General features: G+C 31.5%; 14 protein-coding genes across 23 annotated transcripts; 7 read left to right on the plus strand and 7 right to left on the minus strand.

The window, feature by feature from the left end:
• The first annotated feature begins 62,785 nt into the window (after positions 1 to 62,785).
• Positions 62,786 to 134,925, plus strand: LOC135127258 (uncharacterized). The gene is made up of 11 exons (XM_064053690.1): positions 62,786 to 62,943; positions 120,379 to 120,442; positions 127,040 to 127,431; positions 127,496 to 127,979; positions 128,028 to 128,162; positions 128,208 to 128,383; positions 128,431 to 128,564; positions 128,613 to 128,752; positions 128,805 to 129,031; positions 134,127 to 134,316; positions 134,365 to 134,925. Exons 2-11 carry the CDS (start codon positions 120,379 to 120,381, stop codon positions 134,514 to 134,516), a joined length of 2,094 nt encoding a protein of 697 aa, XP_063909760.1. The 5' UTR covers positions 62,786 to 62,943; the 3' UTR covers positions 134,517 to 134,925.
• LOC135127261 (exosome complex component RRP4) lies at positions 134,912 to 136,211 on the minus strand. The gene is made up of 5 exons (XM_064053692.1): positions 135,938 to 136,211; positions 135,651 to 135,888; positions 135,464 to 135,598; positions 135,233 to 135,412; positions 134,912 to 135,170 (listed from the first exon to the last, which is right to left on the minus strand). The coding sequence occupies exons 1-5, from the start codon at positions 136,060 to 136,062 to the stop codon at positions 134,958 to 134,960; spliced, it is 891 nt and encodes a 296-aa protein (XP_063909762.1). The 5' UTR covers positions 136,063 to 136,211; the 3' UTR covers positions 134,912 to 134,957.
• A 103-nt stretch (positions 136,212 to 136,314) lies between these two features.
• On the plus strand, positions 136,315 to 142,985 carry LOC135127259 (endoplasmic reticulum lectin 1). Its single transcript, XM_064053691.1, has 2 exons — positions 136,315 to 136,811; positions 141,859 to 142,985. Exons 1-2 carry the CDS (start codon positions 136,510 to 136,512, stop codon positions 142,949 to 142,951), a joined length of 1,395 nt encoding a protein of 464 aa, XP_063909761.1. The 5' UTR covers positions 136,315 to 136,509; the 3' UTR covers positions 142,952 to 142,985.
• Positions 142,986 to 148,421: 5,436 nt separating this feature from the next.
• On the minus strand, positions 148,422 to 164,299 carry LOC135127262 (choline transporter-like 2). Of its 6 annotated transcripts, XM_064053694.1 has the most exons (14): positions 163,218 to 163,400; positions 162,912 to 163,020; positions 157,621 to 157,670; positions 151,590 to 151,712; positions 151,379 to 151,542; positions 151,165 to 151,327; positions 150,882 to 151,054; positions 150,242 to 150,407; positions 149,968 to 150,193; positions 149,741 to 149,915; positions 149,563 to 149,692; positions 149,072 to 149,517; positions 148,805 to 149,024; positions 148,422 to 148,753 (listed from the first exon to the last, which is right to left on the minus strand). In XM_064053694.1, exons 3-14 carry the CDS (start codon positions 157,649 to 157,651, stop codon positions 148,656 to 148,658), a joined length of 2,115 nt encoding a protein of 704 aa, XP_063909764.1. In that variant the 5' UTR covers positions 157,652 to 157,670; positions 162,912 to 163,020; positions 163,218 to 163,400; the 3' UTR covers positions 148,422 to 148,655. The 6 variants fall into 6 exon arrangements, with proteins under 6 accessions (XP_063909764.1, XP_063909763.1, XP_063909766.1 ...); XM_064053693.1 differs by lacking the exons at positions 162,912 to 163,020; positions 163,218 to 163,400 and adding an exon at positions 164,000 to 164,299; XM_064053696.1 differs by lacking the exons at positions 162,912 to 163,020; positions 163,218 to 163,400 and adding an exon at positions 163,600 to 163,891.
• Positions 164,300 to 164,745: 446 nt separating this feature from the next.
• Positions 164,746 to 184,939, plus strand: LOC135127263 (casein kinase II subunit beta). Of its 3 annotated transcripts, none has more exons than XM_064053700.1 (5): positions 164,746 to 164,808; positions 176,963 to 177,038; positions 177,089 to 177,191; positions 183,810 to 184,191; positions 184,249 to 184,939. In XM_064053700.1, exons 1-5 carry the CDS (start codon positions 164,786 to 164,788, stop codon positions 184,355 to 184,357), a joined length of 693 nt encoding a protein of 230 aa, XP_063909770.1. In that variant the 5' UTR covers positions 164,746 to 164,785; the 3' UTR covers positions 184,358 to 184,939. The 3 variants fall into 3 exon arrangements, with proteins under 3 accessions (XP_063909770.1, XP_063909771.1, XP_063909772.1); XM_064053701.1 differs by lacking the exon at positions 164,746 to 164,808 and adding an exon at positions 176,646 to 176,754; XM_064053702.1 differs by lacking the exon at positions 164,746 to 164,808 and adding an exon at positions 176,796 to 176,902.
• A 5,983-nt stretch (positions 184,940 to 190,922) lies between these two features.
• LOC135127267 (casein kinase II subunit beta-like) lies at positions 190,923 to 192,019 on the plus strand. 2 transcript variants are annotated; one of them, XM_064053708.1, is made up of 4 exons: positions 190,923 to 190,979; positions 191,316 to 191,430; positions 191,484 to 191,672; positions 191,724 to 192,019. In XM_064053708.1, exons 2-4 carry the CDS (start codon positions 191,331 to 191,333, stop codon positions 191,960 to 191,962), a joined length of 528 nt encoding a protein of 175 aa, XP_063909778.1. In that variant the 5' UTR covers positions 190,923 to 190,979; positions 191,316 to 191,330; the 3' UTR covers positions 191,963 to 192,019. The 2 variants fall into 2 exon arrangements, with proteins under 2 accessions (XP_063909778.1, XP_063909777.1); XM_064053707.1 differs by lacking the exon at positions 190,923 to 190,979 and adding an exon at positions 191,104 to 191,269.
• On the minus strand, positions 191,991 to 205,899 carry LOC135127264 (nonsense-mediated mRNA decay factor SMG7-like). Its single transcript, XM_064053703.1, has 11 exons — positions 205,684 to 205,899; positions 205,419 to 205,635; positions 205,100 to 205,374; positions 204,868 to 205,053; positions 204,438 to 204,814; positions 204,224 to 204,367; positions 203,973 to 204,168; positions 203,792 to 203,916; positions 198,914 to 199,134; positions 198,066 to 198,821; positions 191,991 to 192,371 (listed from the first exon to the last, which is right to left on the minus strand). The coding sequence occupies exons 1-11, from the start codon at positions 205,713 to 205,715 to the stop codon at positions 192,150 to 192,152; spliced, it is 2,751 nt and encodes a 916-aa protein (XP_063909773.1). The 5' UTR covers positions 205,716 to 205,899; the 3' UTR covers positions 191,991 to 192,149.
• A 7-nt stretch (positions 205,900 to 205,906) lies between these two features.
• LOC135127268 (iron-sulfur cluster transfer protein NUBPL-like) lies at positions 205,907 to 207,543 on the plus strand. Its single transcript, XM_064053709.1, has 3 exons — positions 205,907 to 206,227; positions 206,278 to 206,434; positions 206,569 to 207,543. The coding sequence occupies exons 1-3, from the start codon at positions 206,177 to 206,179 to the stop codon at positions 206,778 to 206,780; spliced, it is 420 nt and encodes a 139-aa protein (XP_063909779.1). The 5' UTR covers positions 205,907 to 206,176; the 3' UTR covers positions 206,781 to 207,543.
• A 568-nt stretch (positions 207,544 to 208,111) lies between these two features.
• Positions 208,112 to 209,882, plus strand: LOC135127265 (iron-sulfur cluster transfer protein NUBPL-like). The gene is made up of 4 exons (XM_064053704.1): positions 208,112 to 208,778; positions 208,829 to 208,985; positions 209,120 to 209,285; positions 209,332 to 209,882. Exons 1-4 carry the CDS (start codon positions 208,728 to 208,730, stop codon positions 209,873 to 209,875), a joined length of 918 nt encoding a protein of 305 aa, XP_063909774.1. The 5' UTR covers positions 208,112 to 208,727; the 3' UTR covers positions 209,876 to 209,882.
• Positions 209,866 to 210,754, minus strand: LOC135127266 (phosphoglycerate mutase 2-like). Its single transcript, XM_064053706.1, has one exon. The coding sequence runs from the start codon at positions 210,660 to 210,662 to the stop codon at positions 209,892 to 209,894; it is 771 nt and encodes a 256-aa protein (XP_063909776.1). The 5' UTR covers positions 210,663 to 210,754; the 3' UTR covers positions 209,866 to 209,891.
• Positions 210,755 to 215,484: 4,730 nt separating this feature from the next.
• On the minus strand, positions 215,485 to 216,429 carry LOC135127284 (phosphoglycerate mutase 2-like). The gene has a single exon (XM_064053730.1). The coding sequence runs from the start codon at positions 216,378 to 216,380 to the stop codon at positions 215,538 to 215,540; it is 843 nt and encodes a 280-aa protein (XP_063909800.1). The 5' UTR covers positions 216,381 to 216,429; the 3' UTR covers positions 215,485 to 215,537.
• A 306-nt stretch (positions 216,430 to 216,735) lies between these two features.
• Positions 216,736 to 228,694, minus strand: LOC135127285 (surfeit locus protein 4 homolog). The gene is made up of 5 exons (XM_064053731.1): positions 228,570 to 228,694; positions 228,049 to 228,312; positions 227,773 to 228,003; positions 217,043 to 217,222; positions 216,736 to 216,989 (listed from the first exon to the last, which is right to left on the minus strand). The coding sequence occupies exons 1-5, from the start codon at positions 228,618 to 228,620 to the stop codon at positions 216,903 to 216,905; spliced, it is 813 nt and encodes a 270-aa protein (XP_063909801.1). The 5' UTR covers positions 228,621 to 228,694; the 3' UTR covers positions 216,736 to 216,902.
• Positions 228,695 to 228,730: 36 nt separating this feature from the next.
• On the plus strand, positions 228,731 to 235,511 carry LOC135127286 (ubiquitin-like protein 5). Its single transcript, XM_064053732.1, has 3 exons — positions 228,731 to 228,847; positions 228,901 to 229,086; positions 235,392 to 235,511. The coding sequence occupies exons 2-3, from the start codon at positions 228,909 to 228,911 to the stop codon at positions 235,433 to 235,435; spliced, it is 222 nt and encodes a 73-aa protein (XP_063909802.1). The 5' UTR covers positions 228,731 to 228,847; positions 228,901 to 228,908; the 3' UTR covers positions 235,436 to 235,511.
• On the minus strand, positions 235,495 to 237,597 carry LOC135127283 (uridine-cytidine kinase-like). 2 transcript variants are annotated; one of them, XM_064053728.1, is made up of 7 exons: positions 237,497 to 237,597; positions 237,324 to 237,432; positions 237,019 to 237,275; positions 236,800 to 236,945; positions 236,654 to 236,751; positions 236,558 to 236,606; positions 235,495 to 236,049 (listed from the first exon to the last, which is right to left on the minus strand). In XM_064053728.1, the coding sequence occupies exons 1-7, from the start codon at positions 237,562 to 237,564 to the stop codon at positions 235,877 to 235,879; spliced, it is 900 nt and encodes a 299-aa protein (XP_063909798.1). In that variant the 5' UTR covers positions 237,565 to 237,597; the 3' UTR covers positions 235,495 to 235,876. The 2 variants fall into 2 exon arrangements, with proteins under 2 accessions (XP_063909798.1, XP_063909799.1); XM_064053729.1 differs by lacking the exon at positions 235,495 to 236,049 and adding an exon at positions 236,065 to 236,370 and having other exon boundaries at positions 237,497 to 237,595.
• Positions 237,598 to 243,793: the final 6,196 nt, after the last annotated feature.

The raw sequence follows: 243,793 nt of genomic DNA on the forward strand, positions 1-243,793 counted from the left end.
ATTTTTGTCGTTTTCCATCAATTCTTTTGTCGCTTTTTTTTGAAGCTTTTGTGGCCCTTTTAACGCTTTTTTTGTTACTCGTGTTTTTTTGTTGCCTTTTTTCTTCCTCTTCTTTGGTGCTTTTCGTCTCCTTTTCTTCAGTCCTTTTTCTTATTTTTTTGTCGTCTTCTTTTGTAGCTGTTTGTTCTCTTTTTTCCATTGGTTTTTGCCACTTTTTTGTATCATGTTTATTATGTTTTTAGGCACTTCTTCTTTGTCAAGTTTTTGTCCCCTTTCTTGAAAATTTTTGTCATTTTTGTCAATTGTTTTGTTAATTTTTTGATAGCGTAGTTTGTTTGCTTCTTTTGTTTTGAGCTTATTTATCGCCTTTCTGATATAACCTTTTCGTTCAATCTTTTTTTTTGAATTTTTTGCCACCTTTTTTTCCTTTTTGTTAACGTTTTTCTCTTTTTTTTCTTTTTTTAATAGATTTTTTCGTCGCTTTTTTACGCGTTTTTTTGACTTTTCTTTTTCCTCATCTTTAGTGCCGTTATGTTGCTTTTTTGACGCTTGTTTAATCACTTCCTTTGCGTGTTTTTAACTTTTTTGTCCAATTTTTTTCGCCTTCTTTTTCTTTTTTGTTTTCTCTTTTGTGTCTCGTTTATCGGATTTTTAAATAGATTTTAGTCGCTTTTTTGAAACGTTCTTATTAGCAATGTTTTTTGTCATTTTTTTGTTCTTTCTTTATACCTTTTTTGGTGCTTTTTGTATCCTTTTCTTTGGCTGCTTTATATTTTGTTGTCTTTTTTGTAATTCTTTAGTAGCCTTTTTTTGTTGCTTATTTATACATCCTTTGGTGCTTTTGTCAATGTCTTTTTTGTTTTTTTTTTTCTCAAGTTTTTTGTATCCTCTTTTCTTAATTTCTTTTTTTATGTAGGTTTTTTGTCGCCGTTTTTCCTGTGGTTTTTTTATACATTTTTTTTTAATTCTTGGCAATTTTTTTGGCGCTTTTCTGAGCAGATTTTCTCGTCTCTTTTTTTCCTTTTTTTGCTATCTTGTTTCCTTTTTTATCAATTATTTTAAAAGACTTTTTGTCGCTTTTTCATAAATTATTTTGGCCCTTTTTAATGCTTTTTAATTAGTACTCATTGGTTTTGTTGCTCCTTTTTTTTGTTGTTTTTTGTCTCCTTTTGTTTTGTTTCTGTCGTTTTTTTGTGTCACCTTCATTATTTCTTCTTTGTCAAGTTTTTGTCCCCTTCATTAATTCCCTTTTTTGTATTTTTTGTCGCCTTTTTTTCGCTTTCTTGTGTATTTTTGTCATTTTTGTCAATTGTGTAAATGTTTTGATGTTTTTTTTTGGTCGTGTTTCTGATCACTTTTGTAGCGTCATTTTTTCTGCTTTTTTTTTTATTTTTATTATCGCCTTTTTTTCTATCCTTTTTTTCTGGATTTTTTGCCGGTTTTTTTGCCTATTTTATTACTTTTGTTTCTCCTAATTTTTTGTTGCTTTTTTAACGCCTGTTTGGTCACTTCCTTTGCGTGTCCTTGGCTTTTTTGTCAACTTTTTTTCGCCTTCTTTTTCTTTTTTGTTTTCTCTTTTGTGTCTTGTTTATCGGATTTTTAAATAGATTTTAGTCGCTTTTTTGAAACGTTCTTATTAGCAATGTTTTATGTCGTTTTTTTGTTCTTTCTTTACACCTTTTTTGGTGCTTTTTGTATACTTTTCTTTGGCTGCTTTATGTTTTGTTGTCTTTTTTGTAATTCTTTAATAGCCTTTTTTTGTTGCTTCTTTATGCATCGTTTGGTGCTTTTGTCGACGTGTTTTTTGTTTTTTTTCCTTGTGTCCTCTTTTCTTAATTTCTTTTTTTATGTAGGTTTTTGTCGCCATTTTTTATGTGTTTTTTTTATACATTTTTTTTTACTTTTTGGCAATTTTCTCGCCTCTTTTTTCTTTTTTTTGCTATCTCGTTTCCTTGTTTATCAATTATTTTAATAGAATTTTAGTCGCTTTTTCATCAATTATTTTGTCCGTTTTTAATGCTTTTTAATTGTTACTCATTGTTTGTTGTTACTCCTTTTTTTGGTGTTTTTTGTCTCCTTTTGATTAGCCTTTTTTCTTATCTTTTCTCTCGTCTTCTTTTATTGCTCCTTGTTCCCTTTATTATTTCTTCTTTGTCAAGTTTTTGTCCCCTTAATTAATTCCCCTTTTTTGTGGTTTTTGTCGCCTTTTTTTCGTTTTCTTGGGTATTTTTGTCATTGAAATTGAAATTGAAATTGAAATTGAGTTTATTGGTGCATAATACATAATACATACATGTTTTGCACAGGTCAGCGAATACAAATTACCAAATTCTTAAAACTATATTTTACCAAAGTCACAATTTTCAAGTCATTTTTGTCAATTGTCGTGCAAATGTTTTGATGTTTTCTTTTGGTCGTGTTTCTTATCACTTTTGTAGCGTTATTTTTTCTACTTCTATTTTTTTATTTCTATTGTTAACACCTTTTCTTTCTATCCTTTTCTTCTGGATTTTTTGCCGGCTTTTTTGCCTGTTTTATTACTTTTCTTTTTCTTCATTTTTTGTTGCGTTTTAACGCTTGTTTGGTTACTTTGTTTACGGTCTTTTTAGCTTTTTGTCCTCTTCTTTTTTCTGTAGCGTTTTTTATTTGTTTTTAATCGCCTTTTTTTTCTTCATTTTTTAGAGCTATTTTTTTGGTAAGTTTTTTGACGCTTTCTTCTGTTTCCTTTTTTGTCTCTTTTGTTTTTTTTGACACTGTTTCTTTTTTCATCTTTTTTTTCGCTTCTTTTGTCGTTTTTCGATTTATATCTTTTAATTTTCGTTTATTTATTCTTATTTTATTTAATTTTATGTATACATTACTTTAGTTTCTGTTGCAATTGCTCTGTATTAAGTGATTAGAACTGTTGGACAATAATCACATTGAAACAATGTATAATGTCAATGTATAAATAATAATGTAATTTAGAATTATTGTCGTGTTTTTATTGCCTTTGTGTCGTTTTTTTTTATTCGTTTCCTTTTTTTGTCATCTTTTTATCACCTTTTTTCTCCTTTTTGGAGAAGGTGTTCAAAAAGTCCTAAAATTTTCATAAGAATGGAGTATTTAAAAATTATTCCTTCTGAAAATCAATTTTTTAAAACGTTCTAAGAACTGCTATATTTCATTGGACTTTTTTCGAAAAATGGTGGGATTTTTGAAGAAATGAAGGCGAAAGTAATTTCTGAGGATCGTTTCTGGAGAATATGCCACCGAAAATAAATTTTGTGGATAAAAATTTATAAAAACCCTGTAGATAATTTTCGAAGATGCTCACAAAAGTAGGGAGTACTAAAAATCATGCTTTTTTGACTAAACTAGGTGACCAAAAATTATGAAAAAAATTGTGTTAGTGTAGAAATTATAGATCTATCAGGAAATATAATCCAAAGCCCATACGTCAACTGGTTTTCAAAATATGGCGGTCAAAATCAAATCTTTAAAATATCGCAAAATTGGTCACATTTCATTTTGGCGATTCTACTAAATGGCAGGAATTTTCGAAAAAAAAAAGCCGAAAAAGTTCTGGAAATGGAATAACTAAAACTCTGAAAACACTGTGTGGCCAAAAATCATAAAAAAATCATACTTGCACAAATATTGTATTCTCGCGACGTGAACATAGTTTAATCCATTTCACAACGATTCACATCTACACTTAAAAACGTAACAGCTAAAACAGCTTAAAATGTTGACGTTTTGTAAAGTATGTCCACCTGCGCGCACTTGCAGCCACCTTCCCCCTAATCCCGTTCACCGCCATCCCTTCAATCCATCGCTGTCATTTTTGGCACACAGTTTCATCCCCTTGACACAACCCAATCAACTTTGACGTAGCACTAATAGTCGATAAACGAACGACAAACCTCAGCCCGGGGTGCATGTCAAACTCGATACCCACCGGCAAAACGAGTACCTAAATATACGATCACAGCACATCGATACCTGGAATTATAATTATTCGTAATTAACGCAGGCAGTGATTATTAAAGCCGCATTTAATGGGCTGCAGTCTTAGCAGCAGACATAAATCAATACGTAATGTACCTAATTACGTCTGCGACCAGTGGTGTAAATTACAGCCGACTAACTGTTCCAATAGCACACCTACATAGCGATTCAAGCACAAATATCCATGTTAACCGCGTTTTGCTCTCGAAACTGGTGATGGGAGAAAAAGAGAAAAATTTTTAGGCGCAGGTGACCGCAAGCCATTAGATTTTTTCGGGTGATGCAAACCAGCGTGAAATGTAGTTGTACGCATTTTCATTATTCCACGTTATTACTCCTGACAGGTACGCCAAGGAAAAAAATCACTCCGAAATGGCTCGAACGTGCGCAGCTAGACTTCAAAGGTGCTTTAATTGCGTCGAGCGAAGTCGCCGGTTTTTAAATTCGCTCGAACCGCTACCCTACTTATGTGCGCTGCATTCGAGTCTAATGGGACATTAGTGCAATAATTAACCCATCGATCGTAAAATTTGCGTAGGAATGTGCCGGGTTAGCGCGAAATAGCAATGCAACGACAGCGATTACTAGAATTCCGCATAGCTCGGGGGAAGTCATGCCTGGTATTCGTCTAATTATTTATTGGAGTGAGTGTTTACCCATTTGCATTCATTTTTCTATTTGCTTTAAATAGATGAGGGGAATTATGCGTCCATTATATTTTATGGGTCCATTTAAATAATGAGATTCTGCTGGTACTCCGTAAAGCGTTTCTGGGAAATAATGCCTTCGCAGCATGCATCGTTAATTCACATGACGCATTATCAAGGATGCAAGCTTCGTCTTAGTGTCTCCTTTTTATTTTTGTTTTCTGCATTCTGAGGCGTGTTATAATTGTGTTTGACGAATGGATAATTTCAGGTCTTCGCGACGTTGCGTAGCTCCTAGAATTCGAAAAAGTAGGTCTCCGTTTCCATCTGTCACTCATCAAATAATAATCAGCGAAATTATAGAGATGGTAAAACGCTCACAAGTACAGAAATGCCTTATTTTGCACATTTTAAATAGAATTTATGGTGTGGTGGTGGATTTTACCATATACAGAGTAATCCTAAAATTTTACGTAATTTGTCTTGAATTTTTTATCGATTTAGAGCTTCATAAAAGGCGATAAAGAAGCAAACTCAAAGAAAAAACGACACTTAAAGAATACAAAAACACAACCAAAAAAAGAGAAAATAAAAAATGGGGACAAAAACTTGACAAAAAAACCCCAAGAAAAAAGTAAATATACAAAAAGGCAAAAAAAACTACAAAAACATTATTAAAAAACTTCTAACACTTTTCGAGAATCGCCCAATGACATATTGTGAAAATTTATTTTTTTTATTACTTTCGAAAATTACGTGCCAAAAAATGGCAAAAAGCTAAAAAAATGGCAAAAAAAGATTACAAATAAGAACAATACAAAAGGTATAAAAGAATGACAACCAAAACCAGGCGTAAAAAAAAGCATCAAAAGAATTGATAAAAAGCGATAAAAATGTATAAAAAGGCCACAAAAGATGCAGCAAAGAACTACAAAAAAAATAAAACTTGACGAAAAAGCCAAAAGAAAAGACTATAAAAAAGGCAAAAAAAAACTACAAAAACATTACCAAAAAAAAAGAAAATCGAATAAGCACGACGTGATCTACATCCCAGAATTTTTTGTGGATTTTAAGACAAAAAAAAAACGGCATGAAAGACGTGAAAAAACAATCAAAAAAGGGTATCAAAAAAGCGATTAAAGGATTGACAAAAACGACAAAAATGTATCAAAACTGACAAAAAAGTGGCAAAAAATTATGGAAAAACGAAAGTAAAAAGGGGGACAAAAACTTGACAAAAAAGGAAACAATAAAAAAGACAAACAATCTATGAAAAACATGACTAAAAAAACTTTACCTCAATGAAAAAAGGAAATTTTTATGAATTTAACTAACGCACAGAATTTTTTGTGGAATTAACAAAATCTTAAATGAATAAGAACACCAAAGGGAAACAAAAAAATTGCAAAAAGGGACAAAAATGTATAAAAAGCGACCAAAAAATGCGGCAAAAAAACTTTAATAACAGGACCAAAAACTTGATGAAAAAACCCCAAAAGTTCACATTCGAAAACTACGTACCAAAAAATGGCGAAAACAGCATTAAAAAATTTATAAAAAAGATAATAAAATCAGGCGACAAAAATGGCAGAAAAAAAACTAAAAAAACAGCATGAAAGGGACGAAAAAACAACCAAAAAAGGCGTCAAAAAAGCGATAAAAGAATTGACAAACAGCGGCAAAAGTGTATAAAAAGTGAAAAAAGGCCCGCATAAAATTATGGATAAAGCAAAGTAAAAAGAGGGACAAAGTTGATAAAAAACCCTAAGAAAAACACGAACAAACTATGCAAAACATGACCAAGAAAAAAGAAAACTCTTACCTTTTTCTAAAATTCTCAATGAAATATGGTAATTTTTTCAATTAAAAAAAAAAAAAATAAATAATGCCTAAAATATTTCTAACATCTTCGTCCGAGACCATATCTTTTGAATCAGCAGAAGTTTTTGTGGATTTTTAGATAAATTTTTCAAAAGCTCGATTTTTCAATTGTCTCTCTCATGAAAATTTAATTTTTTTGACCACCAAAATTACGTACCAAAAAATGGCGAAAAGGCTAAAAAATGATAAAAAAAACATTACAAAAAATAGGTGAAGAAAAAGGCTATAAAATTACTAAAAGAAAAAAACAACACAAAAGGGAAAAAAATCACAACCAAAACAAAAAAGCGACAAAAGTGTATAAAAAGTGACAAAAAGGCGCAAAGAAACATGAAAAAAAAAAGGAAAGTAACAAACTATGAAAAACATGAGCAAGAAAAATGAAAACTCTTACCTTTTTCCAAAAATCTCAAAGAAATATGGTAATTTAAAAAACAAAAAAAATTAATGCCTAAACAAATATCTTGGTCCCAGACCATATCTTTTGAATCAGCAGAATTTTTTGTGGATTTTTAGATAAATTTTTCAAAAGCTCGATTTTTCAATTGAAAATTTATTTTTTTTTGACCATTTTCCAAAATTATGTATCAAAAAATGGCGAAAAGGCTAAAAAATGGTAAAAAACTTTGCAAAAAATAGGTGAATAAAAAGACTATAAAATTACTAAAAGAAAAAGAACAACACAAAAGGGAAAAAATCACAACCAAAACAAAAAAGCTTCAAAAGATGCGACAAAACGATGCGACAAAAAACTTAAAACAATAAAATACTAAAAAAGGAAACAAAACTTGATGAAGAAGCCCCAAAGGTCAATTTTTTAGTACTCACATTCCAAAATTACATCCCAAGGAATGGCGAAAAAAGCAATAAAAAAATTAATAAAAAAAAGATGATTCAAAACAAGCGACAAAAAAATCAAAAAAAGCGAAGACAGGTGACAACAAAAAAATGTGATAAAAAACTGAAAAGAACGGCATGAAAGGGGTGAAAAAACAATCAAAAAAGAGTGTCAAAAAAGCGATTAAAGAATTGACAAAAACGACAAAAATATATAAAAAGTTACAAAAAAGTGGCAAAAAATTATGGAAAAAGTAGAGTAAAAAAGGGGACAAAAACCTGACAAAAAGCCCTAAGAAAACAATAAAAAAGGCAAACAATCTATGAAAAACATGACTAAAAAACCCTTACCATTTTTGAAGAATCGCTCAAAGAAATATTGAAATTTTTATGAATTTAAAAAAAATTACATCGGGATCTAACTCGCAGAATTTTTTGTGGAACTTTTTCAAAAGCTCAGTTTTTCAGTTCTGCCTCGTTTGCAAAAATTAATTTTTTTTTGAACACCTTGGAAAATTACGTTCCAAAAAATGGCGAAAAGGTTAAAAAATGATAAAAAAGATTACAAATGGGCGACGAAACAGACTATAACAAAATCTTAAATGAAAAAGAACACCAAAGGGAAACAAAAAAATTGCAAAAAGGGACAAAAATGTATAAAAAGCGACCAAAAAATGCGGCAAAAAAACTTTAAAAACAGGGAACAGAAACTTGATGAAAAAACCCCAAAAGTTCAAATTCGAAAATTACGGACCAAAAAATGGCGAAAAAAGCATTGAAAAAAGAACAGCATGAAGGGGATGAAAAAACAACCAAAAAAGGCGGCAAAAAAGCGATAAAAGAATTGACAAATAGCGGCAAAAGTGTATATAAGTGACAAAAGGCCCGCAAAAAAATATGGAAAAAAGAAAGTAAAAAGGGAGACAAAAACTTTACAAAAAAACCCAAGAACAGGGTAAAAAAGGCGAAGAAAACTATGAAAAACATGACTAAAAAAAGAAAAACCGTTACTTTTTTCGGGAATCGCTCAATGAAATATGGCAATTTTTTGAATTAAAAAAAATAATATTTAAACAAACATTTCTAAGATTTGCTCCGAGATCATAAACGCACTATATCGTGGATTTTTAGACAAATTTTTCAAAAACTCAATTTTTCAATTATCCCTACATCGTGAAAATTTTTTTGACCGCTTTCGTAAATTACGTACCAAAAAATGACGAAAAGGCTAAAAAATGATAAAAAGATTACGAAAAATAGGCGACGAAAAAGGCTATAAAAAAGTACTAAAAAAGAGAACAACACAAAAGCGACAAAAATGTATAAAAAGCGACACAAAGATGCGGAAAAACTTAAAAAAATAAAATAATAAAAAAAGGGAACAAAAACCTCACGAAAAAGCCTCAAAAGTAAAATTTTTCAGTACTCACATTCGAAAATTATGCGACAAAAAATGACGAAAAAAGCGAAAAAAGTGACAACAAAACAGCGATAAAAAGCTCAAAAAAAGAACAGTATGAAAAAACAACCAAAAAAGGGTGGCAAAAAAGCGATTAAAATTTGACAAAAAGCGACAATAGTGTATAAAAAGTGACAAAAAGGGGCAAAGAAATATGAAAAAAAAAAGGAAAGTAAAAATGAGGGACAAAAACTTGATAAAAAAGCCACAAGAAAAGGGTAAAAATGTGGAACAAACTATGAAAAACATGACCAAGAAAAAAGAAAACTCTTACCTTTTTCCAAAAATCTCAATGAAATATGGTAATTTTTTCAATTAAAAAAAAATATTTCTTACATCTTAGTCCGAGACCAAAAGCTCGATTTTTCAATTGTCTCTCTCTTATGAAAATTTAATTTTTTTGACCACTTTCCAAAATTACGTACCAAAAAATGGCGAAAAGGCTAAAAAATGATTAAAAAAATAACAACACAACAGGGAAAAAAATCACAACCAAAACAAAAATGCTTCAAAAGATGCGACAAAAAACTTAAAACGATAAAATGCGAAAAAAGGGAAACAAAAACTTGTTGAAAAAGCCCCAAAAGCTCAATTTTTCGAAAAAAGCAATTGAGAATTAATAAAAAAGATAATAAAATTAGCCGACAAAAAATTGCAACAAAAACGGCGATAAAAAAAGCATGAAAGGAATGAAAAAACAACAAAAAAAGCGACAAAAATGTATAAAAAGTGTCAAAACGGGTGGCAAAAATTATGGAAAAAGAAAAGTAAAAAGGGGGACAACAACTTGTCTAAAAAGTCCCAATACTCCCTTCTCGTGAAAGTTTTGACTTTTTCGATCACCAACGAAATAATTATGGAAAAAGCTAAAAAAATGATGAAAAAGTTTACAAAAAATAGAGAACAGAGAAAGCAGATAAAAGGTGACAAAAAGTGATAACAAAGCTCAAAAACATAAAAGGTATAAAAAATCACAACCACGAGAAAGCGTAAGAAAGGCGACAAAAAAGTTGACAAAAAGCGACAAAAATAAATGAAAAAGCTACACACAATGCTACAAAAAAGAACTACAAAAAAAGAAAAACAAAAAGAGGATAGAAAAAATCCAAGGAGAGTATCAATAAAGCGAAAAAAATTACGGAAAACATGCCTTAAAAAAATCCTACCATTTTTCGACAATCGTCCAATGAATTTAAAAAAAAAATTGAATTCCAAATTGAACAAGTTAGTGTTGATAAAGTTTGTAGATTTTTAGACAACTTTTTCAAAAACTCAGTTTTCAATATTGCCAACACTTAAGAAAATTTCGACCTTTGTTGGCGCATTTTTTATTAATTTCGACTTTCAAAAGTTATTTTCGGTCCAATTTCTTCTAAAACTCGTACCATTTTTGTAGGATCCCTAGAACGAAATGTAACTAATTTTGCGATATTTTAAAAATTTGGTTCTGAACACGCATGTTTCATTCCGGCACCAGACAATTTTTTTAACAATTTTTGGTCACTCAGTTTTTCCAGAATTACGCTTCAGCTTTCTTAAAAAATTTTGAAAAAAATCTTTAAAAAAAAAAATTCAGTGTTCGGCTGCCATCTTAGTAGGGACCATGCAGCACATTATGTTTTTCAATTCAAATCGTCGATATCTATATCCTAAATTTTTTATGGATTTTTAGTAAATTTCGCTGAAATCTGAATTTTTCAAAGACATTTTGACGCTTTTCCCTGACTACCGTCGAAAAAAATATATTTTGTGTAAAAATATCTGATGACGTCGTCCCGCTTAGCAACGAAGACTACTCTCTTCCAGTATAATCCTTCCTCTGGCTTTTGAATTCTTTGACACTTTTTCGAAAGCCCTATTTTCCATTACGAAAATTTCGACCTTTCTTCGATCACCTTAAAACAACAAACATACTTTTTTATATTCACCTTAACTCGCAAAACGAAAACATATAATTAATGCTAATCCCGACTTTGTACTTAGCAATTTGAAATATTAAAACCGTCAGTATCATTTCGACTGAACTCTCCATAATTAATCTCTCCTTCGCGACAGACGTAATTTAGCATTTAGCATAGCTGCCGTAAAAAGAATCCCCTCGAGATAATCTCACAGATCCGTCCCTGTTCAAACTTCTCTTCTGCACTACATTTCTCCATCCGAGCAAACTGCGTCTGGATGCATATTTATGGGCTTGTAGGTAATCGCTCGAGATAAAAGTACTAGTTATATTATGTGCATTTCAATTATTCAGGCTGAAACCGACTTAGCGTGTTTTACATTACAGCCAAGTTGGTAAATAATTTTCACTTAACTTTTTCATTAAAACTTCATCAGGTTATTGGTGGGAGCTTTGACTCGCACAACATAAAAAATTCTTTCTATCCTTGGATATTAAAGACTTATTAAATTCGGAAGAAGATTTGAGTTGGTGCTGCCGTCGCAGCTTTCAAAAGATCGCCTGAAATATGAAGCTTGTAAAAATACTGATCGATAGAATAAAGGGACTGGGGGAGATGGATACTTTTCGTAGGATGAATAGAGAGTAATTATTATTATTCGGTGTCACACTTTGTCACAATGTTGCATATTCAGGTCATTCGCGGTTTTTTCTCAGGGATCAAGAGATCAAAACCGTCATTAAACCGCCTATTAAAGCTCATTATTGAGATGTAGGTGTGGAACAGGACACGTAATATCGAAATCGAGGTAAATATAACGATGCAATTCAACAGTTCGTCTGAATGTTGAGGTAATTTTGCAAAAGCTGGAAATCGATATTTTTTTGTATTTAATTGGATGAGTATTCAGGAGAGAAATTACTCATTTATCCTGGACTTTTAACACCATTCCGAGAAATATGGCTCGTAATCTAATTACCTTTAGTTGATTGGCGTTCCAAGAATAGAACTTTTTTTTGATACAAGGATCAGTCTTGAAGAATTTGAAGTCTTCTTCAAAGTCATGAAGCCCGAATTCGCGCAGTTTCCCAGACATTCCGCAATCCCCAGGTAAAAGCACGTCTTCGGCGTTGTCGACCGTGTGCACATGAAGGGGGCCGATGACAGCAGCAAGCCTTGGCCGGCAATGCACTCGTGCATGACCTACGACACTGAGTTCCACGGACACGCTCGTCCTCTTCCTGTTCTGCGGCGTATTCGGCCTGTCCTGTCTGCGGTCGGAGATAACGCTCAAAAAATTAATTGAACGCCGCCTGGCTCGGACTCGGGCCAGTCGAGGGGAAAGCGACCCTTCTGGATGAGTGGAAGTCCGGGATTAGTCGGGGTTGACTCCGGCCCCGCCATTAATTATGTACGTCTTGGATGTGCGTCGGTGGGGTCAAAGAGCGTCGACGAGATTTTTTGGGTGCCACTGGAAGGGCATTTCCATTTTCGGCTTTCCATAAACGGGGCCGCGACTGATCTCCAATAAATAAATGCAGCAGTAAAGGAGAATGAATGTTATCATAAAGTCCAATCGTTCCATATCCAATCACACGCTTGTGCCTTGGATGGATTTGGTTGGTGTTGTCGGGGTTTTTATGGGGTTGGGCAGGGGCGGCGCGAGGGGGGCTGCAGTTTGGGTTGCTGTGAAAGCTACACATCCAGTTTTGCGTTTTTTCAATTTCTCTATTTGCAATTTTTTAATTTTACAATTTTTCGATTTTTCAGTTTCTCAATGTATTGGTTTTTCGATTTTACAATTCAAAATTTTGCAGTTAATTAATAGTACAACGAAAAGTTAAAAAAACGAACAATGGATTAGTGAATTCTTTAATTTCGGTTTGCAGTTTTTCGAGTTTAAACATTTCGATTTCGAAACAATTTTTCGAATTTTTTCTTTTCTTTTTGCTATTAATTAATTTTTCAATTTATAATTAAAAATTTTTAATTAATGGATTATTTGATTTTCCAATTTCAAAATTCTCGATTTTTCAAATGTTCGGTTTTGCAATTCCTTGGAAAATGTTTTTCGATAATTTTCAAAGGGTGCTCAAAAAGCAATCAAAAAATTCATCTTATTTTTAAAAAATTAATATTTTTAAAAGTTAATGCATTAATGGTCTTGGATAAAGATTCTTTAAAAATTCGGTTTGACAATGAAATTTTATATCTTTTATCTTTATTTTGTATCGTTTTCCTTTCTATCTATTCTGGAATTTTCAAAGAAATGAAGCTAAAAACAACTTCCACGAATAAAAATCAACTGTTAATTATTCTGGACCAAGGTTTTCAAAAATTCGATTTGAAAACGAATTTTTTTAACTCAAAAATTATCATTTTTCATGTTATCGATTTTGAAAAAATTGTTGGAATTTTTGAAGGAATGAAGCGGAAAATAACTGCAACAAGGAGAAATATACAAATAAATGTCCTTGGGTAATTTTCGAATGGTGCTCAAAAAACATTCAAAAATTTATACGGGGCTATCCAGAAATGTGATTTTTAAAAAACTAACTAAACATTCTCAAAAAATTCTGGTTTATAGATTCTGAGGAGCTAATTCGAAAAACAGACAAAATTAATTGTCCTGGATCAAGGTTTTCAAAAAATTTAATTTGAAAATTATTTTTTTAACTCGAAATTTGACATTTTTGTGTTCAAAAATTCATGTTGAAAAATTGAGATTTTTGGGAAACTGGGATGTAGATCTCGATAAGCTGTTTCGGAAAACTAAAGTTCAACTTATCGATTCAGGAAAAAATGTTATAATTTTCCAAAAATGAAGCCGGAAATAAATTTTATAATTCGAAATATACATGAAAATGTCTTTAAGTTATTTTCGAAATGTGCTCGAAAAGATTTAAAAAATTCATATTGAAAAATTGAGAATTTTAAAATTATTTCAAGTATTCAATTTCGCGTTTTTTCGTTTTCTATTTGCAATTTTTCGATCCTACAATTTTTCTGTTTTATATTTAGTTTTTTAGTTTTCGATTTTTATTTTGCAACTTTTCGATTTATAATTTAAAAATTTTCGATTTTTCAATTTTTCATTTTCCGACTGATCGGTTTTTCAACTTTACAATTTTCCATTTGCAATTTAAAATTATACAATCAATAACAATTAAAAATTAAAAAATAGAACAACGGATCATTCGATTTTTCGTTTTGTCTTCAATTTTCCAATTATGAATTTTTCGATTTGCAATTTTTTTTTCGCTTCTTCATTATTCAATTCATTGTCCAGTTATTTCTATTTTTCTATGTGAAATCTTTCTATCATACTTATTTTCCGATTTGTAATTTTTCAGTATTACAATTTTTCAATTTTAAATTTTTCGTGTCTTCAATTTATCTTATTCTTCTCAGTGGACAATTTTCAATTTTACAATATTTTTGTTTTATGTCACTTCAGTTTTCCAATTCGGAATTTTTGCGTTTGCAATTTTTCGGGTTTCCAATTTAAAATTTTCCACTTTTCAAATTTTCAATGTTTTAGTTTTCCAATTGATCGTTATTTCTATTTTTCTGTGTGTAATTTTACGCTCTTACTATACATATTTTTCGATTTGTAATTTTTCAATATCACAATTTTTCAATTTTACAAATTTTTTGAGTTTTGAATATTTCGATTTTTCGGTGTCCCAATTTATTAATTTCTGGATTTTTCAATCATCCATTTTTCACGTAATTAGTTATTCGTCTTATATTTTGTAACTTTTCGGTTAGTAATTTTAAAATTTTCAATAGATCGATTATAAACTTTTCAATTTTTCGCTTTTTTAGATCTTACAATTTTTTGATAAAATAAATTTTCGTTTTTCCGAATATTCGATTTTTCAATTTTTCGTGTCTTCCTCAGCTATTCGATTCGCAATTTTTCAATTTTACAATTTTTGGATTTCAAATTTTTTTGATTTTTCGATTTTTCAATTTTCCATTTTCCTACAATTTTCGATTTGCAATTTAAAATCTTACAATTAATAAAATGAAAAATTAAAAAATAGAATAATGGATCAGTCGATTTTTTTGTTTTATGTCTTTATTAATTCGGAATTTTTCGAGATTCCAATTTAAAATTTTTGACTTTTCAAATTTTGAATGTTTAATTTTTTGAATTTTTCCGTTTTGCTGCAATTTTTCAGTTTCTCAGTTTAATTTCTGGATTTTCCAATTTTCCATTTTGTATCTAATTGGTTGTTCGACTTCTATTTAGCAGTTTTTCAATTAGTAGGTACGTATTTTAAAAATTTTCAGTTGCTCGATTACTCGATTTTTCAGTTTTTCGCTTCTTCATTATTCAATTCATTGTCCAGTTATTTCTATTTTTCAATGTTTCAATTTATTAGTTTTTGGACTATTTATTAATCTGGATTTTTTAACTTTCCATTTTGCACATAATTGGTTGTTCGACTTTTATTTTGCAATTTTTCGATTGGTAATTTATCAATCATCGATTTTCCAATTTTTCGTGTCTTCAATTTATCGATTCGCAATTTTTCATTTTTACAATTTTTCGATTTATTAATTCTTCGATTTTACAATTTTCGATTTGCAATTTTAAATTTTGCAAGTAATTAGTAGTACAAAGAAAAATTAAAATATCGAATAATCGATTAGTGGATTTTTTAATTTTCGGTTTGCAGTTTTTCGAATTTTCAACTTAAAATTTTTCAGTACATTTAATTTTTCAAATTTTGATTGTTTCATTAATTCAATTTTTCGATTTGCAATTTTTCATTCTTACCATTTCTCAGTGGACAATTTTTCGATTTTACAATTTTTTTGTTTTATGTGACTTCAGTTTTCCAATTCGGAATTTTTGCGTTTGCAATTTTTCGAGTTTCCAATTTAAAATTTACACTTTTCAAATTTTCAATGTTTTAGTTTTCCAATTGATCGTTATTTCTATTTTTCTGTGTGTAATTTTACGCTTTTACTACATATTTTTCGATTTGTAATTTTTCAATATCACAACTTTTCAATTTTACAAATTTTTTGAGTTTTGAATATTTCGATTTTTCAGTGTCCCAATTTATTAATTTCGGGACTTTTCAATCATCCATTTTTCACGTAATTAGTTGTTCGTCTTATATTTTGTAACTTTTCGGTTAGTAATTTTAGAATTTTCAATAGATCGATTATACACTTTCCAATTTTTCGCTTCTTCGATTATTCGATTCGCAATTTTTAGATCTTGCAATTTTTTGATAAAATAAATTTTCGTTTTTCCGAATATTCGATTTTTCAATTTTTCGTGTCTTCCTCAGCTATTCGATTCGCAATTTTTCAATTTTACAATTTTTGGATTTCAAATTTTTTTGATTTTTCGATTTTTCAATTTTCCATTTTCCTACAATTTTCGATTTGCAATTTAAAATCTTACAATTAATAAAATGAAAAATTAAAAAATTGAATAATGGATCATTCGATTTTTTTGTTTTATGTCTTTGTTAATTCGGAATTTTTCGGTTTACAATTTTTCGAGATTCCAATTTAAAATTTTTGACATTTCGAATTTTGAATGTTTTAGTTTTCCAATTTATCTTTATTTCTATTATTCTATGTGTAATTTTTCGTTCTTAGGAGATGTTTTTCGGTTTGTAACTTTTCAATATTACAATTTTTGAATTTTACAAATTTTTTGAGTTTTGATTTTTTCGGTGTTTCTATGTTTCGATTTTTCAGTTTCTCAATTTATTAATTTCTGGATTTTTCAGTCCTACATTTTGCACTTAATTGGACCATTGTTTTATATTTTGCAACTTTTCCATTAGTAAGTAATTAAAAATTTTTAATCGATCCATTACTAGATGTTTCAATTTTTCGCTTCTTCAATTCTTCGATTCGCAATTTTTCGATTTTATAATTTTTTGATCTGATAAATTTTCATTTTTCCAAATATTCGATTCTTTTTTTCGTTTCTTCGTAGTTATTCGATTTGCAATTTCTCGTTTTTACAATGTTTGGATTTCAAAATTTTTTGATTTTCCAACTTCTGGCTTTATTCATTTTTCGATTTTCCAATTTTCCATTTTCCTACAAATTTCGATTTGCAATTTAAAATTTTAAAATTACTGACACTGAAGAATTAAAAAATCGAAAAATGGATCATTCGATTTTTTTGTTTAATTTGTGTTCCAATTTGGAATTTTTCGGTTTGCAATTTTTCGAATTTTCAATTTATTATTTTTGACTTTTCGAATTTTAAATGTTTTAATTTTCAAATTTATGATTTCTATTTTTCTATGAGTAATTTTTCGCTCTTAGTACATATTTTTCGATTTGTAATTTTTCAATTTCTCAATTTATTAATTTCTGAATTTTTCAATCTTCCATTTTGCTCATAATTGGTTGTTTGTCTTGTATTTTGAAACTTTTTGATTTGTAATTTAAGTATTTTCAATTTTTCGCTTCTTCAATTATTCAATCTTGCAATTTTTTGATCCAATAAATTTCCAATTTTTCGTTTCCTCAATTTTTTTATTTTTAATTTTTTGATTGACGTAACATCACTTGGCCTGACTTTACGTGACTCGACCTTACCTGACTTCACTTGATCTGACCTGACTTGATCTGATCTAACCTGACCAGCCTGCCCTGATCGGACCTCACCTGCCCTAATCTGACTTGACCTGATTTGACTCCGCTTTTATTTTTGTGTTTCCTTTTAATTTATTTTGTCATGTCCTTTTTCAAAAATCAATAAGTAAACGAATACAAATAATTGCTGAACCAAGATATAAAACCAAGTAAACTCTTTATGGTATATTTTAATTACTTTGAGAAGTTGCAGTTACAAAGAATGATTTTTATTGTATTTACCTACCTGTGATTGCAGAGTAAATTAGACTCGCATTACCAGCAGATTTACATTTGCATATTTATGAACACACCTCACAACAAAATAATAACACGATTTAAAATTTATATCAACGAGAAAATAAAATTCATTCTTGTTCTAATTCCAGCTCACCATGTAACGTAAAAATTTGCTGAAGTTTTAGACACTAATTAAGATTTGGAAGGTACAAATATCTGAAAAATGAAGAAAGAAATGTGAGTTTATAGAACCATACTCAAAATTCTAGAAAGTCACATAATCCCATTTAAAAAGCCCAAATCAAGGTCTAGAAATGTGTTCTACTTCTACTTCGCTCCGAAAAAATGTCTGTCCTCTCCAAACCATCGTTCTCAAATTCCGTAAAAAATTCCATCTGCCTCATTGTTTACATAACTGTCGCGTTCGCAACAGCACCTGTCAGTTTTTCTAAACCCCATTCTTCTCCAAACACGGTAAAAACAGCCACAACAATAGCACTCAATATCCACAAGCCAGTACTGCCCAGATTCGTGCCACTTCCTAATTACACACTAATTAAACAAAAACGTGACCCGAACTCCAGGAACGCCACAAAAAATAACGGCAACATCCCAAAAATGGCTCGCCTCGATATCGGCTCGTACTTTTGCCTCGGATGCACGCTCCTAGAAAATTTATTGCCGTCGACTAGGCAAAGACAGACCTCAACGTCCTCGCCGACTCCTCGGGATCTAAAAGAAGAACGTCCTTGACCGGAACATCGTCCACAAGAAGCTCATTCTGTCGTCCGCGCTGTTTAAATTGCCAATTAATGGACGAAATTCGTTCCAGCGGTTTTTTCCGGCCGAGATTAAGCCGGGATTAATCATTTCTGCGTCCTTACTGATAACATGTCATTGAAAAGTTCATCGCCGGGACGTCCACAGATCATTAATCAAATTTTCGATCAAGTGAATTTGATGGGACGGTATTAAAGGATAAGTTATTTATAACAGGTTTCTTCGTTTTGGCAGGCCGGAGTCGTTTATATTAATAATAGGGGCGGCGGAGCGTGAGGGCTTATTAGTTCGGAATGAGTTGGAGGAGGCGGCTTAAAAATGGAACCAAGTTTCAAGGTTTGGGGGAGTTCATTAGGGCTCGTTACGCACCTGAGTGGACGCTCGAATACAGGGTGGCTCAAATAATAACAGAAAGAGTAGAGAGGCCTCCAAGATTCTTTCAAATTTTTTCAATAACAAAAAACACCAAAGTGTTCCACAATTTTTTCGCATTCCTTTCAAACAAAGCATTAGTTACCCTCAAGATTTTCTCAAATTTATTCACAACAAAACATTAAGGGCCGGTTTGTAGAAAAGCGAATTAAATATTTAATCCTTGATTAATTTAACACAGGATTAAAATGTGGGATATAAGCCCCTGATGGGTTAAAATATGCAGGTTTCCTAGCAACGGGCCTCAGTTAAAAGTTAATAGCGAATTAACTTTAATTTCGCTTTGTATAAATCGGGTCTAGAAGTTTCAAAATTCCTTCAAAAATAAAGCACCAACAATCTCAATAAATTCTTTTAAATTCTTTCAAAAAACAGAACACCAGGAACCATAAATTTGTTTCTATTAACTTAAATGAAAAAACATCACACAACTTTAAGAAAAAATAACACCGGGAAACGCTAAAATTCTTTCAAAATTCTTAAGAAACACCAGGAGTCTTAAGGATTCTTTCAAATTCCTTCAAGGAAAAAAACACCACGAACACCCAAAATAATTTCTAATTTTTCAAAAAAAAAAAAGAAAAATAACACCAAGGGTCCTAAAGATTCTTTGAATTTCTTCCAGAAAAAAACGCCAGGAGTCCCGACGAGTATTTCAAATTTTTTCAAAAATATAACACCAGAGGCTTCCTAAATTATTCCAAATTTCTTCAATTACAAAAAACATCAGGGACTTCCAAAATTGTTTAAAAAATAAAACATTAAGAAGTCTCAAAGTTTTAACATTCTTAAAAAAAGCATTAAGTGCCCTCAAGATTCTCTCAAATTTACCAAGGCTCCCAAAATTCCTGCAAAAATAAAACGCCAAGGACCCCCAAGAAAAAAGAAAAGACGTCCAACATACGTTCGAATTCCCTTAAAAAAATACTAGACTCCCTCAAGCTTTTCAAATAATTTTTTTGCAAATTTTTACAAAATAAAACACCAGTAGTCTCCAAGATTCTTTCAAATTCCTTCAGTAGCAAAAACAGCAGGATTTCCCAAATTTCTTTCAAAAATAAAACACCAAAAGATATCAAATTAATTGTTTCAAATTCCTTCACGAAGAAACATCAAGATTTTCCACAATTCTTCGCATTCCTTTAAAACGAAGCATTAGGTGCCCTCAAGATTCTCTCAAATTTGTTCAATAATAGAGAACACCAAGGCTCCCAAAATTCCTGCAAAAATAAAACGCCAAGGACCCCCAAGAAAAAAGAAAAGACATCCAACATTAGTCCAAATTCCTTAAAAAAAAAAAAATACTAGACTCCCTCAAGGTTTTCAAAAAATTTTCTTACAAATTTTTACAAAATAAAACACCAGTAGTCTCCAAGATTCTTTCAAATTCCTTCAGTAGCAAAAACAGCAGGATTTCCCAAATTTCTTTCAAAAATAAAACACCAAAAGATATCAAAATAATTGTTTCAAATTCCTTCACGAAGAAACATCAAGATTTTCCACAATTCTTCGCATTCCTTTAAAACGAAGCATTAGGTGCCCTCAAGATTCTCTCAAATTTGTTCAATAATAGGAAACACCACGGCTCCCAAAATTCCTTCAAAAATAAAATACCAAGGGCCGTCCAAGAGAAAAAACCAAGACATTCAACATACGTTTAAATTCAAACAGAAGAATCTCCCAAAATTCTTTCAAAAACAAAACACCAAAAGCTCCTAAAATTCTTTCAAATTCTTTCACGGAAAAACAACAAGATCACAATTCTTAGCATTCCTTTAAAAGGAATCATTGGGTGTTCTCAAGATTCTCTCAAATTTACTCACAACAAAACATTAGAGGTTCCCAAAATTCCTTAGAAAATAAAACACCAACAATTTCTAAGATCCTTTCAAATTCTTAAGAGAAACAAAATATTTTTTTTTTCTAATTACTTCAATAAAAAAGAAATCAAACACACTTTCAAATCCCTTAAAGAAAACACCAGGTGTCCCCAAAGTTCCTTCAAATTTCTGCAATCACAAAAAACACCAGGAATTCTCAAGATTCTTTAAAAAATAAAACATCAAAAGGTCTCAAAATTCTTTAACATTCTTTAAAAAGAGCATTTAGGTGCCCTCAAGATTCTCTCAAATTTGTTCAATAATAGGAAACACCAAGGCTCCCAAAATTCCTTCAAAAATAAAACACCAAAGACTGTCCAAGAAAAAAACAAAGACATTCAACATACGTTTAAATTCAAACAGAAGAATCTCCCAAAATTCTTTCAAAAACAAAACACCAAGAGCTCCTAAAATCCTTTCAAATTCTTTCATGGAAAAACACCAAGATCACAATTCTTCGCATTTCTTTAAAAGGAAGCATTAGGTGCTCTCAAGATTTTCTCAAATTTACTCACAACGAAACAATAGAGGTTCCCAAAATTCCTTAAAAAATAAAACACCAACAATTTCTAAGATCTTTTCAAATGCTTAAGAGAAACAAAATTTTTTTTTCTAATTACTTCAAGAAAAAAAAAATCAAACACACTTTCAAATCCCTTAAAGAAAACACCAGGTGCCCTCAAAGTTCCTTCAAATTTCTTCAATCACAAAAAACACCAGGAACTCTCAAGATTCTTTAAAAAATAAAACATCAAAAGTCTCAAAATTCTTCAACATTCTTTAAAAAGGAGCATTACGTGCCGTCAAGATTCTCTCAAATTTGTACAATAATATGAAAAACCAAGGCTCCCAAAATTCCTTCAAAAATAAAATACCAAGGGCCGTCCAAGAAAAAAAACAAAGAGATTCAATATACGTTTAAATTCAAACAGAAGAATCTCCCAAAATTCTTTCAAAAACAAAACACCAAGAAGTCCTAAAATTCTCTCAAATTCTTTCACGGAAAAACACCAAGGTCACAATTCTTCGCATTCCTTTAAAAGGAATCATTGGGTGCTCTCAAGATTCTCTCAAATTTACTCACAACGAAACATTAGAGGTTCCCAATATTCCTTAAAAAATAAAACACCAACAATTTTTAAGATCCTTTCAAATTCTTAAGAGAAACAAAATTTTTTTTTCTAATTACTTCAAGAAAAAAGAAATCAAACACACTTTCAAATCCCTTAAATAAAACACCAGGTGCCCCCAAAGTTCCTTCAAATTTCTTCAATCACAAAAACACCAGGAACTCCTAAGAGTCTTTAAAAAATAAAACATCAAAAGGTCTCAAAATTCTTTAACATTCTTTAAAAAGAGCATTAGGTGCCCTCAGGATTCTCTCAAATTTGTACAATAATAGGAAACACCAAGGCTCCCAAAATTCCTTCAAAAATAAAACACCAAGAGCCGTCCAAGAAAAAAAACAAAAACATTCAACATACGTTTAAATTCAAACAGAAGAATCTCCCAAATTTTTCCAAAAACAAAACACCAAGAGCTCCCGAAATTCTTTCAAATTCTTTCACGGAAAAACACCAAGATCACAATTCTTCGCATTCCTTTAAAAGGAATCATTAGGTGCTCTCAAGATTCTCTCACATTTACTCACAATAAAACATTAAAGTTCCCAAAATTCCTTAGAAAATAAAACACCCACAATTTCTAAGATCCTTTCAAATTCTTAAGAGAAACAAAATATTTTTTTTCTAATTACTTCAAGAAAAAAGAAATCAAACACACTTTCAAATCCCTTAAAGAAAACACCAGGTGCCCTCAAAGTTCCTTTAAATTTCTTCAATCACAAAAAACACCAGGAACTCCCAAGATTCTTTAAAAAATAAAACATCAAAAGGTCTCAAAATTCTTTAACATTCTTTTAAAAAGAGCATTAGGTGCCCTCAAGATTCTCTCAAATTTGTTCGATAATAGGAAACACCAAGGTTCCCAAAATTCCTTCAAAAATAAAACACCAAATGCTGTCCAAGAAAAAAACAAAGACATTCAACATACGTTTAAATTCAAACAGAAGAATCTCCCAAAATTCTTTCAAAAACAAAACACAAAGAGCTCCCAAATTTCGTTCAAATTCTTTCACGGAAAAACACCAAGATCACAATTCTTCGCATTCCTTTAAAAGGAATCATTAGGTGCTCTCAAGATTTTCTCAAATTTACTCACAACGAAACATTAGAGGTTCCCAAAATTCCTTAAAAAATAAAACACCAACAATTTCTAAGATCCTTTCAAATTCTTAAGAGAAATAAAATATTTTTTTTTCTAATTACTTCAATAAAAAAGAAATCAACCACACTTTCAAATCCCTTAAAGAAAACACCAGGTGTCCCCAAAGTTCCTTCAAATTTCTTCAATCACAAAAAACATCAGGAACTCCCAAGATTCTTTAAAAAATAACACATCAAAAGGTCTCAAAATTCTTTAACAATTTTTAAAAAGAGCATTAGGTGCCCTCAAGATTCTCTCAAATTTGTTCAATAATAGGAAACACCAAGTCTCCCAAAATTCCTTCAAAAATAAAACACCAAAGGCTGTCCAAGGAAAAAACAAAGACATTCAACATACGTTTAAATTCAAACAGAAGAATCTCCCAAAATCCTTTCAAAAACAAAACACCAAGAGCTCCTAAAATTCTTTCAAATTCTGTCACGGGAAAAGACCAAGATCACAATTCTTCGCATTCCTTTAAAAAGAAGCATTAGGTGCTCTCAAGATTCTCTCAAATTTACTCAGAGGTTCCCAAAATTCCTTAAAAAATAAAACACCAACAATTTCTAAGATCCTTTCAAATTCTTAAGAGAAACAAAATATTTTTTTTTCTAATTACTTCAAGAAAAAAGAAATCAAACACACTTGCAAATCCCTTAAAGAAAACACCAGGTGCCCTCAAGATTCCTTCAAATTTCTTCAGGAACAAAAACCCTAGGAATTCCGTATATTTTTAATTCCTTTAAGAAAAAAGAACACCACATAACCTTAAAATTCTTTCAAAATTCTTTGGAAACACCAGAAGTTCTAAGGATTCTAAAATAATAATAAATAAATAAACACCATGGAATTTAAATGTTCTTTAAATTTCTTTCAAAAAAAAACGCCAGAAGTCCTGAAGATTATTTCAAATTCTTTAAAAAATAAAACACCAGAGGCTTCCAAGATTCTTTCAAATTTCGTCAATTATAAAAAACATCAGATGATTCCAAAATTCTATCAAAAATATATTAAACACCAAGCGATCTCAAAATTCTTTAACATGCATGGATTCCCAAAATCCCGTCAAAAATAAAACACACGAAGGGCCCCCAAAATTCTTTCAAGGAAAAACGAACACACCAACATACGTCCAAATTCCTTGAAAAAAAACACTAGCTGCTCTCAAGATCCTTTCAAAAGTTCTCAAAAACAAAGCACGTCAGTACCCCCAAGGTTCATTCAAATTCCTTTTAGATAAAAACACCAGGATTACTACAAATTCTTTCAAAAATAAAATACCAGAAGCCTCCAAGATTCTTTCAAAAATAATTCACGGGGTGCCCTCAAGATTCCTTCAAATTTCCTCAAAAATAATAAACAGCAAGAAACTCCAAGACTGTTTCAAATTTCTTCAGGAACAAGAAACATTAGAGATTCCCAAGATTTTTTTTAATTTCTTCATGCAAAGAAAAACCAGAGAACCCTAAGATTCTTATAAATTCCTTAAAGAAAAAAAAAACACCACAAACCCCCAAGATCACTTCTAATTCCTTGTAAAAAAATAAACACCAGGAACCCTAAGGATCCTTCAAATTCTTTTCGCCAAAAATTTTCAAGATTCTTCAATTTCTTCAATTAGAAAAAACAGTTAACATTCTTAAAAAACAGCATTAGGTGCCTTAAAAATTCACTCAAATGTCTTCAATAATAAATTCTTTCAAGAAAAAAAAAAAGACATCCAACATACATTCAAATTCCTTAAAAAAAAAACACTAGGTGCCCTCAAAATTCTCCTCCACCAGATTCATTCAAATTGAGATAAAAACACCAGGATTACAAATTCTTTCAAAAATCAAAGACCAGAGGCCTCCAAGATTAGATTCTTTCAAATTCCTTCAATAACAAAAAGCGGTAGGAGCTCTCAATTTTTTTTTTTTCAAAAATAAATCACCAAAAGCTCTCAAAATGTTTTGAGATTCCTTCATGAAAAAACACCAAGGACTCCCACAGTTCTTTGGCATCCCCTATAATACAAAACATAGATGCTTTCAAAATTCTCTCCAATTTATACACATCTTAACATTAGAGCTTCCCAAAATTCCTTCAAAAATAAACACCAACAATCCCTAAAATTCTTTCAAATTCCTTCGAGGAACAAAACACTAGGAACGCTCAAGATTTTTTTTAATTCCTTCAAGACAAAAGAACACCCGTGATCCCACGATTCTTTTAAATTCCTTCAAGGAACACCATGGATCCTAAGGATTCTTCAAATTTCTTTCAGAAGAAAACGTCTGAATATTATATCAAGGTCTTAAATAAATAAAACTCCAGAGGCTTCAATTACAAAAAACATCAGGGGCTCGCAAGATTTTTCCAAAAATAAAACACGAAGGGTTCTCAAAATTCGTTAACATTCTTAAAAAAAAAGCATTAGGTGCCCTAAAAATTCACTCAAAAATCTTCAATAATAGAAAACTGCCAAAATTCCTTCAAAAATGAAACACCAAGAGTTCCCAAAATTCTTTCAAGAAAAAAAGACATCCAACATACATTCAAATTCCTTAAAAAAAACACTAGGTGCCCTCAAAATTCTCCTCCACCAGATTCATTCAAATTGAAATAAAAACACCAGGATTAAAAAATGTTTCAAAAATAAAACACCAGAGGCCTCCAAGATTCTTTCAAATTCCTTCAATAGCAAAAAGCACTGGGGTCTCTCAAATTTTCTTCAAAAAGCAACCACCAAAAGCTCTGAAAATATTTTGAAATTCCTTCATGAAAAAACACCAAGGACTCCCACAGTTCTTTGGCATCCCTATAAAACAAAACATAGATGCTTTCAAAATTCTCTCCTATTTATTCAGATCTTAACATTAGAGGTTCCCACAATTCCTTCAAAAATAAACACCAACAATCCCTAAAATTCTTTCAAATTCCTTCGAGGAACAAAACACTAGGAACGCTCAAGATTTTTTTTTAATTCCTTCAAGACAAAAGAACACCCGTGATCCCACGATTCTTTTAAATTCCTTCAAGGAACACCATGGATCCTAAGGATTCTTCAAATTTCTTTCAGAAGAAAACGCCTGGATATTATGTCAAGATCTTAAATAAATAAAACTCCAGAGGCTTCAATTACAAAAAACATCAGGGGCTCGCAATATTCTTCCAAAAATAAAACATCAAGGGTTCCCAAAATTCTTTAACATTGTTAAAAAAAAGTATTAGGTGCCTTAAAATTCACTCAAATGTCTTCAATAACAGAAAACTGCCAAAATTCCTTCAAAAATGAAACAGCAAGAGTTCCCAAAATTCTTTCAAGAAAAAAGACATCCAACATACATTCAAATTCCTTAAAAAAAAACACTAGGTGTTCTCAAAATTCTCCTCCACCAGATTCATTCAAGTTAAAATAAAAACACCAGGATTACAAATTCTTTCAAAAATAAAACACCAGAGACCTCCAAGATTCTTTCAAATTCCTTCATTAACGAAAAGCAGTAGGATCTCTCAAATTTTCTTCAAAAATCAACCACCAAAAGCTCTCAAAATGTTTTGAAATTCCTTCATGAAAAAACACCAAGGACTTCCACAGTTCTTTGGCATTCCTATAAAACAAAGCACAGGTGCTTTCAAAATTCTCTCCAATTTATACACATCTTAACATTAGAGGTTCGCACAATTCCTTCAAAAATAAACACCAACAATCCCTAAAATTCTTTCAAATTCCTTCGAGGAACAAAACACTAGGAACACTCAAGAATTTTTTTAATTCCTTCAAGACAAAAGAACGCCCGTGATCCCACGATTCTTTTAAATTCCTTCAAGGAACACCATGGATCCTAAGGATTCTTCAAATTTCTTTCAGAAGAAAACGTCTGAATATTATATCAAGGTCTTAAATAAATAAAACTCCAGAGGTTTCAATTACAAAAAACATCAGGGGCTCGCAAGATTTTTCCAAAAATAAAACACGAAGGGTTCTCAAAATTCGTTAACATTCTTAAAAAAAAAGCATTAGGTGCCCTAAAAATTCACTCAAAAATCTTCAATAATAGAAAACTGCCAAAATTCCTTCAAAAATGAAACACCAAAAGTTCCCAAAATTCTTTCAAGAAAAAAAGACATCCAACATACATTCAAATTCCTTAAAAAAAAACACTAGGTGCCCTCTAAATTCTCCTCCACCAGATTCATTCAAATTAAGATAAAAACACCAGGATTACATTCTTTCAAAAATAAAACACCAGATTCCTCCAAGATTCTTTCAAATTCCTTCAATAACAAAAAGCAGTAGGATCTTTCAAATTTTCTTCAAAAATCAACCACCAAAAGCTATGAAAATGTTTTGAAACTCCTTCATGAAAAAACACCAAAGACTCCCACAGTTCTTTGGCATTCCTATAAAACAAAGCATAGTTGCTTTCAAACTTCTCTCCAATTTATTCACAACTTAACATTAGAGGTTCCCACAATTCCTTCAAAAATAAACACCAACAATCCCTAAAATTCTTTCAAATTCCTTCGAGGAACAAAACACTAGGAACGCTCAAGAATTTTTTTAATTCCTTCAAGACAAAAGAACACCCGTGATCCCACGATTCTTTTAAATTCCTTCAAGGAACACCATGGATCCTAAGGATTCTTCAAATTTCTTTCAGAAGAAAACGTCTGAATATTATATCAAGGTCTTAAATAAATAAAACTCCAGAGGCTTCAATTACAAAAAACATCAGGGGCTCGCAAGATTTTTCAAAAAGTAAAACACCAAGGCTTTTCAAAATTCTTTAACATTCTTTAAAAAAAAGCATCAGGTGTTTTCAAGATTCTATCAAATTTGTTCAAACGATGTCAGACGTTCGCATATTTCTTTCAAAAATAGAACACCAGAAGCGTTGAAAATTTTTTATAATTCCTCTAAAAAACATTAAGTTAATCTTGAAAAGAGTTATTTAACCATGATTCAGCACCAAAAACAATGTGTAGAATGAAAAGACTCCAAGATAAAAATTAAAATCGCCATCTTTAAATAATTTTTTCTGATGGATTTAAAAAAATCTCCGTGTCACTTCTACACAGGGTGATTAATTTTCTGATTCACGAAATTATTATTATCTATAAAAATAAGTCGTTCTAAACATACTGTTGTCACAATTTTCTTGTCATGTGTTTTTTTTAAATTAATCCTTCATCTATGTATAGCTAAAATTAGCATCTTTTTAACTGCGCTATTTATTTTAATATCATAAACATAAAAAAACGTACACTGAATTAATAGCCCCAGACGACAACATAACTTTTATGCAGCTATGAACATCCAGTAAAACTTTAATAAAGACCCTTTACGACACATACATTTCAGTTGCCTCTCTTTTATTCATCCGCATAATAAACTTCCTGCTATTTTTGTAACAAAGTTACATTTCCTGCTACAAAGAATGAACTTCCAATTTTTCCTTTAATCTTTCCGGCGTAATGAAGAAATAATTAAACTCCTCTTTGCCCAAAGAAGCTAAATTACTTCTCTAATAAAACTTCCCACTTTTATGGGTATTTATATCCTTCGACGTCCGAATTGTTAAAAACTTCAGCCATTCCATTCTCGGTTCCGGGATATTCGGCAGCCGGTAATTGGCACGTATGTAATTGCATTTTGTGGTTAAAATTTCATATCTTGTAACATTCGCATGGGAACGTTGTAATGTGCATACACCACATGTTAGACAGCTTAGAATCTCCGTTTACAGCCCTCGGATGTGTTCGACCGGTTTAAGACTCCACTTTCCTCATAATAAAACACTTTTTTTAAAAAAAGATCGCTAATCGATTCGCGGCGAAAAACTCGCGTCGTTATGAAACACATTTGGTTTAATAGGAGCGGAGAGCAAGTAATGGCCATTAGAGTGAAAAACACTCTCAAAAAAGAGAACACGTCCAAGTGCTCTGATTCAATTAAGAGGAGCAATCGGTGCACGGCAAAATTACGAATTTATTCGAGGGTGACAAATTTTCGAATTTTTCATGCTTTTTTTTCAGCGACCGAAACAAAAGGTAGCCACCGATGAAAAAAACGTTCACACTTGTTAAAATAACCGCTGCAACGGAAACGAAAAAATCGGATAATTGACTTATTAGGAGCGGGAAAAGGAGTGTTGTAAGCGACTTTTGATTATTTCCACTAATGTGACCTAATTCGTGGCGAAAATCTCCACACCAAAATGTAAATTTCATACGCTTACAGGGGATTAGGTAATCCTGCTCGTAATTCACCTAAAGGTGGGATTAGACGAAACCCACGTTACGGTAAATTTAAATCTGGTCTTGTGCGTTTATTTAGTTCGGAACTTGCTAACGTGTAGTTTCGAACGTGCGTAGGAGAAGAGTTTAGTGCGAATATATTTACATTTAATAATTCCCATGAGAGGAGGATGTGTACTTAGCTAAGTAGATGAACTGCGGATATTTGCATATATTAATACTGAAGAATTTTATAAAGGCCTTGTTTCACAATCCAGATGAACGATCAGAGTGGAGAAAATTAGAAGAAAATCGTTATTCAAACATTACAAAAGTTGCCGGAAAGAATGCTGAATTTAATATCATGAAGAATAGCTAAAGCACTTTATTCGTTTGCTTTATTCGATCTCCGCGTAATTTAGATTAGTTGAGCCATTCCCCGTTAGACGAATACGCATCAGACTCGACGCTAATTGTTGATTGTTGAAGATAAATGGACAAACATCCGCAATTCAATATGTTATTAATTATTATTTATTAAATGCGGAGACAACGCTAACCAAAATTTGTCTGATATTCCCCACCTTCAACTTGATGACGTCACCTCAAAACTTTGCACAGTAGATCCTACTTGAATTTTATAAAATAACTTGAATCTGTACTAGTGGTTTATTACTCCGCCCCAATTTTATACGTTGCAAGTTTGAGTCAATGTATTTATATTTTTTATCGCATTTTTTGTCTCCTTTTCTTCACGTTTTCTAAGTTTTTTTGTCGCCATTCCTCGTCTTTTTGTTCGCCTATTTTTTTGTTCTTTTTTTGGCTTTTTTTTTCTTGTCCTCTTTCTTGTCCCCCTTTTCATATTTTTTGCTGTTGGCATTTTTTTGGTCGCTTGTTTTGTCTATCACTTTTTATACTTTTAGTCTTTTTTGTCTCATTTTTTGGTGATTTAACCCCTTATTTATCGATTTTTTTTCTACCCCACTTTTTCATCTTTTTTGTCACCTTTCCTTGATTTTTTTAGCAGCCTGTTTTTTTGTTCCTTTTTATAGCATTTTTTAATTTTTTTTTTGGCTCTTTCGACTGCTTTTTTGTAGCCTTTTTTTCACTTTATTATCAGTTTGTTGTCATGTTGCCTTTTTTTATTGCTATCTTGACGCCTTTTTGCCCCGTTTGTTGTCGTTTTTTTATCGCTTTTTCAGTCGCTTTTCTGTTACCTTCTTCTGTTGTTATTTTTATCTTTTTTTTTTGTAGTTTTTTTTTCACTTTTTTTTATATTTTTGTCATTTTGTTTGTCGCATTTTTTGTCTTGTTTCATCCGCTTTATTTATGACTTTTCCTCGGCTTCCTTTCCTATTTTTTGTCGCTTTTCCTCGGTTTTTAACCTTTTGTTGTCGAGGTTTTTGTCACCTTTTTCGTCATTTTTTCTTGTGGTTTTTTATTGCGTTGTCTTCCCTTTATTTATCGTCATATTTCCTCCCCTTTTTCTGTAAATTCGCCATTTTATGGCCACTCAATATTTTTTGGCGATGTCATTTTTTATTCCCTTTTCATCGCATTTTGTTTCCCTTTTTGTTGTCTTTTTTCTTGTCTTTTTTTTGCTTTTTGTCGGTGCTTCTTATTTTGTCACTTATTTTTATAGTTTTTAATGTTGTCGTTTTTACTACTTTTTTGTCGCGTTTTTTTGTGCTTTGATTCTCACTTTTTTGTATCTTTTCTTTATCGAGTTTTCATCCGATTTTTGATCTCTTTTTGTCGACTGTTTGTTGTATTTTTCCGTCCTTTTTGTTTGTCGCTTTTATTTGTCCTTTTCTTTTCGCTTTTATTTGTTGTTCTTTTGTTCTCTTTTTTAGTAGTCTTTTTTCACCCTAAGCCCTTTTTGTCCCTTGTATCGCCCTTTTTGTCACTTTTTTGTGTTTTTCGTATTGTTTTCTTGTGCGTCTATTTTTTGTTATCGCTTTTTTGCCACATTTTCGACTTCCAGTTTTTGTTTTTTCCTAGTTTTATGGGTTTTTTGTCCCTTTTACTGGTCGTTTTTTTTATCGTAGGTTTTGTAATTATGTATATAATAATTTTATAATTATATATATAATTTAATAATTTTTTATCTCTCTTGTTGTCCCTTCTTTTATTGCTTTTTTTCTGTGTGTTTGTGTCACTTTTATCGCTTTTTTGTTTTTTGTCGCTTTTTTGGTCCCTTTTTTGCGGCTTTTTACCGCATTTTTGTCGTTATTTTTGATACATCTTTTATAATCTTGGTTGTTTTTTACTTCTTCTTTTATAATCTTATTTGTTTTCTACTCCTTTTTTCACCTTTTTTTTTGTACACTTTTTTGGTAGTTTTCTGGAATTGCGTTTTTTTCTGAACTGCTGTTCTCGCCTTTTTCCCCCATTTTGATTGCCTTTTTTTTGTTGTTTTTTTTTTCTCCTTTTTTCGCCTTTTCGGATAAATTATTTTGTGCTCTTCTTGTTTGTCACATTTTGTCGATCACTTATTTTTTCGTTTTTTTTTATTGCCCTCTTTTTTTGTATCGTTCATTCGTCGTTTTTTTATCGCTGTTTTTGTCTTTATTTCACCTTTTTCGATTTAATTTTTACCCTTTTTTTGTCGGATTTTTTGTCACCGATTTTTTGCCGCGTTTTTTGTCGCGTTTTTTGTCGCTTTTTTCGTCTAATTTGCTTGTCAACATTTTTATCACCATTTTGTTATCGTTGTTCGGTAATTTCTTTGGTTTTTTGTTATATTTTTTTATATATTTCTTCATTTTTGTTTTTTTTTTGTTACCGCTTTCTCTTGTCGTATTTTTATTTTACCTTTTTTCGTATTTTTATTGCCTTTATGTATCGCCTTGGTTCTCCCTTTTTTCGCATTGTTGGCGTTTCTTTTAAAACTTTTGTCACTTTTTCTCGCAACCTTTTTTGTCATCTTTTCTGGGAGCCTTTTTTTGTCGCCATTTCTGATAACCCTTTTTTTTGTCGTCTATTTTGTGATTCCTTTTTATTGCCGTTTTGTCGCTTTTTTGTATCCTTTTTCTTGCCTTTTTTTAGTCTTTTTTTGTCTTCTTTTTTGTCACTTTTTTTAGTCGCCTTCTTTTGTCGCCCTTTGTAATTTTTTGTCGCATTTTTATGGCGCTTTTTTCGTTTAAATTTTCTTTGCTTTGTGTTGTCTTTTTGTTGCATTTTTTCCCCCCTTTATTTATTGCCTTATTTCACCTGCTTTTTTCGCCATTTTTTCTGTTTTTATGGCTTTTTGTTGTCTTTTTTTGTCGTTTTTTTGGTCTTTTTTGCCTTCTAATATTTTTTGTTGACGTATTTTTTATATTGTTTTTCATTCCCGTTTAATTTAAACTTTTTTGTTGTTTTTTTTCACTTTATTTTATTGCTATCTTGACGCCTTTTTGCCCCGTTTTTCGTCGGTTTTTTATCGTTTTTTTTTAGTCGCTTTTCTGTTGCCTTCTTCTGTTGTTATTTTTATCTTTTTGTTCTTTTTTTCGTAGTTTTTTTTGACTTTTTTTACATATTTTTTTGTCATGCTTGTTTGTCCAATTTTTTGTCTTGTTTTATCCGCTTTATTTGTAACTTTTCCTCCTCTTCCTTTCCCAGTTTTTGTCGCCTTTCCTGGGTTTTTAATCTTTTGTTGTCGAGGTTTTTGTCACCTTTTTCGTTTTTTACTCTGTTGTCATTTTTGCTTTTTTTGTTGTTTTTAAGATTTATTGCAACTTGTGTTTTTTTTCGTCATTTTTTCTTGTAGCATTTCTTATTGTGTTTTCTTCCCTTCAATAATAATCCTCGTTTTTCTCCCCTTTTTCTGTAAATTCTTTTTCGCCTATATTTTGTTATCGCCATTTTATGCACACTCAATTTTTTTGTCGACGTTTTTTTTTCTCGGGTTTTTTATTCCCCATTCATCGTATTTTGTTTCCCTTTTTGTTGTTTTTTTTCTTGTCTTTGTTTGTTGCTCTTTATCGGTGCTTCTTATTTTGTCACTTATTTTTATAGTTTTTATTGTTGTCATTTTTATTACTTTTTTGTAGCGTTCTTTTTTGGTCCTTTGTTTTTCATTTTTTTGTGTATTTTTCATCCTTTTGTTTGTCGCTTTTATTTGTTCTTTTCTTTACGCTTTTATTTGTTGTTCTTTTGTTCTCTTTTTTAGTCTTCTTTTTTCGCCCAAAGCCCTTTTATCCGTAGTTTTATCTTTTTGTCCCCTGTATTCTTTTTGTCACTTTTTTGTGTTTCTTTTGTTGTGTCTTCTTGTACCACTATTTTTTGTTATCGCTTTTTCGTCACCTTTTCGACTCCCGTTTTTTCTTTTCCCTAATTTTATTGCTCTTTTGTTCCTTTTTAATAGCAATTTTTGCAATTATTATAGGGGCTTTTTCGCTTTTTGCCTCCTTTCTTTGACACTTTTTGCTTTTTTACTACTTTTTCGCCGCATTTTTTGTCTCTCTTTTCGTATCTTCTTTTATAGCTTTTTCTTTGTGTATTTATATAACTTTTATCGTTTTTTTGTCTTTTGTCATTTTTTTGGTCCCTTTTTGTGGCTTTTTACCGCATTTTTGCCGTTATTTTTGTTGCATCTTTTATAATCTTGCTTGTTTTTTACTCCTTCTTTTATAGTCTTCTTTGTTTTTTACTCCTTTTTTTTCACCTTTGTTTTTGTACACTTTTTTGGTAGCTTTCTGGAATTGCGTTTTTTTTCTGAACTGCTGTTCTCACCTTTTTCCTCCATTTTGGTTGCCTTATTTTTGTTGTTTTTTTATCTACTTTTTGCCTTTTCGGATCACTTTTTTGTGGTCTTCTTGTTTGCCACTTTTTGTCCACCACTTTTTTAATTTCCAGTTTTTAGATTTTTCAAAATTTTCTTTTATATTTTTTCGTTTTTCAATTATGATTCTTAAGTTTTACAATTTTGCAATTTTTCCATTTTTTGGTTCTAAAGTTGAAATTTTCAAAAATAGAAATCGAGAAGCTAAAAAATCGAAAAAAATAGAAACATCGGAAAACTGATAAAACGAAAAGGTGGAAAATCGAAAAAATTTTGGTTTTTCCGATGTTAAGATTCAATAATTTTTTCGATGTTAAATTTTACGATTTCTAGTTTTTCAATGTCTCGATTTTTCGTTTCGTGAATTTTTTGTTTTTCAGTTTTTCTTGATTTCATGTCAAAATTTTTCGTTTTTCCATTTCCCCTATTTTTCAATGTTTTTTCCTATTTTATAATTTTTCCTTTATTCAATTTTTCAAATTTTCAACATTTTATTTTTCAATTCCTCCAAATTTTAAGCATCTTAATTTTGCAGTTTTTTAATTTCTCGAATCGATTTATTTAATTTGCATTATTTCGATTTTACAATACTTCATTGTTTCTATTCAGCACTTTTTCGATTTTTTAGTTTCCCAATTTCTAATCATCCGATTTTTTAATTTTTCGTTCCTCCAATTTTTCAAGTTTTTGATTTCTAGTTCCTTACTTTTTCAAAATTTTTATTTTATCCTTTTTCGTTTTTTCAGTTATGATTAATTAATTTTTTTATTTCTTCAATTTTTCCATTTTTTTTTATTCGAAAAGATTAAATATGGAAAAATTGAAAAACCGAAAAAATAGAAATTGAGAAACCAAAAATTAAAATTGCAAAATTGAAAAAGGGGAAAATCGAAAAATTTTTGGGTTTTCCAATTTTTCGATTAATTAATTTTTTGGATTTTTAGTTTTTCAGTGTTTCCATTTTTCATTTTGCAATTTTTCAGTTCTGGAATTTTGCGATACAATTTTGATTTTCAATTTATCGTTTCCTGTTCTTGAGTTTCTTGATTTTTGTTTTTCATTTTCCCACTTTTTCTTTTTTTTTCTCGATTTATATCACAAATTTTCGTTTTTTCATTTCCTTTATTATTTAATATTTCTTGGGATTAAATATTGTTTCCTTTATTCAATTTTTCAATTTCTGGATTTTTCAAAGTTTTTCATCTTATACTTTTTCGTTTTTTCATTTAAGATTCTTCAATTTTATAATTTTGAAATGCTTCCATTGGAAAGAAGAGAAAACGAAGCGAATTGAAAAATTAGAAAACCCAAGAACTGTAAAATCGAAAAATTATAGAATCTTCAAAATTGTGAAGTCGAAAAACTAACATCGAAAGATCGAAAAATTGAGAAATTAAATTAAAAATCAAAAAACTGAAAATCGAAAAAATAAAAAAAATTGTAAAATTGAAAAAACTTTAAAATTATTATTATTATTATTACATTTATTTATATTGAAAATTGGAAAAAATGCTAATCAAAAACTGAAGAAACAAAAAATTTAAAAATCGAGAAAGTGGAAAATCTAAAATTGAAAAATGTAAATAAAAAAAATTGAAAAACTGAAAAATGAAAAATTCAAACTTGTGAAACTGCAAACGAAGAATTGCAAAATATAAAAATCGAAACAACCAAACGTTGGAAAATCGGAAAAGCTGAAGAAATAAAAAATTGAAAGAACAAAAAATTATAGAATCGGAATATTGAAATAAAATCGCAAATTTGAAAAATAAAGAAAATAAAAAACGGAAACGAAAATTTTGAAATCGACAATTTGAAGAAACGAAAAATTAAAGAAGCGAAAAATTGAAAAATTAAAAGTTGAAAACTCGAGAATTTTTAAAACGAAAACCTGAAAAATTTTGAAAAACAAAAAATTATAAAATCACGACATTGAAAAATAAATTCACGCATTCATTAATTTTTTTGAGTCACCCTGTATATGCAAATCCAAAAATATGAATGGAATGATCCCCAGTACAGACTCATCATATTTTGTACATTTTAGATAGGACTTATTCAGTAAAATTTTGGGGTGACATCATCAATTTTTTAGGGGGGGTGAGCAAATACATTTTGATAAAAAATTTACCATGATTATAATAACTTTAAAACATCTCCAAGGTTTCAAAACATTCGGTTCTGTAATTTCTGATTAAACCAATAAAATAAATTCATGCATTCATTAATTTTTTGGAGTCACCCTTTATATGCAAATCCAAAAAATATGAATGGAATGATAAATCACAAGAAGAACTAAAACCGAAAAATTATAACAATGAAACATAGAAAAGTTTAAGACTTTGGGAAATAGAAAATAGAAAAATTGAAAAATTGTAAAAAAAATAGACAGAGGAAAAAAACGCAAAATTGAAAGAAACATTAAAATGTCTAAAAAAATTGAAAAATTGAAGATCAAAAGTTAAAAATCAAACTACTAAAAATCGGAATACTAAACATAAAAATTAATTTATTTTGTTCCATTGGAAAGAAGAAAAATTAGAAAACTCAAAAATTGTAAAATCCAAAAATTATAGAATCTTCAATAAATAGAGAAAATAAAAAACCGAACCAAAAATCGTAAATTGAAGAATGTAAATAAAAAAAAAATTGAAAAACTGAAAAATGAAAAATTGAAACTTGTGAAATTGCAAACGAAGAATTGCAAAATATAAAAATCGAAACAACCAAACGTTGGAAAATCGGAAAAACTGAAGAAATAAAAAATTGAAAGAACAAAAAATTATAGAATCGGAATATTGAAATAAAATCGCAAATTTGAAAAATAAAGAAAATCAAAAACGGAAACGAAAATTTTCAAATCGACAATTTGAAGAAACGAAAAATTAAAGAATCGAAAAATGGAAAAATTAAAAGTTGAAAACTCGAGAATTTTTAAAACGAAAACCTGAAAAAATTTGAAAAACAAAAAATTATAAAAGCATGACATTGAAAAATAGAATAATGGAAAAAATAAATGTTTTTTCAACCGAAACGAAAAATTGTAAATCGCAAATTGAAAACCCGAGAAACTTTAATCGAAAAATGGAAAGTCTAAAAATTGAAACACCCAGAAAAGCTAATGTACAAGGGGTGTTATTTATGTCTCTGGTTTTTACTTTACAGCGGTTATAATAAAAAGAAAGTAGTAAAGTCAAATTTTATAATTTTTTTAAAGAGCTTGATTTATCGGATTATACTTCCAGCCTTCGACGAATTTTTGATTGATGAAATTAAAAACCTTGCTTACACAGGGTCACTCAAAAAAATAATGAATCAAAAAATTTATTTTATTGAATAAATCAAGAATGACAACAAAAGCCAGAATTTATTTATTCGAAAATGGGTCCTAATAGTAGTTTCAAAAGAAAACGACACATACAAAGAATAAATGAAGCTTTTATGGCTAAAAGGGGTAGAAACTCGATACATTTTAATTAAAAATCTTAACATTATTTTATCAAAAAATGTAGAAATGGCACTCATTATTTTTCAGCCTTTTGCGGTATATTTTAACTTGCATCCGGGAGCACATCCCACAATTTTATATCACAGTGTACAATATTTTCCAAATTCTCATTTAAAAACAGGGTACACCGTTATAAAAATGCTCCCATATAACACGTCTGCACATTTGTACACCGCCACTCGTCACCCGTCTCTCCCATAATCCCCTACATGCCGTAAATACAAATTCAGAAATCATCTACATACAAAACGAACAGCAAAAACCCACTATCGATCCCTGTACCACGCCACCGCTTCACAAAGCAGCTTGTTTAACTTATGCTCGCCTGGTGCACGTCTCGTTCCTGTTTCTGCTCCCGCAACACAACTACAAAGCGCTACAAACACACCTGGCGTCCTTTTGAGCTCGCGCTGCCTCCGACTGATTTTATTTTTCCCCTGTACATCAAATTTTAATGAATATTTTACGCACTTTACCTGCCATAACCACACCATCTGCATAATCGCATCTACAATTTCATGGCTCTTATCCTCATGAATAGAAACGACAGTTCAATTGCTTCGGCACACACGAATGCACCACAGGCGACACGAAGACGGCTCCTATCGAACATATCATAACAAAAAGTGGCAATATCGCAAATATACGGCGCACAAAAAAGACTCATCCCAAACCTGAACGTTCGAGCAAATTGCCTCTACGGAAATTGGCCCCGGGTAGCGCATATTGGAGTATATACAGGGCGTTGCTGCAGCGTTCACGATGGTATTGGTCAATGACGCGATTTTGAATTTTCAGACGTTTTTTATTATCACCCTGTATGGATTACCTAAATGTGATTTGAAGATAAAACACCAGATCAGATAAAACGTTCTGATAAGGAGGAGGGGGGATTTTGATGTTTGTTTTAATACTAGCGATAAAGACGCTCTCTCTTAATTAGCGACTTATTAATTTTATTATATAGCTACAACCTCATGTAAATTTCCCGGTCAGATTAGAATCTTGTCTTGACAATGTATATACCGATAGATCTACTCAAGCTATCTCCTACAAAGAAATCAACTTTCATATATCTGATCATATTGGTATAGGAATTAATTTAATACCGTGTTAAGTAATGTTCACTGTAACTTTATTGTGAAATTTCTTCACTTTTCTTCATTGCCGCAATTAATTGTTATTCGTACCTCACTAGCTGCAATTTTTTTCTTCAATCTATGGTCTAAAATTTTTGGGTATTTTAAACTAGTGTTTTTCCTTATCTTTAAAGTTTTTTGTCAATTTTTAGTTGTAAATTATTGCTATCAGTTATTCTTTCTACATTTTGGAACCCACATTCTTCTTCTTTTTTCTTTGGTTTGCATTTCGATGTCTTTTTTTCTATCTGACTTGAATTGACAGCAATTTTTTAAATGTATTCTGATTTCCTAGAGTTACAAATACTTCTTATTGTCGTCTTTTGTTTGTTTATCTTCTGATAATAACAATATAAACTGTTAAACAGTTTCCTTCATCGTCTAGACTCTAGACGGTGGGAGACTTCAATTATTTTCTTCTGTTTGGTCGTATTCATTGTCTTAGAGAGTTATCATTTCTACGTCTAGAGCTTTCATTATCTTTAAATTTTTCGAGATTGTTCTTTCTGTTACTCTGCAAATTTTTCTATATTTTTTTATATGCTTCTTTTTCTTTTGTGGTTCTTGAATCATATAAAACTAATCTATTAATTTGGGCGCTTATGAATACAGCTAGTTATGTGTTGAAATAGTGCTTCATTTTCGACTTTAATCCTGCTGGCGATTTGGAAATAAGAAGGATTTTTTAAGGAAAACACCAAAATAATTTGCTAAAGAAGCTATTAGACTAAAAACTCACTCGTACTTTTTGAAAATCGATCAAATACATAATGATAAATAGAAGGTACACAAAATTTCACAGTATTTTGAAGAGCTTTTGACTATAAATAAGGAAACATTGAAGATTCAGAGAAAAGAAAAATCCGGAAGATGGAAACTTGGAAAAAATGTTTCTAGATTATCTGAAAAAGATTAAAGAAATTAATTCGAAGAGAAGAAGACACATAACAGTGAATGAGAATGTAGAAAGATATAGGCAAAATTATAAATTTTGGAGGAGATCACAAGCTAAAGAAAGAAGAAGTTTGAAAAAAAAAACACCAAAAGAAGTGTGAGTCAAGAATACACAGAAATCGAAGAATCCTAAAGGAAAGAAAAGGTTCTCAAAAGAAAAAAGAAGGAAAGAAAGAAAATTCCAAGTTCACGAAAAACAGAAACTAACCACAATTGAACTAGTTGACGAAGGACTGAAAGGACGAAGGACGAAAAGGACGAAGGACGAAAAGTACGAAGGACGAAAAAAACGAATAACGAAGAAAAAAAAAACGAAAAGGACGAAGGACAAAAAGGTCGAAAAGGACGAAGGATGAAAAGAACGAAAAGGACGAAGAACGAAGGACGAAAAGGACGAAAAGATCAAATAACGAAGGACGAAGGACGAAGGACGAAGGACGAAGGACGAAAAGGACGAGGAGCGAAAAGGACGAAGGACGAAGAACGAAGGACAAAAGACGAGGGACGAAGGACGAAAAAGGCGAAAGACGAAGGACGAAGAGCAAACGACGAAAGACGAAGGACGAAGGACAAAGGACCAAGGACGAGGGACGAAGGACGAAGGACGAAGAACGAAATGAACGAAGGACAAAGGACGAAAAGGACGAAGGACGAAAACTACGAAGGACGAAAAGAACGAACGACGAAGGAAAAAAAACGAAAAGGACGAAGGACAAAAAGGACGAAAAGAACGAAGGACAAAAAGGACGAAAAGAACGAAGGACAAAAAGGACGAAAAGAACGAAGGATGAAAGACGAAGGACGAAGGACGAAGGACGAAAAACGAAAAGAACGAAGGACGAAGGACGACAGACGAAGGACCAAGGACCAAGGACGAAGGACGAAGGACGAAGGAAGAAAAACGAAGGACGAAAAGGACGAAAGACGAAAGGGACGAAAGACGAAAAGGACGAAAGACGAAAAGGACGAAAGGTGAAAAGGACGAAAGACGAAAAGGACCAGGGTTGGGCACTATTTGAACTACTTGTAATTGAAATACAGTATTTGAAATACAATTGTATTTTGTAATTTGTATTTCAAATACATGACAAAAATGTATTTTGTATTTTGTATTTCAAATACATTTTAACTTGTATTTTTGTATTTTCAATTACTTGAAATACATTTTATCAAACTACGGGGCGCTCATAACAACAGTTTTGCGATCGTGTTAATTCGTGTATGTTCGTGTACTTTGAGAAGTAACAGGATATTCTATGGTTGTAACAGAGAACATAGAGAAGTGCCATAGTTTAAATTAAATGACGGTTGAGGACTTCGAAATTTATGTTGGCAGCAGTGTTTGGTTCTAACTAGGAATAAAATTAACTAGAAGAAATGTCACAATATTTTTAACGACGCGTTTTACTTTCGACAAATTGACACTAGATGGACATGGAATGTAACATACAGGGATATATATTATAAAGATAGTGAAAGAATTCTGACAGTTAACTTTAAAACTTTTAAGAACGAGCTTCTATCAAAATTTTATTTTTGCCACTGTCCTGAACATATTTTGTATTTTTAAAAGTATTTGAAATACTATTTTGTATTTTGTATTTCAACTACAAGACATAAATGTATTTTGTAATTTGCATTTCAAATACATTAAATTGAAGTATTTTGTATTTTGTATTTCAATTACAGTGGAAAGTGTATTTTGCCCAACCCTGAAAAGGACAAAGAACGAAGGATGAAGGACGAAAAGGACGAAGGCCGAATAGGACGAAGGACGAAAAGGACGAATGACGAAAAGGACGAAGGACGAAATGGACGAAGGATGAAAAGGACGAAAAGGACGAAGGATGAAATGGACAAAGGACGAAGGATGAAGGACGAAAAGGACGAAGGCCGAATAAGACGAAGGCCGAATAGGACGAAGGACGAAAAGGACAAAACGAAAAGGACAACGGACGAAAAGGACAAAGGACGAAGGATGAAGGACGAAAAGGAGGAATGACGAAAAGGACGAAGGACGAAATGGACGAAGGATGAAAAGGATGAAAAGGACGAAGGATGAAATGGACGAAAAGGACGAAAAGGCGAAGGACGAAGGACCAAGGACTAAGGATGAAGGAAGAAAACCAACACCAACATCTCACTAACAAAAGAAATCCGGAAAATGGATATTTGTAAAACATTGGTTCTAAATTAGGTAAAAAATTAAAGAACTATATTCGAGGAGAAAACGACAGACAAACAGTGGATTAGTTTTATGTTGCTGGTTAGGATGTAGAAATAAGAGCGAAGGACGAAAGACGAAGGACGAAGGACGAAAAGGACGAAAAGGACGAAAGACGAAAAGGACTAAGGACGAAAAGTACAAAGGACAAGAGACAAAAAGGACGAAGGACAAGAGACAAAAAGGACGAAGGACGAAGGACGAAGGACAAAAAGGACGAAGGACGACAGGCGAAAGACGAAGGAGGAAGGACGACAGGCGAAAGACGAAGGAGGAAGGACGAAGGACGAAGGAAGAAGGACGAAGTAAGAAGGACGAAGGAAGAAGGACGAAGGACGATGGACGAAGGATGAAGGACGAAGGACGAAGAACGATGGACGAAGGACGAAAAGGACTAAAAGGACGACAAGGACGAAGAACGATGGACAAAAGGACGAAAAGGACGAGAAGGACAAAAAGGAGGAAGGAGAAGGACGAAGGACGAAAGGACGAAAGTACGAAAAGACGAAAAGGACGAAAAGAATGAAAAGGACGAAGGACGAAAAAGACGAAGGACGAAAAGGACGAAAGACGAAAAAGACAAAGGACGAAAAGGTCAAAGGACGAAAGGACAAAGAACGAAAAGGGCAAAGGACGAAAAAGACAAAGGACGAAGGACGAAGGACGAACGAAGGACGAAAAGGACAAAAGACGAAGGACGAAAAGGACGAAGGACGAAAAGTACGAAGAATGAAATGGACGAAAGACGAAAAGGACGAAAACGACGAAGGACGAAAAGGACGAAAAGAACGAAAAGGACGAAAAAGTGAAGGACGAAGGACCAAGGACTAAGGACGAAGGAAAAAAACCAACACCAACATCTCACTAACAGAAGAAAGAATGCCGGAAAATGGAAATTTGTAAAACATTGGTTCTAAATTAGATAAAAAATGAAAGAACTATATTCGACAGACAAACAGTGAATTAGTTTTATGAATAATTTTGCTGGTTAGGATGTAGAAATAAACAAAATTGTAAATTTTGGAGAAAATACAAAGCAAAAGAAAGAACTTTGAAAGGAAAAACGCCAAAAGAGGTGTGTGTGAAAAAGTTACAAAAAAAGAACCATCCTAAAAGAAAATGAAAGTTTCTCAAGAGTTGAAAAAAAAAGAAAGAATCTCTCTCGGGGTTTTAAAAGCCATTGCAAGTTTACGGAAAACAAAAACTGACCAGAACTAGCTACTAGTCTGAAAATCTTCCGGAAACATTGAAAATTCAGAAAGAGAAAAAAATACCGTAAAGTGGAGACTATTTAACTTTTTCATTTTCGTTTTTTGGAAGCTATGAATGGTTAAAGAAATATGAAATTTGCCCTTAGGAAAATCACTCTAGCTTACATTCAGGAAGTAAAAATCAAAAAAGAAAACAAAAAATTAATGAAAAAGAAAACACAAAATTAGTAATGAAATTAACACCAACAATTTGATCACGTCATCTCTAAAATACGGTTTTAAAATGTTTTTTGAATCTTATACAAAAATATACTCAGATTATAAGTACTCGTAGTATACGAGTCAGCTTTCAGTTTCTTCGCTATACGTTCAAATTTTTTTGGAAATTTTGATTTCACTTTTCGTGTTTATTGGAACGGATCTCCTGATGGTGATTTCAGATTTGTAACTGGCAGACGATTATTATCTACAATCTGACACCAATTCTCAGTCGATTGAACACATTTTAGCCATTTTTTTGAAAAAATTTATTTCCATAGATGTTGTGAAGGCGATTTTGGATTTGTAACCGGATTACCAACAATTTGACAGCAATTTTCGGTCGATAGAACAAATTTTAACAATATTTTCGGAAAATTTTTGAAAATTTCGAATTTACTTTGCGTGTTTATTGAAACAGATATTACCTGTCAACATTAGTGGTTTATCAACGTCTTTGCTAAGATTTTTGGTCGCCCTTCCTAGGCTTTTTGTCCGTGTACTTTTTGTTTTTTCTTTTACCTTTTTTATCGCATTTTTCTGTTGCTTATTTTTTAGTCATATTCCTGGTAGCATTTTTGTCATCTAACTGTCAATTGTCACGTCGCTTTTATTCGCTTTTTATTATTGTCTTGACGTTTTTGTCCCTCTATTGCCCCATCATTTATCGCTTTTTATGGCATTTTTTTGACTCATTTTTGATTTTCCGATTTTCTTCTTTTGTTACCATTTTTAGTTTTTGCTGGTGTATTTTTTTGTCCCTCAATTTTCGCTTTTTTTTCTTGTCGTTTTTCTTGTTGTCCTTTTCATATTTTTTGGTCTTACCATTTTGTTAATCGCCTGTTTTAACGTTTTTTCGTTTCTGTCATTTTTTATGTTGGTAGTAATCTTTTTTTTTGTCGCATTTTTTGTGGTTATTTATAAGCTTTTTTCTACCCCATTCCCATCTTTTTTGTCCCCTTTGCTTGCCTGCTTTTTTGTTTCTTTTTACAGAATTTTTTTGATTTTTTTTCACATTTTCAGTTGCTTTTTTGTAGCCTTTTTGTACTTTATTGTCAATTGTCATGTCACCTTTTTCCCCTTTTTTATTGGTATCTTGATGCCTTTTGTCCCATTTTTCGTCGTTTTTTTTTTGTTTTTTCCGGTCGCTTTTCTGTCGACCTGTTGTCACTTTCATTCCTTTGTTTTCTCGTTTTCTGTCGCTTTTGTCGCCTTTTTCCACTTTTATACCAATTTTTGTCACTTTTTATATTTATTCGGCGTCCTTGTTTCTTGCATTTTTTATCGTGTTTTAGCATTTTCTTTTTTCTTCGGTTTTTAGCATTTTGTTGTCACGTTTTTTATCACATTTTTGGTATTTTTAAGCTTCTTCTTTCATTTTGTGTTTTTTCGTCATCTTTTTCTTGTTGTATACTTTGTTGTGTTTTATTCCCTTTATTTATGGCCGTTTTTCTCAACTTTTTCTGTAATTTCTTTTGTCACCTTTTATTTGTTATCGCCATTTTGTTGCCATTTACTTTTTTTGTCGTCATCAGTTTTTTCTCGCGTTTTTACCCCCTTTTCATCGTTTTTTTTTTTCCGTTATTGGAACAGATACCGTGACGGCGATGTCGAATTTATTATTATTGGCCGAAGATTATCTCACACCAATTTTCGATCTATTGAACAAATTTTAACAATATTTTTTTTTTATTTTTGAAAATTTCGAACTCACTTTTCCTGTTTATTGGAACAGATATCCCGACGGTAACTTCAGATTTGTATCTAGCGCAAAATTATTTAAAATTTGACACCAACTTTCGGTCGAATCAACAAATTTTAACCAGTTTTTTGGAAAATTTTTGAAAATTTTGTATTTACTTTTTGTGTTTATTGGAGCAGATATCGTGACGGCGATTTTGGATGTGTAATTGGTGGAAAATTATCCACAATTTGACACCAATTTTCGGTTGATTGAACAAATTTTAATAATTTTTTTGGAAAATTTTTGAAAAAGTTTAATCAAATTTTACTTTTATTTGAATAGATGTCGTGAAGACGACTTCTGATTTGTCATTGACGGAAGAGTGTCTACAACATGACACCAATTTTCGGTCGATTGAACAAATTTTAGCAATATTTTTGGAAAATTTTTGAAAATTTTAAATTGAATTTTTGTATTAATTTGAACAGATATTGTAACGACGATTTCAGATTTGTAACCCGAGGAGCATTATCTACAATTTGACAGCAATTTTCGGTCGATTGAACCAGTTTAACCATTTTTTGGGCAAATTTTTGAAAATTTTGAGATCACTTTAGGTGTTCTGACGGCGATTTCAGATTTGTAACTAGTAGAAGATTCTGTACAATTTAACTCCAATTTTCGGTCGATTGAAATGATTTTAACAATTTTTTTTGATAATTTTTGAAAATTTCGAACTCACTTTTCCTGTTTATTGGAACAGATATCCCGACGGTAATTTCAGATTTGTAACTAGCGCAAGATTATTTAAAATTTGACACCAGCTTTCGGTCGAATCAACAAATTTTAACCAGTTTTTGGAAAATTTTTGAAAATTTTGTATTCACTTTTTGTGTTTATTGGAGCAGATATCGTGACGACGATTTTGGATTTGTAATTGGTGGAAAATTATCCACAATTTTACACCAATTTTCGCTTGATTGAACAAATTTTAATCATTTTTTTGGAAATTTTTTGAAAATTTTTGAATCAAATTTTACCTTTATTTGAATAGATGTGAAGACGGATTTACAATTAACGGAAGAGTGTCTACAATTTGACATCAATTTTTGGTCGATTGAACCCAGTTTAGCAATTTTTTTGGAAAATTTTTGGAAATTTTGAATTGACTTTTCGTCTTTAATAGAACAGATGTCGTGACGGAGATTCTAGATTCGTTGCTGGCGGAAGATTATCCACAATTTAACATCAAATTTCAGGGGATTGGGCAAATTTTAACCATTTTTTTCAAAAATTTAAAGAAATCTTGGAATCAAATTTTACTTTTATTTGAATAGATGTCGTGAAGACGATGTCGGATTTGTAATTGACGGAAGAGTGTCTACAATTTGACACCAATTTTTGGTCAATTGAACCCATTTTAGCAATTTTTTGGAAGATTTTTGGAAATTTTGAATTTACTTTGTAATTAGGGGAGGATTATCTACAATTTGACACAAACTTTCGATCGATTCAACCAATTTTAGCCATTTTTTTGAAACATTTTTGAAAATTTTGAATTCACTTTGCGTGGTTATTGGGACAGATGTGGTGACAGCGATTTTACATTCGACACTGTCGGAAGATTGTATACAATTTGACACCAATTTTCGATTGATTGAACCCATTTTAGCCATTTTTTGGAAAATTTTTGGAAATGTTTATTTCGCTTTTCGTGTTTATTGGATCAGATATCGTGACAACGATTTCAGATTTGTAACTGGCGGAAGATTATCTGCAATTTGGCACCAATTTTCAGTGGATTGAGCAGTTTATTGAAAATTTTTGAAAATTTTGGAATCTAATTTTACTTTATTTCAACAGATGTCGTGAAGACGATGTTGGATTTGTAATTGGCAGAGAGTATCTACAATTTGACACCAATTTTCGGTCGATTGAACAAATTTTAACCATTTTTTTGAAAAATCGACAAACTACTTAAAAGATCGGAAAAGTTTGAAACATAAAGAAAATAAAAAACCGAAACGAAAAGTAGCAAATTGAAAATTTAAAGAAATGAAAAATTACAGAATCGAAAAAATAAAGATTGAAAAGTTTAAATTTTAAATAGAAAAACTAATAAATATGAACTTGAAAATTCAAAAAATTGCAAATCGGGAAAGTGAAGACACAAAAAAATAAAAAATTGAAGAATTGAAAAATTCAAGGCCAAAAAATGCTGCAGGATTGTTATTTACATTTCAAAGAAACGCAATTTGTTCTGTGGAAATAATCTTCGACCAATTTTTTGTGCAGGCACTCGATCCATAGAGCAAAAGCCCATTCCTGCACCGCAACGATATTTTCGTGTCATTGCCTTTTCCACTTCGTTACTTCCGAAAAAATCCACAGTCAAATTTTGAACGCATTCGTTGCATGGACAATATACAAACACGAGAATCCCAATTAGATGCGCCACGTCGTATGTCATTCACGAAAGTGTTTTTACTCATTGAAAATAAAACGGTAATTATACAGTAAGTTTAATAACAATAATGGCAGTTGCATGTCGCAGCTCTAGCACCAGATTTTTCGAGATAACAACGAACTCACCCATAACTGTCAAAAACGATACCGTCTCGGCTTCCAGCACTGGTTCGCGTTATGTAGCTGTCAATTTCGAGCTGAATTATTGGGAAACTTCAAAGCAACTTGTCTGCATTGTCTCGTCTTCTGAATATGAATTATGCGACCCGGCTTCGAATAACACTGCATGTAATTCATTCCAATTAGGGAAAAATCTGCTTCGCGGGTTCACACCTAGACTACGGGAACTCGAAAGCGCCGACGGCGTCGAAAACCCAAGCGCTAAAAATCCGAAAAGTAACTGTAGCCGAGTTCCGGATAATTATCGTTATGAGGTGTTTGCTCGAAATTTTTCGCCGATCTGCATATAAATCACTCGTGTAATTCAATTATTTTTAATTGTTCGAGGAACCGTATGGTCTGCGGATTCCGTTTTCGTTTTGCCAAAAAACCCAAAATGTGGTGCGACTTGACTGATGTTACGGTCGCCGTTACCGTTATCATGGGGGCAAAAGACCAAATGAGGTAAAATTTCGATGGAATTAAAGAAACGTTTTAAAATGACAGTGTTAATGTCGTTAATTGCGGACACACAATGCTAATTTATTTCAATAAAATAATAACTGTACGTTCTGTTTCGAGCGTCCAGCGGTGCAGCAGACATTGAAATGCACTGAAATTTTGAGACGGTGATTTATGCTAATTATTTAGACCTACTTGCGTGTGCTGAATTGCGAATTTCCGGATTCGGTCGTGTGGTCATTTTTGACGTGAGGATGGTTGACTTAGGGCCGAGCTGGTTACAGGTCTTGCCAATAAGTTATTCCAACGGTACGTTAATTTATGCATTAATAATACATAATTGCGGTTAAATACGAAATATAAAATAGCAGTTTGCTTTATAAATTTTCATCAGCTTAACCGTTGCTCCCAGCACTAATTAACCATCAGTGGGAACAACAGTAAGGTGGGAATTTATCTATAGTTTAAATGCGAAAATTGGCGCTGCATGAAATGTGAGGATCTGCTCACTTGTAGTAATTGCAGAGTCGACGACAGGAACGTGGAGTCGTGCAAATAACTCAATTATAGAGTGCAATCGTTTAGAAGTTATATTATATTGCTATGATTCTAAACGTTTCTTGAATTTTATCGGTGTCTGACATTAAGCTTAAAAGAGCTACACTCTTAAATTATACTATTTATCTGTCCTGTTCTATCCTTATATGAGTTCCTGGTGATGTCGATATAATGGTTATAAGAATGCGTAGTGACGAAGCAGGGTCATTTTTTCAGTCAGGTCAGTTTGCCTCAGGTCAAATCAGACCAAGCCAAATCTGGTTAGATCAGGTCAGGTCAGGTTGGGTCAAGTTAAATCTGGTTAGTCAGCTCAGATATGGCAATCTATTTCAGTCAAGTAAGGTCGGGTCAAGTCAAGTCTGATCAAGCAAGAATGAATTAATGTTTGCTAGCAAGTCATTTTCATTAACTTTTTTCTTGTTTCTAAATTGTCCTAAGTATATAGTCACAAAATAGTTTCTTTGTTGGAGCTTCCACTAATGTGAATTCCATCTTGTCTTGTCTCTATTTTGTGTTCATATTATTTCCGTCTTCCCTTGTATTCTTCACACTGCTTTCGAGAAACTCTTCAAAAAGCCACGCAATTTTGCTTTAGCTCTAGCTTCTGTTTTAGCATTACCTTGTATCGATTTCTAATGTAGTCTTTGCCATTTCTATTGAAACTCCACCTGTTGATTGTAAATTTGGCAAAGTTCATATTCAGATAATTTTCTTACTAAAAGCCGTGTCAATCAACTGAAAGCTGTTACCAATTACTAAATTTTAAGCAAAATCAACACGTGGTGTTTCAATAGAAATGACAAATACTGCAGCATCTTTCTGGGCATTTCGTTTGCTGTTTTTTTTTATACTTTTTCTTTCTTTCTATTTTTATTAGATCGTCTAGATCTAGAACTACGTTTCTCCGAAGTTTCCATATTCTAGAACTTTTTCATCTTTTGATCTTGATTATTTTAAGGTCATTTTCATGAAATTTCTTCTTGTTTCTAAATTATTCTATTCACTCACAAAATAGTTTCTTTGTTAGGAATTCCATTCATCTGAATTCTTTTCTTATCTTCTGTTCTATGTTCATTTATTTCCATCGTCCCTTGTATTCTTCTCAAGGGCTACCGAAAAGTTCTTCAAAACGCTACGCAATTCTCTCTAGTTCTGGCTTCTATTTTAGCATTACCTTTTAGATTTAGAACTATGTTTTCTCGAAATTTCCATCTTCTAGAATTTTTTCCTGTTTTGGATCCTCATTCTTTTTGAACCGTTCGTTCAAATGTGAATTCTTATCTTGTCTTCTGTTTTGTTTTCATATTATTCCCGTCTTCGGTTGTATTTTTCTTATTACTATTAAGAATCTCCTCAAAAATCTACGCAATTCTGCTTTGGCTCTAACTTCTATTGCAGCATTCCCTTGTATCGAGTTCTAATAGCGTCCTTCTGCATATTTCTTTTGTAGTTTCTTCTTTTATACTTTTTGTTTTTACATTTTTAATACTTTGTTTAGATCTAGAACTACTTTTCCTCGAAATTTCCATCTTCTAGCATTGTTTCCTATTTTAGATCATCATTCTTTTGAACCGTTCGTTGGCAGGTCATTTTCATAAACTTTTCACTTGTTTCTAGAGTATTATTTACTCACAAAATGGTTTCCTTGTTGGACCTTCCACTAATGTGAATTCTTATTTTGTCTTCTGTTCTGTTTTCATATTATTCCCGTCTTCTCTTATACTCTTCTTGCTACTATTAAGAATCTCTTCAAAAACCTAGCAAATTCTGCTTTAGCTCTAGCTTCTATTTCAGCAGTACCTTGGACCGATTTCTAATAGCCCATTTCTGCACATTTCTTTTACTGTTTCTTCTTTTACATTTTTTCATTTATATTTTTAACACTTTGTTTAGATCTAGAACTACATTTACTTGAAATTTCCATCTTCTAGAATATTTTCCTCTTTTGGATCTTCATTATTTTGAACCGTTCGTTAGCAGGTCATTTTCATGAACTTTCCTCTTGTTTCTAGATTGTTTTATTTACTCACAAGATAATTTCTTTGCTGGGACTTCCACTAATGTAAATTCTTCTCTTGTCTTCTGTTCTGTTTCATAATATTCCCGTCTTGTCTTGTATTTTTCTTATTACTATTAAGAATCTCTTCAAAAATCTAGGCAATTCTGCTTTAGCTCTAATTTCTATTTCAGCATTACCTTGTACCAATTTCTAATAGCATCTTTCTGCATATTCCGTTTCTTATTTCTTCTTTTACATTTTTTTTTTATATTTTTAGTACTTTGTTTAGATCTAGAACTACTTTTCCTCGAAATTTCCATCTTCTAGATTTTTTTTCTATCTTGTATCTTCATTATTTTGAACCGTTCGTTAGCAGGTCATTTTCATGAACTTTCCTCTTGTTTCTAGATTGTTTTATTTACTCACAAGATAATTTCTTTGCTGGGACTTCCACTAATGTAAATTCTTCTCTTGTCTTCTGTTCTGTTTCATAATATTCCCGTCTTGTCTTGTATTTTTCTTATTACTATTAAGAATCTCTTCAAAAATCTAGGCAATTCTGCTTTAGCTCTAATTTCTATTTCAGCATCACCTTGTATCAATCTCTAATAGCATCTTTCTGCATATTTCGTTTCTTATTTCTTCTTTTACATTTTTTTTATATTTTTAGTACTTTGTTTAGATCTAGAACTACTTTTCCTCGAAATTTCCATCTTCTAGATTTTTTTTCTATCTTGTATCTTCATTATTTTGAACCGTTCGTTGGCAGGTCATTTTCATGAACTTTCCTCTTGTTTCTAGATTGTTTTATTTACTCACAAGATAATTTCTTTGCTGGGACTTCCACTAATGTGAATTCTTGCCTTGTCTTCTGTTCTGTGTTCATATTATTTCCGTCTTCTCTTGTATTCTTCTTACTGCTATTAACAATCTCTTCAAAAATCTAGGCAGTTCTGCTTTAGCTCTAGTTTCTGTTTCTACATTACCTCGTATCTAATTCTAAAAGCGTTTTTATACACATTTCTTTTGCTGTTTTTGGTCTTTAAGACTTCTTCTTTTTATTTTTTTAATAGCTTGTCTAGATCTAGAATTATTTGTCCTCGAAGTTGTCATCTTCTAGTATTTTTCCTCTATTCAAATCTTCATTGTTTTAAAATATTCAATAGTTGTTCATTTTCATCAACTTTCCTCTAGGTTATTCTATACACTCACAAAATACACTGCCAGACAGAAAAACCCGGACACTTGAGTATTTGTAAATTTACACTACTGTTTAGTGTTATAATTTTTTTTTAAGAAAATTGAAAATTTGAGCGTCTCAAAAGCCAAGCATTTCAAAAAAACTAGTAAAACAAAATTTTGAAGTGTAATTTCGAAAAAAAAAAATTAAAAACCTACAAAAATAAAGAAAAGATGTTGAACAAAAAATCACAGCGAAAACTTTTGATTAGATCTTAAAACATTGAACTCTAAACTTAAAGGAAATTAAGATCTTAAGACTTGATACCTTGGAAAAATATATCGAAATAAAAAAAAAATATTGAAATGAAGTCAAAATTTTGTAAAAAGGGTATAATCTTCTAAAAAATTGATCATTAGTAAAAAATTAAGAATGAATCGGGACTTTTGTGGAGACACTCAAAGTGATGAAAAATTTAAAATTAACAAAAAAAATCTTCACAAGAGATTTGAAACACCAAAAATGACGAAACCTTAAAAAATATCAAAATTTAAGTTATATTAAGAAACAAACGAATAAATAAAATAAAACTTTGAAGTGAAATTTCGAGAAAAAAATACTAAAATGCTTGGAAAAAAAGAAAACGTTGAGCAATTAATTATAACCAAAACTTTCGATTAGATTAAAACTTTGAAATCCAAAATTAAAGGAAGTTAAGGTCCCAAAACTCGATGTCTGGGACAAAAATAACAAAACGCTTTAGAAAAGAAGTCAAAATGATCATTGATCAACAATGAAAACTTCAAAATTAATCAAAAATCTTTAGAAAAATTTGAAACACGAAAAATAAAAACGAGGTTTTGAAAAGAAAATCAAAATTTTAGGTTGTTGAGAACCAAGCATTTCAAAAAATAAAATGAAATACAGTTGTGTAGTGAAATTTCGAGAAAAAATATTAAAATGCTAAAAAAATTAAAGACAAGATGTTGAGCAATAAATCAAGACGAAAATTTAAACTGGACCTTAAGACTTCTACATCTAAACTTAAAGGAAATTAATATCTTAAAACGTGATGCCTTGGAAAAAAATATCAGAAGGCTCTTGAAAAGAAGTCAAAATTTTTTAAAAAAGCGTATAATCTTATGAAAAACTGATCATTTATTAATAAAATATTGAGAACGAATTTGAACTTTGGTAGACACACTCGAAGTGATGAAAAATTTCAAATTAACAAAAAAATGTTCAGAAAAATTTGAAACGCCAAAAAAATGACGAGGCTTTGAAAAATGTCAAAATTTAAATTAATATGAGACAAATTAAAAAAAATAATAATAAATAAATAAAATAAAATGTTGAAGTGAAATTTCTAGAAAAAAAACTAAAATGCTAGGAAAAAAACGGAAGATATTGAGGAATTAATCATAACAAAAATTTTTGATTAGAGATTAAAACCTTGAAGTCCAAACTTAAAAGAAGTTCAGTTCTCAAGACTTGACGTCTGGGACAAACATATCAAAAAGTTTTTGAAAAGAAGCCAAAATTTTGAGAAGTAAATACAAATTTTGCAAAAAGTGTATAATCTTATGGAAAATATGATCATTGAAACAACAATGAAAACTTCAAAATTAACCAAAAATCTTTAGAAAAAATTTGAAACACGAAAAATAAAGACGAGGTTTTGAAAAAAAATCAAAATTTTTCGTTATTAAAAAACAAGTATTTCAAAAAATAAAATAAAATACAGTTTTGAAGTGAAATTTCGAGAAAAAATATTAAAATGCTAAAAAAATAAAAGACAAGATGTTGAGCAATAAATCAAGACGAAAATTTAAACTGTACCATTAAACCTCTAAGTCCAAACTTAAAGGAAATTAAGATCTTAAAATTTGATGTCTTGGAAACAAATATCGGAAGGCTCTTGAAAAGAAGTCAACATTTTTTAAAAAAGCGTATAATCTTATAAAAAACTGATCATTAATAAAATATTGAGAATGAATTTTAAATAAATAAATAAATAAATAAAATAAAATTTTGAAGTGAAATTTCGAAAAAAAAAACTAAAATGCTAGAAGAAAAAGGGAAGATGTTGAGGAATTAATCATGACGAAAACTTTTGATTAGAGATTAAAACCTTGAAGTCCAAACTTAAAAGAAGTTAAGTTCTCAAGACTTGACGTCTGGGACAAAAATATCAAAAAGTTTTTGAAAAGAAGTCAAAATTTTGAGAAGTAAATACAAATTTTGAAAAAAGCGTATAATCTTATGAAAAATATGACCATTGAAACAACAATGAAAACTTCAAAAGTAACAAAAAATCTTAAAAAAAATTTGAAACACGAAAAATAAAGACGAGATTTAAAATAAAAATCAAAATTGTAAGTTATTTTAGCACTATTAGTATCGATTTCTAATAATATCCTTCTGTACATTTGTTTTGCTGTTTTTCGTTTTATATTTTTATTAGTTTGACTAGATCTAGAACTACTTTTCCTAAGTTCCCATCTTCTAACATTTTGTTTCTTCTTTTTGGATCTTCATTTTTGTTTTAATATTTGAAAATTACCTTCCATGAACTTTCCTTTTGTTTCTTCGTGGTCTCTTCCAGAAATCTTTATTTTATTTATTTCTTTCAATACAGTACTTCTTCTATCTTTTTTTTTTCCTTTTTCTTTTGATTGATTTCTTTTGATAGCTTTATTGTCATTTCTTGCTCTTTAGGGCATGTTTTCCTCTTTTTGTTTTTTTTCTCTTCCTTGACTGTGATTAACAGTTCTTGTTTTATTTTTGCACCAAGACAAACATTCACTATCGTCATTCACGATTCTATAATTTCTAGATGTATTGTGATCTTCTCATGTTTACTTTCAATTAGAACGTGATCCACCTGGTTTTTTATAGTTTTGTTTAGTACTACCAACGTTACTTTATGCATATCCATCATTATTTTCATATTATATAAACATTAAGGTCACCTTCTATCGTCTTAATATCGTCTGGCGGAAGCTTGTTCACGAATATTTCTAGGTCTAGATCAGATCCGGAGTTAATTTCCATATTTTTCCTGATCCTCCAATAAATGTAATCAGAGTTTGTTAAAATTTGCTGCTCTAACGAAATTAACAGTTTCATGCCTTCGTCACAATCATGTATCGGAAAATGAGTACTTCGTGCATTTGATTTGCTAAATTACAAGAACGTGATGACGCTTCATTAGTTTCTAAGTAGTTTTGTTTTTGTTGTGAAGGTACTTGGTTTGCTGTCTGTCAATCAAGTTTCATGCGTTTTGATGGACAACTGTGGTAAATTATGAAAATTGATAGTTTGATATAAGTACCTCGAGTGGTACTTTTGTTTTCTACGCGAATTTAAATCAGTACAAAGAGATTGAGAAGTTTTTTGTGGTCCTACAAGGTAACCTCATTCTCATGCAGATAAGCCTTACTAAATGCCCCTCTAATTATAGTACCCGAATTCGATGGGAATGTAGGACTGTAAACACCTACTAACGTTTCGTAGGCCTAATAATAACTCAGCGCTCCAAGATACAATCACACTTCATTGAAATCTTCCAAAGCACAATAATGGTACCAAAGTCGTACCGCACATCGCATCTCTTCGCACAAAAGCCTGGAAATTTGGAATCACCACACAAAAGGCTAACAGCACTCCATTCAGCCATCTCTTAACAAGCAGATTTCTAAATACGCAAAGTCGGTCATAAATCCGATCTCGAAATAGATACGCTTGAAATTCTTTCTCTTTTTCGAAAAAAATCGCACATAATGGTCGTTGCTCGTTACTTAATGGTCAGTTTGTTTATGCAGATCCGATCCAGTTCCACTCCAAGTTCAAGGAAGTGGTAAGGCGGTCATTGACTAAACGACCTTGCGATTACGTTACGGAATATTTTGTTATTAATTTCCATGTTGCGCTTTCGCGAAGACACGAACAAAAGCAAATTAATTGCTCGTAAAAGTTCATCTCGAGATTTATCGAAAATGTGAGAAGAATTCACAAGTGGTTGTAGTCGGCGGCGGGTTTCCGTTCACATAGGACTCGGGTACTGTTAGGTACTGCATTTGCTCAGCTAATTTAACGGTTTTTAATTAAAGTTTGAGTTAATTAGATTACGCTGTTTTCGCTGGAAATATGAAAATGCTTCCTCTTGAACTCGCAGAGGTCGCGCATAATATAATATCGTCAAACTCCGTCCATCGTCGAAAGTACCGAATCAATCGTTGGTACTCAAGCGTGAAAATTTATTAAAACGCCACCACCAAAATAATTACATTCAAGGCGGTTTTTTCGGCGGGGTTATCGATCTATATTTTCCGTCCATAATAGCTTTTTGAACCTGACGAAATTTCAGCTTGTGGATTCACAGAACTGCAAACTCGTCTATTTGTAGTTCTTTTGTGTTCCGACCATCACGTTTTTTCGCTCGGTTATTTAGACGTTAGCGACTTTCGCTGGAATTTTTACTTTTTGTCTTCGAGTTTTCCGGATTTGTGTCAGCGCACGCGCTGACCTCCATCAAGAGATGCCAATAACCACATAGACGTCAAATTTTTGCTACGTACTAATGATAATTGAAACGTTCCAGTTGCATGTAAGTGGAACGAGTATGAATGCATACTCGGAATGTCTTCTTCTTTTTCTGTAAATCGTTCCTCAATCGAGATCAATAAGAGTGAAAAATTACCGCAGTGACAACTTCTTTTATGAAGAGAAGAAAGTCGCTTTGTGCAATGTTGTATAACTGTTAACTCCACCGGATAATATTTCATGTTGAACGGTGAACGTCACTACGATTATTATTATTCAAATAAAGGTACGTGTTAGTTCAACTTATGGAATCACATGCGTAATCGATACAATATTACTATTATTACAATTTGGATTGAAGCTTTGGATTCCGGTAGAGTGTGGACTGACCTAAAACCACACAATCGCTGAATTATATGAATTTTGTTCTTAATGACCCTAAAAAGTCGACACTAACGGCACCCGGTGATTACCTGTGTGAAAAGTTTTATTTGGACAACAGAATAGGTCGGCATTGTCTGGGCGCTTTTAGGTGTGAGTAATTGTGTTAGTGAAGATAGAGCCTGGGTTGTTTGAAGATTCGGGGCAGCGATTAGCGAGATCACTTTTTAAGGAGCGTCTAGACCATCTGATAAGGACAGGAAAACTAGGACTAATCGTGGAGGTGTAAAGCCAGACAAGAAGCGGAGTAGTACCGGACTCGATCAAAAAATGAACATCAATTATTTTCAATGCAAAAAGAATGACGATCACAAAGAAAAAGGATAATCAAGAACAACAAGACAAAACAAGACAAGTAAAAGAAGAAATCGACAAAGAACCAGAGTAGTACCGGAGTCGATCAAAAAATGAAGATTAGATGGTTTTAGAGCGAAAAGAATGACGATAAAATAGAAGAAGAAGAAGAAATATGACTGTGACCAACTGGAGATTCTACATTAAATGACACCAAGAGAGACATGTTCATATACATGTTGGTAGTTCAATAAAAAAAAACAAAGACAACGGAATTTCGGAGATCAGATACGAAATTTGAAAAGCAAAAGACAAGCCAAGACAGGCAGAACAGATCGATGAAGAAACATAGCAGTACTGGCCTCGACCAAAAAGTAAAGATCAGATGTTTTCAGGGCGAGAAGAATGACGATGAAGAAGAAAAAGACGAAATATGGCTTTGTTAACGAAATTGGGGAGATTAGGTATAAAGTTTGAAGACAAGCAGAAACAGACTAGTACCAAATTCTATCAAAAAATAAAGATTAGATTTTTTCAAAACGAAAAGACTGACTATGAAGAAGAAGAAGGGGAAGAAATATAGTGGAGACCAATCGGTGACTTTACACTAAGTGATATCAAGAAAGAAATGTTCATGCATATGCTGGGAGTTGAATAAAAAAATTGGTAACGAAATTTAAAAGATCACCGACGAAATTTGAAAAGTAAAAAAAAACAAGACAAACAGAACATGAGATCGATAAAGAAACAGGGCTGTACCGAACTCGATCAACAAATAAGATCAGATGTTTTCATAGCAAAAAGAAGGACGATGATGAAAAAGAAAAAACATAAATATGGCTTTGACAACGAAATTTCGAAGACCAACTATAAATTTTGCAAAGTAAAAGTTACAAACCAAGACAAGCAGAAGAAGAGGTCGACGAAGAAACAGTAATAATGGATTCGATCAAAAAATGAAGATCAAATATTTTCAGAGCGTAAAGAATAATGATGAAGATGAAAAAGAAATTTGGCTTGGATAACGGAATTAGGTAGATCAGCAATAAAATTTGAAGAAAAAACAAGCAGAAAAAAATTGACAAAGGACCAGAGTACTACCGAACTCGGTCAAAAATAAGGATCAATCATTAATCATGTTTCAGAGCGAAAGAATAACGATGAAGATGAAGAAGAAATATGGCTTTGATATTATCGAATTACGAAGATCAGCTACAAAATTTGAAGACAAGCAGAAGAAGAGGTCAACAAAAAGAAAGAGGGTAGTACCGGATTCGACCAAAAAAAGAAAGTTAAGATGTTAAAAAAAAGACGATGAAGAAGAAAAAGAGGAGTAAATACGTTTGAGACCAAGAGTAGTATCACGTGTTGAAACCTGAAGAAAATTGATAACGGATTTTCGAAGATCAGCTATAAAATTTGATAAGTAACCGATAAAACAAGGCAGTCAAAAGGACGGGTCGACAAAGAAGTCATTTTTTCACTCTAAAAAGGTCTATCTGATCTTCAATTTTGATAGAGTCCACTACTACTTTATTTCTTGTTTCTACCTCTTCATCTCCGAGTTCTGTCTTTTATTTTTCTACTTGGAAGATCAGCTACGAAATTGAAAAGTAAAAGAAAATTGATAACGCTATTGGGAAGATCAGCTATGGAATTGGAAAAGTCTAAGAAAATTGATAATGGAATTTAGAAGATCAGCTATGGAATTGGAAAAGTCTAAGAAAATTGATAACGGAATTTGAAAGATTAGCTATAAAATTTGAAAAGTAAGCGATAAAACAAGACAAACAGGAGAAATGGTCGACAAAGAAGACAATTTTTTCACTCAGAAAATATCTAATTTTCATTTTCTTGATAGAGTCTGGTATTACTCTGTTTCTTGATTCTACCTCTTCATCTGGGAGTTTTGTCTTTTATTTTTCTACTTGGAAGATTAGCTATGAAATTTGAAAAGTAAAAGAAAATTAATAACGGACTTTGGAAGGTCTATGAAATTTAAAAGTAAAAGGAAATTGATAACGCAATTTGGAAGCTTAGCTATGAAATTTTAAACGTAAAAGAAAATTGAAATCGGAGTTTGGAAGATCAACTAAGCAATTTGAAAAGTAAAAGAAAATTGATAAGGGACTTTGGAAGATCAGCTATGAAATTTGAACCGTAAAAGAAAATTGATAACAGGTTTTGGAAAATCAGCTATGAAGTTCGAAAAATAAAAGAAAATTGATAACCGAATTTGAAATATCAGCTACAAAATTTGAAAAGTAACCGATGAAACAAGACAAACAGGAGGAATGGTCGACAAAGAAATCAATTTTTTTCACTCTGAAAACATCTGATTTTCATTTTCTTGATAGAGTCCGATACTACTTTGTTTCTTGTTTCTACCTCTTCATCTGGGAGTTTTGCCTTTTATTTTTCTACTTGGAAGAGTAACTATGAAAAGAAAACTAATAACGGAATTTGGAAGATCTATGAAATTTAAAAAGTAAAAGGAAATTGATAACGCAATTTGGAGGGTCAGCTATGAAATTTGAAACGTAAAAGAAAATTGAAATCGGAGTTTGGAAGATCAACTATGAAATTTGAAAAGTAAAAGAAAATTGATAAGGGACTTTGGAAGATCAGCTATGAAATTTGAACCGTAAAAGAAAATTGATAACAGATTTTAGAAGATCAGCTATGAAATTTGAAAGATAAAAGAAAATTGATAACCGAATTTGGAAGATCAACTAAAAAATTTGAAAACTAACCGATAAAACAAAACAAACAGGAGAAATGGTCGACAAAGAAGTCAATTTTTTCACTCAGAAAACATCTGATTTTTATTTTCTTGATACAGTCCGATACTACTCTGTTTCTTGTTTCTACCTCTTCATCTGGGAGTTTTGTCTTTATTTTTCTACTTGGAAGATTAACTATGAAATTTGAAAAGTAAAAGAAAATTAATAACTGAATTTGGAAGATCTATGAAATCTAAAAAGTAAAAGAAAATTGATAACGCAATTTGGAGGATCAGTTATGAAATTTGAAACATAAAAGAAAATTGAAAACTGAGTTTGGAAGACCAACTATGAAATATGAAAAGTGAAAGAAAATTGATAACGGAATTTGAAAGATCAGCAACGAACTTTGAAAAGTAACAGGAAATTGATAACGGAATTTAGAAGATCAGATATGGAATTGGATAGGTAAAAGAAAATTGATAACGCAATTTGCAAGCTCAGCTATGAAATTTTAAACGTAAAATAAAATTGAAATCGGAGTTTGGAAGATCAACTATGAAATTTGAAAAGTAAAAGAAAATTGATAAGGGACTTTGGAAAATCAGCTATGAAATTTGAAACATAAAAGAAAATTGATAACAGATTTTGGAAGATCAGCTATGAAATTTGAAAAATAATAGTAAATTGATAACTGAATTTGGAAGATCAACTACAAAATTTGAAAACTAACCGATAAAACAAGACAAACAGGAGAAATGGTCGACAAAGAAATCAATTTTTTCACTCTGAAAACATCTAATTTTCATTTTAATAGTATAGTAATAATAATAATATTTATTAAACGGAGCGATTGTTCTCCTTTATCATGTAAATATGTATAATTTTCTTGATCTTGATGAGTCCGATACTACTCTGTTTCTTGTTTCTACCTCTTCATCTGGGAGTTTTGTCTTTTATTTTTCTACTTGGAAGATTAACTATGAAATTTGAAAAGTAAAAGAAAATGAATAACGGAATTTGGAAGATCTATAAAATTTAAAAAGTAAAAGGAAATTGATAACGTAATTTGGAAGCTAAGGTACCAAATTTTAAACGTAAAAGAAAATTGAAAATGGAGTTTGGAAGATCAACTATGAAATTTGAAAAGTAAAAGAAAAAGTGCTAAGGAATTTTGAAAGATCAGCTATGAAATTTGAAAAGTAACAGAAAATTGATACGGAATTTAGATGATCAGCTATGGAATTGAAAGGGTAAAAGAAAATTGATAACGCAATTTGGAAGCTAAGCTACCAAATTTTAAACGTAAAAGAAAATTGAAATCGGAATTTGGAAGATCAACTATGAAATTTTAAAATTAAAAGAAAAATTGATAAGGAATTTTGGAAGATCAGCTATGAAATTTGAAACGTAAAAGAAAATTTAAATCGGAATTTGGAAGATGAACTATGAAATTTGAAAATTAAAAGAAAAATTGAGAAGGAATTTTGGAGGATCAGCTTTGAAATTTGAAACGTAAAAGAAAATTGAAAACGGAGTTTGGAAGATCAACTATGAAATTTGAAAAGTGAAAGAAAATTGATAACGGAATTTGAAAGATCAGCTATGGAATTCGAAAAGTACAAGAAAATTGATAACGGAATTTGGAAGGTCAGCTATGAAATTTGCAAAGTAAAAGGTCAAATGCTTTTAAAGCGAAAAGAATGACGATGAAAGACAAAAACAAGAAGAAGAATTAAAGAATAAACAATACAGATATGTATTATTATTATTATTATTATTATATGAAATTTGTTAAACAACAACAAAACAAGCAGCAGAAGATGTCGACAAGAAAATAAAGTAGTTCCCGATTCGCTCAAAAATGAAGTTCAAAGGTTCTCAGAACAAAAAGAATGACGTTGAAGAAGAAGGAGAAGAAGAAGAGGAGAAAGAAAAAGAAGAAGAAGAAGGACCGCATTTGATAAAAAAATCAAGATCTAATGTTTTGGGAGTGGAAAAAATGGCGATGAAGAAAGAGAAAAAGAATAAATAAAGCTAGCATCAATGAGAGACTAAATTAAATGATATCAATAGAGCAATATTCATGCACATGTTAGAACCTGAAGGAAAAATAAATGATAATGGAATTTGAAAGATCGTTCTGAAAACATCTTATCGTCATTTTTTGACAGGATGTTGTCTTTCATTTTTCTACTTGGAAAATCAGCTATGAAATATGTAAAGAAAAAGGCAAAACAAGGCAACAAGAAGAAGAGGTCGACAAAGAAATAAAGTAGTACAGGACGCTATTGACAAATGAAAATCAAAGAAGACTAATACCAACGGAATACTCTACATTATGTGATATCAATAGAAAAATGTTCATGCACATGTTGGAAATTAAATTTTAAAAAACGATAAGAAAATTTGAAAGATCTGACATGGAATTTCAAAAGTCAAAAAGAAATTTTAATGGTACAAGCAGTGCAGAAAAATATGAATAGCGACGTTTTCAAAAAACCAGAAAATGATAACAGTAAAAAAAATACAGATTAGAGAAGTTTTTATTAAATTACACTGTCTAAAGAGGTTAAAAATTTATACCTAGCGTTTTAATGCAGTGTTCGCGACATTAGTCGGAAAAATATTATGAAACAAAATAAGAAAAACGAATATTGATGCACATATCGTAAATGAAATATTAAAAAACTCATTTAAAAGTAAAAAATTGTAATAGAAAGCTTCATCCTCGTCACCTTCGTCCGCCCTAACCTCTCAAATTTTTCTCGGTCAAGTGACAATCCGAACCTCAAACACTCATCCGAAACCGGCAGTTATTTCAACTTGAACCTCTCCATCGAGGCCAAGCTCAAGTACGATTTTGTTTTTGGCGAAAATAGCACGAAAATAACAGTCCAAGTGGACGTCGACTGCATCATCCACTGGACCTAACTGTTAAAGCGAGTCAGTAAGCGTGCAAAAAGCAAGGTTGCAGCCAATAGCAGAAGAGCCATCCTGCTCTTAACCAATGGCCATCCTTGCATAACCGCCACAGCGGCAACTATAAGACAAGACACCTGTAAGGTGAACTCATTTCGTGTAAGACGCGGAAGGCCTGCAAGAGCGCGAGACTCAGCAGTGAACTTGAGGAACTGTTACGAAACGGTGCTGTGCTGTGTGTAGTGAGTTCAACGGCTGCTAAGTTTGGACATTCGATTGCGGGATTAATCAAGGTAGGTGCACTTAATTTAATTCCGAGTGTTTAAAGACAATTTTCTTATCAATGTTATCAAAAAGTATCAATGAAAAAACTTGTCGGTTTGAGCCCGAAACCGGAACGCATATCTCCTAATGGTTGTTCTACAAGTGAACAAGCTGTCATTATCTTGTACCTGTCCACGGTATGGGAAAAGATCGCCTAACAGTACCGCTGTTTGTTTAGCTGTAAAAAATTTGCGAACGCAAACACACTTCCCGGCTTAATCTGCCCCATTGACATCGTTCCTCTTTTTTGGCCGGTGATTACATCAGTGATTCATCTCGGATTTATGTACCACATTGTTTACAGTTACCTCATGAATAAAAGTTACGTGAAAGATGTCGATCGCGCTCGATTTTGGGTTAAGCAAATTCAGGTAACGGTGACTTCATCGCTTTCCGAAACAAGAAATTTCCATTACCAGCAAAGTCCAGACGCTCCAACTAATTCCAAACGTCTTCATCGTTTGTGTTGAAAGTAAAACGGGCTAAGTCACGGTGGTGCAGAAATATTAAGCAATAATCGAGCTAATAGTGTGACGGAAAAAATCTTTCATGCTGTCGTATTAAAATCCCATTCTTGACGGTTGTGGTAAATCGGAGAGCCGGAGTTTAATAAGGAGGGTCAACGCACACTTTTTTCACGGGTTTTATGGTCGTAGGCGAAGTTTGCAAGAATGCGAGTTTAGTTATTGAAGGTGATGCCAGCTGGAAAAGGCTCGGTTTTGGGTAATTGGCGTGAGCTGAGGCAGCAAATTATTTCTTGGCGGGCAACAGATGACGAATTGAGAGGTTTTGAAAAAAATTGACGCTCTTTACAGGTTTTAGAAGCTTTTATGGTAATTTGGCAATTATTGGTAATTAAGTTTTAGTAGTTGGCCGTCCATTAAGTTACGTAATGTTCAGATTAATGGAATATTTTTCGTATTGTCACACTAACTTAACAAATTGAAGCCAAAAAAATTGGTCGAAAGCTACTTAGACACAATTTCCCTCAGGTCAAAATTTTCATGTTGAAAAATTGAGCTTTTTGGAAAAATTCCTGAAAATTCAGAAAAATCTGGGTTATAAATCTCAACGAACTAAACCGAAAAACCATGATTTTCCAAATAATCGGTTTGAAATCCAAATTTTTTTCAGAAATTGGAAATTTTGACTAATTTCATACTGGCGATTCTGGGAAAATTATAGAAATTTTATAAGAAATGAAACTGAAAACAACTACTGGAAGCCAAAATCTACAAAAATGTTTTTAGATATTTTTCGAAAGTATTTAAAAAAATATCAAAAATTTCATTAGAGTATTGAGATCACTGACAAATTCTAGGATGTAGATTTCAACGTACTAATTCGAAAAATATAGCGTGTTTGTTGTCCAGGAGCAAAGTTTTCAAAATATTCGATTGAAATCCAAATTTTGAAAAATTCTGGAAATTGCTATATTTCATATGGCGATTTTGGAAAAACAGAAATGAAACCAAAAATAACTTCCAGCGGTCGAAATTTATAAAAAAAACCCTTAGATAATTTTCGAAGGTGGTTAATAAAAAGTCAAAAATTTCGGAAGAGTATTGAAAAATTGAGTTTTTTGGAAAAGTTTCCTAAGAAGTCCCAAAAAATTCTGGGATATAGATTTCGTCATGCCGATTCAAAAACAGCTTGTTTATGCTCTCAGTATAGATTTGGGATTGGCGAAATTTTCATTGGAGAGGGACTACTGAAAAATTTTACGTTTGAAAAATTGACAAATTCTGCGAAAATTTTCAAATGTTTATGTGTCCAAAAATACGAAACTTGTATATTTGTCTAATTCCACTTATATGTATTTCAACTAAAGGTAACTGAAAATATAAAAAATAAAACTCTCATTGGCGAATGGGTGGGACTTATCTTTTGTTTTTTTTTTTTTTTTACTTAATATATGTAGTTTTCTTTGAGCAACATGATCACTGAAGACCATATTTCACACGGTAATTCTTGTAAAAAAATACAAATTTTGCAGTTAAGCTCCGCCCCTCCGGCTTACGACGAACAAGAAAAAACGTCACAATTGAGACAGGGTGGGTGGGCGGGGCTTAAGTTTTTCATTTTTTTTTCTTTTTAATATACACAGTCTTCTCTTCACGCCAAGAAACTAAAAATATGTTTAACCTTTTAGCGTTTTTTACCTGTTTTCAGTTTCTTGTCGTCAAAAGAAAACTACATACATATTAAGAAAAAAAAAGGTGAAATACAAACCCCGCCCACCCGCCCTCGTCTCAATTGTGATAACTCTTTTATTCGTTGTGAGCTAAAGGGCGGAGTTTAGCTGCAAAATAGTTATTTCTCTATAAGAAATTACCATCTGAAACATGTTTTAAGTATGGCGTTGAAATAAACCTGTATATACAGGGTGTTATTGAAAGGTACGTACAATAAAATGGACAGTTCTTCGAGAAGTCTAAGAAGTCGGAAAAATGTATTTTGTGTCAAAATATCAAAATTATAAGGGGAAAATTAACCCTTATCCAACTTTTTTAGACGCTACTGAAGGATAAATAGGTAAAATTAATTTATTTTAGTAAATCCTAGCAACTGTAACTTTTGTCAAGACTAAATGTTGCTATAGAAACGAAAGATGATCTTTTTATCAGAGGCGTACAACGAATTTGGACAGAAATTTTAATATTTTTTATCTCTAAAAGGAGAACACTTTTACCTGAACTTTTTTTAACTTTTAGCACCCATACTTCGAGACCAATTGCCGATTTTATTTTGTACGTATCTTTCAATAACAGGCTGTATTAAGAAAAAAAAAGCAAAGATAAATTTTTCATCAAAACATGTTTTAAGTTTTATCATATTGTTAAAAATAGACCATTTTGAAAAAAAGGAAACTGTGTAACCCACTCTCCCCTACTATGTCAACAACAACAAAACACGTTGCACATGGTAATTTATAGTACAGAAGCAAAGAGTTTGCAATTAAGCTTCGCCCTTTTGGCTAACGACAAATAAGAAAAATCATCACAATTGAGGTGGGGTGGGTGGGCGGGGCTTATATTTTTTTGTATATTAATACGTACTCATTTTTTCACAACAAGAACTTAAAACTTGTTTCAAATAGTAAATTTTTGTAGGAAAATATTGATTTTGCAACTGCGCTCCGCCTCTCGGTTTGACAACGAATGGAAAATTCATCACCATTGAGACCCAAACGAATGGGTGGGGCTTTTTTTTACTTAATATATGTAGTTTTCTTTGAGCAATACGATCACTGAAGACTATATTTCACATGGTAGTTCTTGTAGAAAAATACAGATTTTGCAGTTAAGCTCCGCCCCTCCGGCCCACGACGTACAAAGAAAAATCGTCACAATTGAGACAGGGTGGGTGGGCGGGGCTTAAGTTTTTCATTTGTTTTTCTTTTTAATATACATAGTCTTCTCTGTACGCCAAGAAACCAAAAATATGTTTAGCCTTTTACCCTTTTAAACCTACTTTCAGTTTCTTGTCGTGAAAAGAAAACTACTACATATTAAGAAAAAAAAAAAATGAAACACAAACCCCGCCCACCCGCCCACGTCCCAATTGTGATAATTCTTTTATTCGTCGTGAGCCGAAGGGCGGAGTTTAACTGCAAAATAGTTATTTTTCTACAAGAATTTAACATTTGAAATATGTTTTAAGTATGATGTTGAAATAAACCTGTATATTTTAAGAAAAAAAAAAACAAGATAAATTTTTCACCAAAACGTGTTTTAAGTTTTATCATATTGTTAAAAATAGACCATTTTGAAAAAAGGAAACTGTGTAACCCACTCTCCCCTACTATGTCAACAACAACAAAGCATGTTTCACATGGTAATTTCTTGTAGAGAAACAAAGAGTTTGCTATTCAATTTCGCCCATTTGGCTAACGACAAATAAGAAAAATCATCACATTTGAGGTGGGGTGGGTGGGCGGGGCTTATATTTTTTTTGTATATTAATACGTACTCATCTTTTCACAACAAGAACTTAAAACATGTTTAAAATAGTACATTTTTGTAGGGAAATATTGATTTTGCAATTGCGCTCCGCCTCCCGGTATAACAACGAATCACCACTGAGATTCAGACGAATGGGTGGAGCTTTTCTTTTGCTTAATATATGTAGTTTTCTTTCAGCAACACGATCACTGAAGAACATCTTTCACATAGTAATTCTTGTAGAAAAATAGAGATTTTGCAGTTAAGCTCCGCCCCTCCGGCTCACGACGAACAAAGAAAAATCGTCACAATTGAGACAGGGTGGGTGGGCGGGCCTTAAGTTTTTCATTTTTTTTTTCTTTTTAATATTAGATAGTTTTCTCTTCACGCCAAGAAACTAAAAATATGTTTAGCCTTTTACCCTTTTAAACCTGTTTTCAGTTTCTTGTCGTGAAAAGAAAACTACATACATATTAAGAATAAACAAGGTGAAATACAAACCCCGCCCACCCGCCCACGTCTCAATTGTGATAATTCTTTTATTCGTCGTGAGCCGAAGGGCGGAGTTTAACTGCAAAATACTTATTTCTCTAGAAGAAATTACCATCTGAAATATGTTTTAAGTATAGTGTTGAAATAAACCTGTATATATTAAGAAAAAAAAGCAAAGATAAATTTTTCACCAAAACGTGTTTTAATTTTATCATATTGTTAAAAATAGACTATTTTGAAAAAAGGAAACCCACTCTCCCCTACTATGTCAACAACAATAAAACATGTTTCACATGGTAATTTCTTGTAGAGAAACAAAGAGTTTGCAATTAAGTTTCGCCCCTTTGGCTAACGACAAATAAGAAAAATTCATCACAATCGAGATGGGGTGGGTGGGCGGGGCTTATATATTTTTTTGTATATTAATATGTGCTCATCTTTTCACAACAAGAACTTAAAACATGTTTAGGATAGTAAATTTTGGTAGGGAAATATTGATTTTGCAATTGCGCTCCGCCTCTCGGTCTAACAACGAATCACCACTGAGATCCAGACGAATGGGTGGGGTTTTTCTTTTGTTTAATATATGTAGTTTTCTTTGAGCAACACGATCACTGAAGACCATATTTCACACAGTAATTCTTGTAGAAAAATACAGATTTTGCAGATAAGCTCCGCCCCTCCGGCTCACGATAAACATAGAAAAATCGTCACAATTGAGACAGGGTGGGTGGGCTTGGTTTAAGTTTTTCTTTTTTTTTTAATATACATAGTCTTCTCTTCACGCCAAGAAACTAAAAATATGTTTAGCCTTTTACCCTTTTAAACCTGTTTTCAGTTTCTCGTTGTGAAAAGAAAACTACATACATATTAAGAAAAAACAAGATGAAACACAAACCCCGCCCACCCGCCCTCGTCTCAATTGTAATAACTCTTTTATTCGCCGTGAGCCGATGGGCGGAGTTTAACTGCAAAATACTTATTTCTCTACAAAAAATTACCATCTGAAACACGTTTTTAAGTATGGTGTTGAAGTAAACCTGTATATATTAAGAAAAAAAGCAATTTTTCACCAAAACATGTTTTAAGTATTATCATATTGTTAAAATAGAGAAACAAAAAGTTTGCAATTAATCTTCGCCCTTTTGGCTAACGACAAATAAAAAAAATCATCACAATCGGGATGGGGTGGGTGGGCGGGGCTTTAATTTTCTTTTGTATATTAATACGTACTCATCTTTTTACAACCATCTTCGAAAATTGGTACAGACATTTTTTGTAGAATTCAAATTCTGGAAGTTAATTTAGGCTTCGTTTCTTTGGAAATTCCTGCCATCTTGGAGAATCGCCAATTACAACTTATTTAATTTAGCTTAAGGCAAAGTGTCTTTCTATTGTCTTATTCAACGTCAAGAAAGCCTCTATCATTAACTCGTTGCATTGTTAATACGATACTAAAGACCCATTGAAACTTTTTTTATCAACATTCCATAAAGACCCTGCAGATATTTTATTTTTAGTAGGTATACGAAAATTGCTCTTTTTTATTTAAAAAAATGATCAACCAACAACTTCGATATTACATTTCAAATCATCAACACTTTCCACCACTTGCTTTTTGTGATTATAAAAACTCTGTTCAATCAACTTAAGACGACTTAAAATGAACATAAAATGCATCAATCATAGTTCTTATTGTGGGCGAAGCATCAACAACTCGGAACAAGTAAGCTTCGAGTAATGTCAACGACCTTGGTAGATGATGAAATAGCAAAGACACGATTTTGCTTTTTTGACGATCAATTCCTCTTATACTACATTGAAATACTTAAATAAAACCTTGTAGTCATTCGACAATATTCCCCTGCCATGTTTTCGTTAATAATCACTCAGAAAATTAATTAACCACGCTAAATAAAGCAAATAATTTAGGTTCCCAGCAGCCCCCTCATAAACACGAGCAAAACCAAAACCTATTACACCATAATTAGCAAAGTCCAAACCAGAATCCACTTTTTTGTTCTCATCGATTAAATCTTTCCAGGCGAGGTAGTTCAAACCATGTACTTACTTTACAGCCTAATTAACACAACTATTTACACGTTGGCTATTTTTAATCACGCAAAAAGTCGACCAGGGTAATAAAAATCGTCCGTGCTCACTTTGATAATGATAATGAAGAGCTTCCAAAGTATATAGCAACATAAAGCCTGCAAAAACGCCGATTACCTAGACCTATTAACAACCTAATTACTTTAACTCTCCAATAAAAACCAAATTCTCTGTCATTACTTAACAGTTGAAAACGTAAATATAGCGCCAGAATCCAATCACGCTCTGAATTGATAGCAGGAATGGGAGTTCGAGCTACCTAATATTTCGAAATCGCTCTCTGATCCGGAAGAATAACGCAACGTGGTGTTTCCTGTCGAGATTGGACACAGCAGGGCACGATCAAATCCAACATATAGAGTGTCATTCCACCACGAAATAAATAGATTCTATTGTAGAGCGCATTTCCCAGCTTTCGATAATCAGAAGCAACAAGCTCGAGCTGGGTAATTAAAACGTGATTAGAAGAATTAATTCCATGAGCAACTTATTAAGTCTAGCTCTATATTGCTTACAGACCCTTCGTTCTAGCGAATAAACATGCAAATGCGCGTGTTATTTATGATTCCAAAAGGAAATCGACGCACAGACCAATACGTCAAATTACACTTAATTACAGAAATTCTAGACGGAGGGCTGCGAGTTACTGACCTAGGTTGAACTCTCAAGGTCGTCCATGATGGTATAAATAGACTTGTGGCTAGTATAATGAATATCGAATAACTCAAACTGGTTTTCAAGCTTTACTATATTTTCAAGCACGACGCGATTTGTCAGATGGGTTTTGTTGTGAAAATTTTTCGCAAGGTTGCTTGAGATCCGCAAGTCATGGGCTAAATTACACGTCGGAAAATGATTGCTTTTTTACGAGACGAAGAACAATGGGAACGGTGGTAATTGCAAAAATTGCTAATGAATGGGCACAATTACGGAAATTGAGTTCGAGCGTTCACTCCTGCAGGGGGGAAGGGGCGGTCTTGGGGCAAAAAAGGTTATGGAGTTGAGGATTCTTCGAACATTAATCTGCACTAAATCATTTTGTGAATTTTTAATGTTTTTATTATCTCCAAAACAATACGTTGCAGCAGAATTTACCAATTTTAATTTTTTTAACTACGGTGAAAGATTTAAAATTAGTTACACGCTTCTTAATTTTTCTCTGAAAATTAGAATTTTTATAAAGAAAGGTTTTTTAAGGGAGATTCGGAACAAATCTTGAGTAAATTAATAAGGCTAAAGATGTTACGTTCGAGCCCTCAGGACAAATAAAAAATAACACAAACTCGCAACATTAAAGAGCAAAATAAAGCGCCAGTGTTTGTTTTTAATTAAACTTATTAGTTTAATTAATTTCTCTCGAGCGGCTATTATTACAAGCGCTCAAGATAACTTCAGGAAATTCTAAAAAATTCACCCACCTTGTACATCAGACAGGATATCGCCTGCCTTTTTGTATATATTTCTGGTTATATTTAGAACACGTGCACTGTCCCTATTTGTTAAAAAAATAGAAAGATCGAAAAAATATTTGATCACCAAAAATAGTATATTGCACTAAATATTTAATTTCGAGTGAAAAATATATGCAGATAAATGTTAAATTTGGATAAAAATGAAAGAATTTAACTACTTTGATTTTTTTTAAGCGTAGATAGAAAATAAAATTTTCATCTCAGTCTCAAAGTAAATAAAATAAGCCAATGAAATTCAATAACGGAGGTGGGTGGGGTTACTTTTACCTTTTTATCTAGATTCCAGTAGTTACCAATTGAAAACACACTTTTTGTCCAATAAAATGAATGATTAGAAAGAAAATCGGGTGGGTGGGAGGGGCCACAAGTTTTTTTTAATTAGATTGGACCACTTGACTTGACAAAATAGAATTCAATTTTCATCTCCCAATAAAAAAATATGCCAATAAAATGCAGACGCAGGCTGGGATTAATTTTACCTTTTAGTCTATTTTACTATTGTTTGTCAATATAAAATCCACTTTTTGCCTCACACCCAATAAAATGAGTGACTAATTTCATTGATATGACATTCTAGAACAAGTAACCGTGAAAATTTCCTTTTTGATTTTGCATTTTATAGAATTTAGAGAAAATTTTGACATTTTAAGAACTTGAAAAATAAAAAATGAAAGTGATTAAAATTTTGCCGAAAACATTCAGATTTAAACAAGAAAAGCTTTCAAAAAGGAAATAAATACCCAATAAAACTTTAAGTTCAGAATATTTAAACTTAGGATCAACACAATAAAATGAAAATTCAAAATTTTTGGAAAAAGTGATTTTGAGTAAGAAAATTAAAATCCTTAGATCAGTTATAGTTTTGATAAAAAATAAGATCCAAGGAAAACAGGGAAAATGTTAAAAAATTATTATATTAAATATTTTAATATTTTCCAAAATTTTTTTTGCACTTCTCAATTGGAAATATAAACATCAGAAAAATTTTCTGTATTTATGATGATCTTATTTTTTGTGTTTTCTTTGTGAAATTTAAGATTTCAAAAAAACCCATACATGTATATTTTTTTTTAAGAAAGTTTCAAAAAAAGATCTAGTTTGAGTCGATAAGGTTAAGGATGTTATCTTTGAGATTTGAAAATGGATAAAAAATAAAATAAATTCCAATATTTCTGGTTTTAAGTTGAAGCCTTGCAGTGCCCTTATCAGTGGCGTAAATAACAAAAGAAACAAAAATAAGAAAAATGGAAAAATGGAATATCAAAAAATTGAAACTCAAGATCGTAATTGCAAAATCGAAAATTCAAAAAACAAAAATCGAAAATTAGAAAAACCCAAGAACTGAAAAATTAGGAATTCGAAGAGGAAACAAATTGAAAATTCGAATATCGAAAACTCGATTAGCCAAATTATGATTCTCTTAATCAAATCTTCAAAAAAACCAAAATCCGAAAAATCGGATAACCGAAAATTCAAAAATCGGAAAACCGAAAAATGAAAAAATACGAACTTCAAGATTTCGAAAATCGAAAAGTCCAAGAATCGAAATTTAGAAAAAACGAAATATTGAAAGTCGAAAAATCTAAAATTCTAAAATTAAAAATTGAGAAATTGAAAAACCGGGAAATTGAAAAAGCGAAGTGCAAGAAAATTTGAAAATTCTAGTTTCGAAAATGAAGAAATCGAAAAATCGGACAAATAACTGGAGAAATCGAAAATCGAGGGTCCTAAAATTCGAAAAGTTGAAATATCGAAAATCGAATTAATCAAATGTTCCAAAAATCGAAAATAAAAAAGGTTTAAGTTGCAAAATGTTACACAATTTTTATTTTTTTTTACCAAAAATCTGGAGGTTTAGGGTACAAACTCAAGAGTTTCTTCAGTTCCTCCACTGCAATTTTTCGATTTTTCATGTTTTCAATTTTTCAATTTTTTTCCGATTTTTGAATATTTTTGCAAATCTTTGTATACAAAGAGAATGGAACAATTGCATCATTGTGAAATTGAAAAATCAAAAATGTGAAAACAAAATAGAACAAAAAAAAAATCTAAAAACTGGAAATCTAGAACTCGAAAAATTGAAAAAAAAAACTTGAAAAATCGAAAGATTAAAAATTGATAAACTTAAAAATCGCGAAACAACAAGGATTCGGAGAATCGAATAATACAGAAATCCAAAAATTGTAAAATTGAAAATTAAAAAATATCAAAATCTAGGAATACAAAAATCAAGACGAAAAATGGAAAAAATAACTCAAAAAAACGAAAATCGAGTGTCGTAAAATTCAAAAAGTCGAAATATCGAAAATCAAAAATAAAAAAGGTTTTGCAATTTCAAAGTTAAGTTGCAAAATGTTACACAATTTTTATTTTTTTTGCCAAAAATCTGGAGGTTTAGGGTACAAACTCAAGAGTTTCTTCAGTTCCTCCATTGCAATTTTTCGATTTTTCAGGTTTTCAATTTTTCAATTTTTTCCGATTTTTGAATATTTTTGCAAATTTTTGTATACAAAGAGAATGGAACAATTGCATCATTGTGAAATTGAAAAATCAAAAATGAGAAAACAAAAAAGAACGAAAAAAAATCTAAAAACTGGAAATCTAGAACTTAAAAAATTGAAAAAAAAACTTGAAAAATCGAAACATTAAGAATTGATAAACTTAAAAATCGCGAAACAACAAGGATTCGGAGAATCGAATAATACAGAAATCCAAAAATTGCAAAATTGAAAATTAAAAAATATCAAAATCTAGGAATACAAAAATCAAGACGAAAAATTTAAAGAATTGAATAAACGAAAAATGGAAAAAATAACTCAAAAAACGAAAATCGAGTGTCGTAAAATTCAAAAAGTTGAAATATCGAAAATCAAAAATAAAAAAGGTTTTGCAATTTCAAAGTTAAGTTGCAAAATGTTACACAATTTTTATTTTTGACCAAAAATCTGGACGGTTTAGGTACAAACTCAAGAGTTTCTTCAGTTCCTCCATTGCAATTTTTCGATTTTTCAGGTTTTCAATTTTTCATTTTTTTCCGATTTTTGAATATTTTTGCAAATTTTTGTATACAAAGAGAATGGAACAATTGCATCATGTGAAATTGAAAAATCAAAAATGAGAAAACGAAAAAGAACGAAAAAAAATCTAAAAATTGGAAATCTAGAACTTGAAAAATTGAAAAAAAAACTTGAAAAATCGAAAGATTAAAAATTGATAAACTTAAAAATCGCGAAGCAACAAGGATTCGGAGAATCGAATAATACAGAAATCCAAAAATTGCAAAATTGAAAACTAAAAAATATCAAAATCTAGGAGTACAAAAATCAAGACGAAAAATTTAAAGAATTGAATAAACGAAAAATGGAAAAAATAACTCAAAAAACGAAAATCGAGTGTCGTAAAATTCAAAAAGTTGAAATATCGAAAATCAAAAATAAAAAAGGTTTTGCAATTTCAAAGTTAAGTTGCAAAATGTTACACAATTTTTGTTTTTTTAACCAAAAATCTGGAGGTTTAGGGTACAAACTCAAGAGTTTCTTCAGTTCCTCCATTGCAATTTTTCGATTTTTCAGGTTTTCAATTTTTCAATTTTTTTCCGATTTTTGAACATTTTTGCAAATTTTTGTATACAAAGAGAATGGAACAATTGCATCATTGTGAAATTGAAAAATCAAAAATGAGAAAATAAAAAAGAACGAAAAAAAATCTAAAAACTGGAAATCTAGAACTTGAAAAATTGAAAAAAAAACTTGAAAAATCGAAAGATTAAAAATTGATAAACTTAAAAATCGCGAAACAACAAGGATTCGGAGAATCGAATAATACAGAAATCCAAAAATTGCAAAATTGAAAATTAAAAAATATCAAAATCTAGGAGTACAAAAATCAAGACGAAAAATTTAAAGAATTGAATAAACGAAAAATGGAAAAAATAACTCAAAAAAACGAAAATCGAGTGTCATAAAATTCAAAAAGTTGAAATATCGAAAATCAAAAATAAAAAAGGTGTTGCAATTTCAAAGTTAAGTTGCAAAATGTTACACAAATTTAATTTTTTTCCCAAAAACCTAGACGTCTAGGGTAAAAACTCAAAGCACATTTATGAATTTAGGAGTATGGAATTCTGTAAAATTTAAGGAGCATTTATACGGAAAAATTGTAAAATGACGTAATACATTTTTTAGAGGGGCATAAACAAAACATTTTTATTAACGATTTACCATCTTTGCAAGATTTCTGAGTTGGAAAACGTATTTATTACACAATTTTGATTTTTCAACACGGATTCATAAACCACAAGTGCAGGAGTGTTATTTTATAAAATTTAAGTACCACTTACTAATGTAAATTTCTACTGATTAGTAAAATTTTGGTTAGTGTTTTACTATCTACAGGATAATCCTAGCACACATATAAAAATCTAGTACTTTCGGAGACATCGATCCAATAAAAATCCGGACAGACGGCAGACAGACAGACAGACAGACAGACAGACAGACAGACAGACTGACAGACAGTCGATTACGGTACTTCCTTAGGTTATGCTCGGAAAGTAAAACGGAAAACGAATAAAAAGTTATGTGCTTTTAATTTTAGATTTTTTTGATACTTTGGTACCAAACAAAGTGAAAAATATATAGAATCATAAATGTTGAAATTGAATTAGGTACAGTTGAAATTTTAAAATGGAAGAAAAACATGCACAATACCTCAATTATAAATATCAAAAGCAGAATATTTTCTATTCGGAAAAAATTTTGATTGGAATCGATCAAAGCACGAATATTATATTAGAGATCTGAGAATGAATAAAAAATAACATTTTTAGTTTCGCTAACCACTAGCTTTGTAAATCGTCTATGTTTCGATCGTAATATAAACACGACTTGGCAAACCTTCAACGTGAAACTGTGCCTTCAGGATGATTCAAAGAGGATAAGGAAAACTACGACTCGTTAATCAGTGGAGGCGGAATACAGCGTCACGCAAGGAACTCTTTCACGCCATCTTTTATTTGCATTCTTTTATTCCGCTGGGATTCTCTGCAGTTTCTTCCTGATTGAAACCCGCAAGGGTCTCCTCCTGGACCTCTGTTGCTTCTGTTTTTTGGCACCAACGGGGTTTTGGCGCTGTTTGGGCCACGGTAAAAGCCTCGGGCGCACGTATTCATGAATAGAGCGCTAATCGCGGACCCGGTCCAGAACAACTTCTGTTTTGATTTACGGCCCGCCTTTTTTATAACGGGCGCTGCGGTCTGTGGGTCACCTGCATGGCTCGCATTCCTTCCGAATTTCCTTCCATATTTAGCGCGAGCGGCGTTCCAGAACGGGGTCGGCCACACTTCGATTTGTTTTTCCGAGGCAGCGGAGTGTGACGTGCGCCATAAAGAGGGAGAAACAAAGGTTTCTGGCGAGATAAATTCGAAGACGCGGCCTCCGAACGGCCGTTTGTTTTTTGGCCGGAATTAATGTCTACATTTCGGAATCCGCGTGTTTTCGTCCCGCCTTATTTATTCAGGTCTCGTCTAGGAACTGCATCGGGTGGGGGCGCGCCCCACAGGAGTAGTTCGATTTTGAAGGCGAGCCAAGAATAGGAGAGCTACGTAAAATTTTATTTACCTGGTGTAATTCAAGTTTTATTGGGGCGGATCTCCGAGGAGACGAGACATCGGGAAATTACCCAGAGGACCTGGCCGGGATTAATTCGGCTTTGATGGGACGCGAATCCCGATCTTTTTATAACTGGAATAAAAGTGATAAATCGCGGAGGAGTGGGCTCATGAATATGGATTGTGGGACTCGCGTAGGCCCGCAGAGGCGCCGACAGCGCGGGACCGGGACTTTCTCACTTTAAAATTGCTCGAAAGTTAGTATAGTCCAGCCCCACCAAAAATTTGATGACGTCACCTCAAATTATTGCTAAGTAAATCCCGTTTAAAATGTGAACTTGTGCTTCAGGACTTAGCAGACCAATTTTTACGGGTCTAAAATTTTATCAGTATGCAAAAATTCTGCCTCTAGAAACAGTAATGAGCTCAAGATCGTTTTTGTTAGAGTGTTGTTATGAAAATTAGCGACCGCCGGCGCCTCCGCGCCCGAAAGTAGGTTTCGAGGCGCTCAGGAAGCCTCCTCAGGACCGCGCAATCGAAGGCCAACCAAGTGCGTTGAACTTTCTCCATTGTCAAGGTCCTCGTTACAGATTGCGCTCTCGTAATTAATATTATCAATTTAGCTAATTCGCGCATTTAGTCCTCGGCTTGCAGATGCTGCCGTTACGTGACGTGCCGACGACGACCTAGAAAGCTGTCGGCTCGACTTCCTGCGAGCTTTTGAGGCCGCGTCGCAGGCGTCATTTCGGCCCTTTGTGGGGGTCTCGACAGGTAACGAATTTACATTTTCGTTTCATAATTTACGTTTTTCTTTGAGGTAGAGAAGTTGACGTGAATAATTTAAACGTGCTCATGATCACGATCTGCTCATATCGTAAATTCTAGGTTTTAGCGTTTTCAAAAGCGCGAAATCGTGATTTATTAATGCTAAGTTTTGTCTTTCTGTGTGCATCCGTGGGGAGCGATGTGTTATCATTAATTGTCTCCGTGAAACCGTTTGCTTGGGTTATCGCTTATCATAAGGGTTGAAATGGGAGGCGAATGTGCCATCTGAGTCCTTTTTTCTGATTTTTTAGGTTAAATAAATATTGTGTATGAGTTTTTATGAAATTGTAATGATTATTTATGATATGAGTGCTAACAAGGCAAGTGGGATTTATTCGAAATGAGCTCGACGCTAAAGGAACACATTGTTTTTTTTTACAGCCAAATTTTATACTATTGTTAACTCACGTCGTTGAAGTGAATAAAAATTTCTCGAGTTAACTGATGCCTAAAACATGTAACAAAGATGCCAGTTAAGATTATGTTAATTATTTTAAGCTTTTTTTTTCAGTATCTCATTTCCAAGAATAAAGGTCGACGATGTGTCTGGCACGATTTCTAGAGTTTTGTAAGCTGAAAACAGTATTGGAACCGCTTTCCGAAATTTCCGTAAATAGTTGATAATAAATAGTCGTAATATTATTTGCTTATTTTTGCTGGGGAAGGTTTTTTGAATTCTGCAAAAAGTGGTGGAAATAACACTAGGGTTTGATTAAAAAAAAGAAGAAAACGTGAAAATATTTTCGAAAAATTTTCCTAAAATATCTTCAAATATGGCTTTAGATGGAAGAAAAACGAGAGATTTTTTCATAGATTACGAATTTAAAATCACTCTAGTTATACCCGTTCAAATAATAAAGAAGAACGAGGAAATATTTTCGCAGAATTTTCCCAAAAATTCGAAGTTTTCATAGATTACGAATTTAATCTCATTGTTGGTATTACCCTTCAAATAATAGAGAAAAATTAAGAAATATTTTCCAAGAATTTTCCAAATGTTAATCTAGTTGACAGAAAATCTGTTCTATCATGTAGAAAATTTTTGATAGATTACAATTTTTGTTGTAACCCTTCAAATCCTTCAAATAATAGAGCACGACAAAATCATATTTTCCAAAATTCCTCAGAAAATTTTCAAATATGGCTCTGGTTGACAGGAAATCTGTGCTATCTTGTAGAGAATTTTCCGTCATTTTCGTTATGACTGTTCAAATAATAGAAAAAAAAAAGACGAAAAATGTTCCAACAATTTTTATTAAAATCTTCAAATATTTGTCTAGTTGACAAGAAATCTGTGCTATTGTCTAGAAAATTTTTCATAGATTACGAATTTAATAGCATTTTTGTTTTAACCATTCAAATATAAAGAGAAAAACGAGAGAGATTTCTCAAGAATGTTTATGAAAATGTTCAAATATGCCTCTAGTTGACAGAAAATCTGTACTATTATGTAGAGAATCTTTCCTAGATTATTATTAATTTAATGTAGTTTCTGTTATAACTCTACAAATAATAAAGAAAGACAAGAACATATTTTCCAAAATTTCTGAGAAAATTTTCAAATATGGCTCTAGTTGACAGGAAATCTGTGCTATCGTGTAGAAAATTTTCCATAGATTACGCATTTAATATCATTTTCTTTATGACCGTTCAATAAAATAGAAAATAAAGAGGAAATATTTTCAAACAATTTTTCTAAAAATCTCAAATATGCATCTAGTTCACAGAAAAGTTGTGCTATCGTGTGGATGATTTTTCATAGATTACGAATTTAATAGCATTCCTTTTATAACCGTTCAAATAATAGAGAAAAACTAGCAAAGATTTTCCAAGAATTTTTATGGAAATTTTCAAGTATGGCTCCAGCTGACAGAAAATCTGTGTTGTTAAATATGTAGAAAACTTTCATAGACTACCAATTTAATGTAGTTTTTGTTATAACCCTTCAAATAATAGAGAAAGACGAGGAAATATTTTCCAAGAATTTTCCAGAAAATATTCAAATATGGCTCTATAGTTGACAGGAAATCTGTGCTGTTATGTAGAGGGTTTTCCTTCGATTACGAATTTAATGTCTATTATAACTTTCAAATAATAGTGAAAAACGAGGAAATATTTTCCAACATTTTTCCTAAAAATCTTCAAAAATGTCTCTAGTTGACAGGAAATCTGTGCTACCGTCTAAAGAATTTTTCCTACATTACGAATTTAATAGCAATCATATTATAACCGTTCAAATAAGAATGAAAAACGAACAAAGATTTTCCAAGAATTTTTATGAAAATGTTCAAATATGGCTCTAGTTGGAAAATCTGTGCTATTATACAGGGTGTTTCTTTTATTTGATACAACCCCTGTAACTTTTTTATTCTTAAAGATAAACCTGTAGTTCTTTGAGCAAATGTATCATTTTAAAAGATCTATGTGATGGCAACCTCACATTTATATTATCACTTTCGGTAGAACCGGAAATGACATCAACTTTATTTTTTTTTATGGAACACTAGGTATATTTTTTCATAAATGGAAAGACTGATTTTTTCTAAAAATCAAAGGCAATCAATATTTCTAAAATCAATACTTAAAAAGTTATTAAATAAAATACACGAAAAATTCATATTAATTGATGACAATCTAGTAGCTTGAAAAATTGACCCTCATGTCATTTATTCACATAGGTGATCTTTTAAAATGATACAAATTTGGTGAAAGAACTATTTGTTTATTTTTTTAAATAAAAAAATTACGGGGGTTGTATCAAATAAAAGAAACACGTGGTATAGAGAATTTTTTACAGGTTTCCAATTTAATGTAGTTTTTGTATAGCCCTTCAAATAATAGAGAAAGACGAGGAAATATTTTCCAAGAATTTTCCAGAAAATATTCAAATATGGCTCTATAGTTGACAGCAAATCTGTGCTGTTATGTAGAGGGTTTTTCCTAGATTACGAATTAAATGTCAATTATAACCTTCAAATAATAGTGAAAAACGAGGAAATATTTTCCGACATTTTTCCTAAAAATCTTCAAAAATGTCTCTAGTTGACAGGAAATCTGTGCTACCGTCTAGAGAATTTTCCATAGATTACGAATTTAATAGCAATCTTATTATAACCATTCAAATAATAAAGAAAAACGAACAAAGATTTTCCAAGAATTTTTATGGAAATATCCAAATATAGCTCCAGTTGACAAGAAATCTGTGTTATTAAATATGTAGAAAACTTTCATGGACTACCAATTTAATGTAGTTTTTGTTATAACCCTTCAAATAATAGAGAAAGACGAGGAAATATTTTCCAAGAATTTTCCAGAAAATATTCAAATATGGCTCTATAGTTGACAGGAAATCTGTGCTGTTATGTAGAGGGTTTTTCCTAGATTACGAATTTAATGTCTATTGTAACCTTCAAATAATAGTGAACAACAAAGAAATATTTTCCAACGTTTTTCCTAAAAATCTTCAAAAATGTCTCTGGTTGACATACAATCTGTGCTATTGCCTAGAGAATTTTCCATAGATTACGAATTTAATAGCAATCTTATTATAACCGTTCAAATAAGAAAGAAAATCGAACAAAGATTTTCCAAGAATGTTTATGAAAATATTCAAATATGGCTCTAGTTGACAGGAAATCTGTGCTATCGTCTAGAGAATTTTTCATAGATTACGAATTTAATAGCAATCTAATTATAACCGTTCAAACAATAAAGAAAAAGGAACAAAGATTTTCCAAGATTTTTTTTAAAAATGTTCAAACATGGCTCTAGTTGACAGGAAATCTGTGCTATTATATAGATAACTTTTCATAGGTTTCCAATTTAATGTAGTTTTTGTTATATCCCTTCAAATAATAGAGAAAGACGAGGAAATATTTTCCAAGAATTTTCCAGAAAATATTCAAATATGGATCTGTAGTTGACAGGAAATCTGTGCTGTTATGTAGAGTGTTTTTCCTAGATTACGAATTTAATGTCTATTATAACCTTCAAATAATGGTGAAAAACGAGGAAATATTTTCCAACATTTTCCCTAAAAATCTTCAAAAATGTCTCTCGTTGACAGGAAATCTGTGCTATCGTCTAGAGAATTTTTCATAGATTACGAATTTAATAGCAGTCTTATTATTCATATAATGAAGAAAAAAGAACAAAGATTTTCCAAGAATTTTTATGAAATTATTCAAATATGGCTCTAGTTGACAGGAAATTTGGGCTATTATATAGAGAATTTTTCATAGGTTTCCAATTTAATGTAGTTTTTGTTGGAACCGTTCAAATAATAGAGAAAGGCGAGGAAATATATTTCAAGAATTTTCCTCAAAATCTTCAAAAATGTCTCTAGTTGACATGAAATCTGTGTTATCGTCTAAAGAATTTTCAATAGATTACGAATTTAATAGCAATCTTATTATAGCCGTTCAAATAATAAAGAAAAACGAACAAAGATTTTCCAAGAATTTTTATGAAAATATTCAAATATAGCTCTAGTTGACAGAAAATCTGTGCTATTATATAGAGAATTTTTCATAGGTTTCCAATTTAATGTAGTTTTTGTTATAACCCTTCAAATAATAGAGGAAGATGAAGAAATATTTTCCAACAATTTTCCAAAAAATATTCAAATATGGCTCTATAGTTGACAGGAAATCTGTGCTATTATATAGAGAATGTTTCATAGGTTTCCAGTTTAATGTAGTTTTTGTTGTAACCGTTCAAATAATAGAGAAATGCGAGGAAATATATTTGAAGAATTTTCCTAAAAATCTTCAAAAATGTCTCTACTTGACAGGAAATTTGAGCTACATTCTAGAGAATTTTTCATAGATTACGAATTTAATAGCAATCTTATTATAACCGTTCAAATAATAAAGAAAAACGAAGAAAGATTTTCCAAGAATTTTTATGAATATATTCAAATATGGCTCTAGTTGACAGGAAATCTGTGCTATTATATAGAGAATTTTTCATAGGTTTCCAATTTAATGTAGTTTTTGTTATAACCCTTCAAATAATAGAGGAAGATGAAGAAATATTTTCCAACAATTTTCCAAAAAATATTCAAATATGGCTCTATAGTTGACAGGAAATCTGTGCTGTTATGTAGAGGGTTTTTCCTAGATTACGAATTTAGTGTCTATTATAACCTTCAAATAACTGTGAAAAACGAGGAAATATTTTCCAACATTTTTCCTAAAAATCTTCAAAAATGTCTCTAGTTGACAGGAAACCTGTGCTATCGTCTAGAGAATTTTCCATAGATTACGAATTTAATAGCAATCTTATTATAACCGTTCAAATAATAAAAAAAACGAACAAAGACTTTCCAAGAATTTTTATGAAAATATTCAAATATGGCTCTAGCTGACAGGAAATCTGTGCTATTATATAGAGAATTTTTCATAGGTTTCCAATTTAATGTAGTTGTTATAACCCTTCAAATAATAAAGAATGACGAATACAGATTTTCCAAGAATTTTTATGAAAATGTTCAAATATGGCTCTAGTTGACAGGAAATCTGTGCTATTATATAGAGAATGTTTCATAGGTTTCCAATTTAATGTAGTTTTTGTTGTAACCGTTCAAATAATAGAGAAAGGCAAGGAAAAATATTTCAAGAATTTTCCTGAAAATCTTCAGATATGGTTCTAGTTGACAGGAAATCTGTGCTATCGTGTAGAGTATTTTTCATAGATTACGAATTTAATCTTATACTTGTTATTACCTTTCAAATAATAGAGGAAACTGAAGAAATATTTTCAAAAAATTTTACCAATTCCTGTTATAACCTTTCAAGTAATATAGAAAGACAAGGACAAATTTTCCAAAATTTCTCGTAAAATCTTCAAATATGGCTCTAGTTGACAGGAAATCTATTACAATGCCACCTTAGATGATGATAAACTGTTGTCTATAAAACCGTCCTTACGTTATACGGACTATAGAGAAAGTGGAAAGTGGACCAGTTATATAAAAATATATTGAAAACCCGATGCGATTAACGTAACAAGTGGCCTTAAATTCTCTATTTATTCAGTTGAGCTGACGCACCATGTTGAATTAAAATGCAAATACAGTTACATAATCAACAAAACTAACTGTTCAAATGTAATTCTACTGATTTAGCACAAACTTAAAATTTGCATAAATAACTGAAATATGTTTCAAAAAAAGTTAAATCAGGTACAATTATAACCAAATGCGTCGAATAAAAACTCTCCCTAATACACCCAAAAATATAAATATTTCCAAATTCCGCTAAAAAATAACAGGGTCATCCCCTAAAGAAAAACAGCGCATTTCAGCGTCTTCAAGCTAGTCTAAAAATTTCACAATTGCAAATTTGACTATTACAGCAGCCATAACATAGCAAAAGATCGCCTTATGACCCTCCCCTCCCCCCACACCATTTCCATGCAAAATCGGCCATAACGTCGGCCATCTCGCTGCAATTCCATTTTCGCTCCTGCAGCGCGTTTTAATTGTCTTCCTAACGCCCCCCTCCCCCCGCCGGCCAACAAAAACCTCCCAAGCGCTGCACTTCTTGCAGAAACACCATTACTGCAGTTCCCTTGAACTTGTGAGAAAACATCTTGAATCTCCACCATTACCATTTCAGTTAGTGCCATTAATGTCATGTAATCGCGGCAGGAGCGAACTCAACGTTTTCCGTTTCAGCGTTTCAGCGCTGACTCGAAATCAAGCTAATGAAAAATTCCGGGCTTTCGGCAGGCGAAAAAATCCCGCTTATTAATGAGATTTGCAGATCGGTGTTGATTTAGAGCGGCATCCACTATTGGGTTTACGGTTATGCAAATAAAGTGGCATGTGTTTAATTTAATAGTGCTGATTTATAGGAGCTTCACTGCGTATCGGTACTTTTACTTGTACTGTTAATATTTGTGTTTGTGTTGATTTAGGCATTGATATGTAACTGTCGGTAGTGTTTGACATACTGCAGGAACGCGGTCTCGATACCCACAAACACTATTATTCAAATTTTACAGTTAGGCAGTTAGGAGTGAGAATAATAAACGCGCGATTATGAAGAGTGACAAATAGAGATGTGGAATTGAGGTTCAAGTGCTCGTTTCGCTGGTTTATTGAGGTTGTGGGTATGAACTGTGACTATTATATTTATTCCAGTTATTTAAATTTTATTTTGTTGTTTGTTTATTTATTTATTTATTTATTTATACGTGGTGCTTAAATTTTCATTGCTCTTTAACTTTAATTACATTTTACTGAATAAAGTTCTGTGTTAAGGCACAGTTACACAGCTGGAAGTTCGTCAAGCCGAGCGTATTAAGCAATAAATCAAATAAACCAAGCTGTAAAAATTAAGATCGGATTATGCTCAAACATGTTCCTTTTGCAACGTTGGCGGCTGATGCAATTAGAAAATGTCGTAAAACCGACCTCTCTGATGTATTATTTGCCAAGCTTGTTTAGCAAACCTCCCACATAATATTTAATATATAAAAAAATTGATCGAAGGTTATTTCAACCCAAGTTTCTTTGTCCATGAAACGTAGCCCAAAAAATCCCGCTTCTTTGAATAATTATAAAAAAAATGCGATTTTTGTTTATATTTCCAAAAAGTAAAAACCAGAATTTTTTAATTCTTCGCTTTTCATTTCTTTGTTTCTTCAGTTTTCAAAAGTTTTCAATTTTCAATTTTTTAATTTTTCGATTTGCAATATTTCGTTTCGATTTTATATTTTCTTTATTTTTTTCATATATTCAAGTTTTCATTGTTTCGATTTTATAATTTGTTTTTTCAATTTTTATTTTTTCATTTCATTAAATTTTCGATTTGCAATTTCTCGGTTCGGTTTTTTATTTTCTTCATACAAATGCAAATGACGAAGAAAATAAATAAATGTAAGATACACAAACAAAACTAATTTCAAAACTGCAGTAACACAGCAGACACTGTATATTTTGACATGTAAAGTTAAAAAAAGTTTTAAAATTTTTCACTTTTTCAGTTTTAAGATTTTTGAATTTTTAATTCTTCAGTTATTGGATTTTGAAACGATTTCGTTAATTCGATTTTTCAATTTTTTATTTTTTTTCGATATTTCAGTGTCACAGTTTTTCGATTTCACAATTTTGACGATCCTATAATTTTTAGATTTTACAATTTTTGGGTTTTCCAATTTTTCGATCTTTTAAGTTTTTTGATGTTTAGTTTTGCAGTCTTTCAATTTTTTTTGATTTCTTCAGTTTGCATTTTTGGTTTTCCCCTTTTTCGATTTTCGGACCAAAAAATTGTAAAATTGAAACATCCGAAAATGAAAAAGCTAAAAAGTAGTAAATGAAAACTTTGGAAAATTTAAAAATTGTCAATCAGAAATTTGACAAATTGAAGAAAATAAAATGAAAAACTGAAAATCGAAAGATCAAAAATTGAGAATCTTCCTTTCGACTTGATATTTTCTTTATTTTTTCATATATTTAATTTTTCATTGTTTCGATTTTATAATGTTTTTTCAATTTTTATTTTTTCATTTCATTAAAGTTTAGATTTGCAATTTCTCGGTTCTGTTTTTTATTGTCTTTATTTTTACAATTTTTCGTTTCTTCAATTCTTTGATTGGCAATTTTTCAATTTTTTGTTTCTTCAATTTTTAGATTTTGCAATTTTTCGATCTAAAATTTCTCGAGTTTTCAATTTTTAATTTTTCAGTATTTGTAAGAAAAATATAATATACAAATGTAAATAACGAAAAAAATAAATAAATGTAAGATACACATGTATTGTTTTGACGTGTAAAGTTGAAAAAAGTTTTAAAATTTTTCACTTTTTCAATTTTAAGATTTTTGAATTTTTGAATTCTTCAGTTATTGGATTTTGAAACGATTTCGTTAATTCGATTTTTCATTTTTTTTTTTTCGATATTTCAGTGTCACAGTTTTTCGATTTCACAATTTTGACGATCCTATAATTTTTAGATTTTACAATTTCTGGGTTTTCCAATTTTTCGATCCAGTAATAATTTTCTATTTTTAAGTTTTTTGATGCTTAGTTTTGCAGTCTTTCAATTTTTGGTTTCTTCAGTTTGCAATTTTTGGTTTTCCCCTTTTTCGATTTTCGGACCAAAACATTGTAAAATTGAAACTGAAACAAAAATGAAAACGCTAAAAAGTTCGAAATGAAAACTTTGAAAAATTTAAAAATTCGCAGTCAGGAAGTTGAAAAATTTAAGAAAATAAAATGAAAAACTGAAAATCGAAAGATCAAAAATTGAGAATCTTCGTTTCGATATTATATTTTCTTTATTTTTTCATATATTCAATTTTTCATTGTTTCGATTTTATAATTTGTTTTTTCAATTTTTATTTTTTCAGTTCATTAAATTTTCGATTTGCAATTTCTCGGTTCAGTTTTTTATTTTCTTTATTTTTAGAATTTTTCGTTTCTTCAATTCTTTGATTGGCAATTTTTCAATTTTTTGTTTCTTCAATTTTTAGATTTTGCAATTTTTCGATCTAAAATTTCTCGAGTTTTCAATTTTTAATTTTTGAGTATTTGTAAGAAAAATATAATATACAAATGTAAATAACGAAGAAAATAAATGTAAGATACACATGTATTGTTTTGACATGTAAAGTTAAAAAAAGTTTTAAAATTTTTCACTTTTTCAATTTTAAGATTTTTGAATTTTTGAATTCTTCAGTTATTGGATTTTGAAACGATTTCATTAATTCGATTTTTCATTTTTTTTTTTCGATATTTCAGTGTCACAGTTTTTCGATTTCACAATTTTGACGATCCTATAATTTTTAGATTTTACAATTTCTGGGTTTTCCAATTTTTCGATCCAGTAATAATTTTCTATTTTTAAGTTTTTTGATGCTTAGTTTTGCAGTCTTTCAATTTTTGGTTTCTTCAGTTTGCAATTTTTGGTTTTCCCCTTTTTCGATTTTCGGACCAAAACATTGTAAAATTGAAACTGAAACAAAAATGAAAACGCTAAAAAGTTCGAAATGAAAACTTTGAAAAATTTAAAAATTGGCAGCCAGGAAGTTGAAAAATTGAAGAAAATAAAATGAAAAACTGAAAATCGTAAGATCAAAAATTGAGAATCTTCGTTTAGATTTGATATTTTCTTTATTTTTTCATATATTCAATTTTTCATTGTTTCGATTTTATAATTTGTTTTTTCAATATTTATTTTTTCAGTTCATTAAATTTTCGATTAGCAATTTCTCGGTTCGGTTTTTTATTTTCTTTATTTTTACAATTTTTCGTTTCTTCAATATTTTGATTGGCAATTTTTCAATTTTTTGTTTCTTCAATTCTTAGATTTTGCAATTTTCTGATCTAAAATTTCTCGAGTTTTCAATTTTTAATTTTTCTGTATTTGTAAGAAAAATATAATATACAAATGTAAATAACGAAGAAAATAAATAAATGTAAGATACACATGTATTGTTTTGACATGTAAAATTGAAAAAAGTTTTAAAATTTTTCACTTTTTCAATTTTAAGATTTTTGAATTTTTGAATTCTTCAGTTATTGGATTTTGAAACGTTTTCATTAATTCGATTTTTCAATTTTTTGGTTTTTTTTTCGATATTTCAGTGTCACAGTTTTTCGACTTCACAATTTTGACGATCCTATAATTTTTAGATTTTACAATTTTTGGGTTTTCCAATTTTTCGAACCAGTAATAATTTTCTATTTTTAAGTTTTTTGATGTTTAGTTTTGCAGTCTTTCGATTTTTGGTTTCTTCAGTTTGCAATATTTGGTTTTCCACTTTTTCGATTTTCGGGCCAAAAAATTGTAAAACTGAATCATCCAAAAAAAAAGCTAAAAAGCACTAAATGAAAACTTTGAAAATTTAAAAATTGGCAATCAGAAAGTTGAAAAATTGAAGAAAATATAATGAAAAACTGAAAATCGAAAATCTTTAAAAAAATGTTCTTTCTTCAATGTTTGATTTGCAATTTTTTAGTTTTCATTTTAAATATCTCTCTAATATTTATTATAATTTTTTAGAATGTTACAGTTTTTCCCTTTTTAAGTTTTTCAGTCATTAATCACTGGATTTTTTACTTTTTGGGATTTCCAATTTTTCGATTTTTCACTTTTTCGAATTTTCAGTTTTTGATTTATTTCAATTTTTGGACTTTTTAATTTTTTCCGGTTTTTTAGTTTTTTTATTTTTAAAATAGAAAAATTGCAAAATTGTAAAATTGAAAAATCCAAAAAAACCGAAAAGTATAAAATGAAAACTTTGAAAAATCTAAAAATTGGCAACTAGGAAGTTGAAAAATTGAAGAAAATAAAAAACTGAAAATCGAAAGATTGAAAATTGAGAATCTTTAAAAAATCTTTGTTTCTTCAATTACTGATTTGCGATTTTTTCAGTTTTCATTTTAAATAAGTATATATCTAATAATTATTATAATTTTTAACATTTTCCACTTTTTCAATTCGATTCGTTTTTTCTTCTTTCATTTCATTATTCATTAATTTTTTTCGATTTTTATGTTTTTCGATTTTTTCTTCGTTTTTCAATGTTTCGATCTTATGTTTCTTCATTTCTTCAATTTGCAATTTTTCGATTTTCCACTTTTTAGAATTTGCAATTTTTGTTTTTATGTAAAATTGAAAAATCAAATATGAAAAAACGATAAGATGAGAAATATAAAATTTGGAAATCGAGAACTTGAAAAATTGAAGAAACGAAAAATTGGAAAATCCAAAGGTTGAAGCTTGAAAAACATAACAATTCTGAAAAGTGAAAAATCGGGGAAACGAAAAATGCATAAACTGAAATTGAAAAAACAAAAAATCATAAAACCGGAAGACTGAAAAATCGAAAAATTATAATTATAAAAAAAAATAAAAACCGAAAGGACAAATTGCAAATCGAGAATGAAGAAAAGAAATAAAACATTGAAAAATCGAAAAACTGTGAAATTAAAAATCGTATAAATGAAAAAGTTTTAAAATCCAATAATTGAAAGGTGGGAAAATTCTAAAATCGTAAAATTGGAAAAGTGAAACACATATATTAAAAACTATTATTATCATTACATGCTTAAAATCAAAACTAGAAAAATTGCCAATCAAACTTTAAAGAACTGAAAAACTGAAAATTCAATAAACTAAAAAATCTAAAATTGAAAAAAAAATTAACAAATCTAAAAGTTGAAAACCGAAAAATTGCAACTCGAAAAATTGATAAAATCCAAAAAATGAAAAATTTCACACTGAGAAAAAAAAATTAAAGAATTGCAAAACATAGAAATGAAATCTTAAAAATTGAGGAAACGACGTTGAAATATCGGAAAATTAAAAATTCAGGAACTAAAAAATCGAAAAATGAAAAATTGTAACGTCGAAAAATTGCAAAATTGAAAAATTGCAAACCGCAGAATTGAAGAAACGAAAAACTGAAAAGTCTAGAATTCGAGAAATTGAAAAGTTGCAAAAACGAAAAATTATGAAACCGAAACACAGAAAAATGGAAAAATTGAAAAATTAAAGAAAATGGAAAAACGGAAAATTGTAACACCAAAAAATTCATATTTTTGGAAAATATTTCAAGTGAGTTTTTTCCATTACAAAATTTTGTGATGGCGTCATCAATTTTTTGAGAGGAGATAAACGAATAAATTCTAATTAAGGATTTGCCATGGTTACGATAATCTTAAAACGTTTGCAAGATTTCAGGGCATTCGGTTTTGCGGTTCAAAGTTAAATTGTAAAGCGATCTTGTACAATTTTAACTTTTTTCCAAAAATCTAAATGTGTAGGGTGAAAATTCAACACGAATTCATACACCACAAACGCAGGACATCCTATTTTATAAAAATAAAAACAAATTTACAATGATAAATTTTGAAGAAGACGTCATCAAATTCTGTGTAATAAAAAACCAGACAGAGGCAGACCGACAGACAGACAAACGAAAACAGAAGACCTATTTTTTCGTACTTTAGGGATTATGAAAAGTCGAGAAAACACACGAATATGAATCTCACTCTCAGGAAGTAACAAAATGACGTCAAAGCCTCAAAAAACCATCCAAACCCCGCTCCTCCAACTCCATCTCCGCATCCAATTAACTTTTTCCCCCCCGAAAAAATCGCTCCGTCTACCTCGCGCAATCTCTCCACTCAGCACCGCATCGTGTTTTCTTTTTAAACATTTCTTTGTATCGCAGTCACAACAAGAAACCTCTTTGTGTGTGGTGCGAAGGCAGACTTAGATTGCGAACATGCAACCGGCTGATGCAGGATAATCGCCTCAAAGCCCGCACGCCTTAAGGATAATGGAGGCGCGCACCGAGCGTAACCGTGGCACGTTTGGCCATTTGGCACCTAGCCTGACCACATGATCGATCACAGTTTTATGTGAATCCCACGCTGGACATGCACATTTTCCCCCGCCATGTTCAACGACCGATTTCTATTGTCCGGAAGGAAAAATGCAGAACGTGAGCTCGACACTATCTTGTTTGGAGACAAGGATGAGAGCTTCGCGTGCTTGCATGTCTGCATAAATTACCGACGCAAAAATGGAGTACCGGCAAAAATGGCCGCCTAGGAGAACAATTTGCTGGACGTGTTTAACGGTTGGCAACACTGGAAGATTATTTAGTAAATTCTACGTAGGTGCAATAAATTATTTTAAAAAGTTTTCCTCCTTCATTTGAATTTTATACCCGAAAAGCGAACGCTTGTTAGTCGAGTTTAAAAAAAAACAACCACCCAGCCGACGAAATGAACTGTAAAACAACAAATTCGACGCTTCCACGAGTAATTTAAAACCCCATAGATTATGTGCCGGTTGTTAATTTCAAGCTCGGGGAAGTCTGCTCTGTTTCCCATAATTCTCCCCCCACGTATACGGAAACCATTATTTTCTGTTTTATTTAATATAATAAGCTCCAGGAATCCACTAAACCCTTCCATAACCACGGCACTGACTATTAACGTAATTACGCGGTGTGGCCGAGCCTTATTTGGAATATAAACTCTGTGATAGCTATTTACATGAAATGAACATTTTAAACGGCGATTACGCGCAATTTAGAAATTTTACCAGCTGTTGATTGCTGTTAAGGCGCAATTATTGATTGACGACGCCGATTACAGGAGGAAATTGAGTTAATTATGTTTTGTCGAGATTACAAACACCGAAAATCACATACGCGTACATCGTTGATGTAAATTCGGAAAAATGAGGGTCCTAAGACGGAGCTCTGTCGAACTGCGTAAATTAACCAGTTGAGCGATGTGCGGAAAAGCCGATATTACGCAACTTTGCCAATAAAATATAATCAAACTCGTCGAAAGCCGTAGAGACTTCGGAGGAGCCTAGACCACTTGCTATTTAGCATCAAAGCTGTCAGACTAACTGAGTGAAGTGGCATAAATTGGTCACAGTAGAACGCTTGCTAATAAATTCATGTTGTGATTCGTTGATTGGATTACCAGCATTATATAAGAGGAACTTATAGAAAATAACATTAAAGAGCTTAGAAAAATGTAAAGCAATGGGATGGAACCGTGGCTTTCAGTGAGTCTCTTTTGCTTTCTTCAATATTTTTTTCAGGTCACAATATTGTAGAATGAATGAAAGGGAAGCATGATGGGTTCTTCCAACGAGAGATAATCTTCAGATTATGAATAATATTTCTGTTACATAAAAGTGATCGTGTTTATTATTAGAGAAAATTAAAAAGTTAGATATTTAGTAAATATTTTTTTGAAACCATCTAAAATGGTTTTAAGTGAGAGGAAAAAAGACCAAATCTATTGAGAATTCTTCCTAGATTTCACTTCAAATAACTGAGAAGCGAAAAAAGATAATTCAAAAATTTTCAAGAAATTTTTAAAATTTTTTACTATATCTCTAAATAACTAAGAAATAAAAAACTTTTCGAAAAATCTCTGAAAATTTTTTTGAAACCGTTCAAAATGGCTTTGCGTGATAGGAAAAGAGAGCTAGTCAATTAAGGATCCTTCCCACTTTCGAATTTTAATCATTTTTGCATTATCTCTTCAAATAAGCAAAAAGTTGAAAAAAAGTCCAAAAATCTTCAAAAATATTTAAAACGAAAATTTCCAAAAAAACTTTTTCGCAATCTTAAAAATGACAGTAATCAAAGAAAAAATAAGGTAAATCTTTTTAAATCACCAAGAAATGCCAAACAATTTTCCGAAAAATTTCCCAAAAATTTTTTGTTATTTTTGTGGTATCTCATCAAATATCCAAAAAATTGGAGACAAAATCCAAAAATTAAAAAAAAAATGATAATTTTAGAAGTTGCTCTAGTTAAATCCAAAACAGATGATTCTCCTCAGACAACGAATCTGAAATTATTTTCTACTCTAATGTTTGAGAAATGCCTTTTTTCAAAAAATTCCTAATTTTTTTTAAATGGTTGAAAAGGGCTTTGCGTGAGTGGAAAAAAGGACTAATCTATTGAGAATTCTTCCTAGTTTGGAATTTGAAATTATTTTTGCGACATCTCATCAAATAACCAAAAATTTGGAAAAAAATTCAAAACTTTAAAAGTTGCTCTATTTAAATCGGAAGCGGTGTTATCTGCACACTAAGAATGTTATTATTCTTTTCTACTAACAAAAGTACTAGAAAAAAAAATCCAAAAAAACTTTATAAGAATTTGCAAAATGGCAGTAATCAAAGAAAAAAAAAATAGCTAATAGAAAATTATTATCTGTAGAGTCCGAATCTGAAATATTATACATTTTTAATTCACCAAGAAATGCCAAAAATGTTTCCAAGAATTCCCCAAAAATATTTTTAGGTCTTTTAAAATGAGTCTATGTGAGAGGAAAATTAGGGCTAATCTATTGTGAATTATTCCCAAATTTCAAATTTGAAATTGTTTTTGCGATATCTCTTCCAATAATACATGAGAACCTGAAGAAAAATAATTCAAAAATTTTCAAAAAAAGTTATTAAAACTGTTAAAGTGGTTCTATTTAAACCGAAAACAGAGGATCCTCCGCAGACTGCAAATATCAAATCTTTTTTCCAATACCTTCTCTAATAATAATTGAGAAATGCTAGAAAAAATTAGAAAAAAATCAAAAACTTCCAAACAACTTTTTCAAAACGGATAGTAGAAAAAAAATCTACCTTACTGAAACTTATCCATGGATTACGAATCCGGGATATTTTTTCGTATATTCTCTAAATAATCAAGAAATAAAAAAACACTTTTCGAAAAATTCTTCGAAAATCTTTTTTTGAAACCATTCACAATGCCTTTGCGTGAGAGGAAAAAAGAGCTAGTCTATTAAGAATTCTTCCCAGATTTCGAATTTGAAATTATTTTTGCGATATCATGACCAAAAAATGGAAGAGAAAATTCCAAAAATTTTCAAAAAAACTTTTTCGCAATCTTAAAAATGACAGTAATCAAAGAAAAAAAAAGTTAAATCTTTTTAAATCACCAAGAAATGCCAAACAATTTTTCGAAAAATTTCCCAAAAATTTTTTTGAAGTTATTTTTGTGGTATCTCTTCAAATATCCAAAAAATTGGAGACAAAATCCAAAAATTAAAAAAAATGCTAATTTTAGAAGTTGCTCTATTTAAATCCAAAACAGATGATTCTCCTCAGACAACGAATCTGAAATTATTTTCTACTCTAATGTTTGAGAAATGTCTGTTTTCAAAAAATTCCCTAATTTTTTTTAAATTGTTGAAAAGGGTTTCGCGTGAGTGGAAAAAAGGACTAGTCTATTGAGAATTCTTCCTAGTTTCGAATTTGAAATTATTTTTGCGACATCTCATCAAATAACCAAAAATTTGGAAAAAAATTCAAAACTTTAAAAGTTGCTCTATTTAAATCGGAAGCGGTGTTGTCTGGAGACTAAGAATGTTATTATTCTTTTCTACTAACAAAAGTACTAGAAAAAAAAATCCAAAAAAACTTTATAAGAATTTGCAAAATGGCAGTAATCAAAGAAAAAAAAATAGCTAATAGAAAATTATTATCTGTATAGTCCGAATCTGAAATATTATACATTTTTAATTCACCAAGAAATGCCAAAAATGTTTCCAAGAATTCCCCAAACATTTTTTTAGGACTTTTAAAATGAATCTATGTGAGAGGAAAATAAGGGCTAATCTATTGTGAATTATTCCCAAATTTCAAATTTGAAATTGTTTTTGCGATATCTCTTCCAATAATAAATGAGAACCTGAAGAAAAATAATTCAAAAATTTTCAAAAAAAGTTATTAAAACTGTTAAAGTGGTTCTATTTAAACCGAAAACAGAGGATCCTCCGCAGACTGCAAATATGAAATCTTTTTTCCAATACCTTCTCTAATAATAATTGAGAAATGCTAGAAAAAATTAGAAAAAAATCAAAAACTTCCAAACAGCTTTTTCAAAACGGATAGTAGAAAAAAAATCTACCTTACTAAAACTTATCCATGGATTACGAATCCGGGATATTTTTTCCTATATTCTCTAAATAACCAAGAAATAAAAAAAAACGTTTCGAAAAATTCTTCAAAAAATTTTTTTTGAAACCATTCACAATGGCTTTGCGTGAGAGGAAAAAAGAGCTAGTCTATTAAGAATTCTTCCCAGATTTGGAATTTGAAATTATTTTCGCGATATCATGACCAAAAAATGGAAGAGAAAATTCCAAAAAATTTTCAAAACAACTTTTTCCCAATCTTAAAAATGACAGTAATCAAAGAAAAAAAAAGTTAAATCTTTTTAAATCACCAAGAAATGCCAAACAATTTTTCGAAAAATTTCCCAAAAATGTTTTTGAAGTTATTTTTGTGGTATCTCATCAAATATCCAAAAAATTGGAGACAAAAATCCAAAAATTAAAAAAAAAAATGATAATTTTAGAAGTTGCTCTATTTAAATCCAAAACAGATGATTCTCGTCAGACAACGAATCTGAAATTATTTTCTACTCTAATGTTTGAGAAATGCCTTTTTTCAAAAAATTCCCTAATTTTTTTTTTAAATTGTTGAAAAGGGTTTTGCGTCAATGGAAAAAAGAACTAGTCTATTGAGAATTCTTTCTAGTTTCGAATTTGAAATTATTTTTGCGACATCTCATCAAATAACCAAAAATTTGAAAAAAAATTTCAAAACTTTAAAAGTTGCTCTATTTAAATCGGAAGCGGTGTTGTCTGCATACTAAGAATGTTATTATTCTTTTCTACTAACAAAAGTACTAGAAAAAAAAATCCAAAAAAACTTTATAAGAATTTGCAAAATGGCTTTAATCAAAGAAAAAAAAAATAGTTAATAGAACATTATTATCTGTAGAGTCCCAATCTGAAATATTATACATTTTTAATTCACCAAGAAATGCCAAAAATTTTTCCAAGAATTCCCCAAACATTTTTTTAGACCTTTTAAAATGAATCTATGTGAGAGGAAAATAAGGGCTAATCTGTTGTGAATTATTCCCAAATTTCAAATTTGAAATTGTTTTTGTGATATCTCTTCCAATAATAAATGAGAACCTGAAGAAAAATAATTCAAAAATTTTCAAAAAAAGTTATTAACACTGTTAAAGTGGTTCTATTTAAACCGAAAACAGAGGATCCTCCGCAGACTGCAAATATGAAATCTTTTTTCCAATACCTTCTCTAATAATAATTGAGAAATGCTAGAAAAAATTAGAAAAAAATCAAAAACTTCCAAACAACTTTTTCAAAACGGATAGTAGAAAAAAAATCTACCTTACTGAAACTTATCCATGGATTACGAATCCGGGATATTTTTTCCTATATTCTCTAAATAACCAAGAAATAAAAAAAAACTTTTCCAAAAATTCTTCAAAAAATTTTTTTTGAAACCATTCACAATGGCTTTGCGTGAGAGGAAAAAAGAGCTAGTCTATTAAGAATTCTTCCCAGATTTGGAATTTGAAATTATTTTTGCGATATCAAAACCAAAAAATGGAAGAGAAAATTCCAAAAATTTTCAAAAAAAAATCCTTTTTGCAATACTTACTCTAACATTTGAGAACTCCTTTTTTCGAAAAATACCTGATTCGAATTTGAATTATTTTTGTTACATCTCTTCAAATAACCAAAAAATTGGAGAAAACAAAGAATTTAAAAAAAAAAAATTCAAAACTTTAAAAGTTGCTGTATTTAAATCGGAAACTGGGTTGTCTGCACACTGCAAATCTGATATCATTTTTGGGATAACTTCTATAGTAACAAAAATACTAAAAAAAAACAAAAATTTCCAAAAAAAATTTTTCAGAAACTTAAAAATGGCAATATTAAAAAAAAATTGTCTCTAAATTACGAATCTGAAATGCTACACCTTTTTAAATAACCAAGAAAAGAAAATTTTGATTTATGCGATATTTTTTCAAAAAGCCGAGAAATGACATGAGAAATGGGACAAAAAAAACAAAATTTTTTTTTTAAATTTGATAACATTATTTTTATTTTATTTAAATAAACAACAAAGGACTCTTCGCAGTTTACAAATACAAAATCTTTTGGCAATACCTTCTCTAATAACTGACATATGTCACAAAAAAATTAAAGATTTCCAAAAAACTTTTTCTGAAACCAAAAAATTGGCTGTATACAAACAGAAAACATTATTTGCTATATCTTTTGAAGTTACCAAGAAATACGAAAAAACTTTTCCAAAAATTTCTCAAACATTTTTTTTAAACCGTTTAAAATAACTACATGCACAAAAAAAAACAGTTTTGACAATATTCCCAGATTTTGAATTTGAAATTGTATTTGCGATACCTCTTCTGATGGTTCTATTTAAATTGAAAACAGATGATTCTCCAGAGACTACGAATCTGAATTTCGTTTTGCAATATCTTCTTTGATAACTGAGAAACGCTAAAAAAAACAAAAATTTCCAAAATATGTTTCTTAAAATCCCAAAATTGGCTGCATTCAAATAGAAAACACGCTGTCATGTAGGAAATTATCCATGAAGGTCGAATCTACAATATTTTTGCCTATATCCCTTCCAACAACCAAGAAATGAAAAACAACTTTTTGAAAAATTCGTCAATTTTTTTTTTAAATCGTTCGAAATGGATTTTCGTGACAGAAAAAAAGAGGTAGTCTATTGAGAATCTTTCCAGATTTCAAAAATTATTTTTGCGATATCTGTACAAATAACAGAAATGGGAGAAAAAAATCCAAATTTCCGAAAATATTTTTTAAAATTCTTAAAGTGCCTCCATTTAACTCGAGAAACTGAAGATTCTTTGCAAAGTGCAAGTCTGAAATCCTTCTTGCAATAGGGATAGGAACAAAAAAGTGACAAAAAAAGTCCTTTGAAAAAACGCCAAAACATCGAAAAAAGAATGCAAAAAAACGACAACAAAACAACACGACATAAAACAACGATAAAAAAAGGCAAAAACGAGCAAAAAGGGGGCAAAAAGGGATTTAACAAGCTACAGGGAGAAGAACGAAAAAAGGAAAACAAAGCAACAAAAAAAGGGTACAAAATGTTGCGATTAAAAAGGAGAGTAAAAAAACGCTAATTGCTATATTTGAGTCTACATTTAAGCGAATTTTGCTGCAAGTCTCTTTCAGTAACTCTCAAAGGAAATCTTGCGTATAATACCCTACGCAAAGTCTATATTTTTTCTGTCATATAAAGTGATTACAAAAGGTCATACATCAAATTGGCTTTGAAATTTCGTCAGTTTTGCCGCTTCGTTGTGATAACTGAAGGAAACAGTAAATTGTTAATAAAAATACAATGACAGACTGTCTAAAACCCACTTGATTGACTGCTTTGACTCAAAATATCCAAAGATGGAAATTTCTTGGTTCCTAGTTACGCTTGATGTAATATTTAGCTTCAGGGTATACAAATTTTATGAAACTTTGCATGGGTCTGGAACTTCATTAAGTATGAAACCTGTGAAACGCTTTCTCTTGATTAAGTTAAACTTCTTGACCCTCTCCCACCGCTGTTCCGTCAAGAGCGCCGCCGTAAAAATACACGTAATGAAGTAATACACATCCATTGTTACCACATTTTCAGGTGATCAGTTCTGCCCAACCTCTTAATCAAAATATCACGCTCGGCTGCCTCCCACCTCCGTTTCCCCACCCATAAACCCGAACCCAGAATAATTACCATCAGCGGCAATCAAAATACCCAAACCCAAATATATCGTACCAATTTCCACCCCCTCCTTTGATCCACTAGCGCCGACCCAGGCAATTTCCTTTGATTCGTGATCACGACTCGATCAAATGATTTCACGCCGCGAGTATAAATTTAATAACAAATCTATTTTAAAGCAGTCCGCGTCCTAGTTGCTCCAGCCGGCCCTCGCCTCCCCTACCTAATAGATTTATGATACAAATCGCGCATCTGTATTCATTTATTTAAATTGATGTTTATTTATTCACGTGCACTTGTATCTGGAAAAATCTGGCAAATCTCCCGAGAATGCGATTTCTGCCCTTCCGGACCCCCTAATGGCGGCGATCCGCGTGGTTAATGTACTCATGAGCTCTCAACGGGACAGTACCAACGGTACTTCGGGCCAACTGACGCCTGACCCACAAGTACTGCTTAAATACCGTTTTTACAATAATCGTAGTTTTTTACATGTCGTAGTTTGCATTCCTCGTCGCCTCGAAATGAGATTTGGTTTTTAATGCGGTTGACGTGGTCGTTTTTGTCGCCACATCGCTAATTTATTGCGAGTGCACGAGCTTCGAACGGCTTTTTCATGACCTGCACATATTTTATTCAACAGGAGGATGCTGGATAGGTGTATGGATACGGGTCTGGTTCGAGACGAAAATGGGAAATCGGAGAGAATGCGTCTTAAGTGCGATCGTGAAACATTCAGGTTGTTGGTTGTATAGCGGGTTTGGGCGACTTTTGACATTTGCGCTTGTGGATTGGGTGGAAATTGCGTGATTGCAGCTTTTGTAGTGCTTGAAATCGTGATGGGGACTTTACTGAAATGGGACAAAATTTGTATACGAAAACAAATGTTTATGTATCCTTCTTTACATTGAGTGTATGGTTAATAAATGGCAGCAAAAAAGAATCACCACAGATAATTTTCTATAAGCTAGCATTTTTTCTACTTGCATACAGCCACTTTTAAGGTTCTGAAAAAGGTTTTTTTTAATTTTCGTTTTTTTTTCTAGCATTTCTCAATTATTAATTGAAAAAGTTATTGCAAAAAGGACTTCAGCGATTTAAAGTTTTGAAACCTTTTTTGAAAATTTTTTGGATTTTTTTCTTCAATTTCTCGATTATTTGAAGAGATCGTAAAAACAATTCAAATTACAAATCAGAGAAGAATTGTTGATACACTAGCCCTTTTTTGTGCACGTAAGGCTATTTTGAACGAATCCAAAAAGTTTTTGAGAAATTTTTCGAAAAGTTTCTTCGTATTTCTTCGTCATTTAAAAAGATCTATCAAAAAATATTTAGATTGGTAGTCCATGGATTATTCTATATAAATCAACAATTTTTCTATTTGAATACAGCCATATTTAAGATTTTGAAATAGCTTTTCTGGACATTTTTGAATCTTTTCTCACATTTTTCAGTTATTAGAGAAGATATTGCCAAAAGGAATTCATTTTTTGTACTCTGGGGAGACTCTGAAATATTTTTTCTTATACGTCTCTGAACAACTAAGAAATAAAAAAAAACATTTCGAAAAATTTCTCAAAAATTTGTTTGAAACCGTTCAAAATGGTTTTGCGTCACTACAAAAGAGCTAGTTTATTGAAAATTCATCGTAAATTTAAATTTTGAATTGATTTTTTTAACATCTCTTCAAATAGCCAAAAAAATGGGAGAAAAAGTCCAAAAATTTTCAAAAAAAATTAAAAACTTTAAAAGTCGCTCTACTTAAATCCAAAACGGAGGACCCTTCTCATACAACGAATCTGAAATCCTTTTTGCAATACCTGTATCAATTTTTGACAAATGCTTTTTTCGAAAAATTCTTGAATTTTTTTAGGGTTTCTCAGTTATTAGAGAAGGTATTGCAAAAAGGATTTTGTATTTTGTGGTCTGGGGAGACTCTGTTTTCAATTTAGATAGAGCCATTTTCAGAGTTTTGGAAAATTTTTTGAATTTTTTTCTACTCTTTGAAAAGATATCGCAAACAATTTCAAATTTGAAGCTTGGAAAGAATTCACTATGAGCTGCTCTTTTTCCGCTCACGTAAAGCTACTTCGCAGTTTCAAAAAAAAAATCAGGAATTTTTCGAAAAGATGTTTCGTATTTTTTGGTTATTTGGAAAGGTATAGCAAAAATATTGAGTTCAGATTCGTAATCTACGGATAATTTTCTGTAAGCTGGTGTTCTTTTCTATTTGAATAGAGCCAATTTCAGAGTTTGGAAACAGGTTTTTTGGAAATTTTTGTTTATTTTTTCTAACATTTCTCAGTTATTAGAGAAGATATTGCCAAAAGGAATTAATATTTTGTACTCCAGGGAGACTCTGAAATATTTTTTCTTATACCTCTCTGAACAACTAAGGAAAAAAAAACATTTCGAAAAATTGCTCAAAAATGTTTTTGAAACCGTTCAAAATGGTTTTGCGTCACTACAAAAGATCTAGTCTATTGAAAATTCATCCTAAATTTAAATTTTGAATTGAATTTTTTAATATCTCTTCAAATAGCCGAAAAAATGGGAGAAAAAGTCCAAAAATCTTCAAAAAAAATTAAAAACTTTAAAAGTCGCTCTACTTAAATCCAAAACGGAGGACCCTTCTCATACAACGAATCTGAAATTCCTTTTGCAATACCTGTATCAATTTTTGAGAAATGCTTTTTTCGAAAAATTCTTGAATTTTTTTTTAGCGTTTCTCAGTTCTTAGAAAAGGTATTGCAAAAAGGATTTTATATTTTGTAGTCTGGGGAGACTCTGTTTTCAATTTAGACAGAGCCATTTTCAGAGTTTTCGAAAATTTTTTGAAACTTTTTGCATTTTTTTCTACTCTTTGAAAAGATATCACAAAAACAATTTCAAATTTGAATCTTGGTAAGAATTCACTATGAGCTGCTCTTTTTCCGCTCACGTAAAGCCACTTCGCAGTTTAAAAAAAAATCAGGAATTTTTCGAAAAGATTTTTCGTATTTTTTGGTTATTTAGAAAGATATAGCAAAAAATAGTTCAGATTCGTAATCTACGGATAATTTTCTGTAAGCTGGTGTTCTTTTCTATTTGAATAGAGCCAATTTCAGAGTTTGGAAACAGGTTTTTTGGAAATTTTTGTTTATTTTTTCTAGCATTTCTCAGTTATTAGAGAAGATATTGCCAAAAGGAATTCATATTTTGTACTCTGGGGAGACTCTGAAATATTTTTCCTTATACCTCTCTGAACAACTAAGAAATAAAAAAAACCATTTCGAAAAATTCCTCAAACATTTTTTTGAAACCATTCAAAATGATTTTGCGTCACTACAAAAGAGCTAGTCTATTGAAAATTCATTCTAAATTTAAATTTTGAATTGATTTTTTTAACATCTCTTCAAATAGCCAAAAAATGGGAGAAAAAGTCCAAAAATTTTCAAAAAAAATTAAAAACTTTAAAAGTCGCTCTACTTAAATCCAAAACGCAGGACGCTTCTCATACAACGAATCTGAAATCCTTTTTGCAATACCTGTATCAATTTTTGAGAAATGCTTTTTTCGAAAAATTCTTGAATTTTTTTTTAGCGTTTGTCAGTTATTAGAAAAGGTATTGCAAAAAGGATTTTATATTTTGTTGTCTGGGGAGACTCTGTTTTCAATTTAGACGGAGCCACTTTCAGAGTTATCGAAAATTTTTTGAAACTTTTTGAATTTTTTTCTACTCTTTGAAAAGATATCGCAAAAACAATTTCAAATTTGAAGCTTGGAAAGAATTCACTATGAGCTGCTCTTTGTCCGCTCACGTAAAGCTACTTCGCAGTTTAAAAAAAATCATTTCGAAATGATTTTTCGTATTTTTTGGTTATTTGGAAAGATATAGCAAAAAATAGTTCAGATTCGTAATCTACGGATAATTTTCTGTAAGCTGGTGTTCTTTTCTATTTGAATAGAGCCAATTTCAGAGTTTGGAAACAGGTTTTTTGGAAATTTTTGTTTATTTTGTCTAACAGTTCTCAGTTATTGGCTATTTTGTGGCCTGTTTTTGTCCCTTTTTTGCTCGCAATTTTTTGTCGACTTTTCTTTTCGTTGTTTTATTTTGTTTTGACACTTTTTTTGCTCGTGTTCCCCTTTTTTTTCCTCTTTTTTTATTTCATCTTTATACCGCAGTTTTCAAACTTTTTTATCTTTTGATCACTTTTTTGTCCTTTTTTTCCGTGTCTTTTTATTACCGTTGCTTTGTAATTTTGTTTGCTTTGTGCTTTTTTGCTTTTTTAAACCATTTTTTATTACTTTTTTTACCCCTTTTTCCCCTTTTGCATGCTTTTTTATCGTCATTTTTTGTTGTTTTTTTTAGATACGTTTTTTAATGTGTTTTTGTAGCCTTTTTGTCGCTATTTTGCTCGTCTTTTCTTATTGTTGCTTTTTTTGACACTTTTTTGGTCGGTTTTCCCTTTTTTGTGCTTCTTTTTTTTTAACTCATCTATTTGTCGCAGATTTTGAAGCTTTTTTGTCGGTGTTTTGATCACTTTTTCGCCTTTTTTTGTGTTTTTATTGTCGTTTCTTTTTTCTTTTCACTTTTTAACCTTTTCTTTAAATCCCTTTTTATGGGCCCTTTTTGACCCCTTTTGTCGCCTTTTTTTGTCCAAATGTTTGTCACCTCTTTTTGTAGCCTTTTTGTTATTTTTTGACGTTTTTTTGGCCTTTTTGCATCCTTTTTTATCGTCGTTTTATGTCGCTTCTTTTTTGTGTTTTTTTTACGTTTTTGCCTTTTTATCGGCATTTTATAATTCGTTATCTCATTCTTTATGGCCTTTTTGTCGTTATTTTGGTAGCTTTTTTTGTGATCTTTTTTGTCGCTTTTTCAGTCCTTTTTTTAGCCGCATTTTTCGTCGCCTTTTCTTTTTGTTGTTTTTTGACACCGTTTTCGTCTTTTAATGCTTCTTTTTTGTCTGATTTTTTTGTTGGCGTTTCTTTGTAACTTTTTCAATTTTCTACCTTCTTTATCGCCTTTTAATTTCCTTGTTGCCTCTTTTTTCATTGTCTTTTTTGTCGTAGTTTTCGCCACTTTTTCTGTTTCTTTTTGTTATATTTTTTGCATTTTTCTTCGTTTTTTCAGGGTTCTATCTCACTTTTTTTGAAACTATCGTTTTTGTTTTTTATATTGGTTTTTATTACCCTTTTTTATCATCTTCTCTTGTCGCCTTTCGTGTTGACTTTTTTATCTTCTTTTGTTGCTATTTTGGTCGGTTTTCTTTCGCCTTTTTTTAATCGTTGTTGTAACCACATTTTTATGGCTCTTTTATTTTACTTTTCTTTTATTACTTGCTTCTTTCGCTTTTGTTGCCGCTTTTTCAAGTTTTTTTATCACCGTATTTTTATAGTTTTTTTTTTGCAATTTTTTTCCGCGTAATTCCTTTTTGGGCCCTTTTTGCCTTTTTTAGTTGCTTTTTTTGTAGTAGTTTTTGTGGCTTTTTGTGTTTTTACGCCCTTTTTGCCCTTTTTTACCGTCGCTTTATGTCACGTTTATTTTTGTTGCTTTTTTACTTACTTCCTGAGCGTAAGCGCAATAAGTATTGTTATCGATTGCAACGAACGACTTGCTACTTTCATGTTTTTTCAACGTTTCATAATCCCTAGAGTACGACAAAAATGATCTCCCATTTCCGTCTGTCTGTCATATATCTATGTGTCGCCTGACAGGTAATTTCCAAAATTACTGGAGTGATTGTTGTCAAATTTTATATGTATATTAGAAATATCATGTAGTTGGCGAAACTCTAACCAAAATTTGCCTAGTCATTCCTACCAGGAATTTGATGACGTCAACTCAAAGGATTCTATATAAAATGATTTAAGTATAATACAATAATATACTCCTACACTTATGGTGTACCAATCCGCTTTGAGTATTTCCTGTAGACATCCAAATTTTGGTAGTAGTGGAGAGACTATCTCAGGGAGACTCTTCTTATCTATATTTTTTTATTAATTAAATCAAGATTTTTTTTTATACCACGAGATTCTCAATTGTGGTTCATTGGGTCATTTATAAATATTGACCTGGCTTAGTAGAGATTTCCTGTGAAATAAACTTAGGTTTTATAGCTGTTCAAGTTGTCGAAAAAAGTGCGACAAAGACGCAAATGGTGCTTATTTTTTTAAACTATGACGGTTATCATAAAAAAAAATTAAATTCGCAAGATTAGTGCTTACAATGTTTAATTTAAAAAACATCTTGACAAAATGAACGCAAATTAATTCGAAACAAAAATACATTTTAAAGCAGTATCGTTTCACTGCATTACTATTGAGAATCCAATTCCACTTTAAACAAAACGCCCTGACCTCCCCTACCACAATTTTCATAAATTTCTCCTAACCCAGCCGTTCTTTTCAACACATCTGGAAAAGGTTTCAATTATTCCGAATCCCTTTCATTCACAGAATCAATGAGTGACCTTATTTTCTCCCGATGCCTTCCAAACGGCAGAAAAGGAGTCGGCGTGATCGTTTACTCTTTTGTATATAGACACCAGTTTTGTCTCAATAGCACGTTTCCTTTTTATTAACTGAACAAGCCAAACTCGCATCTGGGACCAAGCTAACACGCGTCACACTTAAAGCAATCGCTTGATGCACCCCGAATCGCCCTTGACAATCCAGCCACCCGTTTCGGAAAAAAGCCGCTACACCTTCCTCAAATTGGCCATTACCGCATCTTCTCTAACGGACCCGCAGCCAATTATAAATGACAAGATAATAATGGTGTACTTTTATATCCGCGAACCTATCATCATCATTCCGCAATTTCCGAGTCGATAATTTCGGCTGCCAGAAAAAACCGACTTAACGAGATACTCGGCAAAGCTGGCACACTGTGCCATACCGTTACGGCGACAGATACTATCGCGGTGGCCATGATGTGACCCTAGGTGCCAGACTGCAACTGCATACCGCTACGCGGCTCGGCGGCGCGCACCTCAAAGCGCACCTTCGGGGTCAATTCTATCCCGCGGGCGCCGCAAGGGACGCTCTTGGGGCCAGTGTTGTCCCTATATTACACATATCACTAATAATAATAAAGTTGGTTGTGTGTGCATACGTGATTCCCCGCTCTGTGGCAATTACGCCACACTTAGGCGCAATTATCGTCGGCAAAAATCGTCGTTATCCGTATCGCTAGAGCTAATAATCTCCGGGAACTAATTTCAGGCGCTGCTTCCCCCGCGCCTTGGGTGCGCGGACCGTTAAATCCCATTGCCCAAGCCCTCGGCGCAGTTGCAATCCGCCTAATGCATGTCATTGGACACTGGACGTCTTCGGAATGTAAATTAACCGCAACACGACACGAACGCCCGATACGGATCTTATCTAGAGCATTGAAATTTGGAATCACGTTCTGCTGGGTTCGTGTGCTAATTCGTCATGGGAAGAAGATTCGAGCATGTTTGGCGAGGCCGTGATCCGGCTCGAAGGGGCAAAATCGGCGCGGTTAATTATCGGCCGCAATTAACGGTAGCCGCTCGTTCGCCTCCATCTCGGGCTAATTAATTATGTTTCCTTTCCATTTCGAATGATCGGGCTGGCGGGAAAGCGAAAGTGGTAAAAACCGGCGAGGAATGCGAGTCGATCTGCTAAAAACGGATTAGGATTCCTTGTCAGTTGGCGATTGACGAAGCGCAAAAAATGAAAGCGACGGCTTTGGGATTTTTTCGATGCACGAATGGGCTTTGTAATTTATGGGATGAATGGGACGTTCACTTTTGCGGTGATTGGGAGGTGGATTTTGGCGAGGAGCTGCAATCACGGACGATTTAGTGCCTATTGAAAACGAATGCGGCGACGGGAGGTTAAGTGTAAGGCGGGTTTGCAGGACTTAATAGGAATTTAAAGAGTGTGAACATACGTATAATGAACGTGTGCAGATTTTTCAACTGAGGACGGTGAAGAATTTAAATTGTTGGAAGCGGTCGTGCATGCGCGTACACGTACATGCTTGCAACAATGTCGCGTCCGATTGTGATGGTCGCAGTTTCAGAAGATAAGCGACAAACCAAAATTGTCTTTTTTGTAAACAGCGATTCTAATTTAAGTTTAAAATAAAATTTTAAATAACATGTAATCTCTATGTATATCAATGGTTTTTGTGTCTCTTCATATGCACATATGTACGGACATCAATCATTATTGCATCCGCTGTTAATGGCCGCATCCTAATATCTGAAGAAGAAAATGTTGTTACTGTATCGACTGGTGTTTTGAAGATTTGAGGACTTTAGGGTTTTCAGAATTAAAAATCGAAAAATTCAAAAAGTATAATATTGAAAAATAAAAAAACTCAAAGATTGAGCAATCCAAAAATTGAAGAACCGAAAAATAAAAACATAAAAATCGAAAATTAAATAATTGAAAAATTGTTGGGGATTTTGGTGTTTTGAGGATTTGGGATTTTGATGTTCTGAGGATTTGAGGGTTTTGGTATTCTGAGGATTTGAGTATTTTAGTGTTTTGAGGATTTTGGTATTTTGAAGATCTAAAAATTTTGGTGTTTTGAAGATTTTTGAGGATTTTAGGGTTTTATGAACTAAAAATCGAAAGCTACAAAGCTGAAAACTGAAATAGGAAAATTGTAAAATCTAAAATTGTAAAATCGAAAACTGGATAATTGAAAAATTGAAAAATCAAAAAATTTAAAAGACAAATAGAAACACTCAACAATCTAGAAGCTGAAGAATCAAAAATGGGATAACTGAAAAGTCGAAAATCCCAAAAATTAAAAACGGAATCGAAAAAATCAAAAATTGAAATAGCGAAAAGTGGAAAAATCGAAAAATCCAAAAACTCAAGAAACAAAAAGTATAATGTCAAAAACAATCGAAAAACCCAAAAGTAAAAAACACAGAAGCGAAAAACTCAAAAACTGAAATATTGAAAAAATTGAAAATTGAAAAATGAGAACCTGCATAATTGTAAAATTGTAATATCGAGAAATCAAAAACAATTAAAAAGTGTAATATTAAAAAATAGAAAAATCAAAAACTGAGAGTATTTTGGTGTTTTGAGGATTTGAGGATTTTGGTGTTCTGAGAATTTGAGGATTTTCACGTTCTGAAAATCTGAGGATTTTGGCGTTGTGAGGATTTGATTATTTTAATGTTTTGAGAATTTGGGGATTTTGGTGGTTAAAAAATTTTGGTATTTTGAGGATTTGAGGATTTTTGGTGTTCTGAGGATTTGAAGATTTTTATGTTTTGAGAATTTGAGGATTTTAGGGTTTTGAGAATTAATAATCGAAAGCTACACAAACTTGAGTTTTTGGATTTTTCAATTTTTCCATTTTTCGGTATTTCAATTTTTGATTTTTTCGATTCTGTTTTTAATTTTTGGGTTTTTCGATTTTTCAGAGAAATTTAAAAAGTGAAATATTAAAAAATAGGAAAACTGAAGAATCTAAAATTGTAAAATCGAAAACTGGATAATTGAGAAATTGAAAAATCAAAAAATTCAAAAGACAAATAGAAAGAAACACTCAAAAATCAAGAAACTGAAGAATCGACAAGTGGAATAATTGAAAAATCGAAATACATAAAAATTAAAAATCGAATCAAAAAAATCAATTAAAATACTGAAAAGTGGAAAAATTGAAAAATCCAAAAACTGAAAAATTGAAAAATCGAAAAATTGAAGAGACATGTTGAGACATTCAGAAAACAAAAAATCCACGAATAGGAAAGTGGAATAATTATTGAATAACCTAAAATCCCGAACAGAAGGGAAAAATTTAAAAACTAAAATATTGAAAAACTGAATACATAATCGAAAAGGACCGAATGTTGTCAAATTTAGTATGTAAAATTTGGCTAATTATCCCCACCATCAGTAAATTTGTTTTTAATTTCATAAAATAAAATACACCTACACATGTGGTGGATTTTTTACCCTAGACATCCAGACAAAAAAAAAAGTTTATTAATAGAGAATTTATAAATTAAATAGATCTATTATATGTCTGTTTACCTGGTGTCCCGAAATGCTTCCTTATCCTAAACTAATGCAAAAGTTTTTGGACCTAAGTACTTTCAATCTATGATGATTATTTAAACTAAAATAATAAAATACACCAAAGTTGTATTTTTTAAAAGAACCACCCTGTATATTTTTAATGATTTGTATTCTTCATGAGGATGGAGCAGTTTTCAAAATATTTGCATATCTTCAAAAAAAAACGCCGTAATTAAAAGTTTCTAAATCCAAGTAAGGTAACTATAAAGTCTTCTATAAAATTCCAGGACTCCATTTTTAAATATGGCGTAACCAAAATTTTTAATTTTGAGTTTTTCACACAAGTTTTTTCTTTGTATACTTCTTTGTCGTTTTGTTTGTTGCCTTTTTCTGGTTTATTTTTGTCCCCTTTTTTATCGTGTCTTTTGTTCACTTTTTTGTAGCGTTTTAAAGTTTTTTTCGCAAATTGTTGTTGCTTTTTTGTGTCGCATGCTTTTTGCAATATTTTTTGTTTACTTTTTTTATCTCCTCTTCCGATTGCTTTTTTGTAGACTTTTTTCTTCATGTTTTTATGGGTTTTTGTCTTACTTTTTTGAAAACAATTTTTTGTCGCATTTTTTGGCCTCTTTTCTTTCGTTGCGTCTTTCTTTTTTTTTGTTGCTTTTGGTCACCTTATTTGTTGTCTATTCGTCGCATTTTGTGACTTTTTTGGTGCCTTTGTTTATCTTTATTTTACATTTTTTGTTTTGCCTTATTATGTGGCGTTTTTTGTCATATTTTTTATGACAAATTTTTGTAGTTTTTACTTGGTTTTGTCTCATTTTTATGTATATTTTTTTGTCGTTTTGTTTATCACATTTTTCTGTCGCGTTTTTCCTGCTCTTCTCTTACCTTCTTTTGGTCTTTTTTTTTCATCTTTTTTCACTTAACACTTCACTTTCGGTTCTGCAGTTTTTGGATATTTCAGTTTTGATTTTTTTATTTTTTAAGTATTACACTTTTTGAATTTTTTGATTTTTTATTTTTTCGATTCTACAGTTTTTCGATTTTACCTGCAGGTTCGCACATTTAAATTTTTCAAATTTTTATTTTGCGGTTATGTATTCTATTTTTCAAAATTTCAATTTTTGGATTTTTCGCTTCAATGTTTTAACTTTTGGGTTTTTCGATGTACCAATTATTTCACTTTCCGGTTCTTCGATTTCTTGTTTTTTAATATTTCAATTTTTAAATTTATTCATGCTTCAGTTTTGAAGTGTTTCCAGTTTTACATTTTTCAATTTTCCAATTATTTAAGTTACGATTTTTCGATTCAGTTTTTAAAATGTCCAGCTTCTTTTGAGTATTCCGATTTGTGTTTTTCATTTTTTGATTTTTCAATAATCCAATTTTTCGGTTCTTTAGTTTCTGGATTTTCAAGTTCTCGATATTTTAAAGTTTCGATTTTCAATTTTTCAATTTATTGTCAAAATTGATTTTTCAGTTTTTGGGTTTTCGTGTATTAAATTTTTTTTGGTTTTTCAATTCTTTCATTTCTTGATTTTTGGGTGTTTCGACTTGTCTTTCAAATTTTTCGATTTTTCAAGTGTTCAATTTTTCGATTATGCAGTTTTTGGATTTTTCGATTTTTCTACTTTTCAGTATTTCAATTTTTGATTTTTTTGATTCTTCAGTTTTTCGATTTTATAATTTTACAGTTATGCAGGTTCCCATATTTCAGTTTTCCCATTTTTAATTTTTCAATTATTCCACTTCTGGATTCTTTAAATTCTTGATTACTGAGTGTCTTGATTTGTCTTTAAAATTTTTCGACTTTTCAAGTTTTTAATTTTCGATTGTTTGATTTTCCTATTTTTTTACATTTGAATTTTTAATTTTTTCCATGCAATTTTTCAACGATTTACCGTGATTACGATAACTTTAAAACGTTTACAAGATTTCACAGCATTTTTTGCTTTTGGCCTAAATTGAGAGAGTCTTATATTTTGTTTTTGAAGTAGTTTGAACGAATTTCGGTGAATTTTTGGCGCCTGGTTTTTGAAGTAATTGAAAAAATCTCAGAGATCCCTTGCGTTTTGTTTTTAAAGAAGTTTGAAAGAATCTCGTGTACCATAGTTATTAGAATATGAAAGAGTAGGACTCTTTTCCTGCCGTCTGTCACCTGCCTGTTGGCGTTTTATGAAAAAAATAATTTTAGAAACTACTGGATTGATTGTTGACTGAATGTAGATGATCTTTTAAACGTTCTTTTTTAATTTTTGGTAGGGAGTGTTGTGGTGGCCTTAAAACGAGAAGTTACTGTTGTGGTTTTCAAAATAAATCTAGATAGTTGATTGTATAAACATTATCTTTGAAGGTAATCTGCATTCATAAAGTCAAAAATAACGTGAATAAATCATTTAAAAGCAGGTATATGAAATTTGGGTTCGGGCATCGGCCTCAGTTAATTTTATTAAGCGACAAATGTCCCAAAACAGCAATTCTATTCACAGTAAAACAATAAAAGCGTAAAAATAACAGAAAATGTTAATGAAGCCAAGCGTAATACCTTAGCAACCAAGAGACAGACAACTTCATAAGCTTAAGGCGTTTAAAAATTATTTTACGGCTTGGCAACCATTAAATAAATAACTGTTGCGTACAGTTCAGGAAATATTTACGATCCCGATAATACGAGTAGGAAATTGAGGTTTGATAGTAATCCTAAAAATTATGATAATTTTGTCATCAAGATAATATCGAAACTCGTGATTCTCCAAAGTCGTAAAAGATAAAATTACCGCCGCTTTTTGAACGATTTTATATATAAAAACACGTGATGAATCAGGAACTGTGAAAATTAAAAACTTAGCTCCGGGCGGGTTAAATCTGAGTAGTGATGCGTGTAATCTCTAGCATCTTTATTTCTATTTATCATTACTTGAGTTTATTGCCCATAATGATGTGAGTCTTGATAATTTCAGGTCATTATTGCAAAGAATGTAAACATCTCGATTTTCAGTTGCTGCGTGTCGGTAAATAAAGCCACTAGAAAAATTCTGAATTCACACGATCTAACAGCACTGCATCCTCTCGCTAAACCTTCCACTTCCATCTTCACTTTCATCCATTTCCTTGTTGACCATATGCCCAAGTTGTTGACCTTTCTCGATTTTCACACTCCGACTCACTCTCAATTAGAAAAGTTCAAATACCTGTACGATTCATTGTCTTCCATTCAAGCATAAAGCCCGACTAGAAATGTAATTGCATTTACGATGGCGTATTAGTGCAGAGATTTTCAATGTTCCTCTTCGTACAAGTGCATTGCCCTTGCAATCATCAAGCAACTATATACATGCCCATAACAACCTTTGACCGCACTTCCATTCTCGTACACTATCATAAACTGCTTATATTCTTCGACTTTACGACTGCACATTTGCATTCCGGATCTGTTAGACTCGGGATCAATACTAAATGCCGCGAATTGCTTAATTATTGAAAACCGAGTTCGAGTGGAGAGCATCTGGCCTGTGGAGGTACTTAGCGACTTAAGTCGTTTTTGCCTAATTGGCGGGAATTTGTGCGTTGAGAGTGGCTCTCGGAAAAACGGAAATTGCACAGTGGCTTTTTCATACAACGCTGGTTCCGAGCTTCCTTTGTTGGGGTATAATCAATTTTGTAATATCAGTGATCCGGGGAACTAAGTAGTTTATTTCGAGATGTACATGGTAGTGGAGGCAGATATTAGTGCAGCTCTTGAATATTTGCTCTAACAGCATGTTGTTGCAGCGCTTCGGCGACCATGCATTATGCTAAATGCAACGATAAATCAACGAACCGGTTGAAAATAGCAGGAATTATGCTGAAAAAAGACTGGAAGCAAATAATTTACATCAAAGTTCTAACGAGGTTTAAAGCGTAGCCGAGGATATTAATTGTGCGAACACGGTTGGTGTTTCTTGGAAATGTGCCTAATGTGACAGTTTTCGCTCGTTTAGAATTTTGTAGAATGGACGATCATAGGAGGCGGACGCAGTAATGATATAACGATGTACTAGATGTGTATATAGACGTATAAAGCATTCTGGATGATTTTGGATAAATTAATAAAATAATATTCCAAAAGGATCATCAATTATTGGCAGCGGACGCAGTAATGATGCAAGAATGTAAAGCTTTGAATTTTTCTATTGTCAATTCTAAAATTATAGTTGACATTTTTCAGGAAAAAGTATTTTCGTTTTGTGTGAGATACAATTTTCAGTTTTCTGTTTAAAACTTCACAGTAAATATGTTACAATTTTCTGTTTTATTGCGCAAGTGCTACTCTCAGAGAAGGACGCAATAATGATTGAAGTATATACTAGATGTAGATATACAGGTGCCGGAAAATACGAATTCTTCTATAATTAATGGAAGTTTTTGGAAGTCGTTTGAATTATTTCAAATATACAGGGTGAATCACTAAGCGCGTAAAAATTAAAAACCAAAGTTGTATGGTTCTTGGACACCAAATACTAAAATTGTTGTCAACTATACAGAGTTTTCTTATTTAGGCGTAACATAAAACTTAGATTTTTTTACATATTCTCATTTACCTGTTCTTAGGTTTTATAACTACAGTTTATTTTCTAAATTCCACTGCGACGTTGCCACGTTATTTCAATTTTCTTTTGCGCCCCATTGGAATTCCGAAAATACATTGTGGTTATAAAGTGTAGGAAGATGCTAATAAGAATATGTGAAAATATATAGGTGTTCCACTAAAAATAAAAACAAAACACCCTGTATACTTGAAAATAGTTTTAGAGTATGCTAGTCAAAAACGATGGAAATGAAAAATTGTGTTCCCAAAATTGTTCAAAAAAAAAATTAGATTTTTCAATTTTCCTATTTTTTTATATTTCACTTCTCGATGCTTCAGTTTTAGTTTTTGTAGCTTCCGATTTTTAATTTTCAAAACAATCAAGTCCTCAAATTCTCAGAACACCAAAAATCCTCAAATTCTTAAAACATTAAAATCCTGAAATCCACAAAATACCAAAATCCTCAATTCTTCAGAACATTTAAATCCTCAAAACACCAAAATCTCCCAAACATCAGAATACCAAAAAACCTCAAATCTTCAAACTATCAAAATTCAGAAATAATAATATTTATTAAACGGAGCGATTGTTCTCTTTATTATGTAAAAACAGAAAATAAAATCAATAAATTTTGAGAATTTGATGATTTTTCGATTTTGAGAATTAAAAACCGAAAGCTACACAAACTAAAGACTGAAGCATCGAGAAGTTTAAAAAGTGTAATATTAAAAAACAGGAAAATTGAAAAATCAAAAAATTTAAAACACGTATAGAAACACTCAACAATCAAGAAACTGAAGACTCGAAAAGTGAGATAACTGAAAAATCGAAAAACCCAAAAATTAAAAACAGAATCCAAAAAAAAATTTAAATACCGAACAGTGGAAAAACTGAAAAATCCAAAAACTCAAGAAGTATAATGTTAAAAATTGAAAAATCAAAAATTCGAAATCCAAAAAAGGAAGAATCGAAAACAATTAAAAACTAAAGCATCGAAAAATTTAAAAATTAAAATATTAAAAACAGGAAAATTGAAAAATCTGAATTTGTAAAATCGAAAACTGATTAATTAAAAAACTGAAAAATCGAAAAATTTTAAAGACATCTCAAAAAAAAATCGAAAAACCCAAAAGTAAAAGACAGAAGCGAAAAATTCAAAAATTGAAATATTAAAAAAATTTAAAATTGAAAAATTCAGAATTTAAAAATTGAAAAATGGGAACCTGCATAATTGTAAAATTGTAAAATCGAAAACTGAAGTGTGATATTAAATAATAAAAAAATCAAAAACTGAGATATCCAAAAACTAAAAAACCGAAATATTGAAAAATCGAAAATTGGAAACACTTAAAAACTGAAGCATGAAAAAAAATTAAAAATTGAAATATTAAAAATAGGAAAATTGAAAAATCGGAAAGTGAAATAATTGGTAAATCGAAAAACCCAAAAGTTAAAAACCTAGAAGCGAAAATTCAAAAATTGAAATTTTGAAAAATAGAATACATAATCGAAAAATCAAAAATTGAAAAATTGAAATTGGGAACCTGCATGAAAAGTCGAAAAACACTTGAATCGAAAAATGAAAAATCGAAAAATTTGAAAAGCATATTGAAAAATCGAAAACTCAAAAACTGAGTAATCCAAAAACTGAAGAACCGGAAACTTGAAAATCAAAAATTAAATAATTGAAAAATTATTGAGGATTTTGGTGTTGTGAAGATTTGAGGATTTTGGTGTTCTGGGTATTTGGGATTTTGAGGTTCCGAGGATTTGAGGATTTTAGTGTTTTGAGGATCTAAGGATTTTAGTGTTTTAAGGATTTGAGGATTTTAGGGTTTTGGGAATTAAAAATTGAAAAATTCAAAAAGTATAATATTGAAAAATAGAAAACTCAAAAACTGAGTAATCCAAACATTGAAGAACCGAAAAATTGAAAATCGAAAATTAAATGAAAATTTGTTGAGAATTTTGGTATTTTGAGAATTTAAGGATTTTGGCGTTGGAAAGATTTGAGGATTTCGGTGTTTTGAGGATTTAGGATTTTGATGTTCTGAGGATTTGAGAGTTTTGGTATTCTGAGAATTTGAGGATTTTGGTGTTTTGAAGTTCTGAAGATTTTGGTATTTTCAGAAATTTTGGTATTTTGAGGATTTGAATATTTTGGTGTTCTGAGGATTTGAGGAATTTGGTGTTTTAAAGATTTGAGGATTTTAGGGTTTTCAGAATTAAAAATCGAAAAATTCAAAAAGTATAATATTGAAAAATAAAAAACTCAAAGATTGAGCAACCCAAAAACTTAAAAAACCGAAAAATAAAAACATTAAAATCGAAAATTAAGTAATTGAAAAATTGTTGGGGATTTTGGTGTTTTGAGAATTTGGGATTTTGATGTTCTGAGGATTGGAGGGTGTTGGTATTCTGAGGATTTGAGTATTTTAGTGTTTTGAGAATTTGAGGTTTGTGGTGTTTTGAAGATTTTTGATGATTTTAGGGTTTTATTAATGAAAAATCGAAAGCTACAAAGCTGTAAACTGAAATAGGAAAATTGTAAAATCTAAAATTGTAAAATCGAAAACAGGATAACTAAAAAATTGAAAAATCAAAAAATTTAAAAGACAAATAGAAACACTCAACAATCTAGAAACTGAACAATCAAAAATGGGATAGCTGAAAAGTCGAAAAACCCAAAAATTAAAAACGGAATCGAAAAAATCAAAAATTGAATTAGCGAAAAGTGGAAAAATCGAAAAATCCAAAAACTCAAGAAACGAAAAGTAGGAAAATCTTAAAAATCAAAAAGTATAATGTCAAAAAAAATCGAAAAACCCAAAAGTAAAAAACATAGAAGCGAAAAACTCAAAAACTGAAATATTGAAAACATTGAAAATGGAAAAATTCAAAATTCGATAATTGAAAAATGAGAACCTGCATAATTGTAAAATTATAAAATCGAAATATCAAAAAAAATTAAAAAGTGTAATATTAAAAATTAGAAAAATCAAAAACTGAGGGGATTTTGGTGTTTTGAGGATTTGAGGATTTTGGTGTTCTGAGAATTTGAGGATTTTGACGTTCTGAAGATCTGAGGATTTTGGCGTTGTGAGGATTTGATTATTTTAATGTTTTGAGAATTTGGGGATTTTGGTGTTTACAAAATTTTGGTATTTTGCGGATTTGAGGATTTTTGGTGTTCTGAGGATTTGAAGATTTTTATGTTTTGAGAATTTGAGGATTTTAGGGTTTTGAGAATTAATAATCGAAAGCTACACAAACTTGAGTTTTTGGATTTTTCAATTTTTCCACTTTTCGGTATTTCAATTTTTGATTTTTTCGATTCTGTTTTTAATTTTTGGGTTTTTCGGTTTTTCAGAGAAGTTTAAAAAGTGAAATATTAAAAAATAGCAAAATTGAAGAATCTAAAATTGTAAAATCGAAAACTGGATAATTGAGAAATTGAAAAATCAAAAAATTCAAAAGACAAAAAAATCAAGAAACTGAAGAATCGACAAGTGGAATAATTGAAAAATGGAAAAACATAAAAATTAAAAATCGAATCGAAAAAATCAATTAAAATACCGAAAAGTGGAAAAATTGAAAAATCCAAAAACTGAAAAATTGAAAAATCGAAAAATTGAAGAGCCGTCTTGAAACATTCAGAAAACAAAAAATCCACGAATAGGAAAGTGGAATAATTATTGAAAAACCTAAAATCCCGAACAGAAGGGAAAAATTTAAAAACTAAAATATTGAAAAACTGAATACATATTCGAAAAGGACCGAATGTTGTCAAATTTTGTATGTACCATCAGTAAATTTGTTTTTAATTTCATAAAATAAAATACACCTACACATGTGGTGGATTTTTTACCCTAGACATCCAGACAAAAAAAAAGTTTATTAATAGAGAATTTATAAATTAAATAGATCTATTATATGTCTGTATACCTGGTGTCCCGAAATGCTTCCTTATCCTAAACTAATGCACAAGTCTTTGGACCTAAGTACTTTCAATCTATGATTATTATTTAAACTAAAATAATAAAATACACCAAAGTTGTATTTTTTAAAAGAACCACCCTGTATATTTTTAATGATTTGTATTCTTCATGACGATGGCAGTTTTCAAAATATTTGCATATCTTCAAAAAAAACGCCATAATTAAAAGTTTCTAAATCCAAGTAAGGTAACTATAAAGTCTTCTATAAAATTCCAGGACTCCATTTTTAAATATGCCGTAACCAAAATTTTTAATTTTGAGTTTTTCACACAAGTTTTTTCTTTGTATACTTCTTTGTCGTTTTGTTTGTTGCCTTTTTCTGGTTTATTTTTGTCCCCTTTTTTATCGTGTTTCAGTCTCCTCTTTTGTTCACTTTTTTGTAGGATTTTGACGTTCTGAAGATCTGAGGATTTTGGCGTTGTGAGGATTTGATTATTTTAATGTTTTGAGAATTTGGGGATTTTGGTGTTTGGGAAATTTTGGTATTTTGAGGATTTGAGGATTTTTGGTGTTTTGAGGATGTGGAGATTTTTATGTTTTGAGATTTTGAGGATTTTAGGGTTTTGAGAATTAATAATCGAAAGCTACACAAACTTCAGTTTTTGGATTTTTCAATTTTTCCACTTTTCGGTATTTCAGTGTTTGATTTTTTCGATTCTGTTTTTAATTTTTGGGTTTTTCGATTTTTCAGAGAAGTTTAAAAAGTGAAATATTAAAAAATAAGAAAATTGAAGAATCTAAAATTGTAAAAATGAAAACTGGATAATTGAAAAATTGAAAAATCAAAAAATTTAAAAGACAAATAGAAACACTCAAAAATCAAGAAACTGAAGAATCGACAATTGGAATAAATGAAAAATCGAGAAACATAAAAAATAATAGAGTCAAAAAAAAATCAAAAATTAAAATACTGAAAAGTAGAAAAATTGAAAAATCCAAAAACTGAAGAATCGAAAAATTGAAAACTCGGAAAAGTCAAAAAGCATAATGTTCAAAAATTGAAAAATCAAAAAATTAAAAAGACAAATAGAAACACACAACAATCAAGAAACTGAAGAATCTAACAGTGGTACAATAAAAAGTATAATGTTAAAAAAAATCGAAAAACCCAAAAGTAAAAAACATAGAAGCGAAAAACTCAAAAATTAAAATACTGAAAAAATTGAAAATTGAAAAATTCAAAAATTCAAAAATTCAAAATTCAAAAATTGAAAAATAAGGACCTGCATAATTGTAAAATTGTAAAACCGAAAAATTGAAATATCAAAAAATTCAAAAAGTAATATTAAAAAATAGAAAAATCAAAAAATGAGATATCCAAAAACTGAAGAACCGAAACAATGAAAAAACGAAAATTAAATAATTCAAAAATTGTTGAGTATCTGAAGATTTTGATGTGAAGATTTGAGGATTTTAGGATTCTGATGTTCTGACGATTTGAGAATTTGAAGATTTGAGGATTTTGGTGTATTGAGGATTTGAGGATTTTTGGTGTTTTGAGGATTTGAAGATTTTTATGTTTTGAGAATTTGAGGATTTTAGGGTTTTGAGAATCAATAATCGAAAGTGGGTTTTTCGATTTTGCAGAGAAGTTTAAAAAGTGAAATATAAAAAAATAGGAAAATTGAAAAACCTAAAATTGTAAAATCGAAATCTGGATAACTGAGAAATTGAAAAATCAAAAAATTCAAAAGACAAATAGAAAGAAACACTCAAAAATCAAGAAACTGAAGAATCGACAAGTGGAATAATTGAAAAATCGAAAAACATAAAAATTAAAAATCGAATCGAAAAAATCAATTAAAATACTGAAAAGTGGAAAAATTGAAAAATCCAAAAACTTAAAAATTGAAAAATCGAAAAATTATATATAATAGGAAAGTGGAATAATTATTGAAAAACCTAAAATCCCGAACAGAAGGGAAAAATTTAAAAACTAAAATATTGAAAAACTGAATACATAATCGAAAAGGACCGAATGTTGCCAAATTTTGTATGCAAAATTTGGCTAATCATCCCCACCATCAGTAAATTTGTTTTTAATTTCATAAAATAAAATACTCCTACACATGTGGTGGATTTTTCACCCTAGACATCCAGATTTTTGTAACAAATCTAAATTTTAGAACAACGTCTTACAATTTAAACTTTGAAACTGCAGAACCGAATGCTCTGAAATTTTGCAAACGTTTAAAAACTTATCATAATCATGGTAAATCGTTAATCAAAATTTATTAATTTATCTCCTCCCAAAAAATTGATGGCTCCATCTCAAAATTTTGTCAAAAATCATTATTATTATTTTTTAATAAAATCAATAATAAAATAAATTACAATCACGTTTTTGGACCGCCCGATATCTCTAGACTTATATAAAAAAGCTTCTAGATGCGTCACTAGCAGATACAGACAAAAGAAAAGGCGTCATGATAGATCCCTGAGGTATCAAACTCTCCCTTAAAATAAATAAACAAGGACTAAATAAAGCTCCGTCAGGTATACGATCCCAGCGTCTCTGGCCATGTTTATGGGTCCGTCATCGCCCATCCGCCCATTCCGACACCCTCCGCGGCGCCTAAGTTATGGTGGATGCGCCGGGCGGCAAAAATGCCACCCACGTGTCGACCCCCGCCTCCGTCCCCTCATAAACCCAATCTGCCACGCCCAGAAAAACTCCACTTCTTCGCCTCCGACCACCAACAACCCACGTCCCGGCGGAATTACCGATGTCGCGCTCACTTGCCTCTAATTGGCGAGAAGTAATAATTCGCGTTAGCCTCAGCCGCAAGCCGCGTTACATTGCATTTGCCTCTCAAATCACAACCGAATTCCCCCTGCGTGGAATTTACACGGTTAAGTTTAATTCCCCGCTTGATCGAATATGAAATTGAATTCGAACGTAATTTATTTTTCAGCAAATCCTGATAAATATCGCGGATTTGGGGACGCGAGTCGATACGTGGAAAAAAGCCGGTTATGACTTTTTGGGCGTACAGGTCGCTGAAAAAGAACGGGATGATGAATTTCCATATTAAATAACGCGGACGGCACTCAGACGGCTTTAACGTTAAGTAGCTTGTCGAGTAGCCATCTATTACGTGCAAACATGCAAGCGGCGTTTCCACGCAATTTAATGAGAAAAATATTTCGGGTCGGTTTCCCACAAGGAAAGTTGCAGCTCGCCGGAAGAGCCGGCGGATGAAAACCGATGTATTTATCGATTTTACCTGCTGTCAGACGGATTAATTAAAGTAACGATTTTTTTGTTTCAGATGCTACAGCGCGGCCTTCAAATCACACTGCTTCTAGTCTTAGCCCACACGTATGGAAGTCTAGGTGAGTGCTTTCGCTTCCGTGAAGCGGAACTCAAAGAACAACTTGCGGTTCTTTGAGGTTTACCATTGTCTTTTTTCGGCTACGTCGAAATTACTCTCGACCGTTACCCAAAAATGGCTCATTATGACGTGGTCCTTCACGAAGGTTGCGCAAATTGGGTCCGTTAACTTGGCAAGGCCAACTTAATGAATTATACTCAAAAGCACTATTAAGCAAACTAAATAAAATAAATGAAAATTTTGTTGAATTTCCAATCTACACATCCAGATTTTTGGAAAAAAAATCAAAATTTTGCAATTTAACTTTGAAACTACAAAACAGAATGCTCTGAAATCTTACAAACTAAGTTTCTTGTTGTGAAAAAATGGCTATGTGTAGTAAGAGAAAAAGGGAAAATATAAGCCCCGCCCACCCGCCCCGTCTCAATTCTGATGATTTTTTTTATTCGTCGTTAAGCCGAGGGGCGGAGCTTAATTGCAAAATCCGTATTTTTCTACGAGAAATTACCATGTGAAATATGTTCATAAATAATCGTGTTATACAAAGAAAGCTCAATGTAGTAATTAGAAATAAATTTATTCCTTTGATTCAATTTTTGGTATCACAATTTTTCGTTTTTCCTTTTTCCTCGATTTTACCATTTTTTGCTTTTACACTCTCTTTAATTTTTCAATTTTTCGTTTCCTTGATTTTTTAAATTCTTGATATTTATTCTTCATTTTCCCGTTTTTTTAATTTTCATTTACTCAATTTTATATCACATTTTTTTTTATTTTCTTTATTTTTTCAATGTTTCTTTCGATTTTATAATTTTGCCTTTATTCAGTTCTTCAAATTTTCAGTTTTTGATTTTTTAATTCTTCGGTTTTCAGATTTATATACAAATTCTTCAATTTTTCGTTTCTTCAAATTTTTAAGTTCGGGATTTCCTATTTTTCGATTTTTCAAAGAGAGTTTTTCGATTTCCCATTTTAGATTTTCCAATTTTACAATTTTGCAATTTTCCAATTTTTTCATTCGAAACAGTAAAAATCGAAGAACTAAAAATTGGAACAAATCGACATAACGAAAAATTGCAAAATCGAAAAAGTGAAAAATCGAAAAATTGCAAATGAAGAAACGAAAAATGGAAAAATAGAAATACTGAAAAACTAAAAATCGAGAAACTTCAAACTCGAAAAAAAAATCAACCAAAAAATTGGAAAGAAAAAAAACTAATCGAATCAAAAAACTGGAAAACCCAAAAATTGTAAAACAGAAAAATTAAATATATAGGATAGTCAAAATTATAAAGTCGAAAAACTGTAGTAGGTACTGAAAGATCGAAAAACTGAAAAATTAATTAATAAAATATTGAAAAATCGAATAAATGAAAAAGTTTTAAAATCATAAAAGATGATTGATATGATTTATTTTTATTAAAATGGAAGAAAAGAAAAATTTTTAAAATTAAAATTATTTTTACATACGTTAAAATGAAAACTGGAAAAATTGCAAACCAAAAACTGAAAAATCGAGAAAGTGAAAAATTTTAAAGTTGAAAAAAGAAAAATTATAGAAATGAAGAAAAAAATTATCTAAAAATTGAAACATCCGAAAGTTTTTGTAGTTTTGTAAAATAGGAAAACTAAAAAAAATTAAAAATGAAAACTCGAAAAGAAGAAAATAAATAACCGAAACGCAAAACTGCAATTCCAAAAATTGAAAAATTAGTAGAAGTTCTAAATTCTTAAAATTGCAAATTGAAAAATTGCAAAATATAAAAAATGAAACATCCAAAAGTTGGAAAGACGGGAAACTGAAAAATATAAAAATGAAATTTCAAAGATATCGTAAAGTTGAAGAAACAAAAAAAAATTGTGAAATAGAAAATTGCGAACCGAAAAAGTGAAGAAATGAAAAATTGAAAAAAATTAAATTGGAAAAACAAAAACGAACATTGAAAAATCAAAAAATTGTAAAAATAAAGAAACCAAAAACCGATAACAAAAATTTCAAACCAAAAATTTGAAAAAATGAAACTGAAAAATTAAAAACTGAAAACTCAAAAATTGCAAAATCTAAAAATGATGAAACAAAAAAAATCAAAACTTGAAAACTTGTAAATCAAAAAATTAAAGAAAAGGAAAATTGGAAAAAATAAAATTGCATAAACAAAAAATTATAAAATTTGCCATTATTGATTCTTCACTTCCTCCATTTTCAGATTTTTCAATTTTGATTCAATTTTGCAGTTTTTGTATTTCTCAATTATCCGATTTTCGGATTTCTTTAATTTTCAATATTTCCATTTTACAACAGTTTTTCGATTCATAAATTTTTCGTTTCTTCAATTTTACAACTTTTTGATTTTCAATTTTTAAATTTTTCAAAGATACTTTTTCGTGTTTCCATTTTTGATTTTCCAGTTTCACAATTTTGCAATTTTTCAATTTTTTGATTCGAAAAGTTTGGAACAAATTGAAACAACGAAAAATTACAAAATCGAAAAAGTGAAGAATCGAAAAATTACAAATGAAGAAACGAAAAATGGAAACATTGAAAAACTAAAACTCCAGAAACTTAAAAATCGAAAAAAATTAACCGAAAAATTGGAAAACCCAAAAATTGTAAAACAGAAAAATTATACATAGAATAGTCAAAATTGTTAAGTCGAAAAACTGTAATACTGAGAGATCGAAAAATTGAAAAATTAATAAATGAAAAATTGAAAAATCGAATAAATGAAAAAGTTTTAAAATCCAATGATTGAAAAGTGGAAAAATTCTAAAATCGTAAAATTGAAGAAAAGAAAAATTTTAAAAGTTATAATTATATTTATATACATATTTAAAATGAAAACTAGAAAAATTGCAAATCAAAAACTGAAGAAACCAAAAACTGAAAAACTTGAACAAAGTTGAAGAAAAAAACTTAGAAAATTAGAACAAAGAAAAACCGAAAAGTTGAAAAAATAAAAATTGAAACGAATAATAATAGACATGAAACATAAAAAAAATCTAAAAATTGAAAAATTAGAAATTGAAAACCCCTGAAATTACAAATCGAAAAATTGCAGCATCTAAAAATTGAAGCATCCAAAGGTTTTTTTTAATTTCGGAAAATCGGAAGTTTAAAAAAAGTTAAAAATGAAAACTCGAAAAGAAGAAAACAAATAACCGAAACTAAAAACTGCAATTAAAAAAATTGAAGAAATAAAAATCGAAAAATCTAAAAATTGAAACATTCAAACGTTGGAAAAACAAAAAAAAAAAGGTAAAATGAAAAAATGCAAACTGAAAGAGTGAAGAAATGAAAAATTGAAAAAATTGAAACTGAAAAACAAAAACGAACTCTGAAAAATTGAAATTGTAGAAACAAAGAAAACAAAAATACGATACCAAGAACTGCAAATCAAAAATTTGAAAAAATGAACGAAAAACTGAAAAATTAAAAACTAAAAACTCGAGTTTTAAATCGAAAAATTGCAAAATCTAAAAATTAAGAAACAAAAAAATCAAAAATACAAAACTCGTAAATCGAAAAATTGAATAAACAAAAAATATAAAATTTGCATTTTTTAATTTTTTAATGCTTCAGTGTTCAGATTTTTAAATTTTTCAGTTTTGCAGTTTTTGGATTTCACAATTATCCGATTTTCCGATTTCTTTAATTTTCAATATTTCCATATTACAATAATTCTGTTTTTCGATTATGCAGTTTTTCGATATTTAATTTTCTCAATTTTTCAAGTTTTTGATTTCCAATTTTTAGAGTTTTCAAAGATATATTTTCGCTTTTCCATTTTTGAATTTCCTATTTTACAGTTTTGCAATTTTTCAATTTTTTGATTCGAAAAATTATAAATCGAAAAACAAAAAACCGGAACAATTTGAAAAAACGAAGAATTGCAAAATCGAAAAAGTGAAAAATCGAAAAATTGCAAATGAAGAAACGAAAAATAGAAACATTGAAAAACTAAAAATCGAAAAAAAATTAATCAACCAAAACTTGGAAAGAAGAAAAAACAATGAATCAAATCGAAAAATTGGAAAACCCAAAAATTGTTAACAGAAAAATTATAGAATAGTCAAAATTTGTCGAAAAATTGTAATACTGAAAGATCGAAAAATTGAAAACTTAATAAATAAAATATTGAAAAATCGAATAAATGAAAAATTATTTTAAAATCCAATAATTGAAAAATGAAAAAATTCTGAAATCGTAAAATCGAAGAAAAAAAATTAAAGTTATAATTATTTTTACGTACATATTTTAAATGAAAACTAGAAAAATTGCAAATTAAAAACTAAAGAAACCAAAAACTGAAAAATCGAGAAACTGGAAAAATTTGAAAGTTGAAGAAAAGAAAACTTAGAAAATTAGAACAATTAAAAACCGAAAAATTGAAAAAATAAAAATCGAAACGAAAAATTATATGAATGAAAAATAAAATAGTCTAAAAATTGAAAAATTAGAAGTTGAAAACTCCTGAATTGAAATGTCCAAAGGTTTTTTTAGTTTTGGAAAATTGGAAAACAAAAAAAGTTAAAAATGTAACATTGTAAATCGAAAAAGTGAAGAAATGAAAAATTGAAAAAATTGACACTGAGAAAAAACAAAAACGAACATTGAAAAATCGAAAAATTGTAAAACTAAAACAAAAAACCGAAGCCAAAAACTGCAAATCCAAAATTTGAAAAAATTAACAAAAACATGAAGACTTAAAAATTGAGAACTCGAGAAGTTTTAAATCAAAAATTGCAAAATCTAAAAATGAAGAAACAAAAAAATCGAAAACTGAAAACTCGCAAATGGAAAAATTGAAGAAACAAAAAAATTGAAGAAAGGGAAAATTGAAAAAATTAAAATTGAAAAAACAAAAAATTATAAAGTCGAAACATTCAAAAATCGAATTATTGAAATAATAACGGATATAAAAAAGCAAAATGATAAATTGCAAATCGAAAATATGAAAAATTAAAGACTGAAAACTCGTAAAATTGCAGACTGAAAAATTGAAACATTCAAAAGTTTCAGAAAACTGAAAAATTTGTAAAATGAAAACTTGAAGAGATGCACATCGTAAAATTAAAGAAACAAATAGAAATGAAGAAACGAAAAATTAAAGGAACGAAAAATTGAAAGAACAAACAATTATAAAATCGGTGCATTGAAAAATCGAAGTGAAAAAATAAAAAAAAACCGAAAAGAAAAATTACAAAACGAAAATTTGAAAAATGAAAGAATGAAAACTCATGAAAATGCAGACCGAAAAATTGCATAATGTGATAATTGAAATTTTCAAAAGCTGGAAAAGCAGAAAACTGAAATTTTTCTAATATGAAAACTCGGAGAGATGCTTTCTTAAACCTGAAAAATTGGTGAATTAAAATTGAACACTCGAGAAATTTTAAATAGAAAAATTACAACAAGAAGAAACAAAAAATGAAAAATTGCAAATCGAAAAATTGAAGAAACGAAAAATTGAAGAAACGGAAAATTAGAGAAACGAAAAATTGAAGAAATAAAAACTGAATGAACAATTACAAAATCTCGATACATACAAAATCAAACTGAAAAAGTAACAAAAAACGAAACGAAAAATTTCAAATCGAAAAATTAAAAAATTAAGAATTGAAAATTCGAAAAACTCAAATAAAAAAATTGCAAAATCTAAAAACTGAAAAATTCAAAAGTTGGAAAACTGATAAACTGCAAAATTTAAACTTGAAACAAAAAATTCAAAAACTCAAGTCAAAAAACCTACGGAGTGATATTTACACCACTGGTTGCTACCTTCAAACAACCAGGTACCATCTGGTGTTGCGAAGTTGACCGACCTAGCGGAAGCGCCAATTAATTTAATTGGCGGGCCATCCACACGTGACCTCCGGCTCCGCCCGCGGCGGCCCCGCCCCTGTTTACGCGCTTTGATGTACCCAAACACCCAAACACCGTATTTATTCGCAGTGCCGGGGCTTGCAGCTGTCATCCGGGAAATCCACCCAAAACGAGCAAAGTTTGTGTTTATCTTGTCGTCTTATATTGCATGTCCTCGGAGCGAAAACACGGATCAAGGTCGCGTTCAGGAACTTCCCGGATTATCTTTCTGGCTACGTTTGGAAACATTAATTATTGTCGCGCTGGCTCGCCTCCAATTGGAGTGCACTCGGAAACTCGGAAAAACGGAAAAACGGAAAGGTGGCGATCGATCGTGTCAAGGACGGGTTTCGTTAAGACACGCTTGATAAGACCCGGAGACATCCGCTATAAAGATGAGCGGAATTAATAAGTGCTCGAGATTAGCAGATTCTTGTCTCGAGAGGAAATCGTAAAGTTCCTGCAAGCGAAAACTCTTCACTGGTCTTCATTCAATAGCAGTACAGTGATCAGCAATTAGTAAAAGATTTATAGCGGTTTTAGTCATCTGGGAATTCCTGCTAATAAAGATATTAAAATTTATTGAAACATCAAACAAAATTAATAGCTTCCTAAAGAAGCTTCGATCTTGTTATGACTACCGTTGTATTTATAGCTAGCTCTTCCTCCTCCACTACCAACATATTCCCACTTTTGTCTACCTTGTAGTCAAATTTTTCTGTTTTTTTTTTTCAGCGAGGATAGCCTTCGAGAAGCTAACCGACTTCGACTACCGCGGCACCACCTACTACACTGTAAAGAACCTGAGCTTGTACGAATGCCAGGGTTGGTGTCGCGAGGAGCCCGATTGTCAAGCCGCCCTTTTCAGCTTCGTAATGAATCCTCTAATACCCATGCAAGAAACGCTTTGTCAGCTCCAGAACGAGACGTCTTCAAATAACCCTTCAGCCACGCCGCAGAGATCCGTCAATATGTACTACATGACCAAACTACAACTTCGTTCCGAGAACGTGTGTTTGAGACCGTGGGCCTTCGAACGCATCCCCAACAAGATGATCCGGGGCTTGGACAACGCGCTTATTTACACTTCCACGAAGGAGGCGTGCCTGTCAGCCTGTCTGAACGAGGTTTGCTTTGAATCCAATCCACCGTCTTAACTATTTCGTCTTCATGTCTTCATTGTTTTTCCAGCATCGGTTCACTTGTCGATCCGTCGAGTACAACTACGTAACCTTACAATGCCAACTCAGCGACTCGGACCGTCGGACCACTGGTCAATTCGTGCAGTTCGTGGACGCCCAAGGAGTGGACTACTTCGAGAACTTGTGTCTTAAAGGAAATCAAGCTTGTAAGACCAACCGCGTCTTTCAAACCCCAAGAATCGGAGTCGCGGATGACAAGGTAGCCCAATACGCAAGCCTCCACTACTACACCGATAAAGAACTCCAAGTGACCAGTGAAGCCGCCTGTCGTTTGGCCTGTGAAATCGAAAACGAGTTCCTGTGCAGATCCTTCCTCTACAAAGGTCCTCCACAAGGAGCCCTCTACAACTGCCAACTCTTCCACCTCGATCATAAGACCCTTCCAGACGGACCCAGCACCTACTTAAACGCTGAACGCCCTCTAATCGACAACGGTGAACGCATTGGTAGCTACTTCGAGAACGTCTGTGAAAGTAAGTCCCTTCTAATATAGTACCAAGTATTGTGAGTAACAATTCCAGAGCCTGGTCCTTCTCCCACCGGTGCACCCTCCGACAACACCCTTCCAGTCGTCTTCGAAGCCACTGAAGACCCCAACCTCAACAACCTCACCCGCAGCGACGTCAACTGCGACAAAACTGGAACCTGCTACGACGGTAACTAACCCCTCAAGCCTGTCCTCGTCTAAAAATTACTTTCAGTGTCCGTCAACTGCAAGGACACCAAGATCGCGGTACAAGTCCGCACCAACAAGCCTTTTAATGGAAGGATTTACGCGTTAGGACGGTCTGAAACCTGCAACGTTGACGTTATCAACAGCGATCTCTTCAGATTAGATCTGACTATGACCGGACAAGATTGCAACACTCAGTCGGTGGTAAGTAGCGACGGGTTTCCAAGAGCGCAAATGATTCAAGCTTTCAGATCGGAGTCTATAGTAACACTGTCGTCTTGCAACACCACAGTGTCGTTATGACCAAAGCCGACAAGATTTACAAGGTTAAGTGTACCTACGACATGTCGTCGAAGAACATCACGTTCGGAATGATGCCCATCAGGTAAAACCGCTTGTCTTGTTGATCACAGCAATAAAACGATTTTTGCAGAGATCCTGAGATGATCAGTATCACGTCTGCACCTGAAGCTCCTCCACCGAGGATTCGCATCTTGGACAGCCGGTCCCGGGAGGTCGAGACGGTTCGTATTGGGGACAAGCTTACCTTCAGGATCGAAATTCCGGAAGATAGTGAGTTGAATGACGATTTTGGAGAGGGTGCAAGTACATGGTTGTGTTTCAGCTCCGTATGGTATTTTTGCTAGGAGCTGCGTGGCTATGGCTAAGGATTCGAAGAGTACCTTCCAGATTATCGACGATGAAGGGTGTCCTGTTGATCCTAGTATATTCCCGGCGTTTACTCCCGACGGTAACGCGCTCCAGTCGATTTATGAGGCGTTCAGGTTCACGGAGTCGTACGGAGTTATCTTCCAGTGCAACGTGAAGTACTGTCTTGGGCCCTGTGAACCCGTGAGTACCCGTATTTAATAACGGTTAAACAGACTTGTTTAAAGTGTTTTCTTGTGTAGCAACAGTTGCTCGTGCTTCTAATTCCTTGTTGGTAGTAATTTCACTCATGTAGCAACTGTTTTCCAAGAAGAGTTCTAACCTTCTGGTGCAGTTTCTAATTGGAGGATTAATATAACGTTTTAAAATCTTTTCCGTTTGTTCTTACACGAACAGGGTTCTAAACATGGAAAGAAGCAAAGACGTGTTTCAGATTACTCGTGTTTATACTAGCTGTTAATGGAGTTTCCCAGATACCAAGACCCTAAAGGGAATATCTTGTACACAACATTTTTAGTACTTCACTGATTGTTGTCAATATTTTTTGTACCTGTATTAAGGATATCGTGTAGATGGTAAAACGCACATGTGTTTTATTTGAAGGTTACAGAAATCATGATAAATCGTTAATCAAAATCTACTCGTTTGTGCACCCCCCTCCCCGCCAAATAATGACGTCATCTTACATTTTTGCCAAATAATAATGTTGTTTAAATTTTATGAAATAACATGCTCGTCGATGTGTGATTTATGAATTCGTGTTGAGTTTTACTCTTGGTCTCCCGTTTCCGTCTGTCTGTATCCATTTTTATTAGACACATAATCTCCGAAACTGCTGGACCGATTCTTGTCAAATTTTGTACATATGTTAGAAATATCTTGTATACGGTTAAATACTAACCAAAATTTGGATAATCATCCCCACCAACAATTTGATGACGTCATCTCCAAAATTTATAATTAATAGTTTTTTTAATTCAATAAAATAATTTACTCTTGTGCTTGTGGTGTGTGAACCCGTGTCGAATTTTCACCCTAGACATCCCGAATTTTTGTAAAAAATAAAAAACTAAATAACAATATATTGCAATATAACTTTGAAACTGCAAAACCGATTGCTCGGAAATCTTGTAAATATTTTACGGTTATCGTAATCATGGTAAATCGTTATGCAAATTTTATTCGTTTACCTCTTCAAAACGTGCCAAAATATGTTTTACCTTAGTAAGTACTAGCAGTCTTATTTGAGCAAGTACTGAGAAAATAAAGGGCGGGTGGGCGGGCCTAGTACTTGCTAACGTAAGTCTTATTTTGGCAGATGACATATCCTCTGAGAAAACAGGGGGCGGGTGGGCGGGGTTAGTCCTTGTTAAGGAAAGACGGTTTTTTCAAATGACATACCCTCTATGAAAGTAAAGGGTGGGTAGCGGGCCTAGTACTTGTTAAAATAAAACTAATTTTGTCCCTATTAATCTTGTAAAAACTTATGAAATTTAAAGGGGTTAAATTGCTACGTCTACCCGAAATTTGCAAAATATGATGAGTTTTTACTTGTGATTTATCATTGCATTCATATTTTTTAGACATTCTTACACAGGTGGCCCAAAAAAATTAATGAAGGTGTCAATTTATTTTATTGATTAAATCAGGATCAGCTCACTCCATTTTCCCAGAAAATTTTGGAAATACAATAGTGTTATTTTTCTTATTACAGTACACCAATCCAAATTCTGTACAGTAAAAACTCAACTCAAAAATACTTGATATTTTTCATTGTACTTTAGGTGCGAAGGAAGTTCTGTCAAAACAACTTTAGACCATTTTTTTTAAGAATGTGAAACCTTCTCGGTGGCGCTAAGTGTCTTTTTTTAAGATGAAACTTTCTCGGGGGCCCCAACTGTCTTTTTGGAAGAATATGAACCTTCTCGGCATCTCCAACTGTCTTTTTTTTTTTTTTAAATGTGAAACCTTCTCAGGGATTCCGATTGTTTTTTTTTTAAGAATGTAAAACCTTCTCGGGGACACCAAGTGTCTTTTTTTTTAATAAAATGAAACCTTGTCGGGGGTCCCAATTGTCCTTTTTTGAAAGAATATGAACCTCCTCGGATTTCCCAGCTGACTTTTTTTGTAAATGTAAAACTGTTTTGGGGACCTCAAGTATCTTTTTTTTAATAAGATGAAACCTTCTCGGGGGGCCCAATTGTTTTTTTAAGAACGTTACTCTTTCTTGAGAGTCCCAATTGTCTTTTTTTAAAGGTCAAACCTTCTCGTGGGCCTTAACTCTTTTTTTTAATGTCAAATCTTCCCGGGGTCCACAGCTGTCTCGCGGCCACAGCTGTTTTTTTTTTAAGAATGTGAAATCTTTTCGGAGGCCACAGCTGTCTTTTTTTAAAAAATGTGAAACCTTCTCGGGGGTCCCAATTGTTCTTTTTTTAAAAAAGTGAAACCTTCTCGGGGACACCAAGTGTCTTTTTTTTAACAAGATGAAACCTTCTCAGTGGCCCCAACTGTCTTTTTTTGAAAGAATGTGAACCTTCTCGGGGTCCCCAGCTGTCATTTTTTAAAAAATGTGAAACCTTCTCGGAGTCCCAATTGTTCTTTTTTTAAAAAAGCGAAACCTTCTTGGGGACACCAAGTGTCTTTTTTTAATAAGATGAAACCTTGTTAGGGGTCCCAATTGTCCCTTTTTGAAAGAATATGAACCTTCTCGGAATTTCCGGTTGTCTTTTCTTTTATGTGAAACCGTTTTAGGGTCCCAATTGTTTTTTTTTTCACGTGAAACCTTCTCGGGGACCTCAAGTATTCTTTTTAAGAAAATGAAACCTTGTCAAGGGCCCCAACTTTCTTTTTTTGAAAGAATATGAACATTCTTGAGATTACCAACTGTCTTTTTTTAGGAAAGTTAAACCTTCTCGAGGGTCCCAATTCTCTTTTTTTAAGAATATGAACCTTCTCGGAATTCCCCGCTCTCATTTTTTTAAATGTGAAACCTTCTCGGGGTCCCAACTGTTCTTTTTTTTTAAGAAAGCGAAACCTTCTTGGGGACACCAAATGTCTTTTTTTAATAAGATGAAACCTTGTTGGGAGTCCCAACTGTCCGTTTTTGAAAGAATATGAACCTTCTCGGAATTTCCGATTGTCTTTTGTTTTATGTGAAACCGTTTTAGAAACCAATTGTTTTTTTTTTTCAAGTGAAACCTTCTCGGGGACCTCAAGTATCCTTTTTAAGAAAATGAAACCTTGCCAGGGGCCCCAACTTTCTTTTTTTGAAAGAATATGAACCTTCTTGAGATTACCAGCTGTCTTTTTTTTAGGAAAGTTAAACCTTCTCGAGGGTCTCAATTGTCTTTTTTTTAAGAATATGAACCTTCTTGGAATTCCCAGCTATCTTTTTTTTAAATGTGACACTTTTTCGGGGTCCCAATTGTTCTTTTTTTAAGAAGGCGAAACCTTCTCGGGGACACCAAGTGTCTTTTTTTTTAATAAGATGAAACCTTGTCGGGGTCCCAATTGTCTTTTTTTTGAAAGAATATGAACCTTCTCGAAATTCCCAGCTGTCTTTTTTTTAATGTGAAAACGTTTTGGGGTCCCAATTGTTTTTTTTTTTCAAGTGAAACCTTCTCGGGGACCTCAAGTGTCTTTTTTAAGAAGATGAAACCTTCTCAGGAGCACCAACTTTCTTTTTTTGAAAAAAAGAATACGAACCTTCTTGAGATTACCAGCTGTCTTTTTTTTTTAGGAAAGTTAAACCTTCTCGAGGGTTCCAATTTTTTTTTTTTTTAAGGTGAAACCTTCTCGGAGGCTTCAACTTTTTTTTTAATGTGAAACCTTACCGACTGTCTTTTTTTTTAAGAAAGTGAAACCTTCTCGGGGACCCCAAGTATCTTTCTTTTTAAGAAGGTAAAACCTTCTCCAAGACCCCAACTGCTTTTTTTAATATGAAACCTTCTCCAGGGCTCCAACTGTTTTTTTTTTAATGTGAAACCTTCTCGGGGCCCCCAACTGTTTTTTTTTTTTAATGTGAAACCGTCTCCGAGGCCCCAACTATCTTTTTTTAATGTGAAACCTTCTCGGGGGCGCCACTGTTTTTTTTCTTTATGTGAAACCTTCTCGGGAACCCCAACTGTCGTTTTTTTAATGTGAAATCTTCTCTAGGGCTCCAACTACCTTTTCGGGGACCCCATTGTCTTTTTCTTAATGTGAAACCTTCTCTATGCCCCCCAACTGTTATTTTTTTAATGTGAAACCTTCTCGGGGGCCCCAACTGCCTTTTTTTAAAGGAGAAACCATCTCGAGGACTCCAAGTATCTTTTTTTAAGAAGATAAAACCTTCTCCAAGGCCCCAAACGTCTTTTTTAATGTGAAACTTTCTCCGTGGCCCCAACTGTCTCTTTTTTAATGTGAAACCTTCTCTAGGGCCCAAATGTTTTTCCTTAATGGGAAACCTTCTCGGGGACCCCATTATCTTTTTCTTAATATGAAACCTTCTCTAGGGCCCCCAACTGTTTTTTTTTTAATGTGAAACCTTCTCGGGGGCCCCAACTGCCTTTTTTTAAAGAAGAAACCATCTCGGGGACTCCAAGTATCTTTTTTTAACAAGATAAAACCTTGTCCAATGCCCCAACTGTTTTTTTTTTATGCGAAACCTTCTCCGAGGCCCCAACTGTCTTTTTTTAATGTGAAACCTTCTCCAGGGCTCCAACTGTTTTTTTCCTTAATGTGAAACCTTCTCGGGGGCGCCACTATCTTTTTCTTAAGGTGAAACCTTCTCTAGGGCCCCCAACTGTTATTTTTTTAATGTGAAACCTTCTCGGAGGTCCCAACTGTCTTTTTTTTTAATGTGAAACCTTCTCTAGGGCTCCAACTGTTTTTTTTTTCTTAATGTGAAACCTTCTCGGGGACCCCATTGTCTTTTTCTTAATGTGAAACCTTCTCTAGGGCCCCCAACTGTTATTTTTTTAATGTGAAACCTTCTCGGGGGCCCCAACTGCCTTTTTTTAAAGGAGAAACCTTCTCGAGGATCCCAAGTATCTTTTTTTTAAGAAGATAAAACCTTGTCCAAGGCCCCAACTGCTTTTTTTTATGTGAAACCTTCTCGGGCCCACCAACTATCTCTTTTTTTAAGGAGAAACCTTCTCGTAGGCCCCACCTGTCTTCTTTAAAATTGTGGCCCCAACTGTATTTTTTATAAATTTTTCAAAGAAGCACGATTTGTTGGGCGAAAAAAACTGTGTGAAAATGACTTTGGACCAATGTTTTTAACTCTTTCTTTTTTCAGGCTGTATGTGAATGGGGCCGTGACTCCCTCGAATCCTGGGGCAGAAGGAAGAGATCCGTCAGCAACGTGACCGACGAAGAAAAGGAAGAAGACATGACGCTCAGCCAAGAAATCCTCGTCCTGGACTTCGGCGACGACAAGCAGTCCGAGTTCCTCAAAAGCGAGCTCTCGAGCGCCGAATTCGGAAAAGGTGCTTCGCCCCCCTTGACCCGACCTTCGCTCATTCCTTTCTTTGCAGACAAAACCGTGACGATCATCGAACCCTGCCCGACGAAGACGTCCGTGCTAGCCTTGGGGGTCACCTGTGCCTTATTAGTTCTCCTCTACATCAGCACCCTCTTCTGCTACTACATGAAGAAGTGGTTAAACCCGGGAAAGCACATCGCTTAAGTGTTCAAAGACACTCCGGTGCTCTAGACTAAATCCGTTTGATCTTTCTGTTGAGTTGACGATAATTGTGATATAGTTAACTCGAGATGAGATGTCAAATGCTAGGGACAGTCCCAGACTCAAGCAATGTATTTTTAAGCAACTTCGGGGAGGTGGCGGCTCTGGTGATGGAAGCTTTGTGTAATTTTACCGTTGCAAAAAATTAGGTTATGATCTCTAACTTCTGCACTGACTCCCGTTCCTATAACGATTTTGTGACGGTAAAACTGTCTCTAATACTCCTCCTTTCGGTTATTTATATTATTTATTTTCGTGTATATATCTGAATTTACATTAAGTTTATTTATACCACTTATTTTATATAACAAGTTCTTAAGTCAGATTTAAATAGACGATTTTTACAAAACAATCTTTATTTATTTATTTATTTGTTACAAACTATTATGAGTTCTCGGCCATACTTAAGCGATCTTGTGTCAAGATAGCGACATCTACCATCGCTTCAGGAACTAACAATTCAGGAACACTGTATTTCTGGGATTCTTCAAAAGCATATAAGATGCTGGTGTCAAACAACATCATCTTACTCTGAGTGAGGGCTAGAATGCAATTTCTAAGTCGCGCAATCGTCTCCCGTTCAGGCCTAGACACCACCTGCAATAAATAACTAATTTTAGAAAAACTTAGCAACAAAAAAGAAACTAAAAAAATGTTACCTCTTCCAAATTCTGGACAAAGCCTCCTACGCCATCTTCAGAATTAGTAACTGTTGGATAAATCCAAATGAAACCATTATTCCCCAAGATAATACTAGCCCCCACATACAAATTGTGAAAATGTGTCTTGCTCCGTTTTATCAACGACGGAAAAACCTTAATTAGGACACCCTGTGACAACTAATAAAAACAAAACTTACAAAAAACTCAAAAAAAAAATTGAATCAGTACTTTTCCATATTTCAAACTTCTAGTATGTAAAGATAATGAACCATCTGAAAAAACACTCTGAACCTCTGCACTTATAAGATCGCCTTCTTGAAGATATTGTCTCATCATGTGTTCATCTTCAGCTGATCTTCTCCTCTAACACAATACAAAATATAAATAAAGATATGATTGTTAAAAAAATACCCACCAATTCCCCCCCTGGTAAATTCACAGAAGACAACAACAGCACGGAATCTAAGCGCGAATTAGTGTCAACTTTCCACCGCTTCTGTTGTACTTCCGTAATTCGCCCCACAACCACATCACCGACTTCTCCATTGTACCGACTCTTCAAAGGCCGGATTGAAATTAAATTGTTGACTTGTTCCTTCACTCCGGCCACTGAAGATTTTAAAAAACCCTCCTCTTCGTAAGTTCCATGCCCTCTACAAGTTTAAATCTAGATTAAGTTGGTACAACATGATTGTTTCTAACCTCATAAATTCGTTCTGCTCTGTGATGACTTGTCCGGGGGTGAAAATTTTCGGCACTCTTCTATTAACAGCCACTGAGGCGTTAACCCGGTGGGCGGCGAGCCTAATGTGAATTTTTTGCGGCATTTTAAAAAATATATAATCAAAATATAAACATTGAGGTTAGAATGACAACCACATTGGTAACTTTTGGTGATTTTAGCTGCACGTAGTTGGTTACCAACTGACGTCACACAGACACAAAAATAAGTTAAATAGAGTTTTTATGTTTTTAACCACGATTTTACGTACTAAATGCAACTTTAGTAGTGTTAATAAAAGCGACTTTTTTCATGTAGCTTTTACTTTACTGTTAGTGTGACAACGAATACAACTATAGGGAAATGTTATTTGTATAGTTGGTTGCGTGTTTTTATTTTTGTTCAATACTGAGTCCAAACGTCAAAAAAGTAAGGTTACCCAAATGTCACGTCATTAGTGGTTGTTGTGTTATCATTCAATAATAATATTCCCTGACGTGGAATGATAACTTAAGTATTTATTTTGTATGGGTATGCACAGAGTGGGATAAAAATGCATTGTTTGGCATTTTTGCTGGTCCCTCTTGCTGTGTGGGGGCACGACATTAAGGGGTTTGACGATACTGTGTTGTTTGACATACACTGGCCAGGTGACAGCGTAGAAAACGTAGATTTGGGCGATCCTGAAGATATGATTGTTGTGAGTTCCCATCAGGAGAAGTACCGATGTGTTTTACCCAACATTCAGGAGAAGGAGAGTACTAGTGAAGAGAAGTACGAAGGGCCTACAGCTTTCGAGCTAATTTCGCCCTTGTTTATTCAGAGTTCTTGTACTTATCGACTGGAGTCGTATTGGTAAGCATAGAGTCGGGTTACAATATCCAGTTCTGTCTTAAAAAAGTACAATTTTTGTCAATATCATAACACGACTAAATTGGAGAGTGGTTATTTTTTTTGACAAGCTAAGCTATTTTATGATTAAACAATATTTTTTTAAGAATTTTTTGTTTCAGAATTATCTTGAAGAAACCAAAATTTACTAATTTCCATTTTTTTTTAATTTGTAGGTATTTTTGTGTAACCACAAACCGAGAAAAATATAGATCGAGTATCCAGAGACGTTCATCTGCGAATGTAACGTGTTTTTTTTTATTTTTCAGTGCTATTGCATGTCAAAATTGTGTCATAATTGTCAGGTATTCAGCAGTATGACCAATTTGAGATCTGATTTTATGCTTCAGTTAAATTAGTTGAGTCAAAAATAGGGAGTTAAAATAGAATTTTGTGCTAAATGACTTGCTAATTTTCGTGTAAAAGTTTTATTTATAAACAAATTAGTGGATATATTTTTTAAAGACTGACCCAAGTGACATTCAAGAACCAAAATTTAAACTTTTCTTAAAACTTTGATAACTTATCTATTTCAAAATTTTTGCTTAGTAAATCCTATATCTAAAATGCACTATATTTGGGGTTTATCAATGTATTAATTTTTTCGTTTTCATGTTGTTTTACTTGCCACTTTTGGTTGGTGCGTTTGTTGTCGCACCTTATTTGACATTTTTTATGCTTTTTTCGTTGCCTCTTTTTGTGTCCATTTTTTTCCACTTCTTTTTAATTATTTTGTCGTTTTTTTGGCTCTTTTGTTCTTTTTTTATCACTTTTTTTCCGTCATCGTTGTCATCACTTTCTTATCACGTTTTTCTATGGGTATTCTGTTGTCTTCTTTTGTCGTTGTTTTCGTCGCTTTCCTTTCACCTTTTCTTCTTTTTGTATTTATTTTATATATTTTTTGTTTCTCATTTTTGTCGCTGTTTTTGTGTGATTATTTTGCAGGATTTTTTTCGTTTTTTGTGTTTTTTTTATCATTTTTTTTCCTATTTTTTGCCCTTTGTCACTATTTTATCGTATCTTAGCGCTTTTTTTGTTCCCTTTTTTAATGCCCTCTTTTTACCTTTTTTATCGCACTTTTTTCATCAACTTTTGTCGCGATTTTTTGTGACTTTTTTATAGCATCTTTTGTCGTTACTTTTATCAGATTTTTATGGCTTTTTTTTGTTTTTGATTTACTCTTTTTAACATTTTTTTATATTTTTTGTCCCTTGTTGCTTTCTTTTTTGATCCTTTTTCTGTTTACTTTTTTCACTGTTGAAGTTTGTCGCCTTGTTTGCCTGTTTTTTCGCTTTTTATGCCTTTTTTGTTCCTTTTAGTATCCTCTTTTTTGACACTCATTTTTTTATCGTTTCTGTTGTCAATTTTATATTCACCCTTGTCCTTTTTATCGCTTTTTTCGAAATTTTGATCGTTTTTCCTGTTTTTTTTTGAATTTTTTTTTTTTACATTTTTAATTTTTTTTTATATATTTTAGTGACTTTTCGCCTTTTTATTTCGTGTTTTTGTCATTTTTTGCCTTTTTATCGCTTTTAAGGTACCTTTTTTCTCGCTTTTTTTAATCAACTTTTCTTACGTTTTTTTGTGGCTTTTTATAGCATGTTTTATCGTACGTATGATATTTTTGATCAATTTTTTTTTCAGCTTTTCTTTTTATCGTATTTTTTGACAATGATTTTTTATTTTTTTGCCCGTCTTATTGTTTTTTTGTAATTTTTCTTTGTCGCTAATTTTTCTTTTCTTGAAGCTTTTTGACTCCCTTCCATTTTTTCATTTTTTTCATTATTATTTTAGTTTTTTTTTCATCTCGTTTTTTCGTGTTTTTGCCATTTTTTGTCACTGTTTTGCTTTATTATCGCCTTTCTGACGCCTTTTTTAAATCTTTTTTCAATCAACTTTTACCACGTGTTTTTGTGGCTTTTTTATCGCATCTTTTGTCGTTATTTTTATCAGATTTTTATGCCCTTTTTTGTTTACTTTTTTTGTACCTTTTATTATATTTTTTATTCCTTCTTATCTTTTTGGTGTCTTTTTTGTTTTCTTTTTTCATTATTTTGATCGTTTTTCTTGCGTCTTTTTTTGGAGCCTTTTTTGTTCCTTTTATTGTCCCCTTTTTTGTCACTCATTTTTTATCATTTTTCTATCCACCTTTGTCCTTTTTATCGCTTTTCTACCACTTTTTGACCCTTTTTTTACACCTTTTCTTTCATCGCGTTTTTCGCGATTTTTTTACTTTCTTTTTTCCATTTTTTATACATTTTAATGACTTTTTATTTTGTGTTTTTGTGATCTTTCTTTGTGAATTTTTTTACTTTTTATGGCTTAGATGGTGCCTTTTTTTCTTTTTCTGTCTTTTTAACACCGCTTTTGCATTGTTGTTTGATCCATATTTTTAATCTTTTTCTGCTTTTTTATTTTTCAAGGTTTTTTGTGGCTTTTTATGGTATTTTTTGACACTGTTTTCTGATTTTTTTTTGCCCTTCTTATCGTATTTTTTTGTAATTTTCTTTGTCATTAATTTTTCTTTTCTTGTTTGGAGCTTTTTTGACCTCCTTCAATTTTTTTCATTTTTTTTAATAATTATTGTTTTAGTTTTTTTTATCTCTTTTTTTTCGTGTTTTTGCCACTTTCTTTGTCACTGATTTGCTTTATTATCGCCTTTCTGGCACCTTTTTTAAATCTTTTTTCAATGAACTTTTGTCACGTGTTTTCGTGGCTTTTTTATCGCATTATTTGTTATTTGTCATTTTTTTATCAGATTTTTATTGCCTTTCTTGTTTTTTCTTTACTTTTTTTGTACCTTTTTTATATTTTTGTGTCCTTTTTATCATCTTTTTGGTGTCTTTTTTGTTTTCTTTTTTCACTGTTTTGATCGTTTTTTGCGTCTTTTTTTGGAGTCTTTTTTTGACTCCCCTTTTTTATTTTATATCTTTTTTTTATCGTCGCCTTTTTTTTGTCAGTGTTTGTCGCTGTTTATGCCTTTTTTGTTCCTTTTATTATCCCCTTTTTTGTCACTCATTTTTTATTGTTTTTCTGTCCACCTTTGTCCTTTTTATCGCTTTTCTTGTTTTTTTTTAGGATTTTTTGACTTTCTTTTTTCCATTTTTTTATATATTTTAGTGACTTTTTCCTTCGTGTTTTTGTGATCTTTCTTTGTGAATTTTTTGACTTTATGGCTTTGGTGGTGCCTTTTTTTCTCTTTTTTAGCACCGCTTTTGCATTGTTTTTTGATCCATATTTTTAATCTTTTTCTGCTTTTTTTATCAACTTTTTTTAAGTTTTTTTGTGGCTTTTTATCGCATGTTTTGTCGTTGTTTTTATCATATTTTTAGTGATTTTTTAGCTTTTCCTTTTATCGTATTTTTTGACACTGTTTTCTGATCTTTTTGTCCTTCTTATCGTCTTTTTTTGTAATTTTCTTTGTTGCTAATTTTTCTTTTCTTGTTTGGAGCTTTTTTGACTCCCTTTCATTTTTTTCATTTTTATTTTATAATTATTTTAGTTTTTTTCATCTTTTTTTTTGTGTTTTTGTCACTTTCTTTGTCACTGTTTTGCTTTATTATCATCTTTCTGGCGCCTTTTTTAAATTTTTTTTCAATGAACTTTTGTCACGTGTTTTCGTGGCTTTTTTATCGCATCATTTGTGTTTTTTTTTTATCAAATTTTTATGGCCTTTTTTGTTTTTTCTTTACTTTTTTGTACCTTTTTTTATATTTTTGTATCCTTGTTATGGTTTTTCTTTTTTTTATTTTATCTTTTTTTTTATTATTGCCTTTTTTGCCTGTTTTTGTCTCTTTTTATGCCTTTTTTGTTCCTTTTATTATCCCATTTTTTGTCACTCCTTTTTTAAAGTTTATTGTCAACTTCGTATCCATCTTTGTCCTTTTTATTGTTTTTTGTCACTTTTTTGGCCCTTTTTAACGCTTTATTTGACTTTTCCATTTTTTATCCAAATTAGTGACTTTTCTTCTTTTTATCGCATGTTTTGTCCGTTATTTTTATCAATTTTTGGTAATTTTTTATCGTATTTTTTTGACATTTCTTATTTTCTTGTTTTGCGGCTTTTTGGAACTTCCGTTTTTTTTCAACTTTTCCATTTTTTTTCATACTTTTTTTTCGTGTTTTTGCCACTTTTTCGTCACTTTTTTGCTTTTTTATCACCTTTTTGACGTCTTTTTTAAACCTTTTTTCAATCAACTTTCGTCACGTGTTTTTGTGGCTTTTTTTATCCCATATTTTGTCGTTATTTTTATCATATTTTTGCGGCCTTTTTTTGTTTTTTTTTAATACATCTTTTTTCGTTTATTTTTATTCATTTTTTATCGCCTTTTAGACATTTGGCGTTCTTTTGCCCTTTTTCATCGTCTTTGGGGGTTTTTATCGCTTGTTCTGTTTTTATCTTTTTTATCGCTTAATTTGCCTGTTTGCCGTTTGTTATACCTTTTTCGTTCCGTTTAATGTTCCGTTTTGTCGTCTTTTTTTCCGATTAAATAAAGGAACAAACGAAAAATCAATAAAAAAATTAGATATAAAGGCAAACAATCTTTTTTGTTCTCTTTTTTTTTCTTGCTTTTTTCTTTGTCGCCTGTTTTTACACCTTTTTGGCCATTTGCTCTTTTTTATTTTTATTTATTTCGCTTTTTTGTGAGCTTTTTGTCGCTTTTTATCTCTTTCTTTTATTATTATTATTTTCTTCCCTTTCTTCGTTGACATTTTTTTGTCATTTTTCTTGTCAAAAAACATTTCCAACAAAATTTGATTACGAAAAATTCACTTCAAACTTTACCACACCATGCTCCCTTACCACAAAAAAAAAATCAAAATTCATCTAAGAAATTGGATTTCTTTGATTGTGTTTCAAGGGCGAGGAAAGTTCTGTCTAAATAATTTTAGACCAGTTTTTGTACTTTTTTTTGCCTCCACGTTAATTTTCATTCCTCTGTTGGTCCATTTAATGCGATATTATTCTTTTAAAAAAGATTATTGCTTGTACAAAAAAAAAATCTTTCAGGACCTATGAAGTCTGCCACGGCCGCTTCATCCGCCAATACCACGAAGACCGCGAAGGCAAAAAGGTCAAGCTCCAAGAATACACCCTCGGCCGCTGGGACGAAAAACTCTACGAGAAAAAACTGGCCGAGGCGAAAGAGGCCGAAAAGGACAAAAACGCGCTAATCCCCGTCAAAAAAATCGACAACGTCAACCTGCCCTACGTGGAAATCCTCATGGGCAACGGCACCCAGTGCGACCTCAACCAAAACCGACCCCGCCAAACCCGCGTCCTCTACGTCTGCTACGTCCACGGCAAGCACGAAGTCTACTCTCTCAAAGAAACCTCCACCTGCCAGTACGAGATCATCATCCTGTCACCCCTCGTCTGCGCCCACCCCAAGTACAAGCCCAAGGAAACCGGCGAGAACAAAATCAACTGCATGCCTGTGGGGGAACACCCGCAGCGTCCGTACAACCTCATGAAGATGAAAGTGGAAAGCACGAAACTCCGGCGCAAATCCGACCTAGACAGGATCAAAATCGAGTTCGTACCGCCGCCGGAGTTCTCCGAGAAGGAGGAGACCACCAAAGCACCCGAAAGCAAGCCGCAGGATACTTCTCCGGTGGAGAGTTTCCTGGCGGGGAAGAACTGCCTGACGGGAGGAACGGGCTGGTGGAGGTACGAGTTCTGCTACGGGAAGTCCGTGGAGCAGTACCACATCGAGAAGGACGGGTCCAAGATCACGATCAAGTTAGGGACCTTCAACAAGAAGAAGCACTTGGAGTGGATGGAGAAGCACCCTCACAAGAGGCCGAAGCCGCTGGCGCAGAGGAACCAGCTGTCGCACTTCTACTCAGACGGTACTGTGTGCGACAAGACGGAGAAGCCGAGGCAGACTGAGGTGAAATTGAAGTGCTTGGAGGACACTTCGAATTTGAATACGGTGTCGTTGTATTTGTTGGAGCCGAAGTACTGTGAGTATATTCTGGGGGTGGAGTCGCCGCTGGTGTGCGACATTCTGGCTAGGGCTGACGAGAACGGACTCGTTGACGTGGGGGACGACGAGGGGGTGTTTGAGAGCGAAGTACCGACTGTGAACATTAGGTTGTGAGTGTGGAATTTGTTGAATAAAGTTTTTTGGAAAAGGGGTGTTTTATTTCAGTACCAATCAAACTGTGAGTCTGCAGAATTATAACGTGCACAGACTTAATTCTGTATTTGTAGTTTATGATACCGTTTTGTTAAAAAAATCAAAACTATAAAGCAAATCATTTGAAACATACGCCTAGCACGCTTTTTTACATTTACTTTATTTTAACTTCTAGATTAAAATAATAAAACCGGTAGAATCAAATTTTGTAATTTTTGGAAAAGCTGGATATGTTTCCATTACTTGATTTTTCAGTTTTCCGATATTTCAGATCGTTGATTTTTCTATTTTTAGATATTTTAGTTTTGAAAATTTTCAGTTTTTTTATTCCTTAATTTTTTGAAATCTCGATTTTCCGTTGTTTCAATTTTACGTTTTTTAAATTTTTTGATTCTTTAGCTTTTCGTTTTTTAAATTTGTCCGTTTTACAGGTTTTCAATTTTTTACGTTTCTAAATTTTCGTTTCATCGATTTTTCGAATTCCCAATTTTCGTTTAATCCATTTTTCGACGTTGCAGTTCTCAATTTTGTTTTTTTCCACTTTTGTTGGTTTTTCAATTTTTAAAATTTTTGATTTTTCGATTTTTCAATATTTCTGCTTTTAGTTTTTCGATAGGCTATGGTTTTTTAATTTTCGATTTTAAACTTTTGGACGTTTCAATTTTGGAATTTTTCAATTCATTTATTTTTTAGATTTTTCGATTTCGGTTTTTTAGATTGTGGATTTTTCGATTTCTACGTTTTTTTCCGTTTTTCAATTTTTCGATTTTTAGAATTTCTAATTTTTCAATTTTTCGATTTTTCTACTTTCCAATTTCTCGACATCTCGATTTATCTATTTTAAAGATTTTGCTCAATTTTTTGAATTCTCAATTTCTCAATTAATCCATTTTTCGAATTTTCTATTCTTAAATTTTTCGATATTTTAGTTATGGAATTCTTCAGTTTTTTTTATTCTTCATTTATTCGATTTTTCAATTTCCCGATTTTTAATTTTTCAATTTTTCGATGACTCGATTTTTCAAGATTTCAATTTTGGGATTTTCCATTTCTTCAGTTTCTCGATTTTTCAAATTTTCGATGGCCTAATTTTTCTATTTCTCGGTTTCCCGATTTTCCGATATTTCAGTTTTACGATTTTTCAATTTCTTATTCTTCAATTTTTCGATTTTAAATTTTTCCATTGTCAAATTTTCATTTTTTTTTGTTTTGTGGATTTTTCAAATTCTCGATTTCTCGATTAATCCGTTTTTCCATTTTGATGTTTCAATTTTCCAGTTTTTCAATGTTTGGAATTTTCAAGTTTTTGATTTTTCGATTTTTCAACTTTCGGTTTCTCACTTTTTCGTTGTTTAAGTTTTGGGATCTTTTAAGTTTTCGATTTTTCGGTTTACAAAAATTATTAACCTTTCAGTATTTAACTTTTGGAATTTTTCAATTTTTCGATTCTTAGATTTTTCGATTTTTTGATTTCTCAATTTCTTGATCCTTTTGAATTTTTCGATGTTTTGATGTTTGATTTCTCGATTTTTCAATTTTTCAGTTTCTAGATTTATGTAGAATTGAGTGTTTCGATTATTCAATTTCCCAATTTTTTGATTTTTCTTTTTCTTCGATAATTTAAAATTTTTCTATTTTTAGTTTTTCGTATGGGCTATGGTTTTTCAATTTTCGGTGTTAAAATTTTGAACTTTTCAATTTTGGGATTTTTCAATTTAACTATTTTTCAATTTTTTGATTTCTTAAATTTTGCATTTTTCGATTCTAAACTTTTGGACGTTTCAATTTTGGAATTTTTCAATTCATCTATTTTTAAAATTTTTCGATTTCGGTTGTTTAGATTGTGGATTTTTCGATTTCTCCGTTTTTTTTTTCCGTTTTTCAATTTTTCGATGACTCAGTTTTTCAAGATTTCAATTTTGGGATTTTCTATTTCTTCAGTTTCTCGATTTTTCAAATTTTCGATTGCCCTATTTTTCGGTTTCCCGATTTTTCGATATTTCAGTTTTACGATTTTTCAATTTCTTTATTCTTCAATTTTTCGATTTGAAACTTTTATATTGTCAAATTTTCACTTTTTTTTGTTTTGTCGATTTTTCAAATTCTCGATTTCTCGATTAATGCATTTTTCGACATTTCGATGTTTCAATTTTCCAGTTTTTGGATGTTAATTTTCAAGTTTTTGATTTTTTGATTTCGATTTTTCAAATTTTCGATTTTCCACTTTTTCGTTGTTTAAGTTTTGGGATCTTTTAAGTTTTCGATTTTTCGGTTTACAAAAATTATTAATCTTTCGGTATTTAAGTTTTGGAATTTTTCAATTTTTCGATCCTTAAATTTTTCGATTTTTTTTTTGAGGTTGTTGGATTCTAAATTTTTCAATTTTTCGATTTTTTGGAGTTTCAATGTACCGATTTCTCGATTCTACAATTTTTCGATATTTTAAATTTTAGATTTCTGAATTTTTTGGATGCTTCGATTACTCGGTTTCTCGGTATTAGATTTTTCAGTTCTCCAATTTTTCGATTGTTAAAATTTTTGATTTTTCGATTGTTAGAAATTTTGATTATTCGATTTTTGAATTTTTCTATGTTTCGATTATTCAATTTCCCATTTTTCCGATTTTTCAGTTTTTTTATTTTTCTTTTTCTTCCATAATTTAAAATTTTTCTATTTTTAGTTTTTCGTATGGGCTATGGTTGTTCAATTTTAGATGTTAAAATTTTGAACATTTCAATTTTGGGATTTTTCAATTTAACTATTTTTAAATGTTTCGATTTTTTGAATTTTGGATTTTTCGATTTCTGTTTTTTTTTCAGTTTTTCGATTTTTCAATTTTTTGATTTCTTAAATTTTGCACTTTTCGATTTTACGATTTCTGATGTTTCGATTGCTCGAATTTTTAATTTTCCAATTTTACGATTTTTCTAATTCCCAATTTGTGAACATCTCGGTTTATCCATTTTTAAGATTGTACCCAATTTTTCGAATTCTCAATTTCTCAGTTAATCCATTTTTCACCTTTTCAGTTCTCAGTTTTTCGAATTTTCTATTTTTAAATTTTTCGATATTTTAGTTATGGAATTCTTCAATTTTTTTATTCTTGACGTATTCGATTTTTCAATTTATATACTCAATTTTTCTAATTTTCAATTGCTCAATTTTACGATTTTTTTTTTATTTTCTATTTGTCAAATTTTCAATTTTTGCGTTTCTAGTTTTTAATTTGTCGATTTTTCGAATTCTAAATTTCTCGATGAATCCATTTTTCGACTTTTCTATGTATCGATTTTCGATATTTTCAAATTTTCGAGTTTTCAATTTTTTGATTTTTTAAATTTTAGTTTCTTGGATTTTAAATTTTTCAATTTTTTTAAGTTTTAATGTAGCGATTTCTCGATTCTTCACTTTTTGGCTATTTTTAGATTTATGAAATTTTTGATTTTTCAATTTTTGAATTTTTCGGTTTTTTAATATTTGAATTCTTGATTTTTCAGTTTCTAGATTTATCGAGATTTCAATTTTTTGCAGATTTTTCGATTTCCCGATTTTTCTTTGTTTCTATTTTGGAATTTTGTCAATTTTTTAAAATTTCTTTTTTATTGATTTATAAAAATTATTCAATATTTTGATGTTTCAATTTTTGAATTTTTCGACTTTTTCATTTCTCTATTTCTTGAGTCTTCAATTTTTTGATGTTTCGATTTCTTGATTTTTCAGTTTAATTTTTCAACTTATTCGATTTTTTTCATTTCAGATTTTTTAATTTCTCAATTTTTTAAATTTTGGATTTTAGATTTTTCGATTTTTTGATGTTCAATTTATCGATTTCTTAATTTTTCGATTCTTTGGTTTTTCGATATTTCAAATTTTAGATTGCCCAATTTTTTGACTTCTCGATTTTAGATTTTTCAGTTTTCAATTTCACAACTTTTAAAATTTTTGATTTTTCGATGTTTCGATTTCTCCATTTTTTAATTCTTCGATTTTTCTATTATTTAAATTTTTTGACATTTTAGTTTTGAAATTTTTCAGTTTTTGGATTCTTCAACTTTTTCAATTTTTTTGATATTTCGATTTTTAGTTTTTTAATTTCTCGAGATTCAATTTTTCGATTACTCAATTTTTCGATATTTCAGTTTTTTAAATTTTCGATTTCTCGACTTTCCGATATTTTAGTTTTACTATTTTTCAAATTTTTGAATCTTCAAATTTTCGTTTTTTAAATTTGTTCATTTTTTCAAGTTTTCAAATTTTTGTGATTCTAAATTTTCGATTTATCGAATTTTGGAATTCCCAAATTCTCAATTAGTCCATTATTTCATTATTTCGACTTTTCGATTTCTCAATTTTTCGAATTTTCCATTTTTCAATTTTTCGATATTTTAGCTTCGCAATTTTTCCCTTTTTTGGTTCTTTTATTTGTCTATTTTCCAAATACTCAATTTTCAATTCCTCGATTATTTAGTTGTTCGATATTTCAGTTTTAGGATTTTTCAATTCTTCAATTCCCCGATTTTACAAATTTTAGATTTCTCATTTTTTTCATTTTTCGATTCCTCTATTTTCCGATGTTTCAGTTTGACGACTTTTCAATTTTTTGATTCTTCAATTTTTCGATTTTAAAATTTTTCCATTTGTCAAATTTTCAATTTTTTGCGGATTTTTCGATTTCCCGATTTTTCTTTGTTTCAGTTTTGGAATTTTGTCAATTTTTAATTTTTCGTTTTTTCAATTTATAAAAATGATTCAATATTTCGATTTTTCAATTTTTGGATTTTTTGATGTTTCAATTTCTTGATTTTTCAATTGTTTAATTTTTCGACTTATTCGATTTTTTTCATTTAAAATTTTTCAATTTCTTGACTTAAATTGCTCAATTTTTTGATGTTTCGATTTTTGACGTCTCGATTTTAGATTTTTCAGTTTTCAATTTCAAAACTTCTAAAATTTTTTATTTTTCGATGTTTTGATTTCTCGGTGTTTCAGTTTTTCGATTTATCGACACTGATGTTTCAATTTTTCGATATTCGATTTCTTGATATTTCGATTTTTGAGTTTTTCGATTTTTCGAAAACATTTTTTTTCCCGCTTTAAATACATATATCTCATATTGTCCCCAATTGTTCTTTTGTTTGTTTTTTTTATAATTTTCCAAAGAAGTAAAATTTATTGGGCTGCACTTCAAAGGCGAGAGAAATTCTGTCCACGGACGTTTTCATAGTATTGTTACGAAATAAACCCATACGCCGCCCCGGTACGACGCCTATGGCTTTTCTCGACGGCTTTCTAGTATGCACTCATCGTCGGTGACGGCGGCCGGGCGGCGTTCGCTAAAAGTCTGGAAGCGAAGGCCGCGATGGATACTCTAGAAAAACCTCGATCACGAAACATCTAGAAAGGAAGGAACAGGTAACTAAATTCCAATAAGTGTGTAGTAAATAGAAGTGTATATTTTACATCTTACAGTACCATACAACATCCAATAAAAAGTCTTTAAAAATAAATTATGACGTTAGCAATGCTTAAACCCTCGCTTTCTTAGTTCGGTTCTTCGGTACCGTTTCAGGAATGTCTACGAAAGCAAGCGTTCAAACTTTAGAAATAATATCACAGAACTTATAGCAGTTCAAAGACAGTAAACCTGCAGTGTCTCTATTCTCTACTAATTTATCTTATTCTTCTTTCCAAATATTTTCATCAGATTCTTAGACATGTAGTACGGTTTGTCGCTAGACCCATCGTTACGTTCACAATCCTCCACTACAACACAACCCCGTAAAACCAACCCCTTCAACACACATTTTTACTTACAGAAACACAAGAACAGTGTGTCCACCGCCATACTGTAGACGTTGAAGAACATCGTAGCGATGAAGAACGTAATAATCATAATTATAATGACTGGAACTATATTATAATTTAACCCTGAATTATCAAACCCTGTTATATCCGTAGCAAAGAAGAGATAGGCAAGAGCACCGACTCCAACAGTGATAAACAGCTTCCCCAAAAAGAAAAGAAAATCGGTAACCTGAAACCACACAATCAAACCTAATCAAAAACCTACCAAAGTCGTACCTTATCGAGCACGAAAACCCGCACTATATTCCTCATGAGCAACATAAACGCATCTTTAGCACTCGAACAGAAGTTCTTTCCATGAATGGCACACATGATATACGCGTTTCTGTTAATAAACTTGAGGAACTTCTCCAAGCACCAGAAGAAGCACTTGCAACAACATAGAATGGCTTTGGTCACTTCGTTGTCGTACTTTTTGAGCTTCTGGTCGACGTACTCCAGCGCGATTCGAATCATGCGGCAGACGGTGATGATGAACGACCCGAAGGCGAGAGTACCGATATGGTACCTCAAAGTTTGCCCCGAAGCTTCAATCACCGCGAAGAAGGGCAAGTTCGACTTGTTCCAAGTCCAGTACCAGGTGGCGAAGACCGACGCCAGAATCATCTGACCAAGAGCAGACGAGAAAAAGGTACCCCAGAGAAACCCGACGACGTTGAAAGCTGCAACGTTTTGTTACTTTTTGGATTATGATGTGGTGGTACTACCTTGTAGCCATGGGTATAAGGCCGGGTTTTCCATTGTGATGAACTTGCAAGTGAGGTTTTGACACGAATTCATGTGGTCGTTCATGCAATTGTAGTTTCTGAAGGAATCGGGTTCGCATAGGTCACCGTTCTGAAAAATTTGATGATATTTTGTGTCTAGTTTGATAGCAGTACTTACTTTGTAGTCCGTACAAGTAGTACTACAGTCGTCTGTCATTCCTCTGATTTGGTATAAAGGTTTTCCTGTGGTTGCTAAATACAAAGCGACGCAGATTGCAAATGCAGTGACTCCGATTTGTAGAATCCAGGGGAAGATCGGGAAGAAAAGTACTGAAGTGACTGAGCTGACGGCTCTGGAAACGACAAGGTAGTACCTATTTGTGGAAAAACTAACGAAAGTCGTACTTGCTGCCTTCTTTGACTAACGCAATAGCAAGGATGATCCTCTTGCGTAGGAAAATCAGAATCAAGAGTACGATTGCAAGTACTATTGAAGCGATAATTAGTAGTACCAGCCAGGTGTCCTTTTTCGTAGCGTAGGATTCGAAGACGTTTTGGTTATCATTTTGTGTGGTGGTAGAATCGGTTTGGTCTTTCAACTCGATGTATTTGGCAGCCGTGAAGTACACAGCTGAAACTACACTTAAGTACTTGTTACGACGATTCGATTGGTACTTACCAGCCACTAGCAACGCGATGACCCCCAGAAGACTAAGCCAAACCATAGGAGCGGCCAACCATCTCATAATCATTATATAAATTATACAAATCAGTACCGCGATTCCAATTCCTATGAGAATTTGCCACCACGAGCTTATCAGATCATCTACTACGTTTTGACCAACCTAAAAAGCGACGATGAAGATGTGCCAAAGCAAGTCAAAACTATCAAAAAGGCATGCACAAATGAAAAGGTGCAGAATGGAAGCATCAACAGCGGGTGGTACCGACCCTACAATTTTCGTATCACAATTTAAGCAACACAAAAATGAAACCCAAAAAAAACACGGCCCACACAAAATCCTACCTGCTCGGCTTGAGACAAGGCTTTTAAGTTTTTGATACTCGAAATAAGATTTTGAGGGTCAATCTTATCCTTGATGGTTTCAAAAAGAGTTCTGTCTATAACTGGTACGCATCTCTTTTCAACTGTAAACAACAATCACTTTATTTGATTAGAGTGACAAGGTGGTGGTACTTTAGTAACGCTATACCGGAAAAGACAAAGTTGTTGCTTTTATCGTTTCAGTTCGGGAGAATGATTTTGAAAGTTAAGTGAAGCGACATGGGGAAGACTATCTAAATCTAGGTAGAAGTACCTGATGGTAGTGCTCGTTATCAGTGAAATACCCGATGCTATTTTGGACAAACAGAGACAGCCACATCGCAATTTTATTCAAGTGTTTTTTAAGCTCGGATATTTCGTCGTCGTATTTTCTAGCGTTCCCTTTCGAAGACTTATCAGCAACATTGTACAAACATCTGTTCAAAACTGCATAAAATGGGTATTTAGGTCTCACAAAAGTCACACGAAGCATAATCTATGGTCACCAGACCATAGATTATACTTCGAATCTTCTCAAAAAACCAAGAAGTTCTTACATGGCTGGCTGTTCAAGTACCACGGTGCACACTTCTTGTCATTCACCAGCTGCTGCGCGTTGCTACTGTTGGCCACCACACCATAGCTGCATATCAACTTCTGGTACTGGTTTGGCAGATTATCGAAATAGAAGTACTCCGAGGGACACCTCTCGACGCAGACCTTCAAACCATGATTACCACCTAATCCTAATCAAACCACGCAACTAAGTACCTGTGGGGTCGGGCATCCCGTGAAGGGCACGAAGGGCCCGAAGCACTTCGTCAGGTCAAAGAAGAACAAGTAGGGCTTGTCCTTCACGTGCTCGTCCAGGCCGCAGCGGCCGCCCCAGGAGTCCTTGGGCACCAGCAGCATGTTCGGGTCGCCGCTGGTGAACGCTGCAAGCAAACCATCAAGACCAGTCTCCACAAGACCAGATACCCACCATAGATGGCGATCCCCGCCCAGCACCCAATGAAGACTATAAACAAGAGCAGGCATATGATGTCCGTGCAGGACCGGTGCTTCGAGGGCCCGTTGAAGTCGGGGTCGTACGGAATGGGTTGCCCTGCAAAACCACGAACCTACAGGTTTCGTAAAATAGAAGAGGGATTGGTGTGGGTGCTTGTGGTAGCCCCTTTTGGGGAATTTGGGATTAGTGGCTAGCTGTTTCTGGGTACTTCGTGACAGGTATGAGTCAGTCGATAAGTATCGGAAAAATGTGATAAGGCGATTGCGTTATCGGTTTAAGTGACGGATTTAGCGTTCTTCGGGGAATTTCGACACGCGAAAAGTGAAGGTAAAGTAGCCGAGGTTGCGGTAATTGGTTTCACTGAATATATTCATTGTGGTAGCACTGACTTCGAGTTTAATAGCATTATCGACAATATTGTGTGTGTGACCTAGAAATAATAACAAATATTTGTTGGTGTTTGTCGAGGAAAGTAGACAACCTGTGTAAACGCTTAACTGCATTGCATGCATGTTTTACGTGGATGAGTTTTTTAATGTAGCTATTTGTGTGAATAATGCGGTGTTTATGTAAATTTTTGCGCTCGGAGAAATGTTTACAGTGTTTACAGTGTTCGAGTCGTTAAAGTGGCTTTGAAATGGATTTTTACTTACAAGAATCGTATCGACTTAGAGACATCCCGAAAACACGCGTCCGCAGCGATAATAAACGTAAACTGACATAAAAAGTACCTACTACAAGGTTAGCTCGCGATGTTTACTTTTCTATTTATCTCTGCATTGTCGGCGTAATCAAGATGTATTCTTTTTGGACATTTTGCAATTAAATAAATGGTATTGGGACAAATTGTTGCGTTAATTTACACCTTGCGTAATATTTTGCGAAAAATCACTGAATTTTTAATTAGCGTAAGCTAAGGAAGTATTGTAATTGAGTCGAAACTACTGGAACGATTGTTTTAAAAAAATTTTTATATTTGTGTATGAATTTCGTGGAGATGTAGTGTTTCCCCCAGACATCCAAACTTTGCAATTTAACACTGACTGACATTTTGCAGACGTTTTAAGATTATTGGAAGCATAGTCATTACAAAATTTTGTCGAATTAAATGTTATTTAAATTTGATAAAATAACATACTCTTGTACTTGTGGTTTATGAATCCGTGTTAAGGGAAAATCGAATAGTTTGGAATCTCGCAAACGTTTTCAGATTATCGTAAGCATGGTAAATAATAATGAAACTTTATCTCCTTCCTTCCCCCAAATTGATGAGACCATCGTCAATTTTTTCCGATACATCCCAACTAAAATGTTCAAAATATTTAGCTCTATTTTTATGGTTTGTAAAAGCATTCATATTTTTTACTTTATGGATGTTCTCACAAAAAATCGTAAAATTAAATTTTATAATCATCAAATTTTATAGTACTTGCTAAGATAAGACTGTTTTTGGTAAATGACATATCTTCCATGAAAACAGAGGGCGGGTGGGCGGGGCTAGCGTTTTAATAGATATGACTGATTTTGAGCCATTTTCGAAAATTAACTAACCATTTTCTTGTAGACTTCGACATCCAGAAGTCCCTTTAGACTCTGCTTCTTCAAAAATTTCTGTCGTTCTTCCAAAATCGCCAATTGAAATGTAGCAATTTTTACAGTTGTAGTACTTACCAAAAATAGTATAACAAAAAATTTACGATTAGCGCTTTTTTTTTCACATCCCAGATTCTATTAGTTTCCACTCCCACTCTATATAAGAACATCATTAGCCCCGCCCACCCACCCTATCTTCATTTAATTTTAACCGGTCTGAATGCAATAAATGATCTTATACTGAACAGAAATTAAATTAGTCGTTAGAATGAGAAGAGTGGGGGTGGGCGGCACTAGTACTTGCTAAGATACAACTGATTTTGGTAAATGACATATTTTCCAAGAAAATAGAGGGCGGGTGGGCGGGGCTAATACTTGATAAGATAAGACTGCTTTTGGCGGATGACATATCTGCCAAGAGAATACAGGGTGGGTGGGCGGGGCTAGCATTTTATAATATATGACTGGTTTTGACACTTTTGATATTTTCAACAATTTTAGAGAATTTGCGAAATATTTTATTGTAGATTTCGACATCCAGAAATTTGTACGACTTAATTTCTTCGAAAATTTCTGTCGTTCTTCCAAAATCGCCAATCGAAATATAACTCTATTTTTACAGTTCCAGTAGCAAGTAGTATAACTAAAGATTTACGATTAACGCTTTTTTTTCACATCCTAGATTCTCTAGATTCTGTTAATTTCCACTACCACTCCACACTACAACATAATTAGCCCCGCCCACCCACCCTGCCTCCATTTCAGTGATTAATTTTATTCGGTCTGAATGAAGTGAATGATCTTATACTGAGCAGAAATAAAATTAGTCCTTAGGATAAAAAGACTGGAGGTGGGCGGGGCTAGTACTTGCTAAGATAAAACTGATTTTGGCAAATGACATACTTTCCAAGAAAAGAGAGGGCGGGTGGGCGGGGCTAGTACTTGATAAGATAAGACTGTTTTTGGCAAATGATATATCTGCCAAGAGAATAGAGGGTGGGTGGGCGGGGCTAGCATTTTATAAGATATGACTGATTTTGACGAAAATAACTTCGGGGAGTTGAAATCTACAAATAGTACAATCGACAATATATATTTGCAGTTAATTTTCGATAGTGGTTCAAAAATTATCAAAAATTTCATAGGGGGAATATTAAAAAATGGAGTTTTTGGAAAAGTTGTTAAAAAATAAACAAAAAAGTCTGAGATGTAATTCAACGTGCTAATTCGAAAAATAAAAAGGTTTTATTGTTCCAAAGCAAGCTTTTTGAAATATTTGATTTGATTTTTTTTTAACAATCCTACAATTGCCATATTTCAATGGGAGATTCGACAAAAACGGTAAGAATTTTCAAATAAATGAAGCCTAAAATAACTTTGGGGGGTTGAAATCTACAAATAATGCAATCTGCAGTAAATATCTTTAGCTAATTTGGAGGGTGGTTAAAAAATCATCAAAAAATTTCATAGTAGTTGATAAGATAAGACTGTTTTTGGCAAATGACATATCTGCCAAGAGAATAGAGGGCGGGTGGGCGGGGCTAGCATTTTATAAGATATGACTGATTTTGACTCTTGACATTTTAGCTAAAATTAGTTAGACATTTTCTTGCAGATTTCGGCATCCAGAAGTCATTTTCGGCTTCACTTCGTCGAAAATTTCTGTCTTTCTTTCAAAATCACCAGTTGAAATATAGCAATTCTTACAGTTCCATTAGCAAATACTTAGTATAACAAAATATTTACGATTAGCTCTTTTTTACTTTTTTCACACCCCAGATTATATTAGTTTCCACTTCCACTCCATAGAATGATATAATTGCCATTTTATTTCAAAGGGACGAGTATTAAAAAATTGAGGTTTTGAAAAAGTTGCTAAAAAATAAAGAAAAACTCTGAGATGTAAATTTCAAAATGCTAACTCGAAAAATATAAAGGTTCCAGAGTAAGCTTTTTGAAATATTAGGTTTTGAAAAAAAAAATAATAACCCTAAAAAAAATCCATATTTCAGTTGGCAATTCTGCAAAAATGGTGGGAGTTTTCAGATAAATGAAGCCTAAAATAACTTCAAGAATTCAGATTCTACAAAAAAAATTCTTTCATTAGTTTTCGAAGATCAATACTGAAAAAATTGAGTTTTTGGAAAAATGGCCTAAAAATTAGCAAAAAGTTCCGGGTTATGGATGCCAACCTGCTGATTTGAAATTCAGCGTTTTTATGGACCAAAATTTTTTAACTATTCGTCTGGAGCGCCAAATTTTTTTGAAAATCTCAAAATTTTCAACATTTCAATTGACGATTTTGGAAAAGTAGTAATATTTTTCTACGAAATGACTGATTTTCACACTTTTGATATTTGCGATCATTTTTCAACCATTTGCGAAAATTAGCTAGTCATTTTCTTGTAGATTTCGACATCCAGAAGTCATTTTCGGCTTCGTATCGTCGAAAATTTCTGTCATTCTTTCAAGATCACCAGTTGAAATATAACAATTTTTACAGTTCCAGTAGCAAATAGTATAACAAAAAATTTACGATTAGCGCTTTTTTTACTTTTTTCACATCCTAGATTCTATTAGTTTCCACTTCATAGGACAACATAATTGCCCTTTTATATGTTGGTTATTATAATAATTTATTTTTCACAATTTTTGAAAAACTGAGTTTTTGGAAAAGTTGTTAAAAAATAAACAAAAAATTCTGAGATGTAGATCTCAACGTGCTAATTCGAAAAATATAAAGGTTTTATTGTCCAGAGCAAGCTTTTTGAAATACTCGGTTCGAATTTTTTTTTTTTTTAATAAACCTAACAATTGCCTTTTTTCAATTGGCGATTCTGCAATAATAGCATTAATTTTCGAAAAAATGAAGCCTAAAATAACTTCTAGAATTTGAATTATAAAAATGTATTCCGCTAATTTTCGTAGATTGGAAATGAAAAATTGAGTTTTTGAAAAAATGGCCAAAAAATTAACAAAAATTCCTGGATATGGATCCCAAGTTGCTGATTTAAAAATACACCGTTTTTATGTTCCCGGACCAAAATTTTTAAATATTCGTCTGAAACGTCAAATTAAAAAAAAAAACCAAAATTTCCAACATTTCAATTAGCGATTCTGAAAAAGTGGTAATATTTTTCGACCAAATGAAGCCGAAAATACCTTTAGGGGGTTGAAATCTACAAATAGTACAATCTACAATATCTGTAGCTAATTTTCGAGGGTGGTTGAATAATTATGAAAAATTTCATAAGTGGCAGTATTAAAAAAATGAGTTTGGAAAAGTTATTAAAAAAAAACAAAAAAAATCTGAAATGTATATCTCAACGTGCTAATTTGAAAAATATAAAGGTTCTCTTGTTCCAGAGCAAGCTTTTTTAGATATTCGATTTGAATTTTTTTTAATAATCCTAAAATTGTCAAATTTCAATTGGCGATTCTGCAAAAATAGCAGGAATTTTTAAAGACATAAGCCTAAAATCAGTTCTAGAATTTGAATTTTACAAAAAAATATCTTTGGCTAATTTTCGAAGGTGGTCGAAAAACGATCAAAAATTTCGTAAGATTGGTACTGAAAAATTGAGCTTTTGAAAAAATGGCCTAAAAATTAACAAAAAATTCGGGGATATGCATCCCACCGTATTGATTTGAAAAATACACCGTTTTTATAGCTCCGGACCAAAATTTTCGAAATATTCGGCAAGAACATCAGATTAAAAAAAAACAAAATTTCCAACATTCAATTGGCGAAAAGTGGTAGAATTTTTCCACAAAATGAAGCTGAAAATAAATAATAAATAAATAATAATCTACTAGAAAATAAATGTCTGGTTAATTTTTGAAGGTTAATTGCACTTTTATCGATTCGATAAAACGTATTCCCACACGGATTTTCCTCCAATAATTAATAATGTAATACGACTCGTGATTCACATAACCCTTTTATAACCGCATCTGTTGGTCATTTTACAGCACCATCAACTCCGTCATAACTCACCAAATAAATATTTACACCAATTTTCCCGCCCGCTTCCGATTCTGCTCTTTCCCAATATTAATAAAAATATTTATTTCTGGATACCCCGAAGTTTCAAATTTCACACCATTAAAAACGCGTCAGTCCAACCATGATTAAAAAAAACTTCCATGAGTAATACAACACAGACAACTCACCTTCTATCTCCATGAAACCGTAATTACAACAATTTTGAAACCGCTTAAACAAAACAAAAAAAATGCAGCCTCTACATTTCCGACAACTTTTCCCGGCGAATGCAAAGTTGGGAATGCTTTTTGTGCTACATGACGTCTACTAATCAATAATAAACAACATTGTCATTTGAAACAAATGATATGTGGGATTATTTCAGGAAAAAATAACTTAACTACGATATGTGAAATCGATACTTACCGGTTCCATCTGGGACTCTGGTTTTAGCCATTTCTTGACCGGGTGAGTTGCTAAAAAACACACATAGGAACGTTAGTTGGGGAGAGATCTGTAGTACTAGCAGCAGGAACTTGTCGTGATAAGATAACTGAGATAAGTTAATGCAGTTATAATGCCGGATTATAGTCTGATACGTGTTATCAAATGGACGGTGCCTAATTAATATTTCCGTTCTTTGTTGGGACGAGATAAGTAGAAATATTTGTGTTTTCTTTGGGTGACTCAGAGTCTTTGTGGGGATCGTCTGAGTTAATATTAGTTTTAATTGTGTAGACGTTTTAATTAGGTTTTGTCTTTATGAAGCTGTGCTACTTAAGAACAGCTGCAACAGGTTTTGCGCTTTATGTTTTGGAAAGATTTAGGTGGTTTTGTTGATGAGTGATTGTTATTATTGACATTAAAATTTTGTTAATTTATACGATTAATTATATTTAATCGTATAGAATTTACTGGATTAGGAATTAATGGTAACGAGGTCAGGTTGACGCAGGTTTTTTTATCTCGGTTATGTGAAATATTTAGTTTATTGTTGCAAATTTTTTGGTTTTTATGACAGCTCTATGTGTTTCTTTTTTTTGTGAAAGAATGATTTATGAAACATCTTTAATTTACAACTTGAACATATTTTCCTTTTTACTCTTGTTTATTTGTAGATTTGCGCTTCTGTTAAAAAATGTACATTTCCACTGTTTTTAAAGTGGGGCGTCCTGTATTTTGTCACTAGAGAGATAAATGACGTCTTTTTCAGTACATACTTTGTTGGATTTAAAATTCGTTTACATTTTAACGAATAAGAAAACAGTTTGATATTTATTTTAGCATAACTTTGGCTTGAATACAAAAAAAATCGCATTATATTGTCATCAGTCATTTGTCAAAAAAAATGAGTGGTTATTAAAAGACTGTTGCGTCTAGATTAATTGCGCCATAACCTTATACAAATATTTCACAAGATTTCGAGTTTTCAATTTAAAATTGTTCAATATTTAGATTTTACAATTTTTCGATTTTTCAGTTTTTCGTATCTTCAATTTTTCAACATACAATTTTTCGTTTCAATTTTTCGACTTGCAATTTTTCCATTCCATTTTAACTGATCGTTTTTCGAATTTTTAAAAATTCTTCAGTTATTCTATATGTATTTCGGTTTTTTGGTTCTTCGATCTCTACTTTGCAATTTTTCGATTTTACAATTTTTTGATGTGCAATTTTTCAGATTTCCATTTCTTCAATATCTCGACTTCCAATTTTTCGATTTTAATTTTTTTTTATTTTTCCATTTTTCAATATTTCGTTTCTTCAGTTTTTAGACTTGCAATTTTTCGATTCGATTTCAACTGGAACCAATTCCTGAATTTTTGCAGATTCTTCAGTTTTTCGATTTTTTCGATTTTTCATTTGTTCCACTTTTCGATTTTTTCGCTTTTTCAGTTAAGTTTTCCATTTTTGATTTGCAATTTTTAAAGTTTTCAATCTTAAATTTTTCAGTTTTCCATTTCTTCAATTTCTCGACTTGAAATCTTTCGATCTTACAATTTTTAGATATTTTAATTTTTGACTTTCTCGATTTTTCAGTTTTTCAGGTTCTCGATTTTCATTTTTTTTTTCGAATTTTTCGATTTTATTTTAACTCATTTTTTAAGATCTATCTTTTTTTAAATTTTTCAGTTTTTCGATTTTTCCGATTTTTCATTTGTTCCATTTTTGATTTGCCATTTTTCAAGGTTTTAATTTTAAATTTTTGAATTTTAAAAGTTTACAATTTTTCGACTTTTAATTTTTTACTTTTTTCTATTTTACAATTTTAGATATTTTAATTTTTCGATTTCGAGTTTTCAATCAATTTTAAATTTATCACTTTTTGGGTTCTATATTTTTTCGACTTCGCAACTTTTGGATTTTCCAATTTTTTGATATTTTAATTTTTTTGTGTTCTCAATTATTCAATTTTTCTAGTTATCGATTTACATATATATTTTTCCAATTAGCAATTTTTGTTTTTCGATTTTTTTGACTTGGAATTTTTCGATTCTAGTCGTATACATATAAACTAACACGGATTTTTCAATTTTGTAAAATCCTTAAGTTTTTCGATTTTAAAGGTTTTTATATTTTTCTCAGTGAATTTTTTTTAGATTTTACAGTTTTTTAAATTTTTCTGATTTTTTATTGTTCCATTTTCGGATTTTTCAGTTCTTCGATATTCACTTGGTAATTTTTGGAATTTACTATTTTGAGATTTGCAATTTTTCGAGTTTTCAATTTTTATATTTCATGAATTTTCGACTTAGATATTTTAATTTTTCTTTTTCTTGATTTTTTGCCATTTTTCACTTTTTCCGTTGTTCATTTTTTCGATTTTTGAGGTTTTAAAAATTTTTCAGTTTTTCATTTTAGTTTCTCAGTTTTTCGATTTTTCTCCATTTTTCAATTGTTCCGTTTTTCAATTTGACAATTTTTTTCAATATATCGACTTGCAATTTTCGGATATTAAAATTTTTACATATTTCAATTTTTCATTTTCTTGATTTTTAATTTTTTAATTTTTTGCTTCTTCAATTTTTCGTTTCGATTTTAACTGAAACCAATTTTTGAGTTTTTGAAGATTCTTCAGTTTTTCGATTTTTAAATTTGATTTTTCAGGTTTTCAATTATTTGGGTTTCTAAATTATCGTTTTATCTCAATTAACTCATTTTTCGACTTTTCAATTCTCAATTTTTCGAATTTTGTATTTTTAAATCTTTCGATATTTTAATTATGGAATTTTTCAGTTTTTTGATTCTTTACTTATTCGATTTTTCAATTTCCCTATTTTTAATTTTTCTCGATTTTTCAAATTTTCGATTGCTCATTTTCCGATATTTTAGTTTTACTATTTTTCATTTTTTTTTTCAATTCTTTGAAGTAAAATTTTCCATTCCTAATTTTTCGATTTGTCGATTTTTTGAATTCTCGATTTCTCGATTAATCAATTATTCCACTTTTCGATTTTCCAAGTTCTCAATTCTCCAATTTTTCGATTTTTCAGATTTTTGACTTTTGATTTTTCGTTGTTTCAGTTTTGGAATTTTTAATTTTCCGATTTTTCAATACTTCGAATTTTTGATTTTTTGATTTCTAAATTTCTTGATCTTTCAATTTTTTATATTTCGATTTCTTGATTTTTCAATAGTTCAGTTTTTCGATATTTTCAATTTTCCGATTCCCCGATTTTTTAACTTTCAGATTCTTGGATTTCTGATTCTTCAGTAAATTTTAGATTTCTCAATTTTTTGGATGTTTCGATTTTTAAACTTCTCGGTTTTAGATTTTTCAGTTTTTCAATTTTTGGATTTTTCAAATTTTTTATTTTTCGATTTTTTGATGTTTGATTTCTCGATTTTTCAATTTTTCAGTTTCTAGATTTATCGAGATTTCGATGTTTCGATTATTCAATTTCCCATTTTCTCGATTTTTCAATATTTTGATTTTTTAGTGCTTGGTCGATTTTCATTTTGTAATTTTTCGAATTTACAATTTTGAGATTTGCAATTTTTCGAGTTTTCAATTTTTATATTTCGCAAATTTTCGACTCATTATTTAGAAATTTTATTTTTTTCCTTCTTTTTTTTAATTTAATTTTTTTAATTTCTTGGTTTTTAATTTCTTGTTTTTTTGCCATTTTTCACTTTTTCTGTTGTTCATTTTTTCGATTTTTGAGTTTTTAAAAATTCTTCAGTTTTTAATTTTAGTTTCCCCATTTTTTGATTTTAATTTTTCAGTTTTTCGATTTTTTTCGATCCTTTAATTGTTCCATTTTTCCATTTCACAATAATTTTTGGTTTGCCATTTTTCGATTTGACGAATTTTTGATATCGTTTTTTCAATTTTTCGATTCGGTTTTAACTGAATTTTTAAATTTTTGAAGATTCTTCAGTTTTTCGATATTTCAGTTATTCCATTTTTCGATTTTTATTCTACAATTTTTCGATTTTAAATTTTTGAATTGCAATTTTTAGAGTTTTCATTCTTAAATTTTTCAATTTTTAAAGTTTATAATTTCCCATTTTTCAGCTTTTTATTTCGTCAATTGCACGACTTGAACTTTTTCCAAGTGTCTAAATTTTTTTGATATTCAGATTTTTTGAGTTTTTCAAAATTTCCAAATTTTTTGGAATTTTCAAAATTTCCAGATTTTTTGGATTTTTCAAAATTTCCAAATTTTTGGATTTTTTTGTATTTTTCAAAGTTTTCAGATTTTTAAAATTTTTCAAAATTTCCAGAGTTTTTGGAATTTTCAAAATTTTCAGGTTTTTTGGATTTTTCAAAATATCCAAAATTTTTCGAATTTTCAAAATTTCCAAATTTTTTTTAATTTTTCAAAATTCTCGGATTTCTCAAAATTTCCAGATTTTTTGAATTTTCAAAATTTCCAGATTTTTTGAGCTTTTCAAAATTTTCGAATTTTTACTTAGCAATTTTTCGAATTTACAATTTTGAGATTAGCATTTTTTCGAGTATTCAATTCGATTTTACAAATTTTCCACTCATTCTTTTTTTCTTAATTTTAGTTTCTTCAATTTGTCTTTTTCTCGATTTTTGATTTCTTAATTTTTTGCCATTTTTTACTTTACTTTTATTCGGTTTTTCGATTCAAAAATAAGTGACACCGCTTTTTGAATTTTTAAAAATTCTTCAGTTTTTGGATTTCGGTTTCTGAGTTTTTGATTTTAGTTTCTCAGTTTTTCGATTTTTCTGATTTTTCAAGTTGATTTGCCATTTTAAGAGTTTACAATTTTTTATTTTTCCAATTTTCCGTTGTTTAGTCCTTCGAATTTTTAGTTGTATTTTTATTATGCTAATTTTCGATTTTAAAATTTTTTGATGTGTGTTTTTACATTTTACAATTTTATACCCCTCAGTTTTTAAATATTGTAATTTTTTAGTTTCTTTGATTTTTATTTTACCATTTTTCGTTTTTTCATTTGCAATTTTTCAATTTTTAGATTTACAATGCTTCGATTTTTTAGTTTCTAGAGTTTTCATTTCTGACAAACTGGACGGCAAAAACACAGAGTCCCAACTAAACGGAAATATCGATGTTTAAAAATTGTAAAAAAATATAATTATAATTTACTTTTTAACACAAAAAAATATATTTCTAGAATTTTGTAACACAAAAAATTTCTAAAAAAACAAAACCTGAATAGTTGCACTTTTCCAAAATTTAAAACACTCAATGGGAAATTTGTTTTTATAAAACGTGTCTTACCTTTACAGAAAAGTTCATCAACTCTAGTTCAAGAATTCACGATCCATTTAACACAAAATGACTCTAAGATGGTTTAAAACACCGTACATAAATCACAACCACAGAATGACTGAAAAATCAAAACCTTATGACATGTATGTAAATCCACAACAAAAAATTGTAGGTTGACAAAGTGGGGGACGATAATAACAATAAATTGTTATTACGTCTACCTTATTGTTCCTACACCAATTAAATCGTTCAAAAACGTATCGATCAATTTCGTAATTTAAGTATTCAACTCAAAACCACATTTTGTCTAAATACCTAGCGACAGCAATCACTTCAAGTGCCCCTCATTTATTAAAACACACATGAAACGAAAACCCACAAGCGTACGTTCCAAATACCGAATCAAATATTTATTTCTGATAAGACTTAGTGCGAATTTGCCGTGATTCACTCGAGCATTCTTCAAATTTGTTTTGCTTCTTTCGCAAGACTTGCGAAAACGGAAAATTTACTTCTCTCCTGCCACGCTCCAGCAAGCAAAAGATTTAAAAATCTCCAAGCAAACACCGGACTTTCACTTTTAGCGCTATAATAACCTGAAGACCTAGAACTTCGTCCTACTTCCGGTTGCGTGTTTACGCGCTGTTGTTCTCTCGTTGTCAGAAATGACTCGCAACAAATTTCAACAGGTACTTACTTGTTCGAGGATGCAGTTGAAACTGAACTTGTGATTATCAGCGAGTTGTTAGATAATAATTAATTAAAAACTCATTAAATGTCAGGACGGAACTAGAAGAAGACAATCGATAATTCAGCTCATCGAAGAATAGTCCAAATGCCATTTAATTATTAAATTCCACGGTAAATGAACAGCTTGGGTAACGGAGCAGGGACATTATATAATTGACGAATCACCAACAAAAAATAGAACGAGATTAGTTGGTGATGATTATTGTATCTAACAACACATGAGTTCAAAACAAGCGATTCACGAACTGAAACACCAATATGTTTTTTTTACAACACGACTGATAAGAGAAGTTGAATTGTGGCAATCTCTGATAACAACAATCCAATATAGACAAAAACAAACTCACCTCTCGACAACTACCTAAAAACTACTGCACGAAACATCATCAAGTCGGCACTCATCACTATAATTCCGTAATTTGAGTTATTTTTGTCTCACCCACGACAACTAAAGCTTAAAAGGAACGTACATCACGATGCCACTTGTTGGAATTAATTAAACGAAACGAGAAAAGCAGCAGTTATTTGTTTACAAGTCAACTTTCCACAACAGAATGAACCGGAGCAATAATTCCCCAACCTTGAATCACAATTAACTACCACAATAAAACCATTATGCATTTTCGACGTATCCACACACCATTATTTACTTTTTTAATAATCGAATGATTCAGTAAATTACGTTACACAGCGGTGTAACGTCCTCGTTAACTAACTAAAAAACCTTTTCACTTTCGTAGTAACAATGGGTTTTTAAAATTTCACGCTGGTTTTGTGGTCGGTCGGAGTGATAGTGAAACTGGCGCTTTTTGTCCATGCATCGGGTTCAGAGGACGACGTCGCGACGCCTGGGACGATTTCGACTAGACAACTAGTCTGCGCAAACTAAAAATAGAGAAAGTGTTGGATTTTCAGTTTTTTGTTTATTTTTAAAGTTGAGGATAGGTGAAAGAGGTGGAAGCGTCGGTCAGGGGTGGTTGTGTACTGTAGTGGGGATAAAATTGCGGTGGAAGTACACAAGTGAGTATGAAATTGTGGGCGGGAGGTATTTCGGGTGGAAGTGCATTGAGTACCTATTTGTCTATGGTTTCAGGTTGCAGTTGGAGTAAAGACGGCCAGAGTTTTCGGGGCAAATGCAACTGTACACGTTTTTGGAGTAAGAATTGTAGTGTTGAAGTTGCGTTTAGTGCATTTCCTGATGTTTTATTGTCGGATTGTTGGCGATTTGACAAATTTTTGAAAGTGTCAACAATGCGTAGCGCGGCGCGGGTCATTTGTTCTCATTTTTCATTGTTTCGAGATAAATTCTTCGAAAATGTGCGTTAAGTGCGGTGTAGGCGCTTAAGTAGGTTATAGGGTTATTTTTGAAATATCTGTTCAACTTGTTCAGCGCAACTCGGGAAAACTGGGTGGTCAAAAGAATCTCGTTTGCACACAAATCGGTGGAATTTTTGAAAAAATGAAGCCGAAAATAATTTCCGGAGGTCCAAATCACAAAAAAAAAGGAATAAAAAATTGAAGCTTCAACCGCTTACGCAATACTTCAATTTTGTTATCAAAATATAGATTGGGTCAATTGGATAAATAATAACCATTTATACGAAATCGTAACCATAATTTAATTTTTTAATTTAAATTTCCCGGCTAAAAAAGTGGATAGTGATCAAAAAGTTCCTATGTTAGTGGTCATTGATTTTTTTTCGGAAAAAATTTTCCCCAGATTTCCGCAAAATTTTTCAGATTCTTACAAATCGTTTCAGATCCTGTCAGATTCTTCCAGATCGCTTTAGATCCTTTCAGATTCCTGCAGACTGTTCCAGATTCTTCTAGTTTTTTTTAGATTCTACTAAATTCTCACAAGTTCCCTCAGATTCATTCAAATTATTTCCGAAGCTCCCAATTTCTCTCAAATTCTCTGAGACTCCTTCAAATTCCTCCAGATTCTTTCATTTTTTTTCTGATCCTCTGTTTCAGTTTCTTTCGATTTTTTTTTATTCTTTCAGATTATTCCGTATGCTTTTCGATGCTCACGATTTTTTCAAATTTTCAATTCTATTCAGATGCAGATTTTTCCAAATTCTTTCATATTCTTCCGGGTTTTTTTTAGATTTTCTTAGATTTTTATAAATTCGTCGAAATTCCTGATAATTCGCTCAGATTCTCACAAGTTCCTTCAGATTCCATCAGATTCTTTTCAAATGTTCCAATTTCTCTTAAATTCTTGGAGATTTTCCCAGATTCCTTCAGATTCTCCCAGATTTTCCCAGTCCTTCAAATTCCTTCAGATTTTTTCCGATTTTCTCAGATTCTCGAGGACTTTTCACCTTTCATCACATCATTTCAGATTCGTGCAAACTCGTTCAGATTCTTCCAGATTCCCTCAAATTCCTCCAGATTCTTTCATTTTCTTTCTGATTCTCTCTTTCGGTTTCTTTCGATTTTTTTTTATTCATCCGGATTATTCAGGATGCTGTTCGATGCTCAAGATGTTTTCAAATTTTTCAATTCTTCCATATTCTTTCGGGTTTATTTTTAATTTTCTTAAATTTTTATAAATTCTTCGAAATTCCTGATAATTCGCTCAGATTCTCACAAGTTCCTTCAGATTCCATCAAATTATTTTCAAATGTTCCAATTTCTCTCAGATTCTTGGAGACTTTCCCAGATTCCTTCAGATTCTCCCAGTCCTTCAGATTCCTTCAGATTTTTTCCAATTCTCTCAGATTCTCAAGTATTTTTCACCTTCCATCACATCGTTTCAGATCCTGTCAGATTCTTCCAGGTCGCTTTAGATCCTATCAGATCCCTGCAGACTGTTCCAGATTCTTCTAGTTCCCTCAGATTCATTCAAATTATTTCCGAAGCTTCCAATTTCTCTCAAATTCTCTCAGATTACTTCAAATTTTTCCAGATGTTTTCATTTTCTTTCTGATTCTCTCTTTCAGTTTCTTTCGATTTTTTCTTGTTTGCGAATTATTCCGAACGCTTTTCAATGCTCACGATTTTTTCAAATTTTCAATTCTATTCAGATGCAGATTTTTCCAAATTCTTTCATATTCTTCCGGGTTTTTTTTTAGATTTTCTTAGATTTTTCAAAATTCTTCGAAATTCCTGATAATTCGCTCAGATTCTCACAAGTTCCTTCAGATTCCATCAGATTCTTTTCAAATGTTCCAATTTCTCTTAGATTCTTGAAGATTTTCCCAGATTCCTTCAGATTCTCCCAGATTTTCCCAGTCCTTCAAATTCCTTCAGATTTTTTCCGATTTTCTCAGATTCTCGAGGACTTTTCACCTTTCATCACATCATTTCAGATTCGTGCAAACTCGTTCAGATTCTTCCAGATTCCCTCAAATTCCTCCAGATTCTTTCATTTTCTTTCTGATTCTCTCTTTCGGTTTCTTTCGATTTTTTTTTTTATTCATCCGGATTATTCAGGATGCTTTTCGATGCTCAAGATGTTTTCAAATTTTTCAATTCTTCCATATTCTTTCGGGTTTTTTTTTTAAATTTTCTTAAATTTTTATAAATTCTTCGAAATTCCTGATAATTCGCTCAAATTCTCACAAGTTCCTTCAGATTCCATCAAATTATTTTCAAATGTTCCAATTTCCCTCAGATTCTCGCAGATCTTCCCAGATTCCTTCAGATTCTCCCAGTCGTTCAGATTCCTTCAGATTTTTTCCGATTCTCTCAGATTCTCGAGGACTTTTCACCTTTCATCACATCGTTTCAGATTCCTGCAAACTCGTCCAGATTCTTCCAGATTCCCTCAAATTCCTCCAGATTCTTTCATTTTCTTTCTGATTCTCTCTTTCAGTTTCTTTCGATTTTTTTATTCTTCCGGATTATTCCGGATGCTTTTCGATGCTCAAGATGTTTTCAAATTTTTCGATTCTATCCAGATCGTTTCAGATCCTACAGATCATTTCAGATCCATGCAGATTTTTCAAAATTCTTTCATATTCTTCCAGGTTTTTTTAGATTTTCTTAGATTTTTATAAATTCCTCGAAATTCCTGAAAATTCGCTCAGATTCTCACAAGTTCCTTCAGATTCCATCAGATTCTTTTCAAATGTTCCAATTTCTCTCAGATTGTCGCAGATTTTCCCAGATTCCTTCAGGTTCTCCCAGATTTTCCCAGTCCTTCAGATTCCTTCAGATTTTTTCCGTTTCTCTCAGATTCTCGAGGACTTTTCACCTTTCATCACATCGTTTCAGGTTCGTGCAAACTCGTTCAGATCCCTCTAGATTCCCTCAAATTCCTCCAGATTCTTTCATTTACTTTCTGATTGTCTGGATTATTCAGGATGCTTTTCAAATTTTTCAATTCTATTCAGATCGTTTCAGATCCTACAAATCCTTTCAGATCCCTGCCGATTTTTCAAAATTCATCCATATTCCTCCGGGTTTTTTAGATTTTCTTAGATTTTTATAAATCCTTCGAAATTCCTGAAAATTTGCTCAGATTCTCACAAGTTCCCTTAGATTCCGTCAGATTCTTTTCAAATGTTCCAATTTCTATCAGTTTCTCGCAGATTTTCCCAGATTCCTTCAGATTCTCCCAGATTTTCCCAGTCCTTTAGATTCCTTCAGATTTTTTCCGATTCTGTCAGATTCTCGAGGATTTTTCACCTTTCATCACATCGGTTCAGATTCGTACAAACTCGTTCGGATTCTTCCAGATTCCCTCAAATTTCTCCAGATTCTTTCATTTAATTTCTGATTCTCTGGATTATTCAGAATGCTTTTCAAATTTTTCAATTCTATTCAGATCGTTATAGATCCTACAGATCGTTTCAGATCCCTGCCGATTTTTCAAAATTCTTCCATATTCCTCCGGGTTTTTTATATTTTCTTAGATTTTTATAAATCCTTCGAAATTCCTGAAAATTCGCTCAGATTCTTACAAGTTCCTTCAGATTCCATCAGATTCTTTTCAAATGTTCCAATTTCTCTCAGATTCTCGCAGATTTTCCCAGATTCCTTCAGGTTCTCCCAGATTTTCCCAGTCCTTCAGATTCCTTCAGATTTTTTCCGATTCTCTCAGATTCTCGAGGACTTTTCACCTTTCATCACATCGTTTCAGATTCGTGCAAATTCGTTCAGATTCTTCCAGATTCCCTCAAATTCCTCCAGAGTCTTTCATTTTCTTTCTGATTCTCGCTTTCAGTTTTTTTCGATTTTTTTTATTCTTCCGAATTATTCAGGATGCTTTTCGATGCTCGAGATTTTTTCAAATTTTTCAATTCTATTCAGATGGCTTCAGATCCTATAAATCCTTTCAGATCCCTGCAGATTTTTCAAAATTCTTCCATTTTCTTACGAGTTTTTTTTTAGGTTTTCTTTCAGATTCTTGGAGATTTTCCCAGATTCATTCAGATTCTCCCAGTCCTTCAGATTCCTTCAGATTTTTTCCGATTCTCTCAGATTCTCAAGTATTTTTCACCTTTCATCACATCGTTTCAGGTTCCTGGAAACTCGTTCAGATTCTTCCAGATTACCTCAAATTCCTCCAGATTCTTTCATTTTCTCTCTTTCAGGTTCTTTCGATTTTATTTTTATTTTTTCAGATTATTCCGGTTGCTTTTCGATGCTCAAGATTTTTCAAATTTTTCAATTCTATTCAGATCGTTCCAGATCCTACAGATCCTTTCATATCCTTGCAGATTTTTCAAAATTCTTCCATATTCTTCCGGGTTTTTTTCGATTTTCTTAGATTTTTATAAATTCTTCTAAATTCCTGAAAATTCGGTTAGATTCTCACAAGTTCGTTCAGATTCAATTAGATTCTTTCTAGTTCCAATTTCTCTCAAATTCTTGGAGATTTTCCCAGATTCCTTCAGATTCTCCCAGTCCTTCAGATTTCTTCAGATTTTTTCCGATTCTCTCAGAAACTCAAATATTTTTCATCTTTCATCACATCGTCTCAGATTCGTGCAAACTCGTTCAGATTCTTCCAGATTCCCTCAAATTCCTCCAGATTCTTTCATTTTCTTTCTAATTCTCTCTTTCAGTTTCTTTAGATGTTTTTTATTCTTCCGGATTATTGCGGATGCTTTTCGATGCTCAATATGTTTTCAGATTTTTCAATTCTATTCAGATCGTTTCAGGTCTCTCTACAAATCTTTTTAGATCTTTCATTTTCTTTCTAATTCTCTCTTTCGGATTTTTTTTAGTCTTGCGAATTATTCCGGATGCTTTTCGATGCTCAAGATTTTTTCAAATTTTTCAATTCTATTCAGATCGTTTCAGATTTTCTTAGATTTTTATAAATTCTTCGAAATTCCTGAAAATTCTCTCAAATTGTCACAAGTTCCTTCAGATTCCATGAGATTATTTTCAAATGTTCCAGTTTCTCTCAGATTCTCGGCGATTTTCCCAGATGCCTTCAGATTCTCCCAAATTCTCCCAGTCCTTCAGATTCCTTCAGATTTTTTCCGATTCTCTCAGATTCTCGAGGACTTTTCACCTTTCATCACATCGTTTCAGATTCCTGCAAACTCGTTCAGATTCTTCCAGATTTCGTCAAATTCCTCCAGATTCTTACATTTTCTTTCTGATTCTCTCTTTCAGTTTCTTTCGATTTTTTTTATTCTTCCGGATTATATTCAGGATGCTTTTCGATGCTCAAAATGTTTTCAAATTTTTCAATTCTATTCAGATCGTTTCAGATCCTACAAATCCTTTCAGATCCCTGCCGATTTTTCAAAATTCTTCCATATTCCTCCGGGTTTTTTATATTTTCTTAGATTTTTATAAATCCTTCGAAATTCCTGAAAATTCGCTCAGATTCTTACAAGTTCCTTCAGATTCCATCAGATTCTTTTCAAATGTTCCAATTTCTCTCAGATTCTCGCAGATTTTCCCAGATTCCTTCAGGTTCTCCCAGATTTTCCCAGTCCTTCAGATTCCTTCAGATTTTTTCCGATTCTCTCAGATTCTCGAGGACTTTTCACCTTTCATCACATCGTTTCAGATTCGTGCAAATTCGTTCAGATTCTTCCAGATTCCCTCAAATTCCTCCAGAGTCTTTCATTTTCTTTCTGATTCTCGCTTTCAGTTTTTTTCGATTTTTTTTATTCTTCCGAATTATTCAGGATGCTTTTCGATGCTCGAGATTTTTTCAAATTTTTCAATTCTATTCAGATGGCTTCAGATCCTATAAATCCTTTCAGATCCCTGCAGATTTTTCAAAATTCTTCCATTTTCTTACGAGTTTTTTTTTAGGTTTTCTTTCAGATTCTTGGAGATTTTCCCAGATTCATTCAGATTCTCCCAGTCCTTCAGATTCCTTCAGATTTTTTCCGATTCTCTCAGATTCTCAAGTATTTTTCACCTTTCATCACATCGTTTCAGGTTCCTGGAAACTCGTTCAGATTCTTCCAGATTACCTCAAATTCCTCCAGATTCTTTCATTTTCTCTCTTTCAGGTTCTTTCGATTTTATTTTTATTTTTTCAGATTATTCCGGTTGCTTTTCGATGCTCAAGATTTTTCAAATTTTTCAATTCTATTCAGATCGTTCCAGATCCTACAGATCCTTTCATATCCTTGCAGATTTTTCAAAATTCTTCCATATTCTTCCGGGTTTTTTTCGATTTTCTTAGATTTTTATAAATTCTTCTAAATTCCTGAAAATTCGGTTAGATTCTCACAAGTTCGTTCAGATTCAATTAGATTCTTTCTAGTTCCAATTTCTCTCAAATTCTTGGAGATTTTCCCAGATTCCTTCAGATTCTCCCAGTCCTTCAGATTTCTTCAGATTTTTTCCGATTCTCTCAGAAACTCAAATATTTTTCATCTTTCATCACATCGTCTCAGATTCGTGCAAACTCGTTCAGATTCTTCCAGATTCCCTCAAATTCCTCCAGATTCTTTCATTTTCTTTCTAATTCTCTCTTTCAGTTTCTTTAGATGTTTTTTATTCTTCCGGATTATTGCGGATGCTTTTCGATGCTCAATATGTTTTCAGATTTTTCAATTCTATTCAGATCGTTTCAGGTCTCTCTACAAATCTTTTTAGATCTTTCATTTTCTTTCTAATTCTCTCTTTCGGATTTTTTTTAGTCTTGCGAATTATTCCGGATGCTTTTCGATGCTCAAGATTTTTTCAAATTTTTCAATTCTATTCAGATCGTTTCAGATTTTCTTAGATTTTTATAAATTCTTCGAAATTCCTGAAAATTCTCTCAAATTGTCACAAGTTCCTTCAGATTCCATGAGATTATTTTCAAATGTTCCAGTTTCTCTCAGATTCTCGGCGATTTTCCCAGATGCCTTCAGATTCTCCCAAATTCTCCCAGTCCTTCAGATTCCTTCAGATTTTTTCCGATTCTCTCAGATTCTCGAGGACTTTTCACCTTTCATCACATCGTTTCAGATTCCTGCAAACTCGTTCAGATTCTTCCAGATTTCGTCAAATTCCTCCAGATTCTTACATTTTCTTTCTGATTCTCTCTTTCAGTTTCTTTCGATTTTTTTTATTCTTCCGGATTATATTCAGGATGCTTTTCGATGCTCAAAATGTTTTCAAATTTTTCAATTCTATTCAGATCGTTTCAGATCCTACAAATCCTTTCAGATCCTTGCAGATTTTTCAAAATTCTTCCATATTCTTCTGGGTTTTTTTTTAGATTTTCTTAGATTTTTATATTTTCTCCAAAATTCCTGAAAATTCGCTCAGATTCTCACAAGTTCCTTCAGCTTCCATCAGATTCTTTTCAAATGTTCCAATTTCTCTCAGATTCTTGGAGATTTTCCCAGATTCCTTCAGATTCTCCCAAATTTTCGCAGTCCTTCAGATTCCTTCAGATTTTTTCCATTTCTCTCAGATTCTCAAGTATTTTTCACCTTTCATCACATCGTTTCAGATTCGTGCAAACTCGTTCAGATTTTTCCAGATTCCCTCAAATTCCTCCATTTTCTTTATGATTCTCTCTTTCAGTTTCTTTCGATTTTTTTTATTCTTGCGGATTATTCTGGATGTTTTTCGATGCTCAAGATGTTTTCAAATTTTTCAATTCTATTCAGATCGTTTCAGATCCTTTCAGATCCCTGCAGATTTTTCAAAATTCGTCCATATTCTTCCGTTTTTTTTATATTTTCTTAGATTTTTATAAATCCTTCTAAATTCCTGAAAATTCACTCAGATTCTCACAAGTTCGTTCAGATTCCATCAGATTCTCCCAGATTCTAACAATCCTTCAGATTCCTTCAAATTTATTCCGATTCTCTCAGATTCTCAAGGATTTTTCAAGTTTCATCACATATCGTTTCAGATTCATGCAAACTCGTTCAGATTCTTCCAGATTCCCTCAAATTCCTCCAGATTCTTTCAAATTATTTTATTTTCTTTACGACTCTTCCTTTTGAATCGAAATCTTCAAGATTCTGTAAATTCTTCCAGATTATTCCAGATTTTGCTAGATTCTTCGAAATTCGCTCAGATTCTTACAAACTCTCGAAGCCTCTCAAAATCTTCTAGATTCTTTCGGATTCTCTCACATTCCCTTAAATTCTCTCGGATTTATTAAAATTTTTCTAGATCATTTCAGATACCTGCAGACTGTTTCAGATTCTTCTACCAAGATGAGAATAACAATAATTTTTCACATTTATTTTTAAAATAAAAAAAAACTATTAGGCGGAAATGAATCGGTGAGAAATAATAAAAATAATAATGCCATTGCCTCACCTGCCTAATAGCACAAGCCGCCCCTGATCACACTGTATAATCAAATTATGTTACATTTTGCCGATAAACGTCTATCAGAGAATATTCAGAAGCGACAGCTTCGACATTAATTGTGTTAATATCGAGTATTTATTAATGAGTAATGATTGAAGCAAATTTTTGAGTTGGCAGTTCTGAATTAATGGCAGCAATGTTAGCATGTCAGTTCATAGTTGTCAATCTGACACGAGCACGCTTAAAAAATTTTAAATTGACATTTGATACGCCATCATAAAATTTTAAATAACAAAAAAAATCACAAACATCAACAGTCACTCGGTACGAAGGAATGGAATTTACTCCCACAAGTGCGACAATGAAACTCATACGTTTCAGAAAAGAAACCTCTAGAAATAAAATCTATGAAAAAAAAAAAGAAAACAGACTGGATGAAAAAGTTTCAAAAATCCGTTCACACATTGTTTTCACTTATGGTTCACTGCGTGTATAATTGGTTGCATATTCATATTTGATTTGCATGGGAATTACAATTGAAATGTGGTGATAACATGAATGAGAGAACTCTGTATAACGTTCTAATTTTTTGTTTTGTTGCTTTTGATATCAATAATATTTGTCTTTTTAACAAAGTTAAGTTCATTAAAAAATTCGTTTTGTCCGTTCTACTTTTTTTAAGTACCATAATTATGCGGACCCAGAGCTTATTGGATTTATAAATTTGGCCTTTTACTGTAAAGGTCGATTTATACACTTGTCGCTGACGTAGCTGTTGTACGATAAATACGCAGCGATTAGCAAAGGTATGCGTCCTTTATATCATACGTTTACGTTGACGTTGTCGTTGAAAATTGCAAATTTTGATAGAGATAATGAGGTCCACTAATATTAGGCCATTTAATCACCTGTTCACCGAAACCCTCATATTTTAAATAGCTGTCATCATTTTTTACATTGTAGCTTTCTGTCAATACTTATGCATTGTTAAAGATAGTTCTCGACGTTTAAATCAACAAGATTTTTTTTATTATAGTCTGCCTTTTTTTTTCTTAATATACTTAGCCATCTTTTCACAACAAGAAACTGGTACATTTTTTGCAAAGAAATATGGATTTTGCAATTATGGGGCGGAGCCTAATATTTCTTTATACAAATTTTCCATTTTAAAGATATTTTAAGTTTCATGTTGTGAAAAGATGTCTATGCATATTAGAACAAAAAGGAAAATATAAGCCCCGCCCACCCGCCCTATCTCAATTGTGATGATTTTTTTTATTGGTCGTAAGCCGAGGGGCGGAGCTTAATTGTAAAATCTTTATTTTTCTACGAGAAATTACCTCGTGAAATATGTTCCTAAGTAATCGTGCCCGCCCACCCGCCCTATCTCAGTTGTGATGATTTTTGTTTATTCGCCATGAACCAAAGAGAGCTTAACTGCAAAATACTCATTTCTTTACAAGAAATTAAAAACATATTTTTAAGTATCATGTTGTTCAAAGAATACTATGCATATTAAGAAAATAAGCCAACATATAAACCCCGCCCACCCACCCCATCTCGATTGTGATGATTTTTTTATTCTTAGAGACTTAAAACGCTTTTATAATGGTAAATTTTTGTAAGGAAATATGGATTTTGCAATTAGACTCCGCCCCTAGGTCTGCCCACGAATGAAAACTTCCGCTCCGCCCCCTTGGCTCACAACGAATTAAAAAAAGATCCTCACAATTGGGATAGGGCGGGGGGGCGGGGCTACATTTTGCCTTTTTTTCTTAAAATGTGTAGACTTATTTCAACAACAAGAAACTTTATTAATAATAATAAGCAGTATCAAATTACTATAAATTAAATGTTTCTGTCAGTTATGTCAATTGTGACAACAGCAGCAAATAAGGAGTTACAGGTCTACCAATTTCAAGCAAAATTCATTGATACCAACTTTTTTTTTGTTCTTTAAAAGTTTACAAAGTTTTAATTGACCCGTCCATAAAGACAAATCCTTCTTTTGAAAGTTATACCAATTTTAAGAAAAATAGTTACAATTTTAAAATTAGAAAAAGCAACAATACTTAACATATGTTAACCATTTATAACTGAAGCATATTTTGAGTTGGCAATTCTGAATTTTAGGTGACATCTCATAGTTGTCCGTTTTGACATGAGCCCGTTTAAAAAATTTGAAACTGACATCAGATATGCCATCATGAAGTTTTAAATATGTTACCAATCTAACAAAAAAATCACAGATATTAATAGTCACTCGGTACCAAAGAAAGGAATTTACTACCACAAGGGGGACAAGGGAATCCATAGGTTTTAGAAAGGAAACCTCTAGAAAGAAAATCTATGAAAAAAGCAAGAAATTAGATGAAAAAGTTTCAAAAATCCGTTCATAGATGTGGCTTAGTGCATGTATAATTGGTTGCATATTAATATTTGGTTTACATAGAGTATATAATATTTAACATAATTTTCTGAAACACATCACAATAATAATAATATACAATTCCTCGGTGATTCTTGCATTTTCAGTGTAAGTGAGTGTATAATTTTACTACGCTTGACAAATGTCAAATTTTGAATAGATTGTATTTTTTTTAATTAACTGAAAAATAGTTTAAACCTCAAATGGTCCATTAAAATTAAAAATTTCAATATAATACCTCTTCCTATAATACTTTAAAAGGCGTCCATTTTTAAATTCTATACAACATATTTCATTGTTTTTTGAAAGCAGTGTTGCAGCAGTTTTGGCATGTAATTTCATAGTTATCAATTTTGAAATGAGCGCGCTTGAAAAACATGATTAAAGAATAGCCAGTCAGGCATGCCATCATAAAATTTCAAATGTGTTGCCAATCTAACAAAGAAAAATCACAAACGTTAATAATTACTGTGAGTATTTTTAAGTAATATTATCTTTTATTACAGAATTTAAGATAATTAAAATGTCGATCTTTAGAGACTAGGAATATTTATAGGGTTACCAACATGTAAGAACAAGTGGCAGTAAAATGGTATCAGAAAATAATGGTACTGAATAGAGGATTTATGACAATATTATATAAAAAAACCACAAAGATTAAAAATTGGCAACAAATTTCTTCATTATTTACAACAAAAAACAAATCAGCACATAAAAATGTAATCTACGATAATTATCGCTCTTGTCTCCCAACAAAGTAAAAAAATCTCCTTTTAGCCAAAACAAGTAGCCGATAACACAACTTATCCGACCTTATCACGTTTAAAAATCTCTAAAAAACCTCCTCCCCCACCTCGCTGCTCCATTTAATTTAAATCTGGCGCCGCTTTCTAGTACCGTCACTTTCGGCCAGATGGTTCCAACATCAACTCTTTTTTCGCGTAGATGAAGTAGCGTAAGCGTGGCTAATCAAGGTACAAAGAGGTAAAATAATTATTTTTCTTAGTCCCCGACCATTATTCAGCCCCAATTTGCTCCGTCCAATAACCCCCAGACTCTAAATTTGCCGAAAAACCGAAAATTAACGGTGTTGTTGTGTCACAACTGTCATTAAACGTAATCTAAACATAGGGTTGGACTGCCACACTCGTCTCAAATTCGCTATTTTATATACGAAATGACCGTGTTTTAGGAAAATGAGCAGCTCAGAGGAGGTTTCATGGATTTCATGGTTTTGTGGACTTCGAGGAAATGAGTTTTTTTGTGAGGTAAATGTGGTGTGAGGTCTCGATATGTCATTGAGTTTCGATGCTTGCAGGTGGATGAGGACTATATACAGGATAAATTTAACTTGACGGGGTTAAATGAACAAGTGCCGCATTATAGACAAGCGTTGGATATGATACTAGATCTAGAACCAGGTACTTTTGTTGTGTAGGCCGTAGTTGCATGGTTAAGTGAGAGATCGAAAAGTTTGCAAAACGTGAGAAGTAAGGGTTACGCTTACGTTTTTTATTGCATTGCTGCGAAAACTAATATCGTACTTCAATTAGTCGCAATTTCGTACTCTAATGGATCAAAATTGAGGAAATCATACTCTTTAATTGTCGTGCTTTAAATTGGTAAAACCCATCCTTATAATATTAGCATGATTCATAAGATACTTTTATTGCGTATTGTTGATAACATAAAATCTGTAAATAATTATGATTCCGTTAATGTTTGAACTAACACGAAAAAAATTTTAAATAACAAAATTAATCAAGAACTTAATATTTCAAGAAAATTATCTGGAAGTGTTCATCGTTTCATTTTATTGTTGCTCTAGTTGTGAAAATCCTTAATTAATCATTTAAATGCACATCACTGGATGAAAGATGTACATTTAAAAAATTATTTTTAAGGTTTGTTTTTTCGTAAACGAAAATTTCTTTAAAACAAGGTGGCGATTTTTTGTGTAAAATGTTTTCAAATTTTGACGATAATTATTCTAAAACATGTTTTGTGTAATTTAATTTTCAAAGTACCGGCTGATGTCTCCACTTTTCGACGAATTTTAGGAAATTTAGGTATGTGGTTATTGAGATAGCGATAAGATAAATTGGTGGTTTTTACATTGATTTCTACGAAAAATATTGTATAAAAGAATACGCGGAATATAAAATTAATATGAAGTACCGCAATTTTTCAATAACCATTTATGTAATGTTTTTACGTAAGGAAGTAGGCTGTGTTTCGCATTTACAAGAGATTGACGTAACGATGTTTTGAGATGACGTCGACAGTTTTTGGAGGGGATGAGTGGATCAATTTTGGTGAAAATAGGTTCCCTTTTCACTTTGTATGTGTCGATTTTTATTAATTTTATATACCGTGTGTTCGAAAAAAAGCCCAAATGTCGGTACAACACTGTGTAAAATTTATAAAAATCTCGAAAAAATATGTAAGATGTCATTAAAAAAAGTTGAATGTCGTAGACAAAAACAAATGAATGTTAAAAATGTTGTACTCGAAAAAATAAGACGGCCACGGGCTCATGCTTTTTTTGGAACACACGGTGTATGTTACGAATATTGTGTAGATCATAAAACACCAACCAAAATTTGCCTGATCATCCCCACCAACAATTTGATGACGTCACTTTGAAATTTTGCATGGTGATTGCTTTTTAAATTTCATAAAGTAGCATGCTTCTGTACTTGTGGTTTATGAATCCGGCGTTATTTTGCTTTCCAGTTTTTGGCAAACAAGTACAAATTATTCAACAACCTTTTAATGTAAAGGTCGATTTATAAACCTGTCGCTGACGTTGACGTTGGGTTTTTCAACCAATCAAATTGCGGTAGTGTGCAGTGCTGCCAACTTGAAGGAATATCCCCTGAAGAAGGGGGGACATGTTTCTGGTTGACAGTACTAATTCCAGGAATATCAAATTTTGATAGAGATAATGAGGTCCACTAATATTAAGCCACAAGGCGGGTGGGCGGGGCTTATATTTTGCCTTTTTTTTTTTCTTAATATGTAAAGCCATCTTTTTACAACAAGAAACTTAAAATGTGGTTAAAATGGTACATATATACATATTAAGAAAAACTCCTAATTTTAGTTTTTGGAATTCTTCAATTTTTGATTTTTCAACTTTAAATTTTCCATTTTTCGATTTTTCTGGTTGACGATTTTTCGATTTCTAGATTTTCCGGTTTTTCGATATTTCAGTTCTGGAATTTTTCGTTTCGATTTTTTTATATTTAAAATTCGATTTTTATTGGGTATATTTATCGATTTTTCTATTTTTCCATTTTTTAAATATTAGATTTTTCAATATTTTGGGGTTTTGATTTCTAGAAGTTTCAGTTTTTAAAATGTTTTGTTTTACGATTTTTAAATTTTTGATTTTCCCATTTTCCGATAATTCAACTTTTAAAATTTTCGGTTCTTTTATTTTTTTATTTGACGATTTTTGGACTTTTCGATTTCTAGATTTTCCACTTTTTCGGTATTTCAGTTCTGGATTATTCAATATTTCGATTCTTCAGTTTTTCGTTTCGATTTTTTAAATTTAAAATTTTTCAATTTTTTGCTGTTTCAATTTATCGATTTTTCAATTTTTTATTATTTCATTTTTCCATTCCTCGATTTTTTTACTTTTAGATTTTTTGATTTTTCCGATTTCTCGGTGTTTCCATTTTTCGACTTGACGATTTTGCGATTTTTCAATTTTTGGCATTTCTAAATTTTCGAAGTTTCGATTTCTCAATTCATAGATTTTTCGATTTCTCTTTTTTGCAGTTTTTACAATTTTTCGGTTTTTCAATTTTCCTATTTGACGATTTTTCGACTTTTCGATTTCAAGATTTTTCAATTTTTCGGTGTTTTAAATTTTAGCTTTTTCGATTTCTCGATTTTTCTTTTTTCTAATTCTTCGAATTTTTAAATTTTAGATTTTTTAATATTTTGGTGTTTTGATTTCTCGAAGTTTCAGTTTTTAAAATTTTTTGTTTTACGATTTTTTAATTTTTAAATTTATGGCATTCATAAAATTTCGAGTTTTCGATATCTGAATTAACCGATTTTTCAATTTTTGATTTTCCCATTTCTCGATTCTTCAACTTTTAAAATTTTCGGTTCTTTTGTTTTTTTATTTGACGATTTTTCGACTTTTCGATTTCTAGATTTTCCACTTTTTCGATTTTTCAGATCTAGATTATTCAATATTTCGATTCTTCAGATTTCTTAATTTTTTGACTTTTAGATTTTTCAATTTTTCAGTTTTTGGCATTCTAAATTTTCGAAGTTTCGATTTCTCAATTCATAGATTTTTCGATTTCTCTTTTTTGCAGTTTTTACAATTTTTCGATTTTTTAGCTTGAAATTTTCGGTTTTTCAATTTTTCTATTTGACGATTTTTCGACTTTTCGATTTCAAGATTTTTCAGTTTTTCGGTGTTTTCAATTTCAGCTTTTTCGATTTCTCGATTTTTCTTTTTTCTAATTCTTCGAATTTTTAAATTTTAGCTTTTTCAATATTTTGGTATTTTCATTTCTCAAAGTTTCAGTTTTTAAAATTTTTTGTTTTACGATTTTTCTATTTTTAAATTATGGCATTCGTAAATTTTTGATTTTCGCATTTCTCGATTCTTCAACTTTTAAAATTTTCGGTTTTTTGATTTTTCTATTTGACGATTTTTCAATTTCTAGATTTTCCATTTTACGATATTTCAGTTCTGAGGGATTATTCAATATTTCGATTCTTCAATTTTTCGTTTCAATTTTTTAAATTTAAAATTTCTCAATTTTTTGCTGTTTCAATTCCCTGATTTTTCAATTTTTTAATATTTTATTTTTCGTTTTTTTAAATATTAGATCTTTTAGATTTCTCGATTTTTCTATTCAATTTTTGACGTTCCCAAATACTCAATTTTACGATTTCTTGATTTTTTGATTTTTCCCATTTCTCGAATTTTCGATTTTTCAGATTTTTGATTTTTCAGTTTTTGGCATTTCTAAATTTTCGAAGTTTTGATTTCTCAATTCATAGATTTTTTGATTTCTCTATTTTTTAGCTTTTACAATTCTTCAATTCTTCAATTTTTCGATTTTTTTTAGCTTAAAATTTTCGATTTTTCTATTTGACGATTTTTCGACTTCGATTTCAAGGTTTTCCAATTTTTCGATATTTTAGTTCTGAGTTTTTCAATATTTCGATTCTTCAATGTTTCGCTTCGATTTTTTAAATTTAAAATTTCTCAATATTTTGCTGTTTCAATTCCTCGATTTTTCAATTTTTTAATATTTTATTTTTCGTTTTTTTAAATTTTAGATCTTTCGATTCCTCAATTTTTTTCTATTAAATTTTTGGCGTTTCCCAAATTTTCAATTTTACAATTTCTTGATTCTATGACTTTGGATTTTTTGATTTTTCCTTTTTTCGAATTTTCGATTTTTCAATTCATAGATTTTTCGATTTCTCTTTTTTTCAGTTTTTGCAATTCTTCAATTTTTCGATTTTTTAAGCTTAAAATTTTCGGTTTTTAGATTTTTCTATTTGACAATTTTTCGACTTCGATTTCAAGATTTTCCAATTTTTCGATATTTTAGTTCTGGGTTTTTTCAATATTTCGATTCTTCAATTTTTCGATTCGATTTTTTAATATTTTATTTTTCGTTTTTTTAAATTTTAGATCTTTCGATTCCTCGATTTTTTGACTTTGGATTTTTTATTTTTCCCATTTCTCGAATTTTCGATTTTTCAGATTTTTGATTTTTCAATTTTTGGCATTTCTAAATTTTCGAAGTTTCGATTTTTCTGTTTGACAATTTTTCGACTTCGATTTCAAGATTTTCCAATTTTTCGATATTTTAATTCTGGGTTTTTTCAATATTTCGATTCTTCAATTTTTCGTTTCGATTTTTTAAATTTACAATTTCTCAATTTTTTGCTGTTTCAATTCCGCGATTTTTCAATTTTTTATTTTATTTTTCGTTTTTTTAAAATTTAGATCTTTCGATTCCTCGATTTTTCTATTCAATTTTTGGCGTTTCCCAAATTTTCAATTTTACGATTTCTTGATTTTTTTATTTTTCCCATTTCTCGAATTTTCAATTTTTCGATTGTTCAGATTTTTGATTTTTCAATTTTTGGCATTTCTAAATTTTCGAAGTTTCGATTTCTCAATTCATAGATTTTTCGATTTCTCTTTTTTTTCAGTTTTTAAAATTCGTCAATTTTTCGATTTTTTAGCTTAAAATTTTCGGTTTTTCGATTTTTCTATTTTTCGACTTTTTTTTTTTCTTATGCCAGCTTGCACAATCGAAAATGCCGTATTTTTTAATTAAGCTCCGCCCCTCGGCTTACGACGAATAAAAAAAATCATCAGAATTGAGATAGGGTGGGTGGGCGGGGCTTATATTTTGCCTTTTTTTTCTAAATATACATATCCATCTTTTCACAACAAAAAATTTAGAACATGGTGAAAATGATACACTTTCGCAAGAAAATATGGATTTTGCAATTATGGGGCGGAGCCTAATTGCAAAATCGATATTTCCTTAAACAAATTTTCCATTCCATGTTTTAAGTTTCATGTTATGAAAAGAAGTCGACACATATTAAAACAAAAATGCGAAATTTAAACCCGCCCACCCGCCCTGTCGCAACTGTGATGATTTTTTTTATTGGTCGTGAACCAAGGGGGCGTAGGCTTAACTGCAAAATACTTATTTCTTTACAAGAAATTAAAAACATGTTTTTGAGTATCGTGTTGTTCAAAGAATACTAGGTATATTGAGAAAAAAATCCAAAATATAAACCTCGCCCACCCACCCCATCTCAATGGTGACGATTTTTTAATTCTTGTAAACTTAACTGGATTTTGGAATTAAGCTCCGCCCCTAAGTCTGCCAACGAATGAAAACTTCATTACTCTTTAGATCAGGGTAGGTATGGGTGGGGCTTATCTAAATATATATAGTATTCTTTGAACACGATACTCAAAAACATGTTTTTAATTTCTCGTAGAGAAATAAGGATTTTGCAGTTAAGCTCCGTCCCCTTGGCTCACGACGAATTAAAAAAATCATCACAAATGAGATAGGGTGGGTGGGCGGGGCTACATTTTGCCTTTTTTTTTCTTAATATGTGTAGACTTATTTCGACAGCAAGGAACTTAGAACATGTCTAAACTTCAACGTCAACAGCAAGTTTATAATTTCGAGGTCACGATTCTAGGGTTCGATCCCTAGTCATGACCGTAACTGTCAAACTGAACAAGGAATTCATTGGTGTTGCCAACATAATTTTTTAACATTAAATTTCAAAGGTTGCTAAACGACTTTTTTTAACAATACATCTTCAATATACCGGGTGACCATATATTAATTATTGGCAGCAATATTAGCATGTCAGTTCATAGTTGTCTATTTTGACAATGAGAAGACGACAGCTACTGAATTGGCGCCCAAATTTCAATTTTACTTCAGATTTTAAATATATCGCCAACTTGACAAAAAAAAAACACAAAATTAACAGTCACTTGATGTTTTAAATAACGGGTGTTCAGTTGAAAAAGTCATCAAGTTGGCGTTGTTTTTTTTTTTACACAAAATTGTAATGTAAATAAAACATTTTTATTAAGTTGTTAATTTAAGATTTTCGTTACAATTATTTCTATAACAATATTTTTTTAAAGAATTTATATATTTAAAACACAAAAATACATTTTAATAAATTTTCACTAGTAAATACAAAAAATAATGTGCATATATACGGTGACTTTTAATGATGAAGCAAATTTTTGTGTTGGCAATTCTAAAATATATATTATATTGATATTTTCATACCAAAATTATAAATTGAAAGAAAATGACTTAGAATTTTACAAATGACAACGTTATTGAGTTCAAGAGAGAATGTATTATAAACAGGGTGTACCAAGAAAAACTCCCGAAAAGATTTAGAAGTGCAGTTTTGAAAATACAAATTGACTTGACTTGAATTTTTTTTTCGTATTATTTTTAAAATCTTTTTGCCGCTCATTTCAGATGATGAACTTGACGACAACCCGAACCAATCCGATCTTATCGAGCAAGCCGCCGAGATGCTGTACGGTCTGATCCACGCCCGCTATATCCTGACCAATCGAGGCATAGCTCAAATGATAGAAAAATACCAATCGGGAGATTTCGGCTACTGCCCGCGCGTCTACTGCGAATCTCAGGCGATGTTACCTCTAGGATTATCCGACGTACCAGGGGAGGCCATGGTCAAGTCGTACTGCCCCAAATGCATGGACGTATACACACCAAAATCCTCAAGACACCACCACACGGACGGGGCTTACTTCGGGACCGGCTTCCCCCACATGCTGTTCATGGTACACCCGGAGTACAGGCCGAAGCGCCCCACGAATCAGTTCGTTCCTAGGTGAGTGTTCCTCTCGACCGCAGCACTTCCCGCCCTAACCCGACTTTTCCTTTCAAGGTTATTTGGTTTTAAAATTCATCCCTTGGCGTATCAGTTACAACAGCAAGCCGCATCGACATTCAAGGCTCCGCTGAGAAGTCTGAATTTTAATAATGGTAAACGTTAATTTCGTATGAGGTGTATACAGCAATTTTTAATTTATTTCTACCCAAAATTGTGTATTCATTATGTATGAAATTAAAGTTACGTTTGATGTTAGGCCCTTTTCGTTCACTCTGTATAATTTGAGGCGAGAATTACAAGGCGGGAGCGATAGGCGTGAGAACAGGTTTGTAAAAATGGATTTTTTTTATTGTAATAGTTAGAATTTTGCTGGTTCTGTGTACATTTATAAGTTAACTAGCGGTTCAAGGTTTCGGTATTTGTAAATACGATTGCGTGTTACCAGTTAATGTACAAAAATACTTGATGCTGGTTGTGTTGTCAAATGTAGAGTTTGACGTGACAGTGTATTTATTCCGAGATGGGAAAATCCGTTGTAGGTAGCGTTTTATTTTGGAACAGGCTGGATTTTCCCATCTTTTTGCGTCGCGAATGTATCGTAGGTTAGAGGGGGTTAATTTGTATTGTCTTGAACGTAGTTAAGTTATACACGGTACGACAGGCGAGTCATATTACAAAGTTAAACGTCTAATATTTTGTTCTTTAATTTTATGTAAATTAATTATTAATAAAACGATAGAAATTTTTCTGCTTAGTTATTTGAACTGACGTTGCTTCCCTGAAAAGTGGAAAATATCATATCAATACAGTATTTAAGAGCGCTATTTAGTAGGCAAGGTTTTTTTAATGGTGAAGATTTTTCGCGCCATTTTTTTAAATCTCAACCAAACAAAATTGTGTCTATCGATGTCGATTCTAATTGGTTAAAATTTGAAAAGTGGCGGGAAAACTAGTTACGTCAGCGTTATTGTTATCCTACTTACATGCAAGAGGATTCTTATTTTTTTATATAAAACTATATTCAGACATTTAACGGCTAATAAAATTCTGATTACTGCAATTAAAATTGCTTTTTTCAACGACAACCTGGTTTTTTGAGGAAAAAAACAGTCACTGAACGCGTTGGTGAGTTGATTTTGCCTCAGTCTCTCGCTTTTAAGTTTTTTAGCTGTTGTTTATAAAATAATGTATTATACGAGTAAAATAAAGCTACATGCACTACTTTCTCTACAGTTGTACTTTATTAAAAATTAAAAATGTATTATGGACTTATTTTTTACAGAGGTGCCCAAGTTATGATGTCACGATTTGATGATTTTTAGTTTGACTTTTCCTGTTCTCGCTATTATCTATCAAAAATCAAATTTTTAAGAGTATATTTTTTACAATGTAAGTACATTATGAAGAGAAAATAAGAGAGATTGATCAACTTTATTTATATGATGTAAGTGTGGTTAGGTCCAGATCAAAAAACTACAAACGGGCCCCAAACTGTTGTCCTGTATTTGAAGAAGTAAGAAAGAATCACTGAAACCACTGGTGTTTTATTTTGGAAAAAACTTAAAAATCTTAGGGACATCAAGGTTTTTTCAAGAAGTTTATAAGAATCTTGGGGATCTCCTCTGCTGTTTTATTTTTGAAGAATCCTTTCCTCTGGCGTTTTATTTTCGAAAAATCTGGGGCACCTCTGATGTTATATTTTTAAAGACGTTTAAAGAAGCTCGAGCTTCTCTTTTCTGGTGCTTTATTGTTGAAGAAGTTTAAAGAATCACGGGGATCTCTGGTGTTTTATTATTGAAGAAGTTTAAAGATTTCAGCACCTCTGGTCTTTTATTTTCGAAGAAGTTTAAAGAATCTATGAGTCTTTCCTCTAGTGCTTTATTTTTAAAGAAATTTAAAAAATCTTGGGGACCTCTGGTATTTCTGAAGATTGAATGTTTCAAAGGACGATTCTTGAAGAACCATTGGAGTTATCGAAGAAATGAAAGGGGATATGACTTCTGCGGCCTGAAATCTACAAGAAAATGTATTTAGTGAAATTTCGAATATTTTGTTGAAAATTGGTCGAAAATTGGGCGGATTTTTCAAATTTTTATATATTTCAAAGGACGATTCTGGAAAAACCATTGGAGTTATCGAAGAAATGAAAACGGATATGACTTCTGCGGCCCGAAATCTACAAGAAAATCTATTTAGTGAAATTTCGAATATTTTGTTGAAAATTGGGGTATTTTGCATATTTTTGAAAGTTTCAAAGGACGATTCTGGAAGAACCATTGGAGTTATCGAAGAAATGAAAGCGGATATGACTTCTGCGGCCCGAAATCTACAAGAAAATGTATTTAGTGAAATTTCGAAAATTTGGTTGAAAATTGGCGAAAATTGGGGTATTTTGCATATTTTTGAAAGTTTCAAAGGACGATTCTGTAAGAACCATTGGAGTTATCGAAGAAATGAAAGCGGATATGACTTCTGCAGCCCGAAATCTACAAGAAAATGTATTTAGTGAAATTTCGAAAATTTTGTTGAAAATTGGTCGAAAATTGTGGTATTTTGCATATTTTTGAATGTTTCAAAGGACGATTCAGGAAGAACCATTGGAGTTATCGAAGAAATAAAAAGCGGATATGACTTCTGCGGCCCGAAATCTACAAGAAAATCTATTTAGTGAAATTTCGAATATTTTGTTGAAAATTGGTTGAAAATTGGGGTATTTTGCATATTTTTGAAAGTTTCAAAAGACGATTCTGGAAGAACCATTGGAGTTATCGAAGAAATGAAAGCGGATATGACTCCTGCGACCCGAAATCTACAAGAAAATGTATTTAGTGAAATTTCGAAAATTTTGTTGAAAATTGGTCGAAAATTGAGGTACGTTGCATATTTTTGAATGTTTCAAATTCAGGAAGAACCTTGGACTTATCGAAGAAATTAAAGCGGATATGATATTAAAGAATCTATGGCACCTATGGTGCTTTATTTTTGAAGAAGTTTAAAGAATCTCGGGCACCTCTAGTGTTTTATTTTTGAAGAAGTTAAAGATTTCGGAGACCTCTAGTGTTTTATTTTCGAAGAAGTTTAAAGATTTCGGGGATTCTTTTGTTTTATTTTCGAAGAAGTTTAAAGAATTACGGGGACCTCTAGTGTTTTATTTTTGAAGAAGTTTAAAGATTTCGGAGACCTCTGGTGCTTTATTTTCGAATAAGTTTAAAGAATCAATGGAACCTCTCCTCTAGTGCTTTATTTTAAAAGAAATTTAAGGAATCTTGTGCACCTCTTGGTATTTTACTTTTGAAAAAGTTTTAAGAATCTCGGGCACCTCTCCTGGTGTTTTATGTTTTTGAAGAAGTTTAAAGAACCTTGAGCATCTCTCTTCTGGTGTTTTATTTTTGAAGATGTTTAATGATTTCGGGGACCTCTGGTGTTTTATTTTTTTAAGAAGTTTGAACAAATCAAATAAACCTCCAGTGTTTTATTTTAGATTAAGTTTAAAGAATCTGGGAGATCGCTGGTGTTTTATTCTTCAACTTTAAAGAATCTCTTGGACTTCTTGTTCTTTTATTTTCGAAGAAGTTCAAAGATTTCGGGGACCCTTGATATTTTACTTTCGAAGAAGTGCAAAGGATCTCGGGGACCTTTCCTCTAGTGCTTTATTTTTGAAGAAGTTTAAAGAATCACGAAGACCTCTAGTGTTTTAGTGTTTTATTTTTGAAGAAGTTTAAAGATTTCGGGGACGTCTGGTGCTTTATTTTCGAATAAGTTTAAAGAATCTATGGAACCTCTCCTTTAGTGCTTTATTTTAAAAGAAATTTATGGAATCTTAAGCACCTCTTGGTGTTTTATTTTTGAAAATGTTTTAACAATATCAGGGACCTCTCCTCTGGTGTTTCATATTTTTGGAAAAGTTTAAAGAATCTCGGGGACTCTCGTCTAGTGCTTTATTTTTGAAGAAGTTTAAAGAATCTCAGGAACCTCTTGTGTTTTATTTTTGAAGAAGTTTAAAGATGTCGGGGACCTCTAGTGTTTTATTTTCGAAGAAGTTTGAAGAATCTCGGGAACCCCCCCTCTAGTATTTTATTTTTAAAGAAATTTAAAGAATCTTCGGCAATTCTTGGTGCTTTATTTTTGAAAAAGTTTAAAGAATCTCAGGGACCTCTCCTCTGGTGTTTTATTTTTTTGAAGAAGTTTAAGGAATCTTGAGCATCTCTCTTCTGGTGTTTTATTTTTGAAGAAGTTTAAAGAATCATGAGGACCTCCGGTATTTCTGAAGAAGTATAAAGAATTTCGCGCACTTCTAGTGTTTTATATTTTTGAAAAAATTTAAATAATCTCGGGGACTCTCGTCTAGCGCTTTATTTTTGAAGAAGCTTAAAGAATCACAGGCACCTCTAGTGTTTTATTTTTGAAGAAGTTTAAAGAATCTTCAGCAACTCTTGGTGTTTTATTTTTGAAATAGTTTAAAGAGTCTCAGGGACCTCTCCTCTGGTGTTTTATTTTTTTGAAGAAGTTTAAAGAATCTCTAGCATCTCTCTTCTGGTGCTTCTTTTTTAAGAAATTTTAAGAATCTCAGGGACGTCTCCTCTGGTGTTTTATTTTTTTGAAGAAGTTTAAGGAATCTTGAGCATCTCTCTTCTGGTGTTTTAGTTTTTAAGAAGTTTAAAGAATCATGAGGACATCCGGTATTTCTGAAGAAATATAAAGAATTTCACGCACCTCTGGTGTTTTATATTTTTGAAAAAGTTTAAAGAATCTCGGGGACTCTCGTCTAGTGCTTTATTTTTGAAGAAGTTTAAAGAATCACAGGGACCTCTAGTGCTTTATTTTTGAAGATGTTTAAAGATGTCGGGGACCTCTAGTGTTTTATTTTCGAAGAAGTTTAAAGAATCTCCGGAACCCCCTCTCTAGTATTTTATTTTTAAAGAAATTTAAAGAATCTTCGGCAACTCTTGGTGTTTTATTTTTGAAATAGTTTAAAGAGTCTCAGGGACCTCTCCTCTGGTGTTTTATTTTTTTGAAGAAGTTTGAAGAATCTCTAGCATCTCTCTTCTGGTGCTTCATTTTTGAAAAAGTTTTAAGAATCTCAGGGAGCTATCCTCTGCTGTGCTGTTTTATTTTTTTGAAGAAGTTTAAGGAATCTTGAGCATCTCTCTTCTGATGTTTTATTTTTGAAGAAGTTTAAAGAATCATGAGGACCTCCGGTATTTCTGAAGAAATATAAAGAATTTCACGCACCTCTGGTGTTTTATATTTTTGAAAAAGTTTAGAGCATCTCTCTTCTGGTGTTTTATTTTTGAAGAGGTTTAAAGAATCATGAGGACCTCCGGTATTTCTGAAGAAGTATAAAGAATCTCGGGGACTCTCGTCTAGTGCTTTATTTTTGAAGAAGTTTAAACAATCACAGGGACCCCTAGTGTTTTATTTTTGAAGAAGTTTAAAGATGTCGGGGACCTCTGGTGTTTTATTTTCGAAGAAATTTAAAGAATCTCGCGAACCTCTCCTCTAGTGTTTTATTTTTAAAGAAATTTAAAGAATCTTCGGCAACTCTTGGTGTTTTATTTTTGAAATAGTTTAAAGAGTCTCAAGGACCTCGCCTCTAGTGTTTTATTTTTTTGAAGAAGTTTAAAGAATCTCTAGCATCTCTTTTCTGGTGTTTTATTTTTGAAGAAGTTTAAAGAATCATGAGGACCTCCGGTATTTCTGAAGAAGTATAAAGAATTTCGCGCAGTTCTAGTGTTTTATATTTTTGAAAAAGTTTAAAAAATCTCGGGGACTCTCGCCTAGTGCTTTATTTTTGAAGAAGTTTAAAGAATCTCGGGCACCTCTATTGCTTAATTTTTGAAGAAGTTTACCTAAGGATCACAGCCACCCCTAGTGTTTTATTTTTGAAGAAGTTTAAAGAATCTCGCGAACCTCTCCTCTAGTGTTTTATTTTTAAAGAAATTTAAAGAATCTTCGGCAACTCTTGGTGTTTTATTTTTGAAATAGTTTAAAGAGTCTCAGGGACCTCTCCTCTGGTGTTTTATTTTTTTGAAGAAGTTTAAAGAATCTCTAGCATCTCTCTTCTGGTGCTTTATTTTTGAAAATGTTTAAAGAATTTCAGGGACCTCTCCTCTGGTGTTTTATTTTTGAAGAACTTTAAAAAATCTCGAGGACCTCTCCTTGAAAAATTTTAAAGAATCTCGGGGGAAGTCTGAGCAAAAAAATACACTAATTGTTTCATCTCAATAGATTCACAATATAGAAAACAAATATAGAATCAAGAAAGTAAATTCTATTAACAGAACTGATTGCAATAGTTCCAGGTCCAACATAAATGAAAAACAAGTTTGGTGTTTTAAATGTAATTAAAGTAAAGGAAAAAAACTTTTTTAAATCAAACAGCTTTTTAAATAACATTTGCCGTATACAAGACACGTTAATTAATTTAATTAATCTTAATTTTTGTGAAAACTTTCAGACCTCTCAAATTCTTCCTAATAAATCTACTTATATGTTTGTGGGTTAAGTACCTACCTTAAGTGACCGGACCTAACTTGAAAAATTTTGCAATATTTCCACATTCTACACTCATTTGCTGCTGCTTTATTGCTCTGCAAAAACTTTCAGAATGACTTTTTGAGTAACTGAACTTCCTTTTACAGTACTTGTTTTGTCAGTTTTTACTTAAATCGCGCAGTGTTGCCACACACATAAATAAAACACATTATTGTTTTTATTACTTCATAGTACTTTATTAGCCACATTGACGCCCCTATAACTTAAATCAAGAAAGCATACCAACTCAAGTAATGTATATTCTTATTAAACTTTTTCCAATTTTCCAATTTCGAGTGCTGCCCTCTGCAGATTGCCACCACTATACAATCGTAGAAAAAATTTTAGAAAACAAACTCAGACGAACATGCAAACATTTTTATTGTTTCTTTGTGTGTGTAGTGCTTTAATGTTTCCTTGCTAACTTGCAAACCTAAGATAAAAAATGAGTGGTACTCCAATCCTTTCCTCATCCCCAGAAAGTGAAATTTCGTGGATTGAAGCTTTTTGCGCACAAGAGCACCATACATTTTTTTGCGAAGTAAAGTTAACATCCAGTTGTGCACCACAAAGACCCTAATTTTCAGGTAAGCAAGGCCTTCATGTTGGACCCTTTGAATTTAGCAGGATTGCCCAGATACGTGCGTCATTTCAAAGAGGCTTTGAACGTCATAGAAGACAATACATTACTAATAAAAATCGGTTGGTTTGTCGTATATGAATTTACTAGTTTAATTCCACTATTATGTACGCAGACGATCCCAACGAGCGAGTACAAGCCATAGCAAAGATAGGCAAGTATGCTAAAACCCTGTATGGGTTAATCCACGCCCGCTATATTCTAACAGAGCCAGGAATAGACCAAATGTGTGAAAAATTCCGCAGAGGAGATTTCGGTTATTGTCCCCGTGTTTATTGTAAATTTCAGAAAGTGCTCCCCATAGGTAAGAAACAAAATACCCAGGAAAGTCTGTAATCTGTAGTCTACTTGGTAGGATTGTCAGATGATCCTGGAAAAGACAGCGTGAAACTCTACTGCCCCAAATGTATGGAAGTGTTCAACATTGAACGTTACAAACACATAGATGGGGCTTTCTTCGGTACCAGATTCCCCCACGTCTTCTTCATGGTCCTCCCAGACCAAAGACCCCCACCTCCAAAAAAAAAGTACATACCTAGTATGCATCCTTGCGCTTATGAACTGCAAACGAATGGAGCGACCAATCCCAGTTGACGAAATTATCTTTATAATGAAAACAAACTTGTACAAATTCTTTTAATAATTTTTAGATTACACCACTAAATTCAACTAAACTCTTTTTTTTTTAAATAAATGGTATTACATCAACGTTTAAATATCCCGTGGCCAGGGCTCAACAAAACGAGTATGTTTATAAATATACTATACAACAGAAATTAAACTATATGTCATTTTTTTGTGATTGCTGCTGCTCTAGCAGCTGGGCCAAAGACTGGGGGCCTTGGCCGGTAAATAAGGAGTGTTGTGGTAGATGTGTGGGTTGGTTTTCCTGTGGTTTTGTGTTTCTTAGCTGTCCAACCAAGTTCGGTGTCCAGGTGTTGGTGTTGAAGAGTGAATAGCCAGGTGAAGTTGTTGGGTTTTGCATGAAGGTGTTATCGGTGGCCTAAAAATGAGCAGTATTATTTTTCGTACATAAAACTGAGTTTCTTTGATGTTATAAATTGATTTAATAGTAGTAAGAAATCTTAGACCAATCTGTAGACTTATTATTTTGAAAAACAAGAGATAATTTAAATTGGATTTTTTTTAAATTCTGGGGATTTTGTCGTGGTTGGTATGACAAATGTCGGATTGTGGCATTTGAAATTTAAATTGAGACAATCAAGTATTAACAATGTGTGAAATTAAATTGCGCCCCCAGAAATACGGGAAATTGCGTAAAGTAGCATCCAGAATGTTTATTTATTATCATAAATCTCGTTCTGGTGTGCGAAAAATATGTAGTTCTTTTGACGTTATTTTTGTTGTTTGTCAGTGACATTTGTAATGATAACCAAACGTGAGAAGTTAATTAAATCAAGTGCGAAAAACACCCATAAATCGGGGAAAGACGAAACCAAACACCGTTAATACGAGTGTAAAGCATAGGAAAAACCGCATGAAGAATAGTACGGCCACCATAGTTTCCTTCCCCTAAATTCTCAAGTGGACCTGTCGCTTTTACGTCTATTGCGACGTTTTATTGGCGCATACTTCTCAAACTATTTCCACTGTGACATGTGTTTTCAATTTAGTTCAGTGTTTTAGTTGGCACTTTTACCAACAGATGGAATTTTAAAAATCATATATATAAACAACGTAAAAGTTAATTATGTATCAAGGGTACTATGAAGTGGTATAAATTCCAAATAAAACCCGTGGTACATACAAAATTTAATGTCTTACCGTTTAGTTTTTGATATTTCCAAAAAAAAAGGCATCTTTGCACATTCTTTTATTGGTTGCATTTACTTCTGAAGATTTAAACAACTATAACTATAGAAAAGAAATTAATGTAAGTACTGATAAGCTACGAATGTCAAACCACAGTATTTTATCCACTTTAAACAGGATTGTTTGTTTGGATTTTTTTTTATTTTTTGGAATTTTGGATTTTTTTCATTTTTTTAATTTTTGGTATATATTCAATTTTTTGGATTCTTTGAATTCAAGAGTTTCTTAGGTTTTTGGATTTATCCAATATTTTTCGATTTTTTGGATGTATTCTATTTTATATTTTTTTTAATTTTTGGAATATTTCCATTTTTTTTTTGATTTCTTAAATCATATAATTTTCTTATTTTTTAGATATTTTTGATTTTTCGGATCTTTTTGGATTTTCTGGACTGTGCATTTTTTGGATTTTTCGGATTTTTTGTATTTGTTTGGATTTCATTGACTTGCTGGATTTTTGGATTTTCTGGTTTGGATATTTTTAAATTTTTTGAACTTTTTGGATTTTCTGGATTGTTTGATGTTTTGATTTTTTTGGGTATTCCGGATTTCTATGATTTTTTGGATTTTTATAGTTTGTTTGGATTTTTTGGTTTTTCTGGATTATTTGGATTTTTCAATTTTTTTGGATTTTCTGTATATTATTTTTGGATTTTTTGGACTTTTTGGATTTTTTGGATTTTTCAGCTTTTTGGTTTTACTAGACATTTTGATTTCCACATTTTCTGGAATGTTTGGAATTTTTGAAATTGTGTGGATTTTCTGTTTTTTTTTTTTTTATTTTCTTGCAATGGATTTTTTCGGATTTTCTGAATTTTCAGATTTAATGGATCTTTGAACTTTGTTTTTAAATTTTTTGGATTCTCCGGATTTCTGATCTTTTTTTGGATTTTCTGGTTCATTGGGAATTTTTGGATTTTATGTTTTTTGAACTTTGTTTTTTTCTGGATCGTTTACATTTTTTGGATTTTTCGGATTATTTCGATTTTTTTGGAGTTTTCGGTTTGTTTGGATCTTTTTTGGATATTTTGGAATTTGTGAATTTTCTGGATTTCTGTATTTATTTACTGGACTTTTCGTATTTCAGGATTTTTTTTTTAATATTTGAAATTTTTTGGATTTTCTGGGTTTTCTAATTTTCTTTTTGGATTTTCTGGATTTCTTAAATTTTTTGGATTCCTTGTACTTGCTGGATTTTTGGATTTTCTGGTTTGGATATTTTGAACTTTTTGGATTTTCCGGATTTTATGGATCGTTGAGATTTTTCCATTTTATTTTCCGGATTTTTTTGATTTTTTGGATTTCTGAATTGTTTAGATGTTTTGGTTTTTCTGGATTGTTCGGATTATTTGAAATTTTTTGGATTTTCTGTATTTTACTTTTGGATTTCTTGGACTTTTTGGATTTTTTGGTTTTTTTGGATTTTTTGATTTCCGCATTTTCTGGAATGTTTGGAATTTTTGAAATTGTTTTTTCTGGATTTTTTGATTTTCTGGATAAGGATTTTTTGGGATTTTCTGGATTGTTTAGGTTTAATGAATTTTTTGGACTTTCTGTATTTTTTAAATTGTTTGGATTTTCTGGATTCCTGATTTTTTTGGAGTTTATCCTTTTTTTTATTTTGTTTGTTTCTGGATTGTTCAGATTTTTCCACGATTTTTCGGATTATTTGGATTTTTTTGGAGTTTCTGAATTTTTTGGACTTTTTGAATTTTCTGTATTTACTGAACTTTTTGTATTTCCGGATTTTTTTAATGTTTGGATTTTTTGTAATTGTTTGGATTTTCTGGATTTCCTGGATTTTTTGGTTTTTCTGAATTGTTTGGATTTGCTGTATTTTATTTTTGGATATCTTGGACTTTTTGGATTTTCTGGGTTTTTGGTTTTCTTGGACTTTTAGATTTCCGCATTTTCTAGAATGTTTGGAATTTTTTTAATTGTTTTAATTCTCTGGATTTTTTGATTTTTTTGATTTTCTGGGATTTTCTGGATTGTTTAGGTTTAATGAATTTTTTGGACATTCTGTATTTTTAACATTTTTTGGATTTTATGCTTTTTTGAATTTAGTTTTTTTTGGATTGTTTAGAATTTTCCACGATTTTTCGAATTATTTGGAGTTTTTTGGAGGTTCTGAATTTTTTGGATTTCTTGGGCTTTTTGGTTTTGGGTTTTTTGTTTTCGGAATGTTTGGATCTTTTTTGAATTTTTGGACTTTTTGGATCTTCTGTATTTACTGAACTTTTTGCATTTCCGGATTTTTTTAATGTTTGGATTTTTTGATTTTCTGGCAATGGATTTTTGGGATTTTCTAGATTGTTTAGATTTAATGGATTTTTAGGACGTTGTGTATTTTTTGAATAGCTTGGACTTTCCTAAATTTCTGGATTTTTTTAATTTTCTGCATTTTTGATTTTTTTTAATTTTCTGGTTCGGAATTTTTGGATTTTATGCTTTTTTGAATTTTTTGTGTTTTTTTTTTTGGATTGTTCAGGTTTTTTGGATTTTTTAGATTTTTCGTATTATTTGCTTTTCTTTGGAGTTTCTGAATTTTTTAGAAGTCATAAATTTTGTGGATTTCGTGGATTTTTTTTTTATTTTATGGGTATAGTTTTTGGGATTCTCTGGATTGTTTACATTTACTGGATTTTTAGGACGTTGTGTATTTTTTGAATAGCTTGGATATTCCGAAATTTCTGGATTTTTTGAATTTTCTGCATTTTTGATTTTTTTTTGGATTTTCTGGTTCGGAATTTTTGGATTTTATGCTTTTTTTGAATTTTTTGTGTTTTTTTTCTGAATTGTTCAGATTTTTTGGATGTCATAAATTTTTTTGATTTCTTGGACTTTTGGGATTTTCTGGATTATTGAATATTTTGGATTTTCTGAAATTTCTTCATTTTTTAAAGTTTCTGGATTTGACTTTTTTGGATTGTTTGGATTGTCTGGTTTGAATTTTTTTTTAGATTTCTTGGACTTTTTTGTTTTTTTTTTAATGTTTGGATCTTTTTTAGATTTTTGGATTTTATGGAAATGGATTTTTTGGATTTTCTGGAAATGGATTTTTTGGGATATTCTGGATTGTTTAGATTTAATGGATTTCTTGGATTTTTCGGGTTTTTTTGAATTTTTCAGGTTTTCTGGGTTGTTTGAATTTCTTGTATTTTTTGGATTTTTTGAAATTTTTTGGATTTTCTGGATTTCTGGATGTTTGAGTATTTTGTATTTAATTTTTTTTTTGGTTTTTTGGATTGTCTGGATCTTTTTTGGATTTTTTCAATTTTTTTGTATTTCCTGGATTCTTTGATTTTTTGAGATTTTCTGGATTGTTTAGATTTAATGCATTTTTTGAAAATTTTTGGATTGTCTGGATTTCTTGGACTCTTTGGATTATCTGGATTTTCTGGATTTTTAAAAAATTGTTAGATTTTATGGATTTCTGGATTTTTGAATATTTAGATTTTAATTTGGTTTCTTGGATTGTTTGGGCCTTTTTTGGATGTTTTGGATTTTCCACATTGTTTAAATTTTTTGTATTTTCTGGATTTTCTGATCCTTTGTATTTCAGAATGTTTGTTTTTTCAACTTTTTGGATTTTCTAGATTGTTTGAACTTTATGGATTTTTTGAATTGTTTAGAATTTTTGGATTTCTCAGGTTTTTTGATTTTTGGAATTTTTTGGTTTTTATGGATTTTTTAGGATTTTCTGGATTGTTCCGATTTTTTAATGTTGTAGTTTCTTTTGGATTGTTTAGAATTTTTGGGATTTTATAGAATTTTTGGATATTTTCAATTTTTTGGATTTTTAGGATTTTCTGGATTGTTTGGGTTCTCTAGATTATTTATTTTTTTACGATTGTCTGGATTTCTTGGATTTTTTAGGATAGTCTAGATTATTTTTTATTTTTTAGATTCTCTTGGATTTTTTAGAATTTTTGGATTTTGTTTTTTTGGATATTTTCGATTTTTCGGGATTGTCGGATTTCTGGATTCTCTTAAATTTTTTGAATTTTCTGGATTTTTAGGGTTTTATAAACTTTCTGGATTTCCTGGATTTGGATTTTTTGGAATTTTCTGGAGTTTCTAGATTGTTTGGATTTTATAGAATTTTTACGATTTTCTGATTATTCGGACTTTTTTATTGTTTAGATTCTTTTGGATTCTTTAAATTTTTTGGATTTTATGGATTTTTTGGAATTTTCGGATTCCCTAGAATTTTTTTAATTTTCTGGATTTTTTGAAATTTTTTGGATTTTCTGGATTTCTGAATATTTTGTATTTTTTTTTGGCTTGTTTGGATTTTACGGATTTTTTGGATATTTTAAGATTCCCTGCATTCGGATTTTTTAGAATTTTTGGATTTTTCTGGATTTTTTGAATTTTTTTTCTTGAGTTTTTTGGGCTTCTTGCATTTCTGAGATTTTCTGGATTTTTTGGTTTTTAAATTTTTTAGATATTTTCGATTTTTTGATTTCTTGAGGTTCTTGGGTTCTTTACATTTGTTGGATTTTTTAAATTTTTTGGAAATTTTCGATTTTTTGGATTATTGGATTTGCCGAGGTTCTTGGGTTTTTTGCATTTCATGGATTTTGCCTGTTACCAAAGATCGTGATTTCAATAATAGCCCTGTCACCGTATACTAAATAATAGTTGGTTGCCAGCCAATTGCATTTTCTGTTGACGTTACTATGGCAACCACTCTTAATACTCGAGGGTATTATTTGGTCAATAATGTACCTCAAATCCACGCCATTATAGACAAGCAACAAAACGGCAAGACATAAAAATCACAAAACACCGCAATCATAAAAAGACTAAAGACTGGTCTAACCAAAACCACCAAACCTGTCAACCCCAATCCACTCACATTAATTCCTCTTCCACTAACAGCCCCCATATTGTTCGACTCCTTCAACATCGTCTGCCGCATTGACATCCCGTGCCCACCTTCAAAATTCATCCCCCCCTCCAAGAAGCTCCTCCCGAAATTGTTCCACGGCGAGTTAAACATATCCCCACCCGCCTGATTACTCTGCTTATAATCCTGCATATAGTTCACGTTACCCCCAAACGGATAACTCATCTGGAAACTATCGTTCCTCTGGTAGTTCTGGAGGTTGTTCGGCCACCACGGCGACGAATTCGGCACCGACTCCTCCATCTTCACACTATACGGATTACTATTAAACTGCACATTCTGGTACTGCGGCAGCACCCTCTGGTGGACCGTCGGATTGAACGCACTCGGCTGCATCTGCACACTCCCACCCCCGAAATTCGGCTTGTTACTCGTCGTGCTGTTAAAAAGCGACTGCGAACTGGGCGGGTACGGCACCATCGGCGGCGGCACCGGTTTGGTGTTCGGGGGCGGCACGTCGGTCTTCGGCGGAAACACGAAGTTCGTGGGCTGGTTGATGGGGGGCGGCGGCTTCGTCACGTTCCTCAAGGTGTTGAGAAAGTCGGGCTGGGTGGGCGGCGGGATGGGGAAGGCGGGGTGGTTCTGGTTGAAGCTCTGGGTGCGGAGAGGGGGGTTGAATTGGGAGGTGGAGGGGGATGAGATGGGTTTGGGGTCGAAAGTGACTAGTTTGTCCTTGTCTTTGATTTCTTCCACGTTGAACTTTACCTAGAATGGGGGGGTCACGTGATGAAAAAGACACGGTTGTGTTAGGGTCTATATTTGCGTGAAGTACACTGGGTTCAGGCGGATTTACTCACCTGCTTGTTTTCTTCGAGTTTTTTGAAAATGGACTGGAGGGCTATGTTTTGTTTTGATCGTTTCGCTTTCGAGGTCTCTTTTTTGCTGTTGTTGGAGGAGGAGCTGGAGTTGCTGAGGTCGGACATCGCGGTGGGCTCGGCCGAGGAGAGGAGTTCGCGCTCTTCGCGCGATTTTTCGAGGGAGCCTTGTGGTTTCAAAATGCCGCCTCTTTTTTCCGAACCTATGGAAAGGAAGAATACACTGGGTATTGTTTTTGAAGGGGTTTTGCAAAATTGAAATGTCGCGAAAAATAACGTAAAAAAAATGCTCGAAGGTTAGTACAATTACGAGGTACAATAAAACACAACCAGAGATGCTAAAATACCGTTTCTTATAAAATGGCTCTTGATTCTCGTTATCAAGTTTTTTTAGTTTTTCTGGATTGTTTGGATTTTCCAGATTTTTTTGAATTTTCAGGATTTTTTGGATTTACTGGACTTCGGATTTCCGGATTTTCTGGAATGTTTGGATTTTTTGAATTTTCTGGATTGTTTGGATTTTTGGATATGGATATTTTGGGGTTTTCTAGCTTACTTAATATTTGGAATTTTTGAATTTTCTGTATTTTTTTTCTGGATTTCTGTATTTTTTTATTTTTTGGATTTTCTGGATTGTTAGGAATTTTTGGATTTTATGCTTTATTAATTTTCTGGACTGTTTAGATTTTTTGGATCCTGCGAATTATTCGGACTTTTTCGGATTTTCTGATTTTTTGATTTCTTGGCCTTTTAGGGTTTTCTGGATTTTTTTGAATTTTGGGTTTTCCGGGTTTTCTAGATTGTGTGGGTTTTGTGAAGTTTTTTATATTTTTTGGATTTTCTGCATTGTTTGGTTTTTATAGACTTTTGTAATTCTTGGATTTTTTGAATTTTGTGTTTTTTTTTTATTCTTTTATTTCCGGATTTCCTAGATTTTTTGAATTTTCTGGACTTTCTCAATTTTGTTAGGTTTTTCTGGATTTCTAGATCGTTTGAATTTTTGGATTTTATTGTTTTTTGGTTTTTTCGTTTTTCTGGACTGTTTACATTTCTTGGAATTTTGGGGTTTTCCGGGTTTTTTGGATTGCCAGGATTTTTATATTTTTTTTATTGTCGTTTGCATTCTTTTAATTTTCTAGATCGTTTGGTTTTTGTACCTTTTGGATATTTAAATTTTCTTAATTTTTTAGATTTTTTTGATTTTGTGGATTTCCTGGGTTTTTAGAATTTTCTGGATTGCTTGGGTTCTTTGGATTTGATTTTTTTTATCTTCTAGATTGTTTGGAATTTATAGATTTTTTAAAATTTTCTGGATTATTCCGATTTTTTAATTTTCTAGTTTCTTTTGGATTCTTTAGAATTTTTGGATTTTATGGAATTTTTGGATATTTTCAATTTTTTGGATTTTCGGATTTTTTAAATTTTCTGGATCGTTTGATTTATATGGATTTCTAGTACTTTTTGGATTTTTGAATTTTCTCGATTTTCCGGACTTTTTGGATTTTTTTGATTTCCAGGATTTTTAGGATTTTCTGGATTGCTTGGGTTCTCTAGATTTCTGATTTTTTTGGACCTTCTAGATTGTTTGGATTTAATTGACTTTTTAGGATTTTCCAGATTATTTTTTATTTTTGAGATTCTCTTGGATTTTTTTAGATTTTTTGGGATTTTCGGATTTTCTGGATTCTCTTACATTTTTTGAATTTTCTGGATTTCCTGGATTTGGATTTTTTGGAATTTTCTGGATTTGGATTTTTTGGAATTTTCTGGATTTTCTAGATTGTTTGGATTTTATAAATTTTTTTGGACTTTCAGGATTTTTTGGATTTACTGGACTTTGGATTTCTGAATATGGATTTTTTGGGTTTTTCCGGATTATTTAATTTTTGGAGTTTCTGAATTTTTTGTATTTTTTTATTTTTTTTATTTTCTGGATTTCTTTATTTTTTGGATTTTCGGGATTGTTAGGAATTTTTGGATTTTATGCTTTATTGGATTTTCTGGACTGTTTAGATTTTTTGGACCCTGCAAATTATTCGGACTTTTTTGGATTTTCTGATATTTTTTTTTTATTTTTTGGGTTTTCCGGGTTTTCTAGATTTTCTGGATTTTTTGAAGTTTTTTATATTTTCTAGATTTTTTGGATTTTCTGGATTGTTTGGTTTTTATGCATTACAAAAGAATGCATTCTTGGATTTTTTGAATTTTCTGATTTTCCGGATGTTTTTTTATTTTTTTTTAATTTCCAGATTTCCTGGATTTTTTAAATTTTCTGGACTTTTTGCAATTTTGTTTGATTTTTCTGGATTTCTAGATTGTTTGAATTATTGGATTTTGTTTTTTGGATTTTCTCGTTTTTCTGGACTGTTTACATTTCTTGGATTCTTCGGAAAATTGGGATTTTATGGATTTTTTTTTTGGATCTTTTAGACTTTTGGGATTTACCGGGTTTTCTGGATTGTGTGGATTTTTAATTTTTTTTATATTGTCTGCATTTTTTTAATTTTCTGGATCGTTTGGTTTTTGTACCTTTTGAATCTTTGAATTTTCTTAATTTTTCCTGGATTTTTAGGATTTCCAATTTTTTTGAATTTTCGGATTTTTTAAATTTTCTGGATCGTTTGGTTTATATGGATTTCCTGTACTTTTTGGATTATCGAATTTTCTGGATTTTCCAGGATTTTCAGGGTTTTCTGGATTGCTTGGGTTCTATAGATTTCTGATTATTTTTTATTTTTTAGAATCTCTTGGATTTTTCTAGAATTTTTGGATTTTTTTTTGGATATTTTTGATTTTTTGGGATTTTCGAATTTTCTGGATTCTCTTAAATTTCTTGAATTTTCTGGATTTTTAGGTGTTTATAAATTTTCTGGATTTCCTGGATTTGGATTTTTTGGAATTTTCTGCAGTTTCTAGATTGTTTGGATTTTATAGATTTTTACGATTTTCTGATTATTCGGACTTTTTTATTTTTTAGATTCTTTTGGATTCTTTGAAATTTTTGGATTTTATGGATTTTTTGTGATTTTCGAATTCTTTGAACTTTTTTAAGTTTCTGGATTTTTTGAATTTTTTTTTGATTTTCTGAATTTTTTATTTCTTGGATTTTCTGGATTTTATGACTTTTTGGACTTTCTAGTTTTTCTGAATTGTTGGATTCTTTTTTATTTCTTGGACTTTTTGGGTTTTCTATATTTTTTGAATTCTTTTTTGGACTTTTTGGGTTTTCCGGGTTTTCTGGATTGTGTATTATTTGAAATTTTTGATATTTTCTGGATTTCTGGATCTTTAATTTTTTTGGATTTGGATTTTTTGGATTTTCTAGATCGTTTGGATTTTATGGATTTTTTGGCATTTTCTGGATTATTCGAATGTTTTGGATATTTTCAATTTTTTGGGATTTTCGGATTTTTTAATTTTCTGGATCGTTTGGTTTATATGGATTTCTTGTACTGTCTGGATTTTTGAATTTTCTGGATTTTTAGGATTTTCTGGATTGCTTAGGTTCTCTAGATTTCTGATTTTTTTTTGGACCTTCTAGATTGTTTGGATTTTATGGACTTCTTAGGATTTTCTAGATTATTTTTTAGATTCTCTTGGATTTTTTTAAGAATTTTTGGATTTTGTTTTTTTTGGATATTTTCGATTTTTTTGGGATTTTCGGATTTTCTGGATTCTCTTAAATTTTTTAAATTTTCTGGAGTTTCTAGATTGTTTGGATTTTATAGATTTTTTACGATTTTCTGATTATTCGGACTTTTTTATTTTTTAGATTCTTTTGGATTCTTTAAAATTTTCTGGATTTTTTGAATTTTTTGTATTTTCTGAATTTTTTATTTTTTGGATTTTCTGGAATGTTTGGGATTTTTGGATTTTATGCCTTTCTGGACTTTCTAGTTTTTCTGAATTGTTTACATTTGTTGGATTTTTCGGATCATTCGGGTTTGTTTTGGATTATCTGATTTTTTTTATTTCTTGCACTTTTTGGGTTTTCTAGGTTTTTTGAATTCTTTTTTGGACTTTTTGGGTTTTCTGGATTGTGTGGATTATTTAAAATTTTTGATATTTTCTGGATTTCTGGATTTTTAATTTTTTTGGAATTGGATTTTTTTAATTTTTTTGAGTTTTTGGGATTTTCTGGATTATTCGGATTTTTTGGATATTCTGAAATGTTTATGGATTTTTTGGATATTTTCGATTTTTCGGGATCTTCGAATTTTTTTGGATTTTCTTAAATTTTTTGGATTGTGAGATTTCTCGAGGTTTCTGGGTTTCATGTATTTCCTGGATTTTTTCGTTTTTTAAATTTTTTAGATATTTACGATTTTCTGGATTATCGGATTTCTTGAGGCTATTGTATTCTTTGAATTTTTTGGATTTTGCCTGTTTTTTAGTTTCTTTATTTTTTCAATTACTCGATTTTTCATTGTTCCGATTTTATGATTTTAGGTTTTTTAAATTTTTTAAATTGTTCATTTCTTCATTATTTTTTGTTTCTTCACGTCTTCACTTGAATGAAAAATTATAAACTCGAAAGAAACATAAAAAAATAAAATAAATGAAAAAGCGAAAAGTTGTGATATGAAATCTAGAAAATTAATCTTATAAAATCGGGAAAATGAAAAATCGAAAAATGAAAACTTTTAAACGAAAAATTGTTAAACTAACTGTAGTTTAGAAGATTATCTGTCTATAAAAAACGAATACAGACGCGGATACACGGCAGACAGACACACGAAAACCAGAGACCCACGTTTTCGTATTCAACGGGTCGAGAAAACATAAAAGTAGCGAGTCGCCCGATGAACTCGATTACAATACTTCCTTAGCTTACGCTCGGAAAACAATATCAAAAAGTACCTTTTTTGCTAGACGTCGGCGACACATCCGTAATATGAAACGACTTCATCTCTTCCAACAAATCGTTAGTAGGATCAGGCTGGATACACCCCGGCTCGAAACTAATCTTCTCATCGTCCACAGTCCTGAAAATCCAATTTTTCACACCTCTTAAAACCCAAAATAAGCGAAAAATACATACTTCGTCACAAGTTTAGTATTATTCACATCCAAATCACTCACAAACACCCCAAAATCCAAAAGCCGTTTCATGCGCACCATCTTTTCGGTACTTTCATCCCCTACATCATCCTCCTTAAAATTCAACTCTTTAAAATTCTTCAAAAGCGGCCGAAACCCTTGCAGCATTTTATCCTCAAACAGGGGCGTGTTCGCGTCTACAAAAACAAAACCACCCACAATCAGTGACTCCCCACAACAACCTAACCTCACATTTCGAACAATCAAAATCTTTCAAATACGGCTGCACGTTGTTCAGCAGCTTGCACAAACTCGGCCAAATCTGCAGCCTGTTGGTGAAAATCACCTCCTTGAGCACGTCGGGCTCGTTCTTGATCCAGTAGGTCAGAAGTTTCACTGAAAACAGACCAATCAGAACGTTGCTGTGGTCACGTGACCAAGGACTGCGTTTTGTCGCGCAGTGTACCTGCCGGGAGGGCGTAGTACTCCAGCAGACTCTCGTCGTTTTTCAGGGTGTGTACAGGAATGAGGAACGCGCTCAACGACCCCGCCAACAGATCTAGGATGTGTTGTCTGACGATTTTTTCGTCTTCCGTCAATTCGTCCGTGAGACTCGTCGAAGTCACGTGTTTTAAGGCATACAAGTTGATGGCAGTAATTTTGATCAGTTTTTCGCTGGTGAAACTCTGCGTCGCCACTAACGCTGTCATTGTGGCGTTCAAGCTTTTGACGCCGACTTCGGCCTGGGTTAGGTCTGTGGCGGTGTGGAGGAGGGCGTGGGTGCATAGGAAAATTTGGATGAACTCGTTGACGGTGATTTTGCTATGAATTTTCTCAAGGGGGCTGAAATTTCCATTGATTGTATTACTAACATTGTTTTTTTTTTTAATAAGTACCTTTCTTTGTCAATTGCTGAGCTTAAAGTACTCAGGAGGTTTGTAGTAGACGCTGGAAAGGGGTTTTTCACTGCAATTCCTCTGATGTAGTAGAACACAGTTGATAATTTATCCCCCTGACTGGCTTCCAACAGGGCTAGTTGGTTATACGGGTGTCCGCTAGTGGGCGACACTAAAATAGCTTGCCTGAAACCCAAAATGAGCAACCTTCACACTAAAACCGCCCCCTTACTTATAAAAATTCTCCGCTTGTTTTCTTTGGTTCCTGTATCTAGCAATATCACCTAAATGCACTAAACAGTACTGACAAATATAGACGCAAGACGACGACTGGGGCAAATTTAATTCAGTCGCGAAATTCGTTTCACCATAGGCATTTCCCCGCCGTCTGAATGGCAAATCAATATCAAAAACGTTGCACAGTTCGTGCAACAACGTCAAATAAAACCCCGACGCGGCCTCCAAGCACCACGTCAAGAGTGCCTGACACTCAGACCGACGAGCATTCTAAAAAACCCCACTCAAATTAATTCTCCCACCACAAAACCCACCTTTTTGTCTCTAGTTAACTCCTGAAGCACGGAAATGTGATTCTTGAACCCTATGTTCCACAAGTCTTGCTCCACTTTCTTGTCCAGCGCGTACTCCAGATCCAGAACTAGGGCCTGGTGGTAAATAGTCTGCAGTTTTTGCTGATCAGTCCATGCCTGCGAGTCCGATAGCAGGTCGCTTTTTTTCAAAACACGAACCTTCAAGTCCTCAGCTTGCCTGTAACGACTAATTTAGCGACGAATCGGTTTTTATTGGGGTTTTTACTTCAGGATTTGGACAGCTGCTTTGTAGCCCATTCTTGGTGAATCTTGACCAGGAAAGCGATATTAAACAATAATGAACCCCACACATAGCCTATTTAGGCGCGAATTCATCACTAAAACATTTATAAATGAGAGAATAAGTGGAAAATATGCGAAACAAACAAAATTTGAGGTTTGAGGTTAGGAGTAGGTTTACTGATGAAGCGAATTGTCAAAGTCACGTGATGATGTAATACAAACTATTGCGTAAACGAACTTTTGAATAATGGTTACAATGCGGCACGAATTCGTCGCAATTTCGTTTGACCGACGTTTTTAAACCAAACTTGCTTTTTCTAGCCCAGTCACAAAAAAACACAAAATTAAATACTACTCAAACCCAAACCAGTTCAAAGTAGTGCAAATGTACCACCCTTCAAGTCTTAACAATTAACTCTTGTTTTTCGTACTAAACCGGTGTTAATTTAAGTACTGTGTTATGTAAATTGGTCATAATGAACGTCCTGCGAAAATTCCCACCATCCAGTCAAAGTTCATGTTTCAAGGTAATTTTGAGGTTATGTCAGTTTTATTTTATAAAGAGGCGCGATTCTAGAGATTTTTGTCGTCCAAACAACCCAGCGAGGCTTTAAAACAGCACCAGGCCAAAATCATGGGTCGCGGGCTCCCCACTAAAAAACCCATCGATGGGGTTAAGCACGTCATCGTAGTTTCGTCTGGTAAAGCCGGCGTTGGAAAAAGTACAACTTCAGGTTAATCATAATCCAAGCTGTTAGTTGCAATGTGGTGTGCTCATCGCTCTTACCATTAAAGTAGGCGGTCACGTTATGACGTAATGGTGGGAGGAGCCCACTTGACCAATCGTGTACTAAAGTCAAGTTTGCAGTGAATTTAGCCGCAGGTCTCAAACTAGCTTATCCCGATTCGGACGTAGGGTTGCTCGATGTGGATGTGTTCGGGCCGTCCATACCCTTGATGATGAATCTGCACGATACGCTGCTATTAAACGAAAAAAATTTGATGGTGCCTTTGGTTAATTATGGAGTGAAATGGTGGGTCCAAACGTTGTTAATTTTTTGGGATTTTCGGATTTTTTAAATTTTCTGGATCATGTGGTTTATATGGATTTCTTGTACTTTTTGGATTTTTGAATTTTCTGGATTTTTTGATTTTTTGATTTCCAGGATTTTCAGGATTTTCTGGATTGCTTGGGTTCTCTAGATTTCTGATTATTTTTAATTTTTTAGATTCTCTTGGGTTTTTAAGAATTTTTGGATTTTGTTTTTTTTTTTTGGACATTTTCGATTTTTTTGGATTGTCGGATTTCTGGATTCTCTTAAATATTTTGAATTTTCTGGATTTTTAGGTTTTTATAAATTTTCTGGATTTCCTGAATTTGGATTTTTTGGAATTTTCTGGAGTTTCTAGATTGTTTGGATTTTATAGAATTTTTACGATTTTCTGATTATTCGGACTTTTTTATTTTTTAGATTCTTTCGGATTCTTTAAAATTTTTGGATTTCATGGATTTTTTGGGATTTTCGGATTCTCTCGAATTTTTTTAATTACCTGAATTTTTTATTTCTTGGATTTTCTGGATTGTTTGGAATTTTTGGATTTTATGACTTTTTGGACTTTCTAGTTTTTCTGAATTGTTTAGATTTGTTGGATTCTTTTTTATTTCTTGGACTTTTTGGGTTTTCTAGATTTTTTGAATTCTTTTTTGGACTTTTTGGGTTTTCCGGGTTTTCTGGATTGTGTGGATTATTTGAAATTTTTGATATTTTCTGGATTTCTGGATTTTTAATTTTTTTGGGTTTGGATTTTTGAATTTTTTGGATTTTCTAGATCGTTTGGATTTTATGGATTTTTTTGATTTCCTGGATTTTTAGGATTTTCTGGGTTCTCTAGATTTCTGATTTTTTTTGGACCTTCTAGATTGTTTGGATTTTATGGACTTTTTAGGATTTGCTAGATAATTTTTTATTTTTTAGATTCTCTTGGATTTTTTTAGAATCTTTGGATTTTGTTTTTTTGGATATTTTCGATTTTTTGGGATTTCCGGATTTTCTAGATTCTCTTAAATTTTTTGAATTTTCTGGAGTTTCTAGATTCTTTGAATTTTATAGATTTTTTACGATTTTCTGATTATTCGGACTTTTTTTTAATTTTTAGATTCTTTTGGATTCTGTACAAATTTTGGATTTTATGGATTTTTTGGGATTTTCGGATTCTCTAGAATTTCTTAATTTTCTGGATTTTTTGAATTTTTTTGATTTTCTGAATTTTTAGTTTTTTGGATTTTCTGGATTGTTTGGAATTTTTGGATTTTATGACTTTTTGGACTTTCTAGTTTTTCTAATTGTTTAAATTTGTTAGATTCTTTTTTATTTCTTGAACTTTTTGGGTTTTCCGGGTTTTCTGGATTGTGTGGATTAGTTGAACTTTTTGATATTTTCTAGATTTCGGGATTTTTAATTTTTTTGAATTTGGATTTTTTGAATTTTTTGGATTTTCTAGATCGTTTGGATGTTATGAATTTTTTGGGATTTTCTGGATTATTCGAATTTTTTGGATATTCTGGATTGTTTATGGATTTTTTGGATATTTTCGATTTTTTGGGATCTTCGGATTTTTTTTGATTTTCTTAAATTTTTTGAATTATTGAGAACATTTATAAATGAGAGAATAAGTGGAAAATATGCGAAAAAACAAAATTTGAGGTTTGAGGTTAGGAGTAGATTTACTGATGAAGCGGATTGTCAAAGTCACGTGATGATGTAATACAAACTATTGCGTAAACGAACTTTTGAATAATGGTTACAATGCGGCACGAATTCGTCGCAATTTCGTTTGACCGACGTTTTTAAACCAAACTTGCTTTTTCTAGCCCAGTCACAAAAAACGACAAAATTAAATACTACTCAAACCCAAACCAGTTCAAAGTAGTGCAAATGTACCACCCTTCAAGTCTTAACAATGAACTCTTGTTTTTCGTACTAAACCGGTGTTAATTTAAGTACTGTGTTATGTAAATTGGTCATAATGAACGTCCTGCGAAAATTCCCACCATCCAGTCAAAGTTCATGTTTCAAGGTAATTTTGAGGTTATGTCAGTTTTATTTTATAAAGAGGCGCGATTCTAGAGATTTTTGTCGTCCAAACAACCCAGCGAGGCTTTAAAACACCACCAGGCCAAAATCATGGGTCGCGGGCTCCCCACTAAAAAACCCATTGATGGGGTTAAGCACGTCGTCGTAGTTTCGTCTGGTAAAGGCGGCGTTGGAAAAAGTACAACTTCAGGTTAATCATAATCCAAGCTGTTAGTTGCAATGTGGTGTGCTCATCGCTCTCACCATTAAAGTAGGCGGGCACGTTATGACGTAATGGTGGGAGGAGCCCACTTGACCAATCACGTACTAAAGTCAAGTTTGCAGTGAATTTAGCCGCAGGTCTCAAACTAGCTTATCCCGATTCGGACGTAGGGTTGCTAGATGTGGATGTGTTCGGGCCGTCCATACCCTTGATGATGAATCTCCACGATACGCCGCTATTAAACGAGAAAAATTTGATGGTGCCTTTGGTTAATTACGGAGTGAAATGGTAGGTATTCAGGTGGGTCCAAACGTTGTTAATTTTTTTATTATAGTATGTCAATGGGGTTTTTGATTGAAGAAGGGGCTCCTGTTATTTGGAGGGGTTTGATGGTGATGCAAGCTTTAGACAAATTGTTGCGACAAGTGGATTGGGGCTCAATCGACTATTTGGTGGTTGATACGCCCCCAGGAACCGGCGATACGCACTTATCTTTAGTGCAAAATGTGCCTATTTCAGGGGTTCTTCTTATAACAACCCCCCAGCCGGCGTCGCTTCAAGTCACTAAACGTGGAGCCGTCATGTACCAAAAGTTGGCAGTACCTATTATAGGTTTGGTGGAAAATATGTCTTCAGTGACGTGTCCGTCGTGTTTAAATAGCGTCAAACTTTTTGGAGACGGTACTACCAGTTTGGCTGCTGAGGTTAACTCGAGTATCATTGAAAGCTTCCCTTTAGATCAACTAATTTCGTCTAGTACTGATGGTGGTACGCCTGTTGTGGTCAAAGACCCGGGGAACTTACAGTCGAAGTCGTACGTAAGTTTGGCGAAAAAAGTGGTCGAATTTTTAGAAAAAAATAAACGAAGTAGTTCGTAGTATTTTATTATTTTTTTTATTTTGCTTTCCCTTGTTTGGCCACTTCCTCCATAGCCTTCTTCACCGTCTCGGGATCCCCTAGAAACTTCAAACTCCCGTCACGACACGGTCTCAAACGTTCATCCAGAATATACACAAACGGAATCCCCGTGGGCAAATTCAACCCCATGATTCTCTCCTCGTCCATTCGATCCAGATGTTTAACAATCCCCCGCAGACTATTCCCATGCGCCACAATAATAACCTCCTTCCCTTCCTTAATCCTCGGCGCGATTTTTTCATTCCAAAACGGCAGCGTCCTCTCAATAGTCAGCTTCAAGCTCTCGAACATCGGAAACTGGTCTCTAGGCGGGCCGTTTGTGTACCTCGGGTCGTCAATGATCTCCTGGTAATACGGATGCTTGTCGTCCATGGCGGGCGGAGGCACGTCGTAGCTCCGCCTCCAAATCTGCACTTGCTCCTCCCCGTACTTGGTGGCCGTCTCGGTTTTGTTCAAGCCTGTCAAAGCGCCGTAGTGGCGCTCGTTGAGTCGCCACGTTTGCTCGACGGGGATGGTTTCCTGGCCCAGGATTTTGAGGATGATGGAGAGGGTTTCGTGGGCGCGGGATAGGAGTGAAGTGAAGGCGATGTCGAATTTGTGGTTGGAGTCTTTGAGGGCTTGGCCTGCCTTGGCAGCTTCTTCTTTGCCTTTGTCGCTCAAGTGGGCGTCCACCCAGCCGCAGAAGAGGTTCTTTTGGTTCCATTCGGACTCGCCGTGGCGGACCATGACGACTTTGTAGGGAGCCATTGTGGGAATGTCGCGCTGGTTGAAGTGGCAGTTTTGGACGTTTGGGTGACATGGTACGTCATGGTTGTGGGTTGCTGGGTGATAAATTGATAATGATAATAATAGAAAAATGCGTCGAAGGTTATTTCAATAGGTAAATTTCGCTTCTTTGAAAAGTTATAAAATTTGTTTGCGATTTTATGTTTCATTTTCTTTATTTTTTAATGTGAAAATTTTCAATTAAAAAAATTGACGATTTTAGATTTTTTCCATTTTTCAATTAGCTATTGGAATTTTTAAATTTTCAATTTTTAATTCTTCAATTTATTGATATTTGGTTTTTCTAATTTTCGATCTTCCAGTATTACAGTTATAATTTTTCGATTTTACAATTTTTGGGTTTTCGAATTTTTCGATTCGATTTTTTTTTTAATTTTTTTGATTCATTGATTTTTTTCGATATCTAAGTTTCTTGATTTTTAGTATTTCAATGTTTCGATTTTTCGTTTCTTTAATTTTCGATTAGCAATTTTTGAATTTTTCATTTTTCTGTCTTGAATTTTAAGATATGCATTCTTCGAGTTTTCATTTTAAAATTATTCAGTTTTCCGATTTGCCAACTTTTGGATGTCTTAGTTTCGCATTTTTACAAATTTTCGAATAGCAATTTTTTGTTTTCTACTTTTTCTTTTTTCAATGGGAAATTTTTCAATTTTTTGATTTTTCAACTTTGGATTTTTCGTTTCTTCAATTCCAGATTTTTCGGTTTTTCGATTTTCAAATTTTTTGTCTTTAATTTTTGATTTGTAATTTTTCTAGTTTTTATGTTACATATGTATCTAATAATTATTACAATTTTGAAAATCTTTCACTTTTTCAATTTTACAATTTTGGAATTTTTCCATTTTTCACTTATTATTGGATTTCATTTTTTGATTTTTAATTCTTCAATTTATTGATATGTAATTTTTCAATTTTTCGATCTTCCAATATTACAGTTGTTCGACGTTACAATTTTGGCAATTCTATAATTTTTCGATTTTGCAGTTTTTGAGTTTTTAAATTTTTCGATTCAATTCGTTTTTTCCCAATTTTTTGATTCGTTGATTTTTTCGATTTTTAGTTTTTCAGTGTTTCGATTTTATTATTTTTTAATCAATTTCGATTTTTTTTATTTCTCATTTCTTCAATTTTCGATTAGCAAATTTTGAATTTTTCATTTCTTATTTCTTGAATTCTGCGATACGCATTCTTCGAGTTTCATTTTAAAATTATTCAGTTTTCCAATTTTCCAACTTTTGGATGTTTCAGTTTTTCATTTCTACAATTTTTCGAACAGCAATTTTTGTTTCGGTTTTTTATTTTCTTTATTTTTAAAATTTTCGGTTTTTCAATGTTCTAATTTTCTAATTTTTCTTTTTTTTTTTCAATGTGAAATGTTTCAATTTTTCGATTTTTCAAATGTAGGTACACTTTTTAATTTTTCGTTTTTTCGATTACATATTTTTCAGTTTATCGATTTTTCAATTTTTCGTGTCTTCTATTTTTCGTCTGCAATTTTTCTAGTATTTATTTTACATACAATTATGTGTCTAATAATTATTACAATTTTTAAAATTTTTTACTTTTTCAATTTTACGAGATTAGAATTTTTCCATTTTTCAATTTATTGATATTTAATTTTTCTATTTTTCGGTCTTTCAATATTACAATTCGATTTTACGCTTTTTGGGTTATACAATTTGTCAATGTTTCGATATTTTTTATCAATTTCGATTTTTTAATCTTTCGATTTGCAATTTTGAATTTTTCATTTTTTTGTTCCTTCAATTTTACGATATGAATTCTTCGAATTTTCATTTTAATATTTTTCAGTTTTCCGATTTTTCAATATTTCATTTCTATAATTTTTTGGTTTTCGGTCTTCTGACTTTCTAATTTTTCGATCTTGCAATTTTTCGTTTATTCAGTTTTTGATTTACCATTTTTCTATTTTTCATTTTAAATATGTAATAATTATAATAATTATTGATTTAAAAATTTTTCACTTTTTCAATTTTAGGATTTTCGATTTTTTTTTCCAACTTTTGAATGTTTCAATTTGTCATTTCTACAACTTTTCGGATGGCCATTTTTTGTTTAAGTTTTTATTTTTTTTATTTTTTCAAATTTTCGGTTTATTATTACTTTTAATTTTCTAATTTTTCTTTTTTTCGATGTGAAATTTTTCAATTATTCGGTTTTCAATTTTTCAACTTTTTAATTTTTCGTTTTTTTCAATTTCAGATCTTTTAGTTTCTCGATTTTTCAATTTTTGATTTGCAATGTATCTAATTTTAAAATTTTTTCACTTTTTCAATTTTACGATTTTAGAATTTTTCCATTCCAATATTACTTTTTTTCGACTTTATAATTTTGGCGATTTTACAATTTTTGGGTTTTCAAATTTTTCGATTCGATTTTTCTTTTTTCCAATTTTTTTATTCAATTTATTTCCGTTTCTTCAGTTACTCGATTTACAATTTTTCGATGTTTCGATTTTTTTTTTAATTTTTTTCTTTAATTTTACATGTATTCTTCGAGTTTTCATTTTAAAATTTTTCAGTTTTCCGATTTTCCAACTTTTAAATCTTTCAATTTTGTAATTTTTCGAACTGTCAATATTTCATTTCTACAATTTTTTGATTTTTCAATCTTATGATTTTCTAATTTTTCGTTCATCCAATTTTTGTTTTGTAATCTTTCGAATTTTCAATACTTCATTTCTACAATTTTTTGATTTTTCAATTTTTCGGTTTTTCAATCTTCTGATTTTCTAATTTTTCGATTTTTTTTTATTTTTTCATTTCTTTTGTTCCTTTAATTTTACGGCATGCATTCTTCGAGTTTTCATTTAAAAATTTCTCATTTTCCGATTTTCCAACTTTTGAATCTTTCAATTTTTAGAGTTTGCAATTCGATTTTTCAGTATTTCATTTCTACAATTTTTCGATTTTTCATTTCTGCAATTTTTCGGTTTTTCAATTTTTGTTTTGTAATTTTTCGAATTTCCAATACTTCATTTCTACAATTTTTTGATTTTTCAATTTTTCATTTCTACAATTTTTCGATTTTTCATTTCTGCAATTTTTCGGTTTTTCAATTTTTGTTTTGTAATTTTTCAAATTTCCAATACTTCATTTCTACAATTTTTTGATTTTTCAATTTTTCATTTCTACAATTTTTCGGTTTTTCAATCTTCCGATTTTCTAATTTTTCGATTTTTCAATTTTTATATTAATTTTTCGTTTTTTTCATTTTAGATTTTGAAAATTTTCGTTTATTCAATTTTTGATTTACAATTTTTCTAATTTTCATTTTTAAATATGTATCTAATAATTAGTATAATTTTAAAAATGTATCACTTTTTCAATTCAAGGATTTTAGAATCTTTCCATTATTCAAATATTGGATTTTAAAACTTTTTCAATTATTCAATTTTTAGATTTTTAATTTTTCAATCTTCTGATTTTCTAATTTTCCAACTTTTGAATCTTTCAATTTTTCGAATTTTCAATACATATTTCATGTCTACAATTTTTCCATTTTTCATTTCTACAATTTTTTAATTTTTTGATCTTCCAATATTACTTCTTTTTCGACTTTACAATTTTGGCGATTCTATCGTTCTTTGATTTTACAATTTTTGGGTTTTCTAATTTTTCGATTTGATTTTTCTTTTTTCCAATTTTATGATTCAATTTATTTCCGTTTCTTCAGTTAATCGATTTACAATTTTTCGATGTTTTAAATTTTATTTTCATTTTTTTATTTAATTTTACGACATGTATTCTTCGAGTTTTCATTTTAAAATTTTTCAGTTTTCCGATTTTCCAACTTTTGAATCTTTCAATTTTTAAATTAATTTTTTAATTTTTCGTTTTTTTCATTTTAGATTTTGAAATTTTTCGTTTATTTAATTTTTGATTTACATTTTTTCTAATTTTCACTTTAAATATGTATCTAATAATTACTATACATAATTTTAAAAATGTATCACTTTTTCAATTATAGAATTTTAAAATCTTTCTATTTTTCAGTTATCCAATTCTCGACCTCCTGATTTCCTAATTTTTAGATTTTTCAACTTTTAAATTTATATTTTAATTTTTCGTTTTTTCCGCTTTAGATTTTGCAATTTTTCATTTAATTTAATTTTTCAATTTGTCGATATTTAATTTTTCGAACTTTCAGTATTACAGTTTTTTGACTTTACAATTTTGACGATTCTACAATTTTTCCATTATACAATTTTTGGGTTTTCCAATTTTTCAATTCGATTCGTTTTTTCGTTTTTTCCAATTTTTCCATTCGTTAATTTTTTTCATTTTTTGTTTTTCAATGTTTCGATTCTTCGTTTTTTCAGTTCTTCGATTTGCAATTTTAAGATTATTCAATTTTTCGACTTTTCAAATCAAAAAATGGAAAGAAACTTAAAAATCGAATAAGTGCAAAATCCAAATAATGAACATTTTCATATTTCAGATAGACCAAATTTTGTGATGACGTCATGACCTGACCTAACCTTAAAACGTTTGCAAGATTTCACAGCATTCGGTTTTGCAGTTTCAAAGTTAAACTTCAAAATGCTATTACACATTTTTAATTTTTTTTCCAAAAATCTGAATGTGTAGGGTGAAAACTCAACAGATTATCCGTCCACTAAAAATCGGGACAGACGGCAGACAGACACGCGGAAACAGGCGACCTAAAATATTTATTTGTACTCTAGGGGTCATGAAACGTCGAGAAAACACAATGGATGATGGACTCGGATTACAATACTTCCTTAGCTTACACTCGGGAAGTAAAAGACTTTTAAATTCCAGATTCATTTATTGAAAAAACCCTCCATTCTCACTTCGCCTTCCCCTGACTAGCCACCGCCTCCATGGCCTTCTTCACCGTCTCCGGGTCCCCCAGAAACTGCAAACTCCCATCCGGACACGGCTTCATGTTATCATCCAAAGTATACACAAACGGAATCCCCGTCGGTAGATTCAACCCCATAATTTTTTCCTCGCTCATCTGGTCCAAATGTTTGACAATCCCCCTCAGACTATTCCCATGCGCCGCAATAATCACCTGCTTCCCCGCCTTGACCTTGGGCACGATCCTCTCATTCCAAAACGGCAGCGTCCTCTCAATCGTCAGCTTCAGACTCTCAAACATCGGAAACTTATCCTGCGGCGGCCCGTTCTTGTACCTCGGATCGCACACAATCTGCTGATAATACGGGTGCTTTTCGTCCATCGGGGGCGGAGGCTTGTCGAAGCTCCGCCTCCAAAGCTTCACCTGCTCCTCCCCGAACTTCTTCGCCGTCTCGGTCTTGTTCAACCCGGTCAGAGCGCCGTAGTGGCGCTCGTTTAGGCGCCACGTGGTCTCAACCGGGATTCGCTGACCCAGGGTTTTGAGGATGATGCAGAGGGTTTCTTGGGCCCGGGACAGCACCGAGGTGTAGGCCTGGTCGAACTTGTATCCAGACTTTTTGAGGTACTTTCCGGCGTTGGCAGCTTCCTGTTTACCCTTGTCGCTCAAATGGGCGTCCACCCAGCCGCAGAAAAGGTTCTTCTGGTTCCATTCGGACTCGCCGTGACGGACCATCACGATTTTGTAGGGGGCTTTCGATTGGGAGCAACATCGGCGCAGTTTTAATGTGGGTGTCAGTTTTAGACAGTGGGATGACACGAGGTACGCCATAATTTTATTATTTTTTTAGAATCAAGTTGGCTGGTCATCATAATAAAAAAAGAAACACTTGGGGGCGACTGTGTGAGCATATAATGCTGCTCGAGAACGAGGTGCGATGTTCTCACGCTTAATTCTTATGGAAAAATATGTTTTATTAGTCCTTGCAACAACCCATAAACATAAATCTATCTAAAATACAATAAAATGATTTATAATAATTAGCGTTGGAAGTATATGTTGAGCATACAAAAAATTCAAATACGTACATACAATATTGTGTCCAGTACCAAATATTGTATCTTCCGGTGTCAACAGTTCCTTAAATACTTAAAACGATGGTCACAGAAAAATTAAAATTGCTAAATACACAATATGTACACTTTTTCATTAAATTAGTAAAAAAATACAGGCTCATACATTCAAAAATCCTTGTAAAAATAAGAAAATATGGGAATTTCATAGAAAAACGAATCAAATAACGTCCAGTCACAACTTATACAACACCAGTTGACTAAAAAAATGACACTTAAATTACCATCTCTTCTTGTGTTCATCCATTGATACGCCCCCGGGGCCTAAGTATACTATCATGAGGAGCCCTCCGATTACTGATAAAGTCTACGAAAAAAAAAAATCAAAATTGGGACACAACGAATTTATCTAGTACGTACCTGGAAGAAATCGTATTTCAAGAAATCACGCAACGGTTTGTACGATGGAATATTCCACCAAGCGTTATGGTAGAAGTTGAGTGTTGTAAGTAATAATACCAAAATTAGGGCTGACAATTTTGTTTTGTAACCTATTGTAACTAAAACCATCAAAGCTGATCCGAGGAGATCTAACAAAATCTGAAAAAAAAAAACCGAGTTAATATATCAAGTATGTGAAAGTTCCCTTTAAGCTAAAAACAATGGAGTTTACAGAATTTCAATATCTCTATCCGTTCTCAAGATATAAGGTCGTGGAGTTTTGATTGTGATCTGTATAGATGGGTGTGTCTATATAGGCTCCACCCCCACGATAACAAGATTGATTAAGTAACGAATTTACCTGAAAATACTCTGACCTATTTTAAACTTGTGTTAAATTTGACTTTTGACGTCCTTTAAACTTTTACATCACACAAAGTATGCTTAATAATTGAAAACTAGGTTAGTGGGTGTGGCGTACACAGCTCCGCCCCCAGAAACCTAGTTTTGAATCTGTTTGTAGCTAATATTCTTTTAAATGCAGGGTTGCTCGTCTAAGATTTACTCCTTGGTTTTTTATTTTATTTTCTAAAAAAATGTAAAAGTGGCCACTAGAAATAAAAGTATTTTTTTAACGAAAATGTTAAGAATTGAAAAATTGAAATATGTATTGAAAAATGAAAAATAGAAGTCAAAAACTGAAAAATCGAAAACTTTTAAAATGAAAACATTGAAAAATCTAAATTTGAAAAAGAGAAATTGAAACACTCCAAAATCAAAAACTGATGGATCAAAAAATTGAAAAATCGGTAAACCGAAGAATCAAAAAATCGTAGACGCGAAAAATCGGAAACTCGATAGTTGAAAATTGGAAAATCGAAAAACTGGAAAATTTAAAAACCGATGAAACGAAGAATACTTGGAAAATCCAAAAACTGAAAAATCGAAAAATTGAAACATGAAAAAGAAAAATTGTAAATCAAAAACTGAACATCAAAAACTGGATCATTGAAAAATGGAAAATTTAGAAAACAAATCAAAAAACACTAAAATCAAGAAATCGAAGAATCGAAAAGAAATAATTGAAAAATTGAAAAACTCAAAAATCTAAAAATTAAAAACAGAAATGAAAAATTCAAAAATTGTAATATTGAAAAATACAACTGAAAAGTAAAAAAATTAAAAAATCCGTAAAAAAATAACCGAAAAATTGAAAAATCGTAAACTGAAGAATCGAAAATTTGAAATATGGAATAAAAAATTGAAAAATCGAAAAACCCAAAAATCGAAAGATTAAAAACAGAAACGAGAAGTTCTAAAATTGAAATATTGAAAAATAGAATTGAAAGTCAAAAATTGAAAAATTCCAAAACTAAATACATAACTGAAAAATTGAAAAATTGTAACTGAAGAATCCAAAAATTGAAATATGGGAAAATGAAAAACTTGATAATTCAAAAACTGAAAAGTGGAAACCAAAAACTGAAAAATCGAAACTTTTGAATTGAAATATTGAAAAGAAGAAAAATTGAAGAATCAAAACCTAGCAAAATTGAAATGTCAAAAACTGAAGTCAAAAACAGAAAAATCCGAAAACTGAAAATCTTGAAATCTGATGAACCCAAAAATTAAAATTGGTAAGCCCAAGAACCAAAAAATCATAGACGCGAAAAATCGGATACTTGCAAATTCAAAAACTGAAAACAGGAAAACCAAAAAAACTGAAAAATCGAAACACAGTAAACTTGAAAAGTCAAAAACTGAAGTTTAAAATTGAAAAATCCAAAAATTGAAGAATCGAAAAATTTTAAAATAAAAATAATGAAAAATGGAAAATTTAAAAGACAAATCGAAAAACTCAAAAATCCAGAAATCGAAGAATCGAAAAGCAATAATTGAAAAATCGAAAAACCCACAAAGCAAAAAGTTAAAAACATCGAAACGAAAAATTCAAAAATTAAAATATTGAAAAATATGTAGAATTGAAAAGTCAAAAAATGAAAAATCCATTATCTAAATAATCGAAAATATGCAAACTCAAAAACTGAAAACTGGAAAACCCAAAAACTGAAAAATCGAAACTTTTGAATTTAAATATTGAAAAAAAAAGAAAAACTGAAGAATCGAAACATATGTAGTAAAATTGAAAAGTCAAAAACTGAAGCCAAAAATCGAAAACCAAATAACTGAAAAATCAAAAAACTTAAAAACTGAAATACTAAAAAATCGGTAATTGAAAAATCGAAAAACTGAAGAATCTAAAAATTTAATAATTGAAATCTTGAAAAATAGGAAAATTGAAAAGTCAAAAATTGAACAAATCCAAAAACTGATGATTCGAACAATAAAAAATTTAAAAACTGAAGGCTCGGAAAATTGAAAATCGAAGAACTGAAAATTCGGAACTTGGGAAATTCCAAAACTGAAAATTCGAAAAATCGAAAATCGAAAACTGAATATCGAAATATTTAAAATCGAAAACTTGGAAATGCAAAAACTGGAGAATCAAAAAGATTAAAGATTGAAAAATAAAAATTGAACATCGAAAACTGGAATATTGAAAAATCGAAAAATTTAAAGGACAAATCGAAACGCTCAAAAATCGGAGAATCGAAAAGGAATAATTGAAAAATTGAAATACTGAAAAATAGAATTCAAGTCCAACATTCAAAAATCGTAAACTGAAGAATCGAAAAATTGAAATACAGAAAAATGTATAATTGAAAAATCGAAAACTCGAAAATTCGAAAAATGAAAATCGGAAAGCCCAAAATCTGAAAAATCGAAACTTAGTAAAACTGAAAAGTCAAAAATTGAACTCAAAACTTTAAAAATCCAGAACTGAAAAACAGATAAATCGAAGAATTAAAAAATTGTTAAACCCGATAAGCAAAAAATCATAGACGCGAAAAATCGGAAACTTGCAAATTCAAAAACTGAAAACAGGAAAACCCAAAAACTGAAAAATCGAAGCACAGTAAACTTGAATAGTCAAAAACTGAAGTCTAAAATTGAGAAATCCAAAAATTAAAGAATCGAAAAATTTTAAAATAAAAATAATGAAAAATGGAAAATTTAAAAGACAAATCGAAAAACTCAAAAATCCAGAAATCGAAGAATCGGAAAGCAATAATTGAAAAATCAAAAAACCCACAAAACAAAAAGTTAAAAACATCGAAACAAAAAATTCAAAAATTAAAATATTGAAAAATAGAATTGAAAAGTTAAAAAATGAAAAATCCATTATCTAAATAATCGAAAAATTGAAAAATCGAAAATTTGCAAACTCAAAAACTGAAAACTGGAAAACCCAAAAACTGAAAAATGAATTCAAATATTGAAAAAAAAGAAAAACTGAAGAATCGAAACATATGTAGTAAAATTGAAAAGTCAAAAAACTTCAAAAATTGAAATACTAAAAAATCGGTAATTGAAAAATCGAAAAACTGAAGAATCTAAAAATTTAATACTTGAAATATTGAAAAATAGGAAAATTGAAAAGTCAAAAATTGAACAAATCCAAAAACTGATGATTCGAATAATAAAAAATTCAAAAACTGAATGCTCGGAAAATTGAAAATCGAAGAACTGAAAATTCGGAACTTGGAAAATTCCAAAACTGAAAAATCGAAAATCGAAAACTGAATAACTGAAAATCGAAATATTTAAAATCGAAAACTTGAAAATCCAAAAACTGGAACATTGAAAAATCGAAAAATTTAAAAGACAAATCGAAAAACCCAAAAATCGAAAAATTAAAAACAGAAACGAAAAATTCGAAAATTGAAATATTGAAAAATTGAACTTAAAAGTCAAAAATTTCAAAACCCGAAAACTAAGTAATCGAAAAATTGAAAAATCGGAAATTGTAAAATTAAAAAATCGAAAAGTTGAAAAATTTAAAAACAGAAGAAACAAAAAATATCTGGAAAATCCAAAAACTGAAAATTGGAAAAATTGAAAAATTGAAAACTGAAAAATCCAACACTTAAGAATTTGAAAAGTCTAAAAACTAGATAATTAAAGAATCGAAAAATTAAAGAATCAAAATATTCAATAACTGAAATATTAAAAAACTAGGAAAACTGAAAAGTCAAAAATTGAACAAACCAAAAACTGAAGAAATTCGAACAATTAAAACATCGAAAACTAAAAACTCGGAAAATTGAACCTGGAAAATCCCAAAACGGAAAATCGAAAAACTCAACTCGAAAATTCATAAACTGAAAAATCTAAAAACTGAAATATGGAAAGGAAAAATTGAAAATCGAAAAGTTGAAATATTGAAAAATGTAAAATGGAGCATCGAAAACTGGATCATTGAAGAATCGAAAAATGTAAAAGACAAATCGAAAAATTCAAAAATCAAGAAATGGAAAAGGAATAATTGAAAAATCGAAGAATTAAAAACAGACACGGAAAATTCAGAAATTAACATACTGAAAAATCGAAACTTCTGAATTGAAATATTGAAAAAAAAAAGAAAAATTTTAAAATGAAAATATTGAAAAATCTAAAATTGAAAAACAGACAAATCGAAAAACTCAAAAATCAAGAAATCGAAGAATCGGGAACGAATAATTGAAACATCGAAAAATTAAAAACAGACCCGGAAAATTCAAAAACTGAAATACTGAAAAATAGAATTGAAAAGTCAAAAATCGAAAAAACCGAAAACTAAATAATAGAAAAACTTTTGAAAGAAAAATTGACGAATCGAAACCTAGTAAAATTGAAAAATTGGTCTAAAGAGTTTAGACAGTACTTCCCTCGCTGTCGGAAACTTGACGACTGCATGCCTATTGTGTTTTTTTTCCCATTACGTTTTACCATCTACATAATATTCCTAATATAAGTACAACAATCGGTCCAGTACTTTCGGAGATTATCTGTCTAATAAAAATCCGGGACGGCAGACGGACAGACGGACGGACAGACGGACGGACAGACGGACGGACAGACGGACAGACGGACGGACAGACGGACAGACGGACGGACAGACGGACGGACAGACGGACGGACAGACAGACGGAAATGGGAGACCTATTTCTTCGTCTTCTAGGGGTCATGAAAGATCGAGAAAACGTAAAAGCAGAGAGTCGGCCTACGGACTCGATTACAATACTTCCTTTGCTTACGCTCGGGAAGTAAAAATATGAATGGAATGATAAATCACAAGTACAAACTCATCATATTTTTTGCATTTTAGATAGGATTTATTCAGCAAAATTTAAGGGTGACGTCATCAATTTTTTTAGGAGGGATGAACAAATACATTTTGAACAAAAGTTTACCATGCTTATAATAACTTTAAAATATTCCCAAGATTTCAAAGCATTCGGTTTTGTAATTCCTGATTAAATCGATAAAATAAATTCACGCCTTCATTAATTTTTTAGAGTCACCCTGCATATGCAAATCCAAAAATATGAATGGAATGATAAATCACAAGTACAGACTCATCATACTTTTACAGTTTAGATAGGATTTATTCGGCAAACTTTCGAGCTGACGTCATCAATTTTTTGGAGGGGATAAGCAAATATATTTTGACTAAAAATTTATTATGCTCTTTATAACCTTAAAACATCTGCAAGATTTCAAAGCATTCGGTTTTGTAGTTCCTGATTAAATCAATAAAATAAATTTACGCATTCATTAATTTTTTTGAGTCACCCTGTATATGCAAATCGAAAAAATTTGAATGGAATGATAAATCACAAGTACAGACTCATCATATTTTGTACATTTTAGATAGGATTTATTCAGCAAAATTTTGTGGTGACGTACATACATTTTTTAGGGGGGACGACCAAATACATTTTGATCAAAAATTTACCATGCTTATGATAATTTTAAAATATCTTCAAGATTTCGAAGCACTCGGTTTTGTAGTTCCTGAGTAAATCAGTAAAATAAATTTACGCTTTCATTTAATTTCTTGAATCACCCTGTATATGCAAATCCAAAAAATATGAATGGAGTGATAGATCACAAGTACAGACTGATCATATTTTGTGCATTTTAGATATGATTTATTCGGCAAATTTTCGAGCTGACGTCATCAAGTTTTTGGAGGGGATAAGCAAATATATTTTGTCTAAACATTTATTATGCTCTTTATAACCTTAAAACATCTGCAAGATGTCAGAGCATTCCGTTCTGTAGTTCCTGATTAAATCAATAAAATATTTTTACGCATTCATTAATTTTTTTGAGTCACTCTGTATATGCAAATCCAAAAAATATGAATGGAGTGATAAATGACAAGTACAGGCTCATCATATTTTGTACATTTTAGATATGATTTATTCGGCAAACTTTCGAGCTGACGTCATCAAGTTTTTGGAGGGGATAAGCAAATATATTTTGACTAAACATTTATTATGCTTTTTATGACCTTAAAACATCTGCAAGATTTCAGAGCATTCGGTGTTGTAGTTCCTGATTAAATCAATAAAATATATTTACGCATTCATTAATTTTTTTGAGTCACCCTGTATATGCAAATCCAAAAAATTTGAATGGAGTGATGGATCACAAGTACAGACTCATCATATTTTGTAAATTTTAGATATGATTTATTCCACAAACTTTTGAGCTGACGTCATCAAGTTTTTGGAGGGGATAAGCAAATATTTTTTGACTAAAGATTTATGATGCTCTTTATAGCCTTAAAACATCTGCAACATTTCAAAGCATTCTGGTTAGCAGATTAAAAATTAAATTTCAAAATGTTGTTTTATAATTTTGATTTTTTTTCCAAAAATCTGGACGTTTCGGGTGAAAAGTCGATTCAGAGTTGTAAACTACATGTGTAGGACTATGTTATTTTATACAATTGAAAACCCATTTACTATGTACAATTTTGAAGTGACGTCATCGCTTTAGTGGTGGGGATGATTAGACAAATTTTGGTTAGCGTTTTACCATCTACATGATATTCTTAATATAAGTACAAAATTTCACAACAATCGGTCGAGTACTTTCGGAGATTATCTGTCTAATAAAAATCCGGGACAACAGACGGACAGACGGACGGACAGACGGACGGACAGACGGACGGACAGACAGACGGAAATGGGAGACCTATTTCTTCGTCTTCTAGGGGTCATGAAAGATCGAGAAAACGTAAAAGTAGAGAGTCGGCCGACGGACTCGATTACAATACTTCCTTTGCTTACGCTCGGGAAGTAAAAATCAAAAACTCAAGTCAAAAATTGAAAAATTCAAAAACTGAAAAATCGAAAAATTTTAAAATTAAAAATGTAAAACTGAAAAACAGACAGACCGAAACATTCAACAAACAAAAAGCGAAAATTTTAAAAACTGATGAATCGAAAAATTAAAAAATCGGTAAGCCCAAGAATCAAAAAATCATAGACGCGAAAAATCGGAAACTGAATACTTGTAAAATTGAAAAATCGAAAAGCTGAAAAATTGAAAAATCGAAAAAATGAATATCTGGATAATCCAAAAACTGAAAATTGGAAAAATGAAAAATCTAAACTTAAACATTGAAATACTGAAAAATCGATAATTGAAAAGTTGTAAAGTCAAGAATTGAACAAACCAAACACTGAAGAATTTCGACCAATTAAAAAATCGAAAACTGAAGACTCGGAAAATTGAAAAAATCGGAACCTGGAAAATCCCAAAACTGAAAATTCGAAAAATTGAAAATCGAAAAGTGAATAATTGAAAAACTGAAAAACGAAAAATTGGAAACTCGAAAACTGAAAAATCGAAAAATTGAAATACGAAATAGAAAATTGAAATACGAAATAGAAAATTGAAAATCGAAATATTTGAAATCAAAAACTGAAGAATCGAAAAGTTGAAATATTGAAAGCTTTGAAAAATCGAAAAATTTTAAAATACAAATTGAAACCCACAAAAGTCTAAAAATTAAAAACATAGAAACGAAAAATTCAAAAATTGAAATACTGAAAAGCAGAATGAAAGTCAAAAATTCAAAAATCCGAAAACTATATACATAATCGAAAAATTGAAAACTTGCAAATTCAAAAAAAGAAACCTGAAAAACCCAAAAACTGAAAAATCGAAAAAATTTTAAAATGAAAATACTGAAAAATGAAAAATTCAAATTTAAAAAATCCGAAAACTAAATAATTGAAAAAATAAAACATCGTAAACTAAAGAGCCGAAAAATTGAAACATGGAAAAATGAAAATCGTATAATCGAAAAACCCAAAAACAAAAAATTAGAAACAGAAACGAAAAATTCAAAACTTAAAATATTGAAAAACAGAATTTAAGTCAAAAAATGAAATATCCGTAATCTACATAATGGAAAAATTGAAAATCGAAACTTTTTGAATTCAAATATTGAAAAAAAAGAAAAACTGAAGAATCGAAACATAGTAAAATTGAAAAGTCAAAAACTGAAAAATCGAAGCACTCAAAAGTCAAAAACTTAAAATTTTGAAAACTGATGAACCGAAAAATTAAAAAATTGATAAACCCAAGAACCATAATTGTAAAGTTGAAAAATTGAAAAGATGAAATATTTAAAAATCGAAAAATCGAAGAATATCAGAAAATCAAAAAAACTGAAAATTGGAAAAATTGAAAAGTCAAAAATTGAACAAACCAAAAACTGACGATTCGAACACAATTCAAAATTCGAAAACTGAAGACTCGGAAAATTGAAAACTGGATCACTGAAAAATCGAAAAATTTAAAAGACAAATCAAAACACAAAAATCAAGAAATCGGAGAATCGAATAGAAATAATTGAAAAATCGAAAAATTAAAAACGTAGAAACGAAAAATTGAAATTCATACTGAAAAATACAATTGAAAAGTCAAAAATTGAAAAATCCGAAAACTAAATAATCGAAAAATTGAAAACTTGAAAATTCAAAAATTGACAACTGGAAAACCCAAGACTGAAAAATCGACACTTTTGGATTGAAATATTGAACAAAAGAAAAACTGAAGAATCGAAACATAGTGAAATTGAAAAGTCAAAAACTGAGGTCAAATTAACAAACACAAAAACTGAACAATCGAATAATTTTAAATATCAAAATGCTGAAAAATCGAAAACCTTAAAAACTGAAATACTGAAAAATCAATAATTGAAAAATTCAAAAACTAAAAACTGGATAGGAAAATTGTAAAGTGAAAAACTGAATAAACCAAACATTGGAGAATTTCGAACTATTGAAAAATCGAATAACTGAAAAACCGAAAATCCAAACATTTAAAATTCGAAAATTCAAAAACTGAAAAATCGAAAAATGGAAATATGAAAAAGAAAATTGAAAATTGAAATATTTAAAATCAAAATCTTGAAAATCCAAAAACTGAAGCATCAAAAGCTGGATCATTGAGAAATCGAATTTACAAGACAAATCGGAAAACCCGAAAATCTAAAAATTAAAAAATTGAAATATTTAAAAATAGAATTGAAAAGTGAAAAATTGAAGAATCCGAAAACTGAAAAATCAAAATGTTTCGAAAATTAAAATGAAAATACTGAAAAATGAAAAATTTAAAATTGAAAAATCCGAAAACTAGATAATTGAAAAAAGAAAAAATCGTAAACTAACAAAATCTGAAAAAAAAAGAAGCCAAGTTAATATAACCAGGATGTAGGCGTGTCCCTAAAAATCCCCTACAAGCTAAAAACGATGGCGTTCACAAAATTTCAATATTTCTATCCGTTCTCAAGACATAGGAGTTTCAACTGGGGCACTATATACAAGGGTGTGTCCACATAGATTCCGCCCCCACAACAATAAACTTGATTAATCATCAAACCTGATTGAACTGAAAGTACTCTGACTTATTGTAAACTTGTATTAAGGGCTGATTGCGCTTAATAATTGAAAACACGTTAGTGGGCTTGGCTTATCCAGTTCCACCCCCACAAACCCTAGTTGTTCGGCTAAGAATTACTTTTTAGTATTTTTTAACGAAGATGTTATTTAAAAATTAACACCAATCAATTGTTATTAGAATTCATGTTTCTAAAGTGTCAAGTTCGTTGACCGTGACCTTGGTTAACAAAATGCGCATGCAAAAGAAAACAAAAACAAAACAAAACGTAAGTGTCTTCTACGGTGTTTTAAATTGTTGCCAAATTTAATAAGGTTCATCTTCGAATGTAGCGCAAGAAGTTCAAGGGGCGTGGCGTAGACAGATCCACCCACTTAGAACTAGTTTACAATTGGTTGATAGTGTTTTTTAAACACCTTAAAATATTCAATGACTTTGAAATTTTCTATGACTGCAAGTGATTAGCAAAAAATATAGAAAATGCGAATCATCACAACACCGACGGGAAGTGGCAAAGTTCAGTCTAATCACAATAAATAATTACAAGTTCATAACTACGAGTTTCACGACTTTGATAAGCAAATATATCTAAAAGCCTGATTAAGATAACAATACAAATACAGACTAGTTATGCAACGACAGAAAAATAGTTATGGAAAAAGTTTCCGCTGAAACTACGACTGAAACCCATTATCCAACACTCTAGCGTTCACTTTATTACAAAAGTTATTTTTAAATAAATCACATATTCGCAATTCAAACCCCAATAAAGTTTATTTTTAATAGAATTTACGTGCCATTGTTGGAATTCTTGGCAGCGTTAAAAAAACACACAAAACCAAACAACTTTTCCGGTTCATTTACCTCCATAAATTGCGTTTTAGCCCCCTTGTCTCACTCACCTGTAAGAAGCTGAACTCAAATCGGATCAGCGTGATGAACATAAAAGCCAGCAAAATGCGCCCCGTGAGCTGCAGATAGTTCTTGGGCTTGTTCTCCCCGAGAGATGGGACCCCGGCGAATAAACTCTTGGCTTCGCCTCTGCTTTCCGCCAAGACTAGCAGAAGGGCGCCGATGAGAGCCAAGTTTCTGAAGAGGAATTGCAAGTCCCACAATATACTGTAGGCGAAAGTCTGCAAGACTAAGTTAGATTGGGACTACGTTGGGGTCGTTCCTACCTGTAGGACTACAATGAAAAATAGCACCCCGCAAGCAATGGCGACTTTGTAGCGTATGATAACCATAACGCAGCCCCCCAGCTGGCCGATTAAATTAACTAAGACGAAAACGGTGGCCAGGAACTTGCCGCAGCCCCATGACAAGTCCATGTACTCTCTCTGTTCGTTCCACTGGAACCACATCCGCAAACCATCTTCCAGGAACGTGGATATTAAGCACAGCCGGGCGACTGTTGGAAGGATATGTTTTAATTTTCTGATGACCTGGAACGTGATTTTTTAGCATATGGAAGTCGTCGAATGCAGTAACAGCGACCAGTTAGTAGTGTCTCGAGATGGTTTTATTTAGACGCGTTAAGCGTAAAACCTGTTGATTTATTTTTAATTTGAACAAAAGTTGCAAGGTGACGTGACACCAAACTTTGGGGTGATTTTTTTGAAAAAGTTGCAGGTTTTGACAGAAAGTTTTGATTATATGGAAAAAGTGGGCAGTTCTGGGGGCGACTAATTGACGTTTTTACCTGATCGGCTATGTCTTCGGCATTTGAAACATATTCGTTTGGAATATTCATTTTGATTACAGAGAGCAAAAGCTCCACGCAGACACGTAACTTTTGAGAGTGTAAAAGAACTACGTGGAGCGAGGTGGGACGTTGGGTCTACGGTGACGTTGAGTAGGTCGCAGATTTGACAGTTGGAACGTCAAACGTCAAACGCACGCTTGTGATTATCGAAATTGAACGTTCGTGGAATTTGTGGAAAACTTGGTAAATAAACACAAATAATTGAGTGTGCGAACGTGTAAGTGGAAAAGTGTTGCTGTTTGGTCGATTATACGTGGTAATTTTGCAGATTCCGAGATGATAGAAATAACGTGTAATGACCGACTGGGGAAAAAAGTGAGGGTGAAATGCAACCCTGATGATACCGTCGGAGACCTGAAGAAGCTCATAGCGGCCCAGACGGGTACCAGATGGGACAAAATTGTCCTGAAAAAATGGTACACCACCTTCAAAGACCATATTCAGTTGCAGGATTGTATCCTTTAGACCTAACCTAATTTCGCAATAATTTTAGTTTTCAAGCAGTGTAAAACGTGGAGAAAAAGGTAACTCTAATGTTGTTGGAAATTTAAACAATTTCTCTGAAAACCAGCCAATTTCATAAACATGCGGTTTTTAGACTCTCTTATCACTTATTATTGTTTATCAAATCAATCAAAGTCAAGTGTTAATTGTAAATATTTGGTAAATATGTTACGTCTGATGTGTATTCGTTTTGAGAAAATGACGCCATCAACCGAATTTTTGCGATTTCTGTCGAAAAATTCCGAGTTTTTTTTCAGTCTATTTGACAACACTGTGTCAAATGTCAAATATGGCGCACATAAACTTGGTAAGAAATTAAGACTAATATGAAGAAATAGAAATAATATACTTATGTAGTCAAATCTTGAAAATGTCTATAGGATTCATACAGTTATTTTTAAGACCATTTTCATCCCTTTACAACGAAAACAAGAAAAACTAACCTAAAAACTATATGGTCGTTGATACGTAATATTTATATTTTGGATAAAATTAAAAATGATTTAAGAAAATTTATAAAATGTCTTACATTGGACGACTAGCTACTTTTATGATTTCTCGACGTTTCATGACCCCTAGAGTACGAAAAAATAAGTCCCGATTTTCAGTCTGTCCGAATTTTTGTAAAATTTTATATCCGCATTAAGAATATAGTGTTGACGGTGAAACACTAACCAAATTTTATAATTTTTCGAAAAGTCTGGATTTATTTACCCACGACTAATTTTTTGATATCAGCATTTTTCGTTTTTCCGTTTTCTTCGATTTTATAATTTTTTGATATCGCAGTTTTTCGGTTTTTCATTTCGTTTCATTTTTTATTTTTTCCATTTTTTAATGTTTCGTTTTTCCAATTTTAATTTTTTGAATTTTTCGACTTCCAAAATTTTCAATTTTTTGTTTCTTCAACTTTTCAATTTGCAGTTTGTTGATATGTATTACATTTTTTCATTTTTCGATTTTTCAGGTCCTCAATTCTCGACCAATTTCTTGTTTTTCATTTTTTTTTTCGTTTTTACAATTTTATTATATCACAATTTTTGTTTTTCCATTTTTTTAATTTTTGCATTTTTCAATGTTTCGGTTCTGAATTTTTTGACTTCCAAATTTTTCAATTTTTCGTTTCGTCAATTTTTCGATTTGCAATTTTGCGATTTTTCGAGACTACAATTTTTCGTTTTTCGATTGAATTTTTCAAGTTCTTGATTTTTATTTATCATTTTCTCGTTTTTGTAATTCTCATGTTCTCGATTTTGTATTAAGATTTTTAGTTTTTTCGTTTCCTTTATTTTTTCAATGTTTCTTTCGATTTTATAACTTTCCGTTTATTCAATTCCTCGATTTTTCAATTTTTAAATTTTTCAATTTTTAAATTTCTCAATTTTGCAATTTTTGTTTTTCTCGATTATCCAATTGTCCGATTTCTTTAATTTTTCGATTTTTCCACTTTTCAATGTTTTGATTTCATAATTTTTTGTTTTTTCGACTTTAATTTTTTTAATTTTTCAATTTTTCCATACTACAATTGTTCTTTTTTCGATTTTGTCTCAATTTTTAATTTTCTGGTTTTTCAATTTTTCAAGTTTTTGATTTTTATTTCTCATTTTCCTGATTTTTTAATTTTCATTTTCTCAGTTTTATGTCACAATTTTTTGTTTTTTCGTTTTCTTTATTTTTTCAATTTTATAATTTTTTGTTTATTTAATTTTTCAAATTTTCAGTTTTTTAATTTTCAATTCCTCGATTTTCCAATCTTTAAATTTTTCAGTATTGCATTTTTTGGATTTCTCAATTAGGTATCCGATTTTCCGATTTGTTTAACTTTCAATTTTTCGATTTTACAATATTTCGTTTTTGCAACTTTTGCATTTTTAAGTTTCTTATCAATTTCTTTCGATTTTTGAATTTTTCGTTTCGTCAACTTTTCAAGTTCTTGGCTTCCAATTTTTAGATTTTCGTTATTTAACAAAACGAAATATTTACTGTCTTGTTTTTCATTGTTGATTTTTCAATTTTACAATTTTTCAGTTTTCCATTTTGTTGGTTTGAGAAGTTTAAATATGGAAATTTGAAAAATCGGAAACTTAAAAATCGAAAAAAATTAATGAATTGAAAAATTAGAAAGAAGAAAAAACGAATCGAATCGAAAAGTTGGAAAACCCAAAAATTGTAGAATCGAAAAATTTTAGAATTGTCAAAATTGAAAAAACGAAAAATTGTAACATTGAAATGATGGAAATATAAAAAATTAAATACTGAGAGATTGAAAAATTAAAAATCGAAAAGTTGAAAAACCGAATAAATGAAAACGTTTTAAAATCTAATAATTGCAAAATATAAAAATTACAAAAGTAAAAAATTTTAAAAATTATAATGAAAATTAGAAAAATTGTAAATCAAAAATTGAAGAAACGAAAAATTGGAAAGTTAAGAAACTAAAAAATCTAAAATTGAAATTACGAAGAATTAAAAAATCGAAAAATTGAAAACTGAAAAATAGCAAATCGAAAAATAAAAAAAAATTCATATTGAAAAAAGAAAAATGATGAAATCCGAACATTGAAAAACCGAAGGAATAAAAAAATAAAAAACCTAAATGAAAAACTGAAGACATGAAAAATTAAAGAATCGTAAAATTGAAAACCCGTGAAATTGCAACTTGAAAGTTTGAAACATCCACAAGCTGGAAAATAGAGCAACTGAAAATTTTAAAAATGAAAAGTCGAAAACGAAAATTGAAGAAACGAAAAATTGAAAAAACTGAAATTGAAAACATAAAGAAATTGTAGAAATGAGAAGTTAAAGAATCGAAAAAGAAATTTTAAATCAAAAAATGCAAAATCTAAAAATTGAAGAAACAAAAAAAAATAAAATTGACAAATCGCAATGCGAAAAATTGAAAAAATTAAAACCGAAAAAACAAAAAATTATATATATGTATAATCGGAGCAATGAAAAATCGAATAATTGAAAAAATAAAGAAAACAAAAAATTGATGCGAAAAATTTTAAATCGAAAACTCGTAAAACTCGAATAAAAAAACTGAAGAAACGAAAAATTGAAAAAATTGAAATTGGGAAAACAAAAAATTATAAAATCGGAACATTGAAAAATAGCAAAATTGTGAAAATCAAGAAAATAAAAAATCGAAACGAAAAATTGGAAAATCTAGAAATGGAAGAAACAGAAAAAATGAAAATTTGAAAAATCGTAAGTGAAAAAATTATAAAATTGGAACATTGTAAAATCGAAAATCCGAAAATCGAAGAACTGAAGAAACGAAAATTTGAAACATTGAAAAACTTAAAAATCGAAAAAATTCATGAATCGAAAAATTAGAAAGCAGAAAAAACGAATCGAATCGAATAATTGGGAATCCCAAAAATTGTAAACTCGAAACACTGCAATATTGAAAGATCGAAATATTTAAAAATCAAATATGTATTCAGAAACTGAAAAATTAAAAATCCAAAAAAATTGCAAAATGGAAAACTTCCAAACTCGTAAGATTGAAAAAGAAAAAAAATGAAAATTATAATTGTTACATATTTAAAATTAAAATTAGAAAAATTATAAATCAAAAATTGGAAAATAGAGAAACTGAAAAGTTTAAAAATGAAAACTCGAAGAGTAAAATTGAAGAAACGAAAAATTGAAAAAATAAAGAAAAATGAAAAGTTGCAAATCAAAAATCTGTAGAAATGACAAGCTAAAGAATCAAAAAATTGAAAAATGAAACATTGGAAACTAGAGACATTTTGTTTCAAAAAATGCAAAATCTAAAAATTGAAGAAACAAAAAAAAAATTGACAAATTGCAAAGCGATAAATTGAAAAAATACAAAAATATAAAATCGGGACACTGGAAAATCGAATAGTTGAAAAAATAAAGAAAAGAAAAATTGCAAATCGAAAAATTGCAAAATCTAAAAATTGAAAAATTGAGGAAATAAAAAAACAAAAATTGAAAAGTTGCAAATCGAAAAATTGAAGAAACGAAAAATTGAAAAAATTGAATTTGAAAAAATAAAAATTATAAAATCGGAACATTGAAAAATCGAAAAATTGTAAAAATAAAGAAAAAAAATCGAAACGAAAAATTGCAAATCGAAAATTTGAAGAAGTGAAATATTCAAGAAACGAAAAACTCTAGAAATTGAAGAAACAAAAAAATTTAAAGTTGAAAAATCGCAAATCGAAAAATTGAAGAAACAAGAAACTGAAAAAAATACAGATAAAAACAAAAAAATTTAAAATTGGAACATTTTAAAATCGAATAATTGAAAAAAATAAAGATAATAAAAAACCGAAACGAAAAATTAATTGTAAATCGTAAAATTGAAAAATACGAACAAACTGAAAATTTGAAAAAAGTCTAAAATCGAATATTTGAAATTCTAAGAACCGAAGAAGCGAAAAACCGAAACATTGAAAAATTAAAATCGAAAAAAATTAATGATTTAAAAAATTGGAAAAAGAAAAAACGAATCGAATCCAAAAATTGTAAAATCGAAAAATTATAGAATCGCCAAAATTGTAAAGTCGAACAACTGTAATATTAGAAAATCGAAAAATTGAAAAATTCTGAAATCGTAAAATTGAAAAACATTAAAAATTGTAATACATATTATTAGATACATAAATGTAAAATAAAAACTAGAAAAATTGCAAATCAAAAAGTGAAAACATGAAAAATTAAAAATCCAAAGTTGAAAAACCGAAAATTTGAAAAAATAAAGAAAATAAAAAAGCGAAACGAAAAATTGCAAATCGAAAATTTGAAGAAATGGAAAATTGTAAATTCTAGAAATTGAAGAAACAAAAAAATGAAAAAGTGAAAAACCGCAAATCGAAAAATTGAAGAAAACAAGAAACTGAAAAAATTACATATACAAGAAAAAAAATTGAAAATTGGAACATTGTAAAATCGAATAATTGAAAAAAAAGAAAATAAAAAACCGAAACGAATAATTTGCAAATCAAAAAACTGCAAAATGGAAGAACTGAAGAAACGAAAAATTAAAACATTGAAAAACTAAAAATCGAAAAACTTAAAAGTCGAAAAATTGAAAGAAGAAAAAAACGAATCGAATCGAAAAGTTGGAAAATTGAAAAATTATAGATTCGTCAAAATTGCAAACTCGAAAAACTGTAAAATTGACACATCGAAATATTGAAAAATTAAATATTCAGAAACTGAAAAATTAAAAATCGAATAAATGAAAAAGTTTTAAATAGTAAAATTTAAAAAGTCAAAAATTTTAAAATCATAATTATTATTACCTATATAAATTTAAAATGGAAACTAAAAAAATTGTAAATAAAAAATTGGAGAAATCAAAAATTGGAAAATCTAAAAATGAAATAACGCAGAATTAAAAAATCGAAAAATTGCAAATCCAAAAATTGAAAAATTTTACATTGAAAAAGAGAAAAATAATTATAAAATTAGAACATCGAAAAACCCAAAGAATAAAGAAAATAAAAAACCGAAATTGTAAATCGATAAATTGAAAGATCCAAAAGGTGGAAAATCGAGAAACTGAAAATTTTATAAACGAAAACTCGATAACTTGCATATCGTTAAATTAGAGAAACAAAAAAAAGGAAAACTGAAAAATTGAGGAAACGAAAAATTAAAAAAATTGACATTGGTAAAAAAATATAAAATCGAATCATTGAAAAGTCGAAAAATTGTAAATCTAAACAGAAGAAACGAAAAATCGAAACATTGAAGTACTAATAAAAATCGAGAAACTTATAAAATTGAAATTGAAAAAACTAAAAATTGTAAAAGTAACGAAAATAAACAATCGAAAAATTGCAAAATCTAGAAATTGAAGAAACAAGAAACTGAAAAAATCAGGTACAGACAAAAAGTAAAAGTTGGAAAATTGAATAATTTGTTAGGTCACACTTCAGGGGCGAGGGAAGTTCTGTCGAAATAACGTTCGACTATTTTTTAAATTTTTATTGTAACGGGGATCAAAGTTTTCAGATTGGAGTTGGCGTGGAAATATTTCTCATGTCTTTGATTAAATTGTAAATATCAAAAAATCAAAATTTTGAATTACAAGTGAGGTTATGTAGGTATGTCTTTTACAGTTCAAAGACATGACAAATACATGGCCAACTCTAATCTGAAAACTTTTTGATCGCCCGTTATAATCTTATCAAAAGAAAATTGAAACAGTAGAATTTTTGCGATGTAGAACCAAAAAAAAAAAAGAAAAAAAATCCTTAACAGTAATTTCAGATGAGATTCACGATGGGATGAACATCGAACTATACTATCAATAAGGGGTTTGGTTGTGGGAAGAATGCGTTACTTTTGTATTTAAAATTAATCATAGACTAAATAAAACCATTAGTTGTATTTTTTATTGCCAACTCAAATACAATAAATCAAATATTAAAACATTTTGGTATAAATATCACACAAATTTGTAGAAATTTGGTTACATAGACAATTAAGTACTCAACAAAGACCCTGCAAATAAATGAGTATTGACATTAAAAAAATGGCACGTCAACCAACTAACCGAGTTTAGTGCAATATAGAACCGCTACTAAACTGTAACACCGCACTAACCCTATCCTTTGGCATATTTTGATTTAGAAGCACCTATTTACACATTTACAACCCTAATACTAGTAAAGTAATTAATAAAAATATACTTCTGCTGTATTTGTGTTTGGAGGCAAGAATTCAACAACGTACTCTAACAACTGCGTGATAAATTAGTGAGGCCGTTTGAACTGGCCGTCCCCTCCGGAATTGGCTCTTTTAGCTGGCGAATGCGTCGGGGTGAGGGTGACAGCTGCCGGCACCACCTCGATCGTGCGCTCCTCCGAATTCCTCTGACGGTTATTCAGGATCTCTCTGATATGTTGCACAATCAGGTCGATGGCAACTGAATAAAAAGAAATCATGCAGAACTGATTTATTCATGAAGCTGGTTATAACAAAATTCTTACATCTAATGATAACCCGAATGTAAATGCACTGAATTTAAAAATACATCAGATCAAAAACGAATTGACAGTTGTGCTCGTGACCAGTCTTGTAATACCCTTACACTTAAGATAAGTATACTTTGGTAGTCTACGCGATAATGTGTGAGGTGTGTTAGCTTAGATCCGATTTGGTGTCACTGGAATGAACTTGTAGCCGTTTTCTCGCTCTTTTCCATGTAATATATCCCAGATGTGGTGAACTATTAGGTCAATAGCCACTGCAAAATAAATACTGTCAATTTCTAGCACAACAACTACAACGACTTTATCATGCAACGGTTTCACAGCTATGACATACAGCATGATACAGGTGATATTTATGGTACAGGGATGATTTGCAGTGACTATCACCATTCACCAAAGCGGTTTTGTAAAACGAATGAAATGGACGGGCTAAGTGCTTACCGGTGTTATCGGCGCCGCGAGGAATAATCACGTCAGCGAACTTCTTGGTCTAAAACGAAAAAATCAACACCGAATAACCAAAAATAAACCACTTACAGGTGAGCAGAATTCCTCGAAAGCCGGCTTCACGAAATTCATATACTGGTTCAAAACCTGCTCCAAGTCGCGTCCGCGCTCGTTGATATCCCTGGGCACTAAAACCAAACCTCAGTCCCCAAAACTCCACTCTTAACTACTAGTACCTCGTCTAGCCAACCTCGTGTCCGAATCAGTATCCACGAACAGCTTCATATGAAACAACTTTCGCACCTCCGGGAAATAAAACACTAAAATACCCTCAAAAAGCACCACGTCTGCGGGATAAATCGTCAGAATTTCGTCCCTACGCCTAAAATAACCACAAAGTGAGGTTATGTAACAACGTCATTTAGTTAGGTTATGTCACGATCAAAATCACTTACAAAGAATGATTCTTGTAATCATACGTCGGAATATGGACGATTTTCCCCGCTAGAATGTCCATCAGAGTCTCCTTCATCAACTTCTCGTTAAATGCGTCTGGATGATCAAAATTAAACAAACCCCTTTCGGCTTTGAGGATTTCGCTGGGGGTCAAATCTCGGTAAAAACAGTCCTGCGAAATGCACACGACTTGTCTTTGAGTGTGGTCGACGTCTACTTGGCCCAGTTTTTCCATGATTCGCTTGCAAACGGTGCTCTACAAGACAAACGTAGTCGGGATTGCTAATTATTAATGATTGGGTACCTTGCCGCTGGCTGTGCCCCCGGAGACCCCAATCAGGAAGGGGGCCTTCCCGTCCACCCCGTTTATTTTACCATTTAACTTGGTATCACACATTTTGATGGTCCGTTTGCTAACAATCAATACTGCTTTGTTGGGGCACAAAGTGCGCGTTAGTTTGTTTGAATTTTACTCACGTGAGGGTTGGCAGCAGTGCGGCGCCGGGGGTGCAGAGTGCTGCACACTTAATGACGCGGAAGGCCATTGGTGGAAGTGCTGGAAGTACAGAGGGCGCTATAAACGTTGTTAAGTGTTTGACATTGTGAACGCGGCTTATTTGAAAATAAAGCGTTTTTTGTACGAAAACGTGAATACGTATTGATTTAGACCGGTTTATAGCGCGTTTTTTATATTGTTATTATTAAAGATACATCACCCGCTGCTACAGTAAAACAGAAATGTGTGTATGATTTCAAAAGTGACAGAAATGAAATGACAATCTGATTGCGATACAAAAAACGCACAGAAAAAATTGTTTACATTTCCGGGAAAGAACAAAGAGATTTGATTTGTCACGTGTGAAGAAATAACGAATTGTCGAAGGAGTATACGTTCTTGACGACAGATAGTTATGCCGCTTTAGTAAAAAAATGTCATAACTGGTACACTTTCAAGTTTAACTTTCTGGTCAAAACGTGGTCTCAAGAATTTTAATTTAATAAATCTACTTAATGAATTCTTCACATATCTAATTATCGACAGTTGCACCAATGGACGATGATGAAATAACATTTGACAAATTGGTGAATTCCATCAATAGAACACAAAACTGGAAATTACCGTGATTAGACATAATATTTAATTTTTTAATATAAAATTTAATTGTATACACACTCGTTTATTAAAATATTTAAACCAGTTCTTTCTTAAACCATCCACATTCTCAAGTCGTCTTTGTTTTTATGTCATTATATAACATTTCTAATAAAATCTAAGATGAAGACACAACGAATTCATCAAAATATACACGGGTCAGGTCAGCTCAGGTCAGCTCAGGTCAAGTCAGGTCAGTTCAGCTAAACAATTTTGTCTAATAAAGCCAACGCGATTGGCGAAACGCTCTTTTACGATCTTTGCCGTTTTTTCACATTTTTTATTGTTTGTTTTGTCACTTTTTTGTTTTTGTTTTTTGGACTCCTTTTTTGAATCGATTTCTTTCATATTCTTTTATGACTTTTGTAGCTTTCTTGTAACATTTTTCTTGTCGGTTTTTTCTTTTGTCCTCTTTTTTTGGTGTATTTTTGTGCCTTTTATTTGTCTCTTTTTTTGTCCATCTTTTGTCAAGCGTTTTCTTGTCTTTTTGTTGTTGCAATTTTTTTGTCGCCTTTTTAGTTTTTTTTTACTTTTTGTCGTTTGTCTTGTTTTTAATGGTGTTTTTGGCCACTTTTTTTTTCATGTATTTATTTGTTTTGTTTTCATCTGGCTTTTATGGCAATTTTTTGTCGTTATGGTGGTTTTTGTCATCATTTTTTAAAGACGTTTTTTGTCTTTGTTTTTATTTCTTTTTTTGTGTTTTTTTAAATCACATTTTATTTTCGCTTCTTTTTTTTGATCGTGCTTTTTTGTGTCATTTTCTCGTCAAGATTTGTTGTTGTCTTTTTCTCAAATTTGTTATGCCGTCTTTTTTGTCGCTTTTTTCCCGCCCTTTTATGGCATTTTTGCGTTTTTTTCGTTTCTTGGACTCCCCTTTTTATCATTTTTTTTGGACGCCTTTTTTTTTGCTTTTTCTCCACCCCTTTTGTAATCGTCTTTTTCCGTCTTTTGTCGAATTCTTATGAACTCCTATGTTTTTGCCCTTTTTTTACAATTCTTGTCGTTTTTTCACAGTTTTTGGCTTTTCTGTCATTTTTTGGTTACTTTTTTTGTTGTTTTTTTGGTAGTCTTTTTGTGTAATTTTGATTGTGTTTAACTTTTGTCATTTGTGATGTTTTTAGTCGTCTTTTTTAAACAATTTTTCTGTCTTTATTTTTTCCTTTTTCCAGCTCTTAAAGTCGCTCGTGTTTTTTTTGTCAAGGTTTGTGGTCTCTTTGTGCTTGTCTCATGGATTCCTTTTTTTTAATCGATTTTTTTCACATTTTTTGGTGACCTTTTATATCTTTTTTCTTGTCGGTTTTTCCATCTTCTTTTGTCGTTTTTTGGTGATTTTGTAGCTTTTTTGTGTTTTTTGTCGTGTTCATCGCAATTTTTTGTAGTTTTTCTTTGTGACATTTTTTTGGCCGTAGTTTTTAATTGCCTTTTATTGTTGCATTTTTTGTGACTTTTTTGCCCTTTTTTCTCTCTTTTTTTGTACCTTTCTTCATCGCATTATCTTTGTCCCTTTTTAAAATCTTTTTTTCGCAATTTTTTGCTGCCTCTTTTGTCGTTTTTTGGGTGTTTTTGGTTACTTTTCTTGTCATCTTTTTTTCCCCTGTATTGTCGCATTTTTTGTTTTTTTTGTCATCTTCTTTGCCTCTTTTTTGGATTTTTCTTTGTCGCCTTAATCATCGCATTTTGTTTGTCAATTTTTTAAAATCTTTGTTTTCGACTTTTTGTTGTTGCAATTTTTTGACGCGTGTTTTTTGTCGTTTTTTAGATTTTTGTCCTTTTTGTTTTTATTTTTTGTCGTTTTTCTTAATTTGAATTGTGTTTTTGGTCACTTTTTTTATTTTTTTTGTCGTCTTGTTTGACGTATTTCTTGTTGCTTTCTTGTCGCGATTTTTTGGACTCTTTTTTGTTTCTCTCTTTGTCGCCTTCTTTGTGGTATTGTACTTTTCCTCTTTTTTTAATAGTTTTGTTTTCGGCTCGTTTTTTATGGCTATTTTTTTGTCGTTAGGTGTTTTGTGTCTTCATTTTTAAACGCGTTTTTTTATCTCTTTTTTTGTGACTTCGTAGATACAATTTTATTCGATTTCTTTTTGGCTCGGTTATTTTCGCTTCTTTTTGTTTGTCGTGTTTTTTGTGTTCTTTTATGGCATTTTTGCGACTTTTTTCGTTTTTTCTCAACCCTCTTTTTCAATCATTTTGTTTGTCTTTTGTTGAATTTTTATACGTTTTTGGTCTTTTTTACGATGTTTGTCTTTTTTTCACATTTCGTGGATTTTGTATTACTTTTTTTGTCGTTTTGTTTTCGCCTGGTTTTTTATGGCTAATTTTTGGTGGTTATGGTGTTTGTTGTCATCATTATTTAAAGACGTTTTTTGTCTTTGTTTTTATTTCTTTTTTTGTGTCTTTTTTAATTACATTTTATTCGATTTCTTTTTGGTCGGGTTATTCTCGCTTTTTTTTTAGTTCGTGCTTTTTTGTGTCATTTTCTCGTCAAGATTTGTTTTTGTCTTTTTCTTAAATTTGTTATGCCGTCTTTTTTGTCGCTTTTTTCCAGCCTTTTTATGGCATTTTTGCGGTTTTTTCGTTTCTTGGACGTCCCTTTTTATCATTTTTTTTTGGACGCCTTTCTTTTCGCTTTTTCTGTACCTTCTTTTCAATCGTTTTTTTCCGTCTTTTGTCGAATTCTTATACTCCCGCGTTTTTAGCATTTTCTTACGATTCTTGTCGTTTTTTCCTAGTTTCTGGCTTTTCTGTCATTTTTTTGTCGTTTTTTGGTTATTTTTGTTGTTGTTTTTTTACAGTCTTTTTTTGTGCATTTTTTTTGTGCTTAATTTTTGTCTTTTGTGGTGTTTTTACTCGTCTTTTTTAAACAATTTTTCTGTCTTTGTTTTTCCCTTTTTCCAGTTTTTAAAGTCGCCCGTGTTTTTTTTTTGTCAAGGTTTGTTGTCTCTTTGTGCTTGTTTCTTGGATTTCTTTTTTTTAATCGATTTCTTTCGCATTTTTTGGTGTTCTGTTATATCTTTTTTCATGTCGGTTTTTCCTTCTTCTTTTGTCGTTTTTCGGTGATTTTGTGTCTTTTTTGTGTTTTTGCCGTGTTCATCGCAATTTTTTGTAGTTGTGTTTCTTTGTGCCTTTTATTGTTGCATTTTTTGGAAAACAAAGGAACAACTAGAGGAAAATGACAAAAAAAGAATGGTTTAAAAAATCAACAAAAAGGGCCACAAAAACACGTCAGGAAAAAAGACGATAAGACAAAAAAGACAAAACGTCAAAAAGTAACAAAAAGGCGAGAAAATAAAGTGGCAAAGCAATTCTGACAAGAAAAACACAAAAAATACAGTAAAAAAATAAAAAAAGGTCACAAAAGTGAGCAAACTGCGAAAAATTAAAAACACAAAAATCGCGGCCAAAAAAGCAACGTAAAAGGATGTGAAAATGAAGAGAAAAACGCGCTAAAAAAGAAGATTAAAAACACTAAAAAGCGGAAAAAACCAATAAGAAAAAGGCGGACAAAGAAAACGCGATCAAAAATTGGCAACAAAAATGTGAAAGAAGACAAAAGAAGCAATAAAAAAAAGGCGATAAAAAAGAGAGGGAATCAAAAAATGACAAAAAGCTGACCAAAACGCCACAAAAAGTGGCAAAACTATTCTGACAAAACAAAGGAAAGACAACAAAAAATGACAAAAAAGGACACAAAAGTGCAAAAGACAAAAATGTGAAAAACTAAAAACCGATCATAAAACCCCAAAAATGCGGTAAAAAAAAAATGAGAAAATGCGAGTGGAGAAGGGGCATAAAAGAAGGTAAAAAACATGTTAAAGAAGTGGATCAGAAATACTAAAAAAATTATACTAAAAAACACAGAGCAAAAAGACGAGTAAAAAAAGAGAGATAAAGAAAACGCTATAAAAGAGTGGCAACAAAAAAGTCATACAAAAAAGACGACAAAAAAAAGGGAAATCCAAAAAATGGCAAAAGGGGTGATCAAGAAGCCATAAAAAGTAGTAAAAAAAAAAACCGTAAACGCGGCTAAAAAAATTAAACAAGGCGAGTGAAGAAGCCGCATAAAAGGAGGCAAAAATCGAGGCTAAACCGCATTAAAAAAGAAGATTAAAAACACTAAAAAAATAACATAAGAAAAGCCAGAGGAAAACTACAAAAAATGCGACAAAAAAGGACACAAAAATGCACCGACAACGAAAACAAAAAGTAACAAATGCGAGAAAAAACAGTCACAAAAAAGCGAAAAGCGAATTAAAAAGGCACAAAAAACGCGATAGAAACTATGGCAAAAAAGGGAGTCTAAAAACCGTCAAAAAACAATAACAAAAGGACAACAAAAACGCGAAAATATCGACGAAAAAGAGCCACAAAAAGTACGATAATAAGGACGAAAAAAAGGTGACAAAAAAGACGACAAAACAAATGTGACAAAACATAAAAGCCGGAAAAAAGAAAAAACAGAGACAAAAAAATTGTTTCAAAAAGCTACTAAAAACATCACAAATGACAAAAAATTGAACACAAAAAAGAGAGACACAAAAAGAGGGATTTAAGAAAACAACAAATTCGTCAAAAAAAGATGACAAAAAATTGAAAGCAAAAAAAATCAAAAAAAAAAAAACTAAAATACAAAGTGTCACAAAAAATACACAAAAAAAACGACGAAAGAAAAAAGAAAATCCCCCAAGAAAAATGCTACAAAAATCTACAAAAACACCAAAAAAAGACAAAGTGCGAAAAATTAAAAATCGATTAAAAAACCCGTAAACGCGGCTAAAAAAATTAAACAATGCGAGTGAAGAAGCCGCATAAAAGGAGGCAAAAATCGAGGCTAAACCGCGTTAAAAAAGAAGATTAAAAACACTAAAAAAATAACATAAGAAAAGCCAGAGGAAAACTACAAAAAATGCGACAAAAAAGGACACAAAAATGCACCAGAAAAAAACAACGAAAACAAAAAGTAACAAATGCGGGAAAAAACAGTCACAAAAAAGCGAAAAGCGAATTAAAAAGGCACAAAAAACGCGATAGAAACTATGGCAAAAAAGGGAGTCTAAAAACCGTCAAAAAACAATAACAAAAACGCGAGACAAAATATCGACAAAAAAGAGCCACAAAAAGTACGATAATAAGGACGAAAAAAAGTGACAAAAAAGACGACAAAACAAATGTGACAAAACATAACAACAAACCTTGACAAAAAAACACGACCGACTAGAAACCGGAAAAAAGAAAAAACAGAGACAAAAAAATTGTTTCAAAAAGCTACTACACAAATGACAAAAAATTGAACACAAAAAAGAGATACACAAAAAGAGGGATTCAAAAAAACAACAAATTCCCCAAAAAACGGCGGCAAAAAATTGAAAGCAAAAAAATCGAAAAAAACTAAACTAAAATACAAAAAATGTCACAAAAATACACAAAAAAAAAACGACTAAAGAAAAAAGAAAATCCCCCAAGAAAAATGCTACAAAAATCTACAAAAACACCAAAAATGCGAAAGAACGCGATTCAAAAAAGATGTGCAAATAATAATGAGAAAAGGTACAAAAAAATGTCATTAAAAAAAGACGATCAACAAACGACAAAAAAATGTAACCTAATATGACACATAAAAATGT

This window comes from Zophobas morio, unplaced genomic scaffold, assembly GCF_036711695.1.
Source record: "Zophobas morio isolate AGI-343-1 ecotype UQ-CSIRO unplaced genomic scaffold, CSIRO_AGI_Zmor_V1 ptg000011l, whole genome shotgun sequence".
In the NCBI taxonomy this organism is placed as follows: Eukaryota; Metazoa; Arthropoda; class Insecta; order Coleoptera; family Tenebrionidae; genus Zophobas; species Zophobas morio.

What these genes read in the sequence shown, in the direction of transcription:
- LOC135127263 (XM_064053700.1), top strand. Translation starts at nt 164,786, where the DNA reads ATGCAACTGTACACGTTTTTGGA. An exon ending in CAACTGTACACGTTTTTGGA is followed by an intron (nt 164,809 to 176,962) that starts GTAAGAATTGTA and finishes ACCGTGTTTTAG; the next exon opens with GAAAATGAGCAGCTCAGAGG. An exon ending in GAAATGAGTTTTTTTGTGAG is followed by an intron (nt 177,039 to 177,088) that starts GTAAATGTGGTG and finishes CGATGCTTGCAG; the next exon opens with GTGGATGAGGACTATATACA.
- LOC135127268 (XM_064053709.1), top strand. Translation starts at nt 206,177, where the DNA reads ATGAACGTCCTGCGAAAATTCCCACCATCCAGTCAAAGTTCATGTTTC. An exon ending in GTCAAAGTTCATGTTTCAAG is followed by an intron (nt 206,228 to 206,277) that starts GTAATTTTGAGG and finishes GCGCGATTCTAG; the next exon opens with AGATTTTTGTCGTCCAAACA. An exon ending in TGGAAAAAGTACAACTTCAG is followed by an intron (nt 206,435 to 206,568) that starts GTTAATCATAAT and finishes TCAAGTTTGCAG; the next exon opens with TGAATTTAGCCGCAGGTCTC.
- LOC135127258 (XM_064053690.1), top strand. Translation starts at nt 120,379, where the DNA reads ATGCTACAGCGCGGCCTTCAAATCACACTGCTTCTAGTCTTAGCCCAC. An exon ending in TTCGGAATGATGCCCATCAG is followed by an intron (nt 128,565 to 128,612) that starts GTAAAACCGCTT and finishes CGATTTTTGCAG; the next exon opens with AGATCCTGAGATGATCAGTA. An exon ending in GATCGAAATTCCGGAAGATA is followed by an intron (nt 128,753 to 128,804) that starts GTGAGTTGAATG and finishes GTTGTGTTTCAG; the next exon opens with CTCCGTATGGTATTTTTGCT.
- LOC135127286 (XM_064053732.1), top strand. Translation starts at nt 228,909, where the DNA reads ATGATAGAAATAACGTGTAATGACCGACTGGGGAAAAAAGTGAGGGTG. An exon ending in CCATATTCAGTTGCAGGATT is followed by an intron (nt 229,087 to 235,391) that starts GTATCCTTTAGA and finishes CAGTAATTTCAG; the next exon opens with ATGAGATTCACGATGGGATG.
- LOC135127266 (XM_064053706.1), bottom strand. Translation starts at nt 210,662, where the DNA reads ATGGCTCCCTACAAAGTCGTCATGGTCCGCCACGGCGAGTCCGAATGG.
- LOC135127261 (XM_064053692.1), bottom strand. Translation starts at nt 136,062, where the DNA reads ATGCCGCAAAAAATTCACATTAGGCTCGCCGCCCACCGGGTTAACGCC. An exon ending in GAAGTTTGAAATATGGAAAA is followed by an intron (nt 135,413 to 135,463) that starts GTACTGATTCAA and finishes TGTTTTTATTAG; the next exon opens with TTGTCACAGGGTGTCCTAAT. An exon ending in TTGTCCAGAATTTGGAAGAG is followed by an intron (nt 135,171 to 135,232) that starts GTAACATTTTTT and finishes TATTTATTGCAG; the next exon opens with GTGGTGTCTAGGCCTGAACG.
- LOC135127265 (XM_064053704.1), top strand. Translation starts at nt 208,728, where the DNA reads ATGAACGTCCTGCGAAAATTCCCACCATCCAGTCAAAGTTCATGTTTC. An exon ending in GTCAAAGTTCATGTTTCAAG is followed by an intron (nt 208,779 to 208,828) that starts GTAATTTTGAGG and finishes GCGCGATTCTAG; the next exon opens with AGATTTTTGTCGTCCAAACA. An exon ending in GTTAATTACGGAGTGAAATG is followed by an intron (nt 209,286 to 209,331) that starts GTAGGTATTCAG and finishes TTTTTATTATAG; the next exon opens with TATGTCAATGGGGTTTTTGA.
- LOC135127283 (XM_064053728.1), bottom strand. Translation starts at nt 237,564, where the DNA reads ATGGCCTTCCGCGTCATTAAGTGTGCAGCACTCTGCACCCCCGGCGCC. An exon ending in GCACTGCTGCCAACCCTCAC is followed by an intron (nt 237,433 to 237,496) that starts GTGAGTAAAATT and finishes ATTGATTGTTAG; the next exon opens with CAAACGGACCATCAAAATGT. An exon ending in TCGAGGAATTCTGCTCACCT is followed by an intron (nt 236,607 to 236,653) that starts GTAAGTGGTTTA and finishes TTTTCGTTTTAG; the next exon opens with ACCAAGAAGTTCGCTGACGT.
- LOC135127264 (XM_064053703.1), bottom strand. Translation starts at nt 205,715, where the DNA reads ATGGGCTACAAAGCAGCTGTCCAAATCCTGAA. An exon ending in TCAGCAATTGACAAAGAAAG is followed by an intron (nt 204,815 to 204,867) that starts GTACTTATTAAA and finishes TGGAAATTTCAG; the next exon opens with CCCCCTTGAGAAAATTCATA. An exon ending in AATACTAAACTTGTGACGAA is followed by an intron (nt 203,917 to 203,972) that starts GTATGTATTTTT and finishes TTGGATTTTCAG; the next exon opens with GACTGTGGACGATGAGAAGA.
- LOC135127285 (XM_064053731.1), bottom strand. Translation starts at nt 228,620, where the DNA reads ATGAATATTCCAAACGAATATGTTTCAAATGCCGAAGACATAGCCGAT. An exon ending in CCGAAGACATAGCCGATCAG is followed by an intron (nt 228,313 to 228,569) that starts GTAAAAACGTCA and finishes ATCACGTTCCAG; the next exon opens with GTCATCAGAAAATTAAAACA. An exon ending in TGAAATACGATTTCTTCCAG is followed by an intron (nt 216,990 to 217,042) that starts GTACGTACTAGA and finishes TTTTTTTCGTAG; the next exon opens with ACTTTATCAGTAATCGGAGG.
- LOC135127267 (XM_064053707.1), top strand. Translation starts at nt 191,174, where the DNA reads ATGAGTGGTACTCCAATCCTTTCCTCATCCCCAGAAAGTGAAATTTCG. An exon ending in TACATTACTAATAAAAATCG is followed by an intron (nt 191,431 to 191,483) that starts GTTGGTTTGTCG and finishes TTATGTACGCAG; the next exon opens with ACGATCCCAACGAGCGAGTA. An exon ending in TCAGAAAGTGCTCCCCATAG is followed by an intron (nt 191,673 to 191,723) that starts GTAAGAAACAAA and finishes TCTACTTGGTAG; the next exon opens with GATTGTCAGATGATCCTGGA.
- LOC135127262 (XM_064053693.1), bottom strand. Translation starts at nt 157,651, where the DNA reads ATGGCTAAAACCAGAGTCCCAGATGGAACCG. An exon ending in ATAACGAGCACTACCATCAG is followed by an intron (nt 150,408 to 150,881) that starts GTACTTCTACCT and finishes GTCGCTTTTTAG; the next exon opens with GTTGGTCAAAACGTAGTAGA. An exon ending in GGGTTTTCGTGCTCGATAAG is followed by an intron (nt 149,025 to 149,071) that starts GTACGACTTTGG and finishes GTGTGGTTTCAG; the next exon opens with GTTACCGATTTTCTTTTCTT.
- LOC135127284 (XM_064053730.1), bottom strand. Translation starts at nt 216,380, where the DNA reads ATGGCGTACCTCGTGTCATCCCACTGTCTAAAACTGACACCCACATTA.
- LOC135127259 (XM_064053691.1), top strand. Translation starts at nt 136,510, where the DNA reads ATGCATTGTTTGGCATTTTTGCTGGTCCCTCTTGCTGTGTGGGGGCAC. An exon ending in TATCGACTGGAGTCGTATTG is followed by an intron (nt 136,812 to 141,858) that starts GTAAGCATAGAG and finishes AAAATCTTTCAG; the next exon opens with GACCTATGAAGTCTGCCACG.